At 34.8% G+C, this 283827-nt stretch overlaps 27 protein-coding genes, 5 long non-coding RNA genes and 1 pseudogene across 51 annotated transcripts in view; 17 read left to right on the top strand and 16 right to left on the bottom strand.

Moving 5' to 3' along the window:
- LOC130728111 (putative zinc transporter At3g08650) overlaps window positions 1-4338 on the bottom strand; it is a 5906-nt gene extending 1568 nt beyond the window's left edge. Inside the window, exons 1-4 of one of the 2 annotated variants that reach the window (XM_057579457.1) lie at window positions 4100-4338; window positions 3175-3863; window positions 2460-2744; window positions 924-1052 (exon numbers count right to left, since the gene is read on the bottom strand). In XM_057579457.1, coding sequence (XP_057435440.1) covers window positions 924-1052; window positions 2460-2744; window positions 3175-3651 — 891 coding nt within the window. In that variant the 5' untranslated portion in view covers window positions 3652-3863; window positions 4100-4338. The remainder of the gene's footprint in view (window positions 1-923; window positions 1053-2459; window positions 2745-3174; window positions 3864-4099) is intronic. The other variant, XM_057579459.1, reaches the window with a different exon arrangement.
- A 1162-nt stretch (window positions 4339-5500) lies between these two features.
- LOC130728110 (pentatricopeptide repeat-containing protein At1g56690, mitochondrial-like) lies at window positions 5501-9403 on the bottom strand. Its single transcript, XM_057579456.1, has 3 exons — window positions 7014-9403; window positions 6722-6935; window positions 5501-5727 (listed from the first exon to the last, which is right to left on the bottom strand). The coding sequence occupies exon 1, from the start codon at window positions 9316-9318 to the stop codon at window positions 7195-7197; it is 2124 nt and encodes a 707-aa protein (XP_057435439.1). The 5' UTR covers window positions 9319-9403; the 3' UTR covers window positions 5501-5727; window positions 6722-6935; window positions 7014-7194.
- A 4980-nt stretch (window positions 9404-14383) lies between these two features.
- LOC130728109 (probable LRR receptor-like serine/threonine-protein kinase At1g06840) lies at window positions 14384-24033 on the bottom strand. Of its 4 annotated transcripts, none has more exons than XM_057579453.1 (21): window positions 23876-24033; window positions 23342-23446; window positions 22930-23080; window positions 22756-22827; window positions 22578-22649; window positions 21950-22093; window positions 21785-21856; window positions 21599-21670; window positions 20521-20595; window positions 20098-20166; window positions 19920-19988; window positions 19711-19779; window positions 19438-19524; window positions 19207-19275; window positions 18386-18894; window positions 18040-18201; window positions 17664-17947; window positions 17204-17255; window positions 16557-16816; window positions 16073-16207; window positions 14384-14962 (listed from the first exon to the last, which is right to left on the bottom strand). In XM_057579453.1, exons 2-21 carry the CDS (start codon window positions 23433-23435, stop codon window positions 14597-14599), a joined length of 2883 nt encoding a protein of 960 aa, XP_057435436.1. In that variant the 5' UTR covers window positions 23436-23446; window positions 23876-24033; the 3' UTR covers window positions 14384-14596. The 4 variants fall into 4 exon arrangements, 3 of the variants coding, with proteins under 3 accessions (XP_057435436.1, XP_057435437.1, XP_057435438.1); XM_057579454.1 differs by lacking the exon at window positions 23876-24033 and adding an exon at window positions 23661-23805; XR_009015577.1 differs by having other exon boundaries at window positions 14823-14962; window positions 16073-16232.
- A 12593-nt stretch (window positions 24034-36626) lies between these two features.
- Window positions 36627-37814, bottom strand: LOC130732281 (uncharacterized). Its single transcript, XM_057584363.1, has one exon. The coding sequence runs from the start codon at window positions 37542-37544 to the stop codon at window positions 36810-36812; it is 735 nt and encodes a 244-aa protein (XP_057440346.1). The 5' UTR covers window positions 37545-37814; the 3' UTR covers window positions 36627-36809.
- A 3233-nt stretch (window positions 37815-41047) lies between these two features.
- Window positions 41048-45780, bottom strand: LOC130728108 (probable acetyltransferase TAP2). Its single transcript, XM_057579452.1, has 8 exons — window positions 45618-45780; window positions 45421-45515; window positions 45271-45331; window positions 44683-44866; window positions 44229-44328; window positions 44034-44134; window positions 42074-42167; window positions 41048-41534 (listed from the first exon to the last, which is right to left on the bottom strand). Exons 1-8 carry the CDS (start codon window positions 45776-45778, stop codon window positions 41455-41457), a joined length of 876 nt encoding a protein of 291 aa, XP_057435435.1. The 5' UTR covers window positions 45779-45780; the 3' UTR covers window positions 41048-41454.
- A 2304-nt stretch (window positions 45781-48084) lies between these two features.
- LOC130728107 (BTB/POZ domain-containing protein At3g08570-like) lies at window positions 48085-51583 on the top strand. The gene is made up of 4 exons (XM_057579451.1): window positions 48085-48340; window positions 48917-48983; window positions 49425-50582; window positions 50930-51583. The coding sequence occupies exons 1-4, from the start codon at window positions 48264-48266 to the stop codon at window positions 51446-51448; spliced, it is 1821 nt and encodes a 606-aa protein (XP_057435434.1). The 5' UTR covers window positions 48085-48263; the 3' UTR covers window positions 51449-51583.
- A 682-nt stretch (window positions 51584-52265) lies between these two features.
- Window positions 52266-58288, bottom strand: LOC130728106 (4-hydroxybenzoate polyprenyltransferase, mitochondrial). Of its 3 annotated transcripts, none has more exons than XR_009015576.1 (10): window positions 58105-58288; window positions 57182-57765; window positions 56768-56903; window positions 55841-55962; window positions 54994-55063; window positions 54732-54881; window positions 54223-54358; window positions 54071-54123; window positions 53486-53557; window positions 52266-52907 (listed from the first exon to the last, which is right to left on the bottom strand). XR_009015576.1 is itself a non-coding variant. In XM_057579449.1 (10 exons), the coding sequence occupies exons 2-9, from the start codon at window positions 57613-57615 to the stop codon at window positions 53488-53490; spliced, it is 1215 nt and encodes a 404-aa protein (XP_057435432.1). In that variant the 5' UTR covers window positions 57616-57765; window positions 58062-58288; the 3' UTR covers window positions 52266-52907; window positions 53486-53487. The 3 variants fall into 3 exon arrangements, 2 of the variants coding, with proteins under 2 accessions (XP_057435432.1, XP_057435431.1); XM_057579449.1 differs by having other exon boundaries at window positions 54027-54123; window positions 58062-58288; XM_057579448.1 differs by having other exon boundaries at window positions 54027-54123.
- Window positions 58289-67475: 9187 nt separating this feature from the next.
- LOC130728105 (uncharacterized) lies at window positions 67476-71418 on the top strand. Its single transcript, XM_057579447.1, has 5 exons — window positions 67476-67828; window positions 68222-68327; window positions 68797-68914; window positions 69338-70297; window positions 70682-71418. Exons 1-5 carry the CDS (start codon window positions 67651-67653, stop codon window positions 71084-71086), a joined length of 1767 nt encoding a protein of 588 aa, XP_057435430.1. The 5' UTR covers window positions 67476-67650; the 3' UTR covers window positions 71087-71418.
- A 3715-nt stretch (window positions 71419-75133) lies between these two features.
- On the top strand, window positions 75134-78888 carry LOC130728103 (probable inactive receptor kinase At5g58300). The gene is made up of 3 exons (XM_057579446.1): window positions 75134-75568; window positions 76279-77596; window positions 78020-78888. Exons 2-3 carry the CDS (start codon window positions 76336-76338, stop codon window positions 78589-78591), a joined length of 1833 nt encoding a protein of 610 aa, XP_057435429.1. The 5' UTR covers window positions 75134-75568; window positions 76279-76335; the 3' UTR covers window positions 78592-78888.
- A 315-nt stretch (window positions 78889-79203) lies between these two features.
- LOC130728102 (uncharacterized) lies at window positions 79204-86936 on the bottom strand. 4 transcript variants are annotated; one of them, XM_057579442.1, is made up of 22 exons: window positions 86726-86935; window positions 85927-86418; window positions 85262-85324; window positions 85111-85173; window positions 84960-85022; window positions 84815-84877; window positions 84664-84726; window positions 84506-84565; window positions 84360-84422; window positions 84210-84272; window positions 84037-84099; window positions 83788-83850; window positions 83516-83578; window positions 83372-83434; window positions 83158-83220; window positions 82814-82876; window positions 82669-82731; window positions 82446-82508; window positions 81276-81335; window positions 80538-80678; window positions 80052-80150; window positions 79204-79875 (listed from the first exon to the last, which is right to left on the bottom strand). In XM_057579442.1, the coding sequence occupies exons 2-22, from the start codon at window positions 86350-86352 to the stop codon at window positions 79426-79428; spliced, it is 2181 nt and encodes a 726-aa protein (XP_057435425.1). In that variant the 5' UTR covers window positions 86353-86418; window positions 86726-86935; the 3' UTR covers window positions 79204-79425. The 4 variants fall into 4 exon arrangements, with proteins under 4 accessions (XP_057435425.1, XP_057435427.1, XP_057435426.1 ...); XM_057579444.1 differs by lacking the exon at window positions 84360-84422 and having other exon boundaries at window positions 86726-86936; XM_057579443.1 differs by lacking the exon at window positions 85262-85324 and having other exon boundaries at window positions 86726-86936.
- Window positions 86937-99319: 12383 nt separating this feature from the next.
- Window positions 99320-102611, top strand: LOC130728101 (ubiquitin-conjugating enzyme E2 28). The gene is made up of 5 exons (XM_057579441.1): window positions 99320-99493; window positions 99564-99657; window positions 100602-100729; window positions 100836-100940; window positions 102205-102611. Exons 2-5 carry the CDS (start codon window positions 99588-99590, stop codon window positions 102346-102348), a joined length of 447 nt encoding a protein of 148 aa, XP_057435424.1. The 5' UTR covers window positions 99320-99493; window positions 99564-99587; the 3' UTR covers window positions 102349-102611.
- A 4378-nt stretch (window positions 102612-106989) lies between these two features.
- On the top strand, window positions 106990-110513 carry LOC130728100 (thioredoxin H9). Its single transcript, XM_057579440.1, has 5 exons — window positions 106990-107147; window positions 107925-107990; window positions 108928-109047; window positions 109780-109902; window positions 110134-110513. Exons 2-5 carry the CDS (start codon window positions 107970-107972, stop codon window positions 110284-110286), a joined length of 417 nt encoding a protein of 138 aa, XP_057435423.1. The 5' UTR covers window positions 106990-107147; window positions 107925-107969; the 3' UTR covers window positions 110287-110513.
- A 4201-nt stretch (window positions 110514-114714) lies between these two features.
- On the bottom strand, window positions 114715-118244 carry LOC130728097 (receptor-like protein kinase FERONIA). Its single transcript, XM_057579437.1, has 2 exons — window positions 118089-118244; window positions 114715-117785 (listed from the first exon to the last, which is right to left on the bottom strand). The coding sequence occupies exon 2, from the start codon at window positions 117695-117697 to the stop codon at window positions 115001-115003; it is 2697 nt and encodes an 898-aa protein (XP_057435420.1). The 5' UTR covers window positions 117698-117785; window positions 118089-118244; the 3' UTR covers window positions 114715-115000.
- Window positions 118245-124522: 6278 nt separating this feature from the next.
- Window positions 124523-128270, bottom strand: LOC130728099 (uncharacterized). 2 transcript variants are annotated; one of them, XR_009015574.1, is made up of 8 exons: window positions 127538-128270; window positions 127402-127454; window positions 126898-127084; window positions 126618-126660; window positions 126450-126494; window positions 125793-125876; window positions 124999-125066; window positions 124523-124550 (listed from the first exon to the last, which is right to left on the bottom strand). It is a non-coding gene; the product is annotated as an uncharacterized LOC130728099 (long non-coding RNA). The 2 variants fall into 2 exon arrangements; XR_009015575.1 differs by lacking the exon at window positions 127402-127454 and having other exon boundaries at window positions 124524-124550; window positions 127538-128268.
- Window positions 128271-129801: 1531 nt separating this feature from the next.
- LOC130728098 (alpha-galactosidase 1) lies at window positions 129802-133725 on the bottom strand. The gene is made up of 15 exons (XM_057579438.1): window positions 133496-133725; window positions 133038-133096; window positions 132816-132872; window positions 132663-132697; window positions 132280-132383; window positions 132118-132193; window positions 131973-132031; window positions 131809-131874; window positions 131645-131728; window positions 131471-131535; window positions 131278-131360; window positions 131101-131191; window positions 130961-131010; window positions 130177-130320; window positions 129802-130058 (listed from the first exon to the last, which is right to left on the bottom strand). The coding sequence occupies exons 1-15, from the start codon at window positions 133669-133671 to the stop codon at window positions 129966-129968; spliced, it is 1242 nt and encodes a 413-aa protein (XP_057435421.1). The 5' UTR covers window positions 133672-133725; the 3' UTR covers window positions 129802-129965.
- Window positions 133726-143372: 9647 nt separating this feature from the next.
- On the top strand, window positions 143373-146667 carry LOC130728096 (mannan endo-1,4-beta-mannosidase 6-like). The gene is made up of 6 exons (XM_057579436.1): window positions 143373-143556; window positions 143853-144129; window positions 144469-144663; window positions 145088-145210; window positions 145341-145552; window positions 146066-146667. The coding sequence occupies exons 1-6, from the start codon at window positions 143405-143407 to the stop codon at window positions 146496-146498; spliced, it is 1392 nt and encodes a 463-aa protein (XP_057435419.1). The 5' UTR covers window positions 143373-143404; the 3' UTR covers window positions 146499-146667.
- Window positions 146668-148034: 1367 nt separating this feature from the next.
- On the top strand, window positions 148035-148981 carry LOC130732279 (uncharacterized). Its single transcript, XM_057584362.1, has 2 exons — window positions 148035-148145; window positions 148538-148981. The coding sequence occupies exons 1-2, from the start codon at window positions 148092-148094 to the stop codon at window positions 148721-148723; spliced, it is 240 nt and encodes a 79-aa protein (XP_057440345.1). The 5' UTR covers window positions 148035-148091; the 3' UTR covers window positions 148724-148981.
- Window positions 148982-149191: 210 nt separating this feature from the next.
- Window positions 149192-150031, top strand: LOC130732280 (uncharacterized). Its single transcript, XR_009016993.1, has 4 exons — window positions 149192-149251; window positions 149342-149426; window positions 149498-149631; window positions 149796-150031. It is a non-coding gene; the product is annotated as an uncharacterized LOC130732280 (long non-coding RNA).
- A 3136-nt stretch (window positions 150032-153167) lies between these two features.
- LOC130728094 (mannan endo-1,4-beta-mannosidase 6) lies at window positions 153168-156037 on the top strand. The gene is given in 6 exon segments (XM_057579435.1): window positions 153168-153550; window positions 153909-153989; window positions 153992-154111; window positions 154582-154704; window positions 154852-155063; window positions 155574-156037. Coding segments are annotated over 6 exon segments (1209 nt in total). The 5' UTR covers window positions 153168-153280; the 3' UTR covers window positions 155977-156037.
- A 94-nt stretch (window positions 156038-156131) lies between these two features.
- Window positions 156132-160166, bottom strand: LOC130728093 (serine/threonine-protein kinase STN8, chloroplastic-like). Its single transcript, XM_057579434.1, has 5 exons — window positions 159501-160166; window positions 158595-158768; window positions 157920-158324; window positions 157199-157558; window positions 156132-156654 (listed from the first exon to the last, which is right to left on the bottom strand). Exons 1-4 carry the CDS (start codon window positions 160062-160064, stop codon window positions 157208-157210), a joined length of 1494 nt encoding a protein of 497 aa, XP_057435417.1. The 5' UTR covers window positions 160065-160166; the 3' UTR covers window positions 156132-156654; window positions 157199-157207.
- A 525-nt stretch (window positions 160167-160691) lies between these two features.
- On the bottom strand, window positions 160692-164763 carry LOC130728092 (serine/threonine-protein kinase AtPK2/AtPK19-like). The gene is made up of 7 exons (XM_057579433.1): window positions 164616-164763; window positions 163038-163987; window positions 162622-162704; window positions 162404-162524; window positions 162132-162305; window positions 161690-161797; window positions 160692-161273 (listed from the first exon to the last, which is right to left on the bottom strand). Exons 2-7 carry the CDS (start codon window positions 163704-163706, stop codon window positions 160974-160976), a joined length of 1455 nt encoding a protein of 484 aa, XP_057435416.1. The 5' UTR covers window positions 163707-163987; window positions 164616-164763; the 3' UTR covers window positions 160692-160973.
- Window positions 164764-187372: 22609 nt separating this feature from the next.
- LOC130728091 (uncharacterized) lies at window positions 187373-192175 on the top strand. Its single transcript, XM_057579432.1, has 7 exons — window positions 187373-188024; window positions 188431-188511; window positions 188884-188958; window positions 190606-190650; window positions 190737-190826; window positions 191154-191255; window positions 191717-192175. Exons 1-7 carry the CDS (start codon window positions 187449-187451, stop codon window positions 191894-191896), a joined length of 1149 nt encoding a protein of 382 aa, XP_057435415.1. The 5' UTR covers window positions 187373-187448; the 3' UTR covers window positions 191897-192175.
- A 3789-nt stretch (window positions 192176-195964) lies between these two features.
- Window positions 195965-196990, top strand: LOC130732278 (uncharacterized). The gene is made up of 3 exons (XM_057584361.1): window positions 195965-196470; window positions 196567-196644; window positions 196744-196990. The coding sequence occupies exons 1-3, from the start codon at window positions 196036-196038 to the stop codon at window positions 196882-196884; spliced, it is 654 nt and encodes a 217-aa protein (XP_057440344.1). The 5' UTR covers window positions 195965-196035; the 3' UTR covers window positions 196885-196990.
- A 5094-nt stretch (window positions 196991-202084) lies between these two features.
- Window positions 202085-210333, top strand: LOC130728090 (phospholipid-transporting ATPase 1-like). Its single transcript, XM_057579431.1, has 9 exons — window positions 202085-202237; window positions 202359-204222; window positions 204789-205140; window positions 205325-206111; window positions 206253-206376; window positions 206568-206787; window positions 207339-207797; window positions 207896-208210; window positions 209929-210333. Exons 2-8 carry the CDS (start codon window positions 202422-202424, stop codon window positions 208092-208094), a joined length of 3942 nt encoding a protein of 1313 aa, XP_057435414.1. The 5' UTR covers window positions 202085-202237; window positions 202359-202421; the 3' UTR covers window positions 208095-208210; window positions 209929-210333.
- Window positions 210334-216809: 6476 nt separating this feature from the next.
- LOC130728088 (uncharacterized) lies at window positions 216810-221821 on the bottom strand. 7 transcript variants are annotated; one of them, XR_009015570.1, is made up of 5 exons: window positions 221329-221821; window positions 219881-219985; window positions 219711-219763; window positions 217615-218679; window positions 216810-217080 (listed from the first exon to the last, which is right to left on the bottom strand). It is a non-coding gene; the product is annotated as an uncharacterized LOC130728088 (long non-coding RNA). The 7 variants fall into 7 exon arrangements; XR_009015569.1 differs by having other exon boundaries at window positions 217615-218676; XR_009015567.1 differs by having other exon boundaries at window positions 217615-219185; window positions 221329-221819.
- Window positions 221822-222822: 1001 nt separating this feature from the next.
- Window positions 222823-227001, top strand: LOC130728087 (WRKY DNA-binding transcription factor 70-like). Its single transcript, XM_057579429.1, has 3 exons — window positions 222823-223212; window positions 225725-225829; window positions 226379-227001. Exons 1-3 carry the CDS (start codon window positions 222884-222886, stop codon window positions 226851-226853), a joined length of 909 nt encoding a protein of 302 aa, XP_057435412.1. The 5' UTR covers window positions 222823-222883; the 3' UTR covers window positions 226854-227001.
- A 5804-nt stretch (window positions 227002-232805) lies between these two features.
- On the bottom strand, window positions 232806-233877 carry LOC130728086 (uncharacterized). Its single transcript, XM_057579428.1, has 2 exons — window positions 233621-233877; window positions 232806-233356 (listed from the first exon to the last, which is right to left on the bottom strand). The coding sequence occupies exons 1-2, from the start codon at window positions 233783-233785 to the stop codon at window positions 232847-232849; spliced, it is 675 nt and encodes a 224-aa protein (XP_057435411.1). The 5' UTR covers window positions 233786-233877; the 3' UTR covers window positions 232806-232846.
- Window positions 233878-234767: 890 nt separating this feature from the next.
- On the top strand, window positions 234768-236120 carry LOC130732277 (uncharacterized). 2 transcript variants are annotated; one of them, XR_009016991.1, is made up of 5 exons: window positions 234768-234835; window positions 235174-235283; window positions 235478-235532; window positions 235654-235839; window positions 236005-236120. It is a non-coding gene; the product is annotated as an uncharacterized LOC130732277 (long non-coding RNA). The 2 variants fall into 2 exon arrangements; XR_009016992.1 differs by having other exon boundaries at window positions 235654-235796; window positions 236005-236116.
- A 1122-nt stretch (window positions 236121-237242) lies between these two features.
- Window positions 237243-238548, top strand: LOC130732276 (uncharacterized). Its single transcript, XR_009016990.1, has 3 exons — window positions 237243-237502; window positions 237601-237707; window positions 238165-238548. It is a non-coding gene; the product is annotated as an uncharacterized LOC130732276 (long non-coding RNA).
- A 10389-nt stretch (window positions 238549-248937) lies between these two features.
- LOC130728085 (vacuolar-sorting receptor 1-like) lies at window positions 248938-254857 on the top strand. Of its 2 annotated transcripts, XM_057579426.1 has the most exons (13): window positions 248938-249179; window positions 249327-249663; window positions 250497-251192; window positions 251644-251732; window positions 251831-251900; window positions 251982-252065; window positions 252300-252376; window positions 252491-252572; window positions 252959-253041; window positions 253165-253231; window positions 253567-253695; window positions 254039-254145; window positions 254485-254857. In XM_057579426.1, exons 2-13 carry the CDS (start codon window positions 249363-249365, stop codon window positions 254578-254580), a joined length of 1881 nt encoding a protein of 626 aa, XP_057435409.1. In that variant the 5' UTR covers window positions 248938-249179; window positions 249327-249362; the 3' UTR covers window positions 254581-254857. The 2 variants fall into 2 exon arrangements, with proteins under 2 accessions (XP_057435409.1, XP_057435410.1); XM_057579427.1 differs by having other exon boundaries at window positions 248939-249663; window positions 254042-254145.
- A 1670-nt stretch (window positions 254858-256527) lies between these two features.
- On the bottom strand, window positions 256528-260964 carry LOC130728084 (protein FATTY ACID EXPORT 3, chloroplastic). Of its 2 annotated transcripts, none has more exons than XM_057579424.1 (7): window positions 260542-260964; window positions 259492-259888; window positions 258495-258662; window positions 257671-257717; window positions 257531-257559; window positions 257064-257173; window positions 256528-256853 (listed from the first exon to the last, which is right to left on the bottom strand). In XM_057579424.1, exons 1-6 carry the CDS (start codon window positions 260773-260775, stop codon window positions 257083-257085), a joined length of 966 nt encoding a protein of 321 aa, XP_057435407.1. In that variant the 5' UTR covers window positions 260776-260964; the 3' UTR covers window positions 256528-256853; window positions 257064-257082. The 2 variants fall into 2 exon arrangements, with proteins under 2 accessions (XP_057435407.1, XP_057435408.1); XM_057579425.1 differs by having other exon boundaries at window positions 259492-259882; window positions 260542-260959.
- A 6137-nt stretch (window positions 260965-267101) lies between these two features.
- LOC130732275 (wall-associated receptor kinase-like 2) lies at window positions 267102-270254 on the bottom strand (annotated as a pseudogene).
- A 7416-nt stretch (window positions 270255-277670) lies between these two features.
- On the top strand, window positions 277671-281769 carry LOC130728083 (leucine-rich repeat receptor-like protein kinase PXC2). Its single transcript, XM_057579423.1, has 2 exons — window positions 277671-279901; window positions 280117-281769. Exons 1-2 carry the CDS (start codon window positions 278436-278438, stop codon window positions 281561-281563), a joined length of 2913 nt encoding a protein of 970 aa, XP_057435406.1. The 5' UTR covers window positions 277671-278435; the 3' UTR covers window positions 281564-281769.
- Window positions 281770-283827: the final 2058 nt, after the last annotated feature.

Raw genomic sequence — 283827 nt, 5'->3', positions numbered from 1 at the left:
AATGTTATTAAAATTATGTATCCAATTAGGATTCAGCTAGAGTTTTATTTAGTTTAGGATTTTCATTAACTTTGGGTTATATAGTTCAGTGTCTAATTGAGGCTGTGCTGATTTTGAAGGGGATTAACACTTTGCAACCTAAACGAGTAGTTTATATTTTTCAGGAGAATATTGTACTAAGAGGAGCACCCTTGGAATATTACTCTACATCATGTGCGTGTTCATGTGTAAAAGCAAAAAAAACTAAGATAACATTCCAACCATCCTTTACAGAAGCCCTCCCCCCCCCCCCCCCCCCTTTCGAGAATAGTATTTTTGTTATTATAACGCTTATTAGGGAGGGTTGACCCAATACTACTCCTTTTCAGATTGGCCCATGTCATCTAAATAAGTACAGATATGAAAAGCTAATGTTGAAGTAGGCATGGCAGAAGAAGAAAACTGTTGCAACTAGCAACGGATACCCGCCCTATCTTTAATGAGAAAACCTAATTTGACCATGTATGTTGTTGGGTTTTCCATTATATGTAAATGATGGGGTGAGAACAGGTTTTGAAATATGAATACCCTCCTCAAACCTGGACACGATAAGTTGAGCTTATGACTGATGTTTGGGTATTTAATGCAGAATTGAATGAAATGGAATGGGACGGAAAGGAATGAAACTACGGAATCAAATGGAATGATGTTCTCATTCCACTGTTTAGATAATTATACAATGGAATGGAGACAAAGTGGAATATTGGATGGAATGAAATGGAACACATTTTATCATGTATTGTTCAGTTCCATCTTATTTAAAAATGGAACACACCCTCGTCCAGCCCTATTGTCATGTTTATGTTCGTGTATTTAAAAATTAAAATGTTGTAGAAAATGAAAATATCAGAATATCTTTATGTAACATTATATTGGAAAATAACCTTGAATGCATCAGGAAGCACTTCTGCAACAACCATCCAAATCATGCATCCAGCTGCAAATCCCGTACAGAAAGGAAGGAACTTGCTGAATGCATCAGCACACATAAATGAAGGAACAGCAACTATAGGCTGCATTAACATTAAGAATAAGATGGTGAGATGCTACAGTTAAAGACAGCAATGAATAGCTTAAAGCCTTAAACAAATTAACTGCATTGGACTAAAAATTGTTATCCTTCAATATGCTTACTTTTCATTTGCTGAATTCAACAAAAGAAACATACTGATACTAAAACCCAGGATTTAGAAGTGAGTCTAGGCCAGTATTACTAGTGTAAGCAGAATAACAGCAACATGAACCTATGAAAAGTCTTAATTATTCTACACTAGCAAGAAGAAAATATTTCATCCACCATTAAAGCAACCTATATTAGGTGTAGTCAACCTTTAGATGTATTGACTGGCATGCAACTTGACACCATGGAAAAGCAATTTCAGAATGTATGATATTCCATTAAATTGAGGAATATTGAGAACTTAAAGGACCTACCAAATCTTTGATGGTCTATGTGGTATAACGACAAAGTAGTCACCTTAGGAAGGATGGCATACCAATTAGTGAAAAGGACAACCACATAAGGTGGAGTAAATAAAATACAGAACCAACTGGGCTAATAATGTGTTAGATATATAATATAAAACTATCTATGAGTCTTCACCCAACACTACAGCTTAAGATTTTGGGATAGTTGGCTCATGACATGGTATCAAAGCTTCTATGACCAAGTGGTTTGTGCATTGCCCCTACTATCCTGATAAAAAATGGAATTTCAAGCATAGTTGGTTCTTGCGTGAGGGACGTGTTAGAAATATAACATAAAACTATTCATGTGTCTTCACCCAAGATCTTAAGCTTTTGGGATAGTTGGTTCATCATATCATGCAACATATTACACCACAGTTCACCTGAACTGGAGTGAAATATACCTAAACAGAGTCAAACGGCCAAAATCTACCCAATCATATCTTATTCATACAAATAATGTGAGAATGAAGCTTAAAATGTGTTATGCTGGTACAGAAAAAAATAATTATCTTCAATGAATGAAACAAGTTTCAGGTATGGAATATTATGGACTCCATGTGAGTGAATGTTGATACAATGTCCAGAGAAATGCTGACAACCTTGACTCTCCTTGACTTCCTTCCAATTCTTAGCCTAAACCCAAAAATATATTACCCTTGTACAAGTAGTGGTCCCTCTAACTAACTATTTAAAGATTACTCGTTCAATCTAGCCAATTCTCTAACAGCCCCCAACTGACCCTATTGGGCCTTGCTAGCTTCCGGCCCCTTTTTCCTTCTTCTAACATAAAACCATTTTATGATAGGTCTATCACAATGACTGTCTGATGGGACAGCAAAGATTTAGTATATGATTCAGAAGAGAAAATCTTCAGTCATATGCTGATGGAAGTAAAAATAAATTTTTTCCTTGACAAAGTAAGATAATTAAATTCTTAAGTTAAGATGTACCTGAGGTAAAGATGTAATTATGCTCCATAACATAGCATTCTGTGGAGAGACTCCCCTTGATGCCAGTACCATGCTCACAGCTAATCCCTCTGGTATGTTGTGTACAGCAATAGCCAAAGTTACCAGCAGGCCTTGAGAGAAACCCTTCGAGCCAGCAAAGGAGACTCCAACCCCAGATCCCTCCCCAAAAGAATGGAGAGTCATTATTCCAATAACAAGAACAACTTTGGTTGCATCAGCACCTTTTATATCCAACATGCTTACTTCTCCGTACTGCTCAAGAAACTGAAACCCAAGAGATCATGAAAGACATAAATGAGAACATTCTATAAGCAAAATTTAAGGATTTATGCAACAAAATTACATCATGGGGGGGGGGGGGGGAGAACTACTAATGATATAGTTCTGGTAAATGATCAATTCATCAAATTTTCTGACATTTATTAAGTAGGTTGGATGGAAAATTCACTGAGAAATCAATATAGACAAGTTGTACAAGAGATGTGAACAAGAAAACCCTTTGTCAATTTTGACTTATATTTCAAAAATAATTGCTCTGGAGGCGAAGCTTACTCATCAATAGTTTAGTGTCTAAGCTAAACAACATTGAAGAACAAGACATTTATCATTTACATAGAAGCCCTGCTGAAGAAAACAGCAATGCCAGGCAAGTAACTTCAATAAGGAGGAAGGTAAGAGGAAGAAAAATCATCACCTTCTTACATAGCAAAATAAAGATTCCACCAGCTAGAATCCCAGTTACAACCCAACTTCCAGCACCATATTCCTGCCCTTCCTGTATTAGATCAAAGCTTGCAGCCAACATGACACCTGCAGCCATTCCATTGCATAGCCCAGCCCATTGTGGATCAAGCTCCACAAAGAAGAAAGGCACAGCACCTAAACCAGTGGCAGCTGCCATTGCCAATGTAAACAATGCAACCGTCGAAACCGAAACTTTACTGCTTCCACCCTTCAAATTATTGGCATTCTCAATCTTAAAGGAATTCTCTAAACCAGCACCACCAATTACATTGGATCCTACATCCTTATGCGGAGCAACTCTAACCTTATGTAAAACTTGTTGTTCCAATTCAGCATTCGAAATGCCGAAGAGAACAAAACTTAACACTAAAAACAACATCAAAGGAACACATAACCTTAGCTTCAGATTTGGAGCCATGTGCAACATATCCCTCAATCTGAAGGAGTACTTCCTTTATGCCACCAGCCCCAAATCAAAACTCCCAGAAGCTACAACCCCATAAGCTTCTATTCTACCAGCTTAATTCAGGAAACAACACATGTTGATACCAAATTGCAGAAAGAGTGTAATTTGTAAAGTCACCCCAAATGCAATGAGCTAGCATTTGGTATAAGGTTTCTACCTCATGGCCAACCTGTCTGCAGCAGATAAAGAATAATAAAATAATTATCATTTATCAGAGTCAAAGGCATAAACTTCAAAATTAAAATACCCATTCCAATTTCAATTACATATATATACACAATAAAAAACACAATCCAATACAAGATGAACCAACAATGCCCAAAAACCCAATTAAACCCTAGAATTCATTCACATGAAAAAGAATTGAAATTTGGAAAGAATAACATTGCAGAAGGTGAAATTGACATACATGATTGGGTGATTGTTGTTTCGAAAAGGGGGGAAATTGCAGAGGAAAAGGAGAAGACTTTGAAACCCTAAATGGATTGATGAATAGAAAGATGACAAATTTGGGAGAAGCAAGTTGGAATTATTCGGATTTGGGGTCGAATGGGAAGAGGGTATATGGAATTTTTGGGGGATCAAAACCAGCGACATGCGCACGCAGAAAACCCTCTGCTGACGTCACCTGATTGGGGGTTTCAACCAATGCCTGTTAACCTCTGTTTTAGACTTGCTGGAAATTATTGTCAGTGAAAGTTACATGTTTTTTTACATTTCAAAAAAATATACATGTTTGTTTTCTTATTTTACAATACTAAAGTTAAAAAAAAGGGTTAATCCTCTAATTGGTCCCTGTGGTTGTGTGGCCGTCTGAAATTAGTCCCTCCTGTAAAATCTAAGTCCTCGTGTTTGGAAAGTGTGTGGAAATTAGTCTCTCCGACGAGGACCTGCTACACACACTTTTTCAAACACGAGGACTTAGATTTTACGGGAGGGACTAATTTCAGACGGCCACAGGGACCAATTAGAAGATTAACCCTAAAAAAACATATGGTGTTGCGTTTATCTTAAATCGACAACATCTACATCTTGATATAACTTACAAACATTTTTTTTTTAAAGTAAACATTTTTTGATATAGCTTTAATTGATTTTTTTTTAATTTGTATAGTTTGATATATATCTTTCATTTTCGATTTTTGTTATAGTTTGATGCATTTTATGAAATTTGAATCCAAATAATACGAAAGGTGAGTTGGAATAACGTGTCAGGCCAATCATATCCATAAACTGACAAGAACAAAGTTGACTTAATTGTTTTCCTTTTACACTAATAACGTAAGCTTAAAATCTAGTGGTTTTTTGTATTTTTTTGCCGATGAAAAAAAAAAGACAATCCTTTATATGATGAAAATTACTAATCTGAATTTGATTCATGAGATATAACAATTGCACTGTATTGTAAAGTGTAGTGGTTCAGGACTTTATCATTTAAGTAAGTGGTTGGGGGTTCGAATCCCAACTCTTGCGAATAGAAAAAACTTATTTGTCAATCCCCTACCGCTTAGTGCGCTAACTGTGGGGTGAGAGATTAGTCTCACGGCTGTGGGAATACATTGGTGAAGACTAAAAAAATAGTGATTTTGTATTTACTTAACCAATTTGCGTGATAGTAATTTTATTTTATATTTTACATCGGAAAGTTAATTTTTTTACTTATTGAAATGTGTTGTGTTATAGTATTTAAGATTTAACTTATGTCACATTTTACGTAAAAAGAATTAATATATGTACAATGCAAGTGTGAAGCTCTCTTACATATTCATTTAATAGTTGTGTACCATGTCAGAAAATAAATTTTAAATATATATATAAAAATTAAAATTTATTTAATTATTTGTGAGCACGTAAGCTTTTATTTTAGTACATCGGAAAAATTACAAGAAAAAACAAAAAAGCTAAGATTAGCAAGATGAAAATAAAATGAGGAGAAGGCGACTCCCAACGAATGAAGGCACATTATTTGATCCGTTCCCAAACCGGCAAGACAATTAGCAGCTTCATTAGCACTCCTCGGGCAGTTGAGCATGTATGCTAGCATAAGATAAATGAATGTCAATAATGTGAAGGAATTGTGCATGAAAATTACAATTTATTATTTTGAAAGGAAAACTACAATCTATTATTGAAACTTATTAGATGAACATGTGATAAACCGAGTCAATAACAACTTTAATAATCTAATTCCAAAGTGAACCACGGGCTCAATAGCCTATGGCAGAGAACCTCTTTTTTTTTTGGGAAAAAAATGGTGGGTTGTTATGTGAATAGACATGCACTTACATATTTGAGTTTTATTTCTGCCAGTTTCTGCCGGCCTCGGCAGCTCGTATTAGTATACCCATAGAATATCTTGAATTGAAAATTTTCATGTAGATCACATCATTTTATTAAAAATGTAATGCATTATACTGTATAATTTTTACTATTTGAACTAAAATAAATAATTAAACTAAACCTTAATGGTAGACTAACGTGTAACACAACCGGTAGAAAGCTAAGTTCCTTAAGCATCTAGACTACGATTCAGTATTTGTTGGGAAACATAATCATAAAGACTCGTGGATTAGTCTCATAATTGTCAGTTTTGTAAAAAACTTCATAATTGCATATTTTTGTTAAAACCTACTCGAAGTAACTTTTGGATTTGCGGAAAGAAACAAGCAGAGGGTATTTAGGAAATGGTATGGTGTAAATAGTCAAGGGTGTGGCTGGAACAGTTTCCCCCTTCTGAAAAATAACTGAAAATGTCGAACTTGTTACTAATCTTACATCAAAGTATGATTTCCTCATGACATTAGGAACATGATCCCAGCTTTTACTTCTATCTCTTTTAGTCATGGGATGCAAATAAGGTAGCTCATAGTTTAGCAAAGTACTCAGAATCACATGTGGATGAGGTCTGGTTTGATAATATTCCTATTTGTTTCAATTCTTGTATTTGGTCAGATATTTTGCTGATCTTTTTCAATGAATCATCTTGTTTCCGTAAAAAAAAAGAGTATCATGGTGCAACTGATGTACATACCATGAGATATAGGTTGCATCGGTGCATCCTGATCAAAAGCTTCAGAAACACAGCTGGTATCTGGGTCACTGCATACCCATACAAACCTTTCCCTAACCTCCTTGGATAGCTTTAGTTGAGTTGAGCAACTAAAATTGTCAGTACTTGGTATCAAGTGCCAGTTCCTTTGAAGTGAATGCTTTTAATCCATCTATTTTTATGCAAATGTTTAAGGCTGAAAAAAAGTAAGATGCTGTTAGAAGAATGTCACTGACGGTAGTAAAGTAATACTCTCATATATATTACAACTTACAATTGTGTAACTTGTATGTGAAAGTCAAATGTATTAAGGACTTCAGTTTGATTCTTCCATAAAGCCTGTCAAATTACAGGTATCCCAGCCCATCATGCTCAGGGAATGGATAAGCAACCCTCTATTCCGAATTGCCAATAGTTTTTTCAAATCTGTGGCCATACGTGATTGTTTCAAGGAATTACCAATAGTCCTTACAAGAACAATAACCATCTTTAAAATGATGAAATCTATTGGCATCCCTCACAATGATCTCCCTTCCAGTAACTTTTGCAATCAATTTGATTGCAGAATGACAATCACCACAAACCCGCAAATTTTTCATAACTCTAATTGGCATCCCTTCAGGCACTTTTAGGAGTCCATATGCTATAGCAAGTTTTTCACTATGATAACCCAAGCTATGTGTCTTCTCTTCCTCCTCCACGTCATGAAGCACAAAACTATGATCAGGACTGTACCCAGCATCCCTTAACAATCCATCTAACCTCTCCAACATTTTCATAATAATAGGCTGCTCGGGGTGGCAATTATTGTCTCCCCCAACGAACATATGTGCCTTCTTCTCCACCTCAATCCAACTGTACCCTGGCAATTTGATAACACTCCTAGTTTTTATTTTTTCCCTAACGACTTCAACATCCTCCCATCTTCCTTTGGATGCATACATATGTGAGAGCAAGACATAAGGCCCAGCATTCTTGGGCTCTAGCTGTGCAAGTTTCTCAACTGCAACTTCAGCCAAATCCAGCTTCATATGGGTTCTGCAGGCACCTAACAATGAACCCCAAACAATAGCATCTGGTTCCATTGGCATCTTTTCTACTATTTCCACTGCATCATTCACCTGGCCAGCTCGTCCAAGCAAATCAACCATGCACGCATAGTGTTCAATTCCTGGCTCCACTTGATATTTGCATTTCATAGATTCGAATATTTCACGCCCTTCTTTGACCTTGCCACTGTAGCTACAGGCTGAAAGAACTCCAATGAAGGAAATATCATCGGGTGGAACCCCAGATAAGCACATATCACGGAAAACATTTAAAGCTTCCTCTCCCAAACCATGTTGGGAATACCCCGTAATCATAGAATTCCACATAACAACATCCTTTAAAGGATACCTATTAAAAATCCATTTTGCTCTTACAAGATCACCGCACTTAACATACATTGTAATCAAGGCCGAGGCAACATATAAATCTTGATCAAATTCAGATCTCACTAACCGGGCATGAACCTGCCTTCCATGATCAAGACTGGCTAAACTGGCACACACAGAAAGAACACTGATCAAGGAAGGGAAATTTAGTGCAGCCCCTTCTCTTTGCATCCGAGCAAACAAACCAAGGGCTTCCAACTCAAACCCTTTTCTTTCGTACACCTTAATCATGGCGCTCCAAGTTCCATCATCCCTCTCCCTCATTTTCTCAAACACCGCCTTAGCTCTATCCACGTCTCCATCAAATCCAAAACCCATAATCATCTCATTACAAGCAACAACGGGCTTCACCGGCATTGCATCGAAAAACTCTGAAGCCTCCCTCATCCTCCCACTGTGAGTATACCCCATAAGCATAGCAGTCCAAGAAACCTCATTTCTCTCCGGCATCACTTCAAAAAGCTTCCTTGCCACATCCACCCTCCTATTCCGCGCATACCCAGATACCATAGTAGTCCAAGTAACCACATTTCTCTTCGGCATCTCATCAAACAGAGCACGCGCTTCCTCCAAACGACCCTCCTCACAATACCCTCCAATCATATTCGTCACGGCCACAACATCCTTCACAGGCATCATATCAAACAGCTTGCGCGCATCCTCAACTCGCGAATCCTTCAACAACCCACCAAGCATCACAGTCCACGACACCACATTCTTCTCCGGCATCCGCCAGAAGAGCCGTTCCGCCTCCTCCACATTCCCCTCCTGCACGTAACCGCGAACCATCGAAGTCCACGAAACAACATTACGTACAGGCATTGCATCGAACACCCTCCGCGCTTCGGCAACCATCCCGTTCTTCACAAACCCGGAAACCATGCCGTTCCATGAGACGATGTTCTTCTCGGGCGTTGTCTCGAAGAGAGTAACGGCCTGATGGGGCTGGTGGGCTTGAAAGTACGCGGCAACCATGGCGTTCCATGAAGAGGTGGTTCTGTGTATGTGAGGCGTTTCGTCGAACACCTTACGAGCATTCTCGATTTGACCGATACGTGCGTAACGTGAAATTGCTCCGGTGCTGGTGCATTGGAACCTCACTTGCACCATGCAAACACGCAGTGTTGAGTAGCCATAACCCATGTGTATGTGAAACTATGGAGGTGAAAGATGCAACGCGGGTGTTTCCACCTTAAAATCACAAATACTTGGTAAATAAAAAAGGTTAAATAAGTCCCTATGTGGTGAGATATTATTTTGGGGTAAATTTGGTCCCTATTTTTTTTATAGGCAAATGTTAGTTGTTAGACATGTTACTGTATTAGTAAATAAATCTCTCATTTGGGTTCGGACCCGGGACCCTTCACCCCTTACCCCACCCAACTCTTATGTCTTTAACTCTTGCCATTTGAGCTATCATTCGGGGACAAATTTGGTCCCTACATTTTTGTCAAATTGTATATGTTTTTTTTTTACATCGGAAAGATAAATTGCACCCGTTATAGGTTGATCTGGACATCCTTCACTCAACCTACATGTCCCCTAATTCTTACTACTTGAACTATAATTCGAGGACTGTCAAATTATATATGTGTGTGGGGTTTGGGGGGTAAATGGTGATTTGGGGTTTGAAGGTTAGTGAAGAGTATTGGGGGAGAGGATGGCGAGCCTAGAATAGAAGCTAGGAACAAAAAATAGAACTACTTTCATTAATAACTAATTATACTATTAGCTAAGTAACTAACTAGCTAAATTAGCTAAGATTTGGATTCTAGCAAACTAAAGTCGGTGGCTGAAGTCTTCACACTTTTTCACGGGAACAAATCCTCTCAATTTTCTGTAGTGGACACTTGTGACAGTTTCTATCCGCCACAATTGTTGAGAAAACGCCACAGATGTTGCCACTATTTTGCAGCAACATTTGTGGCGGTCTGGCAACATTTTGTGGCAGCTGAAAACCGCCACAAATGTCCACTGCAGAAAGTTAGCCAGCACAAGAGCCAGAAAAAGAAAGTGTCCTCATTTTCACGTGATACACTTATTAAAGGGGAGTGAGCAGAGATAAAGGCAAAGAAGAATAGGGAGGTACCGTGTTGTTAACATTTTTGTGAAATTGTGTATGTGTGTGGGTTTTTTTTGAGTAAATTTATTGGTGGAATCTAGGGCGTACGAGCTAGCTGCTTCTTCTTCGAAAATATTGGATGCTTGTTGCGTTTTCCAACAATGATTAGAGATTGAGAGAAAGGAAAAGCCCCACAAGACCGTTTTTATTACTCCATATTAACTCTAACTTAAAAAAAAGGTGAAAAATGCAATTTAGTACCCTCAAGTTTGGGTCATATGCAACTTAGACCCTAACGTTAAAAGCGTGTATTTATCTCCTTAACGTTTCTAAATTGTGTAAAATACTCATGCTGTTAATATCTCTGTCATTCTTAACAGAGTTTGTCACTCTTTTCCAAAATCACCCTTGTCCCTCCCCCAAACTCCATGTTAATTAACCAATTCAATTCTATTCGGAAAAAAAAAACTCCATGTTAATTTTGATTTGTTAAGATGCAATCATGCAATCTTTGTAATGTATATAGACTACGTGAAAAGTTTAATAATAAATAGACAAATTTTGATAAGATCAAGTCAGTGAAGATGTTCCTTTTGATTGTCTTCCATCTACACATTTTGTGTTCATCCTTAGTTTCTTAAGTAGTGAGCTCCAAGGAATTTCGTGGACATATATATATATGCACATTGTTAATCCAACATGCATAAGACTATTTAAGAGGTATCCAAACTTGTCTTAGTTGTGACTGAATAGGTACTAAAAATGTTGGAGTCCTGGATGTTTTGATTTTCGTTGGTTCGTCAGAGTAGCCAAGGAAACATAAATTACGCCATTGGTGATAAAGCATGATGCGTTTGAGTGGTTGCTACTTTTCAAGTGAACCTCCAGGAATTAGAGACATTACTTTCCAAGTGAACCTCTATCATTTTTTGTGATGAAGTTGAAAATATATGCTAATGTTTTGGGCACACCTCCTACCATTAGTCATATTTTTATATGCTTTTCATCTTCACCCGTTTCTTTTCATTTGTGTCATTAAGTCAAGCGTTTCAAGTGGCAGCGGGTATGTCAGGTGGAATATTGAAAGTTAAATGAAATACAGAGAGGTGTGTCAAAGGGAACTGATACTTGAGAGAGGTAAAAGCTTCTGAATGCATAGTGTGACATGTCAGCAAAAATACATATGTGGTAAGGTAGGAATAACTGAATTGTCATTCTAATATTGTGCGCTTATATTGTAACTAGGTGTAAACCCGCGCGTTGCGCAGGCATATATTAATATCTTTTTAGCAAAATATTTTTTTTAAAACATAAAAAATGGTAAGATTTAAAAAATAGTAAATTAACATATTAATTGTGTCAATAGTTATAGTATTTGTATATGTATGTAGACACACACACATATATATATATAACATGTAATGTATGTTGGTTATATATACATGTTTTCTGAATGAAAAAACATAGATTCTATGCGATAATCTAGAAGTGTCTAGATTTTTATTTATTTATATTTATCCTATTTATAAATATGTTAAAAAAATTCCGTATTAATAATTTTTTATAGAATAATTATTAATAAATAGAATTGTGCTTAAATAATTTTAATGTTCAATATTTTATTTTATTTTTTGTATTTAGTATTTATTATTACTTTATTATTATAAAATGGCTAAATATGGAAATTGATATTAAGATTTTATATTTAAATAATATTATATAATAATGTGGATAATTTTTATCAAACTATAAATATGTTTTATTGTTATTTCACGAAGAGCGCAATATATTAAAAAAAACTACTGATGAAGAACTTTTGTTCCTAGTACTATATTTTGTTCGTTCAAATTGACATATTACTGACTATTTGTATCGTCGATAACTTAACAACAGTTGAGGTAGTTAGTAACTTACCGACGGCTAAGACCGTCGCTAAAGTTACTAATGGCTTTTGAAAATCGTTGGGAAATATTACTGAAGAGCTTAATAACGATTGATATTTGACCGTCAGTGATTTTTCTTTACTAACGACTTTTAGAACTTACCAACAATTTTTGTCTCTTTTTTTTGTAATGAATGTCATATCTGCAACTTACAGTTTAACTTTATATATTATAATAGATTAAAGTGACTTCATAGGTGTGCAAATTATTTTCTGATGTACCAAAAAAAGGTGTGCAAATGTATTTTAAAGAGAGATTATATGAAATGTTAACTATATTCATTCAGTTATATCACAAACTTTTTTCTTATTTGAGATTGAGACTCATTATTGGATGTTGATATAGAGTTAAAAATGTTACTGAAAATGATCATTTGAAAGTTGAAAAATAAATAGGGAGGGTGCTCCAGCGGTTTAAAGTTGCTTATGTGACATGAAATGAGAGCAAATTTTTATAATGTAGCAGCTCCATATCTCAACTTCAGAATTAATATACTATTAAAATAAGACACATGCAACACATGCGTGAGCATATAATTAGGTTGTAAGATGGATGAGATATAATAATAATAATAATAATAATAATAATAATAATAATAATAATAATAGTTTTGCAATTATTTTCAAATTTCATAATCAATTAGATAATGTACTAATACTTTTTGTATTATTAATATGAAATTAAATTATTATGATAGATTTATATTTACTTTTTACATTTAATTATAATGGAAGTTACATGTAGAGTCATGAAAGATGAAAAACTCTAATCTTTCTAAGAGATGACAACTAAGCAAAATATGTGATGTGGTTGAAGTAAATGACACGTGACAACGCTGTATTTCGCGCTTCAGAAATAATAGATTATAATAGATAGATAGATAAGTCTTCTAAAATTTGTGTTGGAGAGGTGAGGTGATGCTCAAGAATATGGGTTGTGAAATTAATGCAAACAAGTCTTGCCTAATTGTAACGATTGGTATGGGAATTGGGAAGCATTCCAAGATGAGAGTCTATTTGCACAATCTTTGAGATGATGTTTGATCCTCAGAAGTGCATCACGTTCGCTTGAGATGCTGAGAATATATGAAGATCAGGGAAAAATGCCCGATGAGAAAATTAGTTAGGGAAAGTGAACAAAATGAACTGTGAAAATGGAAGATTCATTGATAGCAAGCAACATGTGACTGGAACTTGAAGATCCTTGTATCGTCAATGAGACCTGAAGCCTGCAAACATCCTTGTTGGTGACGACATGGAAGTTCGCATTACCAACTTTGGGATCCCGAAACTTATCCCTGACAATGCTTAGGCACACATTGCTACGACTCGTTGTGTTGAAACCGTAGGGTTCAAAGATCCTCATTATTTCATGAAATAGAACTTGACGGACAAGTGTGATACGAAGAGCTTTGGGGTCATTCTTGTTGTGTTTGTGATAGGGAAGATGCCTCTAGATGAATTTTTCCAGCACACAGATGAACAAAACTGTCAAGCAACCACTTAACCCAAAAGCTTAAGCTGTTGGGTAAGGGCCATATGAATGGTTTTATATTATATTCTAACACGCCCCTTCCACTTTTAATTAGAAAGTGAGGGGAGCAAGGATCGAACTCTAGACCTCTCGGTCATAGAGGCTCTGATACCATGTCAAGCAACCACTTAACCCAAAAGCTTAAGCTGTTGGGTAAGGGCCATATGAATGATTTTATATTATATTCTAACAAAAACTTTGTTAAATGGACGAGAAGTGTGGTCATGTTGCGAAATTCTGCAGAAGCAATTGATGCAAAGCTTGTGGTAATGGATATGAGCAACATATGCTTCTGGTTCTGAAGATCGCCTGCCACTGCACCGCGAAAAACTATGAGGGGGGAGGCCTAATAGTAAGGATGTTAGGGGTGATGTAGTCCATACTCCATAGCACTGAGTCACAATATGTTGTTTCATGAAAATTTCTTGTTGGTTTTTGGTTTGTTGATTAGCATTATATTGTGTAAACTTTATTGATCCTGAATGGTATCAAGAATGGGATATATTTCATTTTCTTATAAAGTTAGCATGCTTAAGATTAAGAATATGAATGACAAATGTTGGTTCAAAAGTGAATGAATCAATATAACATTAATACCTGAGTTTGTAGTAAAGAAAAGGAATAGGTAGAAAGAAATAATAAGTTTTTATGTTTTTAAAACTACACAATATTTTTAAAATATAAATTAAACATCTCTCATTTCCTTCTGCTTCTTAATAGCACAATATTTGTACACATGAGTATGAAATTTACAAAAGTTCAGATCACTTGCTGAACTTCCTACCTCTGCCCTATCAAAATTTTAGTGTAAAAAAAGTATAGTTAACTGGTATAATTACATTTTTTTGGAAGATGTCAGGGAGACTAGTAATATAATACATCATCAGCGAGGAACAATGGTGGGAATGACATCACTGACAAGATCACTTCCTAAGACATATTCGGACATGTGCTGATCCTTCCTCGTCACATTGAATCCTGAGGTTGATGGTGATGATGATGATGAGGGTGCCATTTTACCAGAATTGTCTAAGGTAACATCTGAGAAGCTAGTTTCAGTTTCTGGTAACATTGCCATAATATCTTCCAGTTCCCTCACCACATCTAACATTGATGGTCTCTCCTCTGGATTGTCTTGGCAACAACTGAGGGCCAAAGTTAAAAACTTCTCCACGCATTCAGATTGATAGAAACCCATTCTGCTGTCTATAATGGAATGAACCATGCCAGACTGACAAGCCAAATTAACCTGAAACAAAATTGTGTACCATTAATGATATTAGTTTGCTTATTACACAGTATTTCTTTACGCATGGAATGTAAATAAATAAGAGATATAAGAATTTGAGTGATAGTCACATTGGTCGTTGAAAGATATAAGGTCATTTAATTTTGTCTCCATACTAAGGAAATGGACAAAATAGTTCAGGAAAGATGAAACCAAATTTCAATAAGAGTGAATAGTTACTTTAGTCCCTGAAAGATATAGGGTCGGCTAATTTTGTCCCCCTACTCAGGAAGTAGGCAAAATAATCTCTTAAAGTTGAAATTAGTCTTTGAGGGACTAATCGGGTCATCCTTTTTCACTTATCAAGGATTTTATTGATTATGATTTTCATCTTTCAAGGACTGAATGATATAGGGTCGATTAATTTCCTCCCCCTCTTCAGGAAATAAGCAAAATAGTCCCTGAAAGATGAAACCAAATTTCAATTTAGTCTTTCAGAGACTAATATGGATCATCACTTTCATCTTTCAAGGATCATATTGATTGCGATTTTCATAGGACTAAATGATTCGTGTTATCTTTCAGGGATTATTTTGCAGATTTCTACCATTGGACTAAGTTGATCAACCTCATATCTTTTAAGGGCCAAAATGACTATTCACTTTTTGAGCTGACACTGACTATGATACAACTTTCTGTTAGAAGTCCCACATTGGCTAGAGATAGAGCCAAGATAAGTTTTATAAGGGTAGTGCAAACCTCAACTTTTGAGCTAGCTTTTGTGGTTGAGTATAGGCCTCCCAATTTCTAATATGGTATCAGAGCCTATCCTAAATCCATTTGTTGTGGAGATCACCCATATTTGGGCCACCCGTTGTTGATCCCACGTTCCAGTTTGTTCAATCCTGGACGTGAGGGGGTGTGTTAGAAGTCCCACATTGGCTAGAGATAGAGCCAAGATAAGCTTTATAAGGGTAGTGCAAACCTCAACTCTTGAGCTAGCTTTTGTGGTTGAGTATAGGCCTCCCAATTTCTAATACTTTCATAACTATTTCACTATCCAATGTTTTTCAGTGGCCTAGTAATTTGGTACAAGATAAGGAGAAGTTAGAGCAGAAATTAAAGAAGTACCTCACGGACAATGTTTTTCCCATGAGATATTGGATGCATGCCGGTCAAAAGCTCCAAAAACACAATCCCTAAGCTATACACATCACTTTTATCAGTCAACTTATGAGTCAACAAATACTCTGGGTCCATGTAACCCTGCAGGAAAATTACAAAGTAATATCTTCATTTCAATTTGTTAAGAGAAAAAATTGAACAAAGTAGCACCACCCCCACCCTCAAGCATCAATGATAAGAGCAGATTTAAGCTGCACGACAACATCATCAGAAGTTGAGATTTAATAAGAAAAGGAAAGTGGGGATGGTTTGATTATTATCAAGTAGCTCACACATAAGACTGAGTGTGTGGGGAATCTTTACAAACAACATTATAAAGGTATAAAATGTTTCAGCTGAATAATATATGCATTCAGAAACTTCTCAATATAACTTCAAGTCTTCAACATTTGAACTGAAAATCAATCCTAAATTTTGTTAGCAAACTTACTGGTGTTCCCTTCACAACTGTTGACACATATTTAGGTTCAGTTCCTTCTTCATCTAAGTACGGTACAAGTCGCGACAGTCCGAAATCGGCCACTTTCGCTGTGAACTTGGAGTCCAAAAGTATATTACTGGCTTTGATGTCTCGGTGGAATATAGGAGGATTAGCCTCTGTATGCAGATATACTATGCCTTTGGCTGCACCCATGGCAACCCGCAATCTCATACCAAAACCTAGACTTTCCTTGGTTTTTGATCTTTTGCCTGCCACATCAAAGAATCCATTCAGTTAGATCATTTCTTTTATTCATCATTGAGAACATAAACAATTAAAATAATGGTGCTATATTATTTTTATTATAAATTTCCTTTCTTTCCTGTCATGCATTTTTTTCCCTTTTAAAATCCTTCCAATTGTGGTGTCTATGCACCAGAGACCAGAGTTCATGTTTGAAAAACTAATAAACCTATAAAATACTAAACATTATCCAAAATTGGATCAGCTTAAACAATGTTTTGGCTAATGAAACCCAAAACTGAACAGGAGAAAGCATGAAGAAACAGGGTTCATATGCACAACTAAAATAAACTGAACATAGATAACATTGCTAATTTTAGTACAGAAAATTCAAAATTCCTATAATTTCTTACCAGAAATCCAGTCCCTTAGGGTGCCATTGGGCATGAATTCATAAACCAGCATCTGAACCAGAAAAAACAGTAAATTAGAATAAAACTACTGTCAACAATCAAGAAGATATTCCAAAACTTATCTAAACTAAGATTACATATTCAAGTTCCAGAGATAAGCTTTCTTCAATGTTTTGAAAAAATAGAAAAATCCAAAAAAAGAACAATAGTCCAAATTGGCTTAACTTCAACAAGTAGTTATAGAATCAAAACAGAAATATGTTACAGCATGCAATTCATTTTCTTATTAGCAGTGATGTTCCTCACTAGACAAGGATAACTGAGGGGGGAAACACGGTTTGTTTCCGTTTATGTATATTCACGCAAAACAAATTTTCTCATTTGTGTTTGAATTCTTTAATTAAACTAGTTGCAAGATGATGTGCATCACAGAAGTGTAGTGTAGCTTTAAGTTATATACCTGCTCCCCTTCTTCATCACAGTAGCCAATCAGTGTAACAAGATTTCGATGATGTAACCTTGATAGAAGCTCAATCTCAGTCAAAAACTCCTTTTGGCCTTGTAATGAACTTTCTTCTGCTCGCTTAACGGCAACAAATGTATCATCTGATAAAATGCCTTTATAGACATTCCCATAGCCTCCTTGTCCAACTTTATTAGAGATATCAAATTTGTTAGTAGCAAGAGCCAATTCTTTATAAGTAAACGCTTTCATGCCATCTACTTTCATGTGTATGCTAGTGGCTGCAAAAAAATAATCATAATGAGCATTCAAGTCTGTTTCTTCAAATATAATCCAAAATGACGCTTTCCGTGTAAAGCCATAAAATACTTACACATGCGTTTCCTGGAAATCAAGTGCTTGTATTTCCCATTTCTTCTATAAGTTAAGAGAATGACTATTGCAGATATTGCTAAAACACAGGCAACAGCTCCTATAATAATAGCAACTATTATTCCTGTACTTGTTTTTGATCTCCTCTCTGAATCAGCAATTACTATAGCAATAAAACGAAAGTTACATTAGAGAAACTCAACCAAGGGAATACATTACCATAAATGTGAGGTACTTATCTGATTCTCAACATAGTATATAAGGTAAAAGAAAATAATAAATTTGTTACACAGTATATAGTATATAAGATAACAGATAATGATAAGAGTTGAGCTTAAGAAACTTACAATGTGCATAAGGTCCAAGAAGAGTGAAGTTCAGAAGTTCATACGGTCCAAAAAAATCGGTACGAGGAAAATGCCATGATGTAAACATGTCTCCAATGCGATGGACCTCACTTGCATTGAACGTATTGGACTCAGAATCATTGTACGAGGGAAAAAATTTTAAGTGCATGTTAAGACGAGGTCCCTCTTCCCAAGCATATGAATCTATTGATAACTGATAGATGTTTAAGTCTAAGGACTCAGTCATATATGACTCAAAATCAGTTATATAGGGTGGAAAAAAGGAAAAACTTGGACTTTTGAGCCTGTATCCTATTCTCAGAGGTGCTGCACAAAAGCAAGGAACTGGAGAAGATGGGGCATATTCATAGAAATTATCCAATGGACAAGATTGAACTTGACATTCAATTTTTGAATTTGAATTAATGTCTACTTCATCTCCTTCATGTCCACAATATTGATCAATGCTTTGTATGTTTGAATCCTTGCAGACAGGATTTCCAGAAAGCCTTCAAAGAAAAAAGAAAGAATTGGTAGGAATTTTGTGCAACATAAAACAAGAAAGTCTTTTAATATTATATACGCGATAGGGTATTGTAAGTGGAGGGTGGCCTTGCTACCACGATCCATTGCGATTCAACCTTGTCGCTTAGATTTGTTTAATTGCCTTTTTTATATAAAAGGTAATAATAGCAAACTATGTTTCTGACTATTTTTCATGATAAAATTAAATCAAGTGAAATAAAATTAAACAGAAATGTATACAATATTATGAACATGAGTTGCATGGAATGTGTTAGTGAACATATGAACGAGAATACCTCAAGGTAACATTGGCAGGGGTTTTCAGATTTCCCACAACATCCGAAAGTAAGTTGTTCTGAAGATTACTGCATATACAGGAAAAAATAATGAGTTTACTTTGGAAACAGCTTAATCAAAATTCACTTCATCATCTTAAAATGGTAAAATCATCATGAAAATTAGGTTAATTTGATGCAAAATATCAATATTCCTCGGTAATGAAGTAGTAATTCGGATTCAGAAGTTACATTGTAAGTTTTGCACTATTGTTGAGGGATATGTTCTGCCAAAAGCTAGCAGTGATAGACCCAGTCAGTAAATTGTTCTCCAGTGCCCTGTATTTGACAGAGAAAACAAACATCATCAAATAAGATATTAATTTCACCTGTATCAAAGTCTCAATAGATTTTAAATTGCAACTTGCCTCTCATAAATAGAATTTTATTTAAGAATTTTCAATATAATATCATGTAATAATTAAATAAATATTATGTGAAACACAGGTTGATGTGTCTTCTCACAATTTTTGGAGATGAGGATATGAGAAGTTCTGAGGAATAGATCCATTGAGATGATTATTGGACACATCACTGCAATAGCAAGAAAATTACTATATCAAACTCAAATTTGTCATAGATATCATGAAGGTGAATAAATATTGTGAAGTAGGAAAGGAAATCAAGAACACTATAGATACAAACTGTATACATAAAATTGGCGATTTACATACATAGTTGTCATATGGTCTGCAAGTTTATTTGATGGAATGGATCCAGTAAATTGGTTCCAGCTAAGATCTCTAAAACATGAACAAGCCACAGATGAGTTAGTTGTTAGCTACTAAATATAAGTGAATAACATCATTGTCATTAGGCACAATATAAAGTAATGCTATAAGATAAACATACAAATAGCTAAGTTTTGGCATTGAACTGAAATCAGGAATAGGTCCTTGCAGACTGCAGTTTCTTAGACTCCTGTTAAGTTAAACAGGAAACATTAGCTCAAGAAAACAAAAATCTTGAATTCATAATTGAAAACATGACGGGAAGCTTTTGTGACTCCATGTCCTACTCGAGCCTCAAGTGAAGCCGGATGCTCTTTTAATTACATTCAATAAATACCTTTACATGAATGCTCTTTGGACATGAAGCATGGAAAAACAAATGCTCCCTATGGTAAAAATGGTATGAGACCATTTCAAGGAACTTCTTGAACTAAAAGCTTAGGCTGTCAAGTGAGGACTAAAGAATAGTCACTAGATATTTGCAACATCCTACATTAAATGAAAAACAAAAATTGGACACGCAGTTATTGATAAGAGTACTTACAGTTTTACTAGGCTGGATAAGTTTACATAGTTAGAAGGTATTCCATTCCCGCTGAAATTATTGTTATCAAGTTGGCTGTAAGGGAAACAAGTAAATATAAAAATCAAAGATGACAGCTAAAATCTCTTTTCTGTCCTAGGTAAAGTATACATGAAAACATATAAATGCAACTTGCTTCTTTCAAATATATCTTTATGACATCTAGGGATCTGTTAGTGAATTCTTACTATACTACCACAATTCCTCTCCCAAAAACATACATTTAATTATTCCATGACTCCTTTAAAGAGCATATAACACCCAGAGCTTATTCTAAATTTAATAAATAAACTTCTGGGGTGGACAGAAAACACAACTCAGTGAATTATAAATAAATCAAACAACAGAAACTCTTATCAGTAATTGGACATGCAGATACAAAATACCTTGGGGACTGAGAAGAGTAAGAGCATGATAAAATGAGTTGATGATACATCATTAGTCGCTTAAAGTTTATAAGGTGTGATATAGAATAGTACTTCTACAAAAGTGTTGTATAAACTAAACTACACTAATTCACGGTTTATACCGTCATTGGTCAACAACCTTTTGCAGTAAGAAGCAAACAAAAAAGATTTCGTGCTGAACATCATCCAAGACATAACTATGACATTTGCAGCCTGCATAGCCATAAGTTTTTGTATATGCACATCTTAATCTACAATTCTACATGTATGTATGACAAGAATAATGATAATCCTTTCTCCCTTATTTTGAAACTAGCCTAGAGAGTCCTTGAAAAGAAAGTGCAGAATTCGATACACTAATTTTATTTTTCCATTTTGCCTTGTCTTGTGAATTGTGATATATCCTTCTTGACTCATATATTATCACCACCTCTATAGTAAATGTGCAAGTACGTGTTTATAAAACGTCTTTGAACATCACGAGATCTCTGGCTTATCTTATGAGAGCATGATTTTTACATATTCATTAATCCTCCACCACAATTCAAGCAGATTCATATCAATAATGTAATATATAATATGTAGAAATAAAAATTGGGCACAGATGTAAACATTGCGGAAGTGCAACATACAGGATAATTAAAGTGTGTATCTTGGAGAATTCTGCTGGCAGATGTCCAGATAAGTTATTGTTGTCCAACAGCCTGTAAAGCCAAGTCAAAAAGCAGATACAGTGAAAACATGTAACAAAAGAGCATTCATGTAAAAAAGTTCCAAAACCAGAAAGGAAATTTTAAAAAGTGGCTTCAATTACTCACAAGTGCAGAAGATTGGGTAGGGTTGAAAGGTTGGATGGAAGTTGACCACTCAATGAGTTGTTGTTCATGTGACTGCAAAGATATGAAATGAAACAGACAAAGTACATGTAAGAAATCCAGCTCCAAGCTTTGCTGATGATGCATTTGACATATAGATTCACTTACAGGTGTCTAACATTGATCATGTTGGCAAATGATTCTGGTATAGGACCTGACAATTGGTTTTCATCAACTTGGAGTCTAGTCATATTTGAAAGGTTTCCAAGCTCATCTGGTAAACTACCAGATAACTGGTTCCCATTCAAGAGCCTGCATAGACAATTAACCAGAATAACTACTCATATTACAAAAGAAAAGATAGTGTCTGTTTGTTGGAAACACTACTTGCTATATAGCATGATGGCATCATAAAATTTTATAATGTTGCAGCATTAGTATGCTCACTTCTCTTCAATCATGAACACTAACATAAAAAAAAGGGCAGATTATCAGAAGTTTCCCCCAAATAGTAGCTTTTATTTTACCAAAAGCTTTCCTTGTATCCTCGCCATTTTTAGCCTCCTCAATTGAACTTCAAACTTATATCATTTATAATACAAATATGTTTATTTATGACCTATAAGGATAAGTTGAAGTCCAAATTTAATTCCACATATAAGAAATCAAGCATAAGATATAAAGATGCATCTTTTGAAACAAAGACAATATCAAGTAGGTCAGACAACACCACCTTAAAATGAAAACTTGATGGGGATCAATACTAATAAATCATCTTCTTTGGTAAAATTCTTACAAGAGTAACAAGGATGTCATATTTCCAATCTCCTTGGGTATGGTGCCTGTGAGGTTGTTCCACATGAAACTCCTTCGAGCATAAAGAATGAAGATATTAGAATTGTATAAGATATCACCATTAATTCTTCTGATACATTTTTTTTCTAGAAAAAAATTTATATAAAGGCACAACTCACAGTATATGAAGTTGGGAGAGCTGACCAAGCTGAGGTGCTAAACTTCCCGAGAGATTCAAATTCATCAGGTAGCTGAAGTAAAATTTAATAACAGAAAATAATCAGAATCTAGAAATCACTAGAAAAGGGGTTAAATAAATAACACTTCATAGTATCTATAAAAAGAAGCCATACAGTTCACGAACATGGAAGTAACCATCAGCCCCTTTCTTACGAAAACACCAAACCCCAGTCCAATTCGCTGCACACGGGTCACTCTTATTCCAGTTCTTCAGGTGACCCTTTGGATCAATCAAACTCTTTCTGATGCCTAGCAGCACTTTTACTACAAACATAACCAAAATAGACCAAAAATTAAGGTTCAAAACTTCATATGCCAAATCAATTTACAAGGAAGCAGCAGATAAAGAAAGATGGAATTGTACACATAGCATGTTTTCTCTCTAAGCTTATCATTATCATTTCCAACATGGACTGAAATTTGATCCCAGCTCTTTTGATTAGAGCTTATAATCTCACTTGCCAGACAAAAAGAACCAAAGTGAAATAGAAAGATTAAAAATGTTGAAGGCTTTTACAAATTCACCTTCTGAAGGATCTGTTTGTTGAGAGTCTGCTGTGAGGATGACAAAACAAAACATAACAGCAAAGACACATCCATGAATTCTGGGATCCGGCATCACAGTATATCCTAAAAAAGCAACCAAATGGAAGGCATGAAATCACAAAAGGAGTGCTGAAACATTGAAAGGAACAGCTTTCATTTATATAGACAATTCAGAACAAAAAATAAATATGGTAATTAATAGCCACCAAAAAAGGAAACTCAGGAGTTATGTCATTTACATAGGTAACATGAATCAAATGTATAAAAAAGTAAAAACAGCTGAAACCATGGACCATACAATAATAACTCAGGTTGATTCTGCTGCTTTGAAACTTGGAAAAAGTTCAAAGCTGGCAACAGCTTGGGGGAATTACTTTCTCAGATAACTCAAACACAAAGCTATGACACTGAAGCTTATGATTGTAAGAACAATCATCTAGCTGTCAACTGCTTAAGAAAATTCAGAATGAAAAGTTAAAAGGAAAAAAAAGAGAGAGAGAAAAAAAATCTCACTTGAGAAGATAATGATGATGCAAATGTTAAAAATTCCAGACTGAATGAGCTTGAATCCAAAGTCAATAACATAGAGTCCGTGGGGAACTTATTAGCTAAATCATTCCCTTCACATAAACATGATTATGATGTTGATTAAATGATTCTTTGACTCTTTTTCTCCTTTTAATATTTTTCATTTATTTTACTTATATTAATTAAATAAACTGTGTAAAAAGATCTCTCTGAGTTTCTGAGATGGCACTATCATGGTTGGTTCAGCCACTTTGTTGATTGTCAAACTAATACACCAATTTGGAACACGCCAATATGAAAAGCTGTGCGGCATGTTCTATATCAACACATGTCCCCCTTCCAACTTTGCTAGCACCCCCACCTACTTGTGTAAAATAAATGACAATTAGTCCTAATATACCTTTCAAGTACACATGGGGTCAAATCTGTTTTTACATAATTATATGTTGATTCTGTTAATTGACTTAATTCAATAGATAAGTAACTCTAAAGTAAGGGTACTTCATTTTTCTGCTCTACGCATCTCTTCACTCACACTATGGTAAATATATGCAAAAAAATGTTATCGAGAACTCTCAAGTGTAAGTTTTAAGTATCACATTATTTAATAATTCCTAATAAAAAAAGAGAATATTCTTTTTTTTTAACATGGAGGGTAAGCTCCTGTAAAAGCAAAAAGCTACTCTACAGAAAGTCAGTCAGGAACATTAAGGGAAGCAAAAGCTTCCTTTCTGGTACAAGAGATGACGACATTCAAATAAAGGAACATCCAGAATGTGCACTCCAAAATAAAAAACATGAGCATGCTGAGAATATTTTATATCTAATAGTTTAAGTTTTGGGTGAAAATATAAGTGGTATTCTATTTGTAATGGTGATTTGTGTATACAGTTTTTTAGTGACACCGACGACACTTGCAGTTTGTGACTGTTTTTAACTGCCACAGATTATAAAACTTTTTTTATTTTATAATTTGTGATAATGAAAAATGGTCACAACGGTTGGTGCTGCTAAAATAATGGTATACACAAATCATTTTTATTTAATTTATGATTTAAAGCCTTTGACCTATTAGTGTAGTGTTAAGTTATAAACTGCTTACTACGGAATCTTTAGTCAAATAAAATGATTACTTACCTTCTCCCAAATTTCATAAGGATATGTACTGAAATAATTATTGATTAATAATGTGAACACATCATAAATGTCAAAGCTGGCAGATATTCGTTTTAGGTTTTAGGTCTGATTTCAACGTCTCCGTTGTATTTTTGCTGTGTAACTTTCCAGATATAGACAATCTCATCTAATCACCTAACCCCAGGTCCACTTTGATATGCAAGCGGTGCTCTTTCCACTTCTTCAATTCTTAAATAGTAAGTGAACCTCCACTTTTTTTTTCATTTACACAAAGCAAAGCATTATATATTTCTCTTTTTTAAAAAATTAGGCCCCTCTCCTTTTTGTCACATATTTTACACTTAAAGACATCAAAGCAATTGGAGATATGTACGTGGTGTTATCAATACCATCATGCTCTTACCTTTGTTGTCATTTAACTAGATTTGGAGTGAAAGAACGTAAGTATAAAAATAAAATAAAAGATAATTAGTTATTGGTATGGTACTCAATTCCAATGAAAAAAAAAAAAGAGAATAACACAGTTGAAATGAATTCAATTTAAAAATATGCTAGGGATCTTAATTTTACTAACCCTCTTCATATACATCTCCCCGATCAGTTATAACTATAAATTTAGTTAATAATCAAGGTGTTAAGCCTAATGTTCACTTATTAATTCCTTGCATAAATGTCCCTTCTAATTAATTAGTGATAGATAATTTCTTAGTACCTAATCCTAATTAATCAGAGATAGAGCTCATTTCAATTCAGGCAAACACATACAATTTATTACCCTTATCCCTAAGGTGCAAAGGCTCTTGCTCAATTTCTCCTCAAATAATCCATAAATTCTAACAATTTCTCAATTGCATAGAAAATAACATATGGCAACCTATTTCAATAGAAAGACTAAATCAAAACAGAGGATAAATTCGTGATTGAAAAGAGAAATCATAACTAAAATGGTTCAACACATAGCTCAAAGCAAAACTAGATCAAATTCATAATACTAGAGAGTTTAGCCACAGATAATCATAGAGAAATCACAACAATTTAGTTCAAACGTTGCAATCTTGTTCAGAAATCTCAAACTCCCCTTAGAAATCCCAAGATCTCATAGGTTTACAACAACCAAAAGTGATAAAATAAATGCAATCTAACGAGTTTTTAACGACTCGCACCACACGTGCCCTGGAACTAGTACTTATGCGATGGGCATGTTGACAACTTTGACCTCCTTTCGTAAAACAACTCATGTGAACTCGTTAACCGTCGGATCGAGGCTGAAATTTTAATATGTTTTTCTAGACTTGTTGATCTTCAATCTGATTGGTAGGATCTTCAAAAATAAATCTGAGCTGCAAGAACCAGCCCACACAAGACACAACATAATTGCCAAAAGTCAACTTGTTGACCAAAAACCACTAAAACACATAAAAATACCCAATATATATGCTAAAAAAATCATATAATGACTAAGAATACTGAAAATGCATGAAATAAGATAAAAGTGTCCTAAAATGAATAAAGACAGCTTGATTAATCCCTCAAGCCATATGAAAAATAAACATAAAAACTAGTCTCAAAACTCGGGTCATCAGTCACTATGATGCGAATACTGAAAAGTATAGAAAGATCACAAAAATTTATCTGTGGCAACAAATAAGCAGTTGTGAAAGAAATAGAGTTGGGTGGATAGATATCTATTATCTATTGAACACATGAGAATGAATTTTATGGTAGCAGAGAAAAGGATGATCATCTTTGGTCTTTTATATGAATTCTACTCATGAATGTTTTAATCGAAGCATGCATGTATTATATGTTCAATAGATGAAAACATTGTGCCATAAATAATATAACTTTGGTGTTTGTTTTAGTACCTTAAATCAGATTAAAGTGTGATACTTATTAATAAAGATTTATGTACTGCTTAAAATTTTAATTTTGTTCTATCGTAGTCATGCAGTGTTCCACTCTTAGGGATGTGAGGTTTGCGAGTTGTGTTTTCTGAGTTGTGTTCATTCATCAACCTTGGTCATTTTATGCGCGTTTCCATCATCATCGTTCGTTTCCATCACTCGTTTGTTTTTCATTAAAAAATGAATTTTATGAGATAAAGTTAATTGACAAGCAAAAGTAAAATTTAAAAATATAATATTTACCTTAAATAACATGATAATAATTTATTGAATTATTTAATACAGATATGATATGATAGTTAAAAAAATTGAAGTACCACAGCCTATAACTTTTTAGTTGAGTACTTAAATACAAATTTCATTTTGAACACAAATTGTCATAACATTAATATATAAAATTTTATATAGCTCTTTTCATTAAAAAGAGAGCACTATGTCTACTTCATTTTATTTCAAATAATGCAGCTCTTCCAAAAGCCAAAAAGAGTTTACATAATACATGGTAGAATTAATGTGGTGTTCTATCGATGATGATAAAGTGAAAGGCCCTTTTAATAGCAAACATAATATTAAAAAAAATTAATGTTTCATTCACACATTTCTTTAAGGTGGAGAGAGGTAAAATGAAGAGAGATAAGAAGAAAAGAAAAAGTAAGAGAAAGAAAGTATGAGATGTGATAGATGATAAGAGGAGATAGATAAAAAAAAAAAATGTGAAAATGAAGTGTTTAAAAAATAAGTTGTGTATATATCATTATTGTAAAAAAATCTTAAGAGTAAAACTAAATTACGCGCGTCATGAGATGTAAGATATATGCATATTTATCTAACTTTCATTTTCTTCCCTCTTCCAAAGTATATACCCTTAATAACTATGTGTGCACGATGGAGACTTTTGCGAAATTCATATTGTTGGGACAAAGAATCTTCTTTGTGTTCAAACTATTTCCTTATCATGGATATGATCTTAAAGCTAAATTATTATTGAAGTGAACCATTGAGGGAAAATATTCAATGAAAGTTATAGTGCCGGTTTAAAAACTTGTTTGTTTTCAAAAATAATTCTCAATCTTAGTTTTTGAAACTAAAATCCAGAACAGCTGAAAGATGTTTTCTGTTTCAGCTTTTAGTTTTCAGATTACAATTTTTTTAATTCAAACAGTTTTTTTAAAAAAAATGAATTTTAAAAAATATTTCTAAAAACAATTTTTAAATATAATTTTCGAAAACTATAATCAAACAGACTTAAAAACAACATGTTCTCCGTGTTTACATGTTCCAGAAACAAGAGTTTGAAAACTAAACACAAAAACATTTTTTTATATATGTTTTGATTTTTTGTTTTAAAAACAATAAAATACGAAACAATTTTTAAATTAATTATGAAAAAACAATCTTTTTTATTTTTATTATGAGAAAACAATCTAATCAAAAAAGTTTTTTTTTTAGTCTTACAAAACAGAAAAACAGTAATCAAGGCTAGTTTTTTAAACTCAGATTGAAAACTGTATCCAAACACAGTTTTTAAAAACAAACAAGTTTTTAATTTGCTAGTTTTAGTATTCGATATCAGAAGTAATGAATGGTATTCGTGGGATATTTACAATTAAAAAATGTGACGTGGGATTGAGACAGCATACATTGTTATTGTTGGAATCCAAATAAAATCCCAATATTATTTTGGATTGTGTTTGTCTAATCGCTCTAGCTAAGAGTGCATATGGATTCAGTTGGGTGGAATTTTAAATTAAACGGGATCTAAACCAATTAAAACTATTTGGACTGAGCCGATTGGATTTCATGAATTTTCAATTTCGGACTCGATCCAAACCAACACGATGATGCTCAGGTTAAATTTTGGCTTAATTGCAACTTTGGTCCCCGACGTTTACCAATGCCACAATTTTGGTCCCCCACCTAATTTAATTACATGGATGGTCCCCGACGTTGTAGGCCGTGTGCAACGTTAGTCCTACCGTTTATTTCTTAATGGAGGAGGCTTACGTGGACGTCCAGTTGGAGAGAGAAATGAGGTATGAGGAGAGAGGGAAGCACGTGAGTATCACGTGACCCTTATCTGAACCCATTATACCCAAACTCCTAACCTCCCTGGAACGAAGTAGGTAACGCGATTTAGATCCCTAGGGTTTCAGATTTGGGTATAATGGGTTCATATAAGGTTCACGTGATACTCACGTGCTCACCTCTCTCCTCAGATCTCATTTTTCTCTCCAACTAGACGTCCACGTAAGCCTCCTCCATTAAGAAATAAACGGTAGGACTAACGTTGCACGCAGCCTACAACATCGGGGACCATCCATATAATTAAATTAGGTGGGGGACCAAAATCGTGGCATTGGTAAACGTCGGGGACCAAAGTTGTAATTAAGCCCTAAATTTTCACCACGTTCACCATGGCCACCACCACCTCTACCCTCTCTGCCACCGCCGCTTCCACTACTGCCACCAATATCATTGTCGCCACTGATATCGCTATTGTCACCACCACCACCATCATCACCATCACTTTCCAATATCGTCATCGCCGCCTCTACCACCCTCAACCGCCACAGTTATCGGTACCTCCACCGTCACAACCACAACCACCTCCCTCCACTGATGCCACCACCATCACGATTACCTTCCAACACTACGACGGTCGCCACCACCTGAACCGCCTAGCTACAACACTTCTACCACTACAATACTCTCCACCAACACCATCCACCACCATCCTCCACCATGTCCACCGGCATTATCTCCGCCACCACCACTACCTACCGCCACAACCCACTACCACTTACTGTCACAATCACATCCCTCCACTACCGCCACCACTCAGCTTCTCCACTGCCACCTCTACAACAACCACCCTCTATCACCTTCATTGTCGCAGCCACCACCGCCATCTTTACACCCACTAATAGTCTAAAACATTTCTCATTTTTGATAAGTTGTATATCGCATGACCAAACATTGTATAATATATTAATTTTTTATCATATCTCATACTATTAAGTCTAATACTATAAGATTTTATATATAAGATCTTATACTATACAACATATCAAAGATGCCTTAAGAATAACGTAACTCTACTGTCTACACCACTATTTAAGAATTAGTATTGGTACATCTTTTTGTATTAATTAAATTTAACATTTTATTAATTAAATTAAAATTTGTAATTTTCAATTGATACTTCAGTATTTCGCATACATCTATAAGGTAGCGTTTGGTGACGGAACGGAACAGGACCGAACAAAACAGAACGGGATAGAACATGACGGAACAGGACAATAATGTTCTATGTGTTGTGTTTGGTAACTCTAAGTCAATAGAACAGAACCATGATTTTAATTACATATATAACCCTGCATGTTTAATATTTGATTGAGCAAAACAAATTGAACTCAATTGAACATTTTGCATAGAAACCGTTTGTTATTGTTTACTTCATGAAATAATCACTTATTTCTTTAAAATAATCACTTATATATTGTTTAAGTTGTTTTAGTATGCTATTGAAAAAAGCAGAAACCTAATTATCTATTTAAGCTATTTTAAGTTCGTTTATTTAGATTAAAAATATTGATTTTTAACTATAATTTTTTTAAGAGATTTTGAGAAAAGCATAAGTTGATTCGTGTTCGACTACTCTAATTAAAATCACTTTTTTTTTATCTTCCCTCATCTATCATCATAGATTTTCATTATAAGCTAAAGTAACTGTTTCAAATAATTTGTTTTCAGCTTCAGCTGAAACAAACACAAAAAGTGATTTTTCCAAAATAAGTTGAATTAAACGCATTTTAATTGGCTCGTTTATCATTGCTTACAAAAACTGATTTTACTTTTGAAAAAATAATTGATTTTATTTTAATTAAGTTGATTCGTGTTTGATTACTCTAATTAAAATCACTTTTTTTTATCTCCTCTCATCTATCATCATAGGTTTTCATGATAAGCTAAAGTAACTGTTTCAAATAATTTGTTTTCAGCTTCAGCTGAAACAAACACAAAAAGTGATATTTGATTAAAAAAGTGTTTTTTTTTAAAAGTGATTTTTTTGATTAAAAATTGATTTTTCCAAAATAAGTTGAATTAAACGCACTCTAATTGGATCGTTTATCATTGCTTACAAAAAAGTGATTTTACTTTTGAAAAAAATAATTGATTTTATTTTGAGTGATTTTTTTGAAAAAGTATATTTTTATTTAACTTTGCCTACAAATATAATAAGTGCTTTCACTTTTATAAGTGATTATAAATTGTTTAGATACATAAATTTCAAATATAAATTAGGGGTATTTTTGAACTTGCAAAAGTTTTAAGAGTGTTCCGTTCCCTTCCGTTCCACCTTTTCCAGGGAACCAAAGTGTCCCGTTCCTGGAGCCTTTTCTCCCGTTCTCTTCCATCTTAAAAACACGACAAACACAGAACGGAACCCATGTGTCCTGTTCTGTTCTCTTCCTACCTGTCTACCAAACACTACCTAAATATCCGTACAAATGCACTTGGCTTATAATTTATGAAATACATTATGTTACTAGATATAATACCCGTGCGTTGCACGAGTTTACTTACAATATTTTTATACAATAGTTATAACACGGTGTACGGGTTTATTTACAACATTTCTAACATTGTATAAAATGATTATCGCTTAAATAAATACAAAAATAATAATTGTGTTTAAACATTTCAATAATTAAAAAAAAGACATTCAATAAATAGTATTAGAGTTCTATTTGTATAAATAATCAATGTTACTCTAATTTAATAATTAATATTTATTAATTAAAATTTAATAATTTTTAAAATATAATGATTTTTTTAATTTAATAATTTGAAAAACAATTCAGTCAATTTGTAACAAAAAAAATTAAACAATAGGTTTTTAATACCATCAAATAACTTGTATGAACATATTTTTATACCTTTTACTGAGAAAGTCATATTTTAGGAGGGACGGTCAACCACAATTTATTCAACTTTTGTGATAAAAAAAAAGTTTCTCTATTAAGCTTCCTCAAAATCGTCTTTACTAATATATAATAAAATCCAAAAATTATATGGAGATTGTTTTTGCAAATAAGACACACATACATTATAATTAATAGTAAATTTCTCATAGTGTCATTTTTAAATTTAACATGTTTTATGACTTTTATCTAAATTATTTTTTAATTATATTAATTTTTCTAAATCATGTTTAATTCTTGATATTTTTCACTAAAATGCAAAATTTAAGTCAATTTCTAAGTTAATAAATGTTATTAATTAATGTAGGTAGTTGAAAGATTTTGACAATAGAGTTTTTTTCGGATTTTTATTTTATTAGGTCTAATTACATATTTGGTCTCCCACTTTTACATTTCTCACAATTTTGATCCCTAACAAATTTAATTGCATTTTATTACCCCCAACGTTGTTCTCTGCTAGCAACTTTGGTCTTCCCTCCAATTCCGTCCAAAAACTTATAGGTTTATGGGAAAAAAATTAGAAACCCCTGAAAAATATTCTCTTTATCTCTTCTTTCTACATCTTTATCACTCTTCTTCAAAATCCAGAAAATTAAAATCAGATTATCAAAAAATAGTTAAAATCTTTCCTATTGTTTCATGTATTTTAATACACATGTAGGACGCTTTTACTTCTTAATGTATTTTTTTACGTTAATTAAATTAAAAAATAAAATACTATGACCAATATATTTTTTTAATTTTTTTAAAGTAAATAAATATTTTTAAATCATTATATTAACTCATATTAAACTTCTTAGCACAAACAAATATTTTTGAACTCTTTTTTGCGCTTACATGTATCCTCCTCCAGATGAATCATTCTTTATAGGCAATCCTGCTCAAGCCGAGAATTTTCACAATATCGTGGAGTTAACTCTTTCAGCGAAGTTTTTTCATTCACAAAACTTGAACCTGAGACATTCCTTAATGGAAATCAAGCATCGATACATATTTTTTTAAATTAATCAATGTTTTATATATTAAGATATTTATTTATATAAATTATTTTAATTAACTAATTAAAATTGTTCACATGTAAATTATGAGTACTTTTATCAATGTACTTTTTTTGTCGATAAACATCAGTGTGATTTTTTTATTAGTGTCTGTTTCATTCTTTTTTGTTTCACACTTTTTTAAAAACTAAAGTGTTATGTCTTGTTATACCTTATACAACAAACACGCAAATTAGTTGGTAGTTAATTAACTTATTGCGTTGTAAATTTTGTTGATCTGTTTTTATTTTAATATATACAATACAAAATGATTTTTTTATTTCTTGATGTATTTGTAACAAACTTTCAAGTGAGTTTTGCATTTAGTAGGTAGTTGAATAGCTAATGACTCAAACAATTTTATTCATTTTTAATATTTTAATTTAATGTATTTCATACAAAGGTTCAAAGTGACTTTTACAATTTAGTATGTTATTTTTTTGGTACATCGAAAACATAAATTGCACCGTCACGAATCGATCCTTGGACCTCTCCCTACCCAACACATATATCCCTCAACTCCTACTACTTGGGCTATCCTACGGGGACTTACAATTTAGTATGTAGTTGAATAGATTATGACTTAAAAATTTTATTTAATTTTTAATTTTATTATTAAAGGTATTAATATAAAAGAAATGTTACTATTTAATGCATTTAATGTAGGTGCCCACTAGGGTGGACCAATTATATTTTGGTCCACCGGTGGTCCATTGCTTAAGACCGTTGGATGGAAGAATCTAGGAATATTCTTAAATCAAGTGGTTAGGATTGAATTTGTGTTAGAAGGGTAGAATTGTAATACCACCGTGACCAATTTCTCTCTTCCTTAACCCAGAAATACCACCACCGTGTCTGACCCTTGAAAAAAAACCACCACCGTGCAACCTTCACACCGTGGTGCTCACCGCCGTTTCGACCCACGGCGCCACAACTGCCGCCACCACCGGATCTTGTCCTTCACACCTACGATGACAATGTCTTCACCGATCTAGCGCATTCTCAAATCTGGATATTTTTGTTGGGATCTTAGGTGGGTGAGGGAGGAATTAAGTAAGAAGATGATGAAGAAGAAGGAGGAGAACAAAAACATGGTGATTGGTGAAGCCCAAGTTCCGATCTGCTTCTCTTATCCATCGGTATAGATGCAGTTCGAGCTCTCCAAGATCAGATCTGAGTGTATTTGGTTGACTCGTTTCTGCAATTACTTTTAAAGTTGAGGCAGTAAAAAGGCCAACAGAGAAGGCGCCAGAGGGTCCATCTCCTATCCAAGTAAATGGGTTCCATAGGATTATTTACAGAAGCTGCAGAACTAGCAACATTAAGGTCATTGGTAGTTTGGTACCCGTGGCAAGCAAAAATAAGTAAAATAGAAAAGGAGGAGGATTTTTGGAGTCAGCCATCATGAATGAGCGATGCTATTGGTACATGTAGCAGTGGTGGCTGATGAGAATAACTTGAATGCTCCTATAAAATTGCTTATTGTCATTGCTCTTTAAATTCTAAGTTGCCATCAAATATTGATACTAAATTCGCATTTTAGTTGCTTTTTTCTTTTGGCACTCATTATATGAAGTTTATAGCAGCAGGGTATCTGTTCTTTGCAAATTTTGTATTTTATTTTACGTTTGTATTGGTCGATATTCAATCATTAATTTTATAGTCAAGAGCTTGAACTGGGTTTTTCATATCCATGAATTTTTTATTGCTCACCAACATTTCATATCCATAAATTGGGATTTCCACTTCTTCTTCTAGACGTCTTTGTTTGATTTTTAAAATTTGGGATTTAGCTCAGCAAGTTCCAATCTGGTTGGAAAGAAGTGAGAGGAAGAGAAAAAGGGAAAGGGTGAAGAGGAAGAGGAAAAGGAAAAGAATAAAAGGAATGGGAATAGTCAAAATTACCCCCCTGGTCCACCGGTGGACCAGAATATATGTAGTGCACCCTAGTGGGCACCTTTAATGTAAAGGAGAGCAAAAAAACTCAAGTCTCTTTTATATATATATATAGATGTTGGGCCACTGACGTTACTCTTTAATGTCAATGAAGAATATCCTCTGATGTCCTTGTTGTTTAATTTTTTCTATGCATATTTCAACCCTTTAAAATTTAAATTATTACAAAATATTTGATTGTTGTTTTAAAAAACATATATTTGTAATTGCTGATAAAGAAATACTAAACATATTTTTATATTGGGTTAAATATGTTTTCTTTTGAAACGGTTAAAGGTGCCAACTAGGGTGTGCAACTTTCTTTTTGGTCCATCCCATGAACCAACGTGTTTTAGGTAATTTTGCAATAATTAAATATATATTAAAAAAATCCCAAAATCAATTGAATCCTCTGTGGCTTATCTCCTTTCACCATCACCAACCAATCTCTGACCCATCTGAATCTGAAATTCGTCATCCTCTAGATTCGGGATCCTCCTTTCCTCCACAACCTCCTTCTTCCTTCACCGTCTCATGAACGGTGTCCACATCGCCTGAATCGACGGTCCACAACTGGATCTTCCTGAGTCGGTGTTTCTTCAACCGCTGAAGAAACCTTGCCTTCATCAGCAACTTCTTGCGCCGTTTGAATCGGCGATTCTTTCGAATGTGCTTATGAAGAAAGTGGACTGATTTCATGGGGGTTTTGGTTGGTTGGGTTCTGGGTTTAGTTAGTCTGTTTCTCTGTCAAGCTGCAACAATTAATATGAAATTGAAAATAATGAACTGATTGTTGTCACCGTGATATATTAGTGAAGATTTACTCAAAAGGTTTGATTTTTAAACTTTGTCGATCCACGAATTTGAAGAAACCAAACAAGTCCTATAAATCTCGCATGCCACACTTTTGATGTTAACATGGTGCGTGTTCCTGTCTGCAACATCATAGAACAATTTTTCAGTTTTTGAAAAAGCACACACACTCATTGAGATTCCAAGTTCAACTCTTTTTCTTGTATTCACGAGGATTGCTATGTAAGACCCATAGGTTCAACTTTTGAGATTGTGATTAGAAGCTAAAATTAAATGATGGTCCATGGGTGAACCAAAAAAAAAAGTTGCCCACCCTAGCACAACGGTTAAATATGTTTTCGTCGTTGCATGAGTTAAACACCTGAACTGAAAATAGTTATTGAAAAAAAAAATTCCTAATTTTTGTTTATGTAAATTTTCGTTTGATTTAAACTAGTTTTTATGATATTACAAAGCATTTTTGAAATTTTTTACCCAATCAACGTGATAATCATAGTCAAATATAGGTTCAATTGTACATCATGAGTAATTGTTGTTCGCCCCATTTTATTTTCTTAATGTGTGTATTAAAGATTGTTATGTTATGTGTTAGTACGTTAAACATAAAAGTTAATTTTGAAAACTCATTTCAAGTTGTAGACTTACAAGAAACTTAATTTAAGGCACTTGCATGTTTGCAGTTGTCCAACAGAAGTTAGATTCTCAAATGGTTACTGGTTGCTTCATTGGCTACCTAAAGAAATATAAAATGGTATATCCTTTATTGTCTTAATCATAGCTCAAGAAATGTAGAAACGGTTAATGCCAAATTTCTTGTAAAGAATATGGACATATAGGAAATTAAGATCACGATTCCTTTATCCATATATAAGTGTTTCCTTCATCCATAGTTGTTCCTTAAATAAGCTGATATTGAAAAAGTGCATATTCATCATCCACCATTTATGGACTTCTTCAGAGAACAAAACAATGTACAAACTGTATTTATATATACAAAATTTCCATTCAAATTTACTGCGAAAAAAAAGAAATAGAGAAAAGTCACTATTTAAAAATGAAAAAAAAAAGTAAAAGTAAAGAGAGAAAAACTAATTAGATATATGATGAGTCATTTGCGGTTTCTGGTTTGTTTCTTTCGAAATGCGACCTCAGTGTCCAATCCAAAACCATCGACGGTTCGAACATGAACCAAAATAGAGTTATTAAAAAGCTCAATGAGGGGTTGGACGCTGTAGAGGTCATTAGCGGAGTACTTATCAGCACGGCGCGACAGAGCCACGTGCAACACGCACACCCCGTTGGGCTTCAACGTGCGTTCAATCTCAGCCACGAACTGTTGCGGGTACAACGCATGATCGAACACATTGGAGAACTCAAAATCAAACATGTCATTGGGAAATGGTTGGTGGTGAAAGTCACCTTTAACCACCAGCGGCGGGTACGGGACCAAGTCGATTCCCACTGAATCAACCACCCCTATCCGCCGCAGAGCTTCCACCTCTTGCCCCACGCGTGCACCGATGCACAATGCCTTGGACGCGTTTTTTAGAAGATTCTTTTCTTTGAGTTCCTCGAAGAACCGCGCGAAAACCGGGATCTTCCTATTCCAGTCGCGGGTTGTCCATACTTTTCGGAGCCTCGGGTTGAGGGTCTTGTTGAGCTGGCGTTGAATGTAGGCCTCATAGGAGGTGTAACCGGGTCGAATCGTGAGATCTTTGTTGGTGTGTGATTGATGGGGTTGTTGTCGAGGCGAGAACAAGTGGAGAAAGAGGAAAGGGAGGGAGAGGAAGAGGGAGATGAGGAAGCACCTTAAGATGAATGGTCTTGTCAGATTGATTTTCATGTGTGTGTGTGTGTGTGTATGGTTATTTAATGTTAATGCCTGAGAAAAGGAAAAAAGCCATACATGTTTCTGGTTGATGATATGCTTTGTACATTATTGTGATTTATGTCTTTAGAATGAGATTGTGATGGATGATGAGGTGGGAGGGAGAAAATGGGTGTGGAAAAGCTTGAGGGGTCATGAAATTTTCTAGAAACAAAAATTTGAGACCAAAGAGAGAGTAGAAAAAACAAACCAAACCAAAGAACAAAAAACGTACTCCTATAAAAAAACCAATATTTAGAGAATTCAAATGAAAAAGGTTGATAGATAGTTAGATACGCCGTTTATAATGATCGTTATGATAAGTAAAGGCTTCATGAGTTGATGTGGCTCATAGCTTAGTCAAGCTACCTCTCATATGGGTAACTAACTTAGGGGCACTTGGCGTTTCCCTGATTTGTAGCTTGGTTACATGGTGTATGGTTATTGTAAGTGGAAATCCATGCATAAAAGGAGACCAGAATTTAAGGAACTTGAGGTTAGTTAGGATGGTGTCTCTGACATTTTAGTGGATGCTTAATAAAGACAAATTTTGTTGTTTGTTTTGATTCCAATTTATAGTTTACAATTTTTCAACTATTTTTTCTTTAGTTTTTGTTTATTACATATTCTTTATTAAGCTATGAAACATTCAAACAAATGATGGTAATAATATTTCTATTTAATAATAATAATAATAACCTACACATTATAGATTATATGAAAAAGTGTACTCGAGGTTTTTTTAGAAGAAGAAGTTAAACTCACGTACATCTGAGTAATTAAATATAGGCTTAATTGCACTTTTGGTCTCCTAACTATGGCCTTCCTGCGAAAATCGTCCCTAAACTTCAAAATTAGCAAAACTCGTCCCTCAACTATACACACAGTTGCACTTTTGGTCTTCCGTTAGCATTCCGTCAGAAATCTAACAGATTGCTGATGTGGTATTATTTAATAATATTTTAATTGAAAAATATTAATAATATAATTAAGGCTTAATTGCACTTTTGGTCCCCCACGAAAGCGATATGTGTCATTAGAGTCCCTAAACTTTAAAAATCCCATTTTGCCTCCCTGACGTTAACCCCCGTTAGCACTTTTGGTCCCTCCACACTTTTCCATCCAAAAACTAACGTTTTCTGGATTTTTCCAGAAAAATTCATCCACTTCTTCATCTTCTTCATACATCCTTCAATCATCTTCATCATACTCTTCATCTTCTTCATTTTTTTTCCAGAAAATCTAAGTTCTTCAAAACCAAAAACTCTACAACCTTCATTCTTTCTTCATCTTCCCAAATTCATCATCTCCAAGCTTCACTAAGAATACCATAACCCCCATAGGTCTTCTCCAGAAAATCCAAGTTCTTCAAACTCAAAAATATCAAACCTCAATTTTTTTCCAAATTTTTTCATCTTCTTCCTCTATCTTCAAAATCTTCATCATACACTTAGCAAACAACCACCACAAAAATCCTCAAACCATCAATAACTGACACATTGAATCTGTTATACCTTAAAAAAATAAAATATGTGCTCGTTAATTATAGTCCAGGAAACTTTGGACCAAGTTAATTGATTATTTGCAACTTTGCAACCACAAATCAATGACCCCACGACCCATGATTAATTTCTCTCATTCTCTGTCAATCTTGTAGCACAATTTTTGAATGGCAAGCCAAGGCCGAGACACTTAGAATTGGTTACCTTTGCTGATAAACCCAATTAAATGTTGATTAAAGCAAATTGGAAATTCAAAGGACGACTCAAAAACCCTTCTCTGCCAGTTTCCAAAGCATGTCCTGTATCTACACCACAGTTTCCAGAACCTTCTCCCTCCCATGCTCAGATCTGTGACTTCTCCACCATCCTCAGATCTGCGAGACCTATAACCCACTATCATGATCTGCGACTTCTCCACCATCCTTCTTCTCCTTTTCATCGATCTGTGAAGATGGAGAAGATGGGTTCTGTTTCTAATCATTAATTTAGGGTGTAACTATGCATATAATTAATTTAGGGATGGGTTCTGGTGCAGGGAAAGGGCGAGATGGGTTATGTTTCTTAATTTAAGGATGAAGAAGATGAATGATGGGATATGAAATTCTGGAATTTGGGTTCTGAAGGAAGAAGTTGAAGATGAATTTAGGGTTAAGATGAAAGAAGAAGATTTAATTAACTAATTCACTAATCATTAATTAATAAATAGGTATTTTTGAATTTCTTAAAAATACTTTTGTTTTTTTTTTAAAAACCTGCTGTTATTTAATTAAATTTTTTTTTTCAGTTAAAATTAATTAAGAAAGGTCATGTCATCATTTTCAGTTAGATTTCTGACGGAATGCTAACGGAAGACCAAAAGTGCAACTGTGTGTATAGTTGAGGGACGAGTTTTGCTAATTTTGAAGTTTAGGGACGATTTTCGCAGGAAGGCCATAGTTGGGGGACCAAAAGTGCAATTAAGCCTTAAATATATTACATTAAGTAACCTCTTACTTAATTTTTGTAGATGATCCATGATCCAAAATCCAATCCTGAATCAACTCAGCACACCCTAGAAGCAACTCTCATGAAGGTGGAGGGAAGCAACTTTGCACTTGACGGTGTTTGTAACACCTGCAATCACCATCCTGGTGTTGAAGTATATCAAATGTTCTCGAGGATTCGAATCTCCAAAGTATAGATCTAGAACTAGCGTCTTCAAATGCTCCGGGATGACTGTGTTCGCCACCGTCGTGGCGAAAGGTTGGAAGTTGACAATCGTCATCGCGGTTCTTCAATCTGTGTTCTGATGATCGTTTCGATCTTGCGTTAGCTGCACCACTTGTGCCTGCAAGATCTCGTTCACATGTTGCATCTTGTCCAATATGTCAAGTATGGCCCGCACCATCGGGTTTTGACCCAAATTTGTCGCCATGGCAAGTTGCGTGTATGTTCCGCCGCAGTTGCGGACCTAGTAAAACCAGTCAAGACTCTCACCCTCGAGGTCAAAGGAGATGGTTTTCCATGCCCCACGGTGGGCGCCAAGTGTACTTACACAAACCTAGCACTCTTAGATCTAGGGTTTAGAATCGTAAAAGTATAGAATGAAGATAACATGTCTTATTGAATGAATGACTTAGCCTTTTATAGTGGGGATAAACCTTAACCCTAAGTCTATTACATTTGGGCCTCGCTATGGCTTAATGGGCTTCCTGTTGAGTCTAGCCCAACTTACAATGGCTCCTTCTAAGTCCCTAGAAGTGGACCCACCTGGGATCCTAGTCCTTCCTTGTGTAGGTCGAGCCGCCCAGTTTCAGGGCGAGACCAGTCCACAATCTATTGACAATGTCAGGAGAGTTAGTAATGTGTCAAGAAATATTGGTACAAGAAGTCGTTGATACACTTCTTGATAATGGAACCCGAGGATAACCAGTGAAGGACAGTCATAACAAAGTTTACAAATTATTTCGAGATATAATTGAAAGGAAAGAGGGAAGATCTCGTGAGACTTTGGAATTGATTATTCAGGGCATCCTGTCATTGCCGTAGGTCCATCACTTCATTAGACAATACAAACATGAGGCATACAACAGAAGAAACCGCCAACTTAACATAATACAACCATTGCATTCAACCAAAAAAAATAAGGTCCACTAACTCAGCAGTAGCTGATGTTGTAAGGCTTTTCATATATAAAGAAGGTACACTAGCTTAAAAACAAATCTGGTTCTTTAACCAAAGCCTCACAATTATCTTGCTGGAACCTGACACAATAATTACAGGATTGATGTCCAGATTTTACAGTTTCAGATTTCACACTTGCCACTGGTGCTCCCTTATGTATTCCATGGTTGCAATGTAAGCTAATGTAAATGAAGCATAAGCAAGCTTTTGCAGGGTTGAAATTAGTTATTTGGGTACCAAAACATGCCTTTTATGCCCTCTGGGTCAGCTTGAAAACCTAAATTGCCATAAAATTCCACAACTGCATTCAACATACAAAAGCAAAGAGTGATTGCATAACCATGAAAGACCATGAAACTCCAAATTTCCAACCGTACTAACAAAACTAGGCACTCCCAACTAAAGATGGAATAAGGTAAATATATGGGGCGGATGCTTGTAGCATTAGTTAGACTAAAAGAATAGCTAACTCAGGGTGAGGATTGCTCTACCATTAATAAGGACTATTCTAATCATATCTCTAGTCAATGAGGAACCTTAACAGTCAAGATTATGATTTAACTAGGAAAGGATTGGGGGAAAATATCCATCCAGCTGCATTCACAAACCAGAGGCAAAGATAGTACAAGACGATTATGGTTACGGAAGTCAATGAAGACTCTAAAAATGGCCCTCAAAATTTATGGCATAGCTTTATGTCTACTTAAGCCAAAACTACAGATAGCATAGCACAAGAACACGAAAATTACCAAGTACTTTTGAGTTTTGACTGACAAGTAGCACTAAATTATGTAATTGTGGAAAAAATCAAATGCATAGAAGTTCTCAATATTGTTATACCTTGACCATCTGCAAACAAAGTAATATTACCAATGTCCCTTTGCAAAAGAGTTCGAATCAGTTTCTCTACAAGAGCTTTACCAAGACCTTGGCCCTGTTCAATAAACCAAAACAACATCAATACAAAATACTCCAATCCATATGAAGTCATGATTTATGCTTAAATTAGAACAGGACAAAAGGCGCACAAAAGCATAAGAACAATTTTGCAGAATTCTAGAATCCAAAACTGATTCCACGTTTAACAGAACCCCAGATTGAAGCATGAAATGATTGGCTTCCTCTAAGACTTTGTTTGGGAGTTTTGAAGGAGATTCAATAGAATGGTTCATAAAGGAGTGGTTTGAAATGTACTGTAGTAGAAAAGTAACTTCCCTCACTACTCTTCTAGCTCTTATTACCCACTCTATTATCATTGAACATTTATCATTACATTTTACAAGATCATTGTTTATGCCTGAATGAATCCTAGTACATATGGAAAACATTTCTTTAACAAATTTATTGACATATTTTTTCTAGATCGCAGAGTATTGTATTATGTATATCAGCTTAAAATAACTATTTGCTTCCCATTTCAACAATTTCTTGAATCAAGCTAATACATAAGATTTTGAGGAATGGATTTAAAAGATCTAAACAGCTTGCAATGCATACGAAAAATTAATGATATATTTTAAGCTCAACAAATTTATTTTGTACGTGATTGTTAGAATAATGTCTTCTAGTAGTTTACAGCTAAGAGGAGAGTACTTTATACTTATCCATCCCTGGGCCATATCTCATTTGTGGCCATGTGCTAAAGCAAATGTGTTGGTCAAATGCCATGAAACAGTAAAAAGATAATATTGCAGCATGCAAGACACCAGCATAAAAAATTTGTGCATCACTGTCAAAACACAGAATAAATCATCCTTGCACATTATACACATCAAAATTGGAGAATGGAGTCAGGTAAAAAATGCAGAATTTAAAGGAAGACAAACAAGCATAGGGCCGCGGGGGGGGGGGGGTCCCTTATGGAAAGGAGACAAACAACGCATGAACTCTGATAGGTACTAGCAATGGACAACAAAGAAATACTGCATTTTAGTCCCTGGCATTCAAGAGACCAGGACTCACCCCAAAAGACCCAGATTACAATTCTAATCCCCTCCTCTTTTCCCTTTTCCCCTATTTACAAGTTACCTCTTACTCTCTAATTATCTTTTAACTAACTAACTAAGGGATTTCCCTAACTAACTAATCAAAGGGTTTTACCTATAAAACTCTTTTTCAGAAGACAGATAAATTGATTAGTATGAACTATGAAGAAGGGTTAAAATCTAAAATGGTCATCGAAAAGAAAAGGGGAGAGATGTTTCATGCCAAATTCCCTGAATCAGGGTATGAAGTATGAACAGATAATTGAGGGTTTGAGTGATGTAGAGTGATTTAGGTTCCCCTCCTTAACAAGTTAACTGCAATATTTAAAAACTGCAAAACAATTTGTGCATTCGGGTGCATGAACAAATAATTGAGAGCTTGAGACTTCAGTAATATGAAGTGATTTAGGTTCCCCCTCCTTAACCAGTTTACTCCATTTATATAAAAAAAAATTGCCAAATGAGTTACCTCCTTGTACCACTCCACTCGATCCATTCAAACAAAGTGTAAACAAGTGCATTTATTATTTATCTCCCTCAGCACATTTCGACGAAGAAAATACATGTGCTATTCACAGAGCATAAACATTGGCATGGTAAGCTTTCTTGGCCTCAGACAGCCAGTTCAGTTTTTAGTTTTTACATCATAAGTTCAAATACACAGTGAATGCTGCATTAAGTAAAAGATGCAGTCAATTAGTCAGTTTATTACACATGAACTTGAGATTTTGCATATTCTATTTTCAGAAGTAAACTCTTTCAGTAACTTGCACAAGCGTTTTATTCAAAAACTGTGGTTGATTGACAGAAAATACCTGGTAGCCAGGATCAACTACAACATCCCAAATTGTGGCATTGAAGGCATGGTCAGACGTAGCACGGGCCATGCCAATTAATCTCTTTTGTTCATTCCCCTCTGTCAAATGACTTCGCCAAGTACACTAATTAATTTAACCAACCAACTAACTAATTCAATCAGAGGATGTAGCAAGATGTCATATTGTTTTTACCTGACCCAGGTGATTTTCGTATAGAATGCAGAGAGGCTACTATATAGCTATTTTTCAAAGCAGCAGCTAATTTTGACAATGGCCTACGCGGCCACCCTACCTGTTGAAGAGATGAACCATTCATCATATTAAGGCTGAGTATGATAAATAACAACTTCTGAAATCTTAGTAATCATGTTTTAGTGATAAAAAATTATACACTATATCTGTAAAATATAATGTTAAATGCAAGCTCTAAGGTGTATTAAAGGAAGCTATTGTCATGAATAATGTAAATAGGACTATGTAAAGAACTTCTTAATGTTGTTAATGTGGTCAGACAAGTTCTTTTAATATGATTTGAGCATGTGCAAGGATTCCTGTCAGAAAAGTAACTTCAAAACTAGCACGGACATAATCACTGCCTCGCAATATAAACATCAATACACAGCATAAAGACACATTAGACCCACACCTTGTCACAGAGGGCTTGAAGATCATAAACATCAACATCTCCACCCGAAGAGAATATTATTTGCTCAACTGTTCCATCAAGTTCTGTCTTTTTAACAAGGACAAACTCCTGAGGTAGAGGTTCTTCATCTTCTTCATCTATGGACTGTGGATCGATGACCTGTGTTGTGTTAGTCTTCGTAAACCTGAAAGGGGGACACAAATCAAGGGTACTTTCAATATAAGAGATACACAAATCATCATATGTGTCACACACTAGGCTGCCATGGCAGTCTTAGAATTCAGCAGCAGGGAACAGATACATTTATATTAACCCAAGTAAAACATTCTGTAGGCACTACAAATTACAGCTCCCAAAGCAACAAAGTTTAATATAAGAACCAAGCATACAAGTTGAAGAACAACAATTCAAAGTGGTTAATCATTCCTTCCTACACTGTAAATAGTTAAGCAAAGTGGTGAATTTCCTGTGAATATCTATAAGAACCAAGCATACAAGTTGAATTTCTATAACATTTGTACAATACAAGTCTAGTACCCTTTTTGCATTTCCTATATTTACTAAAGGGGTAATCAAAATTGAAGGTACCCAGATTTAATTGACTCCCAAAATCCAGCCTTGAGTTGAAAAGTTCTAAACTTTCTTGTTGCTGCAATCAACAGAGACAAAATAAAACATGATCAGAAGTAAACAAAAGCCAGGGAACCATGAACACTAAGCAAGAGAGTGAGAGTGTACCTGTAGTACTAAAGGGGCAATTAAGATTGGAAGGAACCAATAACTGAGTTTGAGAGGAAAGGTGATAATTGGCATGAAAGGGAGAAACTGAGAACCTGCAACCAACAACACATATGCATAAAAAATCAAAACAGTGATAGAAATTAGAAGAAAGAACTGAAAGTGAAAAACAGTTAAGGTAGACAAAGACAACTCACGAAGAAAACGAAGAAGGAATAGCATTGTGAATGAGGGTTAGCATTTTGAGAGTGAAAGATGCTTTGTGTCTTGTCCACCCAACAGTTAAGTTGTTCAGAGATACTTGTCTTGATGGTGATGATGCATGTATCTGTGTGTGTGTCTTCCTCGACCACCACATTTCTTCCCATTCTTTCTTACCTTTTGCCTCTCAAACTGGGCTTCCAAAGAGGAACTTGGGTTTGACTTTGTGGGCTTGGCTCAAAATGCCAACTTTCTCAATGGCCTAGCCACTTTTTGCTCCACAAAAACTTATTTTCAACCAAAGTGATTAAAATGGATGCTTATCAGTGACTAAAAAAATCAGATTTAGAGTGCTTTTGTTTACATTTTTCTTAAAAATTAAAAACTTTTTAGGTGTTTGGCTCAACTTTAAAGAAATCCTTATTTTAGGGATAGTTTGAAAGAGAAAAACTTTGATGCATCGACGGTACAAAGTTTGTTTACACCGTCAACTAATCAGATTTCTAACAGATTAATCCGACTCTATTATTTGTTTTTTTATAGATACATTTTTGTTACTGTATTGTTTGGACTAATAATACTTACATATTTTCATTCATTACTATCTTATTTAACTTTTCATCCCTGTATTTAGTCTGGTTATTATAACACTGAATGAATTTTGGTTGTTTTTACAACTTGCAAGATGGGAAAATTGTTTCAATACACTGTACACAACCTGCACTTACTGAAAAATGTCCCCCCACTCCCCCCATTTTATGTGTCAGTTCTGTTTCCTTCAGTAATTATCTAAAAAGTTCTTAGAGTTAAATCATAAAGAATTTTCGTATTGTATAGGATTTCTTAGTTGAATGATTCATTAATTTGTCTTGAAGCTAAATACAGTATTAACGGTTAAATTATAAATTATAATCAAATACATGTTCAAATGAAGGATAACTTTTGTATATAAATATATATATATATATAAATATAAAAGAAAAGAAACGTGAAGCTATCAATCCATAAAGTTAAGGAATATACTTAGAAATTCATACTTGCCTTACCACATGACACATGTTATAATTAATTGATAAAATAATAATGAATAAATAAAATAATTTAGGAAAAGGAATAAGAAGGCAGAATGTGTAGTTTGTGTCTCTAATAATTGCATCTTTATTGAGTTCTGTGTCAACTCAGTAGCATCGATCCATGCCACTAACACCCTATGTCAGATGCTCTTAGACCACTTTATCTTTTTAAATGAAACTTTGTTTTTCTTCTCTGCCTTGTAAGCTCCAATATTGACCCTTTTTCTTCACCAAATCAACACCACTGCCACCCTGTTTGCTGCATGTGGATTATGTTATGATAGTCTACTAGTTACACCTTTTACTTTTCAACATTACTGCTTATGGTAGTAACTTGTTCAGGTTTTCATTTTTCTTTGAAATTTGTGGAAGGTTACTTGACTTACTTCCATTGGTCAGATCACCATTGCCAAAGTTCTTTTTAAGACATATTTTTTAGGCAATTCTTTTTTAGCCAAGATAATATACATTCTGGTTCCTTTGTTTTTTTAAGACATGTCTTGTGGTTACTTCCACAGGGGAGTTATATCCCGCGAAATATTTTTATGCACAAGACTCAAATATAAGATATTGTTAAAGAGAAATTAAACATGTATCACTTGAATCAACTATGCATTGGTATTATTGCAAAAATTGTGATTTATAAATTTATTACAAAATTGATTTTAGAGTTAGAATTTAGAATTAATTTTGACTTAAAAATTGATTCTAAAAGTTGGAGAATCAATTATATGACTATGCAAAGATGCAACCAACATTTTCTTTCGAATCGTTTAAAAAGGCAATTTGTCAAACTCAAATCACAATTGAATGATTGGTTTCATTTTGGATCTATTATGTAAATAATTATATTTTGTATCTGCAACACAATTTTTTATATCTTTCTTTCAATTTGTTAAAATTTTGAAATTCATTGTAACTCTTATCCGAAATTCTTTAATTAAAAGCTTTCTTAAAATAAAATAAAAAATTTAAAGCTGTGCAGTTGATACAGCTGCATATTTGATTTTGAGTAGCAAATTAAGCTATTAATTAGTATATTATGAGTAACTGTGTGAGTAATGGACATTTTAAAGCCATAATTTCAGCCTTTGGTTTTGGTAATTTCAAAAATCAAAACCCAATAAAGTTACAAACACAACCTGTATGCAAATTTTACCACTGCACTCAGTTTTTTTGCAATGTAATGTCCAACATCCAAGGCCAACGATGGTACTTGATTAGAATATGAAATCTGAGCACTGTTTAGAGTAACAGTATTGTGACTCAAAAGCCAGGAACAAAAGCAGCCAAAAAGCAAAAGATGGTTTTGGCTATACACACATCACATATTGTATGAAAACGAAAAGAAAAAGTTGTGTTGTTGTTTGGGTGTGTGCCATGGCATTTGTGAATATTTGATAGCTTTGTTGAGGGCTTTTTGGGGTGTTCACTTCACAATATTCCTGAAAACCTGCAATCTTTCTTTCGTACACATTATTTGATAGTTTAATCATCCTCAGCCACAGGGTCACAATTTGTGTTGCTGTTACAGAAACATACACAACACATTGAAAGAAAGAAAGAAAAATGGTTTCTGAGAACTCTCTTTCTTCTTCTAAACGCTCTCCAGCTACTCCTAACTTCTCCAACTCATTCACTACAAGGTACTAATTAATACCTTCATTGATCTTTTTGCTTCCTAGTTCTCTCTGACTGTGTTGTTTTTTGTCTAGTAAGAGTGTGATATACTTGTCTCTTTTTATTTCTTTTGATGGTGGATTAAGAATGTAGTTTCATGTGTTTGTTTTGTTAGAGCTCATTTCATTCAAGTTTTATCTTACATGGGGTTAGAGTTATAGTTATATAGTACCTTTTTCTAGATTGTGCATTTGATAACTTGGTTAGCCAGTTTCATCTGGATTTTGTGAATAAAGGCTATAGTCTATACCATTACATAGTAATCTTGAAAGATAAAGGTTATAGTATGTTTGAAAATTCTTCTGCAGTTGATTCTATAGCCAAAATCAGTTCTAGAAGGAAAGAAGCTTATGGGAGTAGTTTCTAGGTGACTCTGAGGAAAAATAAGCTAATTCAAACATATATTAATGTACAGAACATGTTTGATTGTTAGATATTTGGAGTTATTAAGGTAGAGAGAGTTATCTAAATTCTTGGGAGAATAGTAGAATTGCAGGTTTAAAGACAATTGTCATGCCATATTGATCTTTTTTTTATGGCAGGATTTTTGCTGATGTTGCTGGTGACATTACGATTGTTGTTGATGGGGAATCATTTCTGCTGCACAAGGTAAATCTTTGAAGATGTGGTTTACAGACTACTTGACAAATTCATGAGCTTGTTCTGTTATACTAGTTTCTATGAATTGGGATATTATGAATACTTTATGTGAATCCATAACATGTTAGCATGGACTAAAATTTACCACTGGTTTTCCAAAAGTAATGCCTGCTTTAGAAATCAAAGGGAAAAGCTCATGACTCTATTTGGCTTCTTTTGAGTACACATTAGCTTCCCCCATTATATCTGTGAGCATCACTGTAAATAAGCGTTAGTCCTCACTTCAAGACAAAAAACGGATGAAGCTTTTCTTGTTGATTGAGATGAAAATTCGTTTACATTGCAGACAACTAGTAACCAAACACACTCAGATGATGTCTTAAATTGACCAAAACAGTTCCTTTGAACTCAAAATCTTTAAAAACTTACTTTTTCCTTGTTTTCATGAAGTTTCCCTTGGTGACCCTGAGTGGGAAGATCAGGAAGATGGTTGCTGAAGCCAAAGGCTCCAATCTTTCGAACTTGGAGCTCCTCAACTTTCCAGGGGGATACCAGACATTTGAACTCGCCATGAAGTTCTGTTATGGGATGAATTTCGAGATCACAACATTCAATGTCGCGAGGCTACGTTGCGCAGCTGAGTACCTGGAAATGACAGAAGAATACCGGGAGCGAAACCTTGTCACAAGAACAGATACTTATCTCAATGAGATTGTCTTTCAAAGTCTTCAGAAGTCAGTGGAAGTATTATCCACCTGTGAGATGCTACCTCCAGACATGGTGGACGAGATTAGAATATCAAAAGGGTGTGTAGAAGCCATTGCAATGAATGCATGCAAGGAGCAACTAGCTTCTGGTTTATCTAAATTAGATTGTGATGGTGAATCTAAAGAACTAAAGGAAGGTTGTGTTGCATGGTGGGTTGAAGATCTCTCAGTGTTGAGTATTGACTTCTTCCAGAGAGTTATAAGTGCTATGGGAAGAATGGGAGTTGGATCAGATAACATTATTTCTTCACTGATTCATTATGCTGAATCATCACTGAAGGGTATTGGGAAGAGTCAATTTTGGAACCCATCAAGGACAAATTCAAGTCCAACCAATGGAGAAAAGGATCAAAGGACAATTGTGGAAACTCTTGTGAGTCTCATGCCAACAGACAAAAGCTCTTCCATTCCATTGACCTTTTTATTTGGTATGTTGAAGATGGCTATCATGTTAGGTGCAACCATTTCTTGTAAGCTTGAGCTTGAAAGGAGGATAGCATTAAGGTTGGAAATGGTTTCACTTGATGATCTTCTTATACCATCTCTGCAGAGTGGGGATTCCTTGTTTGATGTCGATACAGTTCACAGGCTGCTGGTGAATTTCTTGCAGAGGATTGATGAGGAAGAAAGTGAAGATTATGGATATGAATCTGATGAGGTTGGTTCTAATTGCCATGGTTCTCTGCTAAAAGTGGGGCAGCTTATGGATGCTTATTTAGCAGAAATTGCTCCTGATCCTTGCTTAAGTCTACCGAAATTCATTGCTTTGATAGAGGCACTTCCTGATTATGCTCGTGTCATTGACGATGGCCTTTATAGAGCAATCGACATTTATTTGAAGGTAAATTTGCTTCAACTAAAGAGAAAATCCTTGTCTGATTCTAATAGTTATAGCATGTTTGGATCAACTTCTCTCTCATCAGAAACAGTTCTACTACTCAGATCCCCAGAATTGATTTTGACTTCAAAATTAATTATAGAAGGGTTTCCAAACACGCACTTAAGCAAATTCTAGTCAAACTTCATTCTTGATCATGCAACAGTTACACTTACAAGAATTAGTATTAGCAGGTTTCTCATGAAAAACGTGGTTCGAGTAGTAACCCCCTAAAACTAATCAGTTGAGTGTGTTTGTTATTCATTTTTCCTTCTTCATGTTGACAAAACACAACACCTCTTTTTGTTCAGGCACATACAACATTGACAGAACAAGAATGCAAGAAGCTTTGCAAGTTTATAGACTGCCAGAAGCTGTCTCAAGAAGCATGCAACCATGCTGCCCAGAACGACCGGCTTCCAGTGCAGATGGTGGTGCAAGTCCTGTATGTTGAGCAGCTGCGTTTGAAAAATGCACTGTCAGGAAGTTCAGGAGATGGGCTGCTATCACAGAGAATAAGCAGCGGTGTTCCAAGCGCTGCCATGTCGCCGAGAGATAACTACGCTTCTCTGCGGCGGGAGAACAGAGAGCTGAAGCTAGAGATTTCGAGATTGAGGGTGAGGCTGAGCGAGTTGGAGAAGGAGCAGATGTTCATGAAACAAGGCATGATTGATAAGGCGGGAAATGGAAGAACATTCTTAACCTCTATTTCTAAGGGGATAGGGAGAATTGCCATGTTTAGCAGTCAAGGTGGAGGTAAACGCCAGAAATCGGTTAGGAAGTCTAGGGAGGGTAAAACTGGGAGGAGTAGGAGATACTCTGTCTCATAGATAGTGCTCTTCTTCTTCTTCTAAATTTAGCTTTTAGAGAACCCTCTATTACCTTTTCAGGTTATCACAACTTGTAAATGAATTGGTCAAAAGTTTCCCTTAATCTTTAGTCCTAGTCTTACGGTTGAACTTCAATACTTCCCTCTTCTTCTACCCCACTATATCCAATTCTGGTTGCCAAGCAAAGGTCTTAGACACGGACACTACTTATTGCAAGCCACTAATCAAACACCATTTTTCAAGATATGTAAATTTGGACCACAAAACAAAAAGATACGTAGCATCACTTTGTCCTATGGGGCAGTGTCACTGCAACTCCATTCCTTGCTATCCCTGCCCCACCCTCACAGTGATGCAACGTACTTCTTTCTTGTTAAACTTGCTCCTTAGAATGCTTGAAAAGTAAAATTTAGCATGTGCAACCAAATAACAAGAAATTACTCCCCATGATTTATGTTTCTATAACTTCTCATACAGTAAGGAACATAAATCCTAAATTGGCTTGTGGAAACCAATTGATGACATGAGTAATTATTTTTATCCACTCTGCCAAAGACCTCATTAGCATGTTATTGGCATGAAACAAGCTTCACAAATCTGCAAACTCTTTTATTGCATATTCACTTCTTGGGAAGAGCTATTGTGCTTTGAATTGTGACACCACTAATTCAAACACGCTAGTTGATAACATTGAGGCATGCTATTAACTATGGAAAACGAAAGCATGGACATTAATCAATAATGGAAGTCTACATATGTTGCAAACATTAGTAACAACATTCCACAAATATGTGCTTTATTCTATTGTCAACACAGAGAAACGAATCTTTGTAGCAACTTTCATTTTCAATCTTGTTCTTGAATTGTATTACAAGTTTTTCAATGTGTCTGATTTTTCTTACATGGAAAATACCCCATGTACTGCCAATAATCAATATGAAAGTCATCATGTAACAAATATGATGCCCTTTTACTCGTCCAGACCCGAGTGGACTAATTGATAGGTACCAGCCATTAAAGAAGAAAGTAAACTGAAGTAACACTAAGAATTTACAGGTTATTCGAGAGAGCATGGCCTCTCCCAATTCCCAATGACCCTAAAGATGTTATTTCTCTCTAAGTCTCTTATTTATAACATTCTCTCACTCTCTCAAACTAACTAAAACTATCACAACTAAGTAAATAACTAATTAACTAAGGGCACCTATCAATACTCTATACTCCGCCCCTGAACATTCACTGACTCCATAGTTTGAACCTTCAAATGGCAGCTACTGTGCATTGGCATCTCCCACTCGCAGAGTATTTTCTCGTAATTCAAACTGGGCAGGTTCCCTGTTGATTTCTTGGTCACAAGTCACAACCTCAAGTCTAAGGAGATGCAGTGTCCAGGTTTTGCACACCAAAAGACAATCATCTACTTCTTTCAAGTCTTATTCATGTAAGCTCACAGTGCCTTCTGCAGATATAATGAAGAAAAATATTTAGTAACTAGTTAATCAAGTCAATCAACTAGTTAGCCCTACAACAAATTGCCATTGACATACTATGACACATAAGTGCCTCCATTAGCTTCAACCTTCGAGTTTAATTACAGGAATACTAACATTAACATCCGCTATGACACATGCTTTCTAACACGCGCTTTATTATTGAGAAAAATTAACGAGTTTCACTAAAAATTAAGGGGATCCACATAAAAATTACTCAATAATAAAACAATAACAACAACCAAGTACTTTCCCACTAGGTGGGGTAATCTTGCGACATCATACTTTCCTCATATACTAAGAAGTGTGATTAAAAGTAAAAAAGTGTGTCAAAGAGTTAGTTGACTAGCACGGAAACTAGATTTTGATAAAACTAATGATATTAGAACATGTTCAAACATGTAATACGAAGTGGTCTTTTAAAACATGGTATAGAAGAGAAATGTACAGAAGTGTACAAAGATGTAATCAGATTGTCCTAGGAAGGTCATATTTGGAATGCGCACAATGTTTGATTTGTTATTACTATATTATAGGCAAAATTTACCACTATGATGAAAGCCTCCCAGCAAGGATCCCACCAAATATGATAGCTCCAAACCACTTATTTGAGACAAATCTGAAGAGATGGGGGAAAAAAAGGTACAAAAATCAGGTCATCATGTTTAATTTTAAGAGAATTGAAATGAACTTTATATTGTAATTAAGCTAATCAATACATCAGAAGCTTTTTACCATATTGCAATCCACATTAAAACGCCTGAAAAGTAACTAACAGAAAAATAGAGCAAACACTACATTTTGGAGGGTTTCCTATGTTGAGCTCTGAGGACATAAAACTAAATATGCCATCAAGTCTTAGTAGCAAAGTCATAAAATTAAGTTTTTAAAAAACTGAAATTGAATTTTGAAAAAGTTTATGATAATCTCAAATTTGCTTTTTCATGGCATGGCCATTAGAAAAATAAAAACATTATGACACTCCAGCTGATGTTCAAGCCAATAAAGTAATGTTTGAGATCCTATCAGAAGATGGGCTTTTGGATAATTAAATCATTAACATATGCACAAAATCCTGCCAAACATACTTCCTATTGCAATCAGCACGCGATGAAAGGTCAACTGTCCATACTTGCCAGCCCAAGTGTCCGGATGCAGCTGCCAGACATGCATAATATGGCCAACCTGCTCCAGTCATATGAATCAGGAGGTCAAAAAAAAACCATCATTGTAACCCAAATAGTCATGAAAAAAGAGAACAGGATGATATTTATAAAAAGATACCTAGTTCAGCATTAAAACCACTGAGAGCAAGATTACCAAGGCATGCAAACCCAAAACCAGTAATCCATTGCTTTGTCAAATCACCAAAGCGTAAAGCTGTTGATTTAACTCCCACTTTCAGGTCATCTTCTTTATCCTGCATGCCAAAGTTAGAAAACATCATTAGACAGTACAAGAATTTTGATTACACTGCTTTATTCATGTGAACAATACCAAGCAGTCTTGTCATTGTATTCTTTGTTCCATAACACCTAAACTGTTAGAGACAATATAATCGTCTGAACATGGTTGAAATGCAAATCATATCATTACTTCAACACCCCCCATATCTGAAGGAGAGCATTTTAAGCCCATCAACATGAAGAAGTGCAGTAATAAGAAGCAAAAACCCCGTAAAGCCCTCTTCTTACCAGATCCCAGACACTAAGCCAATAAGAAACAATGAAAAGACAGAACAGAGGAGCAAAATCACAGGGCTTACATCTTTCAAGAAGAAATGCTGTTTTTACCTGATGTGCATAAATAGTATCATACACAAGGGTCCAAAAAACTCCAGAGGCATAAAGTGGCAGCACGATAGATGGATCCAGACTTCCTCTAATTGCTGCCCATCCTAACAAAGCCCCCCAATTAAAGGTCAACCCTAGATAGGCTTGAGGCTAACCAATATAGCATCAGAGCACCATATAAAATCATAATGAGATTATGCATCAAAGGTAATAACAAAAACAAAACCAGTCAGAAGAAATTAGAAATGAGGAAAATCATTACCCAAAATGTAAACCTCTTCATGAGGGGATAGGAGAAGACGAGAAACAAGGACGAAGCACCCAAAACACGGCTGTGGTATGCAAGCCAAAAAAATATTAGAAATCTTAGCAAGATTCATTCATTCACACTTCATCTCAATTTAAATATGCCTGCAAATGAGATAATGACAACATGCACACTAAAATATAGGGATGCATAGCAATCGCAAGTTACTTGAAGCAAAACTCTTTTTTGAAGAAAGGGATCAGTCTTTGTCCTGAAAACAACAATGTTTTCAGTTTAGCAGGATAAATAATTAAATACTTCATAGAAACGCTTTATCTTCTTTCTTAGATAGGGTTTGGTAGTGGACATAGCCAGTGATATGTCTTCCTTGTGCAATTGAATCAATTTCGATAATGACTAACACTAATATGCAGTAGAGGCTAATATGCAGGAGACGCAACTGCTAAGCTACTTTAATAAACAGTCTTGGTAATAAAGAAACAGTTACCTGCTCTACGTGCCAGAAGTTCAAAAGAGATTATTTTTCACATTCTGTGCATATCATTTTAACCTACTTTCCTCCCATTATTTAATATTTTCAAGGTCTCTTGAAGGGAACAATCTAGGTAAATTAGTTTCAGAAACTCTATACAGTCTTTAATCTTATTAAATATCAAAATAATATGGTATTTGCCAGCTTTTGTGATCAGGATCAGACTACCATAATGAAGGACATGCACCACAGATTATGGATCAAGAAAGGCGATATCTTCTTCTTAGCTAATCAAGATATTACATATTCAATCGTCTACGTCCCAACATAATACGCATAGACCCATTTTGGCAATTCAAATTTACTAACCTATAATTATTTAGTTGCAAAAGTATTCCAAGACCCAAAAGCAATTGAAATCCAAGAAAAGAGAGTCCTTGAAATGGGGTCAAAAGACCACTTGCCACAGGTCTTGACTTTGTACGTTCTACCTGCATTATTTCTGAAAAAGTCAAGGGAAGAAGTGTGACATTAACCTCAATCATATGCTCAATAAACATAAAGTGCTTCAGTCAAAAAAATATCACAAGGGTTATACCGTATAGCAATAAAATTAAATTAAATAAGACACCAACCAATGTCTCCGGTGTTATCCTAATGGATGGGAAATATTGAGTTAATGTAATAGAGGGCTTTCATCATCTATAACCATGCCTATAAGTTACTTGTTCTAGCATATTTTACGGTATGAAAATTATATCTATTAGGCCGTTTTATTCAACCTGAATCTAGTCCTCTCTTATCCGTCACTTAGACCCTCAAATGCACAATCTAGCAAAGGCATTTTTTAAAACGCAATATAAGTTCAATAATAGGATGATATTAATGTTAAGTAGAAAGAAAGGAAGACAAAAAATCCTACTAGAAGACAGGAAAAAATCAGGATACAAGCAACATGATAAGCAAGTTGTCCATCTAAATTAAAGAAAATAAAGATGAACTTACAGACCATATGAAATCTTAAAGCACTAGTCTTGGCATGACTTAGCTTTCAGATCATTTTTCTATCAATATCTATTAAATTAGCTTCAGATCATGATCTCTTATACTAATTTACAACACACATTACTATTTCGGCATCTTTTGTTGCCAAAAAAACACTGCAACAAAAAGAAAAGGCAGCTACAGATTGACAAAGGCCCGTAGTGGTCATTGTCGACTCAAGCAGGTTTGTTTTCTATGAAGGATGCCTGTGATCCTTTACAAAAAAGAGAAAGAAAAGACAACCGTACTGACCTTTGTATCAATATCCCGATCAAGCAGATCATTTATAGTACACCCAGCTCCTCTTAAAAGCAATGCTCCACATCCAAACAGAGTCAACATTTTAAAATCAGGAAGGTGACCAGGGGGTGCAGCTAAGGCAATTGACCTATGGTAGGAATTTAGAATTTCTCAAAAGAGAAAGAAGAATAATCTAAGCATAACAACTATATAAAATAAATTAAGTTGCACATTTACAAAACAAATGAAAAGACGGAACTTCGTGCGTGGCCTTTGAAATTTCATCAACTCACTACCAATTTTAAAGGTGTTACACACATTTCGAACTAGCAATCCAGTTATATGATAAAAACTATTAAGCTCTCCATGTTGTCATCAAGAGTGTTTAGACATAATAATACAATATAAGTAAACAAAAAATCTTACCACATACAAGGCCATAAAAGCAACCATGTTCCAATTGGCTTATCAAGCCGAGCAAGCCGAGCATAGGGCTGAACCCGCCTAGGCAAGTACAAGTCGATCCAAGAGATATCCACTCCACTACTCACATTACTTCTTTGATTCTTATCTTCCTTTGAACCGTTTCCTAAACTTGAAGGCGATGTAGAGATGTGCACAATAAACTGGATATTCGGGAGAGATCTAACACTTCTACAAAATTCAACATTAGAAATTTGACGGTGGGGTGGCTTGAAAGGACTGAGTAGAAGATTCAGACCAGGTTTTCGTTCTACAAATTGTTTAGAGGAGATCAATGGATTGGAGATGGAGGGGTAAGGAGATTTGGAGGAGATAGAAGAAATGAGAGAAGATTTGAGGAACCTATGCGAAGCACGAGAGACCAAAGCTGACACCATTTTGTCAAATGCAACAAGTGGGGGTTCTGTTCTTCAAAGAATTCAATTACAGGAAGAGCAAGAAATAGAGTTCAAAAATCAAAATATGTAGTGAAGTACCAAGGTTTCAAACCCACAACCACAATGGACTAACAACCTTCCCTGATAATTCTGCAACAAATTTATAAAAAAGAACAATTAGACTATGTTTGGATTATGCATTTCAGCATTTGAAAATTCTGAGGAAATTGAAATTCTAGGAAACTTGAATTATCTAATTGACAACAATAGAACTAATCACATTACTTTTCTATATTATAACAAACAAACAAAAAATGATGTTCATTTACTAATCAAACTAGTTGTTTCCAGCATTCATTGACATGAAGAATTTGGGATACAGAGAAAGAGAAAACATGGTGATAGAAAGAGTGAATAAGAATAGGGGTAAGGTAAGCTATACACACAGGTTGCAGTTGCAGCACAGTTGGTTCCGCCAATGAGTGTTACCTTGCATTTCTCACTGCGTGTCAGTGTGTGCCGAACTCGCCGCGCCGTCAATTGAATCAGCCGCGCCTCGCCGGAGTCGCTGAAGCTCCGACCACCGTCTTTCTCTCTTGGTTTTTGTCTGCTCTGTTGTTTGTCTCTGCTGCACACATTTCTGATTTCACCCACACACTCTAGAATGAAGGGCCTGGGCCAACGTTTCAATGGGGTTTTGATTTTCTTTTTATTATTATTACGTTATTGAATAAAAAACAAATCCAAACGTAAATATTTGACCCAAAATAATAAAAAATAAAATTTGTTAGGAATTAGTAATTCATTATAATATTTATACTCATTTTAGTCATTATATACTCAAAAGCAATTATATATAATCAAAGTTGTCTAAACAAAATTCTGTCACGTTTTTTGTAACATTCAAACATAAATCATGTTACTTAAACTTACGTTTACATAACTCAATTATGTCAACTCAAACGTGGTTGGGTTCTGCGTCTAGCTCTTCCATAATCGCATCCTATGCTTAAACGTGGATAAGAAAAATGTTTGTTCTCATGTATTGTGAATTGATTAAAGCAAGCAGGAGACTCACGTGTGGCTGAACGTCCCAGGGTAGCTTCTTTATCAGGCAAAATCGATTCTCTCAATTGAGTGTCACTTCCAAGATTGTTGTGGTAAGGGAAGGACCGAGGAGTAGGGGATTGGGTGATGGTTGAGTGAGAGCTAGGTGGTCGTTGCGGAGGTCGATTAAGTGGAAAGAAGAAGAATGGGAAAGGGGAGGTAAAGAACCAAAAGTGGTACACAAAATTTTGGATTGACCATGTGAAAAATTGACATGGATTGTCAATCTTTCATATGAGCAGCATAACGTCACCTGTCATTTTTATATTAATTTTTTTTTTGTCAATGACCAAATTTTTTTATCAACAATGATCAAAAAATTATATATTTATTTTCTAAGGCCCTTTTTAAATTTGATTCTACATGTCAGGACTAAAATATAGTATTTAACAACAATATAATGGAATTCTGAATAATAGAATGATGTGATGATCCTCCATGCTGGTGGTTCCATCTTAATTGCACTTGCCTTTTTCACATTGTGTTGGTCACGATTTCACACAACATTTCATTCCTAAAAAACTGCACATTTAATTTTCTACATTGATCAGCAAGGTATATAAGACCAAGTCAAATCAAAATGCATTGACATGAGTCAGAAATAGCACTCAAGCACTGAACATAGACAGATCCATGAAGATCAAGGTTGAAGATAGTCGGCACTACTACTCGAACTCGATCTTTTGATTGATTGCGCTATTGCCATGTAACTAACTGCATTTGGTGTTACTTTTTGGATTGGGATATTCTCAATCATTGAATTTTACATTGGAAAGATAAAATTTACTATCTAAAAATTGATTTCTGAACATTTTCCACCCTAAGTCATATGTCTCTTAACTCTTATCACTCAAGCTATCATTCGGGAATAAGATCATATTGGTTTAAATTATAATTAATTAATTCTTTTTCAATAAAATTACAAATTTAAATTTTGTGTAAAAAAAATCTACTTAAAGTTGAATCAAAAAGTTAACGTTTACCCCTCATTTTCTCATACATGTATGAAACACAACATAAAATCACAATATTAGAACATTTGTGTTTGTTCTGAACTTCTGATATCATTATCAATCAATCTTTCCGGATCAATCACTTGGATATCCATGATTTCTTCCTAGTCAGCGTCATGAGGTTTATTTCTTCACCCGCAATTGGATATATATCATTTCAATTTCATACCCATTTGTCGGTGTGAATTAGAAAAATAGCCGATATAATAGTTTTGTGTTGAATAAAATTTGTGCCTATTTTACTGAATAATTTGAGTTTATTCTCTCGTAGAGGGGCCTACAATAACCTTCTACATACACAAAAAGCTGACATCTTCGGTATTGTCTCAATTGAGAAAATTTTAAAACAGTCTCAAATGCAACTAATAAACTTATGACATGTGTTAGTTCTTTATTTTTTATTTTTTTTAACCGTCACCAAATATTTGATTTTTCAACACCAACATTTTACTAAACTAAATTTTAGTCTCAATTAATCTACATTATTATACTTTCTTCTAAAGACTACAATTTAACCCATAACATTCAACAAATTATATTTTTTAATCTTTATCAATCAATAGTTTATATTCTATTCCAAAAAATATATATATTCTATTCTAAAAACTATCACAAATAATTATGATTTAAATCCAAACTCATAAATCATAATCAACATTTAACTTAATCACCGTATAAATTTAGTGGTTCATTTATCATTTTTATGAAATAAAATATGAGGATGCAGATTAGCTGGGATTAAAATATTTTTTTTGTAAAATATTAACTTCAAAATATCTAATAACATGTGTCATATTTGTATTGGTTAAGTATGAGACTGTTTTGAAACTGTCTCAATTGGGACAGCACTCAAAAATTACCCACACAAAAAGTGATCGAGGAGAAGCCCACTTACATTTTTGTAGGACTTAACCACTTCAAATAAAAAAAAATTACTCTCTTCGTTCCTTAATATAAAAATTAAGTAACAATTTCACACACTTTAAGAAATTTAGTTAATTTAGGAAATTGCATTAATTTTGTTCTTAATTTATATCAACTTTCTAAAGTTACCCTCCACTCATTATTCTTAATTTCTATGTATCATTAATGTTATGAAAGTGGAAAGAGACATAAAATTCTATTAAATAAGGACATTTTTGTAAAAAATTAATAAATGCATCACGACCTCCAAGTTGGTTCTTATAAAAATGACCAAGATGTATCTCTTATTTGGTTCTTATAAAAAATAATGGAGGGAGTATATTCTATCTATCAAACCATCCAACTATAACCATTTATCATTTCAGTTTATTTGGTACGTCATATTAAACATAATAGTATAAAATATAAACGTATAATACATTGTAATTTGTAAATTTATCCATTATTTAGAGGTAATATTATATTATATATGTTTATCCATCAATTCATTCTTATATATTAAAATAATTTATTATTTAATTCAACATTTTGATAATGGTTAAAATTGTGACATATAAGTTACTTAAAAAAATTTAAATTATTACATGGATATCTACAACGTGGTCCCCAACCAAGGGCGTATTCAGAATTTTCTTGTTGGGAAGGGATCGAAATATAAGACTATAAAAATCTTAATTGAATATTATATAAACTTTAAATAATAACCAATTATTTTAATATAACTCTTTGTTCTTTCATTTACTAAATTTATCTATTATTGTATTAACTTAATTTTTTTTAGTAATTTCTCTCTCGATATATATAACTAATAAATTTTTGAGAGGATCATTTTCAATTTTGTTGCGAAGCCGAGTCTTAAGAACTTTCATTGCAGAAAGGATCGTTCTGTAGATGCTGTTAAAACAGGGAGTGTCAAAACAAGACGTATCAATCTATCAACAAATGCAAATAATGTTGCATTTCCAATTTCAACTAACTTCTGGTAAACTCGAATAAACTAGAATTTTTTCCTAAATTAGGATCCCGAGAAACATCATAATGATAGTGTCTTAGTTGAAATGATAAATTCATTTTTTCTAGTTCGGAAAATACCTATAGTCGGTGAAAATTTCAAAATTCTCAGAGGACATGCCCCCTGCTAACCCCTCTCTAGATACGCCCCTACCCCCAACTATTGATCGAATTCATCATTTTCTCTCTCTTGATAAATATATGTTGTATACTTGTTTGTATTCATTATTCTCAATTTAAATGAATTTCAATTGATCGTTTGATTTATAATCCCTCCGTTCCAAAACTATTGTAGTTTAAAGTTATGCATAAAAGTTAAGATTTCATTGATTAATGTTATAATTTGATTGAAACATCCTTATTTAATATGAGTTATATGAAAGAGAGAGAATGAAAATCATTAGTCAACTAATTTGTGAGTATTGTGATTGGTGAAATAAGAGGTGGTATTATGGACATACAATATTAAATGAGGGCATGAATGGAAAATAATGAGATAAAATGCTTTGGATATATAAAACAACAATGATTTTAGAATAAAACAAAAAAAGTTAAAACTACAATAATTTTGGAACGGAGAAAGTATATAAACGTACTAGTGTTTCAAAAAAAAATTATAAAGAGACTGAAGATTTAGAATCCGCACAAATGTCCCGGTGGGATAGCTCAATTGGTAGGAGCTGGGGACATGTGAGTTGGGTAGAGGGAGATTCAAATATCAATTCCTAACATGTGTAATTTATCTTTCTGATGTAAAAAAAAAACAGAAAATCCGAACAAATATGTTAGTGGGATTTTCTTACACCATCCATTCTCATTGGATAGATATGTATAACCTCGCCCCCAATCCCATGTAACGATTTAATTCATTTTTTCTTTTGCCTTTTCTCTCTTACTTTTTTTTAAAAAAAAAACTCTTGTCTCTCTTACTTAATATATGTTGTATTCATTTTTTTAAAATTTATATAAATTTCAATTGATTCTTTGATCTATGTATGCAAAGATGCCAAATCCAAGGGGAATTCATAATCTACACAAATCTGTTAGTTAATATTATATTCTTGTTGTATTCATTTTTTTTAGTTTATATAAATTTCAATTGATTCTTTGATTTATGTATGCCAAATCCAAAGGGAATTCATAATTCACACAAATCTGTTAGTTAAATTTATATCTTTTTCTCACATATTTTAATTCTTTATTCTTCTCTACATATCTTCTCTCTTTTTCTTTTTCTCACATAAGTTATGTTTGACATGTAATTTCAGCTAGCTTATAACTTATTTGACTAACTTAAAAGTTTCTTAAAAGCATTTGGTAAAAGAGCTTACTTTAATAGGTTATAGATCTTTTAATAAGCTACCAGCTTAAAGCTAATTGAATTTATTCTCCCTTATCATTTTAATAAAATTCTATCATTATCCTTTTTATATTTATAAAGAAACTAAAATCTAATTATTTTTATATTGAAATAACTACTATTCAATATTCAATTGTTAATATTTTTTAAAATATTTTATTAATTTAGACAAATATAAGTTTACTTTATTAGATTAGAATAAAGTTATTTAATTTTTTTAATTCTATTTAAATTAATAAAAAAATAAAAAATGAAAATAAATGAAAAACTAATAGTTTTTTTAGATGATAAACAATTTGAGCTAAATTAAAATATTTAAAGTGATAATTATTTTAATAACATATATGTATTGATGTGTAAATAAAGTAATGCTAAATGTAAAAAAGAATTTTATAAGTATGTCCCTTTATGTCATTTTACAATTTCAGCTTGTTCAATAACTAGTTTTACCAAACACTTTTTTTCAATGAGATAACTTTATTTTAGCTATCAGCTTTCAGTTTTCAGTTAGTTTATCAGCTTTCATCTAGCTTATAAACTTTCAGCTAGTTTTTCAAACTTTCAGCTAGCTTATCAGTTAGGCATACCAAACATAGCCATAATTTCCCTTGCAACATGTTTGTTGGAAGCTTCCTCCTTCGGTGGGTTTTGTGTCTCTCACGATTGACGATGCTTATGACCACTCCCATAACTGTATCGGGATGAGAGGAGTTATTCGTGATTCTCATGGTGTTTGACGGGCTGGATTTTATGCAGGAGAGTAAGGAGGAGACCCTTTGTTAGTGGAATTGCAAGGTTTTTTTATAGGCAAATGTTAGTTGTTAGTAATGTTAGTAAATTAGTTCTCTCAGGGTTCGAACCCTGGACCATTGACCCTCTCAAACCCTTATCTCCCCTAGATCTTACCACTTTAGCTAACTTTCAAGGACATTAGAATTGCATGTGATGAAGATGAGCTTGTTGTTGCCATGGAAACACAACATTAGGAGGGCTTACTTTGACTCAGATTGTCTGGATGTTGTGGAGATGATTTGCCATGAGAGATTTCATTTTCATGCGAGTGCAAGTTTGTTTATGGATATCCACCTTCTCATGTCTCGTAACTAGGAGATTCGGTTGATTACATTTTGTGCGAAGCTAATGGTCTGGCGGATTGCCTTTACTCAATGTGACTTCACTTGCCTTGAGACGCCCCGTCTAGGGATCTTCTTGCTATGTAGTTGTCGCTTATTTTTCCCGTTCATCAAAAATAAATTATGGCTTTTTTTGAGCTTTAGGTTCTGTTTGACTTTAGAGGTTTTCGTTTCTTTCTTGGTGTTTTGCAGGTCAGTTGCTGCTTTTTTGGGTTGAGTTGTCACCAGTTTTGCTATAGTTTTTTAGCCCTTCTGAGAGATGAGTTGAATATCTTTCATATTTTTCTCATTGATATAGATATTTTGTTTTGAAAAAAAAAATCTGTCTCCAACATAATTTTTTTAACCAAAAAAATAATAATTCGTTTACCCATGTCAAACATCTCTTTCAATAATTTATGTACTCTTTTTTCTTCACTAGATTTTACCCAAAGGGTTTTCCTAGTAAGGTTTTAATTTAATGAAGCATATCTTAAAAAGTCATGGCTCCAAGGGGTTTTAAGTATTTTGTGAGATGTAATTCTTTTTGTTGTTTTTAGTTTTCCTTATTACTTTATCTTTGTATTGAGTTGAAGTACCCTGTACTTCTTTTCAATATATTTCCTTACTTATAAAAAAAAATCTCTTTCAAGATATGTTCACTCTAATATAGTAATTAAAAGTATGTCATTAAACTTGAAACTACTAGTTGGACTTTGTCATTAAATGACAAAAAAGAAGATTAGGTAGGTGCGTTAGAGCTAACGGTAGTTGCAACGTCTTTTAAATGCACCTTAAAAATGATATTCAGAGAAGAAAAGGAGCAGGTATGTATATATGGACCTTCATATCACTTACTCTCTGTCATCTCTAAATTATCATTATACAAGCTAAAGGCTATAATTATCATTATCTTGCAATACTTTTCAAAATATATATATATATATATATATATATATATCATTATCTTGCAATAGTTGAATACCAAAATTATCAATAATGTTATAGTTAATTAACGTTGGAGGGTTATTTAAGTAATGAGGACGATTCAAGGTAACCTACAATGATAGAACAAATCTTCATTATGCTTACAAATTAATACTCTACTTTCTTAGGCACAAATAAACAATTACTTTTTTCAAAGATAAAATAAAATAAGAATAAATCACCCAACAAGAAATGTGATAACGTTATGTAGAGTGCAGTACATATATATTACTATAGGAATGGCAAATTCTCCAAATGATAACAACACAATGCTATTGTTATAGGAAGTGGGACCATCCCAGTTAGAATTCCTCATGGAGCCCCACTGGTTTCTCATTTTTTTTCCTCATAATAGCATAGTTTTTTTTTTCCCGGGGCTACTATTGATGAGCTCTCGATCTTTTGAAATTCTATGAGGATGCTTCTAAACAGCACATTAATTTTAAAAGTCACAACTCTGATTCAGCCAAAATGTGTATATTATTAGAATTGATGAGCATTCAAAGCTTTTAGAGTTAAGGAAATAAATAAAGAATGTCACAACTCTTCTCATATTACTCGGAAATAAAAAATTCAAGCCTTTGCTTTTGTCAAGGAGCGGGTGTGGAAGAAGCTGAAAGAATGAAATGAGGGTGCTAGAGAGATACTTATTTAATCCATTGTCAAACTATTCTCGCCTATGTAATGAGTTATTTTTGTATTCCGACCTTTATTTGTTCAGAGATTGAGGCTATGATAAACAAATTCTATTGGGGTGGTGATGTGGATAAGATGAAGCTGAATAGGTTGAGGTGGAAGAGGTTAGCGCAACCAAAAACTTGTGGTGGACTTGATTTTCAAATTTTTAACATTGCGCTCCTTGCTAAGAAATCAGGAAAAGTTTTGAAGCATCTTGGTTCCTTAATGGTGAGATCATTTAAGACTTGTTATTTTCGGAATTCTCCCCCTTGGCTGGCCAAATGTGGCTCTTGCCCTAGCTACACTTGGAGGAGTATTTTTAATGCTAAATGGGTGTTGAGAAGGGAAATTTTTGAAAGTATGTGGTTTTTAATGTTTCCTTTGTTAATAGTATATATTAATTTTTGTTGTTGCGAATTTTATGTATATATTGCCCGTACTTCATTAAATTTCTGGATTCGTCACTGATTGCGATTAATGGTAGTTTTCATAAAAGGACTAAGCGTATTGATACGTTGTCCAAGAAATAAATTTGCAAGCAAAGATTTTTCACTTTGTAAGTCATTAGATCCTTAGCCATTTCATCACCTCTTAATTCTTATCGACCTAGGAGAGCATGATACACACTCCAGCTTGAGGTGAGTATTAGAGTATATTTAAATTAGTTATTCGTATTGGTTTTTAAGTTTGTTGTAACTTAGCAAATAGTTACTTTCAAAAAAAAAAACTTAGCAAATAGTTTATAGTTTGTTGGTAGTTGGTTAAAGGTAGCCAGTTTAATCCGTAAATGAACAATGATTTGTATATAAACTTTCATCGTAAATGAATGAAGCTAGAAGCTCATTAGCAAATGTTGATTCTTTTGTTTGTTTTCAAATGATGTTTTCCCTCAATTAAATTATCATGTCATTATGTCTAAAATAATTGACGCAAGAACTAAGTTAACTTATAAAATACTTTTAAAAAAGGTTACATTTCAAAATATATATTCAATAACTTCAAAAATATTTTTTAATTATTTAAGTCTTAATATCTAACTATTTACTTACAAATTATCTTTTAAAGATAACTAAACTTATCATTTTCATTTTCACAATCAATTGTTATGCATGATTCTTTAAAGGGAAGATCATTTTCCATGAATTTAAAAGGAAGGCACGAGCTCAAAAGGCACAAATGACAAGATACATGAAGATTAACAAAACAAGGAACCCTCCAATTCCATCCCATGCCATGTGCTGAATGGGACACATATATAATTTCATTTGTGAATGGAAAGTGGCTAGTGCATTAAAGCAACACATGAAATCCTAGATCTTTGATCTTTTTGATCCATGACGAATGAATGAAGGAAATGAGGGAGAAGGTGGGACATGAGAAGGAAGCCATGTGGGCATCCATCCATCCATCTATCTCACTCATCATTTTTTAATTTTTTTTCTTATCTAATACTTATATCATTCACGGAGATAATTATGTTCGAGCCGGAAAAATCTACATCCAGTTAAGACAAACTAACTCGAGAGAGTTCTTTTTACATTTGCATGGCTCCATCTGAGCTTTCATCTTAAGTAATAAGTATGTACGACTTGAACCAATCACGAATTACTGCATCATCATCATGTTGAATTGCTTCTAAGTTCTGACACTTCCACCTCAACAAGAAAAAAGGGGAAACAATAATAATAATATGAGACAATGGAACATAACCAAGCTAGTGATGCAGATCTAAACATGGATGAATGAATGAACATTGAAATTTCCATTGCACTTCACCTCTTTGAACCACTTGTAGATCTTGTTGCAGCAGTGGCATCAACATCACAAGTCTCACAACACAACCATGATGAATGGTAGGAATGGGAGGGAGTCTCTGCTTGGATCCCTCAACCACCACCACAGAAGAAACCACACCTTCAATAATGGTGGCGGTGTCGCCACCAACAATGAAGAAAACCTCGATCTCTTCTCCAACAACCGCCGTTCTCTCTCTCTGGCTTCTTCTGATGACTCTTCTGACGGTGCTGCACCACCCCTTTTGAATTCTCCCCTTCCTTTCATCATTAATGTCTGCAAAATCAAGTCTTGTTTGTTTTTGCTTATGTTTTTGTTTGATTCTAGTTTATAGCTATCACAAATACTGGCGGTTTCTTATGTGGGAATGATAAGGATGTTATATCTGGTCATAGCAAATAAAAAATAACATTATCATCATATATTACAAATAAATGTCAATTTTTCATTCCTGAATGAATTGGATAAGTTGTGGTTAACTTAAAATTTTTGCCTTTTTTTATGATATCCAAGAATTCTACTAGTCTCTGTTTTCATTTTTGATCCCCTTTGTTTTTGTTGTGATCAAGTGATTTTTATGTATGTGTGGTAATAATGGTAGTTGCTATTTGTGGATTCAGTTTCTGTGAAATTGGGGAGGCTCTCACTTGGGGCGGCGAAACCGGCGAGAAGTGGGATGGAAGATCTGTTATCATCTGCAGAAGGAGGAAAGCATGATTATGACTGGTATGCTATATTCACATTCATTTACTTCATCATGATCTGCAGTTAGTTCTAGTAGATTGAACAATTTGGGCAGTAAAACAAAGGAATTGCATTTAAGGGACAGAGGGTCTATTTACAGAAAGTGGGGCAGAAACAGAATTTGAAGTTAATGTATGAATTATTAGCAGTTTCCCTAAGGAAGGGTCATGCCTTGTTCTTGCAGATTAATTTTATTTCAGATCATTTGTAGATCAGGGATTAAGTGCAGGGAAATTTTCCTCTTCTCTAATCATCTTGCTGCACTATACTTTGATGAACTCATGATCAGTTCAGTTAAATTCAGATTACAATATTTTAGTACCTGCCTTAGTATTTGAAATGAAAAATGTAACTTAAATAGTTCATGTTTTAAATTATCATTCACACTCATGTGAAAAAGTTAAAACTATTATTGGTTGGAAAATTTGTAATTATCACTATTTTTTGATAGGCTTCTCACTCCCCCGGGGACTCCTGTTTTTCCTACATCAGAAGGTGAATCCCAATCAACGATAGTGCCTCCAAGAAGAAGTATGAGTAGATCAACTTCTACCACTAAGGCCTCGAGGGTATGTGTTTCCTCTCATAATTTCAACAAATCCAGTGTCTTTTCTTTTCTGGGGGTTTTGGGGATGAGGGATATGGTGATGGATATGCATGTTTGTTTTTGGCATTAAATGTTTACACAAGTTTGCTTCTTTAACCAATATGCCTATGGCTTCACTAGTACATTTGAGGCTTTGAGCCTGTTTGGATACGAGCTTATTGGAGCTTACTGGAGTTTATCTACTAGAAAATGAACTAAATAAACTCTAATAGGTGCTCTTTGGTTTGTATCCAAACAGATACTTTGACTACTTTTAACAGCAGTCCAAGTTTAGCTGATATTTAAGCATGACAATCACTTGGACAACTTGTTTTGAATATGTTGAGCTGTGTTGAAAATGGACTAAATGCTATGAAGTTTAACTTCTCAGTCTTGTTTCTTTCAGCTTTCGGTCTCGCAATCAGAGAGCAACAATCACTCTAGACCAGCAAGAAGCAGTTCTGTGACTCGCCCTTCCATCTCCAGCTCACAGTCACAATACAACACTTATTCTTCAAACAGATCCCCCTCCTCAATCCTCAACACAAGCTCTGCCTCAGTTTCATCTTACATCAGACCATCTTCTCCTGTAACCCGCTCTACATCTTCAGCAAGGCCTTCCACTCCCTCCTCCCGCTCCACACCATCACGATCCTCAACACCCTCTAGAGCACGCTCAGTTTCCACCACCACCTCCTCCGCTGACAAACACAGACCATCATCACAAAGCTCTAGGCCATCCACTCCTAGTTCTTCTAGGCCTCAGATTCCTGCAAATTTACATTCCCCATCTGCACCTCCGACTCGGTCACTGTCCCGCCCTTCAACTCCCACTCGTAGGAGCTCATTGCCATCTCCATCTTCATCTCCTTCCCTCACAACAGGCTCTTTAGCTTCAGCTGGACGTGTTCCATTGAGTGGTCGCAGTTCAGCACCATCATCAAGGCCAAGCTCACCAAGCCCGCGAGTCCGGCCCCCACCACAGCCAGTTGTTCCATCTGATTTCCCCCATGATACGCCACCTAACCTTAGAACAACATTGCCTGATAGACCTCTCTCTGCAGGCAGGTCCCGTCCCGGTGCTTCCACTTTAAAGGGGAACCATTCCGATCTTCAAGCCTCAGTTAATATGCCGAGGCGACCTTCATCTCCTGTTGTCAGTAGGGGGAGGTCCACAGAACCTGCCAGCAAAAGCCGTGGCTATGCCAATGGCCACCATGCTGATGTTCATGAACCAAGGAGAGTTCCACATGCTCCTGAAGGAGTTTCAAGGAAACCTGTTAAGGCCTCAACCACTACCAGTGACAACTCCGGATTTGGAAGGACAATCTCAAAGAAATCATTGGATATGGCTATTAAGCACATGGTTTGTACACTCTTTTTTTTCTAGTTCTGCAGGATTAACAATCAAAATTTACTGATTAGACTATCAACATTCAATAGCTTCAAATTTTATTCATGATCATATTAAATTGGAGCTTTATGATACCAAACTAATTCGAAGGAAACCCATGGTTCAAATGAGACAGCAATTCTTGCCATTAATACTATGATTCATTCACCTTGTGATACTACATGAATTGGACTCCTCCTGTTATATTTTGGTCATGATTCTTCCAGCAAAGTTATGCGATTAGGCTTGCCATATTTTTCTTGATATGCTCAGCAATAAGAATTTTCCTGACATGATGAATGCTTCAAGCAAGTTTGTTCTTAAACCTGATTTTCTATGTATTTTTCTGTCTAACAGGATATAAGGAACAGCTCAGGTAATGTTCGCTCACTATCAAGCACCACACTCTTTCCCCAGAGTATTCGGAATTCCACTTCCAAGAGCCAGTCTCACAGAGTTTCAAGTGCTCCAGCGTCTTATGACATGAATGGAAGCCATTTAACCCATAACAATGGAGCTAATTTCGATGCGAGAAACGGTGCGAATAGAACTATGACAAGAGGAAGAGAGGTAGATCAAAGACAATACTCAGCAAAACTCAGTGAAGTGGACATCTATGAGAGTTCTCGTTACGACGCGCTATTGCTTAAAGAAGATTTGAAGAACACAAACTGGCTGCATAGTGCTGATGATAAATGTGACGAAGCTTCCATATTTGATAACGGATTTGAGCACCTCCCGGAACCTTTTGGTCTCCTATAGCATCTAAAGAGGTTATGCTTGGTGCTTTTGTAACATGCTATTTATGTTCTGATTATCATCTCAATTTTTTTGAAAGATGGGATATTTCAAATCAGTGGGTTTTTAACTTTGATCTCACACCAGCACAAACACTGCAGGAAAAAGATTATTACATGAATCTGGTCCAATTTTTTTTGGATGGATGAGAATTTTCAGAAATGAATTATATGTGTCTGTGCATACCCAAAATGTACTACTTTAAGAACATAGAGATGTGATGTTTTATGCAGACAATAGAGTATTTATTTTCCTCTTGGCAAATGGCAATGAACACTATAGTATAGTTGATGTTTTTTTTGGGTCAATTAGTATAGTTGAGTTACCTTTTTTTTTTTGAACAAAGAGTTACCTCTCTAAAAGTAGTAAAATTTTGAATAAATCTTTACTGAGATCATTATGTGTGGCAAAATTCTCCCTCCAAGTATTCAACGAAGTTGTATATCCAGGGACTTGTATCCTCTGCTCGCTCTGCTGCCCATAACTTAAATGCTGGTCTACTTTAACAAAAAAAAAATCATTAAGCAATCTTAACCCTTAAAAATAAAAAGAATGGTCAAGATCTTGAAGGAAGAAGCTTCAGAGAACTTGGTTGCAGATTGGGACTCATAAAAAGGAGCAGGACTCAAAAAGAAACAGCCCTATTTGTTATCGAGTTTCTTAGCAGGTTCACAAAGCCCAAAGTGCTTATTGGATCCATAGGTATGCATTTCGAACAAAAAACATTAGTTGACAAAAGAAGAGAGAAAAATAAGTCTGGTCTTCCAATGTTGATGTGTTGTGTTATGAGTGCTATTTGCATAGTTGAGGAAAGATGAAAGATGAAATTTAGGCATGGAAGAAAAATAGTGATAAAAGAGATAGAGAGACAAAACCTTAACACATACTAAATAAAATATATAGTAACCAATTTCTACTATTTTAACTGTTTCAAACTTAATTTAATGAAGGACAAAATATCATATATCTGAGGATTGTAAGAAGGTTCTTAGGCATAAAATCTTGAAGTTTACTCTTTTCTGTTGTCTTCATTATTTTTGGACCAATATCCCGTTCCTTTTGGTTTCTTCATTCACCAATTTTCCACATTCACGCGCTCATGAAATTTGGGCCATAACATCAAGATCAAATTGTTCATATTTTTCACCTAATCAAACGGTAGAGATATACCATACAATTTAAGTCGTTCAATCAAAATCGGATGACTAAGATTCATTAACTACGTGAATTTAGGGAATTGCCGACTATAGACAATCCAAATTCGAAATTGAGGCAGAGTGCGACGACAATGCAAACCTTGAGGGACCAGACCACATGGTCAAGGAGGGTCGGGAGGAGCATGTTGAGGTGTTCTACATGTTGATCATGGCTTTCATCCATCGACATGACTTAGGGCATGTTTGGTAGTAAGAATAAGGAGGCATGATAGGATAATGTAATCATATCATGTTGTTTGTTGCACCAACATGATACAAATACAATAATAATGCAATCATGTCCCTTATTATATCTTATCCATCATGTGTAAATTTTATTCTGTGGGGAGCATGAGTTAGAAACCAGCTTGGATATGATAGCACTTTTTTTTTAATAATAAAAGGGGGCAAAGCCCAAAGAAATAAATCTACATAACCATTTTGGGTATAACAACCCCAATTGCATCATCCTTAAAAGTGGGATGCAGAGAAAGTGGAACATGTTCAAAATCAAACTCCTCTCCAGGGGAGGAATGTCCAAGACGAGCTAGGTGATCAGCACAACGGTTGGCTTCTCGATAGATATGATGAAAAGAAACAGTCCAATTGAAGGAAGCAAGGAGAATTGGATGTCCTTGACCAAGTCCATGCAAGGATGAGAGTGGGGGCATCTTACAGTAATAAGATTGTGTGCAGTCTTCGAGTCCATCTCTACTAGAACCTCGTTAAGCCTTCAAGAGGAAGCCAAACGAAGGCTTTTGAGAACTCCCCAAAGCTCAGCCTGAATAGAGGAGCAAATGCCAAGAGAGGAGAAGAATCCAACAATAGATTTCCCAGTTCAGTCGCGGATTAACCCACCACAGGCAGCTCTAGAATCGGACTGGAAGACAGAACCATTTGTGTTGATTTTCCAAGAACCAGGTTTCGGGGGCCACCATCGAATCCTTTTACATTACCTTAACCCCAAATTAAAATATTTATTTTAATATACATTGGTTTTATATTTATCAATTGCTAGTTGCTATTGCAACGTTAAAATGATTTAGTTACTCATACAAATTTAATTAAAAATGATTTAACTTATAAATGGTGAAAATATTGGTCTTTCTCATATAAAAGTAGACAGATTTTTTTCTTAACACCTGCTACTACTCAATGAATATTATTCACTAGGCTTAAATGCACTTTTGAACCCCCAAGTTTTTTTCGACGATTCGGGACCCTGATCTTTCAAAAAGATGCACTTTTGGACCTTCCGTCCAATTCCGTCAAAATTTGGACGGTTTTTGCCACGTCAGCAGGCCACGTGGCGTGCCACATCATTAAATAAAATAAGAACATGAAAAAATGGGGTGGGAGAGATTTGAACCCATGACATGGGAGTGGCAAAACAACCCTTTTGCCAATTGAACCGCTTAATGATTTAGACATATTGTGAACAAATTAATACATATACCATATTTTCTTCTTCTTCATCATCAATGTCAACTTCATCTTCTTCATCCTTCAATAACCAGAAACAATAACAAGAACCAACCCATTTTCTACTCACTCGATTCCAAACAAGAATATTACAATCAAACGCACAAATCCAAACATGAAAAATTAGTACTAGTATAGATAATATTCCTTGTTCAGTGCCTTTTTATGTGTATGTAAGGTGAATTGAATCTTGGATGATATAGCACGCGAATTTAGGTATATACAGCACTGATAAATGTGATCTAATAGTAACACACGAAACTTCTTACTATTAAAAATATCCTGTTGATAGATGAATTGACCCAACACAAATTATATTATGTTAGTGATTCGAGAACTTGTATTCTATCTACGTGATCCGAAACTAGAAATTGAGCTAAATGAAATTTTGGAACTGTAGTAGAGACAGTAATGGTCAACTCATAGGAAGATGGGAAACGGGAAGGAAACCCATACGTACTTACCTTCCATCGAGATCTACATTCAGCAACTCACACCAATGTGATTTTCATTCAATAATTCAAATGAGTTTTTCTTTTTCTTTTTTAAGCTGGAATCCAGTTCATTTCACATAAACTTGAAAAAAATCTGGTTTCTTTTACAGTTTTAGTTATAAAAAAATATTTTTAAAGGGTTAACTGATTTGTTAATGAAGTTATGCTTTGATAGCTTTTTTCACCTCAAAAGTAATTTCAGTTTAATTAGCATCCAAATAACAGTGATTCTTGTTTTTTAATGATAAAAGGAGAGAAAATAACTTCAAATCACTCCTAGGTAGGACTAGGAGCAATTGAAGGTTTTCCCGAGAGGGTTTCCCACCTATTGAATGTAGGAAGATTCAAACCCCCAACTTATGAGAATGTGAGGTTTAAACTCAAAAAAACTGGCATATGTGAGTTTTAGCAGTAAAAAACCACCACTAATGTGTAAAGTTAAAAAAATAGCTACTGATAACTAATTCCTAGAATTATTTTTGAAAATACATTCCAGGAATTTCGAAATGTATTTCTTAAAATTACATTCCAGGTTTTAGTTCACATAATGTATTTCCTAAAAAAATACATTCCAAAAATTAGTTTCCAATGACTGCTTTTTGTGGCAATGCACATTACTGACGGTCTGTCATAAAACCAATATGTCGATTGGATGTCAATCTCATCACGGTTCAAAGATCGGGACTGAAATATAATTTATGTTTTACTCAAACTTTATAGAATTATTCAATGCTAATTGGTACAGTAATAGCACATGTAACTTGAGTGTTACTGTACATGAATTTATCTTAGCATTGTGCCACCAGTAGGGTGATGTAATGAGGAAGAAGGCTTCTAGTTTAAGCTGAGTACCAACTTATGTGAACGTTGAATGTTTGCCTCCTAAATTATAAACATGAGAAGAGAACCAACTCTATGATCAATTCGTATTATAGCATAGTGTGGTAATAATAATATGTACATAGTGCTTTTAATAATAAGGTTCTCTTTTCTCAATGTCTATGGCTATGCGTGACTGTGTGTGTGTGTGTGTGTTACATCTTGGCGTATTCCTGAAGCCATGCCGTTAAAGCTTGCCTTTGCCTCCTCTTGGCCGTTACCACCACCGTTTACCAAAGCCAAATCAAACACTGCTTTAACAAAAACAACTTTTTTTCTTTTTCAGTCACATTTATTCATTTCCATCACTTGCACTGCTTAACCAACCCTCCTAGCTGTGGATGCTTCTCTGCTTCCACTTCCAACTTGCTTTCCCTTTCTCCTGTTTCTCAAAGGTAATAATCTTCTCTCAACTATTTGCATTTTGTTTTCTGCAATTTTCTGTTTTATTCAGTCTTTACTTTTAGTCACTTCATTTTGTTTACACATGTAGAACAATTATTGTTACCTAAAAATTTGAATTCTTAAAATTCTTAAGGGCATTGTTCCTTGTGGCTACTTACTTAGTGTGTGTTTGGAGACCCGGTATTTTTTTTAAGTGATTCTGAGAGAAGCTACTAGGATTTGATTTTGTCAAGGGATAAATGATTCTCAGAGAATTAATAGTGGATTCAAATATTCTGTTAGACTGATAGCATGTATCAGCTTCTCTTTTCTCAGAATAGATTCTGGTATCAGAAGTTACTAACAGAAACTTCTCTCCATAATTGAATTTAGCTTTAAAATCAATTGTTGAACGATTTTCAAATATGCATTAAGAAGAATATCAAGCAAAGTGAATGCCAAGCATGATTTTATAGTGAAATCAATGAGAATAAATGAATAGCATAGATAAACTGCTTCTGCAACTGATTGTAGCCAATTTTTAGAACTTCTTCAGTCATTTGTACTAATATTCATGTAATCTTTAAAAAATGAGACAAATTTCAGCACAGATTAGCTAAAAATAGGTATATTCACATTTCACTGTTTTTGCTGCATTGCATCCTTGGTTACAGTCGTTTCTTTTTATCAGTGTGTAATATTTTGGAATCCTTATTGCCAGGGAAACAAGTGGAACAATTTTCAGACACCTTGATCCAGTGTGGCACCATAAAACTTGATGATGCCCCAGTCCTACTTAGCCACAATACCAATTTTGCTACTCCTGGTTGTGTTTCCTCAAACTAAATCTGATCTACATTCAGAAAAGCAAGCCCTACTTGATTTTGCTTCTGCACTTCATCATGGTCATAAAATCAACTGGAACTCTAGTACCTCAGTGTGCACTTCTTGGGTGGGAGTTACATGCAGCTCTGATGGCTCTCATGTGCTTTCTTTGCGCCTTCCCGGTGTTGGACTGCGCGGTTCTCTCCCAGAAAACACGCTCGGTAAGCTGAGTGGCCTCATCAGTCTGAGCCTCAGGTCCAACACCTTGAGTGGGAATCTTCCAATTGACATGCTTTCCCTTCCTTCTCTGCGCTTTGTGTATCTGCAAAATAACAGCTTTTCAGGTGACATTCCATATTCGCTTCCGCCCCGGCTTCTCTTTCTTGATTTGTCCTATAACTCCTTCACAGGGAAAATTCCATCCTCAATCCAAAACTTGACATATCTAATAGGACTGAACCTCCAGAATAACTCCCTCAGAGGACCTATTCCTGATGTTAACCTTCCTACCCTTGAGGATTTGAATTTGAGCTTCAATTACCTGAATGGTTCTATCCCTTCAGAGCTTCAGAAGTTTCCTGCATCCTCATTTAAAGGGAATTTGAAGTTATGTGGAGCACCATTGGAGCCATGTTCTTCAGCTTCCCCTCCTCTCACATTGTCACCATCAATAGTTTCAACAAAACCATGTGATCTTTCAAGCAAGAAGCTGAGTAGAGGAGGCAAAATAGCTATAATTGCTTCAGGGTGTATCTTCACACTGCTGTTCCTTCCAGTTCTCATAGCAGTTTTCTGCTGTTTCAAGAAAAAAGGAGGTGAACAAAATTTAGTTCATAAAGAGAAGGGTGGAAAGTTGAGGGAGGGTTTTGGCAGTGGTGTGCAAGAACCTGAGAGGAACAAGCTAATATTCTTTGAAGGTTGTTCTAACAACTTTGATCTTGAGGATTTACTAAGAGCTTCAGCTGAAGTGCTTGGGAAGGGAAGTTGTGGAACAACTTACAAAGCCATTTTGGAGGAAGGGACAACAGTGGTTGTGAAGAGATTGAAAGAAGTGGCTGTGGGGAAAAAGGAATTTGAACTGCAAATGGAGATTGTCCAGAGGCTTGATCACCACCCAAATGTGGTTCCAATTCGTGCTTACTACTATTCCAAGGATGAAAAACTAGTGGTTTATGACTACTTTACTTGTGGCAGCTTTTCCAAGTTGTTGCATGGTAATTACTATCTTTTTGAACTTTTTCTCAATAAACTGTGTTGTTAAATTTGAAGGCGCTTAAAGATTTTTATAATGTATGCTTAGAAATGATCAAGATCCGGTTTTTATAAGAGCTTATTTGCATAAGCGTTTATCCAAGTGTTTAGAGACCTTATGTAAATAGCTTATGACCTACTTATAAGCTGTTTTGAGCTTATTTTCATAAGTTGCTTAGATGAACTTATATGAATAAGCACTTCATAAGTTATACCTACTTATAACTTATTTTGAGCTTATTTCAATAAGCTCAATTTAACTTATGAATAAGCGCTTATGGCAATAAGCACTTAATTAAGTTGTTTATCTAAACATGCACTAAATACATTGCTACTTGCTGGTTTTCTAATGTTCTTAGCATGTCATTGATGAAACATGATGACAGGAACAAGGGAAACGGGAAGAACTCCACTAGATTGGCATTCCAGATTGAAGATAGTGGCTGGAGCAGCAAGGGGCATTGCATATATCCATTCAGCCAATGGAAAGAAATTTGTCCATGGCAACATAAAATCATCTAATGTGCTTCTCTCAGTGGATCTACAAGGCTGCATATCAGATTTTGGCTTAACTCCTCTAACAACTTTTTGTGTCTTCTCCAGAAGTGCAGGCTACAAAGCACCTGAGGTTATTGAAACCAGAAAATCCACCCAAAAATCTGATGTGTACAGCTTTGGTGTTCTCCTTCTTGAGATGCTGACTGGGAAAGCACCAGTTCAGTGTTCAGGGCATGATGATGTGGTTGTTGATCTTCCAAAGTGGGTCCAATCTGTTGTCAGAGAGGAGTGGACTGCTGAAGTGTTTGATCTTGAGCTAATGAGATATCCAAACATTGAAGAAGAACTTGTGCAGATGTTACAACTGGCTATGGCATGTGTTGCAGAGATGCCTGACATGAGGCCTTCAATGAAGGAAGTTGTTATGCTAATTGAAGACATCAGAGAATCCACTTCTTAGAAACAGCCATCATTCTTGGAGGACAAGTTCAAGGGGTTCCATCAATGCTTTCACTCCATATAAACTGAAAGGCTGGCTACTGTATGAACAACATCGATCCATTGCCTAGTTTCTAATATACCTAGTCAAGATTCATTTCAGGTCTTAACATGAAAAGAAAAAAATGTTTAAGCATCTTGCAACTTTTTGCTTATGATAATTGCTTTAACCTGACGTCTACAATTCGATGTACTAGCATCATATGTCTTGCAAGCAATGAGCTGGATCAAATGAATAAATATATCTTTTTTTTTTGATGAAAAAATATCTTAGCGCATGTTTAGATACACAAGTAGATAGCTCTGACGTCTTGAGGCCATACCAGTGTTGTTAATGGCAGATTATGGCGCAAAGCCAGAAACATGCCATATTTGATAAATACTGGCGGATGGCAGAATATCGGCTATGTCCTCTTGCTAGAATTCCACCATGAGATGTGGCCGTAGCGGATATTTGGCAACACCGGGTCATACATCACTCACCAAAAATAATTGATTTCATAACAAACCACCATGCAAACTAGTCACCAACCACTAGATTCTTATGGTATCATTTCCAACAGTGAAAGCAATGTGAAGCAAGAACACACAATAAAAAAAACTTTAGTTTATACTCTTCCTGGTACAATATTTCCAAATGTTCAAAGAATTGACCTACAGGCACTAAAATGGCCCAATTAGGCCAGCATATATCGGTATTCTTCTAATGTAAGTGAGGTTCATTTATGTTCAAGATGGCAAAAAAAATGGTTAACTGTCTGTTTCACCCAGTATCAGAAAGTCCATGACTGGTGTTTTAAGAGTGGTTAACCAAGTCAGCACCACTGACATACTTAGCAACAAATGATATCAGACGAAATGGAGCACCAACAAGGGGAGAATCTGTTAGTGGCACTGGCACAGCTTCATTTTCCGCATTCTTGGCATCCTGCAACTCTAGCTCTTGTATTTCATTATCATCCAACGGAATTTGCACAATTTCTCCAGCATCATCAGGTACCAATGATGAGTTTGAAATTACCGCAACAGCATGCTCAGTATCAACAGAGCCACCATTATCCTTCACTGAACTCTCTTTCAGTGAATCAAATTCCTGGGCTGATACACTTCTAAGCTCACCTGATGCAGGTACAGCAATGGCAACACCAGCAGGTTTAGCAAATTCAGTCTTCCCATCAGGTACAGTGTCTCTAGAAAGTCTAATTTCTGCACTTTGTCGATCCAGTTCAATATATAACTCGTTGACCTGAGGGTAAAAATGGCATAACCAATAAGCACACTTAACACTGTCTACATAGTCTAACACAACTAATCTAACTCTACTAGTACAACAAATTAACAAAATCAAATCCTTCAGTAACAGTAAGTCATCAGTAATTCATGGTAGTCTTTTTAAAATCCATAAAGAACCCTGCATCTTACCTTCTCAACAAGCTCTGCATTTTCTGCCACCAATTTCTCCACCAAAGTACAGGCTGCTTCAATTTGAGACTTCAAGTCATCATTTTCAGAAGCAAGATCCTATCCACCATTAAGCAAAATATGGTCAGAGGCAGCATAAATAGGCTAGCAGGTATGGTTCTTCCGCCTCCCTAATTCAAGTCACATACTCACACACTTCATAGATTTATAACTCATATCTCTGCTCCATCTTCCTTATAAAAAATTACTAATCACAGAACTCAGGACGCAACTAGTTACAGTCACGGACTGCTAGACTACAGTCCATCACTATATACGTGAGTATCATTACATATAACTACTAACTAAACAGTGATCATTTTTCACGTAGTCATATAACACTAAAAATTGTCCCTTCCTTCTTCCAAAACTAAAGGAAAAAATTATTTTCCTACGAATGAATGTGTTGTTGTAGATTTTAACCATATTAGGATAGCAAAAATAAACCTTAGAAGATGCATCCAGCGAGAAGGAAGAAGAGCTGCTGTTTTCAAGATTCTGGATTGTTGACTGAAGACCTGACACATTTTCCCTCAACTGCTGGTTTTCTAGCAGAAGATTACTCCTGAACTCTTCCAACTCTGCCACCTGCAAAACTTTGTTTTTAATTTCCATATCAGAATTAACACAGGTTTGTTACAAAATGGACATGACCTAATGACATTATGTGAGCGTAATTCATCAAGCCAATGTTGATGAATAATGAAACTAAAAGAAAAGAAAACTTGATTAAATGTAACACAATTTACGTTGGAAAGCACATGGAGATTGCCAAAAGAATGTTAGCCTAAACGAAGGCATTAATGGACACTAAGTACCAAAACAAGTAACAATTGTGACAAAGTTAGCTGGAATATCTAAGCAAGAAAAGTCGAGGAGATAATTATATTGGTAATTTCAGTAATTTCACCCACATGCAGGGAAACTTGCTCTTCTGATCACAAAAATACTCAGACTGGTTATGGCACATTTGCAATGGCAGACCATTCTAAGTTTTTATAAACTGATTCCAAGACTGAACACTACAAGATAATGATTCAAATTAACTTACCAGCTTATCTATTACTCATAAAGATAATGAGGAAATTACGTATACTAATACCTAAAAGTAAGAATCTATAATACATTCCTATATTTTTCAATATAAAATACTCATGTATAATTGTATATATATGAGTTACATACCTGTACTTGTAGCACGCTGATGCTTCTATTCAGGTTTGAAATAATGTCTTTAGTTGCGTTCTACAAATAAAACACATTATTTCTCTGTTAAGGGACAAATTCACAAGAAATAGAGAGCACATATTTAACACTATGCTACTGATTCTTCACCTCAGTCTCAGACAACCAGAAAACTATGATGATGAAAATTTGTTGCTTTTATCCATTCAATTTCAGAATAACAAATCCAGGAAAAAGAAATAAGAAATAAGAAATTGAGAACAAACAGTTTGCGGACACATCTTCACATTTCACACTAATCAAACCATACAGTCATTTTTATTCCTTTAAACCCCTTTTGGCTGGCATAATAGAATGCTCTAGCATTTGCTGTACTACTTAGAACTAAACTTGGGCATGTTATGAGTCTGCAATATTATGGCCTCCTGCTTATCCATTGTCATTCACATGGATAGAGGTCAAGAGTAACTGAATTGCACTTGTATAAAGGCCAGATGTACATACAATTTATCTTCTAAACCAATAAAACTTGCTGGCTATGGCAGGAGAGGAGAGGCTTGCAAGATGATGGGGGTTGCTGAAACCTGTGGGGTAAAGCCAACAAAGAGTGATGGGAAAAAACTAACCTGGAATCTAAAGAATGAGATACCAAGATGACTCAACTCCTCTGCACGGTTCTCTCTAAATTTTCCCTTTTGTTTCTCTCCAAATTTTACATCTGTTCTCTAGCCCAGAGAGCTCACTCTTAGTTGCCCTAAACTTCTCTCTATTTTCATTTCCCGTTGACCTAATTTCAAAACAACCTTTATTTCTTCAATCAAACAATCTTTTTATTTTCCAAACAAAGCCCAAATTACCATCAAACAGAAAGGTATCTGGAATCTAGATTCTTGAATCTGAACACCGTAAAACTAGATGGTATCAGGGAGTTTTGGATCGTGACAAGGGATTGGCTTGGGCCTTGAGGATTTACTTCGAATTCAGAAAGAAGGGAAAAAACTTTGACTTTATCTAATTTTACATTGATCATACTTTATTTATTTAGTCAAGATTGGATGCCGACAAATTACAATAATCTACTATATGAAAGTTAAGGGTGATAATTATTAAGCAGACAATATATTCAACACAATAAGTCAATAGAATATTAGATAATAGAGAAGTTATTACCTCTTTCTCAACAAAAGAACTCAAATCACTCTCCAGAAGATTTACTTTTTGCTCTAAACTCTCCTGTAAACAATGTATATTGGATTTGCAGTTTCAGCCAAATTTTCATTTATCAAAAAAAAAGGTCAAAATATTGTACACCATGAGAGATGGAGACGGGGTCAGATGAAGTTAAATAAACACTGAATGTAGGAACTCACAAAGTTGATAAAGAAATTCTTACCCCTTTGAGGCTCAAAACTGTCTTTTCATTCAGCAACTGATTGGTTTTTCCCACCAATTCAGCCTGCATATGATATTAAGTACGTTGATAAATAATTTCTAAAGCTAAATGGTCTCAAACTTAAAAAAATAAACAAGTCAATCACCTCTTTTTGAATCAAGGAATCATTCTCTCTCTGCAATTGTGCTATTCTCATTTCCAGACCAGACTGCAGATAATCAAGTCAAATATCACAGTCAGTAGTTAAACATATATAGGGATAATAAATTTTGAATGACACATAAGAGCCGTCCACACATTCATTAAAACTGTGCAACCCAAATTCAATTACATGCTTAATATGTTTTTTACCAGTTCAAGATCAGGTACTAACAATACCTAATCTTTTTTTGGTTACATAATACCTAACCTACTATGAAAGTTAAAGTGTTAATTAAGCAAACAATATATTCCATACAATAAAATATGAGAGAATAGACAAGTTATTACCTCTTTCTCACTAAAAGAACTCAAATCGCTCTCCAAAAGATTTATTTTCCGCTCTAAACTCTCCTGTGGAACAATATATATTGGATTTAAAATTTCAAATCAATTTCCATTTAGAAAAACAAAATATTGCACACCATGAGAGTGGGGATCAGTTAAGGTTAAATAAATAGTGGGTGTAGTGTAGGAAACGACAAAGTAATGAAGAAATTATTACCCCTTTCAAGCTCAAAACAACCTTTTCATTCAGCAACAGGTTGGTTTTTTCGACCAATCCAGCCTGCACATGATATACCATTTAATAAAGATTTCTCTAAATCAATACTCCTAAATCATTTAAAGTATACATAGAATCACTCACCTCTCTTTGAATTAAGGAATTATTCTCTCCCTGTAATTGTGCGATTTTCATTTCCAATTCAGTCTGCAGATAATCCACTGTACAGTCAGTGGCTAAACATATACAAGAATAACATAATTTGGATTAGCTCATTATGAGGTAATAATCGATTTTCTTTTGCATCTCCCAGATAGAGCTTTTAGAAAAAGATAGTTATTTCCCCAAAATTAATCTTTCCCAAACATGATATAAGAGCCATCCAAACATTCATCAAAACTGTTCAATTTAATTACCTGTTTTTGTGTCTGCAATTCTTTTTCAGCTTGTAATTTTTTTATTAACTCTTCCAAGGTAACCTGTAAAAGAAAGGCAAAACAAATGGTATAGATGAAAAAACTTATAAGAGATTTTATTAGAAACAAAGCTCACTGTTAGCCTTTTTCTCTAGGATTTCCATCTGGACTGCCTGTTGAGAAAGTAAATATAAAGCTGCAACATGAGCAGTTAAATTAATATCTCTGATAAAACTTACAATATATTACCTCTTTATAAACATGTTCATCATTTTCTTCTTTCAGTTTTTTAATTGTCTCCTCTGATATGGCCTGTGGATAGATTGGTTATAGGCAATCATACTAAAGAATTTTAGTGATTTGAGCAATTAAAAAAATGAAAAAAATAAAAATCTCAAAGATGAAATTCAAAATAAAATTACCTCTTTCTGAATGTGGAATGCATTTTCTTTTTTCAATTTGCTTATTGTCTCTTCTGATATGGCCTGTTTTAAGATATGCTATATGAGTAAAGAGAAGATTGCAAGCTAAACATTAAAAAAGAGATATTTGTCAGATAAACTTTAATTTACTTCTTTCTTCATGTGCATATCATTTTCTTCATTCAACTTTCTAATTGTATCTTCTAATATGGCCTGTGGAATGATAGGCAGTAAATGTCATAAACATAAGTTCTCAAATAAAGGATAGATGCTTATAGTTCTAGGTAAAACACTACCTCTTTCTGAACACGCATATCATGTTCTTTCAATTTTCTGGTGGTCTCTTCTGATGCAACCTGTGGAAAGATAGAGTATATGTGTTTAAAGAAAATAGCGAGATAGAGACCGTAGAAAAAGAATAAATGTCACTCGGGTGAAATTTAAAATGTATTACCTCTTTTTGCATATGTATGTCATTTTGTTCTTTCAATTTTCTGATTGTCTCTTCCGATATAGCCTATGACATGATGAGTTGTACATGTTATAAGAACATTGAAACAAAGTTGCTAAAACAAAGGACAGGAAATTCTCAGATACAATATTACCTCTTTCTGAATGTGCATAGCATTTTCTGCTTTTAAGTTCCTGATTATGTCTTCTGATATGGCCTGAGTGAGATACACAGCACATATTATAAAAACATTGAGATGTAATAAAACAAAGGAAGATAATTCTCAGATCAAATATTACCTCTTTCTGAATGTATGTATCATTTTCTTCTTTTAGTTTCTTGATTGTCTCTTCTGAAGTGGTCTGTGGAATGGTATGCTGAACAAGTTATAAAAACATGGAAACATAGGTTCTAAAACAAAGGACGGAAATTTCTTTGGTAAAATATGACCTCTTTCTGAATGAGCATAGCATTTTCTCCTTTCAATTTTCCAATTGTTTCGTCTGATGTGACCTGTGGAAAGATAGGCTATGCATATGAAATATATGAAACTACAGAACATCCTAGCATGTATATGAAAAATTAAACTTGAACATCTTACAGCGTTCTGTTTGAGAATATCATTTTCATTTCCCAATGTTTTAATTGTCTCTTCTGAGGTGGCCTGTCAAAAGGCAGTTTCACTTAGTTTGGCAATACACTCATGTCCACAAAGACTCAACTAAAACAGGAGATACAGAGGGAACAAGGGAGATCCAATTTTTTATGAACCTGTTTGTATAACCAGTGTACAATTATTTTCGACAAGAACAGATCTAATCGGAAGAAAGAGTATCATGTGCGGGAATGCTTAAGTAAAAGTAATTTTCAAGTGAAGTTTTGTTTTGCAGTGTGTTATGCAAGATCACTACCTAGTACACGTAGGACTAGGAAAGACCAAAAACAAAAACATTACATTGTAATAAAAGGAAAAGACTGCCCAATTTGATCAATAGTGAAATATCATATTGATGTTTTGGCCATAAATAGCTCCTATAATTAGTCACACGGGCCTAGAAACTACATTCAGAAACTGAAGCAGGAATAAGAAGTTTACACTACATTTATATGTCCCAATGAAAAATGATAACAATAGCTGGGGAAAACACGGTTCACTTTGTGAAGTGAACCAATATTTAAAAATACAGCACTTATCACAAGGCACAAGCATGGACCTCTAAACATCTATGGGAAGTGGGAATCTATATTGACTGAAGGAAAACTTACACATTCTTTACCATTTGGCAGATGTCCATTGACTCCATTCGAATCAACATTAGTACTTTGCCTGTCTGCAGACTCCGTTGGTTGATTAAGCTCATCCTTTCCACTTGTCGCCACATTCTGATCTCCGTTTGGTACTTCCACAACCCCATTCCAATTCACACTTTGCTCATGTGCCTCATTAGCAGTCTCCAAAGGAGGAGCAGGCTCATCCTTGCCATCACTAGCCAAATTCTGATCCCTAGTTGACATTTCTCCAACCCCATTCGAGTTCGCTGCAGTCTCAGAAACATCAGTTCGCTCGTCCTTAACATTATTGCTCACCAGATTCTGATCCCTAGTAGCTGCTTCTCCAACCCCATTCTCCACATTCTTACTTTGCTTTCCCTTCTTCTTCTTGTTTTTCCTCTTTCTCTTGTCATCCTCCATCCTCCCAGCTCAAATTCTCTATTCCAACTTCTAAGAGGCACTAATCACACACCCACAAACCTAAAACTAAAACAAAACAAAAAGAGAATTTTCAGATTTAAAAGTCTAGTAACTTGCCACCAGAAATGATAAAACCTCAAATGCAATCCAAATCCAAGTTCAGAATCAAAAACCCAGATTCACATTAAATCATAATTCATCATAACGTACCCAAAACCAAAAAAACAAACAAAAAAATCAAATCTTAGCTTGCAGTTACCAGTTACAAATAATGGGCATCACGAAATCTCAAATCTAAAACCAAAAAGTTGACGAATTTGATGAAATTAAAAACAAAAACAGTGAATGAAAAATTATTGATGAAAACGCTTACATGTAAGGAATCTGGAAAGCGTTGTTGATGGAAGGAATGAATGAAGAGGGGTTGTGTGAGTTAGCGTAATCTGGAAATGCAGAGAAACGGTGATGAAGGTGGGTGGTTCAGTGAGTGAGAAGAGAAGAGAAGAGAAGCAATGCGTTGTTGTGTTGTGTCGATGCGAGTTTTTAGCGTTTGCTTTGCATTATGTAATGTTCACGACATGTTTTGCATTTCGACCCAGAAAATCCAACGGCTTTAACTCCACCATTTGTCGGTTTACTAGATGGACTTGCCTCTTCTACTTGCTTTCTTGTTTCACTTTTTTAATGTTTTAACTTGCCTAACTAGTAATAAAAAAGAGTAGAATCCAAGTTAGAACAGAATCATGATCGTCCGGAGAAGCTATCACCTTCTTTTATGGTTCCCAAGCACCAGCCCCTGAGGGTCTCTCTACCAAGTAAGTGATGCAGTTGCTCAAGAGTGTCTCCAAAAGGTGTTCAATAGGTGTAGAATGATAAAAGGTATCATAAAAATCGCAAAAATCGAGCTTATATATGAAGTTGGCATACTCGTTAAGCGTTCGATTGGATTAAAATTTGGCTTAAATACCTTTTTGGCCCCTGAAATTGTACACAAAATCAAACCTAGTCCTTGAAAAAAATTCGCATCAAATTGGGTCATTAAAAAGTTTTTATTTAATCAAATTAAGTCCTTATGCTTAATTTTGACCAGTCAACAGTCTAGTGGCAAGCCTAGTAAGATGATGATGGTCAGGTGGACTTTTTCACATCAATTTTAGTCCCTTAAAAAATATTTTAATCAATTTTAGTCCTTATTCTTCCACATTCATCTTCTTCCACCTTCTTAAACTTCCTCCATAACTCAAATCCTTAAACCCAGAAATTCAAAACCATAAAAAAAGCATATTGTTCATCATATTCACCTTGTTCTTTTAGAACCTAGAAAATTAGAGGCAAAAAAAATGAAGGTGGAAGATAATGGACTAAATTGATTAAAATATTTTTCAATGGATTAAAATTGATGTGAAAATGTCCATGTGTTCATCCTCAACTGACTAGGCTTGTCACTGGATCGTTGACCTGTCAACATTGAGCAAAAAGACATAATTTAATTAAAAAACATTTTTAGGGATCCAATTTGGTGTAAAAATTTTCCAGGGACTCAATTTGATTCCCTTTACCATTTCAAGGACCAAAAGGTTATTTAAGCCTTAAAATTTTGATATGTTGTTCATTACACATTGATCTTTAATCTGACTTGTCGGATTGTCAAGAAAAAGTTTATGCTATAAGAACCAACCCGCGCAAGATACAGTCATGTTGCTTTAGTGAAATCTGTTTATAATCTTCGATTCAAATAACTTTATCTTCCAAATCAATTTTGATCTTATTTTCAAATAACTTTATCTTCCAAAACCACTTTCGATCTTATTTTGATCTTCTCCTCCTTTATGAAAACACAATAAAAATCATAAAATATCATGAATCTATAAAAATACTAAATTAACTTTAAAATATAAAAATGCATGAAATAAGCCATATATGCAAGAAAAATGACTAAAATGTCTTAATTAAATAATTAAACTAAATGCAAGATAACTAAAAAAAAATAGCCATACCATGGGTCAACACAACCAAGCACTTGAGGACATGCAAGAGAATGAAGAAATTCTCTCATGAAAGAATAATCCCAACATGCTATAAATCTCAAGCTGCACCATCATTAGTGTGAGCGAACTTAATATGTTATTCTTTCAACAACAAAAATTAACATATCTATATATATATATATAAAGCTACTTGAGCTATAAGTATTAAATGTATTTAATGTATTGAGCAAATTTATTACTATTTTTTACACTTATCTACTAAAATGTAAAAGTTACTTTAAACCTTTTTATTAACATTTTCCTTTGTATTACAAAAATTAAATTAAATATTAAAAATGAATAAATTTGTCTAAGTCATTAGTTATTCAACTACCTACTAAAATGTATAACTCAATTGAAATTTTGCTATAAATAGACCAAAAAAAACATTATTTGTATGATCGATATACATTAAACTAAACTAAAAACTTATCAATAAATTTTTTAGACCAATTAGTTATTCAACTACCAACTAATTTTTCATGTTAGTTATAAGGTAGAATAGAACATGACAAAAGACTCCTTAAACATAACACTTTAGTTCTCTAAAAAAGAGCGAAAAAAATGAAACAAAACACTCTAATAAACAAAAACTACGCTTTTATTTGAGGTAGGAATTAAGGTTAATACGCGTTAATATACTGATTTAATAAAATATTTAATTATATACAAAAATATTTAAAAAATATATATTAGTCATAGTCATTTATTTTTTTAATTTAATTATCATAAAAAATTAATTAATAATATTAAGCAGTAAAATCTTCCTACCTTTGCATTAAAATAAAGGAAGCAATAGCAAGTTTCTTTGTAATTAATATATTAAATAATAAAATAAAAAACTGAAAGAAATTGTATTTTTAAAAGTAATTAAACTACCTAAATTGAATAATAATATTCAAAAACATAAAAATTGACTTCAATTTTGCATTAGGAAAAAATAACTAAAATTAAAGTTGATTAATGACAAAATAATGTTAGAAATAAATATTTTAGATAAAAAAAATTAAATATAAAAATGACACTATAAGGTATTTAGTATTTACTATTAACTATAATGTATGTGTGTTTTATTTGACGAAAAAATCTCAATATAATTTTATGTTCTTATTATATATTAGTAAAAACGATTTTGAGCAATGTTAATAGATAAGTTAATTATATATGACAAAAGTTGAATAAATATAAATTTTCTATATAATACTTAATCTATTGTACTTATATCTTATAATAGTTGAAAAATATGACATTACTTTCCTTTTCTCAATTTTAACATGTGTAAACCTGTTTGGGAAATTGTGTCCTAAAAATGACTTTCTTTGTAAAAAGTACGAAAAAATGGTAAAACAACTTTTTTGATGGCATTAAAAACTTATTGCTTAATTTTTTCATAATATTTATTAATAACTTATTAATTTGTTTTTTAATAATATTTTTCACATTATTAAATAAATAAATAATTAATTTTTTAAAATGATCCAATGCCGATTATCAAATATTAATTATTAAATTTGAGTAATATTAATTTATTTGCAAAGAGAACTCTAATAATATTTATTGAAAACTCCTTTTTTTTGAAATGATTGAAATGTTGAACACAATTATTATTATTTCTTTTAAGATAAAAATATTTTAATATTTATGTAATAATTTAAACTATAATCATTGTTATTTAATGTTAAGAATGTTGTAAAGAAACCTGTGCAACGCACGGGTATAATATCTAGTTATTATGTAAATCATAACAGCATCAAATAAATCACCATACTTGAAATATTATTATGAAGACTTTACAAAATGCCTATCTTGAGAAATTATCCAAAGACTACACAAATTCAAATGCTTATCCCAAACTAATAATCATTATAAATAATATGTAACTTTAATTATTTTTAATAAAGTTATGATATTAATTATAATTTTATGATAATACATAGTATATGCTTTTAAGAATTATTATTCAAGGATTGACCACAACTAAACCTTTGAACCTCAAACCATGTGCTTCAACCGGTACAATTACAGGTCTGATTTAAAAAAATATTGATCCTTACAAGTGTAAAGTTGGTCATGATAAGTTTTAACAACCAATTAAGCACCATAAAATTATATAATTAAAGAAAAATTAAAGCAACTTTATTTTAAAAAAATAACAGTACTCTCAAACATTCATTAGCGAATCAATCATCATGACTTAACACTCAACCCATTTAGCTTAATTTTATTTTTACATCTCTCTTATTTTCATATACCTTTTTCTTCTTGCTTAAGGTGTATATACGCTCATTGGTTTATACACATGTTTTTCCTAAACAAATTACAATTTCTAGATCTCTTGAGGCCTTTTGAATCATTAACATTTTTGTCATGTCACGAAAGTATGAATCCAATATCCCATCTTGATCTGCAACATGATCCTTTGATATGTTGATAGTTATTTTCCTCAAGACTCTCTCGGTAGTGATTAAATAGGTAAGCACATGAATCTCATTCGTTGATCCTTTAAAGCCCTCAATCTCCACCGTTCTAAGAGTATATACCATGCATGTATAAGCTCTTGCATGATCAGTCCAAAACTTCTCAAGGTTACAGTTGTCTGGTAACTCATAATCCTACAAACATAAACAACAAAACTTAGCTACTAAATGCACACATAGAGACAAAACCACTTAAACACATACAAAAAGGGACAGTCGCTTCGCATGGGATTTTTTTTATTAGAATAGTAATATTCAAATATTATAATTATCCCACTTTCATATCATCTTCTCCAAAAAAGTTATCTATGAAATACTCACCACATATTTCTTTCGGTGACTCAATTTGATAGTGAGATGCTCTAATTCAAAGCATCTATTAAGTAAGAACGTGATTCCTAAGAACTCGTTTTGATCCAAAGAGGTTTCCATTATCAAACTCTTCACGTTCAAGCTACGTGACATTCAGAGAAAACACCCGCCAGTGGGAATAACCTTTGCATATTAAATCAACACAACATGTTAGACAGTATAATTTTCTTATTACATGTTTTAGTGGAGCCAAACGAAAAAATCACTATATTCCAAAGAAAAAAGATATAACATACCTGAAGGAAGTAATTGCACGCAGTCAAAACACTAACACCTGAGATATCTTCCACTAACTTGTAGAGAAAAAGAGTGTGTCCTTCAAACTCAATGCAGAACTCAATAACTTCCTCTTCCATAACAAGGGAGCGTACGTCTATGACCAAAAAGTTATTATTCAACCCGGAATAATAGAAATGTCTTAAGTTTGGAGCATTGACTATAAAATAAATATTATTGGATCTAAACATGCATCTGTCCACGACCAAATTTCTCAACTTTCGGTTCTCCTCCCTTAGATCAAAGTCATCTAAATTCCAACACCTCTTGAGACTTAAACTTTCAAGCGCCTCACAATTTGACAATAATGCCTTAATAGTACTGAGCTGCACTTCCATCCAACCCAAATAAATTACTTTGAGTGGCTTAACTGAGTCTCAATAAAGCTACATGAAAACAACTTCAAAGATTCGAGGCAAGTGTGGCCATAAACATGTCTCGGCAATTCAAACAACGCCACATGATTAATAGAACTAGTTGTAAAATAATAATCCAACATTGGATCACAAAATTCCAAACTCAACTCCTTCACCCCGTGTTTTGTGGCGAAGGCAATGCATTTTCTCACAACCCTCTTAGCTTTTCCTGGCATTGATAATCTCAAAGAGAACTTATCAATGAGAGTCTCTGTGTGATTATCAATCCAAAGCCTCATGAACTCTAGAAAAGCCTTTCTTTGAGCTTGTCTGGTTCGATAAGTTTGACCATCTTTCACAAAATACACTTCATCAAAAACAATGTTGGATATCGACTTAAAAACATCTATCCAACTTTTAGAGAGGATTGAGGTTCTTACCGCTTCCTTGAACGGTATCAAGGAAAGAATAATGGAGAGTAAAGAGTGCAGCAATGAAAGAGACGAAACGAAAATTTCAACAATTGAAATATCGTCCAAGAATATAATAGTGGCCATTTCTAACATCTGTTGTATCCCTTCATTTATACATGAAAGCCGGGACTATCATGTTAACCAAGGAATTAATAACAAAATTATAAATGGCAGTCTTTACAATGTTATAATTACATTACTTTTTGTCAACATGTATGTTATAAATACTAAATAGTTGTTTTCACCTTTGTTCAGAATTTAAATTAAAAATATATGGATAGAATTGAATTCAAAGTTTGACTTTGAAATACAGGAATAAACTTAAATTCGAAATTTCCATTACCATTTCTACATATTCAAAATTAGAAATTTGTATTAATTTCAAATTTTAAATTACTATAAAATTAGATTAAATGATTTAATTTTAGAAAATATTTTTGAATTTAATAAATAACAAATGTATGTTATTTTAGTAACTTTGTAATAGTCATTAATCAAGTAATGATGTTGATAATGTCATAAATAATTTATTATAAAATTTGAATTTCAAATCAACAAAAAAAATCCCATTTTTTTCGGCCTACCAATACTAAATTGGATAATTTAAAAAATTATAATATTAATAAAAGGTTTTAAATTATGGGTTTTTACTTTTTTTTTGATACATTACTTTGTTATAATTATATGATTTTATTTCCAATACGTAACTTATTGTCAACATGTTATAAATATTAGTTTCCACCTTTTTTAAAATTAAAATTAAATTTTTTTGGATAGTATTAATTTCAAATTTTAACTTAGAAATATGGGAATAAAATTGATTTCAAAATTTCCATTACCATTACTGCATATTCGAAATTATATATTTGTATTAAATTCAATTTTTTAAATTACTAAAAAGAATAAATTTCTGAAAATATTTTTTGAATTTAATAAATAACAAATTTATGTTATTTTAGTAACTTTGTAATAACCATTAACCAGTAAAAAAATAAAAAAGTTAAATCAATTAATGATATTGATTATATGACAAATAAATTTATTAGAAATTTTGAATTTCAAATCAATAGAAAAAACTATTTCCATTTTTTGTGGCCTACCAATACTAATTTTAAACACTATAATATTAATATCACATTACAAAGACAAGTTTTTACTTTGTTATAATTATATAATAAAAAATGTCTAATTGGATAAAATTATATGAAAATTTTAAGTGGGATAAATATAATATTTAAATATTATTTTATAAAGAAATCTCATGCAAAGCAACCGACCCTTTTTTATGTGTTTAAGTTGTTTTGTCTTTATGTGTGCATTTAGTAGCTAAATTTTTGTTGTTTATGTTTTTAGGATTATGAGTTACCAGACAACTTTAACCTTGAGAGGTTTTGGACTGATCATGCAAGAGCTTATCCATGCATGGTATATACTCTTAGAGAGGTGGAGATTAAGGGATTTAAAAGATCAATGAATGAGATTTGTGTGCTTACTTATTTCATCACTACTTGGAGAGTCTTGAGAAAGATAACTATCAACATATCGAAGGATGATGTTGTAGATCAAGATGAGATGTTGGATTCATACTGTCGTGACATGAAACAAATGTTAATGATTCAAAGGGCCTCAAGTGATCTAGAGATTTTAATTTGTTAAGGAGAGATAAGTGTATAAATCAGCGAGCGTATATACACCTTAAACGAGAAGAGAAATGTATGTGACGATAAGAGAGATGTACATATAGAAGTTAGGTAAATGAGAGTTGATTGATGATACTTTGAGTGTTTAAATCATGATGATTGATTACTGTCATGTCCTAATTCTATCCGGGCTCATTAAAAAAATAAAAAGAAAATGTTTATGAAGAAGTTGATTGTTTAGTTTAGGTGAAAATAAAAAAAAAAACAATTTTGTTACATTAATAAATAATTGGGCTATGTTTCTCTTAGTAAGCCCAGATATCTTTTATTTTCACTCCTCTTAAAAAGATTTAAATTAAAAAAATATGTTGGGTCTCATTGTAATTATGGTATAAATATTCTCACTTTCATCATTAGGAATCACCTAAGTATCAACCATAGATGAAAGGCTCACTCACAATCAATCCCAAAAAATACCTAGCACCAATCATTGTTGGAACCTAGGAATTGACAATGTCTAAGAGTTAGATTTTCCATATGTTCTTAATTAATACATCATCCGGTCACTATTATAAGCAAAAGTTAGCTTTTTAGGTTCATTCAATAAATGATGTATGTAGTCATTAAAATGGTCACATACATCATTTATTAAATGAACCTACAAAACTAACTTTTGCTTATAATCGTGACCGGAGGGTGTATCCTTTATTTTCTTGCTCCCTGTTTACTTCTTTAAGATGAATGATAACTTCGAGGTAAGTGTACATATTCGTTAAGTAGTAATAAAATATCGATCTTAAGGACTGCACTTGTCTAAATTAATCTAGCCTATTAAATCACTAAAAAGACTAACTAAAAAGGTTTGGGGGTGAATAATTGATGTTGGGGATGAGCGTAAACTTAAAGTCGTAGAATTTAAAGGAAAATAGTTGCAAAGTATTGAGAACAATCAAAAGGGGAAATACCTGGGGTAGGATTTCATCAATCTCACTCATGTTCTTAATAGACTAATTAAATCATGAATTATCTAACTTATTTATGGTGTTTGCCTAAGTTTCTAGGTGATAATCTCTTAACTATGTAAAACTTCCAATTAAACTGCTAACACTAATCTTTAAGTTCCTAGACGAATTCAATTGGAGAATTAAAGTACTTAGTTACTAGCCAACACAATTAGAAGTTACCTTTATCTCTAAGCGTAGGCGTTCCTAATTAATTCCTCACCAGATCTCTATTTTCTACCGATTTCTCAATCGCATATAAAATAACAAAATCAATCCTCATGCATAAAGATTCAATGATAAAAGGCTGAAGAATTCATAAATAAAATAGAAATCATGAGTCTAAAAATATATCAAAACATAAGATCAGAAGAGTCAAACCAGACACCCCAGGTACCTACGGAGGTTTAGCCAAACATGACTTCCATCATCAAATAAATTATTGAAATAAAAAGAGTTTTCAAAAAGCTCCAAGTGGTGCTAGGGTTAACTCCAGGGAAGAAGGCTCAAGCTGCTCTCAATATCTTCCGAAATTATTTATTTATTAGGTTTAGAAGAGAGATGAACTAAAGGTCCTCGAAAAATAGGTTAAAATCTGATTTTATAGTGATTTTCGTGTTTTGTGCGTTTTTGTCCTTTTCTAATGAAGCTGATGATCCGGTGCAGTCGCGTGCACCGTAACACGGTGCACCCTCACGAGGTTGAACGCTGATCAGTGGGGCTGCTAGTTGGCTTGATCAGATGCGCGGGCACACCATAAACTCCTGGACGCGCGGAACACTGGAACGGAACCCATTAAAGCTGCGGATTTCTTTTCTTTTTCCTTTTTTTTTCCTGATTTTTTCTTTCTTCTCAAATCTTCTCCTAAAATAACAATAAAGCAAAATAAAAATAAGATAACAACTTAAAATAAACTTATCTAATCCTAAATTAAATTAAATAAATCCTAATAATAATTAAATAGAATATAAAGCTAATTTAAATCCTAATAAAATCTAGAAAATAATATAAAATGTAGAAAAATACTAAAACTAAATAAAAATATTAAAATGCATGAAATAGGTCTAGAATGTCCTAAAATGATTAAAATAACTTAAATAATACATTAAAATGCATGCAAATAAACTAGGAAAATAACCTTAAATTCCGGGTCATCAATGAATAAAAGAAGTTAAGTTGAACATTTGAATATATACTTGTTGTCTCGCACTACTTTGAATACTTATATTTTCTTGCTCCATGTTTACTTTTTTTTTTTAATCAGATATTCATTTCTTGCTCCATGTTTACTTCTTTATTTTCTTGCTCCATGTTTATCATAGAGTTAAGTTCAAACGCTAGATACATTAATTATCATATTTTGAATGATAACAATTTTCAAGAGTATAAGTGTAATAGTTAAAATACTTCATGTGAATTATATTTCAGGAAATGACAATTATGCTTCACATCCCTCATCGTTTGATGACTAAATGCTAGACAATGGCAAAAGACGTTACAAGCAAGCACAAGTAATGCCAAAGCATCAAGAACGTCTTTAGAAGAAGAGTCACAAGTCTCAAGACAACTCATGCAAGATCAATCAAAGCTATCAGATCGTTTGAGAAGACTACATTCAACGTCTATCTCAAAGCTGACAAATGGCAACAATGTCAAAGAACGAGTGACATATTCAAATTGAAATATCTCCCTGACATTCTTGAGGAGAAAGTCAAGAGCAAAGAATCACGTGATACTTTACAAAACACTTTGATAAAGGAAACAAGCACAAAATTGTCATTATCAAAGCTCTCCCTTTCTCTCTCAAGCAAGAAATGAAGAATTGGAGTAAAGCCGATGCCTAATCTTATCTATCTTCATCAGTCAACATATTCTCAGGACAAGTCTAGTTCGTGAGAAGAAGCTACAAGTGATTGGTCAAAGGTTATCATCCAGATATAAATGACCAATAGAAAGATTGAATGAAGAATGAGTGAAGCAGAACGATCGTCTGAAGAAAGGAAATACGACTGAAGCAGAAGAATGATGAAAGTAGATCGTCTGAAGAAGAGAAATACAAATGAAGCAGAAGAACGATGGTAGCAAATTGTCTGAATGAAACACAGTCTATCATAGAAGGAAAGTTGCAGTATCTGAAGAATGACCGTTGCAATCAAATTAGAAAAGAGCTCAGAATAGCTTCTTAGAGAAGTCTTGAAAGACAAGATCACATGCTCTGACAAAGTACAATGTACAAAGGGAAAGTATAATGGTGTCACTATCAGATTATCACATCTTCATACCAACGGATAGAAAGCTCATACTTATGCCACCTACTAGTTGTCAGAATACACCTTTATGGGCAAAAGATCTTCATTAAACAGTGTCATGCATTTAATGCAACTTACATCAAGTATACAAAAGCACTGTTTGATCCAACAGCTAGAAGCTTTGTGAAGAACACACTCCAACAACTATCTTTCTCCCACAGGAGACTCAGAAGTATAAAGGGAAGATATGAAGACTTGCAGAAACAGCTTAAGTGCTAAAAAAGAATATAGTTTGAATGCTCACAAGTGAGAAGCCTTAGTGCTCACAAGAAAGAAGCCTTTGGTTCACAAATTAGAAAAGATCATCTTCGTTTTCTGCTTCAACATGAAGAGAAGTTTTCCTAAAAGTCAAATCTTTCATCTAAATCTCTCATGTAAAAGAACATAAAGTATATGCTTAGAGTCAAACCTCATACCATAATACTTTATGATTCATGGACCGAATTGTATCTACTATCACTCTTAAAAGAAGAGAAATCTATAGAAGGAAATGATCTTGTGAAAGATTATTTAAGGGGAAGTCTTAAAAATACTTGTTAATGACTAAAGAGACAGTGACAAAAGAATACTTGGTTTGCATGGAGAAACAATGGTGAAAGAATACTCAGGAATGCCTGAAGAGGCATTGACAACAATACTTGAACGCAAGAGAATTTCCTTGCTGGAGAAATGAAGGCACCTAGTGCTGCTTATGAGTACTCACTTGGTTATGTTTAAGTTCTTAATTTGACATAGGGTATTTTAAGGTTAATCAAGGAGATTATGGGGTAGAATGAAGTGGAAGCTCCCTTTGATTGATGATCACCTCTTATCCTCCTACTCCTAGTTTCGTTTTCTCCTTCTCTTATACCTAAACAACTCGATCGAATCCTCAAGAACCTCAACAACTCAATCTTTAAGGCTTTCCTTCTCTTGTCGAGACCTCAACAACTCAAATGTCTTCCTTAGTTTCTCCCATGCATAACGAATAAAAGATAAACAAAATGTTACATCTCAAACAAGCATAACCAAAAAAATCAATAAAAGATAAAAAAAAGTAAGCATGGACGCATGGTGCAAGAAAATAAATGATTTTAATTAAGTAAGATGTGAAAAATCTAACTCATAGACATCGTTCAAATCGTAGGTCAAATATAAGCAGATGCTTCAGCGAAGAAATGTTGATAATTAACTAGTTGGATCTCTACGATAAAGACCCAAATGTAGAACGATGACCTAGACTCTCGACAATTGGGGTGTGAAACATAAAAGGTGGAGCGTGGAGACCAACAATGGTCGTAACAGTCACTTCACGATTGAGGTGACACGACTATTGATCTCTTATGTAGTATGATGTTAGTCACTCTTTTTTCTCGACCTTTTACGCAGTATGATGACAAGACGCTCGACCTCTTACGCAATACGACTGAGGCACCACGACACTATATGCCTTAGGGTTTGGTGCGAATTGAGATAAATTAAAGTTAGTGAGAGACAATAATGATACTAAGCCTGAGTGAGTTTGATTTGAGTGTTTCTCTTCTCATGTTAAGGTTTCAATTACTAAGTTTGATGCTCTTAGCGTGTAACATGATGTTGGGCGAGACTTCTAGAACTGAAAACTCTACAAATTTTATTTTGTTTTTCGGATCATCTTTGCTCCTTTCTTTTTTAAAATCAAACATATCTCATTCGGACTTTGTATATGTCAACCAAATAATAATCCTACTCGACTTAAAATTAATTGCTACCACATATGAATGATTCTAACTCAACTTAAGATTGCCTTTATATACGATCTAAACAGCAAATCTAGCTGACTATTAGTATTCATTAGAATGATTTTAAGTAGATGATATCTTGAATTAGAGGCCACTAAATAAGACAATATATAATCTAAAAAAAATCATAATATAAATTCTAACCAATGATTGGATTTGTCACACTTATTGGGAGATGGAATCAAGAAGAGGGATAAGAGGAGAATAAAGAAAGAAGAAAAGGACAAGACAGTCATTTGGTGTCAATATATATATATATATATCGTATATATCATAGCGTAGACCCTCTCTGGTTTCTGGGTATCGTTGTTTCTTCGTGAGAGCAGCTTCTTCGTCTTCTTCGTTTCGGAAGAACAAGGGTTTGGGATTTGGGAAGGTGAGAGATTCACGTTCTGTTCTTGTTGATTGGATCTCTCATTCCTAATCTTCCCTCACCCTCACCGCTCTCAGGTAACCCCTCTCTCTCTCTCTCTGAATTTTTGATTCTAGGGTTTCTGTTCTGATCCCGATTTTTGTCCAGATCTGAAAGCGCTACCTCGAATTCATGGCTTCCAAGCGCATCCTCAAGGAGTTGAAGGACTTGCAGAAAGACCCGCCTACTTCTTGCAGCGCCGGTACCCTTTTCTTAATTTTACCTCAATCGAGCATGTGGATATGGTTTTTTTTTGTTAGATGATACGGTTGCTTGGTGTGATTTCGTTGTTGGTGGTGGTGATTTTGTGTGTTGTTTTGCTGATATTGGATGCTGCATATTTTTAGCGTCTGCTAAAGGCATGTCTTTGTGATGTTATTTCTATTATTGCAGGTATTTGTTGATGTGGGTGCTGGTGGGTGTGTGTGTTTGCGTGAGCATTGCTTTTTTTTTTTTGCTGTTGAGTTTGAATGGTGCATGTTTTTAGGGTCTGCCAATGCCCTGTCTTAGCGATGTTTTAATTATAATTACAGGTATCTGTTGTTGTGGGTGGTGGTGGGTGTACGTGTGTGCGCACGCAATACTGCATTTTATAGTGTCTGCAGAAGCCTGTCTTTGTGATGTTTTTGTTTTATTGCCTTGTTCTTAGTCTGTGTTTTTTGTTATTGGGTGTTAATGCTGCGTGTTTATAGTGTCTATACATGCCTGTCTTTAAGACCTGATGTTTTTGTTTATCGCAGGTATTTAAGTATTGGGGGTGGTGTGTGTACCGCTGCTGTGCATGTTGTTATTGAGTGTGAATTGTGCCTGTTTACAGTGTCTTCAAATGCCTCTCTCATTGATGTTTTTTTGTTTAAGTGCGGTGTTTGATGTTGTTGGTGGTAGTGATGGAGTGTGTTACAATATTGTGTTTGAATGCTTATTAGTTTTAGAATCTGAAAATGAACATGTCAGTGTTTTTTATTTTTAAAATTGCAGTGTGTTGTTATATTGTGTTTGGATGCTGAATGTTTGTAGTATCTGCAAATGCACATGTCAGTGATGTTTTTGTTTATTTCAGTGTGTTTTTTGTTATTGAGTTTGAATGGTGCATATTTGTGGTATCTGCAAGTTCTTGTCTAAGTGATTGTTTTTTGTTTATTGCAGGTCCAGTTGCTGAGGACATGTTCCACTGGCAAGCGACAATTATGGGTCCTGCTGACAGTCCATATGCTGGAGGTGTATTTCTTGTTACTATTCATTTCCCTCCTGATTATCCTTTCAAGCCCCCTAAGGTAATGTCTATAACCATTATTATGGTGTGATAATAGCTGAGAATTTTGAGGCGTTCAGTTGTTTCTTAAATGGAATGAAAATATCTAACGACCTTATCTCAACCAGGTTGCATTTAGGACTAAGGTCTTTCACCCGAACATCAATAGCAACGGTAGCATTTGTCTTGATATCCTGAAGGAACAGTGGAGTCCTGCGCTTACCATCTCAAAGGTTTGGCTTTCTTTCCCTCCAATTTTTGGGGTTGTGTGGGGCTCTGTCTGGTTATTGTTTGTGCATTGAAATTGGTAAATTTACTTTTAAATAGGTTTTATCATTTTCCTCTTTTATTTGTTTTTAGGGGTGTGATTATTGTATATTGAAATAGTTTAACTTTGAAAAAATAATGATGGGTATGGTATAATCTAGGCTAATTTAAATCATCTAAGTTCTTCTTTGTTGCTATAATTGTTAGATATTTTCATGTTGTTTAGATTTGTTGTGATTGAATTTGGATTTTTTTCATGAAAATTTTGAATTATAAGCTTTTATGACGCCCAAAAATCACTTTTAAGTTTTTACTCAGGGAATGTATTGTCTGTGAAGGCTGAACTTTATATCCTTAAATTCAAGATATTATTGAATATAGTAGTCTCTAGCGAGTGGTGTCTCGTTGCAGCTGGTGTCTGCTCTTTCATTCTTGTCATGTTGTGTTTCTGTTGCGACTGCTGTAGCGTGCCGGAAATTGCAGCCTTTCCGAGAGTTTTGGCTGCTATTGTGAAATTGGGGAGAACCTGTGTATAAACCTTCAAATTCTAACATTAAACAGGCTATTTGTTCGTTCCTCTCACTGTCTTAATATCTTCATTTGACCGAAACCTGTCAGACCTCTGCTCACCAGCAAGATTCTGGCTACGTGTAGTTTTCAGCTATGCTGCACTTTCTGGCCACCAGCCCTACTTTTTCAGCCAAATATTTTTTTTCTTTGACTTTTCACTTTCCTCCAGGAATTACTTCTGTTTTGTGGGCATTTCTTTGTTCTCTCCTACTATCCTGAGTTTTTTTCCTGCTTTTAATGTCTTTTAAAATAGAGACTAAACTAATTAGGTGGTAAAATGAAAAAACCATTGAGACTACTAGTTCTAATTTTGTAGGATAACAAGACTGAGACTTTTAGCTGTGTCTGGTTGGTCTACCTACTGTCGAGTGTCATCTTGATTAGATGGTGGGGTAGAATATTTTTTAATGGTGCAGCCCGGTTGGTATGGCCTACGTTGCATGAATTTTGTTTCTGCTATTGGTAATTGTCCTCCTTAATATGTTGTGTAAGAATTTGAAATCTTGTTTTCAAGAATGAACATGTCTTTAGATTTTTTGTTCAATATATGATTAGTAGTTTTCTAAAATTGTTGTATGTGAGTGAAACTCATGTCTCATGCTGATATTAAGAGGAATCCAGATAGTGAACTTTCTTATCGTGTTTTGTTTGGCATACCAGGTACTGCTTTCGATCTGCTCACTGCTGACTGATCCAAACCCTGATGACCCGCTTGTGCCAGAGATTGCTCACATGTACAAAACCGACCGGGCCAAGTACGAGGCCACTGCTCGCAGCTGGACCCAGAAATATGCCATGGGCTGATGATATGTTTAGACCATGTAAATTGAATGGCATTTATTATGACTGTTTTGGGTTTGCTTTTGTCTCTTCCTGTTATCTGGGGTAAAGATTCTGTTTCTGTTATGGGGGAAAGGGGAGAAGGTGGTGTTGGAATTTCATAAAAAAAAATGACTGTTCAACCACGTTGATGGGTTATCATGATGCAAAGCAGCGAACATAATGTTATTTGTATCATGGCTGTGGTGTACCTTTCTCTTTGAAGCAATGTAGAAATAGTGATGTCACAGGCCTTCCGTTGATGTCGTTAATTATGATTACATATCACCTGTCATATCATCTCTAATATCTAGGTCGGCATCAATTACACGTCTTGGAGTTCATTTGATTTACCATTAGTAAGTATAAAAAGAGAAAACAAAACATCTTGAAACATTTTTTTTTTGAACTAGCAAGTGTCTCAGGATGTGTTATTTCCTCATTTTCATACTTTGTAATGGTAGCCAAACCGACTATAGCTGTCGGCTGAGAAATAATCCTTTTTAACACTTGTTACGCTTTATGAGAGATATAGAGATATACAAGAGATGTGATAGAATAAAAATTAGATAGGAAGAGAAAGTGACTGAAATTGAGATAGAAGAGAAAATGTGCGAATGGATTATACCTTTTAGTTCTCAACGAAAATTCTCTCAGGTGAAGCATGAGAGGATCCTTATCCTAATCAATGTTTACCCTTTTGTTTTCATTAGAATATCCAGTTTAGCATTCAAAGATACTAAACGTGAAAGAATATTTTGTTGATTGGCTTCCAAAGGATCTGCTTAGCCACTTAGTTATACATTAAAACTTAGTTGTACTCCATGCGGGTCCAAGTTCAGCTCTGCATTTTTAGTTACGCGAATTATTAGTGCTTGGATTTTTTTGTCAGACATTAATTTCTTTTTGAATAGATACAGACCAAGATGAGTAGTGCCTTTCGTGTTTTCTTCTGCTTGATGAAGAATGATGACTGGGTTTAATTAAATTTGATTTGGATTCATTCATTCTCTCATATTTCTAATTCCACTATTTGTATGCCGACAAACTCAAGGCACCCTAAAAGGCTAAAACAGAACTCAAGTGGTGAACCATTATTTTTAATACAAAGTTACATACACAACAAATAGTTGGATTAACTTCATTTCATGACTGTATTTTGGGTATTTGCTCACCCTGCCTTTCGAGGTAGGATTTTGCTTTGTTGATAATCAGTGTCTTTTTTTTTTTTTTTTTTTTTTTTTTACAAAAGTTTAAGTGTGTTCAACTTCAATTACTGCTACAGAATAGGGCATGTCTTTGGGACCATAGGTCTCTTCTAGAATACCACTTATCAACAACACACAACCTTCTAAATAACTTTATTTTCATAAGCTTAATTAAATAATTTAAACTTTAATCCAATTATTTTTGTTGTTTAGCTTTGTGCCCCTATCACGCTTATTATTCTCTTCTCTTGCACAACTGTCTTGCCCCTTTTGTTATTGTTATCACGTTCCGTTACATAAAGAATAGGGTGTATTCCTCGCTGTCTTCTCTGCTGTAGATTAGATTTCATCATTTCATCTACAGGTGAGATGTTTAATACCTTATGATACATGTGACTTTGAAATATCAAAGTTTCATTATTTCTTTTCCAAATCTAAATGAATATTTGAAAAAAAATCTTTAAATTGGTCCTCTTGGAGTAACTTGATGGAAGATGAGACTCTTATAGTCTAATAGCTCAGGAGGGGATTACGAGTTCACCATCCACATTTACCTTGGGTTAATAGCGTAAGTAACTTAAGCATCATTCACTTACATTCAACATAAAATCTTCAGACAAAAAGTGAGGTGTTTTACTTATAAAATGTCCAACTATTGTTTCGTCATCCAATATTAAACTTATTTCAATCACATTGGTTACTGACCATTCAATCAGGTTATCATCATTTTAGTTATCATTCATATACATTCATCACAAAATCTTAAGTAAATGTTATGAGCAATGCTATATGGTACGAGGAAAGAGGTACGACTGATGCACGAGAGTCATTTTGTGGCGGTTTTAAACCGCCACAAAACTACAACTATCAAAAAAAAAATAAAAGCTACGGTTTCTGACGGTTTTAAACCGCCAGAAAGTGTTTCGTGTGTGGTGCACGAGGCCCAAGGTCGTGCCCCACAACATTTTCCAAATGTTATTCACTAATAAATTGTTCAAATTTTATTCACACATGTACTTCAACACATTCAGATTACATTTTACCACATTTATCATTCCGCGATTAAGTAATAATTACTGAACTTCTATTTATCTATTGTGTATTTTACCCACTAATTTCATAACAGTTTTTTTCAATTACGCGGGCACGTTAATCTTTATAATAATCAATGATAATAATTCAAAGTGTACTCTAACTATAAATATATTTTCTTGAAAATTTATAAATACAATGATCGTGAAATAATTGCAATTTTCCTAATCATGTTCTATAAAACACAAAAATATATAACATGAATGGTTGAAAACAAAAAAGACAATCAAATATTCCAGCTCATCGTCATGGATGCTCTGAGATCAGAAACCGTGTGCTGGCTGACCCACTTGGTAGTGATTTTTTTAGCAAAAAAGTATCGCACAACTGAAAATCACAAAACTAATCATTTTCAGACTCAAAGATTACATAAAATGAGTTGATTTTTTCCTTTAAATTGTCTTCTATAAAAGTTATCTAGGGATCGAATCATAAACTAAATAATTAAGAAATCAATCTACTAGTTGTTTTAGACCTGACCTTATTGGTCCCACTTGGTAGTGATTGGTCCAAGGAATTCCTTGCCACACCACAATTAACATTTGAGGATCTTTCATTGGATCAGACATGGCAAGCACTTCCCCCATGACACCATTGATACATCTATATACTCTGCCAGAATCTCATATAATATTCCTGATTTCATATGGTTAATTAACCGAGGCTTTGAAGGAACCTGAACTGATCCTTTGGTCAGTGATGGAGATTTATTTAGCCTTATCCACTTGAGAAAACATCAGAAACATTATTTTTTATAAAGAAAAGAATTGAAGCTTTGATAAGCTTATATATATATATATATATGCTAGTTTTTGTTTTATAATTAATTAAGTTGCTAAATTCTCCTTTTGTATGAACACACTTAACCTGAGTCAGTTTGCTTTCTTTGTATAATACATATATGTTATAAGTAGTAACTTTGCGTTTAAATAGGTTTCCACTTGTAAAAGTAGGAACTTGTCAAACACTTTTCCAATAACTCCTCCCTAAAATAAATAATGAATTGTTCAACTGTAATTATTGGGTTTAGTCTCATCCCTCACATATCTTATATAGAAATTAAGTAATATCATGCATCCTTGTAATTGCTATTTAGGTGGACTTGGTTTAGTGTAATTAAGGATTTTTTTCCTTTAAATAGTTTATATCAATGTACTTATTAGTTACTATTAATTTGGTCACAAATGTTGTAAATAAATTAAGAAGGCCACAAGAATGATATTATTATAACTTAATAACGTTGCCAAATTTCCTGCAGTATACATTAAACATATAAAGAACTTTCTATTATTCACAAAAATTGGAGATCTATTGTTCTAAAGGGACCATAATCACACATTTAAAGAAGTATCTATTGTGTAGAAAATATGAAGGATTAAATTGTTAAATGATACATTTATTAAGATATTTAATATAGGATTTTACTAAAAAATTAATTGATACAGGAAAAAATATTTTCTTATTAATTTTAAAATATTAGTTTAATGTTCTGGTAAAAAATATGTTCTAGTTGTCCATTTCATTTATATGGCCCGATGATCGGCCAAACAACCATTCTGAACCATCCAATCAAGTCATCGGTCATAGCAAAGTTATAGTAAAACTTCCATCGTTCTAACCAATTGGTTTGACTATTAAAGCTAAGCCATTAACCATGATCGAGCATACTCAATTAGGGTTAAAACCTCAATGCTACCTTAACAACCGACAAATAGTTAACTACCCATACAGTTAATCAAACAACCATGTATATAAATGTTTGATTGTATTGTGCGCTATTTAAACAACTAGTTATTGCAATCTTATTTCTGTTTTAAACTTCAAAACTCTCTCTCTGATCTTGAGTTGGCTTGAGCGTTAGAATACCTTGTCCAAATATCTCAATTGCTATGCTCATCCATTGCACCACCACAACTCCTCCGTGCACCTTACCGGTCACCACTAAACAAAACTAAAGGTTATAAATCCATTCAACCGCAAGTTTCTGGAAGATTCAAAATAGTTTTATTTTTATTTTTATAATTTAACATAAAATGCAGAATGGGCAATGTAAGAAAAGTCAAAAAAGAGAAAAAAATAAAAGTCATGGATGTTAAAATAAGGAAAATAAATTATTTCATATAATGGCTATTTTTGTGAAATACGTAAATGACTTTTCATACCATTTAGTAGTTTTTTTAAATCATGTGTTAATTTATTTTTTTAAATTACATGTTAAAAATAAAAAGTGTATTAAAAATGAGTACTAGTAACCAAAAAATATCAACTTTATTATAAATATTAAAGAGCACGTGATTGAAGAGCTTAATTATTATTTGTTGTGTTTTAAAGCTACAAACACAAACACAAGCTTCATTATCTTCTCCGAGTTTAAGGTCCACTGTAATAAATCACTTCCTCGTTTTCGCTCGAACTCTTCTTCTCACTAGGTTCGTGTTTCTTCATCGCAGTGATCCAACCAAATCCCAAATCTCAATTTTGAAGGTAATTCAATACTGGGTCTTCCTTCAATTCTCTTCTTCATCTTTTGAAATTTTATTTTTGATGGGGTTGTATCTGTTGCATGCGAATTGATCTAGAGTTCGAAACTTTGAATTTCAATTTTCACGCACAGGATTTTTGTTGGTATAAGAAAGCTGATTCGTTTTATCGTTGTTTGTTTTTATTGAATGATCCATGGTGTTTTCTCAGCAAAAGCCAAAATGTTGAGTTAGGATAGGACCCCCAGTTGGAATTTGTTTGCTTTGCTTTGAATTTTGGGAGATGTTCTGTCTTTATAAACCCTGTTCTTTTTCATTTTGTCTCCCTTCACTTTTCTCATTTTGATTTTCCCTTTTACAAAGGACACCCTTCTCTTCTGGGGAATGGGGATTGAAGGGTGTTGTTTTTCTCAGTCTTCAGTTTGATAAGTTTTATGAATGCATGAATGTTGCTGCTTGATTTTCCCCTTCTGTTTTATCTATGATCATCAGGTTTCATTTTTTCATGATTGATTTTTCAGAAATGTATATAGGGTAATGACTTCTGAAATTTGGTTAGCTGAAAATCTATTGGAGTGCATGTTATCTTTTCCTATGTTGCTTAATTTTTGCTATCCCTGTGTTCTTGGGGGTAATCTGCAGGCTGATAGTCCACTAATAAAGTACTGAATCTTTTTATCTGATCAAAATGTGACTTGGCAATTGTTTTCTGTATTTTGTCTTTTGTTCTGGTGGAGTTAGAGAAATGTTTGTCTGAAATCATTGGTCTTTCTTCTTTCAGGTTTCCGTTGATTTAGTTTACAAGTTTGTGGCTTCAAACAATCATATGGGAAATTGCGTGGCTAAGGTGAGAATATTTGGATACATCTCATATTCTATACTGTTATGACCATTAAAAGCTCAAAGCATTAGGTCTTTCTCCCATTCTCTCTGATAGCATGCTCTAAAAGGAAAAGTCATAATTTTCCCTGTAAGCGCTTTGCATGTCTTTCCTTTGATGGAGTTTACAAGGACATCATAAGGAAGACCTGCTGTTGTAACTTTGAATTGATGGTCTTTTACTGTGCTTTCTCTTTGCGGAAAAAAGTTACTTATTTGCCTGCCAAATCCAGAGATTAACTTTCATGACTTAATCATGCCTATGTATTAATGGATTTGTGTGTTAGATACTGATAATGAAAAAAACTAATGGAGAAACAAATATAACAGGTTGCTTCAACTAATGAAAACTATGTAAGAGTTAGAAATGGGTAATTATTTTAAGTCTGACTGTTCTGAAGTGTCTATATACTGAAGATTGATTTCTAGGTCAAATTTTGCCACCTATGTAACTGGTGAAAATAACTCTTTAATTGTAACTTGTGAATAGCTATTTGTAAGTTCAGGAAGATCATGTTAAAAAGGGTAATGATGTGAAAAGTTACAAGTTACTACTGATCTGCTATTTTTCAACTTTATTTCTTATCCTTCCCCCCCCCCCCCCCCCCCGCTTTCTTTTAATGGTGGTGGAGGGACTCAAGGGTATTTCTAAATACATTTTTTTTTCCTGTTCCTGTTCCTACTCATCTCTGATATTGCAATAGTTTTGACTTCTGAAAGCCCTATTAATAGATTAAGAAGTGATAGCACTTCCATCTGTAACTAGAAGTTTGTTCTTCTATCAGCCTACAGTCCTTAAACCTTGTGGAACCTGAATGCTTCCGGAACTTTGTAATCTATCAGTTCATGTCATTCATTGATAATAAGTCAATTGATTTTGAAGTTCATATTTTTGATGCTTGTAGTATCATGCTAAGGATGATGATTCTGATCATGTGGAGTTTGCTGGGGATAATGTGACAATTATTACCACCAAAGAAGCTTGGGACCAAAAGTTGGAAGAAGCCAAGAGGGATGGCAAAATTGTAAGTTTTCCCTCCTTGCCAATATGTAGGACAATAAAAATTAAAGGTCCACTTACATTTTGTAGTGTTGTTTGTCTGAAACATTGAAATCTTAGCATGACTTACCATGCATGTGTATAGCTGGTAACATCTATATTTTCAGAACTATCTCCTTTCAAGCTTGATGATAAGTTGAGATTTTTTGTGTATGCACCTGACCAGACAATGAGTATATTCTGATTTGGAATCAGGTCATTGATTCCCTAATATTAATTTATATCTGACTAAAATATGTACAGGACTTTTCATGACAATAGGAGAAAACTAATGTCACTCTGTGGATATAACCTGATACTCTCTAATCTATATTGTAACTTGTAAGGGAGATCCTGTGATGTACTGTTCAACCTTGTTAGTGACAACACGACTTCCTCTCTCTTTTTGACATGATTTTATCTGTATACTTTAGTTGTGGTGTGGAATTTGTGCGAACTAGGTTTTAGCATATATGCTAGTGTTGATTACTTTTCTCTTGTGTCCCCCCCCCCCCCTCTCTCTCTATGACATCCATCCACGTGCAAGCATGGATGCTTACAAAGACATTATGAAGTTGATCCCTCTCATTTTAGATGAAATATATAATTTATTGGTTGTAGATTTTCCTGTATATTTTCTGACTTTAATTTACCTTTTGTGCTATATAATTTACTTTCTTTGGGTACAATAACTAACATTAACGTTTGTGTTCGACAGGTGATTGCAAATTTCAGTGCAACATGGTGTGGTCCTTGCAAGATAATTGCACCATATTACTGCGAGTTATCTGAGAAGTACACATCTATGATGTTCTTATTAGTTGATGTGGATGAACTAACTGTAAGTAGTGAAGCCATAGACATTATTATTCCTATTGATTATTTTGCCATATGTTCCTTAAATACATTAATTGAACTAGCATTCCCCTTAAATATGGTCATAAAATTGGAAACAAATTATTATAGATTGAAGTTTGTGGATGATCATGCAATTTGTCCTGGTGAATGTTATATAGGGAAACATGTCTTGTGCCAACACATTTTACTGAACATGGTTGCGTGTATGTTGCAGGACTTCAGCACTTCATGGGACATCAAAGCCACCCCTACTTTCTTCTTTCTTAAAGATGGGCAACAACTTGACAAACTCGTAGGAGCCAACAGGCCAGAGCTGGAGAAGAAGGTTGTCGCCATTGCTGACTCGGTCCCCGAGTCGAAGCAGTGACTGTTGTTTTATTGATATTTGTAAGATGCTGTTGTGGGATTTCTCCTTTCACAACTTGTGGCCATGATTGTTCTTCATGTTTTGTCGTGAGTGTCTTTGCATTATTTTTTCCTTGGATGTACATATAAGGCATCTCACATGAATTTCTTCGATTCAAAGTGGTGTTGCTGTAGTCAAACAATCATGTTTTGCAAATATACAAATTTGTCTGGATTCAGTTGGTGGCATTTGGTTTTGAGTACAATTGGTGGCATTTGTAGATTTAGCCCATAAAATTTCATTGGTTGGTTCACCCTTCTTAACTAGCAGATAAGTTCATTTTAGAGGAGCTTTTTCCATTTTATAATACAATAATAGTTGCCTGATGTGATTTTTGATCTTTCATTTTGCCAACTCAATAATTTTGTTTTAAGTGGCCGGATAAGTTGCTTAGGTACTTTTTGAGATGATTTCTAGTTTTAAGTTTTCAAATTTGAAAAAGTGAAAACTAGTTTTCATTTTCATATTCAGTGTTTTTGGTTTCCAATATTAAAAAAATTATATCAACCTTGGATATTCATAAGTCATTGCCACCCTCTAACACCGTTGTTGCTTCTACTGCACTGTACCCTCCTCCACCACCACCAATTCCATCATCCTAAACAAATTCCCTCTATCAACCATTGAGAAAGGTCTTAAGCAATGGCAGGCTTAATGGATAGTGTAGGGTGCCAATAACGATATAAGTTGTTGGGTGATGGAAGGTTGAACATCGTGATGGCAACGAAGGATGATGAGAGTAGTGGTAGAAAAGGGGAGTTAGGTGATGGCGGGACCAATGATGTCCGGTGTCAAGCGGTGGTAGTGTCAGTTGAAGATATCAGGTGGTAATGCTTGTGATAGTGTTGATAGTGGTAGTGGAGGGTGTGAGGCAGTGACGATGGAGCGTGTCAAGTAGTAAGGAGTGAGGTAAGATACTGGGTGATTGTCACAATGTAGGGTGCAAGCAATGATGGTGATGGAGGGTGCAAGGCAGAGACTTTGGCTGATGGTGTTAAGTGATAGAGGTGTGATGTGGTCTAGGATGGCGACAATAGGGGTCGTAATGGTGGTGGAGAACGACAATAATGACAGTGTAGGGTGCGGACAATGATGAAGTTGTGACAGTGATGGAGGGTGGCGTGTGATGAGGTAGTGGTGGAGGTGCATTGGGACAACAGAAGTGAGGATTGCAGTACTAGCGATAGTTGAAAATATTTGGGAGACAATGGTGGGTAATATGCAACAATAGCGGATGAGGGCGATGGCAGCGTTTGAGGGGTAGTTGGGGTGGAGTGTGTCGGGCGACAGTAGTAGATATCTAGCAGCGACGATAATGAAGGTTGTCAGGTGGAGGTGGCATCAATGTTGGTAGTAGTTGTAAAGAGGAAAATAAAGGAAAATGATGAGGATGGAGATGTTACATGTTCTCGAAACTAAAAAGCATAATCACAAAACCAGTTTTAAAAACTAGGTTGAGACACAAATTGGTAAAGCAACTTCCGAAAGGCGGAACAATTTTCATTAATTATGTTAAATCAAAGTTTAATTTGGCTCACCGTGGGACTAAAACCTTGGTTAGAAAGTTGATTTATGATCTATAGAGGGGAATGAGGGTTGAGCCGATTTGAAATCAACAAATTATGGTAACCTAACATTTGTGGTTGAAGATCCCATTAGAAGGTTCATATAGGCAACGACAAGTTATTCGTTGATTTTGCAGGCACTATACTGCACTTTTTTGGAGGATAAGATTAAAAGCTTCTAATGATTTCGATAACCCTTATGAGTAGTATATGAAGTGCAACATGTACTTGATGGAATCACTTATATGAGTGTCAATGATGCTGTTTATATAAGATTATGGCTAAATCTCTAGTGAACTCAAAATACCAAACACGCATATGAGCTATTGGCGTCCAACAGCTATAACAACGAAAAATAGTAGGGTGTAGTTGATAGGTAATTCCTCTAGCACACACCGAATTGTCATGTTTTGGGTCAAAAAGTGTATTCGTTCATAGAACTTGCTCCACCAATTCACTTGTTTGATAAGTCTAATCAATCTAGGTTTTGTTCGTATCCCAAAAGGCACCATATTCAACACAATTACACATAGAAGTAGGAAAGATGGTATGTTAGGAGTCGCAACTTGTCCCTTTTATTAAAAATGTCAAGCTTATGCTTTTTAAAAAATCCAATTAACTAAAAAGGTTAGACTCAAGCTATCAAAAAAACTTGTTTAAACCTGATAGACCAACCTGTTTACATAATATTTTATATCAATAATATATATAAATGAAAATGTAATAATATGTAGAAAGATCTATTAGCTCATGAGTCATGACTACTAGACCACTGACCTATTGGTTTCTTTAAGAGAGCCTTTTCTGGTAGATAAAATTTTAAGCATGTTAATAGACCGGGTGGACCATCTAAATGGTCAGGCCGTATCATAAAATTTGGCCTATGACAGGCCACAAACTAGACTAGTTCAGGTTGGGCTGCGCAAAATCTAACTTATTTCTACCCCTAACTACACTCATGGAGATTTCCCTAGAGATTCTTATTTCTCAAAATTCATTTTCCTTGAACCTTTAAAATATGTGGGGGATTGATGAAAAAAGTGAGTATTACACCATTTGAGCATTGTCCACAATTTGCACATATCTACCGTCCACACAAAAACTGTCGATTGTCCAACCTTAGTAATATCTACAATAGTCCATATTAAATGGTGACCAGTCTAAATATTAAACCTAATAACTCTATAAAAGGATCCTCTCACTTCACTCTCTTTATTATAGGCAAATGTTAGTTGTTAGTAAATTAGTCCTCATCAGAGTTCGAACCCTTCACCTTTCACTCTTCATTCCACTCAACCCTTGTGTCCCTAGCTCTTACCACTCTTCATGTACTAGAAGCTACTCTTCCTTTCTTCCATTCTATTTATTCTTCTGTCATATATTACATTTCGCTAGTTCTGGGGTGGGAGGAGTAGCTCACTTGGTTGAGCTAAGGGTAGAAATAGGTGTTGGAGATGGAGGTCCAGGGTTCGAACCCTAATGAGAAGAATTTGTAATTACTAACAACTAACCACTAACATTTGCCTATTAAAAAAAAAACATTTCGCTAGTTCTTAATTTTAACAAGTCTTGAAGAGTCCATTTAATGATGGGAGTGTTTGGGGTTACACCGAAATAAACCTCTTGAAACACGAAATCTAATTCATGACTCAATCTACAACATGCTATTATTTAACTTAGCATATTGTCACTTTTTTCTTGTGTCGTTTGAATGTGCATGTTTTTCCCTAATTATACGCGTCGCCATTTGATTTATTCTTCTCTTCTTGATATGGACTAATATATAGGGTATATTATGATATACACTTGCCTCATATATAAAAGACCAAAAAGAAAGACATAAGAATAATTTACAAACATGACAGCTGAAGTTTGGTACCAAGTGTCATATTCCTGAATGGAATAGAACCCTTTTCATATTTTCTTATATGCACACCGGCACCGCACAAGTGTCCACCTGGAAATAGCCTCACATGGAGTCATACATGATGCAACCAAACATTGAGAAAAGCTCTTCCTCTATTACACTTCCACACGTTGTTCCTGATGAGTGCTCATCTTCCTATTTCTAATTCAATATATAGAAGTCCTTGCCCATTGACATCATGATTCATGACACTCCAAATTATAAGATACTAACACCAATTTTTTTTAAAATAACTCAAAATTATAATCTTGTGTCTTGTTTTTCCATAAACCTACCAAATTGTCAATGAAACCTACCTGTTGTGGGATCCACACCAATTTGATAAAAGTAAGAAAAAAGAAATTCATATAGGAACAAGACACAGAAATGTCTTTATATAAACTCTACAAGAAGCTTTTGATCCTGAAATTAGAAGATGATTGAACAAAAAGAATAAATTTTGTTTTATATTTAATTCAAAGTAAGATCAATCATGGCACAAGGACATGGAGTAAAAAGAGTGAAAAAAATAATGCATTTTAGTTTTTGAAACTAGTAACTATATAATGTGAGTGTAAAGCCAAAGATGATAAATTTGAGCGAAGTTACAAATTTATAGCATGACTGAATTCTTGAATTACTTGCGTCCAGTCTAAAATTACATTCAACACAGAAGCTGCTAAGTGCATGTTTGGTTTCGTGTTACATTGATAAAATCGATTCTACACTTGCAGAAACTGAGAGAAGTAGCTTTAGTCCACCAAGATTTTGACTTCAACAAAAAACAGTTACAAACAAAGAGTGAGCAACATCTTCAACGAAATCAACAGAATCCGTAGGCAACCTTATGTTCTGAGCATGTTGATTATTTGTAGACTATCTTATAACACAAACAAAGTCAGGTTCTTAAATAGAGAGTGACACAAGTAACCTTGGTTTTGCGCATCTAATAAATCCTGGAGAAAAGGAGGGTTTTCCTAAAATTCGGATCACAACAACCTCAGTACAATAATACATTAGCTCTTAAATCTTTTATGTCCACAAATTACAACTTATATAATCATAATAAATCAAAAACAAGAAGAGAAAGGAATAATAATCTTAAGAAAATCAATAACAAGTAAAGTTTGGATTTGCTGAAGGTAGATTGCACTACCCAACTTGAGTGATTGATCGTGGAATTCTTATATCTTACTTGATGATCTTAACGCCCCTTTGGATTCATGATCTGAGAGAACACAGCACTTGGTGTTAACCCATCAGAGTCTTCACTAGCCAAGCTTCTACCTCCAATGCTCATAGACATGCCACTGCTTTTGGAGTCAGTCACATTACCATCATAGCCAGGCATTGCATCAGGATCCTTCTTTCCCTTAGAATCTGCAAACAATGGCTCATCTTCACCGTGAATTCCACCAAACCCGTTGCCGCTCTCTTCTGCGCTTTCTTGAAGCTGCAAAGCGAATTCGAGGTTCCACAAGACATCACCCATGGACGGCCTCTCAATGCCCTGGTCAGACACACACTTCATTGCGGTCTCAGCAAACTTCTTAAAGCATTCCGGAGCTATCTTGCCCTTCAGATAAGGATCAAGTATTTGGTCAAGAATGCCTTTGTTGTAGCAATGAGAAGCCCACTCAGCAAGACTCACTTGCTCCTTAGCAAGGGACGGGTTCAAAGCCGGGCGAGCGCACAAGATCTCAAACAGAACCACACCGAATGAGTACACATCAGATTTGTCGGTGAGTTGCTGCCTCCTGAAGTATTCCGGATCCAGGTACCCGAAACTACCCTTTACTACAGTACTTACGTGAGTATTATCCAATGTAGGACCTGTTTTAGACAATCCAAAATCAGAAACCTTAGCCACCCACTTCTCATCTAGTAGAATGTTTGTGGTCTTCACATCTCGGTGGATGATAGTGTATTTGGCACCGGTATGTAGATAGTGTAAACCCCGAGCAGCTCCAATGCATATCTCAAGCCTTTGCTTCCATGGTAGTGGAGGTTTCTGTGTCTTGTAAAGGTGCTCCCTGAGTGTTCCATAGGCCATATGATCATAGACAAGGATCATTTCAGTGTTTTCTTCACAGTATCCAATGAGTGAAACTAGGTGGCGATGACGGAGTTTAGAAAGCATTTCAATCTCAGTCTGGAACTCATGCACCCCCTGCTCAGAGAGTGGATTCCCTCGTTTAATTGCAACTTTCGTTCCACCATCAACTTCTCCATAATAAACCTTACCAAATCCTCCAACACCAAGAAGCAAAGCCTCATCAAAGTTTTTCGTGGCAGACTTGATTTCAGCAAATGAGAAATGACGGCAGAGGTTTGATGGGAGAGAGGATGCATAACTTCCTGTTGTGTTGGTCTTGGCAGAAGCTGCAGAGTGTGAATTACCATAAAGCGAGAGTGGAAGCCAGCCAGATGGCCCTTCACTTGCACTAGAATCTTTTCCATGCCTGCGGCGACGGGATGCAGCAAAAGCAAATAGCCCAATCACAAGCAATAAAACAACTCCTCCAACAGCACACCCAGCAATTATTCCCGCATGACTGCTTGATTTACCATGGCTAGATGCCCTAGCCAATGATGGATCAATTTTTTCTTGCAGCGGAGGAGGAATAGGATTTGTCCCTGCCAGATTGCCTGTAGTATCATTAATTTTGAATATCTCCACTCCATTCAAGATTGCATTATAATATTGGGGCTTCGAAGATGTATCTGGATGCAGCGCAAGCCACAAGTCCTGCCGTGGTTCCCCGTTGGGAACAAATACAACAAAATCTCTATGAACTGGGACCCCATTTGAATGTGAAAGGTCATACAAGTTTGCCCAGGCAATCACATCAGCCTCCGCCTGAGCAGTTTCATTTTTGAGGAATATATCAAATACTCTTTGATTAATCAGGGTGATATTTGTTGAGCCCTCACAGAAATGAAGTCTCACAAGATAGGAAAACCCAGAATCAATGGAGAAAATCCAAGTTAAGTTGTAATTCTTGTTGATGCTGGCATCCGGGCCCATTGATCTAGCTGTGGTGTAGACATCAGCCGGGGCAATATAAGTCGGTGTGTCCGGAGGATACTCAAGCTTCACTTCTGGATCAGCAGGCTCAGTAACTCCCAATCCAGCACCATAGATGTAGGGCATATCATCAGACCATGACCTAAACATGCCGGTATCATGGGAGGGTGAGATATCATTCCCACCTACATTCAACCTATAAAGATTCTCAAGAACAGTGCTGTTGTCAATGGTGACAGCTGAATCCGTACCCACGATCATTGTAGTTCCATCCGTAGAAGAGTAAATATCAGGCATGGACACAACCTCAATTCCGTTAACAAACGCATAGGCATTGGAGGCATTGGTAGATGGCCTAAATGTCACATTCAAGGTCCCCCCTTCAACATTGATGGAGTATTCCTTCACAATGTAAGCATAATTCAAAGCCAAGGTGTTCTGAGAAACGCTGAAGTTCCTAAGCAGGGTATAGGATTGCGCCTCCACACCGAAAAGGGCATCCGATGCATTGAGGCCCGAATAGGAAGCAGAGTAAAAGTACAGCCTGAGGAACTTCCTACCCGAGGCCACCGGAAAACTGTAGGTATACGGCGCAAAAAACACGCGCGCCGTCATGAAAGGAACCTGGGGGACAGCAGGGTCTTGAGTCGCTGCCGATGATGTGGTGGAATTCCCACCAAGGGCACCAAATTTGGAACCCTTATCAGTGGTCCAATCACGGCCATCAGTATCAGAACTATCAGGAGGACCTCCACAATTCAACAGGATTTTATCTGTAGGCTTAAAATCTGCTGCTAGGACAAGTTCAACAGCTAACACCAAACACAGAAACAATGGAACACCAACACAATACTGATTCATTTTCCCCATCATGGCACCAACCAAAAATCCAAAATCCAAATCCACTGGTTTGCTTGCAATTTCAAACAGTTCTGGTACAGGATTGGCAATCAAACACACCCTGAATTGGAAAACAAGAAAAGACCTTAACTTTGATTCAAAGATCTGATTCTTAAAGCACCCAGATCAGAAACAGAAAGTGGGGTTATCTAGGTGGTGATGATCAACTTGGACACAATTGTTCAGAATTAGCAAAATCAAATAAGGGAAAAAAATTGATGAGCTAGATTTAGAGCTAACAGCAGGTTCAACAATGAAAGGTGAGGTATAAACTATAATCAGGGTCAAGAATGAAGATGGTGTGTGTGAATTGAGAGAACTCAAGGAAGACAAATTGTGGAACAAGAGAGGAGGGTTTGTTTACCTTAAGCCATGAGAAGGAGCAGCGTTGAAGGGCAACTCGGTGAGTCAAACAGGAACGATCCCGCGTATGTAGGGTTGATTGGAGTTGCTAGTTGTAGCAGCTGGGAAGAGACCAGAGAGAGAGAGAGAGAGGAAGATGAAGTGAGAAAATGCCAGAAACAGAAAACATGTTATTAAATATCACAGCTTAGCTGTCAGAATAAAAAAGTACTGTATTTTTCAGACGATTTTATATTTTGATTATTTTCAATAACATTAGACACCAAAGAAAAATGAGTTTAATTAGTATGTACGGTAAAAGAGTTTTACATATTCATCTAACTAGAAGTGAGTGACATGATTAAATACATGTCTGCAATTTTTTTTTTTATAAACATTCGGTGTCCGGTCAGGAAGCCGTCGGATTCAGAATTTAGTCACAGTTATGATTCATAATCTCTCCCCCAAAGTATATTATATGAAGATCGAACCCGAGAGTTTTTCCCACAAACTTAACATGCGTTGCTAGCTAACTGAGCTATATACTCATATTAGATACATGTGTATAACTCTTTATATCGTCCATGCATACAAATTAAATTAAAAAAATTACCATCAAATGTTTTTATCGACTGTTATAATGGTGTAACTGAATGGGGAGAAATTTAAAAGTTTTCTATAGAGTGCGGAGCATAAAATTGAACATTTAATTTAAAAGTTTAAAGAGTTTAGGAAAGAATTACATATTCTTCTATATAAATATTTTTTTAGAATTTGAACAAGTTCCTTTATCAACTTACTTATGATTTCACCTTTCAATAATTTCACCTTTCAATAAATATACTCTATTTGAAGTGTGTTGGGATATGATTGATTAAGGTTTAAAAATAATCTTAGTTTAATAAAGTTTTTCGGAGTTTTTCGCCTGTAGTTGTTATGTTGTTGAATTTTTAACTTGTAAAAGAATCTCTATAGCAGGCTGTTTCTTGCTGTTGTTTGTCCATTTCTGCAATTTTGACTTTTGCCAATACTTTTTCAAACTAAACGATGATTAAGATAATTAATAGTGGATTTAGTTGTCTGTTAATCTTAGTTGAAGGGGTCACTTGCAAATGAAATGACCATGCTGCTGCTGCGGGCAATCAAATTGTATGCACTAATTAATGAAGGTATTGTTCTTTGTATAATAAGGTTCCTATGATATTATTTTTGAGATAAAATATTTATTTGAAATGATTTTTATTCAACATTTTGTCCTCTTTTCATTATTTATTAATGTTTAAAAAGTAATTATCAAATTATTAATTTATCCAAAAATCAATGAATATGTAGAATTTAAGGACAAAAAAAACATAGATGCAGCTATATACATGCCGTTTTTACAATGACACATGAGTAAAAGAAAAATATATTAAAAAGAAAAAAAAAAATTAATAAAGTGAGTGGTTAAGTTTTTTATTGGACAATAGCATGAGAAATACCTAAACAAAAACACCTAAGTTTTATCCAATTTATAATTGAAAAAAAAATGAATTACTTAAAAAAAACAGTTTATTAAGAAGTGTTCCTATTCTTTAAAAAAAGTGTTGTTATAGTAATAGACAAGTTAAATTTTTGTAAAGATATAAACACAAGTTTGAATCATAAAAAAAAACACCAAAAACATGATTGACAGTTTTTAAAACAAGTTTACACTCGTCAAAGGAAAAAACACAGTTTGAGAAATGAAATAATAAGAATTAATGTGGCTAATTTATCTTACATAATTCTATATCATGTTCATTTTAATGGGAATTTAAAGTGTATATATCTACTTTGGGGACCAATTGAATTGAATATCTGATATCTGATGATGGGATGACAGATCAGTTTTGCGGGGATGAAAGAATCTGATCACAAAACTAATGGGCAGCACTAGCTAGCACCGCACGCGTCTTATGTATGTATGTACGTTCTTAAAAACGCGTTTTCCTGTCACTGCATCACTTGCTGTTTCTGAGCTAATAATCCTTTTTATATCAAACTATATATAACAGCACAAGTTTAATTCAATCATTTGAAATCCAAAATCATCTAATAAAATTACTTGTTTAAAAAGTTTGAACACAACATGAGACTCTTCTACCCCATCTGTAATTGATTGAAGAGTTTAAGGGGATTGATTTGACATCATCTAATCTAACTGTGTTTCACAGGTGTGTGTGTGTGAGTGTGAACATGCAGAACACCTCAGCATTATTATATTAGCCAAGGAGGTAAGGAGTGGAAAAGGTTGAAATTAATGCTGTGAGAAGAATAGAAGATTGTTGAATTATTGTGAAGATATATGAAGATAAATCACAGGAAGATTTCTTAGAATAGTGCATTAGAATTCGAGTATGGCATAATTTTACCTCCAAAAGTTATTGAGAATTTATTATTTTTTACAAACACTTATTTAATCATATATCTCTATTTAATAACAAGTGCAATAACCCGTGCGTTGCACGGAATTTTATTTTAAAATTTTTTAATAAATAAATTAGTGTTCATATATATATTTGTAATTTGTAATTTTTAAATTATAAATAAGTCAATCGTGTATGAGTCGATCGTGTAATAATATATGAAGAGAAAAAATGAAAAAAATAAATGAAATTGTGTTGTATACATCAAACATTTCCAAAATTTCTTAAACGCTACATTTAAAGTACTGATATGTTGTTTGTCCGACTCATCCAGTATACAAAGTTTAAGACGATTTCTTGAGCGTACTCTAGAGAGAGCTACATATATCTGACCATGAGTGAAGACGGGTCTCGGAAGGAAGAGCCCAATCTGAGATAGTGTTTATGCTTGATTTTTGTTTACGGTCCTCACAAAGCATACTGCAATCGAAAATGATATGCGTCTTATGAGAAATATACCAGAAAGTATTTCCATGGAAAAATATTTTTCCCCGTGAAAGTTTTTACCCTGTAATTTGTAACAAATGAAAGTAGATTATAATTTTATATTTCTCATGTTATGTTTTTTTTCTCATTAATAATATATTCATCTTTTCTTTCAAAAACAAAAGTAGTGATTAATACTTATTTCTCTATTAGAATTTACATGAAAGTGTTTTTATGCACAATATTTTTTTTCATGGGAGTTTTTAACACTATAATTTAAACATAAATAAATATAGATTATGTATATGCATGAATGCTGAAGAATCTTCTCTTCGCACGACATATGTTCATGTATATATATATATATATATGTGTGTATATATAATAATTTAATTTTTAAAAAATATTAAAAATTATTTCTAAATTACTTTTAACATTGTATTATTTTCATGTAAAATATTCCTCTATGTGAGTTTTTGAATTTATAATTTAAACAAATAATTAAAATTATATATATATATATATATATATATATATATCAATGTTTTCACGAAAGTATTGTACTTTCACTATTTGTCTTATGTTCCTCCCCTTTTGAGCTCTTTACTTTGTAATTTAATCATAAAATAAACATAGACTAATATTAATATATATATATATATTATAATCCCCAGCATAAATTTTTCATATTTTATATAGGTTTAATCCCAAATATATTTGAAACTTGGAACTGAGAAATAATTCATAACAAATCCCTTTTAGAGCAAACATGGAACTGAAATGCTTCTAGGTCCATGCCCCAAAATCACCATCAGGAGCAACTCCTACTGAAGGTGGACATGCTTATCCTGCAGAAAAAAATCATTTAAATAGGGAATAAGATAGTGAATGATATAAAGCATTCTAATTTTCTACTTTCAAGACATGTCCAAGAAGTTAGATTAAAATATAACAAATATATCTCATGTAGAAGAAAAGAAGGAGATTTACCTGGTAAAGAAAGAAGAGAGAAAGAGATGGCTATGGATATCATAGTTCCAGAAGATGAAAGCCCCCATATATCATGGATTTCTTGAAAACCTCGCTTTTTCTCTACCATTTCCTTCATCTGCACAACTTCACATCTAGCCGGCTCCAATTCACATGGTATTCTACAGTTGCATATGAAACCTGAAAAATTGCTATCACCATGAACAAAATAACAGCTCTTTGTATAAAAGTTACATATATGAATTCCACAGCGAAAAACACAAACTAAACGCTGACAATCAACCTTTCCGCTTCTCAACCACTCAAATGAGCCCTCATTTTATTGTTACTTCTTTAAGCCAATCTATACTGGTATGTTACTACATTTTACCGGCCCTTAGAATTGCAGGTCTTTCATTATGTGCGGAAGGTCAGGATATGTATATTTAATCAATTTCATTCATGGGTCAGGACTAATTGGGATGTGCAGATCTGGCGGGATTTGAAAGTTATACTCTCTTGCTACGGAATTAGGATGATCACCATTTATAACTCTTTGATTTTAAGAATCCAATCTGCAAACTCTTTGATTTATTTTTCTTCATCAATCGTCTTAGCTGTCGTTAGGCACATGTTCTTAGACAATTTCATAATTTTGCAATGCTTCCACAATGACGAATAGTTTAGAGTAGCTTCCTCTAGTTATTACAGGTAGTATTTGTCTAAAATCACCTCCAAGTATTACTACTTCTCCTCCAAAAGGTTTATATACGTTGTATTCATTTTTCAACCTCATTAAATCTCGGAGTGTAACGTCTAGAGCTTCGGAACAAAACTTTTTCAACATTGGAGCTTCATCCCATATAATAAGGTTTGTTTCAAGCAGAAGCTTTGCTCGTAGACTTCCTGCTTTATATTACATGTTGAGGTCTTTGTAGCATCTAATGGAATGCAAAATTTAGAATGAGTGGTTCTACCTCCAGGCAAGAGTAATGATGCTATGCCACGAGAAGCAACATTAAGCACAATTAGTCCTCTAGATCTTTAAGTGACGCATATAAATTGTATAAACTTAACGAAAGATACCTTCTCATCAAGTAGTATCATCACAATGGTTGTAAATTTGGTGTGGTCATTGATATCTAAATCGTTCCACTTCCTGATGACTCTGGCTCTGACTCTCCAGTCCACCTTCACAGGCTTCATTTCAGATAAAAGAGTAAATTGCTTAAACATTGTAACAAAAGGTAGGTTTAGAGAAGAAATAGATTCAGTAGCCCGTGCAATACACGAGGTTTTTGAGTAAAATATATATTTGATTTTTTAATAATATTTATGCTAAAACTAAGTTTTTTTTATAGGCAAAAATATTCCTAAGATAAATATATTTTCTAAAATGAAAACCTAAATGATATAACAGATGAAAGAGTAAAATAGCTGATCAATATAGAAATAATATAATAATAAAGTTTTGTGAGAAAGTTATATATATATTTTTAAAACAAAAGTTATATTTGATAACATTTATTTAGAATAGAAACATTTTAAAAAATTAACTACAACATATATTGATTGGATGTTAATAATTTAGTATAAACTATTTATACTGATTGTATATATCCATTAAACTCTTAAATAATAAGCAAAATATGTAGGGCTTGCCCCTCCATGTTACCTAAAAAAAATAAAAAAATAAGCAAAATATGTATTACTGTTTTTTTGGTAAAGAAATGATTATTACTCATTTTTTTTATAAATAAGAAAAATAAATTTTAGCCAAATATTTATTACTCTAAAGTGAAGTATTTTAATGCTTAATTTCAAAATAATTAAAATTTAAAATCTTTACCAAGAGGCACGAGGTATCAATGCATGGTAAATAGGTAACAAAAAACTGATTGGCAACTATTACTTGTGTGAGGCACTTCTTGCCCAATTGCTCTTCTAATTATGTTTTGTCCTTTTTTATCACAAGACCCTTCATTTTTACTCTTAGCAAGGATGAGAGACAATACCTTGAGAATCCATGATATGATATAAATTGTCAACTTCAGTGTGTCTGTTTGACATATATTGACTAATATGGAAATTCTTAATCATAAAGTTGAAGAATATTGGGAGACTAAAGAATCACAACTGTAATTGCAGATGAAGCACTATCTAATACTACAACCTTGTTATAAGTCAATTTCATGTTAATAACTAAGACAACAATAACAATAAAAGCTTTATCCCACTAAATGAGGAAGGAGGGCAGTTATATGAATCACATTACGTTATTGCGCTCTTTCAAAAACTTAATTATGAGGGAATATTAATGCTAATAGATATAAAAAAAAATTGTTAGAACCTAGAAATCTCTCACAATCATTACTCGATAGTTCCATGAAAAGATCTTGTTCTAATACCAGAGACAACTAAAAGATCTAAAGAAAACAAATATGAATAAAAAGCTTGAACTTCACTAAGCAAAAAGACCTTAGTAAGGATGGCACAACATACAACCATCAATAAGACTAACTTAATGAATATATTAAAACATAGACATGAGCTTAGACACTGCCATTTTATCCGAGTTGTCACTTTTCAAAATCTTGCAATATGTTCAGGCACCTTGTTGGTTGGTTTGGTGGAAGGCAATCCTGGTCGAATAAAAAACAACAAAATCAGTATTGTTTAATGGAACTATAACGCAAAAAAGGTATTTCAACAGGGAGTCTATAAGCTAATTTTGTTAATAAAACTCTACAGAACTGATAACACATTAACTCTTTAATTTGTGAAGTGACTCCATATAATATATGGAAATGGAATCCTACATTTGTCAGCTGATGGTTAAATGTGAAAAAGAAACATTTCTTCAGAGTGAAATTAATAATCCTATAGTTTCATTATTAGATTCATCTCTTTGGGAGAGTGAGATTTAGGATCCATTCCAATGAATCCATATGGAGATACAACAAAACATGTTAAGAAACATCTGAATGGAAGAAGTTTGTCTAAGCCTTCCAACTCGGTTTAATAAGTTTAACTAACTTACCAAAGTGAAAAATAAATTATAATAAACTTGGCTTATGTTGCGGGCTTTACCTTTACTCCTTTCTCATTCTGCCTTTACTCTTCTCTCCATTTCCAACCCACGATGTCTTCTTTGGATTCTACAATGAAAAATCCTCAAAACTACAAAATCATCACTCCATTTACAAATTCATTCACCCAAACACAATAATGATATTTTCAGTCACTTGTAACATGCAAGAAAAGAAGGTTTCATATTATGTTAAGAATTTTTCTCTTACGATATAATCATCTTCCATTTAGCTCCAATCATGTCTGAAATGTTCTTAAATTCTGCCCCTGGGTTTAATTTCTTATTCTGCCTAAAATCGCAATCCATAGATAAAGATCACAAATACCCAATTTCCATTGAGGTTTATTATACCATGTAATTTGATGAGAGCTAGTGTTATCAGTTCAAGGAAAAGGATGCTGCTAGCTGGCATCTTATATGAAGGCTGAAGGTAAGAATGCAATGGAATCTAAGGTGGAAAATGGTGCTATTGTGTGTCAGAACTGTTGATGATCTCAATCCTTTTGGATTAAGGAGAATTTAAATTTATAAATAATAAAACAGATTCACAAAAGCATTTAAAGAGAAACTGAAGATATGATAATTAATAAGACTTGTAGTATTGCAAAGTTTGCTAATAGGTGTGTTGTTCATAAACAAAAGACACTCTAATTAATTAAATTTTCACCATTCCACTCACTCAATACGATATTTCAATCATCCCTTTCGTAAAAGCCTTAGGAGAAACAAATAGCAAATAAGCAATAGTTTACAACATGTGCAAAAGGGAGAAAGAGATAAAACAGTCCCTTACAGTGGCACTATGATACTCAATTTCTCGGGAGGATGAATCACCGATCGAGTAGCACTCAATAATGAACATAAGAAATTCAGTAAACTGCAAAGATTGAAATTTTTCAAGGTTGGAAATCATGGAATGGTAAAAGGGACATAGTAATAATAATTAAAAAAGCTGAAACTTGAGTTTTGAGGATTGGAGCTGATTCAACATTTCCACTCTTTCCAACCTTATCTTTCCAGGGAGAAAACCTCAACTTCAATAATAGTTGTTAGAATATAATCACTCTAAGTTTGCTTGACTCTTTGAATTGATAAGCTTTCATATCTCATAACCATGAATTCTAAGTTTTCTACTGCAGACAAATCGGTGATAGAAACCTTAAAAAAAGTTTAAGGGAACACACAAATCCCAACCCAAATTTGAGCAAGACAAACAAAAGCTTATTTAAAGAAATATAAAGTAATCAATTTCTTTATGAAAAACCACAATTTACTGGTTTCAAACTAAATACAAACAAAAGAACCAATATCCAAAGCAAGAGTTAAATAGAGAAAACGGTGATATTGGTCAAAGAAAAAAGAACAAATTCAGTTAAGTCCAAAAACCACATGAAAGTAAATAAATCAGATCACTAAAAATATAAACCAACAACTTAGGAGTAAAGAGTACCTGATACATGAATCAGTTGTTGCTAGGTGAGTGAGCATCAAGTCGCTACGGATAACCATCGCAGTACCCATAACCACATAAGAGAGAAAAGAGGAAAAATATGAACAGAATAAAATAAAAAAATTCCAATCATGTAACCACATAGAGAGCAGAGAAAAGATAAAGTACCTGTGCAATGAAGCCTATATATCTCGTAACAATGAAGAAAAATCTGAACCACAAACGAAAAGAAAAACTAATTAGAAAATAAGCATAAACAATGTCATGTAAGTTCAACATGTCAATGAAACTGAAATCCAGTTGACAAAGGGTTTGGATTTCATCACTAAAGCATTTCCTTCTTATCTCAGCGAGCAAATGAACTCAAGAGAGAAGGAGCATCAGTAATTAGCTGAATCTAGTGTGTAAAGATTACTGAAAAAAATGAAAGAGCAAGAGATGCTCGTACTTGGAAGTATGAGCTTTGTTCTCGTAGCAGTACTAATCCCACAGGCACCAAGAAGTATTTCTACAATGTTCAATGCAGAGCTTGGTAGGTTTGGCAAAGCTCTGCTGAGTGCTGACAACATAGGAATCAACCTCAATAGTCAAATTCTTGAGCATCACTTCCACAGTTGGAGCTTTGCTCCTAAGTCCTAAGACAATAGAAATAATCAATCAGTTTAAATCATCTATATATTATATTGGGATCAAATATATAATTTAGTGATTTGATTTCATCTTAAACATAAATTTAACTGATTCTTCTAAAAGTTAATAAAAGGCATAAACAGTGGCTAAAACGTTAGCCTGAAAGTGAAATGCTTGATTGTTGCAGTTATAAGGTTATGCCTAAGAAAAGGATATGCCATCCATTTTCATACGTAGCTCTATGTTTTTCCAAATTCACAGTAATTATAGAAAGAAAAAGAAAAATTAGTGTTTGAACAAACTTTTCATTCAAAATCTATACCTCAAGTCTCTGCCGTAATTCTTGAAGGGTAACACTAATTGGTATGGTAAACCCTAAATCAATCAAAGGACATACAAATTGAGAGTTTGCAGGGTGAAAATGAATGAAATAGAAGAAGGTTATTACGAATCCTAACCTTCCGACGCAGTTGCGGATAAGCTCTACGGTTTTCTCATATTTCCTTATGAACTTTCCAGATTCAACCTCCTCCGTTCTGCACTGCGATCTCACGATCTTATTGGTGGAGCATCGTTCTGAGTCTGAAATTGGCCATCGTCAGCGTCGACAGATTGGGGTTTAGGCCAGATCTGATTTCTCTCACAAAATTACGTGTATAATTTGCATCAGAGATGAATTTACCTGAGTCGATGAGGCCGCGAGAAACCGAATCACGAACTGCTCGTAAACAAATTGGAGAAGATGAAACAGGAAGAAAGGGGGGGTTGACAGGACCAACATCTGAAGAGGCCGTAAGAAACACGAATTAAAAGAGATGGAGAGCTTAGGGATGAAATCACGATTTAAAGTTGATTCATCACGAATTAAGTGATTTCGAAAATATGAATCAGATTTGGGGTTAATTAAGGAGCAATATGGCCACAGATTTGGAATGAAAATTAACCGTGTGGAAAAATAAAAAAGTAAAAACAGCTGGTATCTTAATGAAATTAAGGAATATAACAATAATTTCAAACTTATTTTCCATTAATATTGACAAAACCATGTATGAATAAAGACAAAACCGTGTGCTATTGACATTTCTAATTAATGATTCAATGATTTCGACCAATCAAAATGCAAGGATTTGGACCAATCAGCTAACGACATGTGGAAAATAGGTGAAACCAACCAATGGAGCTGTGACATGTGGAAATTAAATAACAGTACGACCCACTTTGGTGGATGGGCCTTATATATTATTAAGATTAAGATATTGTGTTTCAATTTTTTTTTCAAGGTTAATAATTCATTCAATACTCAAATGATTGTCCAACGACACTTACAACTTATTATCCGTACATATTAAATGAAGAAAGTTGGGTCATAAGCTCAAACTAACTTACAAAGACAGTTCATTTACACTTAAGTCCGTGATTCCTTAGAAACATCTAAACTGAGATAGAACTAAGCAAGATTTAGAGAACTCTTCCAAGTACAACCTAGAATTTTGGTCCATAGCACCGAGCCCATGAAAACCGGGCCAAGCAAACCCTAGCCTTTAGGGTTTGGAGCCAACTAGAGGTGGTAGAATAGTGGCAAAGGGGGAACGACCGCCGGTCCAAAGCTCAACCCAAAGAGGATCTTCTGCAAACATAAGTGAAAATTTGATATTGAAAACTTTAAATATCACTTCTTCTACCTTGCCGGCTCTACTGCCAACAATCTTTGCTACAAGGCCATCATCAACACATGCAGGTGCTCAACACCTCTAAAACACGTGATAGAACAGCAACAGAGACCAGATCTGGAAGAACGAAAAAATGAGACCAAGAGGTACCATCTTTTTTTTTTGGTCAAAGAGTGATGATGATATGGGCTTGAAAGCAGCGTCCCACAAAAGAGAACAATACAAGAGAATACAAGGAAGCTGCGTTTGTGGTTGGTTTCCTTAAAGTTGTTTGGCCATCGCCCATCACTTACCATCTTGAACAATGGAAGCTGCGTTTGGGGTTGGTTTCCTTAAAGTTGTCTGGCCATCGCCCATCACTTTTGTCCAACCGGGAAAACTTTTTTTTTGTCATAAGGCCATCAAGTGAAAAAGAAATGGGCCTTCAGCTTAGCAGAAGGTGAAAAAAAAAAACAGAAATCTTATTTTCCACCCATCATAAGTATTCTTGAAAAAAAATATGCAGAAAATTTTAACATCTTTTTGATAGTTGTTAACATGGTTTTAAATTAAGGTATGCCACCGTAATTTTGGCCGTAACCACAGGGTTTTGTACGTTTTGAAAATGCGTGATTTCGGCTACAGCTTTATTTATTCACAATTTTCTACAATTCGAAAGACCATAATGTAACTGTAACAAAACCACAACCATTACCGTTACGATCGTGATTTAAAATCTTTGTAGTAGTTAAGGATTCAGTTCCTTCTTTTAACTAATCTGCATATTAGAATTATTATTTTTTTGATAAGCTTTCTGCATATTAGATATCTACCACAAGATAGTTATTTGCCCATTTTTGTTTGGGAGTAGTCTAACGTACCCCAACTATTACACAAGTACATCCTAAGAGAACATATTTAATCATGATAACTGTTGTAAATTATCTTATTACACCACTCCAGATATGATTATTTAACCCTTGTGATAAGTGAGACAACTTCTTTTCCATGTTTCAAAGTAAAATGACATGGAACGTTATAACACACCACTCACAAAATGGAAGTCTAGAGGGTTAAGAACAGAGAAAAGCATTCTTTATTGAGGTGGTGCCCAAAATAAGGCAGCAAACTTCTATGATCATTAGAAGCAGGATCATGAAGAATGTTTATTGAAGTGAAGCTGATCTACAAGTTCACAAACTACAAAAGAAAAGCTGCTCCAAATGTGTTATAGAGCTCAAGCTATTGGCTTCAGCACATACATTTTACAAGCATGGGAATCCACTGTGGCAGTCAACTTATCCACAAATGGTCTCTTCAGTGTCTTGTGCTGCATGCATTAGAAGACACTTTACAGCATCAGTATCCATAAAAAGAGTGGTGAAAAGAACAGCAAACACCACCCTCAACCTCAATCCTACAAAACAAAAGAAATTGAATGTGTCTACCTCCCAAAGGTCTCTTGCTTCAACAGCACTTTTTGGGGGGATGCCAATGTCATCCCAGTTGGCTGTAATGGATTGACGTTGTTGAGGGCCTCTATTAAGCAACACAAGAGCTACCTTGTACCCTGAAAGAGGACCTGCCCAAATCTGTCCAAAAAACATGTCAATCATCATTTCCTATTCATTTGACACTAGTCAAGTTTGAAATTGTTGATTTGAGCTTATATAATAGCATGAGTGATTATGTAAGTGTTTGAGAGAGCTTAATTAAATAGCTTATAACCTATCTATTCTCTCCAAAACTATGAGGTTAAACTCAGTGAAAAGCACATAGTCTAGCTCCCAGTGTCTGGTGTTGAGTGAACATGCTTTAATCCTTGCGGTCTTAGGCTTCTTATAGGATTAAGACTGCCCTTTGGACTTTTAGCTGTTTTGGAGTTATGCTATGCGATTAACCGGTCATTAAATAGTTTAACAATCGGTTAATGGATATGGGGTTATTGGCAGATATTTACGTGGGGGTTATGTGTCCCTCTCATTCGCACATATCGCATGTGCTTTTAGGCTGGACTGCTGTCCACCTCTGAAGGTCGTCAAGTAGGAGGGGCTACCTTGGGCAGTAGCTTGATAAGCACACTACCTATAAGTTGTCTTATTTCAATAAGTTTATCAAATTAGTCTATGAATAAGTGTTTATCCAATCAGTGTTTATTTCCATAAGTGCTTAATTAAGTTTGATTACACAAACGCACACAAAATCATGTGTTATGTTTCAAAAGCAACTTACCTCAAGATCACCTTCCATCCTAACCTTCTTAGCTTGTACACCAAGCGGATCTAACATGGAAGGAGATGAATATTAATATCAATATCAGTAGCATGTTACAATGAATAAGAAATCATAGAATGACCATAATTGTGCATCACCTTGGTTAACTGCAATAACTTCCTTATTAGAGACTATCTCCATAGTCTCTTTAGTCACATTTCGAACATCACAACCAAGAAGAAGAGGAGCCTACAATAAACCTTCTCATGAGAAAAAAGAAGCCATGAAACACGATGTCACATAAATCATGGAACACAAAAGAATGAATGTAGAACCTTGGAAATGGCCCATAAACTGAAGTGAACAATATATTCATCTTTCGTCATCCCTCCGTTTCCCACCTCAAGCATGTCCGGATCTGTTGATTTTGAATGTTTAATGTATATAGAGAATCATAATCATAATTAGATTAAATCCAAACATAAACTCATTGTATTTCACAGAATATTATGCTAATGAAATTCTAACCATTCCAACCACCAGGTCTTGCAAGATCAGCATAAACTTCATTCATGTCTGCCCTTGAAATCATGCTGCCAGAGAATTATGTTTATAAGCTAGCTACAGATCAAAGTTTACACACCCTACTTCTTCGCATTTCAAAACTACTTGTACCAGCAAATTACAAAACTCAGTTTATACCTTTCCCATGAATCATTAATATCATTTGTAGTTCTCCAGCTATTTCCTACTTTAGCACCCCATAAAGCTGGGTGCATGTCTCCCCTATAAAACAATGCAAGTGTAATTAAAGGGGAAGGACCAAAAATGGAGGAGCAAAGAAATAATAAAACTAACTAAATTACCATTCACATAGCGAGTGGAAAATTGGACGACCTGCCTTCATTAAAGCCCGAGTCATAACTGGGTATCTGTATACGAGAAGACCATGGTTTTCAAAATCATGTATAACAATTAATGTAGAATATAAAACGATACAATTTGATCACAGAAAACACAATTTGACTACCTAACAGTCGGTTTTGATCCATCATTGTTACAGTTATCATACTTCAAATAGTCAATACCCTGTAAATCAAGCAAAATAATCATACCTTTAGCTACTGATATGTAGATGCAAAGGAAAAAGATCAAGAAAGAACAATGTTTAGTACCCATGATGCAAAAGTCTTCGCATCTTGAAACTCGTGACCCAGTGAACCAGGCATCTTCTTGCTACAAGTGAAATACCTGCAAAATAGAACAACATGAAACTTAGTTGTAAGGAATTGAAAGAGAAAAAATGGGAATAATTTGTTTAGGTATTTGGCATGTACCCTGCATCTGAATAAATTCCAAGCTTAAGACCCTTGCTGTGAACATAATCTGCAAGAGCTTTGATGCCAGAAGGAAATGTGGATTTCTTTGGCACCAGATTACCCTATGACAATGTTTGGAAGAAAAAACAAAATGCAGGAACTTCATGTTATTCAAGAAGAAAATGGCAAAAGGCATATAAAAACAAGAGCAGTGCTAAATGGTATGAGTAAAACACAGCAAGAAATACAAGAATGGGCATGTGGATTTTAATAATATATGTATATGTATTTATACACATTCATGTTTAGAGAAAAAAAAAGGAACATTAACCAATTAGAAGTGGAGATGAAAATTCGTCTCGTAACTTCTAACATTTGCGTAAAAACAACATGACATATACCTTATGATCGCGATTCAATTCAGCCCAACAATCATCTGCACCAATTGAAAAATTGTAAGTGAAGGTTAGAAGGTTGTGGCTATTACACTTAGCAAAGTATATAAAAATGTGACAAAAGTAAGAGACATAAAAAAAACAAGTGTTTTCATGTACCTATGTTGACATAGTTGTATCCAAGCTTGGAAAGACCAGTAGAAATAAGGGCATCAGCTGTAAATCAATGCAGAACAGTTACAATCAAAGTGAATTCTTGATCAAGTGGAAGGATCTTTGCCAATAACTAACAATAAAAGTCAAATGCTATATAAATTCATAAATTCATCATCATATATACAAAATTCACATAACATAAACAAATTTAAAGATGACAAATACCAGTTTCTCTGATGATTTTCTCATTAATTTGACAGTTAAAGTGATTCCAACTGTTCCACCTGCATGCAAACAAAATTTCATTAAAAGCAAATCAGTATCTCAATTACTCTCTTGGTTCATAAATTTCAAAATAATCAGGAATAAACAATGGTTAACTGTTACTATGTCAAGTTAGGGTGGTCCTAAGAAACATGCAAGCAGAAGAAAAAAGAGAGTTTTTACTGTATAACTCATGGAATTTGGATCATACCTAACTCTACTCAAAAGTTAGGTTTGATCACCCTTTATATATAAAAACTTATGGTCAAAGACTTCTCAACAATAATCACACAATCATTGATGAGAAGTATTGTGAGTGGTGAGCAAAGAAAGACTGAGAGTTCACATACAAAAACAGCACCAATTCTCAAAAAGAAAATGAATTGAGTGATAGTGAATAGAAATTCATCAATACATACCCCATAGGAGGAGTTCTGCCAAGGCCATTAGCAAGTAGGTTTCTTCTAAATTGTTCCTCAATGTTGTTGAGATTCTTTGGTCCTGATGATGAAGCAGTGACACAACATGCCAACCAAAAATGCAAAAGGGTCATCAGAATCACCATCATCATCTCACATCTACTCCTTCTCTCCATTGATTATGTTCACTCTTTTCAGTGAGAGAGAGTATAGTGAGGGTCCCTTATCCTTTTATATACAAAAACAGAAGACTGTTGTTGTGTTCCTCAGTCCAAGGTTCAAGTGTTTTTATTATTTTATATGTCTGACTTGTCGTACATGTGAATGATTGAAAGATTAGATTAACTAGTCATTAACCCGTGTTACTATTCATATTTTCTGATGATTAAACTGCATTATTAATTTATTATCCTCCGTGAAAGAATATTGTTATGTTAACAAACAATTTCCACCTCCACCTTACCTAAAGAGGAGAATTGAGTTTTTTTTTTTTTTTTTATAAGCATGAGAGAAATGAGTAGTATAATTTGTGATGTGATAGGAAATGCAGAAAAAAAAATATAATGAGAGATATGTGAAAATGAAATGGAAAAGAAAATAAAGTGTGTATATTGTTATTTATCTCACTCTTAGGCCTTAGAGTATTAAAAAAGGAGAGTGGTAGCCCCACTTACTTTAATACACTTATTTATGGATTAATTAAAATTTATGTGTCTCATTAAGTGAAATTGTCAAATATTAGTAAATCACACTTAAATTTTAGTAATCAATTTATGAGAGACTGTTAGTACTATTTTTTATTGGATCGGATAAGTATGTTGCATATCATGACACAGATCACAAGATGATCCTCTTCAGTAACCATGTTTCCTTTCATGTGCAGAATTGCAGCTTCGATTTGCATATTTATTTCTTAAAATACTAGATTCGTTATATCTTTACACCTCATTTTTTAGATGTGGAGAGGTAGAGGAAGAGAGAGATATGAAGAAAGGAGAGAGAAAGTAAAGATGTGATAGGTAATTTAATTGATAGAAAAAAAAAGAAATAGATAAAAAAAAATGAGGTGGAAAAAGAGCGGAGAGGTATATGTATATATCATTACTCCCTATTTTGATGTGAGCATCGTTCGTGATAAAAATAAACTTGTCTATAGTATTTAGTCACTTTTTTAAGGTGCAAAATAGAACTCTATAAAGATAAAAAAATAAATATATTTTCTTGCGTCATCTAGAGAAGCTCATTTCAAACAAATTAATTTAATTATTAGAAAGAGTTTAATGGTATGTACTGAAATATTCTATATCTTTGGGCTCGTTACTCGTTAGTCCCGTTTGATCATAAATAAAATACACTATACTCCTAAGACAAACTGCTACATTTTTTATTTAAATTAAATTAGAATTGTATTTTCTATTGTGATAGAAAACAATTTGGGGTTCTTGTAATTTTTTTTTGAGTTATTTACCATTATCTCTATATAAAACTCATTTTCAATAAGAATAAAAATGTGCATGTCGGTCATGAGACTAATCTCCTTGAGATTATGGGATCGCATTAAGTGACTAAACATATAAATCAGTATTCATACACACTGTACAATGATCAAATACTAGACTAAATGCTTAAAAAACTCAGCTATTTATCAACTGAATTGAACCTCGTTGATAATTATTCTCTATGTTTTTTTTTGCAAGTTAACCAAAGTATCTCATCGTCAGCAAACTAAATGGTAGAAATTTCGCCAAATATGAGTTATTCACTATATTTTTGAAAGACACGTTTGGTTGCACTGAATGAAAGAGATTTTGATTAATTATCTTTTGATTCATTCAAATTTTCAGAGCCTGGGTAATGCTTGTGTAAAATTTCTCAAAATTTTAGTTTTGGCAGCCTTTCAATTTTTTTTTTTTGAACGAAGCACCCTTTCAAATTTGAGAGACTTTTTTTTTAAAGTAAATTTGAGAGGCTTAAAAAGAGTGATATTTTTTTTTACAGAAAGACTTAATTTCATTCACTTGACCTCGGTAAAACATCCGAAACAATAAAAGTTTGGATACAAGGGGGTGTACAACCTAACCAAGTCTAATATTGAGACACTAGTGCATGCTTTGTCAGCTAATGACTAATGAGCTGCATTATTAGATTCCCTATATACATGAGAGAAAGAAACAGAGGAAAAAATAGGGATTATGGATTGAAGTACGCCTATAAATACCATTTCTTATCAAATTACATTACTCATCACATATTTCAGTTCTAGTCTTCTATTCAATTTTACCCTCCTATTTTAGGTGAATACAACCTAGCTATCAGTGTCTACCCATTTTATTTCTTATTATAACAGAACAGAGTAATTACCTTTTTTATTTTAAGGATTTTTGTTATTATTGTCCACAATAAAAAAATAGAAATTAAGTGTAGTTACAGTAAGAATATAAATTATAAGTACTGAAGTTTCTGGTGTGATGATGACACAACAAAATAAGTGTACTCAGAGAGGGACCGCAATAGTGGACTTGTGTTTCCGTTTTCATAGATAACATGTTAGATTGGAATTAGAGGATAAGGACATGTTATGAAAGGCAATTGTTTTCTTTGATTCAAACGAACTATCTAGACTGCGGAGTTGGTGAAATTAAGAACATGAAATGCTAATGCAAACACGAGAAGGATTTAACTTTTAACAATTTATGTCTAGCTGTTTTTCAGAAAAAACAAACACATGATCAAAGATAAATTAAGACTGAACGGATAAATGAAAGTATTACATAGAAGAAAAAATTATGGAGAGAAAGAACAAGATATCTATAAACAATAAATTTGAAAATGCAACTGCAATTTTTATACATACTACATAAATTTCCCAAACTTGTGAAATAACACAATCTTAAAGATCCATGTTAGTAAAATGTTGCTACTGTACATATCATATATCTAAAACTCTAACAACGCCTTTGATATGAAGTTCCCTTCGCATCAGCCAAGAGAATTGAAGAAAGTGTTTCTGGAGGCTTCGAAAAAATCATTAAACCACTCCTACTATTTGCACCCTCCTTAGCTAGAGATGCAGTCCAGACTCTGCCAATCAATTCTCTGATACGAAAAATTATCCTAGCACATTTATGAGATTCAGATATGGGGTTTACGATCATAGATAAAGCTTCCATACAATCCGATCTACGGCTGACATCCTTAAAATTGAGCTGCTATCCTTAAGCCATGTAATATGGCTAAGAGCTCAGCTTCCAGACTGCTAGCAAACGTTATATGGCTACTGAATCCTATTATCCAATTTCCTTTGTCATCGCTTAAAAGACCTCCAACGCCCGGCAGGATTCCCATACGAACTCCCATCAATATTAAGAGCCACCTGATTCTCGGAAGGACGTGGCCAACAAATTATCTGCAAATCGATTAAAAGCAAATTAACAACTCATAAACTGTCAAGTTTTGAATAAAAAACGTTAACACCCAGTAAAGAAGAAAAAAGAAAAGATCTTGATCATTAAAACAATTGAATAAAAGAACGTTAACACCCAGTTAAGAAGAAAAAAAATAGATTTTGATCATTAAAAATATTGAATAAAACAACGAAAACACCCAGTTAAGAAGAAAAAGAACAACTTTAACATTAAAAAAATTAATGAACTAACCATATTGTCCAAGTAAGAATTTGATGTCGGAAGTGTTGAAGAGAAGGTAGAAAACACTTGGCAAATGTAATTGTGAATTGAAAAAAGGAAGGTAACTCTAAGAACTTATAATTTTCTTTTTCGGTCAACTATAAATGATTTAGGTTAGATTTGTTTGTGATTTTACTTTCTGTTGTGACTAAATCATTTTTAATATCAAATATCGCTTAGATATGATTTGTTTTTAGAAAGATATGATTTGCACCCAAAAAATGGAACTAACCATTTAAAAGAATGAAAGTTATAAAAAAATCAACAAACTAGTTTAATATTGTCTATAATAACAATAAAAATTTATCACATGAAAAATGAATAACTTTTTAAACATCAATTTTTAAAATAAAAAAGAAAATTAAACATGGGTAGCAGTTCGTTAATCTGCTCTGTAGCATTGGACGATTATTTGTACTATCGACCTTTTATATCTATATATATATATATATATATAGATTTTTCTATATTGAGATACATTCAAAGATTAACATATTGTAAATGGTTAAATGGATTTAAAATAAATTAAATAGTCTTTTTTAAATAAAAATAATAATGTTAAAATACCAAAATTATTATTGGCCAAGATTTAAAATAGTGTTGTTCATTGAAAAAAACTAGTATAGTTGTATATGATCTAGCAAACACTTTTGGATTGGTGGGCACAAGGGCGGACCCAATACTAAATAAGACTTGAACAAACTTTAAAGTGAGATCTTTTTACTCAAAAAAAAAATATTTCTCTATTAAAACTTTTTACGTGGGACGGAGTATTTTATTTTCTTTTCATGGAGACTATTGGGCTTGATTTTTTGAACTGAGACCTTGATTTTTATTTGAAAATTTCTTTCTTTCCAAAAAAGACTATTAGACTTATCAAATTACAACACATCTCCATCTCAGTTCATGGAATTAAAAAATTAGCTTTGCTTAAGTTAGAAATCAAAAACCAATCAACGAAAATATTATGGATCCAAATATTATACTCAATAACATCACAATGAAAATAAAACAAAAATTTAGGTGAGGAATAAAGTTGCAAACGCTTTGGCGCATCACGGTCATTCTGGTAACCTTGGAGTTCAACTTCATGATATTCCTTCTATAGAGATTGTTTTGCTCTTTGATAGAACTAGGTGTAAACCCTCGCGTTGCGCAGGCATATATTAATATCTTTTTAGCAAAATATTTTTTTTAAAACATAAAAGAAATAGTAAGATTTAAAAAATAGTAAATTAACATATTAATTGTGTCAATAGTTATAGTATTTGTATATGTATGTAGACACACACACTATATATATATATATATATATATATATATATATATATATATATATATAACATGTAATATATGTTGGTTATATATACATGTTTTCTGAATGAAAAAACATAGATTCTATGCGATAATCTAGAAGTGTCTAGATTTTTTTTATTTATATTTATCCTATTTATAAATATGTAAAAAAAATCCATATTAATAATTTTTTTTATAGAATAATTATTAATAAATAGAATTGTGCTTAAATAATTTTAATGTTCAATATTTTATGTTATTTTTTTGTATTTAGTATTTATTATTACTTTATTATTTTAAAATGGCTAAATATGGAAATTGATATTAAGATTTTATATTTAAATAATATTATATAATAATGTGGATAATTTTTATCAAACTATAAATATGTTTTATTGTTATTTCACGAAGAGCGCAATATTTAAAAAAAAACTACTGATGAAGCACTTTTGTTCCTAGTACTGTATTTTGTTCGTTCAAATTGACATATTACTGACTATTTGTATCGTCAATAACTTAACAACAGTTGAGGTAGTTAGTAACTTACCGACGACTAAGACCGTCGCTAAAGTTACTAATGGCTTTTGAAAATCGTTGGTAAATATTACTGAAGAGCTTAATAACGATTGATATTTGACCGTCAGTGATTTTTCTTTACTAACGACTTTTAGAACTTACCAAGAATTTTTGTCTCGTTTTTTTTGTAATGAATGTCATATCTGCAACTTACAGTTTAACTTTATATATTATAATAGATTAAAGTGACTTCATAGGTGTGCAAATTATTTTCTGATGTACCAAAAAAAGGTGTGCAAATGTATTTTAAAGAGAGATTATATGAAATGTTAACTATATTCATTCAATTATGCCACAAACTTTTTTCTTATTTGAGATTGAGACTCATTATTGGATGTTGATATAGAGTTAAAAATGTTACTGAAAAGGATCATTTGAAAGTTGAAAAATAAATAAGGAGAGTGCTCCAACTGTTTAAAGTTGCTTATGTGACATGAAATGAAAGCAAATTTTTATGATGTAGCAGCTCCACATCTCAACTTCAGATTTAATATACTATTAAAATAAGACACATGCAACACATGCGTGAGCATATAATTAGGTTGTAAGATGGATGAGATATAATAATAATAATAATAATAATAATAATAATAATAGTTTTGCAATTATTTTCAAATTTCATAATCAATTAGATAATGTACTAATACTTTTTGTATTTTTAATATGTAATTAAATTATTATGATAGATTTATATTTACTTTTTACATTTAATTATAATGGAAGTTACATGTAGAGTTATGGAAGATGAAAAACTCTAATCTTTCTAAGAGATGACAACTAAACAAAATATGTGATGTGGCTGAAGTAAATGACACGTGGCAACGCTGTATTTCGCGCTTCAGAAATAATAGATTACTAGATGGTAACCCGCGCAGTGCGCGGGCGGATGTTAATTTAGTAACATTTTAAATCTTGATGAACGTGTTGTATAATTTTAATTTATTAAATGCAATCATGCAATCTTTGAAATGTATATAGAATATGAGAAAAGTTTAACAATGAATGGACAAATGTTGATAAGATGAAAGGTAGTGAAGATGTTCCTTTTGATGAAGTTAGTGATGAAGTTAGTGGAGGGAATCAAAAGGAACTAATTTGTGTTCATTATTATTGTTTGTGTGTTAGTTAAGCCAAATCAAGCACAAAAATTAACAACTTGTCATTAGCTTCTTAAGTAGTGAGCTCCAAGGAATTATATATATATATGCATTGTTAATGTGATAGAATATGTACTTAAAATCACTTCTTTTTGTTCTTTTTGCTCCAAGGACTAAGTAGTGTCCCAAAGTTTCTAACTATGTTAAACAATCATTAGCTCTTAAGTAGTGAGCTCCAATGAATTTTATATATATATATATATAAATATATAAACACACACACAATATGCATTGTTAACAACTTGTCTAAGTTCTGCAAAAAAAAAAAAAACAACTTGTCTTAGTTGTGATAGAATAAGTACTTAAAATGAATTCTTTTTGTTCTTCATGTGATAAAAGGTCATTTCTTCCTAAATTAGGCACCTAATCTCTCTTTCTTTCTCTCTATATATATGTGTGTGTTAGAATTCACAAAAAGGGCATGCTTACAACTTTTTTATAATTATTTTCAATACTCGAATTAATTTTGAAAAGAAGCTCTGAGTGACATAATTAATTATGCATTGTTCATTTCTAGAATATTGACAGTTGTTTTTTTCCTTTCACATATGTTTATAGTTGATAACATTAATAATATCAACTAACAACAAAAAAGTAGTCTAATCACATTCAATCTTCATATACCTCATATATAGGTATGTAGTTGTTGTAAATGGATGAAAAAAGAGCAAAATAGCATAAGCAGTTGTATGATCCACTCTAGTCTATTATGCACACGACACTCCTCAAAAGAGCTTCTTTCATAAAATTTCTTTTCTTTTTTTGAGTTTAATTAGATAAAGGGAACCTAAAAACTAATGTGAAGAATGAAGAAAAATCATGGTAGAGGAAACAAACAAACCTGTGAGTAGAACCTTCAACTATAACTTTTCCTTCAAAAATAAGGTCTTCATAATTTCTATAGGAGCAACTGAAAAATCCAAACAACACGCAACTGTTTGCTTGTTACAATTCACAATTGAATTTGTATCATAGAAAATAAACCATAACAGAAATTTATCTTCAGAGACGACAATGACCTTGCTAAGGGTGTTGTTGAAGTCCTTGATGTTCTGATTTTTGTAGGTTCGTAAGAGTAGAAACATAATTCACGCCATTAACACATGATGCGTTTGACATTCTCCAAGTGGCTGCCACTTTTCAAATGGACCTCCATTTTTTTGTGTCCAATTGAATTATCATATCAAGGAAAAAATCTAGAGAGAAAATGATAATGTTTTGGGTACATCACTTGCCTTTAGTAATCTTTTATATGCTTTTAATCTTTACCCGTTTCTTTTCATTTATGTCATTAATTCAAGCGTTTCAAGTGGCTGAAGATGATTTGCTGGCGCTGCCGCTCTTGAGAATTAGAATTAAATTAACATAAAAGTAGAAATGGAATCTTGAGAATTGAACGTATAGAATAGAAATGAATGTCCCAAAAGAAGAATGACTGAGAATAGTTATAGAAGAAAATTAGTTTATGCTTAAACCGAAAGTCCAGTAACGTAAAGCAGTGGGTTGGGCATGTCAGGTGAAAAAAATATGAAGTTAAGTAAAATGGAATAGAGAGAGAGAGAGAGGTGAGTGAAAGGGAATTGATACTTAAGACTTGAGAGGTGCAAAGGCTTCTTAATGCATAGAGTGTGACATGTCAGCAAAAATACATAGGTGGCAAGGTAAGAAGAGCTGAATTGTCATTCTAATAATGCGCGCTTCACAATTACTATATTATAATAGATAATAGATAGATTGGTTGTGTCTGCTGAAGCATGATTGTTACAACTAGTTAGTTCTTGCATTTCTTGCTTCTTAGTATTCCTCTTCCATTTCCATAAAAAATAATAATATTTCAAATTCATCACTTTGATTTTGGTCAAAAAGTTCATCACTTTTACAATTATACTCTTAAGACCATATTTAGTGATAATTTTCAGTGTAGATAATGGCTCATTTGTCTCTGCTAATTTGTTAAATAATCATGTATTTTCAAAACAAAACAAAAATTCACTTTTTTTTTTTTTTTGATAAGCAAAGAAATGCATTAATGGGAGTACAAGGGGTACTCAACCCATAATACAACAAAGAGAGTCTAGAAGGAAAAATAAAAACAAACACCAAACCTCAACAGCTACCCCAGCAGATACCTGATACAGTAAAAGCCACAAACAACCCAATTCTGTTGCCTAAACTGATACTCAAAACCAATATCCATGGACTCAACACTGCAAGGCCAGTGACATTACAGTTCCTTCAAACAAATAATGGGGTAAGAAGACCATTCAAATAAAGAACAACTAAGCCTTCCAGTCTTATGCTTTATCCAAATCCATGATCTCCATTTAATCACTTCCATTTAACAAAAATTCACTTGTTTATCTATATTTTTATGTGATTGTGTTTGCTTTTGGAAAAAAATCAGTGTTGCTTCCCATCTTCATCGCCCTTCTTTGCTTTTGCTAAGATTTTATGATTAAAACTTGAAAAGGGTTCTGAACTTGTTCTTGTGATATTGTGCTTGAGAGCTTGTCTTTGACTTAGGCACTCTAACCACACACACACTCTCCAAATAAGCTAGTTTTTTTGTTTGGACTAATTGTGATTTAGTGTTCTTTCCTTTTTGCTCGTTTAATTTAGTTGTGTGACTTTGTGTTCAATCTTTATTGGTTTTCCTTGATGAACACCTCCTGAACAAAGAATCAACCTCTTCCCCCTCCTCCAAGCAGCTTTTAGCAAAGAAAACACATGATAGAGGAATGTTTTTTTGGTTTTTCTTCTTTGGACAAATTATTATCAGCATGTTCCTCACAAAACCTATGTGATGAAGACATCACAACTAGAGTTGATTATAAGGACGTTATGCTAATTGCATAAGGGAAGATACTTGTAAAGTACCATACGTTTAACCAGTAAATTTTAACACTAATCACAGCTAGTTCCATATCTAACAAAGCCACTGTGCCCTTAAGACCAATTTGTGGAACCCAATTGAACGTACCTTATGAGCTAGGAAAGAAATTTTTGAAACTTTACTCCTACCCTTCACTTGTATACACCCATTTCTCAACAATGGAACACAGGATTTTCTTCGCTTTTAAGCTAGATTGGAATCATGATCTCTACTTGTACATTACTCCTCTCTATCTCTGAAACTCAAGATATATAACATGATCCAAAAGAGCATGGACATTGTGGCTAGGTAACCAAGCTCAATGGAGAGATTTGGGATACCCATTATTTCTTTGATCCTTCTTTTGATTCTTACTAAAAATTTAAGTTCCAATGCGTTTGGTGTCAGTATAGAGAATGAGGAAGTGCTCGATGAAGAGCAAAATTATATGGAAAAATCTATCTCAAATCAAGGGTATGATCTAAATTTGATATCCCTTCACCCTCTAGCTATCGTATTTTATATCTGCAATGTTATATGTTACGAATGAAAGTTGCAAGAAATGCTGATATGACACAACTCACACAAGTACACAACTAACTTCATTATTTGACAGAAATCATTGGAGTAGTGAGAGATAATTACTACCATATCTTATGTTTCGTATAGTAAAATTTAGTATATCCCATCATCTTATGTTGGTCAATCCATGTGCTTGTTTCTTTAACCATGATAGTTGAACTTTTTTACTTTTTGCTTTCTTACTAAAGGAGTGAAATGAGGGATATGGAAGAAGATGAATGGCAGATGGTGCAGAAGAAAGGAAGCCAATTTGTGGTAAATGACCAACCTTTCTACATCAATGGATTCAACACCTACTGGCTGATGGTGTTTGCTGCAGATGAGTCAACCAGAGGAAAGGTCACTGAAGTGTTCAAACAAGCATCCTCAGTGGGCATGACAGTTTGCAGGACTTGGGCCTTCAATGATGGCCAGTGGCGCGCCCTGCAGAAATCCCCATCAGTTTATGATGAAGAAGTCTTCAAGGTGCTCCTTAATTCTTTTGGTATTTTATGTACTCCCACACTTGCTTAGTCTAATGAACTTTTTGCTACTTCTGATTGAAGCATTACGGAGAGGGTTAGACACCAATCTCATGAATTGTTTGCTTGTGTAAGCTTACATGGTGATTAGAATTAGATTATGATACAATCAAATGGTGCTTGTTTGGAAATCATTCTATCATTGGTTCTGAAACCAGAATCAACTCTGAGGAGAAGCTTACGTGAGTAGCTTCTGAGTTTCATATTGATTCTGAGGTAACAGAAGCTGATCTAAACATGCTGAGCTATTATCAGTGTAGCTAATTATCATTCCTCTCCGCAGGCCCTGGATTTTGTGGTGAGTGAAGCAAAGAAGTACAAAATCAGGTTAATATTGTCATTGGTTAACAACTGGGAAGCATATGGTGGCAAAGCACAATATGTGAAATGGGGCAAAGATGCTGGTCTAGACTTGACTTCTGATGATGACTTCTTCTCACATCCAACTCTTAGAAACTACTACAAGGCCCATGTTAAGGCAAGTTTATTTTCTTAGAGTTTCAGTTGGTTTGTTAACATGTTGTTTAGTTAGTTAGTTTGGTTATGTTAATTTGAGTTGGTTATGATGATATTGGTGTGTCTGATTGTAGTATAAATTGGTACTTGCATCTTCTTTTCATAAATATGGAACCTCCTTGGTTTCCTCTCTCACTTGAAATTCTCTCTTCCTCCCTCTCTCTCTTTCTCAATCTCCCCATTTTACTCAAACATTTAAATATAACAAGAGGACCAAACCACCATGGGTTATTTTGATTTGGACACTGGAGTTAAGCTTGTTTTTATGTGCTGCAATGACTACATGTCTAGAAATTGCTTCCTGCTCATGATCCTGCTGTTTTCCTTCTTATTTCATTTCCATTACTCAGTAATCAATTACTTCCAATACTATATTTTCTCTGTAGACTGTGCTCAATAGAGTTAATACATACACAAATATCACTTATAAGGAAGACCCTACAATTTTTGCTTGGGAGTTGATGAATGAGCCTCGATGCTCCTCAGATTCCACAGGTGATAAGTTACAGGTTTGCCCCTTAGAATCTTCTTCTGGCTTCCAAAACAGAAGTGAAGGGTATACCCTGCATTTTCTAGTAGCATATAACCAATTCACAACACACTAACAATTAGAATTCCACTTGAATATATATTTCTTAGGATTGGATACAAGAAATGGCATTCCATGTTAAGAAAATTGATCCAAAACACATGGTGGAGGTTGGATTGGAAGGATTTTATGGCCCTTCAACACCTCAGAGAGTTCAGTTCAATCCAAATACTTATGCTCAACAGGTTGGAACTGATTTCATCAGGAACCACCAGGTTCTTGGTGTGGACTTTGCTTCTGTTCACATATACGCTGACTCTTGGTAAGCTGTGTTTAGTAATGATATTGTTTTGCTCATATATGTGAAGTTATCATAAAAATGTCTTCTTCTCTCCATCCATTTATGCAAACTGTTACATTCATACCAATATCATATTCATATGCATTTGCATACTTATCTAGTCTGTTATAAACACTACTATTTGTCTTAAATCTTAATAATGTATTTGTTCATCCAATTTCCTAACATTTCTAGTAGAAGAATAATATAAAATTATTTATGTGTATTCATTCGATAGTTAGTTAGTTCATGACATGATATTAGAGTCTCTATAACCAAGTCTAAATTTCGATCCTCGTTGCCCCTGTTATTCTAGTATAAAATTGAATTTCAGCACACAATATATGAACCTGAGTATTGTGCACACTTCAAGTTCAATGTGAACATGTGTATGTTAGAAGTATAATATAAAATCATTCATTTTGTTTACCCAACAATTTAAGCTTTTGGGCTAATTGGTTCATGACAGTTTCTAACTGAATTTCCTGGTTGAAGGATTTCACCACAAATTGCTGATACTCATCTCCCATTTATAAAATCTTGGATGGAAGCCCACATTGAGGATGCTGAAAACTATCTTGGAATGCCTGTTGTTTTTTCTGAGTTCGGTGTGTCTTCCAAGGATTCTGGCTACAATTCAACATACAGAGACACAGTAATCAGCACTGTGTACAGCACCATCCTGAACTCTACAAAGAAAGGAGGGAGTGGAGCTGGAAGCCTTTTGTGGCAGGTTTTCCCTGATGGAACAGATAACATGGATGATGGGTATGCAGTTGTTTTCTCAAAATCTCCTTCCACCTCAAGTATTGTGTCCCTTCAATCCACTAGGCTTGCTCTATTCAACTCCTTTTGCTCTTCAAAATGCAAATGGAGATGTAAGAAGAAAAAAATAGTGGAGAAAATAATGTATCATGATGAACTCTAAAAGCTTCTAATTGTAAAGCAATGGCCATTTGAAACCATGCATGAATAAGTGTGTGATTCATATTGATGTCAGTAGTGTGTTTAATTTCTAGGGCCATGCAAGTTTACTGTCTTCACTGTAAAATTATATGCATACATTTGATCATCAATTCATCATGTTGATAAAATAAGGTAGCAGTGTACTCAATAAAAAGTAGCATTTTGTACAAAAAAAAAAAAAAAAAAAAACTAGTCAAATGGAAGTTCCAAATGCAATTGAATACATATCTCATCTTAAAAAGTAATTTCATTGAATATGTAAAACATCACAATGTCACTTCTATATTTACAAGTGAGGTCCACTGAACATTCACCTCTTGAAAGAAAAAAATTATGAGAAGGTTGATTTCGCCCTTATAAGGTACTCCCTCTTGAGTTTTGAATAAGCCACTGATTTTAACAGAGGATATGATTATCATATAGAATAGAAGAAGATACAATTTTAGGTTGGCAATCCCCACTGTTGCCTTAAAATATTGAAACGAACTTTCCTTCATATCTTTGAATCTCCTCTGGCTTAAACACAGAAAATTGGAACAAAATCCTGGCATGAAAACATCAATTCAGTTCAAATTATAAACAAAACAATTTTTCACAAACTTGGCTGATGTGTTTATTTGTGTTATTAAACTGCAGTTAATAATAATATAATAAGCGTAAAAAGTAAGTTTTGTTTTTTTTGTTAAATGGAAAACGCGTAAAAAGTATTTTTTATTTTTAATTTTTATCAGCGTTTACGCTAACCCCTATCTAAATCTAAATCTAAATACAATATAAACGAGAACTTATAAGAAGGAAACTTTTGACACTTGGGAAGTACCTTTCAACCTATTTTCAAAGATTAAAATAAATTAAAAATGAAATTTTATTTCTACTTTTGGAAACTTGCAAGTGGCTCACTTGATAATTGTAATATTAGTTAAGGGTAATCAAGTAATAGCTCACCTAATTTATTTTAATTTTAAATTTTTTATTCACTTTTATACTTCATATTAATGACTAATCAAATTTTGTCTCCCATTACCAATTTCTGGACCAATCATATATTTTCTTAAAAATAAATTAAATTATTGTTATCTTCCATTTTTAAATTCACCTCCTTGATATCCAATCAATTTTAAATTTGAATTCATTCTTATATATATTAACGTGCATAACAGCATTGGAACAATCACCTAAGTGCATTGGAATATACCATGGCATGGACTCCATCTTTTTCCAACCATATAGAACATTGGAATTATGTCAACTCATTAATTCATCACCTTCCACCTTAATCTCCACCAATCAAATCTCTTCTATGATTTTTCCCCCAAATAATTGTTCAACTCATCATGAATCTTCTTCAATACACAATAATTTCTTCAAAGCAAACCCTTTCTTATACCTCCACGTTCTACTATATATATATATATATATATATATATATATATATATATATATATATATATATATATATATATATATATATATATATACATGTTGTTGTATCATCTTGCCCAAGTTTTCTAACCCATATTTTCCAAATCAGTATGCATCCCTATGGAACCTGCTTATGACCACATTTCCAACCTCAATTCTATCAGGGACAATTGGAATAAATATTCTGGTAAGAGTAATCAGATTATGGAGTGTTCGTGCAGCCAATCAATTGTGAAAGTTAAATATTTCAAGATCATTGCCCGATCTGTTTCATGTTGGAGATGGGTCAATGCTATTGTACTCTCTCATTTTGCCCCTTTCTCTAGCATATACAGTAAGCTATACGACATTTTAGAGGAGAAGAATCATTTGTTATAAGGTTGTGGTCCAGTAACTGCTACAAGAAACACTGCCAAATTCGATGGAAATGGTCTTAATGAATTTATATATGTTATATGTTTGAGTATTGTGTGACTTTGTAATTTTTATTCTTATAATGCATTAGACTCAGAATCTCATTGTTACTATTGATTTGTAAAGTGATCATTTGTGTTGTATATCTAACAACCTTTTCTACAGGGTACCAAAATTCATGCTACCATTAAGAAGACATTGATGTATAAGTTTGAGGGCAAAGTCCTAGAGGACAAAGTTATCTCATTGGCATATCTTGAAGTTGTGAACAATTCTGGACAATCCAAGACTAACAGGCATGAACTGAAGTTAATTAAACTTCATGATGAAAACTTGAGGTCAGGCCAATGAATGAAGTGACAATAACTGCCTTCCCATATACATTTGTATCATTTGCTGAGATAATGACAGCTGATTATGACACCACCTACTTGGTGGGTGAGTTGATATGGAATTGATTAACTTAATTATTGATTTTCTTGCTTATCAAAATAATACAAATGTAGAATTTATAAATGTTATTGGAATACTATGTGGAGATGGTTAGGAAAGGGAGATTGAATTTCATGGAAGGGGGAACAAGATGAATCTAATGGAGATTGATTCTGATGGGTACGTGTATCTTTCCATTCTTAAATGTGTTCTTTTGCATTTCTTTAAATATCATATAGTTTTGTTCACAGACTCATTTCTCTATTTTATAATGTCATTGATGGAATGCTATTGATTCATTTTATAAACCTTTCAAGTATGTGCCGTTCTAAACTTGAATGTGCTCTCTTTGGAAACTATGTTGATGAACTCAATCATTTCTTGAGTGTTGGTGATAGGTGAATCATGTTGTCATTGTTCAGTTTGCAAAAGTCAAAGCATGGAGAGGTAAGTTTTAAATTTTCTGCTTAGTTTGATCTAAATAATTAAAAATGATTAACTTCAGTTCCGAAGGTATTTTACGGTTATATGTTGCAGGAAATGTTAGTCTGCAAAATGTCTTAGGTGCTACAAAGGTGATCTTTAATCCTGACATAGCTATTGCTGATCTATTGAAGGAGAGGTATAGTAATTCATCCATTAATCATTAATTCTATTTTACATATCATTTAGTACTCTCATTTTTACTACTAGGTATGCTGAGGCTAATCAAAATGGAGTTCAAGGTTTTGAGCCAAATCCAGGATCCTACTAAAATTTCTGATGAAGATGATTTATTCATATTTACTCCTTGGAAGACTCTCTCCCAGCTCCCAGATTTGAGGGAGGTAAATTTTTTGATTTAAACATGTCAATTCTACCTATCTTCTTGCACCACAATCTTAACTCAATTTTTTACTATACGGAATGGGAGGTAATTTTTTTGATTTAAACATGTCATTCTAACTATCTTTCTGCACCACAATCTTAACTCAATTCTTTTCCTATGCAGAATGAGAGGTAGATTTTATGGATTGAGTGAGAGAGGTCCAAAGATTAATTCTTGGATAGTGCAATTTATGAGTCGCTGTGAGGCTACCTAATTTAATGTATTTTTTTTTGCATTTAAATCAAAACTGAATAAACACCTTTCAATTGAGGGTGATCTTTATAAAATAAAATATATGTACACAAATTGACGGTACCATTCTCTCAAGTGGGTATATTTAAGATACTTATATTATTCAATGAATGTAAGGTGTAGTCTTCTTGAATATGCCAAGCCATTTATGTAATTGGGTGATGCCAATCCTCCATGCAAACTTTGAAAGGGTATAATGAAAAAGAATTACCTGAAAACTTCAACTATTTTTAGGGGCATATTAAAGTTATCAATTGGTAGTAGAAATTTCTAATTGCGAAGTCAAATTTATGAGTTTGAAATGTTGAAAGATTAAATTGTTTATTTTTAAAGGATGTTCCTGTTTTGACCTGAAAGAAATTTTAATTATTATTATTGCTGTAAAGAATTTATAAAAAAATATCTTCTTTTGCTAATTCAGATGGTGGAGTTATAATTAAATATTTTCAAACTATGATAAATATGTTGCACTGTTTTTCACGGTATCTATTAGTCATTTTCGATAAAATTTTCTACATAAGTTTATGCTATTTTCACACTTTTTAAAGGATTTTAAGAGAATACATATAAAAGCATTATAATTTAATTGTGAAAATTGGGAAGTCAGAGGGAAGAACATTTTCAGTGATATTTATTTATGTTTAAGTTATATTTTAAAAAACTCATACGGGGAGGGACATTTTGCATGAAAATACTTTCAAGTTGAAACTAATAGAAAATGTTTTGTTAAGAGTAGATACACATAAGCAGATTTTTTTGTTCGTTCATATAGAATAAGTAATTCTATATATTAAAAACAAATTATCGAGAAATTAGAGAAAAATAAACATATTTAGAGAGGGGGAGAGAGGGAGAGGGAGAGGGAGAGGGAGAGGGAGAGGGAGAGGGAGAGGGAGAGGGGGAGGGGGAGGGGGAGGGAGAGAGGGAGATCGAAAATGTATAGTCTATATTTATTGATGTTTAGGTTATATAGTAAAAAGCTGATACGATGAAGAACATTTTGCATGAAAATACTTTCAAGTTGAAACTAATAGAAAAAATTTTAAGATAATTTTTATATTTATTATAGACTTTTTAAATATTTTTAGGAGTAAATATACAGAAGTATTACAATTTGATTATGAATATAGAATCCGATGGGTTAGAAAATTTACATTAAATATTTTCAATTAAAAATAAAAAAGAGCAAATTTTATTATAATTTTATGGGTTGAGTGGGAGGGGTCAAGGGATCAATTCCTGGATGGTGCAATTTATCAGTCAGATGTGCCAAAAAAATATCACTTTGGTTACATTTTATAAATTTGGCAGAATTATTTAGATATGGAAAAAACAATATAAAGAAATAAAAATCATGCAATTTATTATATATTCAATTTTTATATCATAATTATATTAATTAAACATAGAATTATATTTGTATTTATTTATCATTTATATAAAAAAAATTATTCCATATATTAAAAAGAATTTTTTATATATTTAGAAATATGCCCATGTGCAACAACGCGGGTAAATATAATAGAGATATGTATTGCGATTTTTAATTAAATGTTCTTGATTTTTTATAAATATATTATAGTAATTTATATAAGAGAATATTATTATTGCATCCTTTAAATTTTGAATACATATCCGTATTTATTTAGAGTATAGGAAATCACAATAATATAGTGTAAGAAAAATGTAATTTAATATGTAATCTATATTTTCTATCATCTTATTTGGAGATATGAAAAATGAAAAAAAAGATCATACAAATTATTGTATTATTATATCATAAACGAATTAAAAACACAATAAATTATATTCAAATTTTTTTGTTCGTTCATACAAAATAAGTAATTCTATATATTAAAAACAAATTATTATATACTTGGAAATATGTCCCCCGTGCATCGACACGGGTATACCTCACTCTCACTTCACTTCACTTCACTCCACTAGCCGTTGAAACCACCCCTCTTCACTGTCGCGTTCTCTCTTCTTCATTCACAATCTTTCTCTATAGTTTCTTGCAATGTCTGATTACTTTAATCATTAAACCACTGCTACTATTTGCACCCGCCTTAGCTAGAAAGTTCGCGCATTGATTGCTTTCCCAACTAGTGTGGGCAAGAGATGCAGTCCAGTCTCTGATACGAAAAATTATCCTAGCACATTTATGAGATTCAGATATGGGGTTTACGATCATAGATAAAGCTTCCACACAATCTGATCTACACATCCTTAAAATTGAGCTCCGAAGCTATCCTTAAGCCATGTAATATGGCTAAGAGCTCAGCTTCCAGACTGCTAGCAAACTTTATATGGCTGCTGAATCCTATTATCCAATTTCCTTTATCATCCCTTAAAAGACCTCCAACGCCTGCTCTGCCAGATTCCCATACGAACTCCCATCAATATTAAGAGTCACCTAATTCTCGGAGGGACGTGGCCAACAAATTATCTGCAAATCGATTAAAAGCAAATTAACAACACATAAACGGTCAAGTTTGAATAAAAAACTTTAACACCCAGTAAAGAAGAAAAAGAAAAGATCTTGATCATTAAAACAATTGAATAAAAGAACGTTAACATCCAGTTAAGAAGAAAAAGAATAGATTTTGATCATTAAAAAATTGAATAAAACAACGTTAACACCCAGTTAAGAAGAAAAAGAACGACCTCTTGAATATTAAAATAGTTAATGAACTAACCATATTGTCCTACAATGAATTATATATATTTATATATATATATATATATTAAACAAGTATTGTATGTTTGTTAGGTAAACAAGCATTGCATGCATGTGTATATTAAACATGTATTGCATGTTTGTTAGGTAAACATGCATTATTAGTTAAGAAGACTTGAACTCCATTGAATAATCTAGAAGTGTTTACGGTAAAAATAAAATAAATAAATAAGTAAATAAAAACTAGAGGTGTTTAAACTCGCGGACAAACTCGCCAAGTTGGCCCATGGTTCCGATCGCCCCCTTGCCTTTTTTTGACTCTCCTCCCCCTGCAGTGTTATCATTCTTAGACACTGACAGGGGGATTAGTTAGTTAGTTTTGTTTTGTGTTGTTGCTTTGTTTCTTTTCGTGTTTGTTTTTGAATTCTTTAGCACTAAAAAGAAAAAGCTATTTTGAATTTCTATTTATAAATATGTTATAAATAATGTACATATTTTCAGTTTATTTGACAGAAATCATTGGAGTAGTGAGAGATAATTACTACCATTTCTTATGTTTCGTATCGTAACTTAGTATTTTCCATTTCTTATGTTGGTCAATCCATGTGCTTGTTTTCTTAACCATGACACTTGAACTTTTTCTTTTTACTTTTTGCTTTCTTACTAAAGGAGTGAAATGGGGGATATGGAAGAAGATGAATGGCAGATGGTGCAGAAGAAAGGAAACCAATTTGTGGTAAATGACCAACCTTTCTACATCAATGGATTCAACACCTACTGGCTGATGGTGTTTGCTGCAGATGAATCCACCAGAGGAAAGGTCACTGAAGTGTTCAAACAAGCATCCTCAGTGGGCATGACAGTTTGCAGGACTTGGGCCTTCAATGATGGCCAGTGGCGCGCCCTGCAGAAATCCCCATCAGTTTATGATGAAGAAGTCTTCAAGGTGCTCCTTCATTCTCTTGGAATTTTATGTAATCTCACACTTTCTTAGTATAATGAACTTTTTGTTACTTCTGATTGAAGCTTACGAAGAGGGTTAGAGACCAACCTTATAAATTGTTTGCTTGTATGCTTTTCCATGGTGATTAGTTTTAGATTACGATACAATCAAATGGTGCCTGTTTGGAAATCATTCTACAATTGATTTTGAAGCCAGAATCAACTCTAAGGAGAATCTTATGTGAGTAGCTTCTGGGTTTCATAATTGATTATGACAAAACAGAAGTTGATCCAAACATGTTGTGTTATTTTCGGTGCAACTAGTTTCCTCATGTTGTTCCCTTTTACCATTGGAGCTGCAGGCCCTGGATTTTGTGGTGAGTGAGGCAAAAAAATGCAAAATCAGGTTAATATTGTCATTGGTTAACAACTGGGAAGCATATTAGCATATGGTGGCAAAGCACAATACGTGAAATGGGGAAAAGATGCTGGTTTAGACTTGACTTCTGATGATGACTTCTTCTCACATCCAACTCTTAGAAACTACTACAAGGCCCATGTTAAGGCAAGTTTCTTTTCTTAGAGTTTCAATTAGTTCGTTAACATGTTATTTAGTTAGTTAGTTTAATAATATTAGTTTGAGTTGGTTATGATGATATTGGTGTGTGTGATTGTAGTATAAATTGGTACTTGCATCTTCTTAGTTGTATCTTTTCATATATATGGAACCTCCTTGGTTTCCTCCCTCACTTGAAGTTCTCTCTTCGTCCCTCTCTCTCTTTCTCAATCTCCCCATTTTACTCAAACATTTAAATATAACAAGAGGTCCAAACCACCATGGGTTATTTTGATTTGGACACTGGAGTTAAGCAAGTTTGTTATGTGCTGCAATTTTGTCTAAACAAGTTTGTCCAAACCACCATGGATCATGAGCAAGTTTGTCTAAACATTGCTTCCTGCTCATGATCCTGCTGTTTTTCCTTCTTATTTCTTTTGCATTCCTCAATAATTAACAACACTATATTTTCTGTGTAGACTGTGCTCAATAGAGTTAATACATTCACAAATATGACTTATACGGAAGACCCTAGAATTTTTGCTTGGGAGTTGATGAATGAGCCTCGATGCTCCTCAGATTCCACAGGTGATAAGTTACAGGTTTGCCCCTTAGAATCTTCTTCTGGCTTCCAAAACAGAAGTGAAGGGCTGAAAACAAAATATATACTCTGCCTTTTCAAGTAGCATATAACCAATTCACATCAAACTAATAATTAGAATTCCACTTGAATATATATATATTTCTAGGATTGGATACAAGAAATGGCATTCCATGCTAAAAAAATTGATCCAAAACACATGGTGGAGGTTGGATTGGAAGGGTTTTATGGCCCTTCAACACCTCAGAGAGTTCAGTTCAATCCAAATACTTATGCTCAACAGGTTGGGACTGATTTCATCAGGAACCACCAGGTTCTTGGTGTGGACTTTGCTTCTGTTCACATATACGCTGACTCTTGGTAAGCTGTGTTTAGCAATAATATTGTTTTGCTTATATATGTGAAGTTTTCATAAAACTGTCTTCTTCTCTCCATCCATTTATGCAAACTGTTACATTCATACCAATATCATATTTCATATGCATTTGCATACTTATCTAGTCTGTTATAAACACTTTTTGTCTTAACTCTTAATAATGTATTTGTTCATCCAATTTCCTAACATTTCTGGTAGAAGTATAATATAAAATCATTCATGTGTATTTATCCATTAGTTAGTTGGTTCATGACATGGAATTAGAGTCTCTATAACCAAGTCTAAAGTTCGATCCTCGCTGCCCCGCTATTCTAGTAAAAAATTGAATTTCAGCATACAATATGTGAACTTGTGCATTGTCCATGCTTCAAGTTCAATGTCAACCTGGGCATGTTAGAAGTATAGTATAAAATCATTCATTTTTTATACCCAACAATTTAAGCTTTTGGGTTAAATGGTACATGACAGTTTCTAACTCAATTTCCTGGTTGAAGGATTTCACCAGAGTCTTGGATGGAAGCTCACATAGAGGATGCTGAAAACTATCTTGGAATGCCTATTGTTTTTTCTGAGTTTGGTGTGTCTTCCAAGGATTCTGGCTACAATTCAACATACAGAGACACAGTAATCAGCACTGTGTACAGAACCATCCTAAACTCCACTAAGAAAGGAGGGAGTGGAGCTGAAAGTCTTTTGTGGCAGGTTTTCCCTGATGGAACAGATAACATGGATGATGGGTATACAGTTGTTTTCTCAAAATCTCCTTCCACCTCAAGTATTGTGCCCCTTCAATCCACTAGGCTTGCTCTATTCAACTCCTATTGCACTTCAAAATGCCAATGGAGTTGTAAGAAGAAAAAGGTAGTGGAGAGAATACTGTATCATGATGAACTCTAAAAGCTTCAAATTGTAAAGAAATGGCCCTTTGAAACCATGCATGAATAAGTGTGATTCACCATATTATATTGATGTCAGTAGTGTGTTTAATTTCTAGGGCCATGCAAGGTTACTATCTTCACTGTAAAAATTATATACATACATTTGTATCATCATGTTGATAAAATAAATAAGGCAGTAGTGTACTCAATAAAAGTAGCATTTTGTACGAATACACTAGTCAAATGGAAGCTCCAAATGCAATTGAATACATATCTCATCTTAAAAGTAATTTCATTGAATATGTAAAACACCACAACGTCACATATCAGAATGCCAATATATTATGGCTTCCTTTACTTCTATATTGTGTTTTGAGCCTCGGCATTACAAGTGAGGTCCACTGAACATTCACCTCTTGAAGAAAAATTTTATGAGAAGGTTGATTCCACCCTTATAAGGCACTCCCTCCTGAATTTTGAATAAGCCACGCACTGACTTTAACAGATAGAATAGAAGGAAGATGCACATTTAGGTTGGCAAAGTTTCCTTCATATCTTCCAAACTCCTCTGGCTTAAACACAGAAAAATTGGAACAAAATCCTGAAACTTATTGCAGTTAATTTATGTATCAGTTGGTCTTCAAAATCCTGCCTTTGTATCCATATCATATGAGCTTCTCCTGAAGAAAATAGATGTCTGTAATAGTATTGACAGAGAGACATCAAAAGACAGTGATATGGTTCTTTCTTACACATCAAAAGAACTAAAATAAATATGTACATCATTCTGAATGAATATATCATCAATAATCCAAACTCCAAAGCTAATAGCAACCTATTATCATAGATTTAACACTACCTTTTTGAATGACAGTTTTTACCACAGCTAATGGTGAAAAAGGCAATGCACATATATAAAGTGCCAGTGGCTAGGATAAGTGATCCTCTTCCATCGCATTTAGAGTTTATAATTTTGCTCAAACTTTTTCTTAAAAAATCAGAAAGATCGGCCATTAATAACCAAAAAAATGCGCAGCCCGATGAACGAAAGCTCCCGCAATGAGCGAGGTCCGTGGAAGGGTCTGACCATTTGGTCTACTGAAGCACCCTTACCTTGTCTTTTACACAAGAGGCTGTTTCAAGGGCTAGAACTTCAGTCACATGGCAACAACTTTTTACCGTTGCGGCATGAATAACAAAAATAGGGGGAAAAATTTAGAAAATGGGACATATATACTTACATAGGAAGTTCACTTTGTACTTAATCTTAATTTTGAAAGCACAGCAGCTGCCTGATCACCACCGAGAAGGAAATAAGGATGCCTCAAAGCTGCAGCAGCGGATAAACGTCCTCTTCCTTGAGAACCTCTTTTGGAGATAAGCTTTGTCGCCAAGTCCCATCCTCTACCAGAGTCAGCATCTAGAATTTGGAAGTCAGACTTGATGCGAGTTGAGTCCCTCCATTTGTTCAAATCATATCCGAATGTTTTTATTTCCAGATTGAAATTCTTCAAAGTTGCTGGAGACCTCAAGGCTGGTACTGCCATTTGCATGAGTACAATCCCAGCAGAATACATATCAAACAGGTCGGGACTATTTAACTGCAACAAAAATCACACAACTCCCCTTTAGCAATCTTAATATATTTGGAACATACAGCGTAGAATACTGCATAGTGTTTGCTTGAAGAAAATGACTCCAGAAAGATTAATTAGTAAATGGTACCACAATCTGTAAATTCTGGTTCATGCAAAAAATATAGGAAAAAGAAGACTATAGGCTTAGTGAGATTTATAAATCCTAGTGAAGATATTTCTTACTTAGGAACATTAGGTAAAAGACTCCATTAGAATTGATTTTGCCTTTAGAATCAATTGTTGAAGGTTTTCCAAACATACAGATAGTGACACCCCATAAAAGAGCCTTAATTTGGACAATATAAATAGGATATAGAAATAAAACCTGCCACAAGATTGGTGAAAGTAAAGCTGCAATTGGCTCTGATGGAAGACTTGGTGTTTCTTCTGGTAGCACATATAATTCAGGGGGGCAGTAGTCGCGATCCAAAGGCGTAAAATCAGGAGCGTAATTCTTTCCAATCCTTAAGTCAGTTGCTGCACCAAAATCAATGAGTTTTATCTGCCCCCGTTTGGTAACCACCAAGTTAGCAGGCTTTACATCCCGGTGAACAATGCCGGTGTTGTGAATTTTCTTCAGAGATGTAATGATCTGGCGCATTATTTGCTTGATGATCAATGCATTTCGTTTTGAAGAGTCTACACCTTGCAAGGCGCGTTGAAACATGACAGACTCTAAGTTTGAAGGGAAGTTGCGATCAGCCATGTAATCAGCAAGAGAAAGGTTTCCCTATGATATGGACAACCCTGCAATTAGTGTATAGAATAGTTGATGTATCTTAAAACATACATGATGCATATCTGCATGTTTTAATTTATGCAATTCATTTCCAGGAAATCAAGGGGTATACCAGACTCCAAGGATAGAGTTATTTTGTATAAATTCATCATAACATGTAAAGACATAATGACATAATAGTTTAGGACTGTATGCATTATTCATAGGTAATTTATGCCCATAATTTGTGTAATAGTATTATAGGAATATCAGGTAGAGTACCTCAAACTTCCAAACAAGCCATTTTCCACCTTTTGTGAACTGTGAACTGCTTTTATCGGCTACAAAACTTCCAATGAACTTAGCACATGTTTCAGGAGCTGCTCTAGAGAGTCTGTAATTGAACCACTCCTCAAAATCACCAAATTCTTCAGCCCCTTCAATTCCAACCTTTACCTGCATGTTCCATCAATCAGCTCCTGAACAAATTTAACAGGCTTTCTAATTAAAAGAGAAATTGTGCAAGTCAGTTAATACGTTTGTAATTTGTACCAACCACCAAATAAAGAGGGAGTTAAAATATTTGAACGTTTAGATATCTAATTTTCTCTATATTATTAAAAGAAGAAACAACTGAGTAAAAAAAAAATACAGAACAGAAGATAAACAGTCCTCCTAAATTAAAGAAATTATGGGGAGAGTGAAAGGAGGAAATGCAGTCCTTTTCTATATAGAAAAAGTCCAATTTCTCCATATTAACCGAAAGCAGGACGATTCAGTGCATGTTTGGAAATCACTCTACAGTGGATTCTGAGTCTAGAATCAATAATGTTGAGTACCTTATGGATTTCAGAATTAATTCTGGGGAAATAGAAGCTGGTCCAAACATGCTATCATTATGTTCATAAAACTGATTGAATTTCCTAATTAAATTCCCCTTCCTCTTACATAACAATGTAGTATTGAATAGCATTACATAGTATTTTCCTTTTCATGTTTGTGGTATGAAAATATACTATAATGTCAGAATCACTTTTACTCGTTGTCAGACGCAAAAGATGCAGGACAGAAGCAATGGGTAACAAACCATTGCAGCTGATGCAAATACTAGTAGATAAGAAACAAGCCCAGTTAATATCATGAATTTTGTTTTGTCCTTAGATTTGAATATATTAACTCAATTATTACCTTTTTAAGAATGACTTTATCCTTATATTTGAAATCCAACTTTGTGCCTCTTCCACTCTTTTGCACCCTCTCTTTTACATCTACATTCTTTGGCACCAAAACACCTGAATAAACAACACCAAATGACCCTTCTCCCAGCTTATCTCCAATCAGGAAATCAGTCCTCTTCAGATTTCTCCTTCCTGATAAACTGTCCAAAACCAATTGCATTGGAGCCAAAAAGTATGCATCAATGGCTCCAACAAGAACACCTGGCCTTGCAGTTAAGTAAGCCCATGCCATCCCAGCCAAAATCACAAACCCCCACCTCTGCATGTCTGATAAGTCTTCATTTACACTCTGAAACTTCAACAAGACAGATTTGAATACAGGAAACTGGTCCAAATAAAAAGTGCTCCCCATCAAGTCTTTGGGGATGCTATCAAAAATTGCACTGCACTTTGCTGAGTTTCTGTTATTTGTTAAGAAAGAAATGTTACATGGGGAGGTGGGTTTCAGAGGAGAGAAGCAGATTGTGTGATTGTGTTGAAGTGTAGTTGCAGTTGTTGGGAGCATGGAAGCCATGGTCCAGAAAAGACAATGCTGTTCTTTGTCAGCAATATTGGTTGGTTCTTTCTCTTAAAACTAAATAAAATAACTTCAGCAAAGGTAGCTCTTGGCCATCTATTTCCCATTACTTTATCCACCTTTTCTATATATTTTCTTGGTTCAAAATTACCTGAAACCTGATCCAAGAGTTTCAAACAATTTGATAGTCTATAATATTAATAAGAAAAGGAAAATCAGTAGAAAAGAAATCAAGTGTTCCTCATAAACTGCTGTCTTTATTTTTTATTTTGATAAGATAACAGAAACCTTGGGAGTTCAAGGATTTCCTTGGCATGTGGATGTATTTTGTTCTTAAAGTTATAATTTAATAACCAAAACTTCAAAATAAAAATATTTGTTGTAAATGTTTTAATAACTTTTTGTTTTAAGTATTAAATATAATTTAAAGTTTTTAAGAATAAAATTTGCATAAAAAAAAGACTAAAAGCTAAAATCAAATTTTCCTGTTACAAATTTGATGAATCATCTGTTAAACATTTATGTCCAAATTATAAAATTGGTTATGAGCAAAAGTTACTTCCAGCGCACTTAAGACTAGCAAATAAAGATGAGCTCAGCTTTTTATGTTAAGATACAAAGGTGTATAAAATAAAGCAAGTTTATTTCTCATTGTCACAAGTTTAAGCAAGGTAGCTCTACGCAACTATAGAGCCTCCAAGGGACATCAATAAACAACTAAACCTACAAAGTTCATACAACTCCTAAGACACAAGGCAATGTATCTTCTAGTTGACAATTCCAGTGACAGTTTACCACTGTTCACGCATCCAAATACAAGCAACTAACACTAACAAATTAGAAGTAAACCAGTGTCATAAAAACATGTGCATGAATCTTAAGCTAAGGCCAGTGCAAGCTGTCAAGTTAGCATGCAGGACTATTCCTTTGAAGAAAAGAGGCGGCAGGCTTCACATAAGAGAAATCCTTGAAGGGATTTACACCATTTGGGCTGGCAGCTGGGGAGTCAATAAGAGACATATCAGTCCAGCACTTATCAAAGTTGGCAACACAGTTCCTCCCAGCTACTTCTGGCCGGAAGCTTGGTTGGATTTCGCGAGCATCCAGCTTCTTCCAATTGATTGGTTTGAACCATTTGTGGCCTTTAATTTCCTCAACCCCCTTGAGCCCACAACCTAAGCGCTTACTTGCCTCCTTTGTTAGCAGCTGCAAAACAGATAATCATATCATTTAATGTTGAATAGAAATTAGCAATAAAATAGTAGGAAGGCTCAATATAGGATTTGAATCCAGACATTGACATATCATGTAAAGAAGAAAAGTTTTCTGCAGCATATCAAGAATAGATTAAATCTATCAAGAAAAGTTTGAGCCTTTTGAAGTCGATGGAAGAAAAGCTTCACAACACATACTTTAGTAATCATGCTTACTGGGACCCTCAAATGTAAGGAAAATGACACATCTAGTTATGCCTAAACTGACAGGAGTATTTCACAAAACACAAATGTTATGCAGTGCTTATTATGTGCCAAATAATAATATCCAATTTCAGATGATCATGAGTTTGCGTGAGGAAAATAAGATAACCAAAGGAAATATCTTTTTTGTGGACTAGTGATTACCCCTTTCAACAGTGCATGGGCTTCACTTGACAAAAATGCCGGCAGCTTAATCTTGTCTTTCACTATCTTCTGCTGAATTTTCTGACGGTTCCCTCCACAGTAGGGCGGCTGCAGGGGAATTGAAACAAAAAATAAACCATTTAGCAACTCTTAAAGGACCTAAGTAGGTAGCATGTCATGGACAGGAAAAACATGAAGTTTCATATGTGCCATGATTAGCACAAATGTTCAATCATCAATGTATGTCTGACATAGATACAGTGTGTTTTACTTCATAGCTTGAAGCAGCCATATAAATTCACCAAGAAGATACAGTATGTTTTAATCCACATGTAAGTCACACAGAAAGACCCTCCTACGGTCCTACCCGCTGCAAAGAATCATCTAACTATGAAGGTCAAATAAACCAGTCATACATATTTACAAGAAACAAGACACATACCTTTCCGGTAAGCATCTCAAACAGCAGGACACCCACACTCCACCAATCGGCAGCCTTATCATGCCCATTGCCAAGAATAATTTCAGGTGCCATGTACTCTAATGTACCACACATCGAATTAGATCTCGTACTTTCTTCAAATTGTTTTGCTAAGCCAAAATCAGTCAACATAACCTAATAGAATAACAAATAAAACTCAGGTCATTTACTCCACAAGTACAAATCTGGGATAAAGTCACTATGGAAAATATGAGGGAGGGAAGAGAGAGTACATGGCCATCAGCATCCATAAGGATATTTTCAGGTTTTAGATCCCTGTGCATGATTCCCTTTGAGTGGAGATGGGAGACTGCAGAAACAATCTCAGCTGCGTATACACGTGCTAGATCCTCTCTGAATATTCGAAGGTAAAAAGAATAGAGCCTGACGTTAACGCTGCAAATTAAAAACAGAAACAAAAGATACAAAAATACCCAAAAGATAAACATACCTGAAAAGGCCCTGGTGATAAAGCTGAAAGAATAGATGACCCCCATTTACGAAATCCAGCACAAGATACAATCTGTATTTTGTCTGAAACAACATATACAGAACATAACACTTTCAATTTCTATTCCAGAGATCATTTGGCTTTAAAAGTAAATTAACAAGATAAAGCAATTTACTGGCAAGGAACACAATTCTGGAAATAATTTTAAGAAATAAAAAAGTTCACCAGTAAGGCTTAAACTAACATATTTATCGCATTTAATTTTTTAACAGATATAACAACAGACAGTAAAGTAGGAAGAAATCAAATGAAAGTGGCATTGCATTATAAAAAAGCTATATTGTTACAGATAAACCATCCACAAAGACAGAAGATTAAAAGAAACAAAACCTTATCACAAATTTGAAAGTAAATACCTGAAAAGAGTATCTGAGTTGTACAATATAGGGGTGCTCTATCTTTGTCAAAATCTCCCTCTCAGCGTTCATGTATTCAGCATGGTTCTTTTCCACAATTTTGTCCTTACGCATAACCTTCATAGCATATATTTCTGAAGTGCCCTTTTTCCTCACCTGATATACTTTTGCAAATGCACCCTGCCCCACAACCTTCAAAACTTCAAAGTCTTCAATGCTAACTTTCTGGATCTCCATGAGATTCCTGTCTTCACCTTCCAAGGATTCCTCGATGATAACATTGTCGAGGGAAGATTCGTCAATGTCTTTAATGATCTCCCTAGTAACATCCACTACTAGTTCCAATGAATCCTCAGCCTCATGTATGGTGAGTTTGCTAAGCTTAAGTGATTGACTGACACAAGCAGAAGGGCCAACCAGAGAATGTGAGCGGGTATAAATAACTGCCGGCTCATCATAAACCAGCTCGCTCAACTCATCCACAGGCTCACCAGTGGCAGAATCAATGTTATTGACTTCTACTGTAAGAGGACCAAAGACATCAGAGAAATCTAGCTCAAGGTGATCTGTGTTTAAACTTTCAGGAACATTTGCAGGAAAGAGCAGTTGAGTCTGTAAAGGTTTGCATAAACCAGCAGTAGTCAAACTAGAAAGCTGAGAGGAAACCATTTTTCACCACTCAATGGAAAAGGGGTCTAAGTATGCTGTGCTGATGACCAAACTAATAAAAACTACAGACTAAACACCCCGAAGGTCCCCAATACCCCCACTGCTGATGACTTCCTGTCAATGGCCTGAATTAGGAGAAAGTTGACAAATGCAAATGCAGTTCCCAAGAATTTCGGCAGCAAGCAGACCAAAATCCAGCAGAAGTTGTTCTTGTTTCCCGAGTTACAGGAAACCAAGTATGCTCCAGTGGTTGCTGAACTCATGAAGATCCAATTGGCAATCTGCATTTCAACACACCCAAAACAAAAAAAAGTTCAACAGAATGAAACAGACAAAGCACACATAACAACAACTCCTTTTGTTACCATCCATAACCGAATCTAACTCATAATAACTGCCATAAATAAGATATCAAATCAAACACTCGAGATGACATCAAATTCAAAACAAAAACACAATCTAAGGGTTTCAATTATTTAACCTCCAAGCAAGTACTATTACATAATTTTCATGCATAAAAACATCAAATTCAGTTCTAATTATTAACAAAACAATTTTTTTTCAAAATTGTTTCTCAGTGATCCTAGAATGTTTGTCTGTAATTGAAGAGGGATACATGACAGATTCAAAACCAACCCTTAAACAAACAACCATCTACATGCAGTAAAGCAGATACCAAGATCTAACTAGCATATTATCAAATTCAAACCCCAGATGGAAAAAACACGAATCACGGATCCCAAAGCACAAAACAAAATCTGGGTAATCATTAAAATTCAGATCAACAACAACCTTAACATAAAAACCTAACCTTTATGTCTAGTAAAGTGAATAAAAATCGAGACTTTGAAATTGAAACCAACTTAAAAATCGAGAATTTTTGCGAGGAAAAGAGAAAAGGGTTGTTACCTGGGAAGGTTGCGGGGAAGAGCGAATGGGGAATGGCAGAGAAGAAGGTGTAATTTTCAGGGAGAATTTTTGTGGTGATTTGCAATCGCGTCGCCACTTATAGCATCGTTCAAGGAAATTGATGGTTATCATCTTTTGTTGTTATTCTTATGTGTACACGTGGCGGTGTGTGAGTGGGTGAAGACCGGGTAGATGTTGGGCCCACTAGTTTGCATGGAGTAGAGATAATGAGAATCAGAATATGCTGTTATGGTGTGCTATTTTTTAGTTAAGGCACACTTTGCTTTTTGTTTCAGTTTTTCATGGTTGGGAGAAAAAAGAGTTTGGGAAATTAATAATTATTGACCACACGAAAGAGTAGGGAAAATTTTATCTTGTTAGGCCTCATTCCGGGTGATTTTTTACTTTATGTTTTGAAATTTGTAAAAATTAAAAGTATTTTTTTATTTTATAAACATAGTTTAAGTTTTATGTGATTTTCAGTTTGAAAAAAGTTGTTATTAAACCACCTTATGCTCTGATACCACCTTATGCTCTTTCTAACCATTGTTTTTGCTAATGATTTATTTTTTGAACTTTTTGCTAATGATAAAGGGGAGAGTATTAAGAAAAAGTAAAAACTAGGTACATAAGTCTAATCATGTGAGGGCAGACCAATAAAATTTGAAACTTAAGTCTACGTTTCTGAAAAAGATAGGGGGCTCTCACAACATGTTTTTCAAGAAGATTTTATTTTACTCTTCTTATCTTAAAGTTCTCATCCTAAAAACAAAATGGTGCCCACTAGGGTGGACTACTTTTAAATTGGTCCCCCAGTGGACCAAGGCCTAAGAACCGTTGGATGAAGGAATCTTAGAATATTCTAAAAACGGGTGGTTAGGATTGAGTTAATGTAAAAAGGATAAAAACGTAAAACTCTCGTTCCCTTCTTCTCCAACTTTCCTCTCTCAAAAATTCACTCTCCATCCAACCCGCGGTACAGGGCAAATGCCCATAATTCCACTAGTCTCCACGATTTCACTTTTAAACGGTGGTTCTCTCCATTTCTCCATGGTTGAACTCTGATTTGGGGCTGGAGATAGCGGACACGTGAAGAAAATTTTCCAGCATCACAATCACCATCAATCGCCAAGACAAAAACCTCAATCATCCATACCATAATCCATATCAACAACAGGGAAAAGGGAAGAATAATAAACATAAACTCCAAACCACCAATTTCAAACCCTAGAACCCATATCGGGATAGAGTGGAGGAGAACCTTAACCCAAAACCCATATTTTCATCCTTCATCTGTGGTGAAAAGCCCTTCTATATGAGCTCAGAGATCGATTGATTCAAACCCAAATCGAGACCTAGGTCTCAAATCGCAAACCCAGATCTGAGTTTGATTCGAACGCAGATCGCAAATCCAGGTCGCGTCAAACATTATGGAAAGGGGAACGGGGTGGTGGTTACAGAGTCAGTGATTGCAGGGGAGGGTTCTGGGTCAGGCGTTGGGGTGGGAGTTTCCGGGTCAGGCTTGGGTGTCGGGTCGGGTTTAGTTGTGGAGGGGAAGAAGGACGCCGTCGGCGAAGAGTTCATCGACGGTGGTGGCGGTGGTGCGGCCGGAGAGAAACTTCTCAGATGAAGAAGGAAGGCCATGGTGGTGGGGGCTGCTGCCAGAAGAAGAAGAAATTGAGAGAGATGCTTGAGCGTGACTGAGGGTTTCTGGTTTAAATTTTTTTTTAGCTTTTGTAAATTACTAATATAACCATGGGTGCACCGGTGGACCAATTTAAAAATAGTCCACCCTAGTGGGCACCATAAAAAATTGGGAGAATGTTAAGTTCAACCTTTAGATCCCTACTTTGCAAATCTCATGTTTTGAGTGATAATATTTTTGAATATATTGCAATACAATCATTTTGGCAAACAACTATTTATCGAAACTCTATTACCTCAAACTTTCAGGAAATATATGACATGCTCTATTAACGTCTAACGTTATAAGTCAAGTCTGACGAAAGTAACGTCTACTAGATTAGCCAATCAACCAAAGAACTTCTTGTCTATGTAGTTTGGTGTAACACCCCGATTTCGGTGGCGTCACTTTAGTAACCAAAATAAACTTAATGCGGAAAAACGTAAATATTTTGTTTTTCGATAATAACTAAGACAAGACTGAAATAAATAAAACCCAAATGCGAAAGGCAACAGAACTAATATACAATATATATAACATCCCCCGCTGTAAGTAGCGACCTCGTCACGAGTAACCTCCAGTGACGGAAAGTAGAAAAGTGTAACGCCCGTAGGCAAAATGTACAATCCCAAAAAGTTAGGTCAAGTGTCAGCAACACAAGCCCTCAAAAATAAGAATAAGTCAGAGCTAGGACACTAACACCCAACCTTAGTAGACTCTAAACACCCATTCCCCATACTTCCATCATCGACTCTCATCTGGTCATGCATGAAGTCCGGGTCCACGTCGAAGGCTCAGTAGTAGTCATTTCGCTCCGGGTCTTCCCCGAACGACGAAGAATCACGAAAGAATCCATCGACGACATCTGACAAACATACATAGCCCCCAAACACAGGTAGCACGTGCAAGGGTCAACTTACGGAATATAGTGTAGAGAATACAAGACAACAGGTAAAATATAAGGGGTATATATATGTTGTATATATACATATAAGTTCTGCATTGTCTACCCTAAGGTTTAAACATAGCATGTTATCAAATCTCTAGTACAATTCAATCATCAAAGCACATACGATATTTATCAACATCTACTCATCAAAACACATAACGATGTTCATCCACATCAACTCATCCAAATCCCCAACGAATATAATTATAGTGCATGATATGTCAATGCAACGCCAATCTCGACAGTTCTGGAAGAAGTAGGCTGGGCACGATCGAGTCGGTCCTAACACTGGCATTGTGTCGACCATAACCCTCGGGTGTCACTTACAACCTTGACATAGCCGGATCAGTCCTAACCCTGCGGGTCGACTTTTCCCTCCGCTATGCCCGACAATCAACAGGTCGATCCTAACCTCACGGTCGATCATATCCCCCGTCGATGTCCGAAGTACCCGAAGGCATAAACTGTACCCGAAGGCATAAACTGTACCCGAAGGCATAAACGGTACCCGAAGGCATAATCTGTACCCGAAGGCATAAACTGTACCCGAAGGCATAAACTGTACCCGAAGGCATAAACTGTATCTCATGATGATCTCCAAATCATCCGACTCATCTCTATCCGATGGTCAACACTGCTCAACGAGCAAAGAGCATCAACATGCTCGGAAACTACCCGTTTCCCGGCTTATCTCTCAGATAGCCCAACAACACAACTGCTCCCAGAGCACAAGAGTATCAACATACTCAAAACCTCTCAATATCTCAACACTTGGATCCGACGACACTTCTCGTTTTCCAAAAACTAAGATTTGCATCCAAAGCTTCCTTTCGAGCTTATTATCTTTATTTAAAGATTTAGAGGTTGTTTAATGTCTTATGAGTTTTCTTTACTAAATGATATTCTTTTAGTCTTATCGCAAATCCTATAAGTTCTCAGGATCTCCTAATCCCCAAATGACTCCAGAGAATGTCTCGATCCATAAACACCATAACAAGGCCCGAATCTCATTCGTCCTATCAAACTTTCTCAAAAATCTCAAAATAAAATCGGCATGACCTGCCCGCTATTCTCACTGCTCAGAATCACAGATATGAGTGCAAGACATAGTTAAATCAGTACAATCTACAACTTGTCATATATCAACACATTCTAGAATAATCACTTAGCACTTAGCACATAAAGCATGCATCACACATCCTAGATTACCCACATAGCACATAGCATGTAAGTCAATCTCAAAAACATTCAGTAGATAAATCATCTACATTGTCAGCCGAAGCCTCAGAAAACATTTTACCAGTCAAACACAAACAATGCATAAACAATAAATCAAGTCGAATTCATCGACACCTAAAGCATTAACTAGCAAGGTAAGTTGCCCTTACCTCTAGTTATTCCAGCGTTCTCCTCAAACGTTCCTTCACAATGAGCTCCTTGATCTTCAGGAAATTCTTCAAAAGAACCTTTAGAGTAAACCACAGAATTCCATCAAAATCTATCGGAAACTAAGCTATCAATACTCACTAAAGTTACACGAAGTAGTGTATACTCTGAGGTACGATAATCTAGCGCGAAAGGACAAGTTTTTGAAAAAGGAATTTTCCCCCTCCCCCTTAGGGTGCTCGGCCACTATTGGTAATTGTGGGGTTCGATTTTTCTTCGATCAAACTTGGTTCCTATGCTATCATTAGCCGTAACTAAGGGTATTCTAAACTCGGAAAAATTATCGGATCGAAAACTGTCGCAGGGGCATTTTGGTCAATATTTTTAACTTAGAATTTCAAAACTGAAATCCCAAAAAGCAAATTTGACAGGGACGTCACCAACGACGTTTATGACAACAAATCCTACTAGCACTAAGCTAAGGCGATAGTTTTCAGCCTAAAGGTTGAAGCTTTACTCCAAAAATGGGTATTTAAGGCATAAATTGATTCCGGCGGAAATCCGGCGACATTACGGAAAATCTAATCCGGCAGAAGTGATCTTGGGCACGTAAGGAAGATGTTTAGAATCAAAAATGAAATATTCAGGATAGTTTTGCAAAAACCTCAAAACTATCAGCTCAGAAAAGTCTATAGAAAAGCTATGGAAAAAGCGATCAGAGGTAAGGATTAGCGACTATACCTCGAAACCTTGAAGCAGCAACTGATTAATCAACGATCAAGCAAGGATTGAACAAAATCTTCTTCTCCTCCTCCCTTATGCAAACTCGCGGCCTCCTTGGGGAAAATGGGTAAGATATTTGTGTTTTTTTCTCATTCTTGGCTATATATAGAGGTTGGAAAAACGCGGTAAAATGAAAGTTTCGCGAATCTGATTTTTCCGGCTTCATTCTCCGTGAATTCTAAGATATGTTTTGGCGAAAGAATTCCAAAACTAAAATGAGGTCTCCTTGTATTTTTGGTAACTAATGCAAAGTCGGTGTAAAACTATTTTACCCGATAAGTTACTTTTTGCATCGAATGTCGGAATAGGAAACTCCCTTCTGAGGAAAGATTGAAATCATCAAGAGAAATGGGTGTACGCGTGTAGAATCTTCATTTGATGTTCCGAATAGAAAAAGTCCTCATAGTCGGGTGATTCTAGGGTTTTGAAATACCAGGGTTTCGGTTTCGGCAAACTTCCGATGATTGGAATCGGACGTTCGTAGATCCTAGAGTTTCGCCTTGAAACGATTGTGATATATGGAAAAAGAGAAGTTCTAACATTTCTCTGAAGATTTTTGGAATTAACTTCCATCGTGCCTAAAAGTGAAAACTAGCTATATACTAGGGTTTCTGACCTAGGTTTAAGCGTATAACGATCGTGCTATAACTTTTATCGACTTTGGTACAATCCTTAGACTTTTCCTGAACTTTCTCCTTCATAAATTTATTTCATTTAGTAAACTCTAGTTCAGGTTTCCCTTCACGATACATCAACCCTAATCGTGAATAGGATTATATTTACTTGGCATAAGTTTAAAAACTTGGGCCTTACATTTGGTCTGATGAAACTTCATTTTCTGAAGTCTACGTGGAAATAGCTAAATAATTCAAAGTGAATCACGTGAGCTACAAAAGGCACATCATACAAAGTAAAAGTACAACAACGTTGTCATAGATGTCACATGAAATAGCTGCATATCAATTGCAATTTTCACTCAAAGAGTAAAGATCCACTGCACAAAGCTCCACTGCTACCACTTCATTGCCACCACCACCATCACCTCCACTGCTACCGCCAATACCACCGTCACCACCTCTACCATCACATCCACCACAATCGTTCACCACTACCATTGCCACCGCCACGACCACCATCACCACCACCTCCATTACCGCCACCACCACTTTCATTGACAGCACCACGATCACATCCATTGATACCACCACCCTCCACCTTCCACTACCACCATCCTCACCATCACCTCCACCACAACCGTTCACCGCCACCATCATTGCTACCGCCACGACCACCGTTACCACTACTGTCATCACCACTACCACCTCCGGAACCACCACCACTGCCATTGCCGCAAACTCTCCCTCGTAACCCCCATTACCATCGCCTCCACCATCACCACCACTACCACCACCCCCACCACCGATATCAACCACCTTCATCGTGACTACTGACAATAGGTAGCACCGACCTCTGACCCTCCACCATCATGTCGCTTCAACCACCCAGTGCTGTAAATTTATTAACTAACAAATATTATTTTCGTTTATATTTAAATGTTCGGGAAGAGAAGAAACATCCATATCAAGGAGTATAATTAATTTTGTTAATTTTCATAATAGTATTACTTGTTTTCCATTTTAACCTTTAAAATGTACTTTTATATTTCCTCATTTAATACTCTACAGGGGTATTACTTGGAAAGACATCAATTAATGTTCTCTTGAAATTAATGTTCTCTTGAAATTAAAATTAATGTTGTGCGCGCCGGTGGACTTAGATGAACTTAAAGATGCTGTTTGGGAGTGTGGATCAAACAACAGTCCCGGGCCCGACGGTTACAATTTTAAATTTATTAAGGAGTTTTGGGGGCTAATGAAGGGTGATATTTTAAGTGCTGTTTCTAATTTTTTGGCTAGTGGCGTGTGGCCCCGTGGGTGCAATGCATCATTTATCACGTTAATTCCTAAAGTGGATAGCCCACAACAACTTAATGATTTCAGGCCTATTTCTCTTATAGGTTGCCTGTACAAGATAGTTTCCAAAGTGCTGGCAAATAGGCTGAAGGATGTGTTGGGTAAGGTCATAGACGGGAATCAATCAGCATTCTTAGAGGGTCGAAACATGTTTGACGGGGTGATTATTGCTAATGAAATAGTCCATTATGCAAAGGTCAGAAGGAAAGGCACACTATTATTCAAAGCTGATTTTGAGAAAGCATATGATACAGTTGATTGGGGTTTCTTGAGATATATGATGGCTAGAATGAATTTTTGTGACAAATGGGTTAGGTGGATTATGAATTGTCTCTCTTCAGTTACGGTGTCAGTGTTAGTAAATGGAAGTCCAACCACAGAATTTCCAATGAGGAGGGGGGTGAGGCAAGGTGATCCGATTGCCCCATTCTTATTCCTTATTGTTGCAGAAGGTTTGAGTGGGCTTATGAGGAGTGCTCTAGGGGCGGGAAATTTTGTGGGATATAGATTGGGGAGAGAGCACGAGGTGGAGGTGGCAATGCTTCAGTTTGCGGATGACACTCTAGTAATTGGGGAGGCTACAAACCAAAATGTGATTACACTCAAATGTATATTGGGATGCTTTGAGTTAGCTTCCGGGTTGAAGATTAATTTTTTCAAGAGTAGTTGTGCTGGAATTAGAGTTGCGAATGAGCAAGAAGCGATGTTTGCCTCTATGTTGAATTGTAAGATTATGTCTCTTCCCTTTGTGTACTTGGGAATTCCGGTTGGAGGTAATCCAAGAAGGAATGTTTTTTGGCAGCCTATACTTCGCAAGATTCGGAGTAGATTGTCGTCCTGGAAGCAAAAAACATTGTCATTTGGAGGTAGAGTATGCCTTATTCAGAGTATTCTATCAGCACTTCCATTGTTTTTTCTGTCTTTCTTTGTGGTACCAAAGGGGGTGGTTAGAGAGGCTACAAGGCTCATGCGGAGCTTCCTCTGGGGAGGTGATGGGGATGGAGTCAATAAAATTGTGTGGGTTAAGTGGGAGGATGTTTGTAAACCAAAAGGGGCGGGAGGTTTGGGGATTAAGGAGTGGGGAATTTTTAATAAAGCGTTGCTGGGAAAGCTGAGGTGGAAGTTATTGAATGATAAAGAGAGCCTTTGCAGTAAAATAATTTGGTCAAAGTATGGTGGTCGAGATATGCCAGGGGAATTTGGCGTGAGAAGTGGGGATTCCACTTGGTGGAAGGACTTGTTCAAGGTATGCTTCGATGATTTAGGTGGCAAATGGTTTAATGATGGGATACATAGGAGAGTAGGGGAAGGTGATGCTACCAGATTTTGGAAAGATACTTGGTTAGGGCCTTAGGGGACAGCCCTTTAAAGTGTCGTTTCAAGAAGTTGTTTGGCCTGTCGATACAGAAGAATAACTATATAACAGATACGGGGAGCTGGCATAGTAATACTCGGGCCTGGGATTTCAAATGGAGGCGAGTACTTAGTGATAGAGAGGAGTGTTTGGAGGATGAATTGAGGAATGAGCTTCGCAATGTGGGGTTGGTGGAGGGTAAAAAGGATCGGTGGGTGTGGGGGGCAGAAAGCGATGGTGTGTATACTGTGCGTTCTGCTTACAGGTTGCTTCAAGGGCCAGTGGCAGGGGTGGTGGATCCGGTATTTAAATTAATTTGGGGTTGTGCAGCACCTTCTAATGTTCGTGCATTCTCATGGAGGGTTGTTCCTGGCCGAATTCAAACAAAGTGCAATCTAAGGAGGAGAAATGTATTGCATTTGGAGCAAGACGTTTGTTGCTGTTTATGTCATGATGCAGATGAGGATTTGAATCACTTATTATTTAATTGCCATGTATCTGCATTAATTTGGAGCTTGTGTTACCGGTGGATTGGTCTAAGTACAGTATGTCCTGGTGAGTGCAGAAATCATCTAATGCAGCACTCTTATCCTATGTTCTGCAGTAAACAAAATGATTCTTTTAAGGTGATATGGGTTGCTAGTATATGGTCTACTTGGTGCTGTAGGAACAATATAATTTTTCGTGGAGGCCATGTTGATGTTGATAGTATATTGAGCTTGATTCAGGTCAGGTCTTGGAAATGGCTTAATGCAAAGCATCCTGGGTTTGTATCATCATTGTTTGAATGGATTTCAAATCCTCTTTTATGTTTGGCTTCTTTGTGTGTGTAAATTATTGTCCAGGAAAGGCTACGTGGAGGGGTCAAGAAGGTGATGAAGTGGTGGCTGTTTATGAAGAATTGGATGTGGAATTAATGTGTGCTTATTTGCGTGGAGAGGGATGCAAAGTTAATGGCAGGGAGGCTTGCGGTTTGGAGATATTGGGTAGCTGTGCTGCTCTGGCTCTTATGGAATGGGGTGGGTTAATGGATTTTAATTACTTTGTAATCTTCCTTGGATATTCACTTTGGTTTTAGGAAGGGGCACTATTTTTCCTTCACTAGGTTTTCCCAAAGGGGTTTTTCCAAGTAAGGTTTTAATGAGGCTTTTTTTGTAAACCTTTCTCCTAAGGAGGTAGTAGGTTAGCTTTGGTAGTAGAAGGGTACTTTTCATTGTATATGCTTGTAACTTAGTTTTTCTTTTTCTTTTTTCTCTTGTATTGAGTTGAAGTAACTCTTGTACTTCTTTTCAATATAATTCATATTGCTTATAAAAAAAAATATAAGAACAAAAAAATTATTCAAAGTGAACAGTTAATAAGAAACAGAGGTAATAACTAGTTGAATTCCCGTGCACTGCACGGGTTACTTTATTAATAAATTTGTGTAGTATTATCTTTTTTTTAAGTTTTGTAATTTTAATTGTACAAATATTTTTTAAATAAATTTTTAATTGCATAAATTTATAAATGTTTGTTAGAAATATATATTTAATGAATTAAATCGTAAAAAAGAGTTTAGTTTGTTTATGAATTTATATATTAATATTTTCTTAAAAATAATAGATGTTAATGTTAATTTGGAAAGATCTTTAGGTTGATAATTTTACGTATGATATTTCAATTTAATATCATAATAATAAAAGAAATAAAATTAAGGGGTTAGAATGATAAACTTGCTTGGTAATTATTTTCATAATTATCAATATATAAAATTGGCGTGACCTGCATTTATTCATAAGAGTAGCCCGTTTTGTCGTTTGTTGACATGTTAAGTTCCGTAGATGAAGAACAGAGGCTTGATTTGCTTGTGTGAACATCTTTTAAAAATAAATATACATTTCTTTTGTTGAATTTATAGTATTTTTTGGGACATCGGAAAGATAAATTACACTTGCGAGAGATTGATCTTGAAACCTTTTTAGCACTTACCACTTAAGCTAACAAAATATGATGAAAAAATGAAATAAAATAAAATAAATTAAAAAGTAATTAAGTTATTTTCTTAATTTGATTTTCTAGGATAAAGTTTATTTTTCGAAAATGAAACATATATATATATATATAGGGGATGTATCATATGAGAAAGACTTTCTTATGTGAGAAAGATAAGAATAAATTTTAACCACTAGATTAAAATTAACGGATTAGATTAAAACAGGTTTCTAGTGAGTGACGTGCTTAGGCTTTCTTCCTTTTCCTTATCTCATGCTCTGAACGGAGGCACTCCTCATCGTGCTGCCGCCGCTGCTACTGTTCATCGTTCAGTTGCATCGTGTCGTCGTTGTAATCATCCAAGCGGTGAACGACGCCCCTTTATTTATTTGTCCTCTTCATGTTTCCTCATCTTTGTTCATCACAGCTCTACTGCAATCGTCCAGTAGTTCCATAGCCAATTCGATTGCTACGCAAATCCCCATCAAGTTTTTCACCTTATGGTTCGCAGAGGTGCCATTGCAATCGTTTAGCTGTGACAAGAAACTTTACAAATTTTGGACCTTAAAATTCCTCAAATGAATTAAGGGATGAGAAGGAGCACCACTACTTGGACGATTGCAACGACCACACGACGCAACTGAACGAGCAGGGGAAAGTGATGGAAACGACTGTGCGTTAAGTGTCGTGGTTCACCGGTGAAGAATGATTGCAGCGACAATTTTTCAGATGAACATGTGTAGAACGTGACAGAGAATATGGTGGTTTAATGATGTGGTTTGAAGTAGAAGGAAAAGGAAGCCACGAAGATTGAATTTCTAAGATTAGGAAAAGGATTGAATTTCTTGGAGAATGATCAACAAATAAGGATTTGGAACAGCAGTCGTGAATTGGAAAAATAGGGAAGTGCCGCAGCGCATGAATTAGGAAAAGGAAGAAAGGCATGTGACTCACTAAAAACCTGTTTTAATCTAATCCGTTAATTTTTATCTAGTGGTTCAAAATTATTCTTATCTTTCTCACATAAGTAAGTCTTTCTCATATGATACACCCCCTATATATATATATATATATAATGTTGAGAAACAACTCCTCTCAACATGGGTAAAGTAACCAAGTCAACAAAAAGCTGGCCAAAAATTCAGCTACTACAACAAAACCCTACACCACTAAAAAACCCACAAGCATGTAACCATGCTTTAACACCCAAATCAACACTCCATAATGTCAACGTCTACACCTCTAGGAGAGTCCCCATTTGAAATCGTAAACAACAACAGGTTCAACCGGATGAGATCCTATCAAGCCACACGACACCTACAAAATAGATCTAACCCAACTATGCATACCAAGGAACCCAAGATTCTAGGTTACTTGACTATTTTTAAAATAAGGTAGAGTTTATTGTATAGGATTACTTTTTGGCAAAGGAAATAATTATAGGACTTCAAATTCGAATTTTTAATAATTTTTTTAATAATAATATTTGTTGTTTTTTTAAAAGTGACATTGGTTGTTAAAAGTGTTAAAAATATTATAATTTTTATGTTCTTCGTAAATTTTTTCAATATCTTTTTAGACTAATTTTATTTAAAATATAGTATATAAGAGTTTTTTTTCGAAATGAATAGTATATAAGAGTTTAAATATGCTTTTAATCGTAAGACCTTCCATATTTCCTTCTAATGGACATGTTTTTTAGAAATAAATTTTATTAGGGTAAAGTAAGACTTCTTTAATCAGAAAATAAATCGGATTACTCTCCTCAACCCATGCATGAACATAATTACATAAAGCTAACTTTGATATACAGTTTGCCACCACATTAGCGAACAACTTCACATGAACCAAACTGCAGGAGGCAAAAACTCAACTAAGATCCAAAAAATCCTCCACAATCATCCGCGAGTAGGAGCGTGATGCCACTGGTGACTTGCGTCTATCCTTCAACAAAAGACTACCTGTTTCAAAAACCAGAGATGAAAACCCCGATGGATAGCAAATATGAATATCCCATTTCAAGAACAGGCTCTCGGCTAGCATAGGATCCAACGTAAGTCATATCACGCTAAAGTCATGATCTAACTCTAATAATCGATTATAATTAGGCAGAAGCCAGCAAAATACATGATATATTTTGTCTAATATTAACACTTGAATCTATTTTTTTTAATAATTGTTAAAGAATTGAATTAAGTAATCTCATATATTTTGTCATTTATAAAAAAATTGATAGTATATTTAAATCATTTCATATAATTTTTAAGTATTATTTAACAAATACCAAAAACTCAAAAACATAGATTTTTTAAAGTGAATGATTATGATGTTAGTATGAGACATAGATCACATCTATAAATTAAATTAAATCCTAAAGTATAATATTATAATATTGAAATCGTTCATGGTATTGGAATTGAAAAAAATTGTATATGGAGAAATAATAGACCTTGGAGACAAATGTTTAAAAGATTAGTTTAGAAGATAAAACACACTATCTCATGGGTAAGAAAAGAAAATAAATATGTGTTGACGTCATTCGCTAAAAGGCGAATAAGCAGAAGTGGAGAAAAAAATATGTGTATAGGAGAAAAGGATGTGAAAGTCTCTATCTCATCAACTTTTAAAATATGATATCAAGTCAAATCTAGTAATTACGATCATATTGATGATGATTTATTTAGTCCGTTAATTTAAGTTTTGAATTTTAGAGAATCTTTGGTTTTAATTAAAATATTTTCTAATTTACTAATGAATACTTGTGACGTTCAGAAAAAATAAATGAATACTTGAATTTTAAACTTCAATATTTTTTTCACCAAAACAAATTTGAATCTTTTTCAAATTCGAATTACATTAAGTTATAACCTTCCTTTTATAGCTTTCATATTTATTAATTATTATATTTTAAGTGTAAATAAAAATAAAAATATAATTATGTTGTAAATAAAAATATTCATTAATTAAAGGCATTCATGTAAAAAATTAAGTTAACAAACAAATTAGAATTTTCAGTCTAACTATAAAAAATATGAATTTTTTTTATGACTCATGAACCAAGACTCGTTTAAGGAGAGAGTTATAAACCTATCTATTTTATTATCAAGATGAACATTCATAATATAATAAGTCATCCCTGTTTTATAGAGGTGTCTAACCCTAGATACATAGATTTAGAATTCCTCATACAAACTTAATCCGCCCATAAAAGTGGGTGGGTCACCTAAGGCTGTAAAAACATATATCGCTATTATGAGATAAATAATACATGAATCGCAAACATGACGTAAGAAATACATAAATAGTGTGAGACCACCCATTTATGGAATATGGTGATTGAGTCATGATTAATGGTTCGCCAAATGTGAGATGGCTCACGTGATAAGGATTTGTTCGCCAAGTAACCGGGGTCACACACCAGGCAGTAAGACCGCTCGCCGAGTAGTGCTAGAGTCGCCCAATTAACAAAAAAAAAGTAAATATGAATTTCATTGTTCATATAAATTAAAGTAAATCTAGAAGTATGAATTAAGAAAGAGATAATTCAGTTATAGTTATTCCGTGAAAATATTGAAAAATATGTTGCACTTTCCATGTGTTAATGAACATCTAAAACAACACAAACCAACAAAAGATCAAAATTTTACAAAGAGAAAGCAACAATACTCATAATAGTGAAATATGAAGATGAAGATTTCGGTTGTGAAATGCGAAAGTAAAATATAAAAAGAGGAAATATTTTATTTTTGGCACAGATATGTTTTTACAAATAAAATATAAATAAAACATTCACAAATATTGCACTTTTTTTTTTATATATGATGGACATATTCAAAGTTAAGAAAAAATAAAAAATTTACAGATGGATGAGGTGGATATATTTTTTTTTAATACATATTTAATATTGAATATGTATTCAAAGTTAAGAGAAAACAAAATCTTGCATATTTAATATTGAATATGTATTCAAAGTTAAGAAAAAAAAAAGATTTTGCAGATTTAATATTGAATAACAAAATTTGTATATTTTTTATTGGGATGATATGGGGGTTTCAGATTTAATATTGAATATGTATTTAAAGTTAAGAAATAAACAAAATCTTGCAGATTTAATATTGAAAAACAAAATTTGTATATTTTTTATTGGGATGATGTGGGGGTGACACGTGACAAAACCTTATAGAAAAAAACCTTTCTTTAGTATATTATATAGATATAGATAGATTTGTAAACTAGAAGTAGCTTTTAAGTTATAAAAAATAAAAAATTGACAAACAACTTTTATTTTTTTTCTCAAAGCTCTTATTTTTCACTTTTACATAAAAGTAACTTTGAAGACAAAAAAAAAAAAAAAAAATCGAACCAAACACTACCCTAGGTATTATGGTTGATTAACCTAATAGTAACTTGATATGGCGGCGCCGACTATGGCCAACATGGACAAATTTTGATTCTTCTCAATTTCTCTCCGTAGGGATCAGAGACCCTGTCTACTTGTGATTGGTGCCTCTGAAATCTTGTTTTGGTTTTTTCTCTTCTCGCGTTGGTTCGTGAATTTTTCTGCTGGAGTTTTTTTCCTGCAACCTTATGAGGAACATGGCCGGAATGGCATACGAAAACTTGGAACCAGACTTTGACCTTGATGGCGACGAAGGAACCGTGATGGACATTGGCCCGGTGGAGGTTGACCCGGATCTGGGGGTCAACGACTGGCTCATAGGCAAGGTGTTATCCCCTCACAAAGTGGAAGCGGGCATCTTCAGGAGCGTGATGCTCCGCTTGTGGGAGTCCAGGAACTGTATTGAGATCAGGAATGTGGGGTTTAACCTGTTCTCCTTTCGTTTTGCAGCGGAAAAGGATAAGGAGCTTGTGCTCCGATCCGGCCCATGGCTCTTCAACTGGCACTTGATTGCACTGAATAACTTTGATCTCACGGTGAATCCGACAAGCATCCCTCTTACACGAGTCCCCATCTGGGTCCAGGCACACGGGCTCCCATACACGATGAGGACGGAGAAAATGGCACGGTCGCTGGGGGCGAAATTTGGAGGGTTCATGGAGTGGGACAAGTACGAGGCTCGCCGGTATGGTGTAAGCTTGCGCATCCGAGTTTGGCTGAACATTGCATCACCGCTCAGGAGGGGGCAGATGGTGGCTGGCCATGGAGGTGCTCCGCTGCGGGTATCTTTCAAGTATGAGAAAATTGTGAACTTTTGTTTCCGATGTGGAATGATTGACCATGTGACTGCTGATTGCGCGCTGCCGGATGATGGTACTCCAAACCGGTTTGGTATGTGGCTACGCGGGGAGGTGGAGCGTCGCCGCGGCAATCGCCGGGACTATCGCCAAGATGATGGTGACCTGCCGGAGGATAATGAGGAGTTTGATGAAGAGGGCCAGCATGATGGGCTCGGATCCGAACCAAATACCAAGGGGTTGGTCACGGGGACAGAAGATGAAGGCAATACAGGGAAGAATCCGAGTGACAATATGCATGTTATAGAGGACCAGAGGAACACGAAGAGGACAAGTGATGAGGAGGGCGAAAAGAATCAGAGGCCAGGAAAAGAAAAAGCTGGTAATGAGTACATTTTTGGAAGCCAACGTGTGCATGGGAATAATAGCCCATGGAAAAGGCAGCCGAGAAATAATGCAAGAGGGATTCATATCCGTGAAGGAGGGGGAGCACAAGATGAGAACGAACACAGGAAAAGGACCACCATGTCTTCTTCTTTGTTTGGCCCGCAGCACACCGGGTTTTCACCACCTTTGAAAAAGCAAACCACTGATTCTGGATTGGGGATGGCGGAGGCTGTTGATCAGCCCCGCCCACCTCAATGAGGATCCTAGCTTGGAACTGTCGGGGGCTTGGGAACCAGCCGGCAGTTAAAGCCTTGAAGAGGCTTGTTCGTTCAAAAGATCCCGACGTGGTGTTTGCTATGGAGACAAAATGGTATACGACAGAGGCAGCAAATCAGAGGGGCATGGGAGGGTTGACAAACATTTTTCCAGTTCAATGTGCGGGGCACGGACATTCTAGAGCGGGTGGCCTATGCTTATGGTGGAGACAAGAGCTCCAGGTGGACATTTTGGAGGCTTCTCTTAATCACATTCTATGTACTATTTTGCATCCTGAGGACAAGCATCCGATGACTGTTGTTTTTGTGTATGGATTTCCGGATGACCGGTTAAAAGAACAAACTTGGAATTTGGTGACTCGTTTGCATTCAGATGTGTCACGCCCTTGTTTGGTTATTGGTGATTTTAATGATATCCTTTCTCCGAGAGATAAGCTAGGAGGTGACCTCCCTGACTTGCGACATCTCCAGAAGGTGACCCAAGTGTGTGCTCAGCTGGGTTTGCATGAGGTAGATTTCACAGGTTACCGGTACACGTGGTCAAATAAACGTGCGGCTCCGAGAACTATTCAGGAGCGGTTAGACTATGCCCTAACAAATGACGCTTGGGATGCGCTTTGGCCGGTGACGGTGGTGTCCCATCTTCCGAGGTACCATTCTGATCATAATCCTATTTTACTAACTTGTGGTTCCCGCAGGGCTCGGAAGGAATCAAAGCGAGCTCATATGTTCCGCTTTGAGGAACTATGGTTGAGAGAAGGGGAGGAGTGCATGGAGATTATCACGGAGACTTGGTGCCGGGATACAACAAATGTTTTGGCAAAATTCACAGAAGTGAGTGGAGTGCTTGATGACTGGGGGCGGAAAAAATTTGGTGATCTCCCCCGAAAAATTTCAGATAAACAAAGTCTGCTCCAGGATTTACAACGTCAGATTCAGAATGAGCAGGTGATTAAGGAAACTCATGAGGCAGAAAAGGAGCTTGAGGCTCTCTTGGCGCAAGAAGAGCTTTGGTGGAGCCAGCGCTCTAGAGCTACTTGGCTTCAGAAAGGAGACAAAAACACGAGTTTCTTCCACCAGAAAGCGTCCCAGAGAAGGAAGAGGAACATGATAGAGTTGATCAAAGATGACCGCGGTAGAGAGTTTGAGAACGATAGAGATATTTCCAATGTCCTTATGGACTATTTTATGCAACTTTTTGCAACATCACACCCATCAGGAATTGAGGAGGCCACTAATCTGGTATCGGGAAGGATAACACAAGCTCACTTAGCTGTCTTATCGGACCCTTTCACGAGGGAAGAGGTGGAGGAGGCTTTATTCCAAATGCACCCGACAAAGGCTCCAGGGATTGATGGCTTTCCGGCTCTTTTCTATCAAAAATTTTGGGGCGTGATTGGAGATGATGTAGCGCGGTTCTGCCTACAGATTCTTCAGGGTCAGGCATCACTAGGTACCATCAATCATACTTTACTTGTTCTTATTCCTAAGATAAAAAAGGCGGAACATGCAACCCAATTTAGACCTATCAGTTTATGTAATGTAATTTTCAAAATAGTGACAAAAACGATTGCCAATAGATTGAAATTAATTTTGCCTGATTTAATTTGTGAAGCACAAAGTGCCTTTGTGCCTAATAGGTTGATCACAGATAATGCTCTTATTGCTCATGAGTGCTTTCACTACATGAAGAAGAAAATTACTGGCCGGAATGGCATTATGGCTCTGAAATTAGACATGGCGAAAGCCTATGACCGAATTGAATGGTCCTTTTTGCGATCCGTGATGGAAAAGATGGGGTTTCCACAGAATTGGGTGAGTTTGATTATGAGATGTGTCTCAACTGTTTCTTTTTCTATTATGCTTAATGGTAACCCCCAAACTGTTTTCAGCCCAGATCGTGGCTTACGACAAGGGGACCCTTTATCACCTTACTTATTTATTTTGTGTGGGGAGGTTTTTTCAGCTTTGGTTGAACGAGCTGTCTTGTCTGCAAGCCTGAGTGGTATCCGTGTTGCCAGAGCGACACCTGTTATATCTCATTTACTTTTTGCAGACGATAGTATTGTGTTTGCTAGGGCAAATGTGGATGAGGCAAGAACTTTACAGGCTATTGTAGCTACGTACGAGCGAGCTTCTGGACAAGTTATCAACCTAGATAAGTCCATGCTCTCAGTAAGCCGAAATGTGACTGATAATAGATTTGATGAGCTAAAACAGCTATTGAATGTTAAGGCGGTCGAGAGCTATGACAAATATCTGGGGTTGCCAACTGTTATTGGTAAGTCGAAAGTACAAATTTTTAATTTTGTCAAAGAACGTGTTTGGAAGAAGTTAAAGGGGTGGAAAGAAAAGGCCCTCTCGAGGGCAGGTAGAGAAGTTTTAATTAAAGCGGTGGCTCAGGCTATCCCCTCATATGTTATGTCTTGTTTTATCTTACCAGATGGTATTTGTGCAGAGATAGACAGTATGATATCCAGGTTTTTCTGGAGTGGTGATGTTACCAGGCGTGGTTTGCACTGGACGGGGTGGAAAAACCTTTGCAGGAATAAAGCTGATGGTGGCCTAAGTTTCAGAGATTTTAAGTCCTTTAATTTATCCCTAGTGGCAAAGAACTGGTGGAGAGTCTATACTCAACCTGACACCTTGCTTGCCCGTGTTTTCAGTGGTGTGTATTTCCCGAGGGGATCGATTTTGGGAGCCAAAAAAGGGTATAGGCCAAGTTATGCTTGGTCTAGTATATTGAAAGCTAGTTGGATTTTTGAGAGAGGTGGGCTTTGGCGTATAGGAGATGGTTCAAAGGTTCATGCTTGGACAGATAAATGGTTGCCAAATGGTGTGCCACTCACTTACCGGCATGATGTGGTGGATAGCCTTGGCATTGTCATGGTCTCAGATTTGATTGAGAAGGGCCCAAACAGGTGGAGAAGGGACGTGGTGGAGGAAGTTTTCCATCCTACAACAGCAGCTTATATTCTAGCTCTTCCGTTGGGGGCGCACGGTGGTGATGATGTCCTTGCATGGCCTCACACCACGACAGGGCAGTATACATCTAAGACGGGTTATAATTACGTGTGCGGCTTGTTAGCCTTGGAGGTGGCTACGTCCTCTTCCACAGCGGGTTCGACGTTGCAGCCCAAGCTTTGGCGGAAATTCTGGGCAACCAATGCATTACCGAGGTGTAAGGAGACCGCTTGGCGAGCTATCCGTGGCTTTATTCCGGTTCGCGACCAGCTCTTCCGCCGCCATGTAGATACGGATCCGGGATGCTCCCTTTGCGGACACGAGCGAGAGACCATTGATCATATCTTTTTGAGATGTCCGGCGGCCATGGCCATTTGGTATGCGTCCCCTCTCTCCTTTAGAGTTGAACAATTTGCATCTTTCCAGGTTTTTTGGCACATTATTCTCCAGCAGCATGAATCTGAGGTGGTGGAGATGTGTCAGTCTTTGGTGTACAGCATTTGGGATGTGAGGAATAGGGTGATTTTTCGGAGTGGGAGATTGGTTGTTGGGGACGTTATTGATCGGGCCTTGGGGCTATTGGCTCCAATTTCTCCGGCGGTGCGTGAGGAGCGGGGAGGGACCAAAGCGGTGTGGAGGAGGCCACAGGGAAGGGTGGTTAAGCTAAACTTTGATGCCTCTTTTGTGGATGGTATGGGAGCGGGATTGGGGATGGTTGCCCGCAACCGTCTTGGGGAGATCATGGCTGCTGCGACCTCCCATCCGGTCCCAGTTCTTTCATCTCTGTTGGCAGAAGCGAGCGGGTTCAGGTGGACCTTACGGCTGGCAAGAGAGCTTGGTTTTCGTCATGTCTGTTTAGAGACGGATTGTCTTCAGTTATATCAGTGGTGGCAGAACGGTACAGTGGGAAGATCTTATTTGGACACCATCATTTGAGATTGTCGTTCTTTAATTCCGTTTTTTGATGTTTTTTCCTTGTCGTTTGTTAGACGTTCTGGTAATTCAGTTGCAGACTTTCTGGCTAAGAACGCTTCCACTTATGCGGATTGTGTATGGGTGGAAGAGGCTCCTGATGCCGTTTCTGGTTTGGTTGATTTGGATGTAATTGTTTCTAGGCCGGTTGGCCCTTAATATTATTTCAGTTCACTTTCAAAAAAAAAAAAAAGGAATCCAATATATAAATTGCACTTTATTATTCTTCAGGTACCAATTATTATTTAGAATACTTCATAAACCCTATTTATACATCTTCTATTCATCTTCTTTCTAATTTGTGCGCCGTCACCTTCCTCCAGCTACACCTGATCGACAGTATGGAAAACCCCCCACTTGCGCCGCCCCTCATTGTGGAGGTGCCGCCGCTCAACAACCCCAACTTCCAGAGACTCTTTAACGTAACAATCCCGGAATACCCCACCATCCAAACCGTCGTCACCACCTCCCCTCAAGTCGCAGAGACATGGATCTCCGAGACTCACAACCCCACCACCTTGAAATTTCTCATTATCGGCCTCGCCATAGAGTGGCACGACGACGACGACGACGACGACGACAGTACTCTCTTCTGCACTCTCCAGTTCTGTGTAGCCAACCGCTGTCTGATCTTCCAAGTCCACCGCGACGACGACGGCGACAACCCCACCCTCCCCACCTCCATCTCAGCCTTCCTCGAAGGTGCTGTGATTGCTTTCCTCAGCTATCAGATTGCAATTGATCTCCCGTACCTAAAAGAATCAAGTTTAGAAGAATCAAGTTTGATATCATAGGAATGAGAACCTTCATCCAAAGTTGTATATATTAATTTCAAAATCTGCTGCAAAATGTTATAGCACAAGATGCTACCTGCTAAAATGTCTTCTGCCAGTAGTAATGAATGTGGACAGAGTATGAAATTGAAGCTTCATCTCATTGCAATTATATATTTAGTTGTTAAATCATGGAGAACTTTTGCAGTTGTAGTGAAGGGGTATAAATTTTCATGAATAGTTCATATTACTGTGACTCAAAATATTAAATTGAAGTAGTAATGCATAATCTATTGAAGACAGTCATATATTAGTAACTAGAGGTGATCAAGCAAGAAAGAATATAGTGATCAATATGAAAAAAGATTTCAACCAAGAGGTATAAGTTCTTTCAATTGTTTCTATTTACATACAAGTTAAATATCTAGAACTCAAGCATAGAAGAGAAGGCAAAAAAGTTTAAAAGAGTGTTCATTCATTAACGTGGTCAGTTAAGAGGATGATATATTTTACACTATGAGGATGAAGTTGATGATAATGTGAAGAAATGTGACGCTTTAGATGAAAGGAGGATATAGGAGGATATATTATGCTAAAGTGGGTATTCATCCAAGTTCCACATCAAATAGTGTAAAGAAGAAAGAAGTAGAGATAATGGATTTTTTTTTTTCGATAAGGAGTAGAGTTAATAGATATTCATCTCTATCCCACATCAAGCACTTTGAAGAAAAAAAAAATAGAGTTATTATAAATAAAGAGAGTTTCTTTGGAGTTTTATTTTCCATAACAATTCTAATCTTTTGTGTGTGTTGGACTTGGGTAGTTGTGTCATTGTTAGGATTTGCAATTTTGTTCTTAAATTGCAGGGAAAGAGTTTATAATTTTATAGTTAATTATAAAAATGTTTGATTTTTTTTTTATAAACTATAAAAACTAAAAAGTTTGATGATCTAATGTCAATGGACATGAGATGTCAAGTCTACACACAAGTGTATTTAGAGAAATAATGTATTGGATTGATCTAGCATGAGAACGTTGCAGAGATCATTACTTAAGTGTCCTAGACAATTCTCATGTGATAATGGCATATGTAGCCTTTCGACTTCAACTCACTACGATTCCTATACGAGTAGTTTTATATTTGAATGTCATTTAATATCACTTGTAACAAGTGATTATAAAAGCAATAATTGGGTATAGTACGAATCATGCTTAGAAATATGAGTTATGTCGATGAGATTTGTCTCTTCTATATAACGTGGGTAAATATCTACATCCTACCTAATAGAGTAAGACTTTAAGCTGCATAGTCATGCAGAAAAAGGAAAATATGAGATATTTATTTATGGAAAGTTTTCTGAGATATCAAGGAACATAAATTGAATAAACTCGGTGGGCTCGTCCGAAGCGAGCGCAAATCAACCTGCGCCCGACTCCCCGGAGCTTGTTGCCCCTGAGGTTGATAAGCCAAATGAAGGTGGGCCCCTCATTCAAGGATGACACATCCACGCCTTGAGTTCAATTAAATATATAAACAAAGGAACTAATCATATAAAATATAATTGTTACAAGTGATATTATGACAGAATATAATTGTCACTATTGAAAATCAACTTGTTTCTTTTTCTAAAGTCAATTTTAAATCTTAAAAACCACTCCCATAAACTTTTATTTAAATGAAGTGTTGTATATGAAAAATAATTTGTTGAGAAATACATACTCTATTAATGTGATCTCTGAGCCTCGAGGAGATGAGAGAGTTGAGAAAAAAATTATTGTAGAAGATTTTCATGTTTGTTAACTTAATCAATTATCACAGTAAAAATTCTATGGAAGCAGATGCCTTTGTTTTCCGGGAGTTGGGTTTGACACCCCACCTATGGGGCTTGGCACCCCACTTTATCAAATACGGAATTTAAAATTCCGTATTCTCCCTATTGAATACGAAACTTAAAATTCCGTACTGTATTTAAGCATGCGTGTCACATTTTCAACCACTCATTATATACTAAAACAGATACGGAATTTTATTTTCCGTATTGATACGGAACTTTAAATTCCGTATTTAATAAAGTGGGGTGCAAAGCCTAAGGGGTGGGGCACCAAACTCAATTCCCTTGTTTTCCTGGTTTGTCACTCTCTCATCTCTCTCTCTAGCTCACCATGACTGAACTTCTTGCTACGAACCCGCTTGCCATTTCAGCTGCAGATTCTTCACGCTTTCCCTTTCTCAATTCATGCCCCACTCCTTCAACCAGAACCCAACTCAACCCAAATTATCACACTCTCTTTTCTCCCAAACTATCAAAAATCACCGCCGGCAGCAAGAGCATCTCCGCCGCTCTCAGCTCCCGGAACAGCAGCTCCGGCTCAAGGGGTCAGAGCTTCTACGACGAAATCGAGTTTGAGGACAGTAAGGTGAAGAATTTCGGGTTGGAGAGAAAACCCTTTGATGAGGGTTCGCCCCATGAAACTGGGTCTATCCCATTTGGTGATGGGAAGGGAAATGGAAAGAGGGAGACCCATTTGGGAGAAGATGATGATTTGGTGAAGGTTCAGGGAGATGAAGATGGTGGCGTTGATTTGAGAGAAGATGATCAAGTTGGTGGGAAGCTTAGATTGAGAAGAGGAGGTAAACAGATGATAAGAAGGTCTAATTTGTTGGCGAAGCAGGTGATCAGCGTTCGCTCTGCGCTGAGCTTGGGATTCGTCTCGCAGCTCTGGGTGGACACCACTTCTGTGAGTCATGAGAGCAATGGCAGTTTTGTTTGTTTCATTTGTTAGCCTATAAGCTGTTTTAGAATTTGCAGCTTATCTTAACATGTTCAAGTTAGCTTATCTATAGGTTGTTTGAGTTTATTTCAATAAGCTTATCAAGTTAGCTTATGATGAATAAGTACTTATGTGAGAAGTTCTTAGGACAATTAGTGCTTATTAATTAAGCTATTTATCCAAATGCATGCTTTATTTATACTACTTGTTTATTTTGATGGTTCATTTTCTCCTAATGAGAAAAGGCCTGGTCATTTACCCAAATACAGCCTTTATTTGTTGTTTTCTGTTTGTTTTGCTGAGATGATATCTTCATGTGGGACTAAGAAATTTATTTTACTTGATTAATTTTTTTGGTGAACTTGGTTTCCAGTGGATGGTATTATTTGTGGAGGTGAGGCCAAACTTGCTTTCTGGGGATTCTGAAAAAATCCTTCTGGAGGATATTAGTCAGGTATGACAAGCTGGAATCAGGGGAGTTTTTTTTAATAGCTCATTTAGGATTGATCTCATTCTCAGTTAAATGTGTGTATGCTTGCTTCCAACATATTCTAGTTACCCTTGTGTTTACTTCATATCACCTTTGGGGGGAGTTCTTTTTCCTGAAATAGTATGAGATCATATAATACCAAGGACTTTTCTTTTCTTTTCTTTTCTTTTCTTTTCTGGCGTGGGGGCTACATAATTTTCTCTGACATTTTCATTTTTAACTCTGTTGTGGTTGTGTTGAACCATAATAGTGAATATGGTGTACCTTGTTGCTTTGCTGGCAAGTGACATCTTCAGTATTTCACTATATTGTGTGTTTTGCCTGTTCCTTTTTCAGGTCGGGGATGTTATCCTTGTTCAAGATGAAAGTGTGATAGACACTGAATATAAAATGATTAGATTGGAGACACTGGTATGTTTTACTGTTCTGTACAACTTGTAAATTATTTTCTTTTACATGATTTATCTGAGGACTGAGGAGTTCATTGTATGGCAGAATATGGATAAAGTCTTCTTTGATTATATGGGTACTCAAACTTTGATGTTTTGCTGAAACAATGCAGATAATTATGCTTCATGCAAAGACTGATGTCCTGCCTTAGAGGGAAATATTATATTGCTTAAAGTATTAGGGCTTATACCTGGGGGCATTCTTCCTTTGGTTTTTGCAAGTTATGCAAACATAACCTCTGAGATGATCTGTAACTGTTCCCTTGTAATGAATCGTGTCACAGGCCTTCCAAATTTCTAAATCACTCCCAAAGAGAATGACTAAATGCTACTTTTGCCTTCCTTTCTTCGTTATTTTTGCTTAAATAGGATCACAGCCTGCTTGTTTGGGGTAGAGAGAACCTAAGATATCTACCGCAATACATAGATATTAAATAACATTTTTTCCTTTGTCCTCTCTAGGATTGGGTGCGGATAATTTAACTGAGTCTTGACATTTACAACCACTCCCTAAAAACTAAAAAAAGTAAGTAGAAATAACTAAAATGTAATAAATAACACAAAATAAGTTAGCATAACATAACTTCTGCTTCTGATATTTATTGACATAAAACCTGTCACTCCAGCATCCTTAGCATGATCTGATTTTGTCTGTTGTTTATGGATTTGATAAGGAGAACTTGTTCTCCCCCTCTTTTGGATATTATTTTTCTTCTTGTTGAAGAGTAAATTTCTCTATTTGAATATTTATGAGTGTGAATTTCAAAAGATTTATTTGAATGTGTTTAGTATATTCACACATTGGTTATCATGTGGCAGCGTAGGATTTCATTTTACAGCTAGCACTAGTAGTTCTTAGCATAACTCAGGGTAACTTCAATGAATCTTTCTTAATTTTTTCTCAAAATGAATTTGGCATTTATTTTGCCAGTTTGGTGGCTTGAAATTATGACTTTTTCCTGGTGATTGGTAAAGAGGGAAGTCATTGATCCATAAAACTAATATATGGAGTTTAGTATGTAAACTGAGTTTCAGCATCATTACTATGATCTATCAACAAAAAGAGACAGAGAGAAGCGAGCCATAATTCAAGCAGCCAACAAGATAAGGAGGAATGAAAACAATATTTAAAACTAATGAAGTTGTATGAAATTATTAAAAGTAAAAAAAATATTCGGTTCTTGGTAATTATAATGTTTAACGAAAGTATGAAGCCATAAAAATTTAGTGGACCTTTTCCCTGATTTTGGTGAGTTATGATATCATGATCAAAATGATGGGTAATTCAATTACTTGCTAGTTAAGTGAAGGTATCTTTTTTCTGATTAACATCAATGACTAGCTGTGACCAGTTATATTATCAATGTGAACTTTATAAAGTGATCTTCCGTGAAAATTATGATTTTTCACACTTCTATGCTCTATCCAGAATTCCTTTACTTTATACGTTCAAAAAAGAATTCCTTTACTTTATGATTTTTCTCTTCAACCTTTCCTTTCACCCTTTCATCATAGAAAGTGGTTGCATAGGTCTTCTGGTTTCAATCTTGGCTTACTTCTCTAAAATTGATACAAGTGAGGAGATATCCTAATGTGTTTGTTTTTCTAGGTTGGATACAAAGTTGTAACGCCCTCTCAACGGAATATTGGAAAGGTAATTATATGTTTCTTGCACCATGTTGCTTTCAAATGTTTACCTTTATCTCCGGTTATATAATTATGGGAAATCTTAACTCTTAGGTGCGTGGGTACAATTTCAGCATTAATACAGGTGCTGTTGAAGAACTTGAGATCGATTCATTTGGACTATCCATTATTCCATCAAGTTTGGTAAGTTGGTTGCTTAGTAAGGTCAATAATACAAGTATAGAATTACACAGTGCTGTCAATATAATTGACAAAAAGGTACCAATCATATGCAGTGTTGGAGAATGATTGTTTCATTGTCAATTGAATTGAAAAAATGTTATTTTCTTATACCTGTCAAAAGATTAAATGATTGTTTTACTGATAAGATCCTTTCTGGCACCATAATCAGCAATTGGGCTGTTGTGTTGCTTGCAGAATTTATCCACTCTCTGTATAAAGATCAACATGGAAGTTATTCAATGTGCTGCCCTCATTCTTATATTTATTTCTTCCATTTAATGATTTTAGGTGAGTACCTATTCTTTGCTGGTTGAGGATGTATTGGAAGTTGTATCTGATGCTGTTGTTGTGCATGAAGCTGCAGCTTTACGCATACAAAGGCTTTCAAAGGTACCTACATTTAGTTGAAAGAAAACTGCCAGGTTTGATTGGTGTGTTACTTCTTGTTTTTCCTTAGCTGCCAAAAAAAGCTGTTTCTAGGCTTCTATTGACTGTGAATCTAGATTACTTCCGGTTGTCTTGAATCTTTGATGGACACAAAAATGTTAGCTCATGCTTATATTGTTTTATGGCGTAGTATGATCCATATAGCCGACCTCATTAGTAGGATAAGGCTTTTGTTGTTGTTGTTGTATTTTTTTATTTTTTTTGATAGGCAAATGTTAGTTGTTAATTGTTAGTAAATTAGTTCATTCGCCAAGATTTGAACCCTGATCCTTCACCGTGCAATCCCTTCATTTCCCTTAGCTCACCAAGTGAGCTATTGTATGCTTATTATGGTTTATGTGTGGAGTTATGTTACCTTCTCTTGATTTCCCCTTCTCTGAAAACAGCCTATATGCTTGTTGTAGGGATTCTTGGGCAACCAGAATGCTGGAATTTCGGTTGGTGATGTTGAAGATTATGACTACGAACAATCTGAGGCATATGACCGTATTTCAAGGAGAAGAAAGAGTTTTGGACGAAAGAAACCAAATCAAAGAGATTGGGATAATGAAGATAACTGGGAGCTTCCAATGGACTACCTCTGATTCTCATTGAGTTCCTGATAAAGTTCATATTAAACACATTTTTATTGAAAGTTCAAATAATCATATCAGAAACACCAATAGTCTTCTGTTTTTCTTTTTTTTTTTTGCTGGTAAATAGGCTTTCTTTTGTATATAGTTCATTTCAATGAACTTCTTTAGATTTTTCTCTTGCTATGTATTTTAGCAGTGTATTTGCCTATCCCATACCGAATAAATGCTAGGTACGTAATATAAGCAGTTTCCCATAATTTTAAATGGATGGTGTTTATTTTTCTTTTCTTTTTATAAGTGTACTTCTCTCTAACTTCTGTAGATTAATGTGCACTTTTGTTTCTTTTTGGACTGATTTCCGATTTCTATTGTGACCTAAGCTTGAACTCTTAGTGTATGTTTGAAAATTGTTCTACACTCGATTCTAAAGTCAAAATCAATTCAGGTGAGAAAAAGTAGCTATGACAACCAAACTTGTTTTCGAGAAAACAAAAACGGATACAAAAATGTTTGTCGTTGAGTGATTCTATGTGAGGATTTTGGTTGAGCGGGTGGAGTATTGATGAATCCACATTTTTATAGTGATTCGTAAGTTTTTCACATTAATTATTAGATTTTTAGTTCAATTTTAAATTAATTCAAGTGAAAAATGTTGATTTCGAGTTTCTTAAAAATAATAATTGTAAAACTAATTCTTGTGAATTTTGCGCTTGATTTGTTGCATTTTGTTATTTTTAGAAAATATGATGAAAATAAGAGTTTAATTGAATTTAAGCACGGAAGAAGTTCAAGTGTAACTAGTCCCAAACGTGCGTTTTCTCCAACGCCCCAAGTTATAGTGGTGGGTCAAAGGTATGTTTTTTTTATGGCGTAGATCAAGTTTTCATTCATCCTTAGGAAGATTAATCTTCTTATTAGAAATCGTTTTATTATTACCATCGCTCTCCGGTAACTCTGCTTTGTAGACCACTACACAACCACCTCTTCCAATCACTTCCAACAAAGCCATTGCATCTTGCTTCTCAAGGAAATCTAAGACCTTTCCCCCACTCTTGATCAATGACAGAGCTAGCTTGAAAAGCCAAGGGAAGAAGAATGCAGAAAGACACCCAACAATAACTCTAGGCACCTATGAAGCACCAATTTCGACACGACACAACAACACGACACCGACACCTTGCCACAACTAATCTTCAAAAAGTAGGACAAAAGGACACCGCTTATATACATAAATGTGCGTGTTGTGTGTGTGCGTATGTGTAGATAGATAGATATATTGACTTAAAAGTTTTCACAACCACAAGCCTTTGGTTCTCATATCCATTTCCTATGATCTTTGCATCAATTGTTCCTTAGGATATCCCAGTGCGACGATATTTCTTGTCCATTGAACTAAGTTTTGTTCACTTGTGTGCCTGAAAAACTCTTCTGAGGGCATCTTCCCTGTCACCAACACACCAAGAGTGACCCTAAAGCTGAAGATATCACTCTTGTCAAAGTGTATATATAATTTGACGTGTCAAAGTTAAATCTGATGTGGCAAATTTAAGGAATAGAAGAAAGTTGAGTTGGTAGCGCCATATTGCGCGCTTCACAATTCCTATATTATAATAGATTGACTGATCTTCTTATGAGGGATCAAAAAACTTTGTGCTAATTAGTTAGAATTTCTTTGTTTTAAATTATCAATGATCATGCCTGGGAATATCATGGCAAGAAGGGGGCAACCAAGTGAAAAGTGAATCTTAGATACAAAAGTAATTTCAGTTAATAAATTTTATTATCACATTCATTCTTTGCTTAGGAATGTTTATTACCCACCTCCCTCCCACTTTAGGAATAGAAAACTACTTTTGAGCAACAAAAAAGCTTACCTAGGTAAATATTTTGATATCTTGATACCAATTGTCGGAATCTTCAAACCCAAACTAAGATTCTCGAGAAGGGTTTTGTAGACCTGATAACAAATGCTCCTAAGGAATTATGTTGTAGCTATTTTAGTGGATTTGATCTTTCAACCACAATTAGTCACAAAAATATAGATTAGGGATTAAAAATCAAATAGAGGAATTACACTAATATCTTCAAATTCCAAAAAGAAGTTCATTTTAAATTGTCAATTTTAAATAAGATTTTTCTTTTAAAAAAATACAAATTTTTCATTGTATTTTACGCCTTTTCAAAGATTAAAAATTTAGTGAGAAAAAATTTTAACTAAAAAAAATATAAGAAATATATATTGAATTAAAAATAAAATTTTGATGTAATTTAGTCTGATTATTTAATTTAAATAATAAAATTTGATATTAAGTATATTCTAAAAAAATTAAAATGATAAAAAATGAATTTAAATTTATATTAAAATAAATTTATAATTAAAAAATAGTAAAAAAAATTCTCTAAAAATAGTAAAGGTTTTAAATTTGAATTTAAAAATAAATGTTTAACATTAAAATTAATATTGTTTAAATTTAAATAACTAATTTGACTTCACACACTCTCATTCACAGCCAAATGGCTCCCTCTCAGCTGTGTTCCATATGCCATTTGTATCCTGAAACCGTTCTTCACTGTTTAAAAGATTGCTTTTTTGCTCGTCGTATTTGGTATCGTTTAGGCCTTCATCCAAGGCATGCCTCGTTTAGCTCGGCCAATCCGCGTGATTGGATCCGGAGTATTGTTGCTGAGGCAGAGTTCACAGCACTTGCTGGTATTTGGGGAATCTAGACCGCAAGGAACATGGGTATTTTCAATCAAACCACAATCCCAGATGTGGCTCTCGTGCGATCCATTATGGAGCAGAAGGTTTTGTTTCAGCTGGTTTGGGAGAAGCCTCCCTGCACCGTGCAGCCTCGCTTTGTTTCTTGGAATGCTCCTGCTGGTGGAGAAATAGCTGTTAACTGTGATGGAAGTTCGCTGGGGTCCTCGCTGCGATCCGGGTTTGGGGGTTGCTTGCGAGATTCGAGTGGTGTGTGGCTTTCGGGATTCGTTGGTTATGGAGGCCAAGGCTCTGTTCTTCATATGGAGCTACTCGAGATCAGTCATGGATTACGAATTGCTTGGGAGAATGGCTACCGGCGAGTGGTGTGCTACTCCGATTCTTCGCTAGCTGTGGGTCTTATTGCCGAGCCTCCTTCTTACTTTCATGTCCATGATGTGTTGATTTTTAATATTATTGAGCTTCTACAAAGGGCCTGGGATGTGCGTGTGTTACATACGTTACGTGAGGGTAACGCTTGTGCAGATTTTCTAGCTAAGATGGGAGCAACACATGACTTAGATTTTCTCCTTATTCAGGATCCCCCTCCTGACTTAGAACCTTTATTGTTAGCAGACTCTTTAGGCACAACCTTTGTGAGGTTGTAGGGGGTTTTTTTTCTTCTGTTTTTCCTCTTTTTTTTTCTTGTTATTTTATTTGACGTTGAGTATAAAAAAAAAATAAACATTGAGTGAGAAGAGTTCAATATAGCATCGATCTCTAAAATGAGAACTCAAATTCATATGATTTAAAGTAGATTTTTTTTTTTTGAATTTTAGAAAGTAGATTACTCAAACAAGTTAAAGTGAATACTTTCTTTTGACTAGAGTTAAAGTGAACAATAATGCTCTTTGTTACGAAATAATTTTTCCAAAAAATGTATGAATAGTCATTTTCTTGTTTTCTGTCAAACTTCTTGTGATTTTTTTTTGGTGAATTTAATCTTATTTTTAAAATTTAATAAATATTTTTTATTTTGTAAAAAGTAGTGTATCTATTTTTTTTTTTGAAATTGAAGCATATATATCTTTTTTTTTGAAAGAATAGAAGTGTATCTTTTTTGAGAAAATGAATCCAAGAATCCTATTTCAATAATTTTTCATTTCTTTAGAATTAACACCTTCAAATTCAATAATTAAGTGAAGTGGGAATCTCATTTTGAGAAAATGAATCCAAGAATCCAATGTGAACTTTTTTAAAAAGCAAAAATCATTATAAATAATGAGAAAGCACAAACCAAGTCAAAAAAACAAAAAGAAAAAAAGCAGTAGCCGTTACCGCTTGTCTAGTTTCAAATTCAAAACTCCCCTCGCACTCATTACTCTTCCTCTTCACTCACCTCTTTTATTCACTCACTCACTCACCACTCTCCTCCTCTTTCCAATTCACAATGCAAACGCCGATGGAAACTCCGACGAGCGTTGCGCCGAAGCTGCGACCTCGATCGGGCCGGACGCCACTTAAGCCCATGAACTCTCCCGCCGAGCCCATTCCCCCTACCGCAAAGCCCAAGCCCAAGCCCGATCATCCACCTTCCGTGATCCTACCGATCCTCAACTCCGACAAGGAGAACCGTCCGGCCGCCACCGCGATTCCTCCGCCTCCGCCGCTGGAAACCTCGCTGGCGGAGGAGCTGATCGCGATCAAGAAGAAGCTGGAGAGGCTGAGAGCAGACAAAGAGAAAACGGAGCAGACGCTGAAGGAGAAAGAGGCGGTGCTGGACGCGAAGATGAAGGAGATGGAACAGAGAGGCGAGATTCAGAAGAATCTTGAAATCCAGGTCGATCGGTTGTTCCGATTGAAGGAACTCAAGTACCGATGCATGGTTCGCAAATCGAAACTAACCGTTTTCATTGTTCAATTCGTTTTGCTGAACTTCGGTTTCTCAATTTCTTGTTCGTTTTCGTTTTGATTGAAACAGAGAGTTTCTCCGATGCGAACGCTCAGAGAGAAGGAACAAGGGAAGATAATCAATGAAGCAACTCCATCGCCATCAGAGGTATGTTAATCTTTTTCTCAAATTTTTCGTACAATTTGCAAATTCACATTCAGAATCAATCAAATTGAGAAATTGTACCTCTGTTTTGTTGCTGAGAAGGTGAAAATGGAGGAAACTGTGGCGTCTGAATCTGAATCTGAATCTGAATCGGTTAGAGATGATTCCCAAGCACTGCAAAGTCCTGGTTCAGCTTGTTCACAAACTCGAACTACAGAAACTACACATACAAATTCTGCATAATTTCCCGTTATGCTGTTCTTTTTCCCTTTGAATTTATATTCCATATTGCAATATGTACTTTTTTATTACATGTTAAGAAAGAAAATGGATCACAGTTTTTTTTACATTGCTAAATGGCTTTAGCATTTTGTGTCTTTTTATGTTTTGCTCTTGGTATTACACTAGATGCTCAAATAGAAATGGGAATTAGAATCTTTCATTTATGGGTTTGTTCAAAAAGCATAGAGGTTGCTTCAATGTATATTATAAGATTGGTTGAGCTCACTTTATCTTGATCTTAGCCATGCAGCAATGGATTTGAAAATCCGAAATTCATGCTAATATTTAATTATGCAAGAGATTATGTAAATTTTGTTAGAAGGAAAGCATACAGCATTTCCTTTCATAAATGTAAATTTCACTTTTGATATTGTAAATTTTACAATTGTATCAAACACGTAAATACTCAATGAAACATTGTTAACAAGGACTATTGTCGGATGTTTGGAGTCTCTTTCACATGCTGTTCTGATAGGAAGACACATAAGTCTGTATTGCATATTTGATTATGAGGAGAGGAGCCTAAGGCTAAGCACCTATGGAAGAATGGACGGGTTAAACAATGTCTTTTATGTTGTAGTATCCGTGTAAGAAATACCTTTAACTGATATTGCTTATTTTGACAAGAGTAAATGGAGAACCATTATGTCTACACAATCCATCCTCAACTTTTTGGTGAATCACCGCCAAACAATCCATCCTCAACTTTCTCGCAAAAAAATCAATTTATGAGCTGAAATCAGTTTTTAACAGAGTCAAAATCAGTTTTTGTGCGTTAACTAAGAAAAATCTTTGCTAAAATTAGAAAACAAATATCAAATGAAGGCATTTGTGAATCACATGTGGGTTGTGTTTGTGTGCGCGATGTAGGACATGTCAGTTACAGGGACTTTTCTTACAATTAATTTTAATTTTAGGTTGAAGGAGATGAGGATTCTGGGTTGCAGATCTAGTGGTCGGTGAGGTCGGGATTTTGGGTTGAAGAAGGTTATTTGCATTCCGGCACGATAGCATGGTCGCGATCATCTGATCACTGACGTCATAGACGTGAAAGCTTGGGAATTTTCAGTGGTGGTGGTTATGGGTTTCGATGGTGAGGTTCGGTGTAGAGGCATGGCCTCACTGTTGAGGAAAGTTGGTTTTGCATTGCATGCCACGACGATGATGAGTGTAACATCCCGACGTGACGATTAGTCTCACGGTAACAACACAAGTCTTTCAAACACGCTTTGTTCTCACTCACGCACTTTCAGGGAAAACTTTCCACCCATATCAATATTTCTCTAACGCAAACACACTTAACATTGAAATTTTTATGAGCTGGACTCCAAAAGAAGATGTACGTTATTATCATGAGTAGTATCAGTCAAATCTTTTATGTCATTCTCAACTGTATGGTCTATTACCTATACAGACTCAGAATACTTCTTGCTCGGGTGCGATAATAGTTCATTCATGTGTGTCCGTCAGGAATCGCTCATTGTCAGTGCCTCATTGTACCGACAATCACTCCTCGCCCTCATCGGCCCTGGGTGTCACTATGAGGAGATATGTTTTCCCGTGGCGGTGAGGGTGGGGTTGAAGGGGCTGACAATGGAAGGGGAATGAAGGAATAATGGGTAAAATACATAGGGTTATTTTTGAAATCTTGGTTTTTAGTTTTTTTTTATTACTCCCTCCGTTCCTATTTATAAGAACTAAACTAACATTTCACGCCTCTTAAGAAAGTGGTTGCTAGTATTAAATTTGTTCAAATTTATCTCAACTTTCCAAAACTACCCAAACTTATTTTTTTTAATTTCTATTTATCATTAATGAGTTGCATAGAGGAAAGAAAGAGAAACCTCTATTAAATGAGAGTATTGTTGCCAAAAAAAATTACTACATCTTGAAATTTGAATTGGTTCTTATAAAAAGGACCAAGTTATACCATTCATTTGGTTCTTATAAATAGAAACTAAGAGAGTATAATTTAATCTTTTTAAATCTTATGTAATCTGAATCGTTAAAATTAATTTATTAATATATTCAAAGATTGAAATTTTTTTAAACAAAACAACATATTTTGGGACCACAATAACATCACGATAAGACAATTTGTCCATGCTACATCTGATTCATATTATCCGTTGTTCTCATTTTCACTCATTTTTATTCTATCTTTATCGTCATTTTCCATCACATCAAATATATTACTATTTGTCTATTTGGCGTGAAAAAATAATTTTTTATTTATTTTCAGTATTGCTCGGGTAGGTTCTACATTTTTGGGGTCAATAGGTAGCTTCATCCTTGTATAGCATGTCCAAGTAGCGACATGATTTTTCCCTTATGGACGAGATGAATAGTTAAAAATTAATTCTAATTAGGTTTATATATGTTTAGGTCAAGACTTTGAACATGTTTTTTTGCTATGGCCGAGTTGTAAATGATTTTGTATTTAATTGGTTCTTAATTTTGAAGAATCAACTGAAACAAGAAGTTTGGCTTCACCAAAAGCTTCTAGGCTGATCATGAGAAGTAACTTCTAGCATCCCCACGAAATGTTATTAACTCGAAAAACGTTGGTAGCAGCGGGAGTTATTAACCGTTCTAGGTTAACCGAATTTGCTTCTACAACTAGAGGAAGAGTTACTTGTAGACACACAACTTATCAATCAATCAAACTACAAATTTCCCGCATTTTATCTTTGCTCTACTTTTCAATGCTTTTACATTTCAATCTTTACGTTTCATTTTCGGTCTTTAAGCCATTCATCTTTTATGTACTTTATTTATTTAACTGTATGCCTTTACTTTTAGCCAGTTTAAGTCTTTCCTTTATCCATTTTCGTCCAGTCTTAGTCGAAAGCCACCCAGCCGATATACATTCTTTGATAGCGAACTCTAAGAACTTTTTTGGAGTGTCTTAGAAACCGGCATTGAGGAACATAGTTCATTTTTTGAGTAATCGCTTGATTAGAGAATCGTTACGTTGTTTTCCTAGCCAACCTAACGACTACCTAGTCCCAAAATTATTTATAAACCAATAACAACGAGGTATATCCATTAAATTCATTCTAAATTAGTATTTTCCATATTAAATTACAATTATCGGGGTCCGTTCAATGCTTATTTGCTATTGAAATGTGGTTGTCAATTACGTGCTGAAGGAGAAAAATAACACAACAAATTGTTTAGCCTGACAAGCGTCCAGAAATCGTTGTGATCCCCGCGTTTGGAGGCTACCTCCATCCTTTTCTATTGAGGCGATTTATCTTGATACGTTAGCTTAGTCTTCTTGCTTTTTAATTTTCTTCTTATAACCAAAAAATTCTTTTTCAAACTCTACTTTTTTTTTCATATTTCATGATCTCAAAATCTTCCTTAAGTCTCTACACAACAACAAACGAAATGATATATCCAAACGGAAACAAAAGATTTTAATTTCATTTCAAGATATGATATCATATGATTCATCAATTCTAAATCAATAACCATGGTGTTGATACCATTCATCAATTCTGAATCAATACACATTGTCCTGTTCATAAATGTCCTAGTCTATCAGAATTTTTAACTTGTACTCTAATTATGGTGATTATTTTTTCACCGGTGCTCAATATGTCCAAAGCCTTGTCATCTCTAATGACTAAGAAATAAAAAATAAAAATGATGTAATATATAAAGTTTAAAAGTTATGAGACCTATTTTTAGTGGATCTTAAAAGTAAAGGATATGATGGCATGATGCTTTAGTTCCATTTATATCATTTCCTTTCCACTTGATCTTCATTTATTCCTGCTTTTATTCATTAATTAAAGGACATCATTTCAATACCGATTTCTTGAAGGGCCTCATTTCTTCCTGATCTGTATTTGTTTCTTTTGTTATGGCTTCATTCGTACAATTTTGATTTCTTCATCTGTTACTTTTGTTATGGCTTCAATTCATTGGTATAATTTTGATCTAGGGTTGTCATGTATGATTTTGAGCTGTTGTTTAGTTTGCTGGAAGTTTGGTGTAGTAACCTTTTTGAGATTTACCTTTTATTGGCAACATAACAACTCTCTTAAAAAAATGTCCACCAATGCCAAAGTAAGCCAACTGCTTGGATTACTATTGAAACTTCAAAAGGAAAATAATAATGATAAACCATTACTGAAAAATATAATCGTACTAACAATGCATTTTTTTTTTGGAAAGTAGGAAAAAGTACTAACAATGCATTAAATGTAACATTTCCATTTTTCACCAAAAAAAATATAATATTTCCATTATGTACCCAAAAAAATATTTCCATTAAGCATTATTATTCCTTAATATCTTAATTAATTATTCTAAGACACGTGAGTAGGATCTAAAGAATAATCATCAAGATCTTTGAGATATTAAGCATTATTATTCCTTAATATCTTAATTAATTATTCTAAGACACGTGAGTAGGATCTAAAGAATAATCATCAAGATCTTTGAGATTAGTCTTTTTTTTTTGACAGTATCTTTGAGATTAGTCTTACTCTTACCGTCTTACATCACTATTTAGTATTTATTAATCATAACATACTTTAATTAAAAAAAAAAGTAACTACTTACATTATAACTTAAAATTAATAAATTACATCCTCCGGTCACTATTATACGCAAAAATTTGTTTTTAGATTCATTGAATAGATGATGTATGTAGTTCATATTAATGACCACATACATCATTTATTCAATGAATCTAAAAAGTTCATTTTTTCTTATAATTGTGACCAGAGGATGTACACCCTACAGAGATTGATGCTTAGACCTTCCCCTTTCCCACCCACATATTTTCTAATAGCATTCATTTGATTCAAGCTATTTTCATATTTTGTTTTCAATTATTTTCACCATTAAGGGAATGAAGGGATATGCAGGGTGAAGGGTCAGAGTTCGAATCCTGACGAAGAAACTAGTTTAGTAAGAATTAACAACTAAAACATTGTTCTATAAAAAAAAACTAATACACTAATAAAATTCATATTTTATTTTTTAATAATAATAAAAAAAATGTGAAAAAAAGGAAGAAAGAGTAATGGCAAGAGAAAGTGAAAGAGAAAGAAGAGGGAGAACGAAGCAAGTAAGCAAGCAAGCTAAGGAAAGAAAAAGAAAAAAGAAAAGAAAAAAGAAAAAGGAAAAGCAACGTCTTGATTGAGATTGGTGGTTCACCGTTCCTCCCTCACTGTCAATTTCTCATCCCTCACCATTTCCTCTCTCTCTCTCTCTGTCTTTCTCTCTCTACCTTCTCCATTCTCTCTGCATCAATGCGCTAACCCTCTCTCTCTCTCTCTCTCTCCACATTCTTCAGGTTCGTTCTCCATTTCCTCCTTCAATTTTCTATCAACATCTTCACAATTCACATTAGGGTTCAAAATCGCAGAGAAATCACATGATCTACGTTTTTAATTTCGTTGTTGTTGAATTTCCAGGGAAGAATCGATGAATTCATCGTCGTAGCTTCAATTCGTTCCAATGTGGTTGGATAACTATATATGAGTTCCGATCAGCCACTGCTTTCGGAACCAGATCTTCATCCAGTCATCCACCACCGCCACCGCAAATCGGGACAATCCCGGACCACCTGCCTCTGCTCCTTCGACGACGACGCCGCCGTTGTTGTTGTTCCTCACCCTCCCCTAACCTCCGATCCCGCCTCGGACGACGTCGTTTTGGCCAGCGACCGCAGCTTCCACGCTGCGTTCTGCAACAGCACCAGCTCCTCCTCTTTTGCCACCACCGACCGTGATTTCTGCTCCGTCGCGTCTCAATTCTCCGGGCAGTTTCCGTTGGAATGCCCCACGCCGCGCGAGAGGTCCACGCGCAATCTATCGTGGGGTACAATGGAACTGCACGATGCCCATGCCGATAGTGCCAATGCCAATGCCGGTACCATTCACCGCGCGGCTGCGTCGTTTGAAATATCCTCCACGGCGGCACCACCACCACCGGGACCTTCTCAGAGGATTCGTCATAAGAGCATGCAATTCGACGATGTAGCCTTACATGAAGATAGTGCCAGGTTGATCTATATCAATGACCCTAGGAAAACTAATGACAAGTATGAGTTTACTGGGAATGAGATTACAACTAGCAAATACACTTTTTTAACATTCTTGCCGAAAAATCTGTTCATTCAGTTCCATAGGGTTGCTTATTTGTATTTCCTTGCTATCGCGGCGCTTAATCAGCTTCCTCCGTTGGCTGTGTTTGGGAGGACAGTGTCCCTTTTTCCCTTGTTGTTTGTGCTCTGTGTTACAGCTATTAAGGATGGTTATGAGGATTGGCGGAGGCACAGGTCGGATCGGAATGAAAACAATAGGGAATCTTTAGTGCTTCAGTTTGGTGATTTTCGATCGAAGAAATGGAAGAAGATACAAGCTGGTGAGGTTGTCAAGATATTTGCTGACGAGACGATTCCAGCTGATATGGTGTTGTTGGGGACAAGTGATCCGAGTGGTCTCGCCTATATTCAGACGATGAATTTGGATGGGGAGTCGAATTTGAAGACGAGGTATGCAAGGCAGGAAACTGCTTCTGCGGTTTTATCAGAGGCTTGTAATGTTTCTGGGTTTATCAGATGCGAACAGCCGAACCGGAATATCTATGAGTTCACAGCTAACATGGAGTTCAATGGGCTCAAGTTTTCCCTTAGTCAGTCGAACATTGTGCTGCGTGGTTGCCAGCTGAAGAACACGGATTGGATAATTGGTGTTGTGGTTTATGCAGGACAGGAAACGAAAGCCATGTTGAACAGTGCACCTTCTCCTTCTAAGAGAAGCAGGTTGGAGAGCTACATGAACAGGGAGACCCTTTGGTTGTCAATTTTCCTCTTTATCATGTGTTTGGTTGTGGCCCTTGGGATGTGTCTTTGGCTGGTACGCCACAAAAACCAGCTTGATTCCCTGCCTTACTATAGAAAAAGATACCTCAACAATGGGCCAGATAAGGGAAAGAAATACAAGTATTATGGGATACCGATGGAAGCATTTTTCGCTTTTTTGAGTGCTATTATTGTGTTTCAGATAATGATACCAATATCTCTTTACATTACAATGGAGTTGGTTCGATTGGGTCAGTCATACTTCATGATTGAAGACAGGGATATGTTTGACATTAGCTCTGGATCTAGATTTCAGTGTAGATCATTAAATATAAATGAAGACTTGGGTCAAATACGCTATGTATTTTCAGACAAGACAGGAACACTAACAGAAAACAAGATGGAATTCCAGAGGGCTAGTGTACATGGGAAGAATTATGGCAGCTCCTTGCTTGTGGCTGATAGCAACGCAGGTAAAATTTCAGACTAGTTAACGATGTGGGTATGGTGCCAATATCTCTTGTCATGCTATTGCAGTTTGAAATCATCAATAGTGAGAGGCTAAATATTTATGGATTTAGGTAATGAGAAAATTATGATTTCTCATGTAAGTCTGAGAAATGTATTAGTTATGTTTTTTTGACTGTTTTGTTTATGTTACTGGTTATTTTGCTGGACAATTTGATTAGAATTAGATCAAGTCGAATATATGTTCTTTGATTGTCATTTTCTATTTCTGTTCAATCACATACAATTGATACTGGAGTAGACCTGGTGATGTTGCTGTGCGAATATATAAAGATATCATTGCAATAAGGAAAAACTTCCTATGAGATGGCCAATGATTTTCTTTTCCTTGTTGTTTGCTTATTTCATGAAATTGCTATGCTCTTCATTAAAACTTTCTATTACAGACTTAAGATTCAGATGGTGTCAACTGTGTGAATTCTTCTTATAAGAAAACATCTGTAAGCTTATGATAAATTGACAAATATGCCTGTGCGTATATATCACAAGACTTTTTGGTGATGTTTTGCAGCATCAGCAGCAGCTGTCACTCCTGAACGGAGATGGAAGCTCAAATCTGAAATTGCAGTTGATTCCAAACTGTTGACCATGTTGTGGAAAGACTCAAATAGAGATGAAAGAATTGCTGCTCATGAGTTTTTTCTTACATTGGCTGCTTGTAATACTGTGATCCCTATAATTAATGATGGTGGATTTTCTGGTTGTGGATCAAGTGAACCAAATGAAGATATAGATTGCATTCATTACCAGGGAGAATCTCCTGATGAACAAGCTCTAGTTTCTGCAGCCTCTTCATATGGATATACTCTTTTTGAGCGAACATCTGGACATATTGTTATTGACGTCAATGGTGAGAAACTCAGGTAGATAGTGAATTCCTTATGGTGGGGGACCACATGTTTTACTTTGTTTTAACAATGTTGGACATGTATGATTAATTGAACTGTATTATGTACATGGGATATTCTAGTAATCTAGTTCAGTTCTGTACTTTGTGTAACCTATATCTAGATTATTCATTAACTCCATTTTCTCTTTTTGATATAGATTGGACGTATTGGGCTTGCATGAGTTTGATAGTGTGCGAAAGAGAATGTCTGTTGTTATTCGGTTTCCCGACAATGTTGTAAAGGTGTTAGTCAAAGGCGCTGATACATCAATGTTTAGCATTTTGGCAAGCGACAGTGAGAACAACAATAGCATATGGCATGCAACTCAGAACCATTTAAATGAATATTCTTCACAAGGTTTGCGCACTCTTGTAATTGCCTCCAGGGATCTTTCTGATGCTGAGCTTGAGGAGTGGCAAGACAGGTATGAAGAGGCAAGCACTTCATTGACTGACAGAGCTGCTAAACTACGTCAAACAGCGGCACTTATAGAATGTAATTTAAAGCTACTTGGAGCAACTGGAATTGAGGACAAGCTGCAAGAGGGTGTACCTGAAGCCATCGAGTCCCTGCGGCAAGCTGGAATCAAGGTCTGGGTTCTTACAGGTGATAAGCAAGAGACAGCAATTTCAATTGGTCTTTCCTGCAAACTTCTCAGTGCTGATATGCAGCAGATTATTATAAATGGCACTTCAGAAGATGAATGCAGAAGTCTTTTGTCTGATGCTAAAGCCAAATATTGTGTGAGATCTTCAAGTGGAGGGCGCCGTAATATGAAGTGCAAAACCACTGCTGGACATTGTGAACTTGATATTCCCAATGGTTTAAAATCGAGTTTACCCAAGTGGAATCCAGGAAAGGAAGAAAGTACTACTACTCCATTGGCACTCATAATTGATGGAAACAGTTTGGTTTATATTTTGGAGAAGGAACTGGAGTCAGAGGTAAATCTTTTGTTTAGACTATTTGTATCTTGGAAATTTCCATTTATAGGTGTTATATGTGCATTACCTACTGCTTCATATTTGATTTGTTAAATAAAACTTAGGGTAAATATTTACTGATTTTGTATTTCCTTTCAACAGCTTTTCGACCTTGCAACTTCCTGTAGGGTTGTGCTGTGTTGTCGTGTTGCACCCTTGCAGAAGGCAGGAATTGTTGATCTGATAAAGAGCCGCACAGATGATATGACACTGGCCATTGGCGACGGTAAGTTTATAATGATATGAAATTGCCCTTATTTTGCATTTGGATTTTCTTTTCGGGCCTGGTTGATCATTGATAAGAATTTTCCTATAGGCCATGGTGATCAAGCTTCAGCTAGGGTTGCCAGATGTACTTTAAAATGTGATTTGATTTGATATAAATTTAAATCTTTCTAATTTTAATATCTTTGACAGGAGCCAATGACGTGTCAATGATCCAAATGGCAGATGTTGGTGTTGGATTATGTGGACAGGAAGGGCGCCAAGCAGTGATGGCAGCAGATTTTGCTATGGGACAATTTCGGTTCTTGAAAAGATTACTCCTGGTTCATGGGCACTTGAATTATCAGCGTGTTGGTTATCTAGTTCTGTACAACTTTTACCGAAATGCTGTCTTTGTATTGATGTTATTCTGGTATGTATATTATAGTTGACTTCCTCTTGTGTTTATATGAATTCATCTTTCTGTCATTCAGTTCTTTCTATTCTTCCCGTGATCTTTAAGATCTCTGGGCTAAAGCGTGAATCATGAAAAATGTGATTTTCATTATTTCTATCCATGAAAGAGACGATAGACAGATAATTGACAAAAAGGCTTTATTCCATATTTAAATGTTAACCTTTGTCTATACAACTCAGTCTCATTATATTCTGGTGGCAACATGTTGGAAATAATGTATGGGTTTTGATACATCCACACCTCACTTTCTCATCCATATCATTTTCACCGACTTTCTCTTCCTATCTCTCTTTTTTCCTATCACATTACATGTCATATCACTCATTTCTCTCTCTCTTCTCTTCTCTCCCTTTCTCACTCTTGGTGTGGGTGGATTTGGGGTGTGATGATATATTTTTCCATAATGGATTTGGGCTGAAAGATAGCAGTTATTGGATTTTAATTATAGTTGCAGAGTTTATGAAATTTTGAACATTCTAATGTAGTGTCTTCTTTCTTGTCTGTAGGTATATATTATGCACAGCTTTTTCTACAACTTCTGCATTGACAGATTGGAGTAGTGTATTCTATTCTGTGATATACACATCTGTACCTACTATTATTGTTGGTATTCTGGACAAAGACTTGAGTCACAGGACACTCTTGCAGTATCCAAAACTATATTGTACTGGCCACAGGCAAGAAGCTTACAATATGCAATTATTTTGGATCACAATGATTGACACAGTATGGCAGAGCCTTGTTCTCTTCTACACACCGTTGTTCACCTATAAGGACAGTTCAATTGATATATGGAGCATGGGCAGTTTGTGGACAATTGCAGTTGTTGTCCTTGTAAATGTACACCTGGCTATGGACATCAATCGTTGGGTATTAGTTACTCATTGCGCAGTCTGGGGATCAATAATCACTACATATGGCTGTATGGTGGTATTGGATTCTATACCTGCCTTTCCCAATTACTGGTTAGTTGCATGAATCTTACAATAAGTATTCTGTATTATGGATGAAGCAGTATCATACAACAAAAATACATAGCTAAAGTCTCTCAAAATTATTGCAGGACTATTTATCATCTGGCAAGGTCCCCTACATATTGGATAACAATTTTACTTATAATAGTTGTGGGATTGCTCCCTCGCTTTACTTGTAAAGTTGTATGTCAAATATTTTGGCCTTCAGATATCCAGATAGCAAGAGAAGCTGAGCTAATGAGAAAACAACATGATCGTGTGCAGTCAAGGCAACAAGTTTCCAGCTAACTTGTTTTACTGTCAGGGGTATCACATGTAGAAGCTAAAGAAATCTCAATTGAAAATAGCTTCCCTTGTATTTGTCCATCACAATGCATTCTTGCAGCAGTTAGTTAAGTGACCAGGTCAGCACATGGTTTCTCTCTCTTATAAGTATTCTTTTTCTGTTTCTGAATAATGTTATACCCTCATACCGTCACTAGTTATCTTGGACTGAATGGTTGTCGATAGCCAAGGATAACTTAATTTAAGATTTTTAAATTGTCCAAATTCCGCTCTAAATTAGTCGAGTTTTTCGCGGGTATATGACATCCCTTAATTGAAATATTTTGGTGCTGTTAGAGTGGGTGTTTAACTTTAGAGGTGTATGATCCTGAGCATAAATCTGCTAATAGAGTCTACTAAGTTGCTTTATTGAAAAGAAGTTCATGATGTAGGTATAATACACAATTAGAAGTTTAGAATGTAAGATTTGTTGAATGAAGTCTCACTTTCTCTCTTCTGCCCTCACTTTTTATCTGAGGGAGTGGGCACACACTAATTGTACATGGAATGGAAAGAGGTAAGAAGTGGGATAGTGGCAGTTGTTAAAAGACAAGAAAGTGGATAGAAAATAGAGTTTTTTTAAATTTGGCTTTCTCTAAGAAACTAGTTGGCTCTATACTAAGAAAGTGGTTGATTTTATTTTGATTTTTGAATACATTTCTTTTCTTAAAATGTTGAACAAACTTTCAACATAGACAATTGGGGTTAAATGTGAAGATGTGAAATTGTATATTGTTTAAGAGCTTTTGTTGCGTGTTGAAAATCAGCCTAACTCTTCCAATTGTCATAAATTTGCACTGCTGCACCGTAGACAATACATAGATGAAATAAATTTTAGGCTTAAATCAGTTTAGTCCCCAATTTTACAGTCAGGGTTGGTTTTGGTCCCTGCCATCTAATTTTTATAGTTTTGGTCCCTACTTTTATAGATAATTTTGATTTGAATCACTGCTTTATAATGTCTCACTGTTAGCGGGTGATGTGGCTAACAAATGATCACGTTACCTGGAACGAGGATCCTTCAGTCTTGCTCGATTGTGGGTTGGACAAAATTTGCTTAAATTTGTGCTTTACAGTTTGAGTTGTGTTGGCCAGTTGTCTATAGGATTCTTAGTCAGCTTATTACAGTTTGTATACTGAGGGGGGAGTTTGTTTGAAGTTAGAAATCCTATTTTAAGGAATGTCATTCCCAAGAAAAAATTTAAAACGTTTGGTTTAGTTTTAACATTGCCAGAAATGTTTTTAAAATTAACTTAATTAAAAAAATATAAAATATATAATTGATTGAAGTGATATTGAAAAGAGATTATAAAATAACTTCCATTACCATGGAAATGTATGATACCCACCCTTGGAAATGGGAATGCAAATTATAGAAAACATGTATCAATAATACCTGGGAATATAAAGATTGTACCAAACACGAGAATGTTTTGTTCCCAAGCACACATTCTCGGGAATGTTTTTGGACATGTAGACTTTGTTTGATGCCCTGTGAAGTGAATATCATTTCTTTTGCTGGCTCCTTTGTTTGTACATAATCAAAGTTAACAGACAAGGAAACATGTTTGCATGTTGAAGTTTTGTAACAAGCAATTGACTTAGTGTTCACCATTGTTGTGTCATTGTATATGAATTTGGATGCACATTGCACAGAGAAGAATGTCGTACTTGTGAACACTTTACTATATGATTAACATAAGCCGTGTGTTAAAATTAAAAATGGCTATTTACACATGTTCAAATGGTCAAATCTGTTGTGCTTGGTCCTGATCTTTTCTGGTCTGAATTTTTCCAGATGAGTTGAAGAAGCAGATTGCACTGATGTAAGACAAATGCCTGGCATCCTACATAGTAACTGATTATATCGCGGGGAAGCACCTTGCAAGTTACGATTACAAGGCTAGTAATTATCTTGCTGGCATTTCAAATGCCTTGAATCACGAAAGGAAAGTAAATAGGAGATGGAGGTTGGAAGAGGTTCAGACTAAGGCATCTCCAGCAATTTGATATGGGTGAATTTATCAGTGGGACAGTGCTACATGATATAACACGGGTCTATAGAGGGGTGTGGGAGAGACTAGAGTGTAACTAACTGTACTATAGTTCTGTATAAAATGAGGTTTGGAAACGTCCTTTTAAAAGACAATGTCTCAAGAAAGGATAATATGCCTGAAAAAAGAAAAAAGTTAACTTCCACAAACCTTGCAGTCTTCCTTCTTGCGTTGCTTATTTTTGTTCAACTAAGCTAGCCAAGAGTCAAGCCTCTATAATCAAGTTTCACAACTCATCCGTCTCCTTGGCCATAAGTGGTGTGCTGGTAACGACCTGAAGGGCACGTGAGATTCCCTGCCTATACTTGAACTATCTGAGCTTCAATCCACCCACGCTACCGGGTTTTAGAACCATATATTACCTTAAAAATTCCGGTATCTAAAAGTCGGTACATAATTGTCTTCAACCACTACCCAGTTTTATCCGTGCTAGCTACTACCCTAAAACTACTGAATTCTAAAATTCGATACATATTTATGTACCATCATTACCAGGTTTTAAAACTCAACACTGCCCTAAAACTATGGGTTCTAAAACCCGGTACGAAGAAGCTCTGCTGCATGGCGAAAGCTTCATCGGAGACAACATGAAACGAAAAAATGTATATACGAAAGGAAGAGATGGTGGTTAGAAGAAACTTACTAAATGGGAAAGAATGCAGTACGTTTAGTGTAAGGACTGAGGAATGAGTAAGTTTAGTGTAAGGACTGAGGAATGACGAGGAAGCTCAAAAGAGGGCGTGGAGGTAGTGAGGAAGAAGATGTTGAGGAAGGGGATGATGGTGTGGAGGTAGCTAGGAAGAAGAAGAAGAAGAAGAAGAAGAGGAAGGATGGGGACTTCCAGGTCTAAGTCGGCTCAAACAAAACAAGTAAAATAATTATGAAAATAAATATAATTTTCACTAATTTTTGAATAACTTTAGTTAGAAATAATCAAAATAAAATAGAAGACCATTTTGGGGAGAAAATATTTAGTCACTATTATTTAGCAACTAATATATAAGCAAGACATCAACATTTATGCATTAACTTTAAATGATGTAAATACATTTAAAAAAGTGCTTTCATTCACAAGTCTTAAAAAAGTTTGAGGAGTGCTAACAACACTCATTTTAAAAGCATCTCCAACTCAGATTTTTAGGTTTGAATTCTTAAGCAATGAACCAGAACTTTTATGTTTTTAATCCGTTGGAGTGTGGAGCTCTTGATTCTTAAAATTAATAACCAAGTTTAGTTATTTTTATTGTTCTGTACTTCTTTAATTTTTCTTTTAATCTCTTGATTTTTCAAACACACGCAATGAGTTCTAGATTGGGAGTGGGGTTACACTCTAGAACGTGACTTTATTAACTTTACTCAACCTGGATGTATCTTGACCTCAAGACAACAAAGATTTCAAATCCCAATCAAGACGTCTTCTCGGCAATTAGATGTTCACACGTATTTCTTCTTGAATTCACACTACCAGTTCATACCAACCTTTGATTTGTTTCTTTTGGGATCGATTAAAGAAAGGTAGAGTTTCCTTGTCTAAGTTTCTTGTTCTCATTTCTCAAATTTCCAAAGACTGATTGGGTGATTTAATTTTATAATGGCCGCAGGTCACATCACACATTAAAATTTGCTCTACTAATTAAACATTTAGTGGGGATCTGGTTTCTAAATTCGAGCAATACAGATGACAACTGAAGTATGATGAGTATCATATTCACATAAAGCATATTTTCAAGAGGTATAATATTTGTGGTTAATTAGAAGTAGTATATAAATACGTATGGATATCATCTTTTTATGCAAAGAGGGCACATTAGTTATTATATTACATTGGGGTTTACAAACTTTGTTAACGTAATAACATCTGATGTTCATGTGCATTGCCATGGATGACGGATCAACAGGCACCTTTAATAAACATTTTCAAAGCATATTATGTGATACATTAAATACAATTCCTCCGTTTCAATATAAATGTTTATTTAAAAAAAATGCACACGTTAAGAAATCCAATCAATTTTGTTAATTTTTTATTTCTATTTTAGCCTTTAAAGTGTATTGTTATCTCTCATTATTTATTCTTCTTATAGGGGCATTATATAGAAAATTATTAATTAATGTTTCATTAGAATTCTAAGTGAACAATTATTATAAAACAAATATTTTATCTTTAAGTTGACAATTATTTTGAAACGAAGAGAGTAATACAAAAGATGTGTAAATTACATGAATACAAACTTTACATATTATTTTACATTAAATAGTTATTTAAATTTTATATCATCTCATTTTTATTTTAACATTTTATAATATCCCAATGGGGTGGCACATGCCTTAGCCTCCATTACTGTTCCTCCAAGTGTGTGGTGAGCTGATTCCTTATTAAATATATGCTCTCTTAAAAAAATGATGTATTGTTAATGTAAATTTATTTCACACATGCATCCAATTAATTTCTGGCACAATAAAAATCTATTTTAATTTAATTAAAATTAAAATGAAATGCAACATTTCATTTTATGTAATATAATGTGATTGAATGTCAATGTAAAACTTCCTTATAATTATTATGCATTTTCATTAAGAGAAAAAGTTTGATGCACCGACGGTGTAAAGTTTCTTTACACCGTCAACCAATCGGATTTTAAAGATGTGAGAAAATCTCTCTTTTCATTTAATTTTTTTAATTGACATGTCACATCCTTGAAACTGATTGGTTGACGGTGTAAAAAAACTTTACACCGTCGGTGCATCAAAATTAAACTCTTTCATTAATCTCTTAATTAAATTGGTATAGTTTTACCAATTATACCAAAAAATTAAATTTGGTATAATTATCTCTAAAAATTATACTAAAAAAAATTGGTATAATTTTTAGAGGTGTATTTATTAATGAATTTCTGTTGATGTAAATTTTGCTTGTGATACTGTTGTAAGTCTAACTTGTTTTAAAATACCATTTAAACTGAGTAAGATCACTTATCTCTCAAATATTTCATGCAACTCGAATAGCACAAACACTTGATACACTCATTAGTGTTCGGGTAACGTAACTTATCACAACTTCAAACTTTTTTTATATTGTGAATAATGGGCAAGCAAGTAAAGAGCAACAAAAGACAATTGATGTAAATTAAATAGGGGTAAGCTCATTGGCACAATCCTTCTTCTGTTTATAATAATACTAGGAATTTAGCCCGGCTCCGTGCAATGCACGGACGAGCAATTCTTCAATTTATCATATTTATTCAATAATTTTATTTAAGTCCATCATCTAAGTAAATCACATACCAATTATTGTAACATTTACTGTACTTAGAAACCATAGCCAACATTGATGCTAACACTTTAAAAATATTCAAGGAAAATGTAAGCTAACAGAAAGTACAACAATTAAAGAAAAAGTCTTTAACATAGCAAAAAATGATAGATAAAAGTAACAACATCTCCATGCTAGAGAACTACACAGTAAAAACATACACCTTAAATCTATTTGACTGCACCATTCTCCACATCTGCATCTCGTGCTTTGCAACATAATTTCCAAGCCTCTCAAACTTACTCTTGTAAAACTGATACCACGATGCACGGACGGGTAGTTCTTCCATTTATCATATTTATTCAATCAATTTATTTAACTCCATCTATCTAAATCACATACCAATTATTATAACCTTTACTAATCACAACACTAAATATGACTTAACCGAAACATAGATATCAATGACTAATTATAAATATTAATATGTATAACAAAAGTTGTATTTTCATTTATCTTTGTCAAAATAACTTGAACACAATTACAATGTTAAGGTTTATGTTATAAATATACGAAGCCTTAGACTGAAAATGATGAAAATCTTTTCACAACAGGGTATGGTCAACAATATACATATATTCAGAAAGATATTTCAGTGTCAAATACACATCAAAAAAACACAGAAAGTACTAATTTCCTTATTGTACAAACTAACTCAAGCAATTGACCTATTTACACAAGAAAATTGCTCCACGCTAGTCATGTAAACAAATGATGATCAAGTTAAAAAATTATTTTAATCTACTTCCAAGTATGATTACCTTTGAGAGCAGTTGGGGGTTGATACATGAAAATCATGATCACTGTTACTTTTGTACTACTAATTAGTACATTATATGTACTGTGCTGATAAGTTAAATAAGTAAATATCTTACCTGGATGCACAAAGAAGAAGAGATTAAAAAATAAAATCTGTCAAATACCTACTTGTCACATGATAGAAGATATACAAAGAGATAGAGCTGAACGTCTCTTCTTCATGTTCGGCAATTAGCGGCAACAACGACGCTAACGCGAAGCCTAACTGTTGCACAAAGTGGGACGAACACAAGTTTGTCCATTGTTGAACAGGAAACGAAACAAATCTCAGATCACAAACAATGGAAGGCTGAAAAGGGAAGGAGAGAAAGTGAATCCAAACTAAAATGGAGAGAATAAGAAAATTAATTTTATGACGAAAAATTCACGTCTCTAGAAAAAAAAAAAGACATGCCCTAACATTTAACAAAAAATTAAATTTCCTCACTCAACAAAAAATATTGGGCCGCCCAGAGTTTTAGAAAATTAATTGACCCACAAAGCTAATTTCTAGTTAACAAAAAAAATAAAATAAAAAAATAAGATAAGTTTCATAAAAAAACTCTACACAATTAGGACAAATGAAAAAAAGCATGCCTCACTCAATCCACATGAAATAAGTGGACCATCAAAACATTCAAGTAAAATAACTATCTTACTTTTTTTAAGAAATATCATAGTTATCAAATAATGTTAATACATAATTCATCCACAAGCTTCGAACCTTGTATCATTCACACTTAACCCTTCTCATCCCCTACGTCAAATTAGTCCTATCACTTCGGCTAACATTCGAAGAAAAACCTAACTTTCACTTCATATTGAATTCCAAAGCTAAATAATATCAACTCTAAAAATACTATGACATATAATAAGAAATATATTCCAATCTTAAAAGTGAATCAAAAATATACTTTTAATAAATCTATTTGTAACAGTGTTTCATCCACAAGCTTCGAACCCTGTACCATTCACACTTAACCCTTCTGATCCCCTACGCCAAATTAGTCATATCACTTTGGCTAACATTCGAAGAAAAACCTAACTTTCACTTCATATTGAATTCCAAAGCTAAATAATATCAACTCTAAAATACTATGACATATAATAAGAAATATATTCCAATCTTCAAAGTGATTCAAAAATATACTATTAATAAATCTATTTGTAACAGTGTTTCATCCACAAGCTTCGAACCCTGTACCATTCACACTTAACCATTTTGATCCGCTACATCAAATTAGTCCTACCACTTCGGCTAACATTCGAAGAAAAAACTAACTTTCACTTCATTAAATTTCAAAGCTAAATAATATCAACTCTAAAATACCATGACATGTAGAAAATACCATGACCAAAAGTATGTAAAAACATACATATAGAAAAATCAATGAAGCTAACCTTCTCCTTCTCTAGAGTTACATATAGACAAATTCATAAGCAGACTTTAAGAAGGAAAGTTGTGTTATCAGTTCTGATTTTGATGGCGATATTTAGTTTTAGCTTTTTTCTACTTCACCTTTTGTGTCTTGCTTGCCGCAATGACAGTTAGTTGTCATTCTAGAAGATTATGTTGCTTTTACTTAAAACTCCCAAAATGTTTCAGTGTAGATTTATATTTCATCAGTTAGATTTCATTACTTCGGTTCTGGTAATGTACATTTCAAGTTTCTCTCAGTTTTTCTACAATTGATACATTTTATACTTGGAGCTTCCTAATTTATCCATGTGTTTAAGTATACCGCTATGGAAAGAAATCTTATTCGAAAAGGACTTATATTTTGTATGCAAAAATCAACTTGTTGACCATGAGATTTTGGGGTTTCAAAGATAGTAGTCACCCACTTGAATTTGTAACCTTGTTATAGCAGATAGATCAAGTAGGGTTGGAGTATTCATGCCATAGGGCACATGAAAATAATTGGTAGTTATATTTCAAAATAATAGAAGATCGAGGAATAAGGGCTGGTTGTATGTATGAAGGTTATAGACACTCAGTTCAATTAGGTGGAAAATATCTAACTTCTTCTAAAGATATGCCTTGTGTGGTTTAATCTGATTCAGCCATAGTTTATAACTTTCACTATCCAGAAACTAAATGATAAAGTGTGACACATATAGGGGCTTCCCTTCTTAGAAACTAAATGATAAAGTCTTGTTAATAAAAAAAGATGTATGAAAGAGGAGGATCACAAAATCCATGGAATGCAAAAAAAATATAGAAAAGGAATCAATAATTCATATAGAGTGTAACCTAACCACTTCTAAAATTGCCAGCTAAAGTACATGTGGTTGGTGAATAGAACTATCTAACCAGAAACAAACATAAGTAAATGATAAGTACATAAAACCGGTAGGAACTGCTCCAAGGGGAACCTTTATTGAAATATCCCAAATCTCCCTCTGATGCAGTACTGGCACCAATTTTTCTCAGCAAAATGGTGACACACTCACAAACCCACAAAAAAGTGTTGGCCCTTTTCAGACAAAGCATAAACACTTCAACACCTGAAATTTTAACTGTGTAAGCAAGGTAGTTGTGACCAAGAAAAACTTTAAATGTTCCAACGTGGACAACAAAAGGAATAGAAATATAAAAAACAAATCATGTTTACACAAGTAGAAACTTGCATTTTTCTCAGTAGGTTCATTCAATTCAAGCAAAATCTCCTACTTTTTTCAATCATGTCATTCCATGGCAAAGCAAAAAGGCCTTCATCCAACCACTTCTCTTTGTTTCCAGCGTTCTGCACAACCCATGATATTCCTTTACCTCTTGAATGCACTGGTAATATAGCATGACCAAGAGAAAGTGAAAAAAATAAGACTTGCACATTTAAGCAACAAAATGATTCGTCCATTGCTCACTATAACATTCATCAGTTCCCATTCATAGTTAGCTTCACATCATCCATTTTCATTAAAAAAGCACAGCTTCTGCCAATAAACAAATAACTGATACTCCAATTAAGGCTTAACCACACATAAGAGAAAAGTCTTAAAGATAAAATCCAAATCAAAGCTGGAAGAAAACTGAAAAATTGAAAGCTACTGTTTGAACACAGAAAATTAATACAACTATCACTCTTGAAGAGCACATCCTAGTCCCACACACAATAGAGTTCCAAGCTGATATCATGGAAAGAATGAGGTTATCACACATGAATAAAATGAGCATTTGAAAATCAAAACAATGACTTGATTAGCAGTATAAAAATTTGAAAACTTAAGCAAAAAAATTCAATTCACATGAGATGTCTCGTCGTGCCCTTATCTCCTACATGTTTTTCAAAGAGAAAAGTTGAAGAAGTGGATTTACCATTTTTTTAAATTTGTAACCTTACATAATTTGCTTCTTGCGCAAATGCCTAATTAACACATCAAGAAGAGTAAACGTCCCTGTTAGAAAATTTAGAGTAATCTAGTCACTAAAGCTCAAACACTTGAATGTATAAGAATTATATATGAATTTCATCTTAATTTCAACATATTCTTATTGACAGAAAAAAATATCTATTATTTCTCTTGCAAAGTTTAACAAATGCTAACATAATTTAAAAGAAAAAAAAAACATCTTTCCAATTTTATTTGCTTCATTACATAAACGTAAATCCCCATGACCACTACATTGTGTAAATGTTAGTCATTGACTATGAAGCACGGAATCGGATACGGACACAGACATGATACGGACACTGCGACACGGCTAACATTCAAAAAGTAGGATACGAGGACACGGCGTATATATATTATATATATATATATTATTTATTAATATATATATATATATATATATATATATATATATAATATACACACATTCTCAAATCAAGACAAATTAGGGTCTATTTATAAAGAAAACATAAAACAACATCCTATGCTCTATACTAATGAACTTATTACAAAAAAACTAAGACTTATTTTACAAAGTAAGCACTATGTCTAAATGTAAAATGTATTTTATAATAGTAATATGAGTGTCCCATAGGTGTCTAGCCAACAAGAGGTGTCGGCTTGAAGTGTCCGAGTCGAAGAAAAAAAAACGTTTTGCTCGGACACCGCGAAAAAGTGTCTGATACGTGTCGTATGGGTATCGTACGAGTGTCGGTGTCCGACACGGGAACACGCCTTCTATGAGAAGTATCCGTGCTTCATAGGTCATTGAAAAAACATTCTTGTCAATCAAACATATAGCAAAACAAATTTCTAAACTAAAAATAATAGTTATGTTTATCTACAGGTATGATGCATACAACCATGCACAATTAAATAATAACTTCCCCAAGAGGTCCTTTGGTGGCATTCAAACAAATGGCTTCAAGAGGTTCTCCTTGCATTTAATATTTGATGGAATCCTTACCATAGAAGTTAAGAACCATACCTACTATGATGAAGGGAGAGAAAGATCAAAGAAGAAGATTGACCAATGTGCACAGGTGAGGGGGAAAATGGAACAAAAAAATATAATAAGTTAATAAGAACAATAAAAAAATATAAAGCAAAGAAGGACAATAATCCTTTCTCAGTATTTTAGTCCCTCTTTCTCAGACTAAGCATATACAGTGAACTGCACTCAAGAACCAAAAAATAACTCAAGATATCTCTAAAATCATAAAAGGAAACAAACTAAATAATGACTATATAAAAGAAGGAAAATAAATCCACAACAGGGATTAAAGTAAGAGTTTGGACTTTGGAGCATTCATCTTGAGAAGATAGCATAAATGGTTTCTTTTAGCCAACTAATGGACCTGAAGGCAGCAAGCAAAACTACATGAAGAGGGGTATAGTGTATCAACAGTAAAGAAAATTGATCTCCCTTTGTAGTGGGTTGTTAATAGATGTTTCCATGCCTCTGGCCAATAAGGATTCTACCTTAGCTCTGAAAAACTACATGATAAACAAAAAGATAGAGAACAATTTAAAGCCATTTAGTATTATATGTCTTCTACTTAGGTCCTAAACTGACCTCTATAGTTCTATTAACTTAAAAGGATCAAGAAGGTCATGCAATCATCAAGAGCTTTGTTGTTGTTCCACCAAAAGTATAGGAATCAACTTTTCAGATTTCAGCTTTTTCTTTATCAATCACAATTTTGATAATTTGATCAGGACAATAATATATGAAAGAATCAATTACATGGATAATGAAACCAAATGTAAACCAAGACAACATCAAACATACTAACTGCAAAGTATATAGAACATTATAACTCATGAAAAAAGAGGCAAATATGTCAACACGTATTAATTTCTCAATCTAAATGTGATGAAATTATACAACACCAACAATTTCACTTCTCTTGGTTGCACACCATTGGATATTATCAAAAGTAAACACATTGACTCTTAAATTTATAAGTCACATTTTTTTTAGATAAGCATAAGTCACATGAATCAAGTGAATAAACTAACCTTGGATAATTTGAATTGATGTTTTGGTCACCAAAACTAACCATCAGCTTTACCTGCAGTAAGGAGAGAATAAATCTATGATAAATAAAGCATGGAGATGTTACATTATGTGTTAAGCAGAATGCTAAATTAAAGAGAGAAAATGTAGCCATAATTGAATGACATACAACCTTTGGAGGAGAAGCCTTGTGAAGGGAGAGCACCACAAAGATTGAGAGTTGTGGGAATATTTATAGGCAACTTGATCTGAAGAGAAGATCTTCTGTAAATCCTTCCTAGTTTTAATAATCAAAAGAATTATTTAAATCAAATCACCCAGACTTTACATTGTAAATCCTTGTAGTATTAATATATTACTATAGTAGAGAACTACTAAGTACTATCAAGTTTCAACTATGGTATCAATCAGCAAACTGCTAGTCATTATCGATTATGCATCACCTAGCACTGATAGAGCACTGCTAGGTGATGCATATGCATAATGGCTGATGATTTAAAACAAAAGGGGATGTTATGTGAATGGATGTTAGTGATAAGTTATGCTGTGTTTATTAGTATAGAAATTATAACAGTTACTCATGAGTTAAGCTGTGTTTTTATTAGCTTCTATAGGGGCTTTTAGATATTATTTTTCGATTGTAACATTTTCTATAAATCACTCATTACTTATGCAAATTTTAGGTGGGAAACAATATTTGCATCTTATCATCTAGTGGAAGAGTGGCATCTTGTGATGGAACAATTCATATTGGGAATAGTCAAACAGGGAAGCAAATATCAATTTTTGCTGAATCCCAAACAGAACCTGACCATCCTACAAACCATTAACCCTCTTTGCCAAAAATTAACAGTGACCAGGCAAATGTCCTTAATTTGAATACACTATCAAGTGAAATATTGTTTAGTGCTTTTGACTCAAGCCTTTATACTTGTATACATCTATTAGACTCTAGTGAAACTCTTGTAGTGGGCACTGGTCATAATATATTTTCCTGTATTGTACAGGTTTATTTACGTTGCTCGAGGTCAAAAGCTTCATATTTGGAGGGGGAATCTAATGAAATAAGATGCTAGCGATTTTTTCATCTACCAGTTATCTTGACATACTCCTAAGAATCACTCACAGGTCACTCATAAAAAAAATTCTGAAACAGAGAAATTTTTTTTCACATTTTTAGTGGTTATACATACAAATCAAAAGGCAGATAAACCAGCAGCAGAAAAACATGGAACAACAAGAAGGAAAGTGTCTTCCCCGAATACAGAAAGACAGACCGCATTGTGCTCATGAAAACTGCCAACTGCATCAAACGTAGCAGCCAAAGGAAATCAAGCAAACTACAATCACTAATATATGACAAAGGGGGGGGGGGAATCAAGCAAACTACAATCACATATTGAAAGAACCAAAATCCATGGAAAGAAGAACCAAAATCCATTCAATCAAACAAAGAATCAAACGCAGTTGAGGTAAATTAGGAATTGAGAAACTAACGCAGTTGAGGGATGGGAAGAAACACCAAAGAATGGCAGTATTTATAGAGCAATTGAAAAGCAGTACAATATATGAATAGTGAGATTTATCGGGAAAATGATGAATTGCGTAAAGGGAATGAACCTGCTGCACTTGTACTGAACTGACATGATCTCTCATCATCTTGGCTTCTGATTCTGGTCCTTCTTCGTCAGCTTATGATCATCCCCAAATGTAAACAGTGAAATTTTGTCCTTCTACTTCCACCATCTTCTCTTCTCCTTCTGAATCTAACCTAAACCCTATCTAGGGTGATGATGATTTTCGGTCATCTTCTCTGAACTTCAATCTCCTCTCTTCTCCACCTAATTCTAACCTAATCCTATCTACAGTGAGGGAACCCTCCCACGATGACGAAAATTTCGGACAAAAACACTCTTCTCCTTCAACACACCTTCTTCGACAAGATGAATCAGAGCAGAGAAAACGTGAAAGAAAGAACTGCTGACCTCTCTTTGGGTCAGCCCAATGCTAGCTGTAGAAAAAAGATGAATGGCCAAGATTGATTAACAAATTGGGACAAAAAATTTGAAATGAATGGCCCAGATTAAAAGTTCTCTTATGAATAGTAATTTCTTGTCTCTCTTTTAAGATGTAGTAGATATGTTATAAGTGTAGAACAAAATATACATGACTCTATCCCAGAACCTTTTCCAAATATTCATAACATTTTGAGCTTATTTTTGATAAATGTTAAATTAATAAACTCTTACATTTAAATAAAAACTATTTTGTGTTTTCTTTTTATTTTCAACATGCATAAATTGAAATTCAGTCGGAAAACTTTGATTATTTCTCCATTGATTTCCAGAATTTAAACTTGTGTCATCAATCATAACATGTATTTACTCATCTATTATCTTTTTCTTTTTGAAAGATTTAGCTCATCTATTATCAAATCAAGACATTGTTGATAACTACTTATTTTATGTTTATTTCAATAAGTTACTAAATAAGTTTATGAATAAGTGATTATGTGATATAATTAAGTAGTTAATTAACTTGTCTAACCTAATACACTAAGTTCCTAATGTTTAGATTCAATATGTTTGATTAAGACATTACTAATTAATATATTTGATTACTGCTAACTTAGTTTTTTACATATAATTCCAAACGCGATGCCCGCATTTAAGATTCTTATCCAATCTTACGCTCAGCATTTATTCATCCACCCTCCCCTTGTCGTTATCTAGATCTATCCAGGGTCACAACCGTCTTTTCCATTCCAACTCGCTGTCCAAGTGGTGTCTATTATTACCCAATAAAACACCGCCACCTGTCCCCTGACGCACTCACTACGCACCATGCTGAGGTCATCCATGTTTCGTAAACATTCAAGACCCAATGAACCATTTGCCCTACGCGCTAGATCTATCCACGTGGCACAATCTCCACCGCTGTCCAAAACACGCGCTATCTCCGAGCGTGACAACTAGTTACTTTTTCAAGGGTTTGGGTGCCAAGGTTCCTTGGAGCTTCGTCGTAACGTGCTAAAAAAAACACAACTTGTGTTTTTTATTTTCCTCAATTGTGTGTTTTTTTCCTCCATATATAATATAAGAGCTCAGTGTGTGGTGTGTCGCATAGAGAAAAGAGAGTGACAAAAAAAACAGTGAGAGATTCAAAGGATTCAAAAATGGAAACTATAGGTTATAGGAAGGCAATTGAGGAGCTAGTGAGAGGGCGTGAGTTTGCAAACCAGCTTAGACATGTCATCAATGGAACTGAGAATGAAAATGATGATAGGTCACTTGCTGAGAAGCTTCTGAAAGAGATCCACGTGTCCTTTTCCAACTCCCTCTTCATACTGAACCATTCCACTAGTAGTACTTCTGATCAATCTTCTTCCCATGATCATGAAGTGTGTGATGTGCAGCTCAAGTCTGAGGAGGACTCTCAATCTCAAGAGAGTAATTGCAAGAGGAGTTCTGATGTTAAGGAAAGAAGAGGGTGTTACAAGAGAAGGTAGATTACTGACTAAGTACTATTATTATTTATTAGTTACTAATTTCAGCATGTTTGGTTTGATGGTTACATACTTACATGTGTTAGAATTAATCATCTATTGTCAAATCAATTTTTGGGTTTTATATTGTATTTTTTATAATTGACTTTATATAACTCTAAAATCAATTTTGAGATGAATAGTATGTTTGGAAATCCTTTTTGAATTGATTCTAAAATCAAAATCAATTATGAGTATAAGCTTCATGAGGAACTTCTTGGGGCTTGAATTGATCTAGAAACAGATAAGTTGATCCAGATATGCTACAAGTTATAAATACTAGCTTTTGCAATTTAGTTTAGAATTTTTTTAAAGACTTAATTGCACTTTTGATCCCTTAAGTATCATGATTGTGCGATTTCAATCCCTGATCTTCAAAACGAGTGATTTGAATCCTAAAATTTTCAATTTGTGCAAATCAGGTCCCTCCGTCTTATTTCCGTCAAATAAATAACGGAAACGGCTGAGATGACATTTTTATTAAGAAAAAATTATTAATTTTATTCCACTTAAGCATTCATTTTTTACCCTTTTTTTTCCATCCATCTCATTCTTCTTCAGCTGATAAAAAAAAAATCTCTTTCTTCTTCAAGCTTCATCAATCCCTCCTCTCCTCCATCTTCACCAACTTCCTCTTCAACCACAAAAGCCCCAAACTCAACCCCTCCTCCTCTCCTCCCTCCCCCCTCTTCACCACTGCAAAATCCAGAAGCAGAATAATACAGAAGACCCAAAACCCAAAAAACGTTTTCCTGAGTGAAAAAACTCAGAATGAAAAAAATCCAGAAATACAACTTCAACCCAGATCCCTCCTCATCCCTAATCCCTCCTCATCTCTGCCCAGAATTGATCTTACTCCTCCCTCGACAGCAGAACCACCACCACGACACCATCTCCTCAGCGAGAACCCCCAACCTCCGAGCACCACCGCCGATGAGGTCGACCTCTCCATGTTCACCGCGGGCCAGTGAGCACATCCTGTTGGGAACCACCACGCCATCAGTCACCAAGCCTCAACCCAGATCCGCATCGCACTGCCTCAAGGCCACTGTAGCCCGACCATCGCTCTGCACCGTGAACCACACCATGAGGGACTTGTCGTGGAGGATCTTGGGCCGGATCTTGGGACCATCGTTTCCCATGTTCTCACCCCTTTCCATTGGCTATTGAGCCTTAATCCTCACAAGAAGTTGCAGCCTTAGAATTGGGAATTTTAGGGCTTTTTAGGTGAGAGGGAGGGAGAAGATGAAGCAGAACGGTGGTGGTGGGGTTGATTTGTGGATTTTGGTGTTTTTTTTACAGTATTTAATTTTAAGTTTTTATATATGTTTTAATTTCCTTTTTATTTATTTATTAATTACATGGCATTCAAGTGGAGCCCAATGTCAGATCCACATCATTTAATGAGTGACACATATGCAATTTCCGTTATCTATTTGACGGAAATCAGACGGAGGGACCTGATTTGCACAAATTGAAAATTTTAGGATTCAAATCGCTCGTTTTGAAGATCAGGGATTGAAATCGCACAATCTTGATACTTAAGGGATCAAAAGTGCAATTAAGATGAAACTACAAATACTAGCTTCTATTTTAAATAATTCTATATATGCAAAATCAATTTTGAGATGAAACTACAAATACTAGCTTATGCCGTTTATATTATATTTTTTTCATTATTAATTCTAACTCCAAAATCAATTTTGAAATGAAGCTACAAATTAAATGCTAACTTCTGCAATTTTAATTGTATTTTTTCATAATTTTCTTAAAACTCCTAAATTTTTTTGAGATGAAATCACAAAATACTAGTTTCCAGTGTACAAAATGAGATTTTATAACATTATCTTAAAATAATATTTTTCTCAACCACTTAAATCTTCTTACAATCTCATACAAACACTTACATCCACATCAATCTTTCTACATGTACATATAATGATTTTAATTTTGCTTCTATTGTTTTTACCTTTTTGGTCTTTCTTGTGGGTTATGTAAATGGAAATAAATCATGCCCTTCTTGGTCATAGAAATATATTATTTGGCTGAGCTATTTTCCTTTTACTTTTTTTGGCAACCCCTTTTCTTATTCCTTCCCTAAATTCACTGCATCTGATTGAATGGTATTTGAACTTTTTCACATAAGGTTAAATACGTTGCACTCATCAATTGATCAGTGTCTAGTTGATTTGATGCTTTACTCATCAATCGATCAGTGTCTATTTAATTTGATGACCCCATACTTTGTTATTATTTGTCCTTTACATATGCGTACAATTGGACCCCATCAATTATTGTTCATCATTGATGCACATGTGTGATGAAGGAACATGTAGTAGTTAACTGTAATTAGACCTGTAATTAGTTATGCATGGTTAGGCTGCTTCTGCTGCCACAGCAAAAATGATTGCATATGTTTTAGGAACAAATTAGAAAGTTAATTAACCTGAATCTGCAACTATTGTTTTGCAGAAGAACTTCAGAATCATGGGAGAGGGAGTCTGAAACTCCAATAGAAGATGGCCATCAATGGAGAAAGTATGGCCAAAAGGCTATCCTTAAGGCCAAATACCCAAGGTAATATATAATGAATAAATCCCTCAGCTCATTCTTATCTCTCAATATCTCTTGTGATGATATGTTTGGTTCCACAAATTGTTCTAGAAAATAACAAACTATAAGTCTTAGTCTTAGTACATGTTTAGTTTAGAGATTAAATAAGTAATTTTGGATAGAATTGATTCTAAAGAATTGATTATGGTAAAACTCTAAAATGAGTCGAAAGTCATATGAATCCGTTTAAGTGATTTTATTGGAGAATAACAGAAAGTCTTCTGAGATGAGCTAAAATCACTTTCATGTTAACTCAGAAGCTTGATGTTTCTCTTCAAAGTGATTTTATCAGCCTAAAAAGTGCTTCTAAGAATTTTGTGGATGAGTGATGTGAAACCAAACGCGTTAGTAATTCTGAGTAAACGTATTTAGATTTTGTGTTAATCGTGAAACCAAACATGCAGAGAATTTAAATGGATATTCATATGTCTTATGAGACAGGAAATAAGACACAATTTGAGAAAAGATAATCTCGATCCATGTCTTATGACTCTTTGTGTACCCATTTTGCAGGAACTACTACAGATGCACTCACAAATATGACCAGGGATGCAGAGCAACAAAACATGTTCAAAGAATTCAAGAAAATCCACCTCTTCACAAGACCACATACTATGGCAACCACACTTGCAGAAGGTGTCAAACCCCTGAGATAATAGTGGATGATTCTGTTTGTCCTAATTCTGACTCTTCCATGTTCGTTAGCTTTGACAATTCTCTCCCAACCTCAGCCAAACAACAGTGCCCTTTTCTCTCATCTTTTCCATCACCTTCATCAGTGAAAAGGAAGTGCAAAGAGGAGGAAGAGGAGGAGGCCCCTCCTTCTATATCTTCCTCCAGTGATCACCTCATCCCTTCTTCTGAGCTCACTTTCCATGATTCTCCCCTAACCTTTGATTCAGATTACATGGGTGTGATTCCTGATGTGTTGTATGGTTCTGATGAGCTTGATGATGTCTTTGAGCCCTTCCTTGAAAGTCTTAGATGATGGCTTCCTAAGTTTTTGGTCTGTGAATAAAGTAGTGTAGCATGTAGTAGGAGAAGTTAGATTTATTTTGTTAGCTTGGGTTCCATTGATGTAAAATATGTACTTCTCTTATCCATTTTCGATGAATAAGATATGAACAAGTTTATCATGTGTTTGCGCGCTTTTCCCATCGAGAACCTCATAATCAATTTTAATAAGATAAAATCAATTTTGGATGAAAATATGAATGTTTGGGGTCATTTTCAGAATTGATTTGAGTCACAAACCGGAAGCTAGAGATATAAATTCATTGTTGAGCATAATCAGTTTTAAGCTTTTATAATTGAATTTCACAATATTATCCTAAAAAAATTAATCACTTCAAACATGTGATAATGTTAATCTAATCACACATTAAAAATATTTCAATATAATTTCACTTGAGGATGCGATGGAAAAATCAACTACTCCTTAGTTATTGATCATCACATCCAATCTATTCCATTCATTTTTTATAATTTTTTTTAATCTTTCTTTCAATCATTTCAAAATCATGTTTTTTTCTCTTTTTTCATACACTTTTTATTTTTAGTTTGAACACTTTTTTTTTTTCTAGGAAAACTAGCCTTCTCAAATTACAAAAACGTGCACATTAAAGTGCAGAGTGTCTCTATAGTTCTCTGTAGTACGAGTAAATTGATCACTTTAGTTGGATAAGATTCAGGGTAGGTTCATTGCATGAAATGCTGCAAGTTGTCTGCATCTGCACATTACTGTTTTGTTGTTTTTGGAGAGTGGGGTATTAAACACAAAAAGTAATGGAGATGGCATGCCATTTTTTTTAGGTTTATTGAATTGTTCTCATAATTTTGAGCAGATGGCATGTAGTTGAAGTTGTGTGTGGGAAAAATACACTGAACGCACATCACAAATTCTAAGTGAATGATGATTACTATCAGGTTTGCTTTGTACAGAAAATGGACTAAAAAAAGGAAAATGTTTTTGGGGTTTATTTACACTCATAAACTCAAGAAAAAAAAAGTGATAGTTCTAATATATGTGAAAAGAATAGAGAAAAATAGACTACGCATAACTAGAACTAGCCGTGTAAGAATGTAGGGATCATTGGTTTGTGATGGTTAAGATTGGTTGGTATTTGGATATTCTTTAAACTAACAAACCACCGCTCATGAAACCACCAATGTAGGGATCATGATAATTTTTCCTCAAATAATGTCTCATTTCTTTGTTCTAACTAATGAAATTATATCATGTCAATTAAAAAATAGATAAAATTAATATGATATTTATAACCTTATATGAGCTATTTTTATTGAGATGTGCTTGTAACCAAAAAAAAAAAGAGTGTGCTATTTATCCCGAATATAGCACCCATGATAAATGTAAGAATTGCCTATTGGATTTTCTAAACCAATCAAACATTAGATATTTAGAAGATGTGGAAATTGTGTTTAAAACCAACAGCAGTAGTACTTTGGTGTCACATTTTATTTCCTACCAATAAGTTTTTTCATTTCTTTAATTGATGTGTCATAATTTCATTCGTGAGACACAAAATGAGACACCATTTGATAATGCATATATTCACTATATATTGTCATATCAAGAAAATTCAATATTTGGAAAATCAAATTAAGGATAAATAAATTAAAACAAATGCTAGAGACAAACCGATCTAATGAAGAGACAATAATCTTAAAATGTAAAGTGAATTTCTTTTTGGTGTTCTTCATTAGATGGTAGTACCGTGATGGTACAATTACATTTGGAATTAATTGGAAATGTAAAGTGAAGAGACCAAAATTTTAGTGTTCTTTATTTAAGATGGTCTCTTGAGAAACATAAAAAACATCAAGATAACACAATTGCATTTTCCTTATCTGTATTCTTCGATCGTTTTCTTCCTTTTTCTACCCCAACAATCCAACATATAGGTTGGGCATGCGATGCGATGCATTACAAGTTCGGCAAATCTATCTCTCATGTATGCTGGCCTGCCATTATCATTTCGGATGTTATACAATGAGCGTCACCTAATTATCCACTGTGCCCACTTGCAAAATCCTCATTCGCGCATGTGAAGGTTTAATTATGTTCGCACACACTTTTTTCCATTTCATTTCTACCAATTCCCTCTTCAAGATCACCTCTTTTATGAAAATTTATAAGAAATGTAGGCTAAACTTCTTCAACATCCTCTAGCCACTCTTCTGGATTTGTTGCTGCATTCGGGCCCGCACACATCTAAACCCAATATTCCAAACAATTAGAATCTAAAAGGAGAATATGAGATCAAGGAAGGTTGGCATACCTCATGAGAGAATAAGGATTGTGTGTCAAGGCTGGCAATAGCTTTTATGGAAGAGGTGAAAGAAGCTGAAGGAACATATTTATCTAATCTTTCTTGGAAGTATTTGTAAGACAAGGACATATTCCTATTCTATCAGTATTCATAAGGGGGTGTTTTATATATATTGTCGGTGGCAGGTTCCCTTATGTACAGGTTGTTGTCTTTGAGGTAAATTGTTGGGATTGCTGGTTGCGGCATGTTGTTAATTGTTTGAATCATTGGGTGCTGAGGTAAGTGGTAAATGTAGTACATAAAATGATATTTTGGTTGTTTTAAGGTTGGGTGGGGAGTGATGAAAATCTTAAGAGTTTTTGCAGTAAGCCTTTTATTTAGCGGTGTTCGCGGTCTAAGTTGGTTCGATTTTGAAGGGAAAATCCATCCGATCTAATCAATTCACCATCCAATTAATTATTTTTAAATCTGAATTAATCCAATCCAATTTTTATCGGTTTGGATTGGATTAGATTTTGGTTTTTCAAAGACATTGTAACTATCAAAATCAATGAAGAAATTAAAGTTAGTTTTAATCATATAACATCAAATTACAAGCCTAAACAATGAGAGTTTGGAATAAAAAAAAGTAAAAAAAATCACTAAAAGTCTCCAAAATATTACCACATTCACTATTCTTGGTTCATTGCCTCTAAAATAAGAAGAAAAAATGTATTCCTACATAGTTAGATGACATATTTTTCAAATATATGTTCACTTTTATGCATATTTTTTAAACTGCTACTTGAAACTCTATTTACCCACATACATCTTCATAAATAATTATATAAACATTTAAGGAGATATAGATGTAAGTACAATTGATATTATATATTTACCAATAAAATTATATACATTTGCAAACATTCGGTTTGGATTGGATTGGTTCAGTTATGATAATCAAATCCGAAATTCAATTCAATCCAATAAAAAAATTCGATCTTTTTTATTTTGGATCCATTCCATTTTCAGTTTGATTGGATTTTGATTTTTTTAATCAATTTTTTTGGTTTTTATTGGATTGGATCGGCTATGAACATCCCTACTTTTATTGTTGGTTGGAATGCACACGGTTCATACAAATTATAGTGGTGCAGATATGATGACTAAGGCGTTACCAGTATGTATTTTTGAAACTTTTTCTGATCTCCACATAGTCCTAAGAGGGGAGGTATGTTGAGTTTTGGGCTCCATTCCTGTGTGGAGGAAAGCCCAAAATGTGAAAGTCCACTAGTCTCACATATCCATGTGAAAGAAGATGAGATGAGGATAAAATAGTGTGCTTATTTTATCACAAGAGGTAACAAAAAAGTGTGAGAGAAGTGGGGAGGAGCTATTGCCGCTCAAACTCATGGCAAGTGTAGTATTTTCATTATTGAAAGTTTGTGCGCAGTTGGATCGGGCAGAAAATTGATCATAAAGATTGCAACATCGGATTCTTCAATTTGAACAATTGGATTGGTGTGAAACTATTTGAGGTGGAAGAAACGGGTCTATAGAAGATTTTAGCTCTCTATTTTAAGTTTGTTGCTTTGTTTTGTGGATAGTTGTTGAGCTTGTTTTGTGTTGTGAAAGAGACTATCTTATACTCTATTCATAATGTTAATTGACTGGCTTGTGCTTGTTCTCGTGACATTGATGAGGTTTTCCACGATATTTTGGTAACTCTCGTGACATATATATTTAGTTTTTATTTGCTATTTGTTATTTCTCCTCACAACTGTTACGAAATTGAATAGGCTTAATCGTGATGAAATCACTTTCCTTAAAGTATTTCAAGCACTCTCTGAATTTCGTCTTAGAGTTTGGATGCAGGAATACCCAGGATAATCAGTCTTGATTCGAGTTTGCACAAGACTAATGAAAACTCGAAATGCAGCGAAGTGTTTTTTCTGGAAAACAGAGGATATGATTGTGTGTATGAACTCTGAATATGCACTGTATTTATAGGCAAAAAACAGAACAATGTATAAGGTTGCGACCCTTCATATATTGTGTCTGTTACCAACAGATATGTCTGTTCCCAACAGTCGCAAAGTTCAAACTCAAAACGAGCAAAAACAAACGGACGTTACGGCAACCGCGTCGCCGCCGATAAATTCAGTGTCACAAGTGGCGTGCCGCCTCTACGCCCACGCCGGTGTCGCCACCGGCGACAGGGGTGGTGTGAATGGAACAAGTGACATAAAAGCTTGGGACCACCAAACCATGCACACGTGACACTATATCCTCTCTTTGTCTCTTTGTTGAATGGTTGTCATTTAATGATATATAAATGCTTTGAATAGTTACTCCACTTTCTATGTGGGACTTCATTCAAATCCATTCAATGCAACACATTTGTCATTTTGGAACACTATGTAATTATTACTCTTTGAGTAATTATTACAACAACAACTCTTACAAATCTGGAAAACTATTATATCCATTACGTATTGCTCTTGTTATTGCTTTGTGATTTCCCAACAGTCCCATCTTCAATTATGAAACCATGCATAAATATACAGATGGACCCAAAGTGATGGCACAATTGTTTGTTCCCCACCCTTGTTCACACATTGGAGTACTGAACAGTTGATAGAAGGCTTAATTGCACTTTTGGTCCCCCAACTATTGCCTTCCTGCGAAAATCGTCCCCAAACTTCAAAATTAGCAAAAAACGTCCTCCAACTATACATGTCATTGCACTTTTAGTCTGTCGTTTGCCTTCCGTGAGAAAACTAACGTGAGAAGCTGATGTGGCTCTCTCACGCGTGTCTTACATGACTTTCTTCAGAGAGTTTGATGAGTGGACAAGTCACATGTTTCTCACGTGACTCTAAAATGGGGTAATCAGGTCTAATTAGGGTTTGCAATTTCATAACTGTTGGAGCCTTTTAGAGTCACGTGAGAAATATGTGACTTGTCCAGTCATCAAGCTCTCTGAAGAAAGTCACGTGAAACACACGTGAGGGAGCCACATCAACTTCTCACGTTAGTTTTCTCAAGGAAGGCAAACGGCAGACCAAAAGTGCAACGACATGTATAGTTGGAGGACGTTTTTTGCTAATTTAGAAGTTTGGGGACGATTTTCACAGGAAGGCAATAGTTGGGGGACCAAAAGTGCAATTAAGCCTTGATAGAAAGATAAAGTTGCTCGTACATTTCAAATTTCAACGATCAGCTTTTTAAAATCTAGATCTACCTCTTATGGGGCGGCTTTTTGGATCCAGAAACTTGAAATTGGATCAATTATAGGAGGTTAAGTGAATCAAGTGATCTTTTAACTTGCTATAGTTCAGTTCTTGTACATGAGGTGTTTTGTACTTGTACATAACATGAAATACAACATAACCATTCATACTATTAAAGTCAATGGTGGAAATTGACTGGTGAATCATTTACACTTTTTATATTGGTCATGCTAAAAGGTTAAGAGCCACCCCTCTAAACGAGTGCATACTGCTATGCATCAATCAGAGATTCTTCAAATAATATCTCATTTTTCGTCGCAACATATGAAATTTTGTTATGTCAATTAAAAAATGTTTGAATATGACATTTAATATTTTATGTGAATAATTTTAATTGACGTAAGACAATTTAATTAATAGGTCATATGAGACACTATATGAGAACATAAAATCTTTATCAGTGCTAAAAACAGGTTATTTCACATTGATACATTGTTTTTATTGCTGTGTGGGAATTGGGGGACAAAATCAAACTCGCGCAACACCCAAACCAATGCCAAAGAGGCTAAAAACACTGCAAATGGACCAAGCATCCACAGCATCAAAGGAACAGCAACACAGAGCATCCTATTTCCAACAAGAGCTAAGGTGAACCCTCTTTCAAGTATGTTCTGTGTGTAACCCCCAGACAAGAACTCCCCATAAGCATTCATCAGATAATTGGAATCAATTAGAAATCCTATGGCCATGGAGCTGCATAAGAAGCTAAACAACAAGCAAAATGATGCTGACCCATACTTCAAAACAAAGACTTTGTCTGATTTTGAGCCAAAAAATTCACTATTGAAGAGATGGCTAGCTTTGTAGGTGTTGTTGGTCAGAGCTGCCAAAGCCAAGTTCACAAGAATGGTTATAGTAGCTGTGAGTATGGTGGTCATGAGTGTGTTCCTCAAGCTTTGTACAGTTAGCATAGCCTTCTTGTCTTCACCCTGTAGATGCAGAACCAGAAAAAATTGGTAAGAGGGATGAAAATTTAACTGATTTGGATCCTAGATCATTGATTATTAGTTATTACACTTTTTTTATCAAATAATTATTCGTGCAACAATCTTGACCTCTTTAAAAATAAAAATCAAAGGTCAAGACCCTGCAGGGAGAGCTGCAAACAATTCCCAATTAATGAATAAACATATGCAATTAACAATTGAACACATGTTGCATTTAAAAAAAAAAAATTGAACACATGAAGGTACCTGATTTAAGTTCTCACCCCAAGCTGTCCTCCTAAGCCTATCAATTCCATAAGTTGTTCTTGAAGGTTTGTTCTTAATGGCATGGCAGAGGTAGACATGGTAACCTATTGTGATGAAAAGACTCAAAGGGACCAAAATGATATCCAAATAAACAGCCACTCCCATATTTATTTCCAGGTTATGAAGCTAGTATTGCTAGTAAGAGGTTTTGGGCTAGCTTATAGGGGTTGGTTTGTTTGGTAACTCTGAATAAAATGAGATGCTTCTTATAACGTGTTCTTACCTTGAAGAATGCCATGTTGGAATGCATAAAGTAACAAATTGAATAATGGATTAGATATTGTTTTTAATTATAGGTGGTGCCACTGCCCCTCTCCATAGTGGAAATGATATACTGGACACTTAACTTACGTGGGGGTTGAGTCATGTATAATTCTTGTATATTCATGATACCTAATATACCACAAATTAAAGTCAGGCCGAAAGCAAGGATATTTAGTGACCTAATTAAATAAATATTCACTAGCCGTGGTATTTGATCAAATCTATATCTATCTATACTAGATACAAAACACAAGCCTCTTCCAACGACAAAATAACGACGTGTCGTTACCACAGCAATTTGCCACGCGTCACATTAGCATCCTGCTTTCGGTTTTCCTTATTTCAATGGAGTTATATGTTTTGTCCCACTGTGGATATGTATATGTTTTGACTGTGTTCTGTTTCCTTCCCTGTTTTCTCCTTGCAAGAACCACAGAACTGCTGTAACCTTTCCCGTTTTCTCCTGTTTGTCAGTAAAGTCAAGGAGCACGAATTCGACAAATTGTGGGAATTGGAAACTTTTGAAATTCAAATTGAATCACTTTTATCTCTCTCTCTCTCTCCATATTTGTTTTCAAATTCTGGATCTGTCTCAAAATTATTTTCCTCTTCCTGCTCCGGAAACTCATCTCACCTTCTTTCTCTGCTAATGGTGGCGCTAGATCATCAACGACCGTGCATACCTTCCTTGCACCGCCACCGCTCCCTCCCACGCCCAGCCGCCGCCGGCTGTAGGCCCCCCTCTCCCTCTCTCACTCCCAGCCGCTCTCTTGCTCTCTCTCTCCCTCTGCAGATCTTCAATCGCGCCCAAATCTCCAGATCTCGCGCGTCCTCTCCCTCGAAGCCACACACAACAACTTTCAAACCTCGGTGCTTCCGAAAAATCCATCGGTAAGATCTTCTCCTTCTCCTCCTCCTCCCTTTTGCTCATTTATCTTTGACCATTTTCTTCTTTCAATCGTTTTTGTTTTTCTTCTTCTCCTTTGTTTCATATATCAGAACAAGAGAGAGAGAGTGGGAATGATATGTTAGATTATAGTTTCTGGTTTTGTATTGTGTTTTGTCTTAATATATAAGAAGCTAGCTATTTCAATTTTTGGAGTCTTTGCTGTTATCTTCATGTAAAGTAATATGTGAAGAGTCTTTCTATATATGCATGTCTAATCAGATTTTGTCAGCGGTTTTAGCAACCATGGTGAATGAGTTTAGTTTCTGCATTCATTTTTCAGGGTATTGGTATTAAGGAAAGGTATCACCTTGTGCTGAGACAGAAGCTTTCAGGGTTCTTTGTGAATTTTTTTAGAGCTTTTGATTTCTATCTGGGGCCTGGAGTTTGGAGGTATGGATCTATATTTTTCTATCTTATCCTCTTCGAAAGACAGTTATGTTTTTATTATCAAATCTATATTTTTATTATATTTAGGTTGTTAACAAAGATGTTGGAAAAACACCAGGTATGAGGTATTTTGTCTCTCAGAATCATGATGTTGGAAAAAGTGCCGACTTGACTGATATATAAGGTTCTGTTTGCAGAGCTTGATAGGTGAAGATGCTAACATATGGAGAATCCAGAATTCACTTGAAGAGGGTATTGCAAGTCGGGACTGTGTGATCCTGTTAATTCCTCACCATGATGTTTTGTCATGCTTTATTATGTAATTTGGCATTCTTAGTAAAACCTTGGTTTTTTTTTCCTGTAAATTTTGCAGGGCTTTTCCATCGGATCGAAATGCACAGATTGAAAGCATTTTGACAGAGCATTGCAGATCGATGAACTCTTACATGTGATATGGACGGATCTCTAGCCTTTTCATGGATCACGAACATGGAACTTTGAGCTCCATCAGATATGGTCGGTTCATGCTTCCTAAATCTGGGTTTTGTTGAAATGAGGGGTTCGTATTATTATTTCCTTCCGTGACACAAGATGTTTGGACTTCTGGTCTTGAGCATAGTTTTATTTAGTCTGGTCATATTCATATCAGCTAAATTCCCTTGCTGTAACTCATAACTATAGTTAGCTTTGTCTAATGCTAATCATCTTGCCTTCGCTTGGGCAGCCTGAAGATCTGTATATCTCAAGACTGAGAGATTAAAGATGATATGTCTAAAGGAGGAGAAAAAACCTGAAGAGAGGAAAGCTCATGCTCTGTTTGAGGTGAGTTTCTGTTTGATCACTGGAGCATCCTTATTTTGATTATCTTCAATGGTCTAAGTGTTGCTTAAAACTAGCTATAAGAATCGTGCAATTTCATGAAGCTACTGTCTCCATTAGATTTACTGTCATTGGTTCTCAGGAGGACAAGTACAAGTGCTTACAAAGGACAAGTGCTTAAGGAGGACAAAAATCTGACGTGTCCTTAGCTGAGCACCCCTCCACGTGTCATATTCTCACCCCTCCACGTGTCATATTCTCAGACGGTTTTATATGGAAGTCCTTTTAGTCTTCACTTTAGCAGAACCCGTTTGTTGATGCTTTCCCATTTCGTTGGCCACAGATTTGCTCAATGTCAATTACGGGTCTCGCACAAATCAAATTTCTTGGCGCTATAGATCTCCAGTTGTATAAATTCAGTCCAAGCCAAGCGTATCAACCACACTCATTCACAAACAAAGCAATTCACAAATCGACTCCCACCACCACCGAAACCCCCAACCATCTCGCCGTCGCCAGAAAAAGCGACTTGCGATTCGAGAACCCCATCCTCAACTCGCTCGACTCCAAATTGAACGGTCTCTTGGCTGAAGCCTCTTCCGAAGAAAATCCGGCCAGTCCACGGTTCATTTTTTTTCACCAGAGACCTTCACACTCAATTGTGCTTTTACGATGAGACTATTGTTCAAATGATCGAAAAGAAAGGGAGATTGTGAAAGATGAATTCTAGCAAGGAAGTGGCTTACTGATTTGGCTTATGGTATGTCTGTTGTTTGATTATCTGCTATGGACAAATTCTAATGCCATCCTCTCCACCCTGGCTGCCTTTATTTTGGATTTGCTGAAAATTGTTTGTTTTCTCTGCACTGTCATTTCCTAAAATCTCTCGCTATTCCCCTAATAGGGTCCCTATCCTCTTCAATGTCTTTTTACCTCGATTGGATTTCAAATTTTGGGAAAAAAAAATACCAATTGGATTTATGAGAATGTGATCATTGAACATTTCCTTTCTTGGTGGAATTTTAGTATTATCCATCTTTTCTCATTCTGCATATGGAATTGGTTTTCCTTAGTATTTAGATGTGTTTATACTATGATTTAATATTTTACCCAATTAACACTTTATTTTATTGGCACTGATGGCTAAGAATGAAGAAGAAGAATTCAACACTAGACCACTATCTGTTCTGATGATGAGTATTAAAAATGATACTCATGTATGTTTTTTTAACATTAGATAGTAACATGGATTCTGAGGCAGCCCCTAGAAGGCATTTTATGTCTGAGGTTTTAACCAGACACTTTAACTTCAGTAGCAAGAAGCTTCTGGGTCGTGGCATGGCTTTTCATAGGCACCACAACATGGTTCAGGATCAAAATTTTAAAAATAGTTTATTCGATGAGTAAGCTATGCAATTTTATTCACAAATGTGCTATTTTATCTGATCATATATTCTTTCTTTGGATTCTATTCTAATGCCAAAACATCTTGCCTTTGTAGAAACTAAATAGTGAAGAAGCAAGAATCAAATAATCATCCAGCCAACTGCTGAACCTGAAAGTACAATTTTTCGAAATCAGATTGGAAATGTCCTTTGCAGTATGCAGGTGGGAATCTTTATCTGAATTTGCAGGTGCTGTTTTATGATGTTCATATGGAAATTTAGGCTGTTGAATGCTCAAATCCTGAGTTACCATGCATTTGTAAGAAGAGATTCATGTGTGTTGGCCGATACTGTTAGGATAATGAAGATGAGTTGAGGTAGGTAGTTGGAATTAGCAAGGTGGGTTAGTTAGTTTTAGAAGAGATTAGTTAGTTGTAGCTAAATAGAGAAAATTAGGATGGAGAGTCATTCTCTCTGATTTTTAAAATGTGTGAAAGGAGAAGTCCATTATTGAAGCCCCATGGATGAGAGCTATCTATCCTGTTTTTAATCAGTCAATAAACATGCTAATTGCTTTTCAATTTTTTTTAATAACTTCCCTTTTTTCATCTTTTATGTTGAAGCTACAAGAGGAAGATACACTTACTGCCTCCTTACACCCTTTTTTCCACTTATTTCAGGAACAACTTTTTGAATGATTTGCCTTCCTTGGATCCAGAATTATGTGTTCATCTTAATTTTCTATATTTTCCATAACTAAATTAAGCTGGAGAAATAATACATCTTATATGTCTAGATGGTTTACTTGATGAACATTATTAAGAGGAATATTAAATGTGATGTTTAGAACGATGAAATAATCTTGTGGTTTTCTAGGGTATTTTCCAGATAAAATACTAGGTTTTATAAATAGTTTCCATTTATTTGCTGCACACATGTATTCTGCTGGACCAATTGAATGGTTTATCATGTTCAATTGACGCTCTCTGGTTTATCCAATCTGGTTTGCTTCTCCTTTCTCAGTCTTGATCATTTCCCTAACAGTTTCTTTCTTTGATTGGGTCACACAGCTACTATCCCATTCTGATAAATGGCCTGTTTAACAAATTGCTGCAATTTCCTTGGCCACTTGGTTGAGAAGAGTAAGAAAGCCTTCCAAAATCATATTCTATAATTCTTTGAAGAATGATAAAGACATCGGTTCTTATCTTAATATGGTTCTAAAAGATTGCAAACACTTTGCTCAATCCCTTCATTGGTGTCAATCAGTGCATGTCAAGAGACAAATATTCACAATAAAATATGGCTCTCATAGGGAAGAATATTCACATTAAAATATTTTCAAGTTAAAAATAACAAATATAATTTTAGTTTTTTTTTTCGTAAGTTTAGAAGTAAATATATATAAAAAGAGTTTAATGGATATGCACTGACAGTGTAAAATAGTTTTACACAGTCATCCAATCAAAGCATGCCACATAGGAGAGATAATTACATTTGACTTTAATTTTAATTAAAAGAATAAGATATTTTCTGATTTGGCGAAATTCAATTGGATGTCTGTGTAAAACTATTTTACACTGTCAGTGCATATCCATTAAACTCATATAAAAATATGAAACTTTGATACTAAAATTTGTGTCATGGAGATTGAAATAAATTAACATAGATACACATTTATTTATTATAAAGTAAAAACTCTTACGAGGAGAAACATTTTACATGAAATTTGATAGTGAAAATATGCTGTAGAGTGATTTAACACATTAATATTTATATTAATCATTATGATTGATAGTCCCCAAAAGATAGCACAAGTGGTAAGAGCTATGAAACATATGAGTTTGGCGTGGGGGTCCAGAGATCAATTCTTAGAGAGTGCAATGTATATTTTCGAACAAAAAAAAAATCAATATAATTGATAAGGAGCGTATCAAGTAAGAGCAATGTTTATTTTGAGAATTAAGAGTATTAAATCGTGACCATTAAATCTAGCATGAATGATGAAGATTAAAATATTAAGTCACATGATTTTTTAAAAAAAGCACATGATCATTAAATGACATTAAATCTCAACTATCCATTTATAATTGTACACTCACGATTTGATGCTCTCACCCGTCACAATAAACATTGTTCTCACTTGATACGCTATCTTCTTAATTGATATATTTCATTGTTTATATCCACAAAATTTGTAGATATATATATTTTTTTTTACAGTAGATAAGATTTCTTTAATTCAGATGATGATTATTTAATTTATATTTATATTTCAAAATCATACAATAATATATATTAATTTATAAATATATTATTAATCTTTTAATAAAACATTTACCGTGCAAAGCACGGGCTTAGATACTAGTTGTATACAATATAGAAGGGAGGGTAGGCTCACACAATATAAGCATGCAGTATGTAGTGTTTAAATTACTATTTTTTAAAGGGGTTGTTTAAATGACTCAAGAAAAATTTGGATTAAATAACTCATCATCCAACTTACTTATCTCCAATGTGATTGGATGATGGGTTATTTAACCCAAACTTTCTCATGGGTTATTTAGAAAACTTTTTTAAAAGTAAATAAAGAATAAAAATACATATGCTTTTAAAATTTAAAATAGATCAACATTATCACATATTTAAAATCGTGTGTATCTTATTTTTTTTAGTTGATTAATCGTGTGTGTATCTTTATTAGACACTTCAAACATATTATTATTTTACGGAATCCTATTATTGCATGTGGGGGGATTTAAACGCTTCTTGTCTGGAATTTTTTTGTATATATCCGATCCTTATGATGTAAATTAGAAACATTTTCGTAAATAGGTGATGTGTTGATGATTCTGATTAAGATAATGTTAGGCATGTGATCTAAATCATTTATAGAAAATATATTCGGCAGAATATATGTTGAATTTGATTGTGATTAGAATATTTCTTGTACTTTGTTTCAGATAAACAATATGTGAATAATCACACAACTTAAAATAAAATGCTTTTTTTATCCTAGGATATGCTGAAAGCAATACCTAATTGATTTGGTTGCGGGTGTTCTAAGGAGTAAACGGTTAACCATAAAATACTATAATTTTTACGGGAGAGGATCCGATCTCCAACCTCATAATTTAGAGATGAGTTGAGCTAATTACCACGCTACATTTTGTGGTTAAATTTTGTTTTTTGGAGCGACGTGAGACCAAAGCTACGGTGTGTACACTTCATGATGATCTCAGTTCTCAGAAGAAGACAACACTTTCTTATGCTCTGAATTTGATGCTGAAGAATTTAAGGTTTTTGTGGGAGTGTGGGGGAAACAAGAGCCCATAACCGAATGGGTATAATTTCAAGTTGGCTTAATTGCACTTTTGGTCCCCCAACTATTGTCTTCCTGCGAAAATCGTCCTCAAACTTCAAAATTAGCAAAAAATGTCCTCCAACTATACATGCAGTTGCACTTTTGGTCTGTCGTTTACCTTCCGTGAGAAAACTAACGTGAGAATCTGATGTGGCTCCCTCACGCGTGTCTCACGTGACTTTCTTCAGAGAGCTTGATGACTGGACAAGTCACATGCTTCTCACGTGACTCTAAAAGGCTCCAACGGTCATCTCCCTCCTCCATCCTCTTCTTCACCATGGAACCCTTTTAGAGTCACGTGAGAAGCAGGTGACTTGTCCAGTCATCAAGCTCTCTAAGAAAAGTCACGTGAGACACGCGTGAGGGAGCCACATCAGCTTCTCACGTTAGTTTTCTCACGAAAGGCAAACAGCGGACCAACAGTGCAACGACATGTATAGTTAGAGGATGTGTTTTGCTAATTTTGAAGTTTAGGGACGATTTTCGCAGGGAGGCAATAGTTGGGGGACCAAAAATGCAATTAAGCCTTTCAAGTTTGTTAAATCCTTTTAACTAACATTACTCAAGAATGATATCATGAAGGTGGTGGCAGATTTCATTTTTATGGTGTTTGGCGAAGGGGGAGTAATGCTTCAGTCATTGGGTTGGTGTCAAAAGTTGACTCCCCTCAAAGCCTAAGTGAATTTCAGCCTATCCCTTTTATTGGTTGTTTTTACAAAATCATCTCAAAGCTCCTTGCAAAATGGGTCAAGGGTGTGCTTGCCGCTTGCAAAGGCAATTCGATGGGAATCAATCTTCCTTCTTAGGGGTAGGAATATGTTTGATAGTATTGTTGTGGCTAATGGAGTTGACCGAGACTAAAAGTAAAAAGAAACCCACTTAATCTTTAAAGTTGACTTTAAAAAGCCTACGACTCGATGGATTAAGAATTACTTTTGTATATGATGAGAAGGATGAATTTATGCGAGAAATACATCAGTTGAATTGATGGTTGTCTGAAATCGGCATCATTATCAATATTGGTTAACAGCAGTCCCAGTGAGGAATTTATCCCTTAAATATGGATTAGGCAAGGGGACGTATGGACACTGTTCTTATTCCTAATAGTGGAGGAGGGGTTGAATGACTTAAAAAAACTATGAGTATTAGGAAATTCTCAGGATATAAAGAGGAGAAGAATCAAGATGGCAAGTTGCTATACTCCAATGACTACCCCTTTTTTTATAGGCAATAAGATATATATTGAATAGAAGTAGAAGGGGTACTTCAACCCAATACAAAGACAAAGAAGAACATAAGAAGAGACAAACCAGAAACTTACATGTACAAATACAAAAACCCTACAAAAGATGAAACTACCCCACCTAATACCCCTTGAAAATAGACTTAACAAAACAAGTCTCATTAAAACCTTACTAGAATAAAACCCCCTTGGAAAAACCTAGTAAAGAAAAATAGTACTGAGTACTAATTTTGAAAAGTCAAGTGGAATTTGTAAGAATGTTTACAAAGAAAACTAATACCCATCCCAAACCCAACTGCTAAGCCGTCCAAGATCAAACCAGGCCTTCATCCAATTTTTATTTGTTTCTGTACCTCCAGGAAATAACAGCACCATTAGACTTGTGAAAAAACATGAACCAGGATTCAAAAGCCACTCAAATGAGAACTCTTGAATTGGCATCAATCGAAACAAATATCCTCCATCGAAAAATGAGTGCTGCAGCACCATCACTAGAGTACAAAAAGCGGCCTTCCAAAACCAACTGAAGCATACTACTTCATTTCATCTGAAAATAACTATCATCTTAACTGGGCAATACAAGAACACGGGTCCAAGATACATTCAGGCATTGAGCACCTAAAATCCCTTACTACTGATGAGGTCCAGATCCAAGCCCTCCATTGAATGGTACACATGAGGCCTTCCCAATCTGGAGCTTCATTTGAGAATATCAACTTATTTCGCGCGCACCAGACAGTCCAAACCACTGCTCCCCAAATTGACCACCAAACACGCCGTTGTTTTGCATTCCAGCTTCCATGAGTGTGCTGCAAAAAATGCATTTGGCTGTCTTCAGGTATAAACGTGCTAAAACCAAGCCAACTGTAACAAGCATAACGAAGTAATGAAACTTTCCTGCAAGAAAACATCAAGTGACCAACAGTTTCCCCTGATTCATCACAGAAAACACAATTCAGAATAGAATTTGACTACACCCTCTTAATGGGGGGAGGCATAGATGATGAATTTAATGTCCATTAAATGCATGGTATCCGGCCTTAAGGTAAACTTGTCCAAAAGTAGTTGTGTGGGCTGGGTGGCTGTCGCGGAAAAGGTTCTTGCCGATTTTTTCTTAATCATTATTACTATATAGTGTCAATTTCCTAATAAAATTATAAGATGAAATAAATATTCTTATTATATTCAAAAGTGCATAACATAATTATTTTAAGGGCTTAAGTTCACTTAAAATTAGGTAATGTTTGACATGTCATTTCAACTAGCTTAAAGCTTATTTGACTAACTTAAAAATTATTTAAAAATGTTTGGTAAATGTGCTTATTTCAGTACCTTAAAAGTTAAAACTTTTTTAATAAGCCACCTGAAGTAGCTAGGTAGCTTATAGCTTAAAGCTTAAAAAATTCATTGTATTTATTCTCATTTTTATCCTTACCATTTTAATGAAATTCTATCATTACCCTTTCTATATTAACTTTTTAGTACATCGAAAAGATAAATTGACCCTCCAGGGTTTGATCTCTGGACCTCCCCACCTCAACCCGTATGTCTTATAGCTCCTATTACTTGAGCTATCATTCGGGGACACCCTTTCTATATTTATAAAAACACTAAACTCTAATTATTTTTATTTTGAAATAATTACTATTCAATAGTTAATATTAAATTTTAAAAAATATTTTTTTAATTTAGACAAATTTAAACTTACTTTATTAAATTAAAATATATATTTATTTATTTTATACTATTTAAATTAATAAAAAATATAAAAACAAAAATAAATTAAAAATTAATATTATATTTTTAGATGGTAAATGATATTTAAATTGAATTAAAATATTTAAAGTGGTAATTATTTTAATATCATATATGCTTTGTTGTGTTAATAAAGTAATGTTGAAGGCAACAAAGATTATACAAATATGCCCTTTAATATGCAATTTTATGTCATTTTATAGTTTCAGCTTGTTTAACAACTAGTTTTACCAAACACTTTCTTACAAACATGTAGTTTTTCCGCTATCAGTTTCCGGCTAACTTATTAACTAGGCATGTCAAACATAGTCTTAGTTGATTATAACATTAATAATAATAGGTACTCCTGCGTTCCAAAATGGTTGTTGTTTTAGCTTTTTCACATATTTTCTAAAATAGTTGTTTTAGAAATTCAAGACTATTTTTTACATCTTCTTTCATCTATACCTCATTTAATATTATATCTCTCACTTACCATATCCAATTCTCACCAATCACTTAACCGATAACTCTTATTCTCTCTCTTTAATAAAAGTCAACTTTAAATAGAGGTGTTTTAAGAAATTTTATATCAATTAATGACTTCTTAAACTATGCACATTAACTTAAACAACAATGATTTAAAAACGGAGGGAGTATAAAGCAAAGAATTTTGTTTGGAGACTAGTTCATAGTCGCAACGATCAACAACTACTCGCAACAACATCTATTAGGACCTGGCAGTTTGCCGACCGCTCAAACACAAACAAAGCAAACAAGGCAGAAATGGTCAACTTCCTAGAGTAATGTAATATAAGTCCTAGAAAGATTTAGCATAGTTAAGTAGCGTGTGAATAACAATTATACACATCATAAGTCGATCTCTATTCTCTGAACGTCAAGTCATCAGTCCATCACTCGTCGTCTGTGCATAGGTGTATCTTCATTTTCTTGTCAGAGCAGCACCACGTCTCACTAACGTAAACGCATGACCTATGGTCAATCATCTAACACGATGAGGTCTATACTCTTTAATCAACAAACAGATAACAAGATCAAGGACTAGCCCCTTAATCGATCCAAGTAATTGGAGTTAAGGTCTAACCTCTTAAGCAAATAATAAATAGTATGACTAAGGTCTATCCTCTAAATCAACTAACACATAATAGGATTCAGGTCCATCCTTTTTAATCCAATAGTCAAAGATGTGATTAAGGTCCAACCATTTTAATCAAAGGACAAATAATACGATTAAGCTCCAACCACTTTAATCAAATGATAGATAATATGATTAAGGTCCAACCACTTTAATCAAATTGCAAATAATAAGATTAAGGTCCATCCTCTTTAATCCAATAGCAAATAGTATGATTAAGGTCCTACCACTTAATCAAGAAATAAATAATATGATGGCTTAAAAGCATTTGTTGCCCCTGATGTTTTATGTTTGTGTAAAAGACACCCCCCATTTATTTTTGTCCATGTTTATACCTCAATGATACTGAAAAGTGTAAAAGGGGTTTGGGAGGATTCGAACTCAGGACTTATAAGTAGCAAAACACACACTTAATCAGTTGAGCTACATAGATAATTGATATATATGACAAGAAAATAAAATTTATATCATCTCCTTCATCATCATCAATTTCATATCCTCTTCTTTGTTTCTTTATCGGAAACAGAATATAGAGTATCATTGCTTTCCTAATATGGATTTCTTTCTCTATAACAATAATCTTAGGGCCTGTTTGGTACGTTGTATAGTATAAGGCATCATAGTATAAGGCTTGATTGTATTAGGCCTGATAGGATATGACCTGATAAAATTTTAATACTATACAGCGTTTAGTCATACACTGTATTGGTGGCAACACTGGTGGTGGTATTGGAAGGTGATGATGGTGGCAGTGGTGGTGGGTGGTGGTGGCGGCGGCGGTGGTGACAATGGTGGTGTTAGTGGCGGCAGTGGCGGTGGTGGTGGAGGGTGGGGGCAGAGACAATGATTGTATGAAGGTTTCAACGATGGTGGCAGTGGTGGAGCATGGTGGTGGCGGCAGCGACAGTGGTGGTGGTGGCAGCGGCAATAGTGGTGGCGGAAGATGGTAGAGAGTGGTGGTGGTAGATGGTGGTGGTAGTGGCGATAACGATGACTAGAGCGTGGTGGTGGTGGCGGCGACGGTAGTGGCAGCAACGGTGGCCGTGGTGGTGGCAGTGGTAGTGGTGGAGGCAGTGGTGGTGTAGGGTAGTTGTGGTGGCAGTTGTTGGAATGTCAAGTGTGAGCAAAGAAGTCACACATTGCATGGTTAGAGGAGAGGTGAGTACTTTATAAGTGAGAGGACCCATACACTCATTGCCTTTAAGGTTTTGGGTTAAGATGTGGTGTCCAATCCACTTTGGTGTGCTTATGCAAGCCCAATGCGATGATCCCCGGTTTATCCTCTTGCGGCCCAACAGTGGTATCAGAGTCGATGGTTAGTGGAACCAAGGTGACAACTCCTTGTGTCGAAAGTCTTCCTAGCAATGGTGGCTAGGCGGCGTGTCTCGTTAATGGAGATCCAACGGCGGTGCAAGTAATTGGAGGCTTCCCCTTAAGATGGACTCACACTTGAGGGGGAGATTGTTGGGATGTCAAGTGTGAGTAAAGAAGTCTCACATTGGATGATTAGAGGATAGATGAGCACTTTATAAGTGAGATGACCCATACACTCATTGCCTTAAGGTCTTGGGTTAAGATGTGATGTTCAATCCACTTTGGTGTGCTCATGTTAGCCCAATGCGATGATCCCCGGTTTATCCTCTTGCGGCCCAACAACAGTGACGGTGGTTGTGGTGGCAGCGACAGTGGTGGTGCTGACGGCGATGGTGGTGGCGACAATGATGGTGGTGGTGGTGGTAGTGGTGGAGGCGGTGGTGGTGGAGGGTGGTGGTGGCGACGACGGTGGTGGCGGTGGTGGAGGGTGGTTGTGGTGGCAGCGACGGTGGTGGTGGTAGTGGTGGAGGCGGTGGTGGTGAAGGGTGATTGTGGTGGTGGTTGATTAAATATATTAAAGTAGTTTATACATTGCACTCTTATCATGCCTTATCCATCATCACAGGGTGGATTAAATAATCTATCATGTTGATGTATAAGAGGAGATTGATGTATAAGCTTATACAATACAATGTGATCAGCACCAAACAAGAGATAAACCCATAATGTATTATATAAGCTTATACTATAATGTCTAATATGGTGTACCAAACGAGCATTTAACTAAGTCTAAATATTACAATCATTTGGGTGGGGTGTTATCCCTCTCTGACTAAAACATAAAAATGTAAATTTGCGAAGTATCAACAACTAGACACACTACTATAAAAGTGTAAATTAGTGACGGATTATAGTTCATAGCTAATAGTTACGATTTTAGTGACGAATTTAATAAAATTGTTACGGATCAATTTTCCAAGTACTTAGTGACAAAACTAGTGACGGAAATTTTGGTCACTAAATATTTCATCACTAATTTCGTAACTAAAATTTTAAATTTTGTGTTTTGTAACGGATTTTGATACGAAATTATCTTTCCCTAAATAATTCCGTCACTGAATCCGTTGAAAAACATGTTTACTAATTTATGATTAAAATAGTGATGGAATTTTGTCATCACTAAGTTTATTTCCCACCAATTTTCACATGAAACCATTTTACCAGTTTTCCAGCGAATTTTCACCCATATTAAAATAATAATATATTAAAAGTATTTAAAGTAATCAATCAATACTTGTACATTTCAAAAAAAAATCAATCAATACTTGTAACAAAAAAAGATCAATCAATCTCGATCTCTCTTCAGCTAGCTCATCACAATCTCGTTCTCGATTGATCTTTCTCGTTGGGTAGGAAAGTGAGATATAAAGAGACACAACAACAGTGCTAGTGTTGTGTTGTTATAAAAGGACCGAGACCTGTTTGTCTCGTGAGTCTTAGGCTGTCTACTATCTATATCTATTTTTTACTGCAATCTCTCCGTTATCTATTTTTTAATGCAATCTGTCTACTATCTATTTTTTTTGGTTTGCAACGGAAATAAACAAGAGTCTATTATATAAATAAAATATTATTAAGTAATTAATACATAATTGTTTAAGTTATTTTTGCTTCATCGGAAAACATAATTGTTTAAGTTATTGATTGTATTAAACGAACAATTATAGTTTGTGTTTGGTCTCTCACCGGAAAATATTTTGATTCTTGTCCTCACGATTGTATCAGGTTTGCTTTCGGTCCTCGCCGGAGGGCGGAACTCCGAGGAGCATGCTAAGTGGTCAGTTGGAACTGATGTGGCTTTATCCACGTCATTTTTAATTGAAATTTAATTTCACATATAAAATTAATAATTAAAAAATAAAATTACAAAAATCCCCCTCAAATAAAATTCCCACTTCTTCCCTTCCCAGATTTCTTCTTCGCAATTTCCTCATAAGCATAAAAAGGTGTAATATCATTTACGAGTGACATATAAAATTTTAAAATTATTGATTAGAATTCAAAATTTATGACCTCCAAAATTAAATTTTAAACCAACATAATAATGACACAAAAACCAATCAACCTTTACAATTCTATTCAAATATGGAGATGAAATTAATGACCCCGATTGAACCTTAGAGAAATAATTACCATTTTTACAGAAATACTCATGCATAATTTGAGAGTAGTTTTCAATGAATTATTGAATGACAAAGTTGTCCTCAGCTAAAAAACTTCTCCTTTAAAAAATAGATAGATTATCTTACTTATCTTATCATTCCTTTTTTATAAACGAAACTTATCTTGTTCAAAGAAAACGAATCTTATCATTCCTTAATCCTTTCTTATCTTGTGTTAAGAGAACTAATGCAAAGAAAATAAAGAGAATCAGAAGAGAAGCGGTGTGTCAGGATTTATCTTGTGAATAATTGATTTATTGATTAGAACTTAGAAGATACATTACTTACCCATTCTAATCCTAATTAAATAAGGAAATATATTAATATAAGAAATAATTTAACTTACTTTAACTACTCTAAAATACTCGATAAGATATTTTTTCATATCCTTAAATACCTAACAAGTTCAATGCTTAATGATACCATTACTCAAATTTGAAACAAATAATTTAGCCTTCTCAATCATCTTCTAAATTGAATACTAGCTAGAAATATTCCAGCTGATGTTCTGCGACTAGTCTCAACAACGTTGTTATATTATTAGAATGTTTCTTTAAATGGCACGTTGCATTCACTTGTTCTTAGCAGTTTGCAGGTGATGATTCCAATTAACCGTTGAACGTAACCAACACGTTTCACTCATCTATTTCGACACTTCTAAGGTGGTGCTTTTCCTTTCATACGCATCATCACTGTGCTGACCCAGAAGGCTTTAAACCTTCATCGATCACAAAAGCAACTTTTTTTTGACTCAATTTCCAATTTCCTGATCTGGGTCTCTTTCCTTTTCAATTAATTCATCCAAACAGGGTTGCATTAATTGCAGTTTGAATATCAGTTTGTGCATGAAGATGAGCATAAAGTTGAGTTTCTTGTTGTTTGTTTGGGTTCTGCTATTGGGGAGTTGTTTGGGCAGGTTTGTGGTGGAGAAGAATAGCTTGAAGGTCACTTCTCCGAAATCTTTGAAGGGTTTATATGAATGTGCGATTGGGAATTTTGGGGTTCCTAAGTATGGAGGAACATTGATTGGTTCTGTTGTGTACCCAAATGTGAATCGGATGGGATGCAAGAACTTCACTGATTTCAATGCTTCGTTTCAGTCCAAGCCTGGAGTTTTCCCCACCTTTGTTCTTGTTGATCGTGGAGGTGAGCTTCTAATTGGTCTTTCTTAACTCTTCAGCTTGTGAATAACCCATAAATTTATAAGGGAAAAAAATGATCAATGTTTTGTAGTAAATCACTTGGGTTTGGTTTAGTTTAGTGGTTGATTTTGTTTGTATAACATGGCGTTTTTTAAGGAGGCAGCTACTTTTTCAAGTTCCATACTGTATTTTGATTATGGTAATTTAAATATGTTGTGCATTTTGGAATTGCTTTCTTTTCTTTATGATATGGAAAGTTGCCGTTTACTAATCAAATAATTGAAAGGCCATTGTTATACTATTTTTGGAATATTCTGGTTTTAAGTTTTTAAGTTGGGACCATAAACACTTTAGGTCTTCCCAGTATGATGTGACTAGGTAATTGTTGCAAAAGATTGTGTAAATGTTGCATTTATTGTTCAGGTTAAGGATGCATAATCTCTCTTGCCTTTGATTTAATGTGAAGTTTATTTATTTATTGGTTTGGAGTATGAGAATAGAAACTCTGCCTATGCTTTTGCATAGCCGGTCGTAAGTCCAGATAAAAGAGGAAGGTTGTGTTAGGCTTTAGGAAACCAACGTAAACACACCATATCTTTAATATTGATATGTGATCCATATAGCCGACTTCACCTAGTGAGATAAGGCTTTGGTTACGGTTTTGGAGTATGGGAATTGAGATAAGGGGCACTCTATTGTAGCAGAACGTGTTCTCTGGTTAACCTATTCTATCTTTGTAGACTGTATGTTGCCACACTGATGATATTGCATAGATCATTAGGATCACAACCACTCAGAAAATGACTTTGAAAATTTATTCTCTGGTCTTTTTTGTAGAATGCTACTTCACCTTGAAGGCGTGGAACTCACAAAATGCTGGAGCAGCAGCTATACTTGTAGCCGATGACAGGACAGAATCATTGATCACCATGGACACTCCTGAAGAAGGGCATATTGCAAATGACGATTATGTAGAGAAGATTAGCATTCCTTCTGCTCTTATCAGTAAATCCTTGGGGGATAGCATCAAGGAGACTCTCTCCAAGGAGGAGACAGTCTACGTAAATCTTGATTGGCGAGAGGCTCTTCCACATCCCGACGAGAGAGTTGAGTATGAATTGTGGACGAATAGCAATGATGAGTGTGGGCCAAAGTGTGACAATCAAATTAATTTCATGAAGAGCTTCAAAGGGGTAGCGCAGCTACTCGAACGGAAGGGGTTCGCTCAGTTTACCCCTCGCTATATAACTTGGTATTGCCCTGAAGAGTTTCGCTTAAGCAAACAGTGCAAGTCTCAGTGCATAAACAACGGAAGATACTGTGCTCCAGACCCTGAGCAAGATTTCAGTAAAGGATATGATGGTAAAGATGTTGTCGTTCAAAACTTACGCCAAGCTTGCTTCTTCAAAGTGGCAAATGAAAGTGGAAAGCCTTGGCAATGGTGGGACTATGTGACTGATTTTTCAATCCGTTGCCCCATGAAAGAGAACAAATACACAGAAGAATGCTCTGATCAAGTTATTAAATCTCTCGGTAGGTTGGGCATTTTGTGTTTCTTTGCTTATACATTGAGACTGGCTTGAATTTTTCTCTGGTTTTTGGTTTTGAATGGCTTGCAAAACATTACCCAAGTCAGCAGGAAGAGGAAACATAAAATTCTTTTTTTTTCACACAATATATTCTTGTAATTTCTTGGTTTCAGATTTTTTTAAATAATTTAGCATCCCTGGAATTTTTCTTTTCTCTTGATTGCTGAAGCTTTCATGCATATGAGGAGAGGAACAAAACCAGATTTTTTCTGCACTGATAGAATTATCACTGCTATGTTGACAAACTGAATAAGAAATGCTTTTATATTTGTACTCTTTTTGGATAAACTTTTCTTTTGTTTTCTCAATGCTTTGCCAAAAATCGTTTATCCCATCATTCTAAGAAAATATATTTTTGTCAATGACTCCACTTTTCTTCCATTTACTCTTTACAGGTGTTGATCTGAAGAAGATTAAAGACTGTGTTGGGGATCCTAATGCAAATGTTGAAAACCCTGTTCTTAAGGCTGAACAGGAGGCACAGGTTGGTTTTCTAAAATGCAAATTGCAAACCTTTTTTATGTTTTTTTTTTGTTCAATTACGCCATTATGTTTTCATAATTGTTCTGCATTTGGTTTCAGATTGGCAAAGGCTCTCGCGGTGATGTTACGATACTACCTACTCTTGTTATAAACAACAGACAGTATAGAGGTACGAGGAAGCTTTTCTAGATATCTTACCAGCTACTTAACTGTATTCTATTTTATAATTTGTGTTTTTAACTGCTTTTAGGTCAGCTGTCAAGACCATCAGTTCTCAAGGCAATCTGTGCAGGTTTCCAAGAGACCACTGAACCATCAATTTGCTTAACTCAAGGTCCTTTTTATCAATTTGCGATGTGTTTCGGCAGTTCTAAAGTTAAAATCATAAATTCAGCGCTTTCTTCTGTCCCTTTTTTTTCATTTTGATGTTTTAATTTTTCAATTTTCAATTGTGTTAAAAGAATTGACTTGATTTTTATCTATATAAAATCATAGATGCATTGGCAACCAACTCAATGAAATTGAATCTTGTTTAGAAGCTAATTATTTTAGTGATTATTCTTTGCAGACATGGAAACAAATGAGTGTTTGGAAAACAATGGTGGTTGTTGGCAGGACAAATCTTCTAATATTACTGCATGCAGGGTATTTGGTTAACTGAATCAGACACATTTTTCTGTAAAGTTTATTACGTTTTTGCTTCATGTGAGGTCTAGTTCTTCTGATTTTAACCATCTGCATATGCTTTTCTAATTATAGGATACTTTCCGTGGAAGAGTGTGTGAATGCCCTATTGTGCAAAATGTGAAGTTTGTAGGTGATGGATATACTCACTGTGAAGGTAAATTAGTCTTTTCAAGCTCAGATAAATTGTTCCATTCTACATTTTCCAATCTATATATTTTAGAAACCATTTCTGCCAAAAAGAATAGAGCACAAACAGAATATATAGGCTTTTCCAAGACTAGTGACCCTTTCAATGTAACTTCCTAAGTTCCTAACAGAATAGATATCATCATTATCATACCAAATTGGTGTTTGGGGCTTGTATTTCTTCCTCCTTTTGTTCCCCCTCCACTTCTGATTTCTATGTGTAGCCTCCATTTTACCAAACTACACTTTTGTCCTTGTAGTTTTTATGTCAAGGAGGCCGGGAAGTTTCTATTAAAGTTCATTTAAATTTATTTTTCTTGCTCAATTTCACTGGGGATTTGAATTTTTTAACAGCTTCAGGAGTCTTGAGCTGTGAAGTCCACAATGGAGGTTGTTGGACGGGAGCACAAGGTGGCAGGGTTTACTCTGCTTGTCATGTAATTTATCTTGCTCATCCTTTTGTTCCTACTTTTGGTTCGGAGGAGTCGGAGTATGACCGATTATGCAAGATATTAACCATCATCTGTTTCCTTCTTGTTGTTTCTTAAATGACAATGCAGGATGACTACATAAAAGGTTGTGAGTGTCCAACTGGGTTCAGAGGTGATGGAGTCCGGTCATGTGAAGGTACTTTTTGTTCTGACTTTTGTGATTATGGTAGTATCCAGTTATTTAGAATAAACTATAAGCCAGACAACTAAAAGAGATTTGGATGTACATGGTTTATCACTATATCGGTATATCAATAAACTTAACACATGGAAAAGCATTATGGTTTCGTCTATATAGCTGACTCGGCCTAGTGAAAAGGCTTGTCATTGTTGTCTAGTTAAATTATCCAATGAATGACAAATACGCATCAGATAGTTACTTCTCTTGGAGGACTAGTTAAAAATAGTTGCAAGTTATCCAGATTCTCTGGAAATACACTGGCTTTATTTTTTGTTCTGGTTATGTTGCAGATATTGATGAGTGCAATGAGAAATTGGTTTGCCAGTGCCCGGAGTGCAAATGCAAAAATACCTGGGGGAGTTATGAATGCAAATGCGGTAGTGGTTTGTTCTACTCACGAGAAAATGACTTGTGTATTGGTGAGGCTTTTTTCACTTCTCTGTCTCTTTCTGCACCTCTTTCAGAACTGCAATGTCTTTAGGGAAAAAACAACTTTGCACTTTGACTTGATAATGCTCCTTTGGCATTTCTTTTTCTATCTGTGAAGTTTCAAGTGTTTCTTTTGAAAGAATTTTGTGAGGTTCACTTTTACATTTGAAACCAGAATGGAAAATTCTAGTGTGTTTTCCATTCCAAACTCATGGCCCATATCTTGATTGTTTTAGATACTTTTTGCATGCTATTGAGATACTATTTATGTGTTTCTAAAATTAGATTCGAACAATAAGTTTATTAATTTTTCACTATTTTGGTTCATAAAAGCAGGTAAATATACTGCTTATACTGCTTCGGTGAGTATTTGGATGATTATCCTGGTTGTGGTTGTTGCTGCTTCTGGAGGATATGCGTTTTACAAGTATAGAATCCAGGTATGATTATTGCAGACTTCGTATTTTCCCTTTTATCGTTATATCAATACTACATTGAGACACTAATTGTTGAGAATGAGTTTTTTACTTTTTTTAATTACTAGCATTACATGCCCCCCATCGTATGCATTGTCATGACTAAATAGTTAAATTAATTCTTTAAAGATACACATTTTCATATTAGTTTTTTTATGATGAAAATTATACTAAAGATTCTTGACAGATAAAATACATATTTAGGGGCTTCAAACATATTAACTAACAATATAACTTCTTTTAAAGACTAGTTTGATTATTTACTCCACTTTCATCCTAAAATTGTTTAATAATTTTTTGCAGAGATATATGGATTCTGAGATAAGGGCAATTATGGCCCAATACATGCCCTTGGATAATCAACCTCAGAACCCTAGTCAAGTGCATTACGATATCTAGAAGATTTTGGGACTCTTTTTTCTGTAAATTAGAACAACCTCTACGGCTGAATGAAGATAAACGATAGCAGCTGAGCACTCATCAGCATGCTTAGTATATTTTCATGCTTCTGCTCTTCCTTTTTTTTGTTCTTACACCTCTATCTCCTAGCGGGTCATTTGTTTCTTTGTTATTTAGCTTTGTAAATTTCAAACCAATGTGGTTTTGACATTACCCTCTGACTCTTTTTCCTGATGTAGGAACAGTATTTATATGAAATTTATGTCTTTTTTCTCCATGTTTTGGCTCCACATGTGTTGTTCAAGTGGGACTTTATACTTGTAGCATGATTGGGTCAGCTTTTTTCTCAGAATTTATTTTAGCACTTAGAAGCTACTCACATAAGCCTCTATCTGATATTAGTTATGTCTTTAGAATCAATGTAGAAGGACTTCCAACTATGCTATTGGTGTAAGGGTAAAATTATGCTTTTTAAAAACTTTAGAATGTGAGAAATTGTAAATTGTTTTATGATATACATAGAAGAGTGCTAGCAATACTCTTTCACAAATGGAAGTATAAGAGCTAGAAAAAGAGTTTTAAAGTGAGTGTTTATACACAATAAAGACAAGGCTGTATTTATTTATTAAACCATCATTAAAAATACAGTCCGGAATGAGGATTATAATAGCATCTTCTATCTTTTACTACTACGCCCCTTTTTTGCACTATTTGAATCCCCTCTTAACACTACGGCAAATTCAAAGCAACACTAAACAAGCAAGAAATGCCATATATTGTCAAGTCACGCGCCTTTTACATAGCATTATTACTCTTGAGTGCAAGTTCAGTGATTCATGCCTTGTCGAATGAGCAAGATATGCGAAAGGTGATTCATGCCTTGTCGAATGAGCAAGATATGCGAAAGATTGAGGCTTGCTGGGAAGGATAAATGAAAAAAGGGGTGGGGAAAGTCCAGGAAAGCCCTCACTTAATTGATGGGAAATTTGGGGGAAGCATTGGCTGGCCCTGCCGCATATCCCTTCCTTCATCAGAGCCTTTCCTTTAATAGTTGGGGAAAGCATTGCTGACATTCTTTCCGGCCTTATTGATTAGAGAATTCAAATCTTTTGATGCCTCCACGGTAGCAAAATGATAAGTGTATAAAAGATTTGACCAATTTAACGTTTTATGAATCAATCTGAATCAATTAATATAAAGATTATGCAACAAACAACTACACAAAATATGGTTGGAGATGATGCATGTTGTTTTCTTATACATATTTTTTCGATGCCGAGAACTTATTGTGGGATTTATCATTTATGGAGGGGGTATAAAGCTTTTGACCGTGTGTAAATCATATTCAAACTAAGGTTTTATTTACTGAAAACTAGCGTTTTGAATCTCATATCTTATTGATGTGAGTGATTTTAATCCTTTTCTATCACTCTACCGTCAATAATCTAACGGATCTTGCTAATGTGTCTTCATTAATTGACCTGCACCCCATATCAACATTCTACATAGATAAACAATGCTTATCTAAAACAACATAGATAAACAATTAATATAAGTGCAATTAACCCTTTTAGACAATGAAGATCAATTAAACACAATCACTTAATATAGGTTCTTTTTGTTTGTTTTTTAATTTGGAAAAACGGGTTCTTTTTTTTTTTTAAAGGAAAAACGGGTTCTTTAATAGTTCTTACCATTTTTTAAAAAGTTGAATTTTCTTACTAAATTAATCGAACACCTACCATTCCCAGATAATCTGATTACACGTGGTTCCGTTTTTAAAACTAAAATAGAACATTTTAATACTGTTCGTTATTTGACGAAAAAATATATTTCTTTTGTTCATAGTCCCAGGCTTTTGATTTGTTAATCATCCTGGGAAAAAGGATATGAATCTTGATTTAGTAATGCTCTTAGCCAAACACCAAATTAAATAGAGTTGAAGAATGAAAGAAACTGGTATTTATTATGTTTTCTGGTGCAAGTTTTGGAGAATAATCAATCCACCGTATCAAGATAGATTCTAACACACTGAGATCCAAAGTCTAGCTTCCTAAACCCTAAAACTTAAATCCTAAGCATACAAACAAAATCAATTCATAACATCCACCTCAAAGCAAGGTCATTCATAATATGCTATTTAGTTATTTTCCAGAGAAATCACATTTATACATGAAAGTATACGTGAAATTATATCAAGATTTTCCATGCTCAATTTTTCCATGCATGAAACTGTAACCATCAGCAGCGATAGTTAATCTTCATGACCCAGCCTGTGAATATCATAAAATAATCATCAAAATTTACGCCGACCATCTTCATGTTGATCTTAAGTTTATTAATCTGATCTTCAATTTTTAACAGAGTAGCAAATGGAAGACAATAACACTGATGCTGGCAAAAAAGTTCACATTGAAAAGACTACCTCACCTAAACTTTTTTTAGATCAAATATATAGTATCTATAAACTTTAATAGACTAACCTTATCACTCATGACTCAACTAGCTTTCTGCTTCACCTTCCAAGTTTGAGCCCTTCTGTTGGTTGCGTTCCAGTACAATTCTATAGACATAAAATGCCACTGCCGCACCACTGCAGATGTTAAACAAAGTTGTTACATAACAAAATATTGATATGAATGATAAAAGCATTGTTACATAACAAAATATTGAATGATCAAAGAATTGTTACGTAACACAATATTGATACGAATGATAAAAGCATTGGACCAAAGAATGGTACTAAATGAAATTCTATTTTCAGGACATCACCATTCACAATATTAATATAATCTAATTCTAATTCAACCCTGTTTGTGCTAAACATGACACAGCAGCAAGTGATTGAGAATTTGAGATTAACAGTAAAGGCTAGGGCAGGAAAATGAATAGGCTAGTGCAAACAATAAGTTCATATGTAAGTTAAAAATAATAACGAAGTTTCAAGAACCTGATCAAGGCGGTGAAATAAGATGATCCCTGGAAAAAAGCAAGGAACAAGAAACTATCAAAAGTTTGAAACTAAAATAAGTGTTATCAGCATTAAAGTTAGATTAGTTTCGACAAATATTCATACAAACAATCCCTTACTTTGCCTATTGAGGCTAGCTCCCGCAGAAACAATATAGCTGCTATAGCTGCAAGGACAACAGGTAATTTAAAATAAGATTCATGATCAATAAGCAAACCAATAAACATTATTGCATCATTATATGGAAAACATGAAAAGTACATCGTAAGTATCACTAGCGTGTAATTACTTACGATGAATTTTACTACAACTTGTCTAGTATTCAAAATTTTGTGAATAAAAACAAATCAAAGCAGGTAGAACCATAGAAGGCATCAATCATTCAGCAAAACGTGATTTAAACCCTAAATAAGGCAAAGTTAAACATGTGCAAGTCAGCATTAATATGAATGTTTAGGAAGGCTAAGGCTAATTGTTGTTTCCAACCCATACCGGAAGACTAGAAAATTCAAATAAGTAAAAGAAAGTGGGAATTCCCCAACATAATTAAGTCAATTGGAACTTGCAGTTCTTATTTCTACAGAAAATTGTAAACCCCCCCCCCCCCCCCTTCTACAGGATATGAATTCATGCTGAAATTTTGTTACATTCGAAAACCGATTGAACGAATTACAATTAAACCAATGGTAAGTAATCACATGATGCATTGTTTTCAAAATCATTGCTAAACACATAGGATCGCACAATGCTACCAGCTTAATGCTATCAACCACCCTAAGTTTCATTGCAATCCTAGGTAAGATTTCACTTTTGATAACCTTGGCATGATACTATTGCAAAACTTAGTGAGATATATTTAACTTTCAGATTCTTATTACCCATTTACTTTTTGTGATTCTTTTAGATGGAGCATTCTTTTACATACAAAGCATATGATCTTTACCTGTTTGGCCCTTCAAAGCTAGAGGAGAAGGTTTTCCTCTTTTATACGACTTCAGACTTGAAATGCTTAAAGCCAAGAGGACACCACCTAAAATCACCCCAAACCTTATGGCTGCAACGCTTCCTGTTACCATAAACGAAAGGAAGCCACCAAGAGATAGTACCAAACCTGCAAAAATTAGAAGTATCACAAATTAAACTATGAATTTGGGAGGAAAAAAGAGGCTAAAATTTTTCCCAGTCAGCATGATAAAATCATATCATTTAATTTTAGATGGGTCTTAAACCATCAAATGAGATGACATTTGTACAGTACTGATATTGAGGCGCAATGAGCTGGCCCTATAACATCAGCCCAACATATAGAAAAACTACCTCTATTAGATAACAGTCGTCAATATCAATCCTTATCCATATAACTTTATGTCCTGTAAGGGTCATCCATCAGGTACCAATCCTGATCCTCATCAGGTGCCACTACCTTCCTACAAGTGAAGATTACTTAGTATGTGTTTGGACTTTGGATACAAGTTGGGTGAACGTGAACACAAGTTGGGTGAACGTGAACGGGCTTTCCTCCTAATCTATAAGAAGAGTCCCGTTCATTTTGTCTCGAAGTGAGTTTTAATGTACGTTTGCACTGCTGCCAACGGATATCCAAATATAGCCTTAGTCATTTATCCTACTCAACCCCTAAGGTATAAAGGGACTTATCCCCTAAAGTATGAAGAAACAATACATACTAACTAATTCCCTCTCCTTGAGTTAGACACATGCTAATATGACAATCGAAGCCCTTTTCCTTTCTATTTGCAACAAGCTCCCCACCACAAGACTGTATCCAAGAACATTTATATCAGGGAATCAGGAACACCTTACATTCAAATGCCTTTTAACAGTTATTGCATTAAGTTAGTAAACAGAATCTGCCAGGAATATTATTCAGATAAAAAAAATCCCAATCAAAACTTTACCAAACAACATGGATATTTACATACCATAAGGTACACCAACATAGAAGTCCTGAACTCCAGAAATGTTGCTGAGATCATCAGTTGGGGATGTAAATGTCTCCACAATATCCTTTACCTCAGGTGAATTCTCGGAAGCCGCAGACAAATACACTTTCCCTCCCTCTGCAATTTCCTTTGCCGCCACACTCAAATCATGCTTTGCCTGTTCTGCTTGTATCTTCAACTGTTCCGAGGTATCTTTCAAAACGACAATGGCCTTCTTAGAATATAATTCATATGCTTCTTCAGAAATTCCTTTAAGCTTCACGGCCTGTTCTGTGAAGGTATCCAGAGCCTGCTTCCACGCTTCCTGTGACTCTTCAGAAGCAACATCATTGGGAGGCTTCTCATCACTCCCCTTCACTTCAAATTCACCCTGCTCCTATACATTTACCGATCTAGATTAGCAATTCAAGAATATTGGATAAAACTAACGAGCTAGCTAACTTTTAGACGCAGAATACTGAAATTTCAACGAATTGATTGAGAGAATAATTCTTGCATGAGAACATGAAAGGTTCTAAAAATGGCCGAAGTCCACAATTGCAGTGTCAAGGTTTTGAAGCTCAACACAACCACAATTGTGAACACGGTTTTAAATTGCAGTCTGCAGCTGAGTCCCTGCAACGGCATCGCTACTGCAATTGTGCTTCGGCAACATAACCGTCAACTGCAGCGGCAATTTAAAACCCTGAATTTGTGACCACATCAACAGCACTTTTCTGTTAAAATCATTGCTTAATTTCCTAACATATCCTCTATTCCGATATAATTTTCTTATATTAACTAATTAAGTGAAGATAACAGTATAATCAACATATCAACATTATCTTAAAATTTCAAATTCCTAAAATCATACATAAACAAGAACACAAATTCTTCTAAACACCAAAAATTCCTTTGAGCTTTTCATTTGATAAAGCCAACAGACACTACTTATACCAAAATTGCTCTAATTGAGCAATGGCATTTCGAGTTCAAACCTCACCACCCCATTTCAAGAAAAGAACAAAGATGGTTCCTTTTTCATCTTACCGATGAGGAAGCTGCAAACCGGACCATGAACGGGTTCCGTCGATTAGGGGCAAGAAAGCATGCGGCAAGCCCCTTCGCTGGAACAGCAGCGTTAGCAGAGAATCTGAAGGTGCGAGGTTTGAGCAAAGGATTGAACTTGACGCAATGGGGTAGCTTGTTGGATGGAACTGAGAAATGGGTATTTGAGATTTTAGGGTTTAACACCGAAACTGAATCCATTGATAGACTCATCATAGCTCTTTGGTCCAAATGACCAGAGAGAGAGAGAGAGAGATTGAAGTTGAATGGAGGCGAAGATAACGAGAGGTTGGTGAAGGAAGGAGTGTGAATTGAAGAGAAGGGAATGAAAGAGGGCAAAAGGGTTTATGAAGAAATGAAATTGCAGGTTGTTTGGCAACACAGACAAGTTTGGAATTTTTTACTCACATGTTTGGTGTGGTGGTGATTGAAGAATACTCAAGTTACTATTAATTTTTGAAGAGAAAAATTAATAATTAAAAGAGATTAATTTATGTATACTTACGGTATGAAAAGTTTTACACAGTCATTCAATTACAATTTTCCATTTCTTATTTTAAATATTATTAAATTTAAAATTAATTATGAACTAGCAAAAATGGAGAGATGTAATTGCATAATTGTGTAAAACTTATTTACACTGTGAGTGCGTAAAAATTAATTTCTAATTAAAAAGTATAAGGAAAAATATTTACATACTTAATGATATTAGAATCTCGATAGAATGTCCCCGAATGATACCTCAAGTGATAAGAATTATGAGACATATAGGTAGACGTGGGGAGGTCCAAGAATTAAAGTGACCAATTTATTTTTCTAACGTTAAAAAAAAATCTTGATAAAATTACCTCATTTGTTAAATGTGAGAGACATTTGTGAATAGGAAGAGAGAAAAGGTTAAGGAAATCAATAGATATTTATATTCTTTGACCTAGAAAAATGGTAAAGACAAAAATTAAGAATTGTTAAATTTTGTCTTTTGCTTGTTTGATTTTTTTTTTTAACATGAAAGGAAAACAACAAAGAAAAGAGAGCATCTACTCACAGCACATAACAAAGGAATAATCTTATTTAAAGGCAAATACCATAACGTTAAAGGACAACAATTACGCAATCCTAAAGAAACTAGAAAATCAAGACAATGGTTAGAGCATCTTTAATGCAAGGGTTTTTAGTTCTTAACATAAAAATTTAATTTTTCTTTCTCATTCATTTAATTTAAATATTGAATTAGCATTTAAATTTAAATCAAAATTATATGGAAATAAAAAACATTAATATAATAGTATTCTGGGACCGGATGAATAGTGCTAAGAACTAAGAACTTTTTTTTTAAAGATGACGCTAAGCAAAAGAAAAACTAAGTCCTCAAATAAGGAACCCCAAGGCTATCGACCAACAACAAAGGAGCAAGACTCGGCGGTGCCGCCGGAAACATCACAAGCTGCACAACAGGCATATCCGCACCTAGTTTCGCCATAAAATCCGCCGGAGTATTTCCCTCACGAAGAGTATGCTGCAAATCAACACGCCAGGAACGCTGGACCAAAGACTTAATCTTCAAGATCAAGGGGGAATAGATATGGAAAGAAGACACTAACCCCCTTACAAGCTCCAACGCCATGACAGAATCAGAACAAACTCGGACTTCACGATAGCCCTTCTCCCAGCAAATTACCAAACCTTGAAACATAAGAACTAAGAACTCATGGTTGGAACAAAATCTGCAAAGAGTTGCTTAAGCACATGTGGTAGTACGGGCCCACATTAATAGTGTTAAGAACTAAGAACTAGCATTGGAGATGTTCTAAGAACCTAGGTCTTATTTTTAAGAACTAAGAACTCCACGTCATCTGTAAGACCCAGGATTTTAGAATTAAATAAATAATTAATTTTCAACTCACGCATAGGATTTTGTGTCAGCGTGAGAGGAACTTGACTTGTGGTTGATGTTTGGATTAGTATTATGAAGGAGAAAGGTCAGGAAACGACTAAGAATAGTACTATTGTCGCTATAGGTTATAGCACGAGCTTTATTCACTTCCGCCTTAGGGCGAAAGCGTTAGTAAAAGGCTAATCCGCTCTTAAAGCACTGTAGAAGCGGAATTCAAAAATATTCATAGGATTATAAGAATTTCTCTTATTCATTTCCTTGACGAGTGTTTTGACACGAAACCCTGGAATATACGAATGATCGTTTTCAATTCTCGGAAGTTTGCCGAAACTGAATCCCTGATAGCTCAAAAACCTTAAAGTAAACTGTCGATGAAGACTTTTTCTATTCGGAGCTTCAAATGAAGATTCCACACGCGTACACCAATTTCTTTCGATGTTTCCAATCTTTCTTCAGAAGGAAGTTTTGTCTTCCGACATCAACTGCAAAAAGTAGTTTTTCGGGTAAAATAGATTTACACCGACTTTATATGGTTTGCTTAAATTCTGAGAAACCTGCTTTGAGTTCTGGAATTACGTCGCCAGAACCTATCTTAGAATTCACAGAGGAATGCACAGGAAAAATCAGAATCGCGAAATATTCATTTTCCCGCGTTTTCCATTTCCTATAAATAGCTTGAAAGAAAAATCAAAACTTCATCACCACCATCAACACCCAAACCCGCGAGCTTCAAGGAGAGAAAGGGAGGAGAGCTTTTCGCCGATTCTTGTCTGATCGTAGCTCTGTTCGTTGCTACGCGTAAGCCTCGAGGTACTGATGCTTTTCCTTACCTCTGATCGTAAATTCTGTCGCTTTTCTCTATGTCTTTCTATGCTCAAAGTTTTGAGTTTTTTGTAAAATTGTCCAAATAACTTGATTCCTCTGTCTAAACTTATTCTCTGCATGCCCAAGAGCATGTTTAGCGGATTACATTTTGCCGAATCTCGCCGAATTGCCGCCGAGCTTCAATTCTGCTCAAAATACCCATTTTATGTTGAGGTTCCGCTTTTTGAATCAAAAACTCTCGTCTGAGCTTAGAGTCAGTCGGATTAGTTGTTATAAATGTCGTTAGGATCACGCTCATCAAATTTTTTTTTTCAAAATTCCGATTTTGAGTTTCCGAGCTAAAAATCTTGACCAAAATACCCCTCATCTAGTTTTCGATCCGATGATTTTTCTGAGAGTTTCCCTGGCCTAGATATCGCCTAAGAATACCTAGGAATTGATTTAGATCGAAGAAAAAGTTCGGAAACCCTATTTTTGTGACTGGCCGAAACTTGTGTGATAGGGTACTGTATCCAAAAATAATTTTTGGGTCTGTATGACCTAAGTCATTGCGTAGCTCTTTCAATTGTCGAAATTTTGGCGTTGGTTTCGTTCCATTCTGAGTTCTGTAGCTCGAGTTATGCGCATTTTAGCGAAAACATGTCTTATTGTCCATTCGTGCCTAAATGTCGAACTCTAGAGCTTCGAAAGCTTCTTTTCGGTTTTTGACAGTGTTATTAGTTGTTTTGTTTCTCAGCGACTAAGCAATGATACTTTGCTTAAGGTTTGGAACGAGTTGAGCTGAGGAAAGAGACTTTGGAGCAATTGGTGAGGTTTCACCACTGAGGAGGACGCCCGGGGAACTTGCTGGGTTCGGGAGCTTTATTTTGGATTGGAATGGGATGTTGAGTTTGGATGGAGAAATTGGCTAAGGTAAGGGTAACTCAGTTTTAGCGCGTCTTTGAGTCTTGCATGCTTTTATCGCACTGCATGCTTTTATCGCACTGCATGCGTTTGAGACAAAGGTGTTTAATTTGATTGGCAAGTGATTGAAATATTTGCAATGTTGTATGCTTGCTTATGTTGAATGTTTCTGAGGCTTGTGCTAAATGTTTTCTGAAGGCTTCGGCCGAGTGAACTTATTGAGACGTGTGTCTCCGTTTTCTGAGAGGCTTCGGCCGTTTACTGGTTTCTGTCATTACTGCTTTCTAGTTGATATGACAGGGTTATGCTTTCCAACACTGAATTATTGATTCATCGCTCAATAGAGTTTGATGTGTTTGTGCTGAATATGGAATTGAGTTGACGTATGCTTGTTGATATTAAGAGTAACATAGGGTTACTCTGCCTTGATTGTTGGATTTGAAATTGTTGATATATATATATCTGTGCATATGCGTTGTTGGATTGTACTGTGTGGCCTTCGTGGCGTTATTAAGTGGCGTTCAGGTGATTGTGTTCACCTGGTTGTCCTGCCTTGCGTGGCGATAAGCGGCAATGCGGTGGTTGTGTCCACCCGATTGTCCCGTCTTGTGTGACGTATGAGTGGCGGTCAGGTGATTGTGTTCACCTGGTTGTCCCGTCTTGTGTGACGTATAAGTGGCGGTCAGGTGATTGTGTTCACCTGGTTGTCTCGTCTTGTGTGACGTGTAAGTGGCGGTCAGGTGATTGTGTTCACCTGGTTGTCCCGTCTTGCGTGACGTATATGCGGCGGTCAGGTGATTGTGTTCACCCGGTTGTCCCGCCTTGTGTGGCGTAATAAGTGGCGATGAGGTGGGCTTGTCCCGCGTGATTGTCCCGTCTTGTGAGACGCTAAGTGGCGATGAAGAGGTGTGTCCTATCATTGTCCCGTCTTGTGAGACGCTAAGTGACGATCAGGAGGTGTGTCCTATGATTGTCCCGTCTTGTGAGACGCTAAGTGGCGATCAGGAGGTGTGTCCTATGATTGTCCCGTCATGTATGACGTTATAAGTGGCGATGAGGAGGTGTGTCCTATCATTGTCCCGTCTTTCGAGACGCTATTCATTGATGTTATATTGTTGAGGTTATTGATATCTGATTTGATGTTATATTGCTGAGGTTGTCGATATCTGATTTGATGTTGTATTGTTGAGGTTATTGATATCTGATTTGATGTTATATTGTTGATTTTATGGTTATCTGATTTAATCCTAGGAGGTTCAGTGGTGGATACCTGAGTAAATATATGTTGTTAAGTTGTTGATATCTGAGTTAAAACCATATCGTTGATTTTGCTGATATGCTGATATATGATTTGATTTCATGTTGGTAGATATACGGTGTCATCTATCCTGAATTAAATTGGTAGCTTACTTACCATGACATTTATTAGATTTGAATAACATGCTTTTCTCTTTTATATATGGTAGTTGTATGGAGTTAACCCTTTCTATTTTCTACTTGTTGTTTGGGCGCTTAACGCTATTAGGCGATGGAGAATCTTCGATGGAACTTGACCTTCGTACGAGTCGGAGAGGAGAACTTGAAGAACTGTGGAAGACTTGAAGAATAGAGTCGGGTGTAGAGTTAGGGCCTTGAGTTAGAGAGCTAACCATTATTGGTTTAAGCTTGCATAAAGATTTTAGGAATTTATATTTGAGGTTTCGGGTAGGTTCCGATGCATTGCTTTCCTGCGGTTCCCCGATGTGGAGATCGTAGGGAGTATGTCGTATTCATGGTGTCATTGCATAATAGGTTTTTGTTGAGTTGTTTCTATTGGTTAGGTTTTGTAGTTGGGAGTATGCATGACATGTTTTGGAAATACATTTGAAAAGAAAAAAAATATACTCGTATTTATGTATCATTTTGGAAAACATTGCATATTTACTTTAATAGGTTACTAAAGTGACACCCGAAATTCGGGGCGTTACATCATCCTCTACAGTGGTTAAAAACTCAGTTCTTAGTGCTTAACTAAAAAATAAGAACTAAAAACCTTGCATTGGAATGAATTTATCTCTCATTCATCAATTGATTTAATTTAAGTATTGAATTAACATTTAAATTTAAATCAAAATTATATGAAAATAAAAAACATTACTATTATAATGGTATTGTATGACTAGAAGAATAGTGCTAAAAACAAAGAACTAAGAACTCATGGTTGGAGCAAAATCTACAAATAGTTGCTTAAGCACATGTGGCAATACGAGCCCACGTGAATAATGCTAAGAACTAATAACTAAGAATCTAGCATTTACAATGCTATTATATAAAAACTAGTTCTAATTTTTATTTTATATTCTTTTGGTCAGGTTTAGTGATACTGATGATGAGCATATTTAGTTAGAGAAAATTTTATCACCAATTTGATAACTAAATGAGTAGTTAAAATATTGATTAAATGAATATTTTAGTGACGGAAAATTATGTCACTAAATTTGATATTAAACATTAAAAAATAATTTATGATATTTTGAAAAGAAATCGCAGCTAAATTTGTTGGTATAATTGCTTGATACTTTTTTTTTTGGTATGAAGCTACATATTTATATTAGTCATAAATTTCCATCTCAAAATTATTATTTTTTAGTAGTGCTATTTGATATAAATGAGGTGAAGGATAATATTTGAGTAAGTTAGAAGTTTAGTATCATATTGAGAAATCTCAAGATAGTGGAGTGTAATTTACACATTAAAAAAACATGTTGATGTCAATTTTGTGTTATGATAGCCAAATTCAACTTATATTCTTGGGGTATGTTATCACTATTCTTAGCTATCTTTTGGGTACACATTCATGTATATGCTGAAAATGAAACACAAGGCATAATTAACTAATAATATAGGCTCTGTCAAAAAAAAAACTAATGATATAGGCAATTTGGTGTTTTATAGCACATTTAGATCAACTTATTTTCCCCTTAAAATCAACTCTGACACTCAAAGTTTACTCACAGAAGCTCCTTCTTAGATTCATTGTCTTTCGAATCATTTCCTAACATGTACTTAGAAGTTCGAAGGATGTGGATTCTAGTTGTAAGGATAACGAGATGCTTTCCTCTCTGGATTCTGTGTCACTATTTGTGTACTTAGTTGATTGACCATCACCTGGTGACTCATGATCATGGTTGATTTGTAAGGTATTTTGTACCTTTCTCAATGCTTCTAGTTCTGCTGAAACCTCTTTCATTGTTGGTCTTTTCTTCCCATTCAGTCTCAAGCATCTCCTTGCAAGACTTGCAATGGCAAGAATGTCATCTGTCCTTGCTTCCTTCACCACTCTGGCATCTAAAATCTGAGAAAGCTGGTCCTCCTTCATCAGAGAAATGAACTCACCAACCAGATTCTGACCCTCATCTTCATACAAGAAGAATATTGAAATGGGCTTTTTCCCAGTTATAAGCTCTACAAGCACAACCCCGAAACTATACACATCACTTTTATCAGTAAATTGACATGTTTGGAAATATTCAGGGTCTATGTACCCAAAAGTTCCTTTCACATTTGTGGTTAAGTGAGTTTTATCTTGTGGAACTGATTTTGATGTCCCAAAATCAGAAACTTTGGCACAGAAGTTAGAATCCAAGAGTATGTTGGTGGGTTTGACTGTGGAAGATGGGAATAGAAGCTGAAAAATGCATATATGCTAATGCTCCAGCAACCTCACATGCAATTCGAAGGCGACTTTCCCAGGGAAGTGATGATGAGCTATGGATATGTTGGGAAAGAGTTCCATTGGGGATGAATTCATAGACTAGTAATGGAGTTTCTGTCTCAAGACAACAACCTAAGAGTTTGACAATGTTCCTGTGGTTGATTTGTGATAAAATGACCACTTCATTGACAAAACTATCTATCTGGTTTCTTTCTATCTCTTTTGACCTTTTAACTGCAACTATGGTTCCATCTGGTAGCATTCCTTTGTACACCATGCCATAGCCACCTTGACCAAGAAACCTGCTACGGTTGTAGTTATCTGTTGCTCTTTGCAGCTCCTCTGCTGTGAAAAGCTTTGCCTTTTCTCCATTTCCATATAATGAAAACTTCTCTTGTAACAAGTAGCCACCGTTTTGCCTGAATAGCTTTTCCTTATGAACACACTTTCTCTTTTTCTGTATGCATTGATATAACTTGTAGCCTGAAAGAAACAAACACAGAAAGCCTGCACCAATTCCAACACCTGCAAATACACAAAGTTTTCAAATTAAATGTTTAGATCAACTTATCTTTCCCTAAAATCAATTTCGGCACCACTACTCACAGAACATGCACTAAAGTGCCATACTTCCATGATGAACATGTAAGAAACATATCCCTATGTTCATTAACAAATAACAAGTATAGTAACTTTAAAGTACTTTGTTTATTTAAGTGAAAGTTTAACAAACAACAAGTATTAACTTTAAAGTAATTTGTTTATTTAAGTGAAAATTTAACCTTGGGGTGTCATCACTATTAATTCATTTTTACTCTTATAACATTGCTTGCACTCAGCACACAACAATCAAGCCTTATCTCATTAGGTGTACCACATATAAACTACATACGTTATGCCAAAAATCAAAAACCAAAACTTCAATAAAACTATTTGTTTTATTCTTCTTGGAGAGGGTGACAAATTGGCCTCTAAAACTAGAAGTTCATGTGAAGAGTTTCTTATGATTGATTAGAAAATTAAGAATCAAAATTGTAATTATATGCATGCACATAAATAGGAAATTCAGAAGTTGTTTGTGTTTGATAAACCTTTTATAACTGATTCTGAAACTAAAATCATCTCTTGAGGGAAGCTCATGTGTGAGTATGAGTAGCTTAGAATTGATTTTGGAAAAGAAGAAGTTGGTCCAAACATGCTATAAATTTTAAATTGATTTTTTAATAAAAATCTATAACTCATCACTTTTATATGATGGAACCCCTCATTTTAAAGTAGCTAGTGAGAAAATTAGATCAAGATTGTTTGTCCCTAAATGATGTTTCATTTTTTATCTCATTAATGATATTGTGTCATGTCAATTAAAAATCACTTATATAAAATTATAAATATTATATCCGTGTAATTTTTAATTGACTTATCACAATCTCATTTGCTGGGATAGGAAATGAGACACCATCTAGGACATATGATATTCTTTTGAGAAAATTACCTAATGAAACAACCAACTTGGCAGGGAATTTTTGACCATCTGATTCATCACAGAAGAGCTCCTTGGAGCTTCCATCATGCAGCGCCTGGGAACATTTACAATAGAATTTATCTGGGTTCTCCTTGCAACTCTGGCCTCTCAGAGGCACTAATATAGGTGTCAAGGCATTGAGGATCACACTATTGTTTGCACTTGATGGCACCACTGGCAACCCATTAGCCTCTCCCATACTTTGTTCATCAACACCATAAGCCTCTCCTATGGACTTAACCGTTTCACCATCCCTAACCATGTGAACCAGCAAGAAGCTGACCCCTTTTGTTGTGAGGTTTGAAGTGGGGCAAGCACACAGCACTGGAACTGTGAGCTCTGCACCAACTGCAATGCTCACTGCAGCATAGTAATTCTGACCCATCATGGCCTGGCATGTGGTGAGGCCTTGGTAAGTCGTTTTCACAAGCATGTAGTAGGTGTCATTCTTGACCACAGTGTAAGGTGTGCTGTGCTGGTAGATGTTCCCAGAACATGAGCAGAAAACAGGAACAATGACTGATTTGTTGGAAGGGATTTTGTCATTCATTGAGATATTGTTCATTGAGGCTATAGTGGATGCTTCAGAGCCAAGAAGGTAAGCTATGCTTACAGGGTTATCATAGGGAGGTTTTGAAGTGAAAACCAAGAAGGAAGTGCATGATTTTTTAAGGCCATTGCAAAGGTACCCTTTTGGTGCAGAAGGGTTGTTAGTGCAGTCATAGACAGAACTATTGAGGTATATTTGTTGGGAGTTTAGTGAATGAGGAAACATAAACAGTAGCAGGGTTGTGGAGAGAATGTGGAGGTGGTAGTGAAGCTCCATGAACAAGTCTACAAAGAAGACAATGCATGAGTTGCACTTCAATTGTTTTCTATGTTTAAGAACTAGTAGTTTGATTCTGATCACGATTCACGCGGTATTCTCTTGTATTATTGTTTGAATTGGTCTGCTGAACATTCAGAAAAACATGCTGGTTGAATTTAAAATGATTTTCAAACATGATGCCTACTTGATACATTGAGTTATTGAGTTATGATACATACACACTTTCACCCCCTTTCCACCTTCATTTTCTACATTTTTTTCTCTTCTTTATCAATCAAATCATCAATTACATTTATATTTTCTTTCTCATTTTTTCATATCTCTCCTCTTCCACCTCTCCACACCTAAAATAATAGATATGGAAATACAATTATTCCTAGGACATTTATTCATATTGAAATGCTAAGGAGTTCCACCGCAAATAAATTTTTGTCACTGCTCATTGATCGGGACTAAACTCTAGGTATTATTCCATTTAAAAAAAAAAAAACTCTAGGTATTAACTAGCATTTGATTGAAGGTACATGTCTGATTTCCTTATTTTATGGGTAATGATATATACACACATCTGTTTTTATACACTTCATTTCCACCTCTTTTTATTTCTATCTCTCTCCTTTTATCATCTATCACATTTTATATTTTCTCACTCTTACTTTTTCTTTTATTTCTATCTCTCTCTTCCTCCACCTCATTCCACCTCATTTTGAGGTGTGAATAAATAATTATTGTTATTTTATACTCGATTCTTTTACAAGAGAACCTATGTAAATGTCCCAGACTTTATTAGGATTGTCTTTTCTGAAAAAAAAATTCATGTTCTTTCATGTTAAAATGTTGTGCTTATCCCTCTATTAATAAAAATGTAAAGAGCCTCCCCTATAATTTTTTATAATGCATACATGTGAAAGGAGAGATAGATATAAAATTTTAGCACAAAGAAATATAACAAATTTTTATTTGAGGGTTCCTAACACGTGGGAGAATACCTGAATTAGATTAAGGAAAAAAAATCTAGGTGGCCCAATCACAAATTAACACAAAGTTAAATGTTGATATATTGTCTATTAGGCAGGGGCAAGTGGGCAGCTAGCGAAGGCGATGGAAACGACTATTCCCAGAGGACAATGTTGTTCTTGATGGACATTCCCTTAATCAGACCAAGTTCAAAGAAACTTCAAACTTTGACTGCTTCGCCACGTAGGTTACTTACGATAGAATCAGTGGCGGATCTAGGATCCGGAGTCAAGAATTCAAATTTTTCAAATGAGCATATCGGTAAAAATATAATTAAAATAACAGCTTTCTCATTCTTGGCCCAGAGTTTTTTTGGTGCAAATAGAAATAGGTGGGTCTTTGGTCCAAATAAGTGCAAAATCTGATCTACTAGTATAATTTAAAATTTTCAAGAGATTCAAAAAAATATATTATATGAGGGTTAAGTACAAGTTTTTTTTTCCAAGGGGTTCATCTGAACCCCCCCTGAATATATGCTAGGTCTGCCCCTGGATAGAATTAACATTTGTAAAGTGGGTAGAATGCACATGCTCACATATGATATGTTTTGTCCCTAAATGATAACTCAAGTAGTAAGAGTTAGGGGACATATTGGATGGATGGTTGGGTGAAGGAGGTCCAGGGTTCAATCCCTGATAGGTGTAATTTATCTTTTCGATGTAAAAAAACATATAATATGCTTTACTTTATTTTTTATTAGAAAATTGTGGGTGAAAAAGTTGAAATTTTTAACTGTTTAGTCATAAAGAATTTAATACTATGAATAAATATACCTTCACACCTCATTTTTTAGGTGTGGAGAGGTGGCAGAAGAGATAAATAGAAAGAAAAGAGCGAGAAAATAAAGATTGATAGGTGATTTAAATGAGAGAGAATATATATAAAAAAGAGGTGGATGTGTGTACATATCAAAACTATAATACTTTAACATCATTTTTTCTACTCACACATCACTCTTTTATTGTGGAAATTAGTTTTCAAAACACATTTATCATTGAAAATTAATTTCCGAAATCAAATTTTAGTGGTAAAGGAGGGATGGCAAAAGAAATTCCCATAGCTCTATATGTTACTTATGGGGCTGTAAAGGCAAATATGGCACTTTTCTTGGTCCAAATGATTGAGACACTGGAAGTATGATGAGGTAACAAAAAAAACTATTGTATGGGCCTAACCATATGTTTTCTTAAAGCTATTCATGGATCAGCACAAAAAAATTAGAAAACTATTGTGTGTCTTTATTTTCATTTTTTCAGGCAGAGAGAGAATGATGCAAGCTTCACTAGGATTCTGCGCCATTTGCGCCACTGAAAAACAAAATACAGCAATTCCAAATTAAAAACAAAAATAAAAATAAAAAATGGAAAACACTTTAAAAATCACAAGCATGTTAGTGAGAACTTGATTGTCTGTAATCAACCTTCAACAAGCACGGTTACAGAGGAAGCTTCAGGCGTGGAAACCATAAAAGGATGGAATGCCGTAGGCGTAGTTCTTCATTAAGTCTTCATGTTTTCTTGCCTTCTAAGGCAAATAGTGAAAGCAGTCACTTATTATTAGCACTAAAATTATTCCAAAGCCAAAAAAAATTTAATGTATATTTGAATATATGTTGGAGTCTGTTAGCACTTACACCATCTGGTTACTATTTATTATAAGTAAAACACAACATTTTAGATTTATAGAGTAAATGATGTATGCATACATGATTTATTGAATGAATTTTAAAACTTATTTTTTTTACTTAAAATAGTGACTGGAGAGTATACTTTAAAGTAAAAAGTGAATATAAGTATTTTTATGGATTAGAATGAATATATTTTCATGTTAACTCAACAGATATCTAAGCTCGCATTTAAATATTTTTCTTAATTCATTTAAACATACTTACTAACACACTTCACATGGTTTATTTTTAAATAGTCAACTGATATGTTTTTTTTTAAGTAGGGTAAATAAATATGCTAGAAAGGGTTAATTAGGATCTTTTAATGTCTCAATAGGATGCCAACTAGACATTGTGTTACAAAAAAATAAGTTGGTGACACTCCTCATTAACATAAATGTTATGCAATATTTGGGTGAACAAAGTCAAATTAAAGCAAAGGCTTAAAGACTTGGAACGAACAAAACAACTTGGAGTTTGGACTCATAAACAAGAACGCGGAGGGTGTTTGAACTTTTAACCTTGGAAGCTTGAAAACAAGCATTACAAAACAAAGATGGCCGAAAAGAAGGTGGCTGACTTTGGTGGTTTGCCTTGACTTCTTGGTTACAATTTTTCCTCAATTGGTCGATTGAGACGTCAATTAGCTACTTCTGTACTCTAAGATTGACAAATATGTTTCACCAATCTATGCATCATATGTGTTAATGTGATCTGATATTTATGGTAACCTAAAACTAGCCTCTTTGCATGCATGCTTAATTAAATTTGTAATGGAGTTGTTGAGGGAGGAAAGGAATGGAGGTGATATAACTGTAAAGATATTCTGACATCAGGCTGAGATAAGCCTTGAGAATAAAGCTTTGAGGATTAAAACTTAAAAGTAATGATTGAGGTTGGGATCCTTTTTTTTTTTACTATTTTACATCACACTTGATTGCATAGTTCTGACGGAGTCCGGTGCATTAGTGCTGATATGATCGCATTTTTTATTCTTTTTATTTGATTCAATATTTGTCATAAACCTCGAACGAAAATAAAATGTTATTTTTATACAAACTATCCAACAACAACAATAATAATAATAATAATAATAATAATAATAATGACAGTTAATTCCTTCGCCCGCGGTGATTATAATAATGGAAAGTGACCGGTCATAAAATGTGTTATAAAAATACTAAAAACGTTGAGAAATAGCATATCGCTGATATTAATTAAGAGTAATTTTTTAATGTAATTGAGAGTGAATTTATACAAATTTACTATTAGTTGTGGTATATGCTAGGATATAATTTTTGAAAAATTGCAAGAATAGTTATTATTCTTCTTTGGAGATAAACTAGGGAATGGACCTACGTAATTGAATGGTTAAAGATAATCAGATGGTTAATGATGCTTCCGTGCGTTTTGTCTAGAAATATGTCGTAACAATTAACATTTCCGATTTACTATATATTATTTTTCGTTCTCTCTTATCATTTTTATTTAACTTTAATAAATTAGTGTTAACTTATGAATTCTTTAAAGGAAACAAGTTTTGAAGAAGAGTTTTGGAAATTCCTTTAATGTATGACTAATTACACTATTGTATTAAAACCTCAAAAAGACCAAATTATTCTTTTCTAGCATCTAAACATTTAGTTCTTTAGGATTTTATTTATTTCAAGCCAATTTAAAACATGGTAAAATATATTTACCGTTCAAAGGTTTGTCAAAATGACATTTCACCATATTTTTATCTAAAATATATACTTCATAATACCCTCTTTCAATTTTTGCGATAAAATATTAGAATCTGTCAAAAAAATTCAAATAATAAGGATAATAAGTAACAGATTTTATAAATGAATGTTTTATGTCGCAAAAGTCGTCACTAATTTGAATTTGTCTATTTTAGCAATGATTTATATTTTCATCTCTAAACCCGTCAATAATATTAAAAGTACTTATTAAATTTTGCATGTATTAGTGACGATTTTGAGATGAAAAAAGTTGTTGCTAAAGTAGGCATATTTTTAGTGACGAGTTTTGTGACGAAAATCAACCCTTGATAAAATATGTCACTGATTCTATATCTATTACACCCTCTGGTCATTATTATAAGAAAAAAAACATTTTAGATTCATTGAATAAATGATGTATTTATTGAATGAATTTAAGAACTTGTTTTTTGCTTATAATAGTGACCGGAGGGTGTATGCATTATCCAACAATTTTGAGAGAAATTTTGATATTTGGTCGCAAAATTTAAATGGAGTGAGATAAAAGGTATATTTTAGACAAGAATATGGTGAAGTTTCATTTTTATCGGATGTCCCCGAAGAGACATGGTAAATTTTCATTATATATATATATATATATATATATATATATATTAAACTCATTTTCAATCTTATACTCCATCTGTTTCTTTTTATAAGAATTAAACCACTATTTCACGCTTCTTAAGGAATGTAGTTGTAACATTAAGTTTGTTCCAAATTTATAGCAACTTTCCAAAATTATTTCAACCAACTTTTCTTAATTTGTACTCCCTCTGTCCCAAGACTATTGCAGTTTAAGGTTATGCACAAAGTTTAAGAGCTTATTAATTGATGTTATAATTTGACTGGAACACCTATGAGTTATATGAAAACGAGAGAATAAAAATCATTAGTCAACTAATTGGTGAGAATTGTGATTGGTGAAAATAAAATGTGTTAGTTGGGAGATACAATATTTAATGAGGGCATGAATGAAAGAGAATAAGATAAAATGCTTTGAATTTGTAAAACAATAATAGTTTTGAAAAAACACACAAAAGTTAAAACAACAATAGGTTTGGAATGGATCGAGGGAGTATTTATCATTAGCAAGGTGCATAGTGGAAAGAGAGGAAAAATTCAATTAAATGAGGTTTTTTTAGCAAAAAAATAATTAATGCACTACAAACTCCAAGTTGGTTCTTATAAAAAAGATTAAGGTGCACCTCCAATTTTCTTATAATAAGGAACAATGGGAGTATGATACTCCCTTCTATTAGAATTATGCAGGCCTAACTCAACCTAAAATCTAGCTCAAGAGGTGAGGGTCATATCTAAACACTTGTTTGGTCATATCTCTAGTCAATGTGAGACTTCCAACACACTCCCTCACGCTCAGGGCTGGACATCTAGAGCGTGGAATGAACATTAACAGGTCTCAAATATCGAAAGTCTCCACAACAAATGAATCTATGATAGACTCTGATAGCATATTAGAATTAGGGAGGTCTAACTCAACCAAAAAACTAGCTTAAGAGTTGAGGGTTACTTTACCATTTATAAACACTTGTTTTCCACTCTAGATTTTGCTTTATTTTCAAGATCATTATCATTTAGAGATAGTGAAATATTAATACGGAGAGATAACTTTCAATGAGAATAATTTAAGAAAATTATTAAAAAGAACTACAAGTTTATTGGTGCAAATTAATTTTAAGATACTTTTCATAATCTTAGAGAATTAAGTAAAAATAACTCAAGTGGTAGGAGTTGAGGGACATATGAGTTGGTCCAGAGATTGATTCCTGGCGGGTACAATTTAGCTTTCCGATGTATAAAAAAAGAAATATAGTGTGAAAATAAGATATTGGAAAAAAATAGAGAAGCGTGAATTAATTCGATACTTTTAAAAATTCAGTGTTATTATGAAAGCACATTGATTCCTCGTGGGAAGAATTTATAATCAAAGGAGACAGACAAGGATGTGTTTAAAAAGAACAAGAAAGAACCAACCAAATTATGCATCCACGTCGCTTGCTTCAACAAGGGACATCTCTCTCACCGGTCCTTTTATCAAACTGTTTTTGACTTAGAAATAGTGCTAGTTTCTAACATTAATTAGAAAAGTATGATCAAGAAAATATATTTTTAAGGACAAATAAATAGAAGAAAAACTTCAGTTTTATTCTATAATGTTTAGTAGAATTAAATTTATTTAAATTGTAAGATAGAATTATATTTGAGGTTTAAATATAGATAGAAGTAGTATCTCTTCATAAATTACCAATAAGAACAAGGAAAACAATAATCCTTACTGAAAATTAACAATATTAATTGTACTCCTTAATAGGTGTGTTTCTTTTTTATCTGAAGATTTAAATAGGAACAAAGGTAGTATGAGAATATTTGACTAAAACACAAAGTTGAGTTATATAGAGTTAAGGTATTAGTAAAAATTGTGATTAATGAGAATTGAGTGGTAGGTGAGAATTACAATACTAAATGAGAATATATATGGAAGAAAATGTGACAAATAAACTTAAATTTCTAACACAACAATTATTTTAAAATATACTCTCTTCGTTCCTATTACTTTGAGTTGAGGCACAGATATTAAGGGTGTGATTAATTTTGTTGATTTTTAGAAAAAGTAGGGATTATTTTTCTATTTTATCATTTAAAGTATGTGTTATCTCTCCTCATTTATTGTACTGACAAAGACATTTGTTGTAAAAATATCATTTAATACTCTTTTAAAATGCTAAGTACACAGTTAAATAAGAATAAAAAAAAATTCAAAACGAACATTTAAATAGGAATGAAATATGAAAAGCTAAAACCACAACATTTTCGAACGGAGGAGGGATTGAGTAGTTCTTATTTCTTACATTGAAGGGGAGTATAATACAGCCTCACAAACATCATAGGAATTAGGAAAGCTTGTCTGCTACTAACACATGGCAGTTCCACAACATATACTCTCCTTCTCTCTACCTTTGACGTTAGAAGCTTTAAATGCTTCACTTTACTCACTCTGACACTAACCAGAAGGCATAGAAGACTACTTGGATGGAATAATAATAATAGAATCACTAGAGAATAGTAATTATTTATTATGCTTTACTCTCTCTCAGTCTCTCTCTCCCACCACACTTTTCACCCTTCTTCACTCCACATTAATGCCTTCTCCATCCCCAAGGGTTCTTCTTCCACTACTCTTTATTAACCTCTTCACTCCCTGCGTCACTTTCTCCACCTTCCCTGGGAGCATTCAATATCAAAATTCATTTTTTTTTTCTTCTTTTTCACTTCACAACAGAGTTCAAAAAGATCAAATGTTTGCTCTTCCAACTGTTATAGATTTTCAGTATACCAAGTGGGAACTTGTTCATCTTTGAGTTAGTGTGTTCTTCTTGAATGGAGGGGTTTTTGAAATTCTGAAACAGCAAAAAGTCCAAAAGTGATTTTCTTGGAGTTACTTTACTTTGTTTTCTTTTTCTTCTTTTCATACTCACATGGTTTATATCTAATCCTTCTTTTCTTCTTTCCCATTTTGTTTCTTTCTACTCTTTTTCATTTTGTTGATATCCACACTTCAGTCTTCATTCTGTGTCCTTTTGCTGAGTAGAAACTTCCCCTACCAACCCTTTTCTGATTTATGCAAGCAACTGATAATGTTCTTGGTGAAAGACATAGCTTTGTTGAAAATCATGAGGAGGAGTTGTTGCTTTTGATGTTTGAACAGTACCCTCAATTCTAGATACATCACTTTGTGAAGAAGATGATGATGCAATTCAGCAAATGCATACATCTATTGTTGTTTCTGATTGTTTTTGTTCAAGTTCTGCTACCAGTGTTCTCTGGTGGCCCTGGTTTCAGTGATGATGTATTGGGGTTGATTGTGTTCAAAGCTGGTTTACAAGACCCAAATCACAGACTCTCTTCATGGAATGAGGATGATTACAGTCCCTGCAACTGGGAAGGTGTGAAATGTGATCCTTCCACCAACAGGGTCTCTTCTCTTATCCTTGATGGGTTCTCTCTTTCTGGGCATGTTGATAGAGGCCTCTTGAATTTGCAGTCCCTTCAAATTCTCTCACTTTCTGGTAACAACTTCACAGGGCCTATAAACCCTGATCTCCCTCACCTTTGGAATCTGCAAGTTGTGGATTTCAGTGACAACAATCTCTCTGGGACAATCCCAGAAGGGTTTTTTCAACAATGTGGGTCTCTCAGATCAGTTTCCTTTGCTAAGAACAACCTCACAGGTAAGATTCCTGATTCTTTAACCTCCTGCAACACATTGTTAACTGTTAACTTTTCATCCAATCAACTTTATGGAGAATTGCCATCTGGGGTGTGGTCTTTGAGGGGATTGCAATCACTTGATCTGTCAAATAACCTTCTTGAGGGAGTGATTCCTGAGGGAATTCAGAATCTTTATGATATGAGGGAGTTGAGGTTACAGAAGAATCATTTTACTGGGAAAGTTCCTGAGGATATTGGATGGTGCATACTTCTGAAATCACTTGACTTGAGTGACAATTTTCTCTCCGGGGAGCTTCCTCAGTCGATGCAAAGACTCACTTCATGCAAATCACTTAGTTTGAATGGAAATTCATTCACAGGAAGCATTCCTGAATGGATTGGAGAGTTGAAAGATCTAGAGACATTGGATCTTTCTGCAAATAGATTTTCTGGTTGGGTTCCAAATTCATTAGGAAATCTAGACTCACTGAAAAGATTAAATTTATCCAGGAACCAGTTCACAGGAAACTTGCCTGATTCAATGGTGAATTGCACTATGCTTTTGGCTCTTGATATCAGCCACAATCAGTTAGAAGGCCTTCTTCCTTCATGGATTTTTGGGATGGATTTACAAAGTATCTCTCTTTCTGGGAACAGCTTCAATCCTTCACTCAAGTCCACACCTTCATATTATCATGGTATTGAGGTTTTGGATTTGTCATCCAATGCATTTTCTGGTGAACTCCCATCTGGGATTGGTAGTCTTATTAGTTTGCAAGTGTTAAATATGTCCACGAACAATATATCTGGTCCTATTCCTGTGGGCTTAGGAGAACTTAAATCAACATACATTATTGATTTAAGTCGTAACAAACTTAATGGAAGCATCCCTTCTGAAATAGCCGGAGCAATTTCGCTCATTGAACTGAGGTTACAAAAGAACCACCTAGGTGGGAGAATTCCAGCCCAAATTGAGAAGTGTTTATCTCTAAAATCTTTGTAAGCTCTCTAATATCACAGTTGCTCTTATTTCATGCTTTGTTCTTAATTACTTAGTCTGATTTGTGTTGACAGATTAGAAAACAATATTTGCTTATTTTAAGGATAATGGTGAAATTGACATGTCTAGTTAAAAGTTTGTTTGACTAAGCATGCTCTAAAGGGTCCGATTTTCTTTTCCTTCTAATTTTGTGCTTTTCAATTGAATTGTGCAGGATTCTTTCTCACAACAAGCTTACTGGTTCAATCCCTGCAGCCATTGCAAACCTAACCAATCTTCAACATGTAGATTTTTCATGGAATGAACTCTCTGGAAGTTTACCCAAGGAGCTGACAAATCTTTCCCATCTTTTATCATTTAATGTATCCCACAACCACTTTCAAGGTGAGCTACCAGTTGGTGGCTTCTTCAATACCATCTCTTCCTCTTCTGTAGCGGGTAACCGACTGTTGTGTGGTTCTGTTGTCAACCACTCCTGCCCATCTGTTCACCCAAAACCTATTGTATTAAATCCCAATTCTTCCGGTTCCAACTCTAGCATTGCCTCGCACAATCATCGCCACAAGATCATACTGAGTATATCGGCTCTTATTGCTATTGGAGCAGCTGCTTTTATTGCCATTGGTGTGGTGGCTATTACTGTCCTAAACGTCCGTGTGCGTTCTTCAATGGCGCGTTCCGCAGCTCCGTTTGCATTCTCTGCTGGTGAGGACTATAGTAATTCACCGGCAAATGATCCAAACTACGGCAAGCTTGTCATGTTTTCTGGTGATGCAGACTTTGCTGATGGAGCCCATAACCTTCTTAACAAAGACAGTGAAATAGGACGTGGCGGGTTTGGAGTTGTTTACCGCACATTCCTTCGAGACGGACACGCTGTTGCAATCAAAAAGCTTACAGTCTCAAGTTTGATCAAGTCTCAAGAAGAATTTGAGAGGGAAGTTAAAAAGCTTGGGAAGATCAGGCACCAGAATGTTGTAGCACTCGAAGGTTATTATTGGACTTCATCCTTGCAGCTACTCATTTACGAGTACCTATCGAAAGGAAGTTTGCATAAGCTTCTACATGATGATGATAACAGCAAAAATGTCTTCTCGTGGCGACAAAGGTTCAAGATTATCCTCGGCATGGCGAAAGGGTTAGCCCATTTGCACGAGATGAACATGATCCACTACAATCTCAAATCAACCAATGTTCTGATTGATTGTTCTGGTGAGCCAAAAATCGGAGATTTCGGCTTGGTGAAGCTCTTGCCAATGTTAGACCACTGTGTTCTGAGCAGCAAGATTCAAAGCGCGCTCGGATACATGGCGCCTGAGTTTGCTTGCCGCACAGTTAAGATAACCGAGAAATGCGACGTGTACGGTTTCGGGATCCTGATTCTCGAGGTCGTGACCGGAAAAAGACCGGTGGAGTACATGGAGGATGATGTTGTGGTTCTGTGTGAATTGGTGAGGGGTGCATTGGAGGAAGGGAAAGTGGAGCAATGTGTTGATGGGAGGCTATTGGGTAATTTTGCTGCGGAGGAAGCGATTCCTGTGATGAAATTGGGGTTGATTTGTGCCTCACAAGTGCCATCAAACCGTCCTGATATGGCTGAGGTATTGAATATATTGGAGTTAATCCAATGCCCTTCAGAAGGACAAGAGGAATTAGAGTGAAATTTTGTTGCAATGTTTGAGTAACAGCACATGTTGCAGTGCCTGGTGAAGAACAATCCAGTTTAAAGAGCTATATACATGCAAAGAATGTTAAAGTCATTTCCTTTCCATCTTGTTCAACTTGTTGAAATTGTCTTGTAATTTTTATCTTAGTTTTGTTTTGTTTTGTTTCATCTCATGTTATATTACTGGATTTTTCTTCACCAGTTGGACGGCTGATATAATTTATATCTATTAACCATACTTCTCCACTCTGCTAAATGACATTGAATTTTTTTTTTAACTATAAATGATGATTCATCCAATTAGAAAGTCCTGAAATTTGACGGGAAACTCTAATGCAGTAGCAGATTTATTTGTTCAGACTTGAACATGGAAGTGTTTTACTAAATTTTCAGTAAACTAAGTTTGGGAAAGCCTCATGGTGTATTGCAAGAGTACGATTGAACACCAACCCAAGGGCCTTGACAATTTTCCTTCCATTCTTTATTGTTTTCATGCAATATAATCTACATTGTTCTTGTTTTACTTCAAGTTCTTGCAATTTTTTTTCAAGTTTATTAGGTGTTCTTACTTGAATCAGTACTCACCGGAATATTGAACATTTTAGTTGTCATCAAACAACTTGAATTCTCAATTATCACCTTTGATTGGTGTTCACCAGAGCATTGTTTACCTAAGTGATCACCAAATAACTTGGTGTTGGATATTCTTCAACTTGAATTCCATTCAAGTGGTTGAGCTCTTCTCTAACATTAAAAGACAAAACTATACTTAAATCCACCTCCACCTAAAACGCTAAAAGACAAATTAATCTAAGTTGAACTATACTTAGCATTTTCATAAGACTCTACAGTTGAACTAAAAGAGTATAAGAGAACCATTATCTAAGTTCTCATATTAATCTTCACATATATTTATTTATTTCACATGTAAACAAAGAGGAAGACATCAGGGAGATAAAATATGATTTTGGTCCATATATGTTGGATCTGTTTATTATTTTGTTAATATTTAGTAGGATTCATGAGATTTCATAAGTTTAATTTGTTAAAAAATAATTCTCAAAAGATACTGTTAAGCACTTATCTTCAACTCCAAAATGAACCAACTTGCTTTTTTCCCCTATATATAAGAAACCAAGCACGAGATATGTTTAGAATAAACTAAGAGAAAAAGGCAACACAGCTAAGCTCAAAGGCTAAAGGTATAATTAGACCAAAATGTGAACCACGACCATAAATAAAATACTGAAGAGAATAAAAGTAAAGGGTGAAAGCACTAGGTTGCTTTTTTGACACTATTAAACTCGAGACACATGATTTTTTAAGCAAAATGTTCCTCATCACGGAGAATGTAGAACTTTAGCACTGTAAGAATGACACTAGTTGTTTACGCAGCTGAGTTTGTTATTAACTTTATCAATGCTTGAATGTAAAGTAAATACATTGCTATTGCTTAAACAAAATAGCTATAGGACTGCCACTAAACCTTATCAAATAGGGTTCTTCGACAACATCACAGCGCATCACATAATGTCCTTAAAAGCACCACCAACTAACAAAGCTTTTTTCAAATAGGAACATTTGGTGTAGTGCATGGCAATCATTTATGTTCCAACTATGTGAAACGCTTTCTGATTGTGGTCTAATTGAGAGAGAGAGAAAAAATATCACATCTTTTAATCATAGAAATTAACAATGTTTGATGTAGCTTATTGATTTACTCTCACGCTACCATATACTAAGATTATTATGTCTACATGTAAAATAGTAAATGATGGAAACATGTAGATAACTTGGCAGAACGTTATCATTGCAATTGAAAACTTGATACTTACAATTAACCTACTTATAGGCTAACAATTTATTTATTTTTGCTTTAAGCAAAATGTACGTTGTTAACAAATTTGGTTGGTAAGAATTTTTGTTGAGTGCAAGAGGCATAATCAAATCTTAACTTATCCCAAAATAAAAAAAACTAGAGCATAGTTCAACTTTGCCTAACATATGGACAAAAGAGGTTTCTCTAATGTGTCTAAATTACTTGGAATACATCAACGATAAGTTGATTCAAGTAATACACATTTGGTTTTTCTTAAGAAAGTTCTCGAATTTAAAATTTGAGTTTGAAAATAGAAAAAATAATTGTCTAGAAAACATTGTGAAATGAAAACAAACGAATGTAATGAATGATCAAAGCTTCTACATTTTACGTGAGTGACTCATGAATCTTATCAAAGAAGAATGATAATTGGCAGTGAC

This window comes from Lotus japonicus, chromosome 1 (genome assembly GCF_012489685.1).
Source record: "Lotus japonicus ecotype B-129 chromosome 1, LjGifu_v1.2".
Classification (NCBI taxonomy): Eukaryota; Viridiplantae; Streptophyta; class Magnoliopsida; order Fabales; family Fabaceae; genus Lotus; species Lotus japonicus.
This window is presented reverse-complemented; position numbering and strand designations above follow the sequence as displayed.

Excerpts from the sequence above, each read along its gene's own strand:
- LOC130728110 (XM_057579456.1), bottom strand. The coding sequence starts at position 9,318 with ATGGGTTATGGCTACTCAACACTGCGTGTTTGCATGGTGCAAGTGAGG.
- LOC130728109 (XM_057579453.1), bottom strand. The coding sequence starts at position 23,435 with ATGCCGGATCCCAGAATTCATGGATGTGTCTTTGCTGTTATGTTTTGT. Across the intron at positions 18,202-18,385 it reads TCTTGGACCTTATGCACATT|TAATTGCTGATTCAGAGAGG; the intron begins GTAAGTTTCTTA and ends TTATTGCTATAG. Across the intron at positions 17,256-17,663 it reads GTGATGAAGAAGGGGAGCAG|ATGCTGGTTTATGAATTCAT; the intron begins GTATATAACTTA and ends TTTCTGGTTCAG.
- LOC130732281 (XM_057584363.1), bottom strand. The coding sequence starts at position 37,544 with ATGAAAATCAATCTGACAAGACCATTCATCTTAAGGTGCTTCCTCATC.
- LOC130728108 (XM_057579452.1), bottom strand. The coding sequence starts at position 45,778 with ATGTGGTGGTCGAGGAAGACACACACACAGATACATGCATCATCACCA. Across the intron at positions 44,867-45,270 it reads TGGGAGTCAATTAAATCTGG|GTTTACGAAGACTAACACAA; the intron begins GTACCTTCAATT and ends TCCCCCTTTCAG. Across the intron at positions 41,535-42,073 it reads TTTGTTTGCAGATGGTCAAG|TTGTGGAATTTTATGGCAAT; the intron begins GTATAACAATAT and ends TGTTGAATGCAG.
- LOC130728107 (XM_057579451.1), top strand. The coding sequence starts at position 48,264 with ATGGTTTCTGAGAACTCTCTTTCTTCTTCTAAACGCTCTCCAGCTACT. Across the intron at positions 48,341-48,916 it reads TCCAACTCATTCACTACAAG|GATTTTTGCTGATGTTGCTG; the intron begins GTACTAATTAAT and ends TTTTTATGGCAG. Across the intron at positions 48,984-49,424 it reads AATCATTTCTGCTGCACAAG|TTTCCCTTGGTGACCCTGAG; the intron begins GTAAATCTTTGA and ends GTTTTCATGAAG.
- LOC130728106 (XM_057579449.1), bottom strand. The coding sequence starts at position 57,615 with ATGGTGTCAGCTTTGGTCTCTCGTGCTTCGCATAGGTTCCTCAAATCT. Across the intron at positions 54,124-54,222 it reads TGGTTTTAATGCTGAACTAG|GTTGGCCATATTATGCATGT; the intron begins GTATCTTTTTAT and ends TGACTGGAGCAG. Across the intron at positions 53,558-54,026 it reads CGTGCTGATTGCAATAGGAA|ATTTGTCTCAAATAAGTGGT; the intron begins GTATGTTTGGCA and ends CCATCTCTTCAG.
- LOC130728105 (XM_057579447.1), top strand. The coding sequence starts at position 67,651 with ATGATGAATGGTAGGAATGGGAGGGAGTCTCTGCTTGGATCCCTCAAC. Across the intron at positions 67,829-68,221 it reads TTCTGATGACTCTTCTGACG|TTTCTGTGAAATTGGGGAGG; the intron begins GTGCTGCACCAC and ends TTGTGGATTCAG. Across the intron at positions 70,298-70,681 it reads ATATGGCTATTAAGCACATG|GATATAAGGAACAGCTCAGG; the intron begins GTTTGTACACTC and ends TCTGTCTAACAG.
- LOC130728103 (XM_057579446.1), top strand. The coding sequence starts at position 76,336 with ATGATGCCCCAGTCCTACTTAGCCACAATACCAATTTTGCTACTCCTG. Across the intron at positions 77,597-78,019 it reads CTTTTCCAAGTTGTTGCATG|GAACAAGGGAAACGGGAAGA; the intron begins GTAATTACTATC and ends ACATGATGACAG.
- LOC130728102 (XM_057579442.1), bottom strand. The coding sequence starts at position 86,352 with ATGGAGGATGACAAGAGAAAGAGGAAAAACAAGAAGAAGAAGGGAAAG. Across the intron at positions 84,566-84,663 it reads ACATACATATGCAAAAAGAG|GTTGCATCAGAAGAGACCAC; the intron begins GTAATACATTTT and ends ATCTTTCCACAG. Across the intron at positions 83,851-84,036 it reads ATGAACATGTTTATAAAGAG|GTTACCTTGGAAGAGTTAAT; the intron begins GTAATATATTGT and ends TTTCTTTTACAG.
- LOC130728101 (XM_057579441.1), top strand. The coding sequence starts at position 99,588 with ATGGCTTCCAAGCGCATCCTCAAGGAGTTGAAGGACTTGCAGAAAGAC. Across the intron at positions 99,658-100,601 it reads GCCTACTTCTTGCAGCGCCG|GTCCAGTTGCTGAGGACATG; the intron begins GTACCCTTTTCT and ends TGTTTATTGCAG. Across the intron at positions 100,730-100,835 it reads ATCCTTTCAAGCCCCCTAAG|GTTGCATTTAGGACTAAGGT; the intron begins GTAATGTCTATA and ends TATCTCAACCAG.
- LOC130728100 (XM_057579440.1), top strand. The coding sequence starts at position 107,970 with ATGGGAAATTGCGTGGCTAAG. Across the intron at positions 107,991-108,927 it reads TGGGAAATTGCGTGGCTAAG|TATCATGCTAAGGATGATGA; the intron begins GTGAGAATATTT and ends TGATGCTTGTAG. Across the intron at positions 109,048-109,779 it reads CCAAGAGGGATGGCAAAATT|GTGATTGCAAATTTCAGTGC; the intron begins GTAAGTTTTCCC and ends TGTGTTCGACAG.
- LOC130728097 (XM_057579437.1), bottom strand. The coding sequence starts at position 117,697 with ATGATGGGGAAAATGAATCAGTATTGTGTTGGTGTTCCATTGTTTCTG.
- LOC130728098 (XM_057579438.1), bottom strand. The coding sequence starts at position 133,671 with ATGGAGAGAAGGAGTAGATGTGAGATGATGATGGTGATTCTGATGACC. Across the intron at positions 132,698-132,815 it reads ATACAACTATGTCAACATAG|ATGATTGTTGGGCTGAATTG; the intron begins GTACATGAAAAC and ends CAATTGGTGCAG. Across the intron at positions 131,536-131,644 it reads ATTAATGATTCATGGGAAAG|CATGATTTCAAGGGCAGACA; the intron begins GTATAAACTGAG and ends ATTCTCTGGCAG.
- LOC130728096 (XM_057579436.1), top strand. The coding sequence starts at position 143,405 with ATGGAGAGATTTGGGATACCCATTATTTCTTTGATCCTTCTTTTGATT. Across the intron at positions 144,664-145,087 it reads ACTACAAGGCCCATGTTAAG|ACTGTGCTCAATAGAGTTAA; the intron begins GCAAGTTTATTT and ends TTTTCTCTGTAG. Across the intron at positions 145,211-145,340 it reads CCACAGGTGATAAGTTACAG|GATTGGATACAAGAAATGGC; the intron begins GTTTGCCCCTTA and ends TATATTTCTTAG.
- LOC130732279 (XM_057584362.1), top strand. The coding sequence starts at position 148,092 with ATGACCACATTTCCAACCTCAATTCTATCAGGGACAATTGGAATAAAT. Across the intron at positions 148,146-148,537 it reads CAATTGGAATAAATATTCTG|GGTACCAAAATTCATGCTAC; the intron begins GTAAGAGTAATC and ends CCTTTTCTACAG.
- LOC130728093 (XM_057579434.1), bottom strand. The coding sequence starts at position 160,064 with ATGGCTTCCATGCTCCCAACAACTGCAACTACACTTCAACACAATCAC. Across the intron at positions 158,769-159,500 it reads ATAAAGTCATTCTTAAAAAG|GTAAAGGTTGGAATTGAAGG; the intron begins GTAATAATTGAG and ends TGGAACATGCAG. Across the intron at positions 157,559-157,919 it reads TTTCACCAATCTTGTGGCAG|TTAAATAGTCCCGACCTGTT; the intron begins GTTTTATTTCTA and ends TTTTTGTTGCAG.
- LOC130728092 (XM_057579433.1), bottom strand. The coding sequence starts at position 163,706 with ATGGTTTCCTCTCAGCTTTCTAGTTTGACTACTGCTGGTTTATGCAAA. Across the intron at positions 162,525-162,621 it reads TATCACCAGGGCCTTTTCAG|AGAGGATCTAGCACGTGTAT; the intron begins GTATGTTTATCT and ends TCGAATATTCAG. Across the intron at positions 161,274-161,689 it reads CCCATGCACTGTTGAAAGGG|CTGCTAACAAAGGAGGCAAG; the intron begins GTAATCACTAGT and ends TCTGTTTTGCAG.
- LOC130728091 (XM_057579432.1), top strand. The coding sequence starts at position 187,449 with ATGACTGAACTTCTTGCTACGAACCCGCTTGCCATTTCAGCTGCAGAT. Across the intron at positions 188,512-188,883 it reads TTCTGGAGGATATTAGTCAG|GTCGGGGATGTTATCCTTGT; the intron begins GTATGACAAGCT and ends TTCCTTTTTCAG. Across the intron at positions 190,651-190,736 it reads CTCAACGGAATATTGGAAAG|GTGCGTGGGTACAATTTCAG; the intron begins GTAATTATATGT and ends CTTAACTCTTAG.
- LOC130732278 (XM_057584361.1), top strand. The coding sequence starts at position 196,036 with ATGCAAACGCCGATGGAAACTCCGACGAGCGTTGCGCCGAAGCTGCGA. Across the intron at positions 196,471-196,566 it reads AACTCAAGTACCGATGCATG|AGAGTTTCTCCGATGCGAAC; the intron begins GTTCGCAAATCG and ends TGATTGAAACAG. Across the intron at positions 196,645-196,743 it reads CAACTCCATCGCCATCAGAG|GTGAAAATGGAGGAAACTGT; the intron begins GTATGTTAATCT and ends GTTGCTGAGAAG.
- LOC130728090 (XM_057579431.1), top strand. The coding sequence starts at position 202,422 with ATGAGTTCCGATCAGCCACTGCTTTCGGAACCAGATCTTCATCCAGTC. Across the intron at positions 206,788-207,338 it reads TTTGTATTGATGTTATTCTG|GTATATATTATGCACAGCTT; the intron begins GTATGTATATTA and ends TCTTGTCTGTAG. Across the intron at positions 207,798-207,895 it reads CCTGCCTTTCCCAATTACTG|GACTATTTATCATCTGGCAA; the intron begins GTTAGTTGCATG and ends AAATTATTGCAG.
- LOC130728087 (XM_057579429.1), top strand. The coding sequence starts at position 222,884 with ATGGAAACTATAGGTTATAGGAAGGCAATTGAGGAGCTAGTGAGAGGG. Across the intron at positions 223,213-225,724 it reads AGAGGGTGTTACAAGAGAAG|AAGAACTTCAGAATCATGGG; the intron begins GTAGATTACTGA and ends ATTGTTTTGCAG. Across the intron at positions 225,830-226,378 it reads CTTAAGGCCAAATACCCAAG|GAACTACTACAGATGCACTC; the intron begins GTAATATATAAT and ends CCCATTTTGCAG.
- LOC130728086 (XM_057579428.1), bottom strand. The coding sequence starts at position 233,785 with ATGGGAGTGGCTGTTTATTTGGATATCATTTTGGTCCCTTTGAGTCTT. Across the intron at positions 233,357-233,620 it reads GGGGTGAGAACTTAAATCAG|GGTGAAGACAAGAAGGCTAT; the intron begins GTACCTTCATGT and ends CTGCATCTACAG.
- LOC130728085 (XM_057579426.1), top strand. The coding sequence starts at position 249,363 with ATGAAGATGAGCATAAAGTTGAGTTTCTTGTTGTTTGTTTGGGTTCTG. Across the intron at positions 253,232-253,566 it reads TGGAGTCCGGTCATGTGAAG|ATATTGATGAGTGCAATGAG; the intron begins GTACTTTTTGTT and ends GTTATGTTGCAG. Across the intron at positions 253,696-254,038 it reads AGAAAATGACTTGTGTATTG|CAGGTAAATATACTGCTTAT; the intron begins GTGAGGCTTTTT and ends GGTTCATAAAAG.
- LOC130728084 (XM_057579424.1), bottom strand. The coding sequence starts at position 260,775 with ATGATGAGTCTATCAATGGATTCAGTTTCGGTGTTAAACCCTAAAATC. Across the intron at positions 257,718-258,494 it reads AGCTTTGAAGGGCCAAACAG|CTATAGCAGCTATATTGTTT; the intron begins GTAAAGATCATA and ends TTGTCCTTGCAG. Across the intron at positions 257,174-257,530 it reads TATTTCACCGCCTTGATCAG|TGGTGCGGCAGTGGCATTTT; the intron begins GTTCTTGAAACT and ends TAACATCTGCAG.
- LOC130728083 (XM_057579423.1), top strand. The coding sequence starts at position 278,436 with ATGATGATGCAATTCAGCAAATGCATACATCTATTGTTGTTTCTGATT. Across the intron at positions 279,902-280,116 it reads TGTTTATCTCTAAAATCTTT|GATTCTTTCTCACAACAAGC; the intron begins GTAAGCTCTCTA and ends TGAATTGTGCAG.